Source organism: Thermobia domestica, chromosome 3, assembly GCF_964235325.1.
Source record: "Thermobia domestica chromosome 3, izTheDome1.hap1.1, whole genome shotgun sequence".
NCBI lineage: Eukaryota > Metazoa > Arthropoda > Insecta > Zygentoma > Lepismatidae > Thermobia > Thermobia domestica.
The window spans coordinates 233,740,371-234,028,728 of record NC_137456.1 but is presented as its reverse complement, the minus strand read 5'-3'; the positions used below and the strand labels follow the sequence as shown (position 1 = coordinate 234,028,728).

Sequence of the window (288,358 nt, the reverse complement as noted above, 5' to 3'; positions counted from 1 at the left end):
CCAAAACTATAAGTTATTATAACTTTAAATAAATTATGATACAACATGTCTGGAAGAACGGGGGCTGAGGGACAATTTGCCACTAAAATTCGACAAAGCGCACTATTTGCCACCACTTTTGATGGACAGAAGCAGTTTAAGAAACATTTTAATTTAATTTGTATTGGATGTATCAATGATGATGATTAGGAAAGTAACAAGCATATTAGATCCAAAGATTGTATAACTGTACGCCGTGGTATGCAATGCTCTACCAATATTTAAATGTACTATAAACTAAGATTACATATGTAACTTTTAATGTGAAAAATATGTAAAACAGACGTAATCTAGAATACCGCAATGAGGATAAGGCATACAAAAAACGGTGAACATATTCTCACGAATGAAAACCGGGACAAAGTGTAAACTAGCGAAACACCGGGATAAGAGTCTTCATGGAGGCTGCGGTGGTTCAGTGGTAGAAACACTCATATCTGGTTTATGAGGTCCCTGGTTTGATCCGATCTTACGTCAAATGGGCTTTGTGGTAGTCAGATGCTACGTGCATGGATAAACTCGGGGTTCTCTCGTTTCCTCTCATTTTCTTCATTCCACCATTTCATTCATTCTCACAATCACCATCTCCCCTATCCTACTCCTATCTCCTTAATCGTGGGATGTAAAATCCAAAGATTTCATTTCATTTCAAGAGCTTCCAAACCGGGACTGTCTCGGTAAAAACCTTACATATGGTAACTCTGACTATATTACAACATCAGGTTCGATACTAAAAAAGAAAAAAGTCAAATTATCATATGGTATTACACAGTTTCAGAAAAAAACATCTAACAATCTAGCCGCATTAAGTCTGATATATATTTCATAACTTTATGCGTAATATAAATCTATATAGTTAAGCAATTGATATCATACACTACAAGCACTGAAAAGCAACGTAACGTTATATAATAAAAAGAACGTTATTTTACGAACCAAAGTTCGTACTACGCTCGCTCTACGCGTACCATCGCTCTACGGACCTTATTGTACTGTACACATTATACACTAAAGTTACAGCCTTATGCAGTAATCAATTTCAATCACATATTGAACGAGTATGGTGTTTCCTTGAGAATAAGTCATCACTAAGTTGAACAAGCGCCTTTGAAGGCTAGTCGTCTTCCATTTTACTCTCTTCTTCGGTAATTCATCTCGCTACTCTTGCTCGATGCAGTTGAAACCATGGCCTCATCCTTTTCCAATGTCCATCTACAAGGAAGGATGGACAGGTTCAACCTTTTGGAACCTCTGGTGCTTGGGGTCTCGGGTTCGATCCCAGACCCCGCCAAGTGTACTTTGTGGTGAACAAACACCGTGTGCGTGGATTTTCTCGGGGTTCTCCCGTTTTCTCCCACTTTCTTCATTCCACCATTTCATTCATTTCTCATAATCATCGTCTCCTTTAGTCTAACCGGCATAACCGTGGGACGTAAAACTCAAAGATTTCATTTCATTTTTTTCAACCTTTTGGAATTTCAAATTCGAAGCTTCTGTCAATTTACTCGTTCATGTCTCTTTCTGTAATGTTGCTATATGAACGGGTATGTTGCGAGGAAACAAAAGAGGCTAGCAAAGAAATCGAATCGTAAGATGAAGTCACCATAAGATGAAAGTCGCATAGAGATTACCTGATACGTAATGTTGATCAAAACAAATTAGGAATTCTTCCTTCTGGTACGATCTGCTGTAAGTAATCCATCCCTTCTGACCCTTGTCAGAGGGAAGGAAAACAAATCCGTCCACCATTTCATAGAAATCGGACTTTCTCATTCTCCCTGTAAAAATTCGCCAATCCCAACTGCTGCAGTTTGTACTTCGTGTTCGTGTGACTTATTTCTTATTTCTGCGTAACAAAATTTAAAATTAATTAGTCACAGGTAATTGTTTTATTGCATTTGCGACAGAAAGTTCTTGTTTTGTGGAGAGACTTTCTTAGGCTGTTCCTCTTCAGTATGCTGGGAAGCTTCTATTCTCTGTGATTTCTTCTCAACGTTGGCGAACTGCTAACCAGACGAAATGAAGAATTTACGGCATTTCAAACTTTTTAATGTTTGTTTCTCGTTTGAAATTACGCTTTGATGACACAATACCATAAGTGTTGAGTCCACTTACATCAGTTATGTAAAATACTGTCATAGGCCATTTTGTTCATCGTTTTGTAGTGTAACAGCGAGCCATATGATTGTTAGTGTGAACGTCTGATTTTGTTGTGTTGTAATATATGATAACTTTGAGTCTTTACCTCCGCTCTAGAAGTGACCACTTCAGGATAGTTGTGCATTGTGTTTTGCAATTGTAAAATGGCAGATCTTACTGGGTATATATTGTCAAAAGAGACAGCGCACCCAAAAAATGAGAAGTTGTTTGTCTACAGTCATATGTAAGAATAAAATTATATTGCAGATTGTGTGAAGAATCTGCAACTTCACGAATTAGGAACAGTTCTTCATTAGGTATTCTAATAGCGCCGATGTTGTCATCAAAACATAAGGCAGCCCTTGTAGGATCGCTTTTCTCCGGCATTTTGTTTTTGCATTAGCTCGTGCTTTTTGCATTAGCTATAGGTGCTACGCTTCAAACTTCTAACCCATTCTCTGAATAAGAAAACTACTCAACGTTTCATTTCAATATCGGTGCCTGAAGAAGAAACTTCAGTTGCATTTGTATATAAGTCTGCTAATATCTTATCGTCTGTCGGGAATCAATTTCTTCATCGTTTATTGATTTACCAAAAATATTCCTCCTCTACCATCAATACTGACGTGTATTGTTAGTGATCTGTTAGTATACCACGTGCAATGATCAAAATACATAAACAAAACTTTACATACAATCAGTGGCAAAGCCAGGATTTCTATTCTGGGGGGTCAGTGTCCTACTCCGGAAAACTCTTTTTTGTCAATGTGGAGGCTGAAAGCGCAAATTTAGGTTTTATTCTAGCAACTTTTTAAAATTTTGGTTCTTGGGAGTTCAGATCCCCCGGAAACTCCCCCTGGATACGCAACTGCATACAATGGAAAAATTAATACAGTTTGATAGACAAAAGCAACTATTATGCTTCTGACAAGGGACTTATATAAGTGAATAAAATAAATAAAGAAAAGCTGCTACTAAAATAAGCAAAATTGCGAATAATTAAATCAATAAAACTACATAATAACACATAAAGTTGCAATATGTTATATCTGACTTCATTGGGACAGTTAAAAGATTATCAGAACGTTAACTCCGCTACGAGCCACAATCTCAATCTATACTGAATCTATCCTCATATTTCTTCATTAAGGCTCGAGTTTAGTGGATCCACTCGGTAACCAATGCTATAAAATTTAAAAAACTATCACTTAACTCACGGAAATAAAAAAAATAATAAATAACATAATACAAGAACACAACCAGGGAAATATCATAGAATCTCAATATTTACTGAGCCTTAGTAATTATTAAAAAAATATGCGTACGAGTGCAATGGACCCACCTGTTAGTCCTAGGGTTAAAAGTGTATCCTTGTATGGATATTTAGATAGAGGAAATACTAGTTCTTGCCGAATTTCTTTAACTACTTGAGATATGTTCCATTATTTTCAAACTAGGGTTTAAAATTTTATTGATTGCGTTTAGGGCGGCTTATAACACTGAAAGGAGTCGTTTTATGACACATGTTTATTAGAACGTTTTATTTGCATTTGATATAAAGAATTACCCAGCAAATTTTGGCATTTGAATTTTTTGACACCCTGTATTTACGATAGGAAATGAAATTATGCAATGTGCATAAATAATTCTGTTTTCCATGCAGTAGTATTTGCATTAAGGTGCGTGTAATTATTATTATTGAAAACTACACAAATTTTAAAATAACACTGTCACATGAATTCATATACAGAGCTATATGAAAATCTCATAGGTGATATGGTAATGCTCTTAAGTCGTAATTAAATTGTACGTAATGCTCTTAAGTCGTAATTAAATTGTACGTAATTACAGATGTACATGAAAAGTCAGAGTGTTAGAGCTGACAGTGGTGAACAGAAGAGGAAGAAAAGAACACATTTCTTTCAACTTGCCTAAGGGTTTTAAAAGTGATATGACAATTCTGCAGCAAGAATAACAGGATCTTTCAAGTGAAAAATCCTTGTTCTTTAGTCGTCAAAAGAGAGGGGATGGGGATAGATTATATGAGTACGAAATTACATTTATATATATAAACTAGTTCTCTCTTTAGTCAACCCTAGCACACTGATAAGCATCGAATATTTTCTGGGCGCTAAGTATACGATATTATATGTGGGCGCTAAATCTACGGGCGCTAAGTATACTCCACGTCATAAACTTCCCTTCACATTTTCTCCAGGTTTAGGACTGGCTACATTCCTTACAGGAATATAGTCGTGTTTTTTTTTTTTTTTTTTTTTTTTTTTAAGGAAACCTTGCCATGCTATTTTGATTATTGTTTTAGCCAATCAAAAACATTTTCTTTGTATTTATGTATTAATTTTCTTAAAATAATTTCCAGGTATTACCCTTGTCAGTGATGATATGGACAGGAAACGTGCTTTCATTTATTACCCTATTCGCATACTGTCTCTGACTACGTTTCTGCGTTTCATCCTCTCCCCTAGAGGTTACCTGGTATGATTCATTGAAGCGTCATAATCAGTGCTTCTCTCTCTCTCTCTCTCTCTCTCTCTCTCTCTCTCTCTCTCTCCTTCTTCATAACAGTTTTACTTAGTGGACGTTAAGTACACGGAACATGGATGTAAGAAAATAACAGGAATTAACGACCTGTGGAAAGAGTGGTAAAATGAACTGGACATCCCTGATTGTGAGATAAAATCAATATAAAATTCCTTCTGTGAGCCAGAAATACTGGGCGCTAAATCTACGGGCGCTACATATACGGAACCATTTAATCATTTCACTTTGACGGTTCAACTTAGAGGAGGGAGAGGGAAAGATATATAGAAATGATCGGAAATGACAGATATTAATGTGTGGAATCCAATGGTTTCGGGATCTCTGAGACAAACAATGATATTTCCGATGTCGTTTAAATCCAAATTAAGCCCCGCAACTTGGGGGAGGAGAAAGGAGACACACACACACACACAAATGTATATATATATATATATATACGAGGGCCATCGGGAAGTGGTACCCGTTTGTGCAATAAAGACACAGTAGTACATATTAACAAATATACACATTTTTATTGGAAAGAGCATACTTTACACTACTTCTCCACATAATCACCAAGCAAATTGAGGCATTTGTCATACCGTGTGACGAGTTTTTGTATTCCAGCGTCTTTGTCCTCCGCCGCCAGCGTATTGAGATACGTAGTCACGCCTCGTTTAAGTTCTTCATCGCTGTCAAATCTTTTTCCCGCCAGAAAGTCTTTAAGCTTCGTAAAGAGATGAAAATCCGAAGGGGCCAAGTCCGGACTATACGGTGGATGGTCGAAGGTTTCCCACTCGAATTGCTGCAGAAGTTGTTGTGTTTTCTCAGCTGCATGGTGCCTGGCATTGTCATGAAGGAGAAGGACGTCTGTAGACAACAGACCTCGCAGTCGATTTTGTATTGCCCGCCGTAATTTCTTTAATGTTTCATAATTCGCATTAGCATTAATTGTGTCTCAACGGGCCACAAAATTAATGAGCAGTACACCTCGTCGATCCCAGAATATGGTTGCCATGAGTTTCCTGGTGGACGGAACTGTCTTGAATTTTTTTGGTTTGGTTGGTGAATGAGTGTCATGCCACTCCATGGACTGTCGTTTACTCTCAGGTGATGCATGACAAACCCATGTTTCGTCCCCTGTAATGATGCGATTCAGGAAAGAGTCTCCTTCATCGGAATAACGTCCCAGAAACGTCAGTGCTGCAGCCATACGCTTGGTTTTTGTGCTCATCTGTGAGCATGCGAGGAACCCACCTTGCACAGATTTTTGAATAATGTAGATGGTCTTTGACAATTTCATGAACAATTGTTCGAGACACATTAGGAAAATGTTCACAGAGTTCATCAATTGTGACGCGCCGATTGTTCCTCACGCATTCGTCTACTGACCTCAGTAGTTCGTCTGTAATGACAGATGGTCTTCCTGAACGCTCCTCGTCGTGTGTACTCCCTCTCCCCAGGTTGAAGTTGCTACACCAGCCGAACAGACGACTCATCCATCACATTGTCTCCATACACCTCATTTAATTGGCGATGAATTTCACAAGGTCGAACGTTTCGTGCATTAAGAAATTTAATCACGGCCCTCACTTCACAACTGGCGGGGTTCTCAATTCGTTTAATCATTATAAACGAGCACGGACACAACACAGGCACTGCTAGCGTCACGCAACCTCGCACAGAGCAGGCAGACAAGCCGCTGACGCGGTCTGACCTTGTCCAGCGGCTCCCCGAGTCGTCAGCGCTTCATGCGGCTCAAACGGGTACCACTTTCTGGATGGCTCTCGTATATATATATATATATATATATATATATATATATATATATATATATATATATATATATATATGTATATATATATATATTAGTGATCGAATATTAGTGTGTCAAATTCCATAGTTGTTGGGAGCGCTGATATGAACAGTGACACTCCCGATGCTGTTTAAATCCAAATTCAGCCCTATATGTCCAAAATGAAGCTTATTCTACCCATATGAAGAACAGGTATTCTGCTATTACTGTATATGTAGCAAAAAATGCTGTTAGCTAGGAAGCTGTGTCTATTGCTCTTTGTCATAACTTAACGGTGAAATACTTACTCCCTTAGGCACTCACAATTTCTAATTACAATAGATGGGCAAATAAGCCTTCACAAAGACCGATTGTTCCATGGTTCCTGTTAAGCGCGCACTCATAAACTTTTGTTGGAAAGGGCCCAAACTTTGTATGACGAGTCCAATACTATAAACTAATATGTCTATGTAGTATTGAACGTATACTATTCTGCACTCGAAAAGACGATACGTAATAATACTTCCACCTATATTTTCAGGGGGAAAAGATAGAACTAGCATGTTTTTATAAGAAAAAGACTATAGATGAAGTGTATGATCAAATTTTCATGTTACATCAATCATTTCCCAGTTAAACAAGTATTTTAGGGGTCCGGTCCCCGTTGACCCTCCCCGGGTGCACCTCTGGTTCCTGTACAGAATTAACTTTAATAAATAATCTGTTTTGTCTCAGAAAAGCATTTTCTTACTCTACTCTCAAAAATTTATATGAACCCAAATTTTTAATTTTGAAAATAAACTTTTGATACTCTCTTCGATACCTATTTTAAAAGAATGCAGATAAATCAATATGAAACTAAGACTTATTAAAACAGAGAATTGATTAAATATAACTAATAGTTCCTTGAATTCCTTTCGTTTGCTGAGACTAGAAAAGATTATTAGTATAAGCTTAGAAGTTTCAGTTGCTAGGCTGAATTTTGGTAGGGACATTGTAATTTCTTATCCCAATTCGATATATGAAGCAAACAGCTTGGAAGATTCTTCTAAAGCTAATGTTGCAGTCTGAGTGGATCTTACGTATTCGTACAAGAAGTGAGCAGTATTTCATGTTTTGTCACTTGCACGTAATGTAGTGTGAAACGATGTTCTCTTCTGAGAAGCTCATTACGGAAATGGAAAGAGAAGATGCAGAGGAAGCTTTATTTTAGAACCCAAATGCAGAGATTTTCTACCAAAATAAAACAGAAAGACCAAGGAAAAACAGTTTACAACAATAATAACAACACAGAATTAATAAAGAGTACGAATGCTCCCGCATTAACTTTTTCGCATAACTGACACTAGAACGGATAGAGGAGCCTAGGCAACTAGACAAATTCTATTCTGTAATATATTACGTTGAAAATAAGTCAATCTTTTAATTGGATCATGGGACACACCAAAACCGTAGTGAGAGGTACATTTCGCCATGTAAACTTCTACTCATGTAAATGCTGCCAAATTCTCACAACTACGAATCTATTTTCGTGAAAGATTATTATAGGAAATACAATAAGTTGTACGTTAGTTTGCATGTATGTCAAATATACCACGTAGAAGTTTTCCTCATAACAAAAACTAAAAATAATACAAATTATCAATGTCGCTTACTAAATATTCATGATATTTTTGAAAGACCATGTGCACACTTAAAATTATAGTATAATTGTATTTATCTGAAACACAGGAATTTGAGGTGTCTGTTATACCTCGGCTAAGAATTGTTTTTAACAAATGAAAGGTTTCACTCACAACTGACGAACAGAGTTATTGACCCGTTAGGGACTGATTTTTTTTTTCTCTGGAAAGACAATTTTTGTCATTTTAGGGTTACCGAGGAATGAAATTAAAGAGAACTACTCAAATTTGTGACGTCAATCATTTATTATGGGCGTAACGGGGTGGGAAAGTTAGATAGACATAGGAGAATAATAACCCTAAAGTAGTGGCACCTACAGCTTGAAATATAGAACGCTACGTACTGTGACCATATGATCACCCTAGTACATAACGAGTTAATGTTAGTCTCAATGGTTGTATCCCCATGCTAACTGGGTTGCTACTAACAGCACATAGTGAATGAAGATAGAATCACCATGGTGCTGTTTCTATCTCTGCGTTCCTTCGACCATTCATCTAGTTCAGTAACACCGACCCGATATCAAATCAGTATCACCAGGGGTGTGTTAACCGCAACACCTTCTCGGTGTCAAATCGGTGGCACTAGGGATGTATTACCCGCAACACCGAACACTTGGTGTTGAAATAACACTCCAAAAGTGGTAGGCATGCTGGAGACGACAGGTTTGTATTAAAAGTGAGTTGTTTTCACACCATCGCTCTTTACTGAATATAAAATATTGAAATCTTTATGGTAAACATGTTAAGTCATGGAATATGAGATGTATCTATGAGATCAATGTTATCGCTTACAGGAAAAGCAATCCTCTCACATATAAGTAATCAAAGTTTTTATTGATCAACAGGACTCGTGCCATGGTCCTCCAGCTGTCTTGGAGGCAAGATAGTGTGGTGAGCAAAGGCGTATTTAGGATTTCGTTTCATGGGTCTATGCACAAACGTGAATAAGCAATTATATTTTCCTTTTTTGCCGACAAATTTTAATGAAGTTCATTTTCTTTTCTTTCATATTTGTATAATGACACTTCGAAGTATGAGGAATGAAAACATTGAGTGAAAGTGGGGAGGGGGCAGAAATAACTGAAAGGATTATCAAGAAGGTAATGCGCGGGGGGAGGTATGAAATTTGGTGGCGGCACATTTTGACGACGGCCGACTTGAATCACAATTAACAACAGTCAAAAGTATGACGGGACAAACGAAAGAAAATAACTAAGAAAAATAAACATAATGGACGAATAGAAGAGTAGAATGGACGAAAGAAAGAAAAAAAGAACGAAGTTCTTACATGGAATGAAATTTGACAAATACAGTATTATTTCTGAACAAATAGCATAAAAAAGTGGGAAGTCAATGAAATTCTTAAAAATGGTAAGATGGATTATATTGTTGTAGGTGGAATGCGAAAAACTAACAAATTTATTTCGGGAAGGGGTTCTTGAGCCCGACAGCTCCCTAAATACGCCACTGGTGGTAAGGACCTATACTGTGAGAGTTGATTTTGCATGATGATCTGTGCACCCACCAGCTGCATCGGATTTAATTCCTGCTCATAATTTGGAGTCTACGTTAATAGTAAGCTCTGTCTTTCATCACCTCGGCGTTGCATAAGAACATAAAACACAGGAACTCAACAAAATTCTGTCAAAAATGTAATATCATCTCGCTATACATTGTTGTGAACATTCTGAAAACTTAACACATAAAAAACACGAAACTGGTGATGGGAAAAGTTGAACCTGACGTTCATACGAGATAAATATAGGAAAATCGCACGATTTATTTTTCTTCCAAAGCTTCTTTCATTTTGATTGTGGGCGAAGTTAGCAATCACATGGCAGTAGGATGGGTCGACATCTATTCAGCCAAAAATGACTTCTCAGCAATTTTTCGTTTCATTTTGTCGATAACGGAGAAAAGTAAAGCGAACTTGCTTATTAAATCTCCCGTGACTTTTTTATTTCTTTCTTTCAAAGAACATCTTCTACGAATCATTAATTTTCATCTTTGTTGTAAAGAAACTAATCCCTGTATTATTCAGCAATTCTTAATTATTATATAGATAGTCTTCTTACCTCGGTGTATAATAAGATACTCGTATGAACCTTACTTCTTGCTAAGCTCTTAAGCATTCGGAGGTGTGTGGCGAGAAATTACCCCTTCAAAAGCCCCAAAAGAAAAGCATAGGTCATGTTTCATAAAGATTAGTTGATTTCTATGAAATTAATCGTTATATACTATTCAGAATAATGAGTCAACATCCCTTACCTATGATTAGTTTCAGCCCCTACAATACAGTTAATTTTTAACCCTTTAGGGCGCAGCTTTCTATATATGCAAAGGTTACTTTGAAATTGTATTGCACCATGTAGTTTCTAGTGCTGATATAGAAAAACAGCTTTGCGTATGAGCTTAAATACCTTTTCACTAATGAAGTTCTAAATTTCCGCTATATGTCATAGTAAGCCAGCGTTGGACTCTTTGTCTTGCTTGTTGCACGCGGAGTTACGAAATACAGTAGAACGTCAATAATCCGAACGTCAAAAATCCGAACGCGGTCCCTAGAAGCTTTTTACAGTTTGTCTTAGCGCTAGCGATAAACAAACAATAGGGTTGTCCTTCAGCGTTGTGTGAAATCAGTGTTTTTACAAAATCTCATTCATATGTAATTGTTTGTCATACATTTTTTATTTTTATTTTTTATTTTCCCTTAGGCCTATACAAGTAAAGTTTTAAGTGTGAGTTACAAGAACAGTGTAATTTAGTGTACGAGCAGGTTCTTCAGAAACATTAAATGTAAGTAGCCTTACGTACGGTATTGTAATTACTGTATGTACTGTATAACCACTGTATCGATAAAAGCGCATACTTACAGTATATTTAAGCCTAAATGGCATTTTCTTGATCATTTTCGAAAATCCGAACAATTTGAAAATCCGAACTACCTGTGGTCCCAATTAGTTCGGATTTTCGACTTCCTACTGTATTGTCATTTTTGAGCTTTCTTTTCTCGTTTAGGTGGACAGGTTTTGAACTACTGTCTTTTGCAGTGTTAGACAGAAGTTTAATGAGTGCAAAAGTGCAAGTACGCTGACATTCGTCGCGTTTTATTGGTTTTACCTGGTTTTAGTGGACTTTGCATATGTCAACGCGCAACTTTGCATAGACCCTTTATGCAAACACCATAAAATATCCCATAGACCCCCTATTATTTTCATTATTTTTTTAAAAGAAGTCCCGTGTTTTCTACACCGAAACCACTCCAAATAAAAAAATCAGTTTGGTTGGAAAAATGGCGCGTTAAAGGGTTAAGTCTTAATTGATTAGGGATTTACTAAGAACATCAGTGTGAAGGTTATTTCACCCATTATGAAAAGATCAATAGTTAATACAATGAACCACATGAAAGAACCACTAACATTAAGAAAGTGACCAGAAACTTGACTTCTAAAAAATAAAATGGTGAGTAGACCTTGGTGCTGAGAGAGACGCAAAACTACAATTGAATCGCTGAGTAGAAAAAGGAGAATATTCCAAAAAATAACGAAAAACTGAAATAGCCATTTTGTTCTCTATTCGTAAATACATAGAATGAACGTAAAAAAGACAATGTTACTATCATAATCCATTGTTAGATGTTGCTTTGAAATTTTCGCTGAGTGGAAGAAAGAGAACATTCCTGGAAGATTCTCCTTTTTCCACGCAATACCAGTGATTCCCAGATGCCACTAGATCTGCCACTAGATGCTGCGCCAGTCACCGGTAGGCTTTCATATCAGTCGCGGAAGGTTGTGTACTGTGAAGTAGTCGTGTTAACACCGGAGTGCTACTGTTATGAGCATTACAAAATAATATTCTAGTGCCTTGAAGTATTCTGTAAACGTGTGTCTCAACAATGTCTTCGTCAGAGGACGATATGTATGAACCTAAAAGGAAAAAGGGTAAGCGCAATATAGACCATCATATCAAAGAAATTGAAAAACAAGCTAGACAACGCGGAGAAGAGTTTGTGACAAGTAAGGGGCATTTAATGGAACCAAGAGTAGCAGGTATAATGATTGTAACTGTCGCAAAAAATGTACGGAAAAGTTTAGTGAAGAAGTAAAACCATGTATATAAATGTTCTTTTGTGTGGACGTCCTAAGAATGAACGTGATACGTATCTTGTAGGCTTAATTGAACGGCATGATGTTGCACGTCATCGTCCTTTGACAACTGAATCTAAGCGTAATACTTCATCTTTTAAATATTTTGCAATGAAATATAATACTAGAATAGAGGTGTGTCGCAAAGTGTAACTAAGCTAGTAGAAACAAATCAGAAACGAGAAGATAAAATAAATGAATGAAATGAAATTTTGAGTTTTACGTCCCACAGTTATGCCGGTTAGGCTAAAGGAGACGGTGATAATGAGTAATGAATGAAATGGTGGAATGAAGAAAGTGGGAGGAAACGGGAGAACCCCGAGAAAACCCACGCACACGGTGTTTGTCTACCACAAAGTTCACTTGGCGGGAGCAGGGTTTGAACCCGAGACCCCTAGCACCAGAGGTGAACGCTCTACCACTGAGCCACCGTGGCTCCTAAACGAGAAGATAGGAGAGGTAAACACACTAACCGGGGAAATACGTTAGATGCCATAGTTTTGAATAAATTAGATGAGCATATTGCCTAGTTCCCCACAAAGGTTTCACATTATACCTCTCAGCCCATTACTTATTTACAATCTGACTTAATAGTGAAAACAATGCATGAACTGTTTGTAGAAAAGTACTCAGAGTTAAAACCAGTTGTTAAATATGAGTATTTCTTACGTTATTTTCGGGGAAATTATGGTTACCGATTTGGACGTCCACAAGTTGATGTGTGTCTCACATGTGAAGATTTAAACACGAAAATAAAATCTACAACTCTTAATGATATAGCAAAAAGAGTTGCAGTAGCAGAATTACTTGTCCATAAAAGGCTGGTAAACAAATTTTACTATAAATTCAAGGAAGTCAGTGACATCTGTAAAAGTAGAAATGCCGTCATTGCCATAATATTTGACTATATGCAGAATCTTCCCCTATCGTTTTTTTTTTCTGTTCAGGAAATATTTTATTTACGGCAACTTTGGTTTTATGTTTTTAATATCCACTATATGGGAAGACAAATCAGTATTCTTTACATATTTTGAAGGAGAGGCGAAGAAGGGCCCTAATGAAGTATCTTCATTCATTTACAGTTTCATTAATAGCATCCCAGATGAAGTTACAGAACTGCATATATATTTAGCGATGCTTGTGGGGGCCAAAACCGGAACCACACCCTCAGCAGATTACTTTTGGGCCTACTGGTCAGTCATTATTTTCCAATCCGGAGCCACAGCTTTCTGAACTGTGATCGAAACTTTCTCAGTTATTAAAAGGGCAATAAAAAGATGTGATCTCATTTATAAACCAAAACAATATGAAGATATCATTAAAACAGCCAAAAAGACGTTTTTACTGTTTGAGGTAAGGAGTGTCAGAAATAATGATATCATTAACTTTAAGGATTGGTGGCCAAGAAAACTACAACAGACATTGAGAGAAAAGGTGAGAAGTTTTCTATTAGTCAATATAGACATCTTGTGTACAATAGTGAAAATAAAGGCTGTATAAAAGCCTATCAGTACATTGATGGCCTACAAAATGTACCTTTTAAACTGAGCAAAACAGAAACCAGCAATGTGTTGTTTCCACAAGACCTTGCTTACAGGGCCAAAGTACCAGTGAATCCAAAGAAGCTCAGAGACATTGAAAAAGTTAAGCATTAAGTGTCAGAGGAGTATCAAGATTTCTATAACAATACGAGGGTCACTACGAAAGTTTTAAGATACGCATTGTTGTGGCACAATATTTGAATTCCAACAATTGCGATCGATAGTGGTGTCCAAAGCGAAGAAGCGAAGTAAGTTTCAACTCGCCTCGCTTATCGGCGTGGCCGTATCGCCTTCACTTGTTTGTTGATGTGAGCAATATTCGGCTGTCTAGAATGGAGGTCAAAAGGGAACATTTTCGAGTAATGATCCTTTACGATTTCAAAAGTAGTTTGAACGACGTACAAAGCCTTGGCCGTTTGCAGGGGGCATTTAGGGACCTTGCTCCTTCCCGTGCTACAATTTTTCGGTGATTTGGTTTATTCAGAAGAGGCCGGACATCGCTTAAAGATGAAGAGAGAGCTGGACGTCCGGCAACAGCTGTCAGATGAAAACATTGCCGCTGTGGAACAAATTATTCGAGAAGATCCTCGAACAACTGTCAAGGACATTGAATCTACAGTGAACATTGGATCGCCAGCAGTAACAAAAATTCTTCATGATCATCTTCGGCTCAGGAAGGTTTCATCTCGTTGGGTGCCTCACACTTTGACTGAACAGCAGAAGTGCATGCGTGTGGAATGGTGTGAAGAAATGCTTGCAAGATTTGATGGAAGCAATTCTCGACGCGTCTCTGACATTGTTACTGGTGATGAGACTTGGATCTATAAATTTGACCCTGAAAATAAACGCCAGTCTACAGTTTGGATCTTTCCAGACGAAAATCCACCCATGAAAGTGAAGCAAAGTGTGGGGAAGAAGATGGTCGCAACTTTCTTCTCCAAACCTGGTTATTTTGCAACTGTTCCACTTGAAGAACAAAGGACTGTTACTGCTGAGTGATATACCACTGTTTGCCTAACAAAAGTGTTCCAGAAGCTTCGGGAACGGCGTCCAAGAACTGGATTGCGTAGGATTCTGCTTCATCATGACAACGCGTCCGCACACACGACCAACATCACATTTCAGTTTTTAGAATCTACGGAGGTCAAACTTATGATTCATCCGCCGAATAGCCCTGACCTGGCCCCGTGTGATTTTTTTCTGTTCCCCAGGATCAAAGATCGCACGCGTGGGAAGAAATTTTGCAGCCCTGAAGAAGCTGTAGTGGCTTACGAGAATGAACTTTCAACACTTGGAAAAAAAGACTGGCAACACTGCTTCGAAAAGTGGTTTTCGTGGATGCAAAAGTGTGTACAGTGTAATGGTGAATACTTTGAGAAAATGTAAGTGTTAAATTGATTTTAAGTATGTAAGTTATTTCACATCTCAAAACTTTCGTAGTAACTCTCGTATGATGCAGTTGCAAGTTTCTACAGATGCTAGTAATGACATTGATGATGAGTAGATGCAAAGATGTTTTCTTTAAACAAACTTTAATTTAAATGCATTTACTATATATTTTATACTTTTTGTATCGCATCTAAACTAATGTTAGAAATAACTTCTCAATATTTTTTTTTTAGAAAATATCATTAATATTGACTTGAAACTTGCAATTTAAATAAGTTTTTCACTAGTAAATGTACCATGTATTAGTGAGTTGACGGTTTTCAATCATGTATTTAGAAATAACATTGTTTTTTCTGTATATTTTGTACACTTTTTTTGCCACATTTATCTCTTGCGTGGAAAAGGGATAATATTCCGAAAACAAATTTCCTGTGTAGCCGGAAATATAAAATATTTAAATGTTTTTTCTTTGTGGCAAATAATAATCCTTAGCATACACTACAAGTTTATAATGCAAAACAATCATATCAGAGCAACATATTTCTCAATAAATAGTTTTCTTTTTTTTTTTTTTTAAGTTTCCGAAAGTAAGATGTGAGGAATGTTGTTCTTTTTCTATTCACCGATTCAATTCAACCAATACGAGGAGGAGGGAGGGGACCTGATAAGGACTTTAGCTATATACAGACACGAAAGTTTCAGGCTACTCAACGTATTCTCCCCAAAGGTCAACACACTTGGCACATCGTTACTGCAACTTCTCTAACCCCTCCGGAAAAAAAGGTTTCTCCTGGTCTGCAAAAAACATTTCTCCTGTTCTGTAGCTAGTATAACGTCGTTATTACTGCTAAATTTATGTATTTTATGAATTTTTTTTTAATCTAGGAAAAAGATTAGATGGCTCAAGGTATGGTGAGTAAGGAAGGTACTCAATGCACTGAAACTCTATATTCTTCCAGTTTTGTGAACGGGAATACTATCTTACAGAAACAACACACCTCTTCTCAACTTCCCCGCTTCGTTTCTTTAACAACATTCTTTAGTTTAGCCAGAAAGCTGCAGTACAGCTTTGATGTTATAGTTTATTCCGTCGGAACGTAGTTTGATAATAAAATATCATCCTTATCCCACAATATTGAAGCAAGCAAGTCCATGTCCAAAGTCTCAGATATCGCTTGAAGTAAAATTCGTCTGTTACTCAAAATTACATCAAGAGCCTGATCCATTTTTTCCAGAGTTGACACTGACAAACTCCCACTACTTTCACCGTCTTCTGTTTGTTACTGTAAAGTTTGAACACCATTTCTTCACAGTGAATTATGAAGGGCAATGGGCTACACTCCTTGTGTTTAGCATGCAACCGTGGATTTCCTAAGGTGAATTCTGTTTTAGGAAGAACTTCATGGCATCTCGCAAATCCTCCTTGGTGAATTCCACATTTCACTGCAAAAACTACAGAAACTACTTTTAGAAACAGTAGGACACTGTACACGTTACCGACACTCTTTGATTACTTCCAAATGACACATATTCACCCCTTGTAGATACTGTGTTGTCCAAGTATGTCGCAGATGTATGTACAAAATGTGCAAACTGTATGTCATCACTTTGGTTTCGAATTGTTTGCCGAGAGGAAATGTTTTAAATATGTCATAGTAGGTACTGTTTAATGGAAGAACCTCAACATCTGTACTAAAAGTGTTAAATGATGTTTTATTTATTTTTTTACAGTGTTGCTTACGAAATGGTTAAGTCGATAGAACCTATAAAACAAGAATTTTACGAATGATAAAAAAAATGGATCAAAAGATAGCGATCTTGGCCAATGATTAGATATTGGGTCAGGAGCCACAAAATATTTGAACGGCTCCTTTTAATAGTTCCATCACAACCGGAGAATTTCCATCAAGTTGGAAACTCTCTCACGTCCCATTGCCTAAAACTAAAAATCCAACAAAAGCAGAAGATCTTCGCCCTATTAGTGTACTCCCTGCACTCTCCAAAGCATAGAGCATATAATACATGACCAATTAACTAAGTTCCACGAAAAAAATAACATCTTAAATCCGTTTCAGTCAGGTTTCAGATCTCAGCACAGCACTTGCACTGCTCTAGTAAATATCACTGATGATATTCGTGCCGCTATGGATGAACGACAAGTTACACTGTTATCCCTACTAGATTTTTCTAAAGCTTTCCAAACTATAGACCATGACATACTGATTGCCAAACTGTCTTCCTTCTACAACTTCTCCCAGTCAACTTTATCTTGGTTTAGCTCCTATTTATCAAATAGAAAACAAAAGGTTTTCACTAATAACATATGTTCCAATACGAAACTTGTTCCATGTGGAGTCCCGTAGGGCAGCGTCCTAGGACCTCTTCTGTTTTCCTTATATATCAACGATTTACCTGAGCACATCACCCATTGTAAATATCACTTCTATGCAGATGATATACAATGCTATTTAACTACTAATCCCCTAAATTTAACCACGGCGATTGATCACTTAAACAGTGACATTGAAAGTATCTGCACTTGGGCACGTAACAATGGACTGCAAGTAAACCCAACCAAATCAAAATATATCATGCTTGGTTCTCCTAAACTACTCTCCACAATCAATATTACAAGCCTACCGAATGTTCTTGTAAACAACGTAGCCATTCCTGTAAGCGATAGCGTCAATAGCCTAGGACTCCATACCGATATACTCTGGTTCAGTCATTGGTAATCTCTCATTTAGATTATTGTGATGCAGCACATGTTGATTTAACCGAAGATCTGGCAAAACGTTTACAGCGCATTCAGAATGCCTGCGTTCGATTCATATTTAATAAGAAGCGCTTCGACCACATCTCCCATTGTTATCAACAACTAGGATGGTGCAATCTAAGCACCCGCCGCCGCATTCATTCTCTAACACTTTTATATAAAATAATTAATTGTAAAAAACCTACTTATCTATCCTCTAAATTTAAATTTCTCGGCGATACTCACCCACTAAATACCCGGTCTAAAGGAAATACAACACTCGCCGTTCAAACGCACAAATCTAATTTCTTTTCCAAATCTTTTACACTATTTGCCACCAAAGCTTGGAATGACACCCCTGAAAGCATCAGAAACTCTGGTTCAGTGTTGACTTTTAAACGTCGGCTTAAAGAATATCTTTCTAATGAAGGTCTTTAGTAAGTTAAAAAAAAAAAAGAAAAGAAAAGAAAAGAAAAAAAAGAAAAAAGTTGTTACACACGAAACTATTCCTGGCATTTCCATGCAGTCGTTCGTTTTTTTCTCTCTCTCTTTCTATTTCTTCTTGTTTTCTTTTCTATTCTCTTCTGATACATGTGTAAACATATACATTATACACAATCACTTAAGTAGGTGCATCATTTATCTAGGCCTATAGATAGTGAATCATAGGAATTTATTTTATGTTATATATAATCAAGATTGATATCTTTGTTTCTCCTTGTATAGTTTGACATGTCTTTAGCATTGTCTCTTGTTTGTTTTAGTGTTTATTTTATATGTAATAAGTTTCACTTTCATTTTTCATGTTTTATTTTCTGTATTGTTCTGTATGTCGGTAACTCTTTACCATGCCTAACTGTATATCATTTTTATTCTCGTCATAAAAAAAATGAGTTCCGACCGTAAAAGAAAAGTGTAAATGATTGAGTGGAAGAAAAGGTTATGCCTTAACTCCGCCATTTTAAATAATAAATAAATAAATAAACAAGTTTCCGTATTTTTTACGGAATAAGCACATCAAACTGAGTTAAGTGATAGTTTGTGTTTGGCTATACTATATGTAGTTCTCCAGATATCAAGCGTACAAGAAAATCTTTGACTGAATGAAATATATTGGAATGTTTTGGGTCAGGGCCCACCAAATTTTTTAAGGCTCCTAAATCGAGATTTCTTATCTTTTTACGGAATAAGCACATCATACTCGGTTAAGTGGTAGTTTTGGTTTGGCTCCAGTATATGTAGTTCTCCAGATATAAGGCCTGCAAGAAAATTTATAATTGAATGGAATACATTGGATTTTTTGGTTCAGAGCCAACAAAATTTTCAAACGACCCCTAAATCGATACTTATTATTTTTTACGGAATAAGCACATCATAGTGAGTTAAGTGGTAGTTTTGATTTGGCTGCACCATATCTAGTTCTCGAGATACGGTATAAGGCGTAAAAGAAATTCTTTGATTTAATGAAATATATTGGAATGTTTTGGTTCAGGGCCCACAAAATTTTTGAACGGCTCCTAAATCGAGATTTCTTATTGTTTTACGGAATAAGCACATCATACTTGGTTAAGCGATAGTTTTGGTTTGGCTCCAATGTATGTAGTTCTCCACATATAAGGCCTGCAAGAAAATTTATAATTGAATGAAATACATTGGATTTTTTGGATCAGGGGCCACAAAAATTTTGAATCGACCCTAAATCAAGATTTCATATTTTTTACGGAATAAGCACATCATACTGAATTAAGTGCTAGTTTTGGTTTGGCTACAGTATATGTAGTTATCGAGATATAAAGCGTACAAGAAAATTTGTAATTGAATAAAAAGCATTGGATTTTTTTGATCAGGGGCCACAAAAATTTTGGATGGCCCCTAAATTGAATTTTCGTACTTTTTCCGGAATAAGCACATCATACTAAGTCAAGTGGTAGTTTTGATTTGGCTTCACTATATGTAGTTCTCGAGATATAAGGCATACAAGAAAATATTTGATTGAATGAAATATATTGAATTTTTTGGATCAGCCATAAAAATTTTGAATGGACCCTAAATCGAGATTTCATATTTTATACGGAATAAACACATCATACTGAGTTAAGTGGTATAGTTTTGGTTTGGCTACACTGTATGTAGTTCTCCAGATATAAGGCCTACAAGAAAATTTCTGCCTGAAATATATTGGATCTTTTGATCCAAAAATCGTTTAGTGGTATGATCATCCCAGCTGGCACTTAAATTTACAAAAGATCAGTATTTCAAATGCAATGAATGATTTCAGATTCATATGTGCAGAAGAGGATCGGGCCGATAACTTATCAGCCCCTTTATAGACCAAAAGGAAATAAAATTTCTATGAAAAATAAAAGCAAAATATAATAATATAAAAATAAAATAATATAAGTTATCACGGATAAAAGTTAAAACAGTCATGAAGAAAATAAAAGAACAAAAAATACAGAACATTTCACAAGGAAAATAACTTAAAAAATAGTACATTTACTAAAACTAAAAACCTCAGAGGACGTTAACTATTTCGATCGCACAAATAAAATCAAGAATTTAGTCGTTAGAAACAGCATCATCGCCCAAAAGTAAACTAAATTTATTAGGCAATCCTAAATGTGCTCTGAGGTATCAATAACCTGGAACTTCTACAAGAATGTATAGGTTCCAAGTAGTCAGTGGAACGATGCAATTTCCAAATTATTTACAGTTGACGTCACGTACTTTTAGGCCCGTAGCCAGCCTGATTTATCACGGAGGGAGGCAGAAATGACGACTGAGGGGGCAATGACAAAGACATCAAAGAACACCATAAAAGTTTACATTTATTTATTATTTACAGAATCTGTATTTGTTTAAGAATTGTGGAAACCGTAATTTTTTGTTTGGTTTTTGTGTGCTTAATACAAGCTCTTTGCGAGGTACTTTGTTCCATATTAATAATTAAAATTGAAGTATTTATTTATTTATTTATTTTTTTTTTTTTTGAAAAAAATATATTACAGCAATTTTAAATTATATCAAATCAAAATAGAAGTGTATGTTCTATTCAACGTTTGGACTGAATTTTCTACCTTCCATAATAAGCGAGACACTACAGTTTGTTAATATTCACAACTAACGTTGTGGACTATGATACTGTTGTTTGGAAGTGCACCTGGTATCCGTTGTAGTAATAGGGGGCGGTTTGACATTCTTGAAATGGGCAAAGGTTTTTGGCGCCACCAAGCAAGAAACATAAAATTTTACACAGAAATGAGTAGAATTCACAAAGTTGAATTTCATTTGGTAAATATAATTGCAAAAAATTAACTGGTTTTGAGTCAGTTTGAAAATTCTCTTTAGCGTTATTTTTTAGCGACAGTGCCAACTCTAGCCCCTCATTGGCTACGGGCCTGCGTATTTTAATAGGAACTTGTGAGGTGAAAGTGTCGGATAAACAAACACGCTAAGAAAACTTAATCTCGACGATCTTAAGTCTCAAAGAGAATACATGATATAGCCTACCTCATAAATAGGGTATGCTTTTTTTAAAAATAATGGTGAAATACGTATATCTCTTAAGACGAGTTAAATTCACCTTCATATTCTTAAACCGATTTTAACCTCAACCAATAGAATAAATCGGTAAAATATATATATATATATATATATATATATATATATATATATATATATATATATATATATATATATATACTTTTGTGTATAGATTAAATTTCCTTTTCTTTATATATATTTCTAATCTTAACGTATTTCGAGCCCAAGCAATATGATTATATCTCACGTTAAAAAAAAGTACAAGTATAGTTTCGCTAAGATCATAAAAAATTACCATGAAATAGACAGATGAGTACAGTACCAGCCAAAATTATCTCACCTTTGTATTTTTGAATGTGAAATGTCATAAAAATAAAGCGAATGCATTGAAAATGGTTACGAAGCATATTAGAATTTCGTTTGACATTAAAGATGATACTTATGTGCTTTAGCAAAAGAGGTCCTAGATGTATTATATTACATTGCTTAAAATTGCTTCTTAGTAAAATTGTGTTTATTAATCTGTATTTTTTATCTTTATGTTCCAGGAATGAGCAAGTGAGTGTTTGTTATTAATCTACGAGTATAATATGGCGAAGATAGGTGGTGCTTAAAATTTGGATGCATAACAATAAAAAACCATTGTAGAAGGTCAGAAACAAAGGCGAACCCATAAAGAATTACGACAACAGTTTGACATATCCAGATCAGCGGTGACTAAACTTCTAAAAGCGTTGGAGTCTTCCAGGATGCAAAAGGAAAAGCTCAAGACCGCATTCGACCATTTCTGTCGTCGATCGTAACATCTTTCACATATTCCATTTCTCACGACGCCGGACATTACAAAGCAAATATCGATCCCTGACCAACCTACTTTATCCGTTCAAACAATCCGCCGTCGTCTGCAAACGTCAAACTTCATGGCTGGGGATCTGCTCAAATGCCCTTCATTTCTGCGAAGAATTGAAAGGCGCGAGTAGCATGAACTAAAGCACAACTCCACTGGATCCCTGAACAATCGTCTAAAGTCATCTGGAGCGATTAAAGTAAGTTCATGCTGGAGGTAGTGATAGTATCAAATGGATTCGTCGCCCTAAAGGAAAACCTTTTAACCCAAAGTACCGATTGCCAACTATGAAGCATGATGACGGTTCGGTAATGGTGTAGGATGGTTTCTCCGTAATTGGAATGGGTCTTCATAAGATCGACGGAATAATGGATCGAAAAGTATACAAGTACATTCTTCAAAATGGCATGTTTCCGTACGCAAAACGTGTTGATGGTTGCAGCTTCATTTATCACCAAAACAATGATCCAAGACATGGCGCACATGGGTACTCGAGTAGTTCCGAGAACATCGTATTCAGCCTAATGATCTGACCAAATCAATCTCCAGATTTTTTGAATGTTATTGAACTTTGTGGTATGAATGAGAGAGATGGTTATATGGAAAACGAGCGGGAAATGCAACAGAAAAGCTCGTTCAGTTCATGAAGGCGTGGAAAACAACTTCCCAGTAGTCGACAATCGATAGCCTTATTGAACCTATCCCTAAACGCGTCCAAGCTGTAATCGATACAAAAGGATTTGCGTCAAAGTACAAGTATTAGATATTTTTGCCTGATTCTTTATTTTATAGATTCTATGAATGCCGTTGGAGCTGTTTATTCTACGTTCATGTTCAGTATACTAAACATTGTTTCTTTAACTAATTGTGGATAAAATTATTTTCCCCATAATTATTCTCATTCTTTCATGACGACACATTGTTTGTTCAGCAATTTATACCTCGCTCTTCAATACACTCTTAACTGATTGTGATGCTCGACATATAGATTAAGATACGTTGTGAAAAGTGCAATTGAAATGAAACGAAACATTTCAGTTTAACGTTCCAGGATGATGTCCTTTAGGCTAAGGGAGACGGATGATTAAGCAAAGTGATTGATGTGAATGACGGTGGAAGGACTGCTGAAATGAGAATCTTGGAGAAAACGAGAGTATCCCGAGAAAACCCACGGACACGTTGTTATCCACTACAAACTTACTTGTCCTGGATCGAACCAGGGACCTCACACACCAGAGGTAAGCACTCTACCAATGAACCACCTTGCTTTAAGTAATAACCTTGTACTTGTGTATTTAAATAAGAATCGTAATTCCAGACGGTTATAACACAACGTAAAAACAATAGTGTTAAAAATCTTAGAAATAAAATTAGAAAAGGAGAACTGGTTCAACTGAACCATATGAACCCATTATCGTTAAATTTTACCCCATTTATTTACATTGGAATACCGTTTCTAGGAGCGTTTTCTTCCTCTAGGGAACCCCTCTCGGGATAACTAATATAATAGAAACCTAAGTTATGCCATGGACCGCTCATTTGTCAAAACACATCAAATCAATGCAGTGGTTTAGTTTACATAAAATTAATTTGGTTATTAAATATTAAAATTAAATATAACAAATTTTAATTTTGAAGACAAAAGGAAAATTTAAACAGATTTGAACAAAAGATCTGTAAAATCAAACCATTAAAATTTTAGTTCGTTTGAAAGAAAACAGAAAAATAATACCCCATATAAATGAATAAACTTAAAAAAAAAAAAAAAAAAAAAACAATGTCACAGATTCAAACTTTTTAATTTTATGCAGTGTTCTGGATGTATTTTTATTTCGCAGCTGTTAAAACAGCACTGGCGCAAATCCCAGGGGGCGAGAAGGACCTGTCCCCTCCAATCTTGGAACTGGGGGGACTGTCCCCCCGAATAATCCTATTTCAAATATGTTTCTTGGGGAGAGAAATGCGATGATTTGTATCCGATTGCCTCAAAAGAAAGTGACATGAAATTGACATTCCCCAGAATAAGCCTAAATCTGTTCGCCTCTCAATGTTGAAGACAACTCTGCTCCCTGATCCGCTAGAACATTGTTTGTTTTTTCATAAATATTTTGAACACCGCTTAAATACACACGCACACACACACACACACACACACATATATATATATATATATATATATATATATATATATATATATATATATATATAGAGAGAGAGAGAGAGAGAGAGAGAGAGGGGGGGGGGTAAACAAAAAAATCTAAAAACACTTCATACAGGACACGTAAGTTTGACCCTCCACTGTACGACGCGTGTCGCGGTTGCCGATCGTTCTTTGTATTCAATGTGTCATGTGGACCTTCCTCTTCCGTCAGCAGTAACTAGTTCACCTGTGAGTATCGTGGTGTGAAAGTGGTGCGGTAAAATAGGCGACCTGACAGACTTCCAAAGAGGCACGACCGTCTGGTTGGAGCTTCAGTGGCAACAGTGGCGACCATTGTGGGGGTATCAAAAGGTATTGTGTCCAATGTCACGAGGGCATACACAATGCATGGGCAAAGACGTTTGCAAAGTACAAAGTGGTCCAAAGACAATCCTGTCAGATAGGGATCGGAGGGCATTAAAACGGATTGTAGCAGCTAAAAAGAAGACCACTGCAATGAAAATTAAGTCTGAACTCAATTCCGGCCTACAGAACCCGGTTTAATCAAAAACAGTGCGACGGGAACTTCATAAAATGAAAATTCATGGCTGGGCCGCTATCGCCAAACCCCTGGTTACAGCAATAAATGCGAAGAGGCGTATCCAGTGGTGAAAGGACCACAAGGCGTGGACTCATGAGCAGTGGAAACACGTAATGTGGTCCGATGAATAGACCTTCACCTTGTTTCCAACAACCGGTCGTGTTTACGTATGAAGAACACCGTCGCAGGCCTATGATACAGACCCAACTGCTCCCAACTGTAAAGCATGGGGGTGGTTCTGTTACAGTATGGGCAGTGATATTGTGGTTTTCTGCAGGTCCCATCATAGCCCTGCATGGAATGATGAATGCTAAGGCGTATGAAGCCATTTTGGGGAACCAGGTTCTACCCATGGCCTAAATATTGTTCCCTAATGGTGATGGCATCTACCAAGATGATTTGGCACCCTGTCACGTTGCAAAAACGGTGAAATCGTGGTTTGAGGAGCATGACCATTAGCTATCACACCTCCCACAATCTGGGTCCCACAATCACCAGATCTGAACATCATTGAGCCGTTGTGGTCTGAGTTAGAAAGGCGTGTTCGGTCTCATTACCCTCCATCAGCATCCCTTAAGGAACTGGAGCATGTTTTGGAGGAACAATGGTACAAAATTCCACACACTACGATTCAAGAGCTGTATACGTCCATTCCACGTCGGATCCAAACTGTTTTGGACGCAGAGGCCTCACACCATACTAGGTATGATTTTCACACTTTTGCAAACGTTTTAGATATTTTTGTCTAGCCCCCGCATATATATATATATATATATATATATATATATATATATATATATGTATGTATATCAGGGTTGGCAAAAACCATGGTTTTTATTTAAAAAAACCAAAAAAAAACGGTTTTTTTTGTTTAAACCAGGTTTGTTTGGTTTAAATAATTTGCTCTATATATTCATATTATATATGGACAGAAATAAGTTTGTTTCGCCTTAATGTTATTATGCAACAACCGGGCTATGCTGGAAGGGGTCACATAAGCTTAAAGCGGAATAAAAACCGCTTCTCGAGTTACATCCGAGAGAAATTGTCCTCCATTTGAACTCGGAACCAGGACTAATTGGCCACAAATGCGATACGTCTGCCGACTCACTCACGAAGGAATCCTGATAAAAAATACGTTGTACTGATCTTTACATGCTTCTTAATATGTCAAGAGTCATTTTAGAAGGACAAAAAGATAAACAGTTGCACAAGTGAAAACATTATACAGAATTACATATGGACAATTTCGAAGTACTGCGGAGTACAGGAGAACTAATTTAGTTCAAGTTAGTTAACAACGACTTTTATTGGTCCAAATTAAAGAAATACAACGACTTAATTTGCATATAAGTAAGAAAAGTGAATAAAGATACGAATTATTTGAGTCCACTTTGGCTCAGACTCATTTATACATACAATGAAAGTCATAAGTATTCGTACACCGGCTGCAAGCTATGAATAAGTGACTGTAGCTCCGACTTTGTTGGAGATAGAGCGTTGGAACAAACGGTACTGCATTCTCCATTAAGTTCTTTATTATTTACAAAACTAACGTTCCGTGAGTGCGAAAACATAGACAAATAGTGGCAGAAGAAACGAAAATGAACATGGTTTTGATCTGTCAAAAGTATTCGTACACTGAAATTAAAGACAAAAACGTCCAGCTGTTCGAGCTGTTGTTGACATAGAACGCCCTCTGGAGGTTTGCAAAGCTAAATACAACTACAGGCAAGCGAAATAGCATACAAATTCAAAGAGTTATTCAAGACGGAAAACGTAATGGGTCAAAAAGGGACGGAGACAACAGGTGCAGAAAGTAAAATAGTTATAAGGCTTCATAACGATCTACCATTGACTGCAAATTCTTACGGGAGATATAAGATGTTATCGGACGACCACATTCGACCGTGCAGTCAATCATAGATAGCTTCTGCGAAACAAACACAGTCAAAAACATGCCGCGAAGTGGACACCCACGGAAGATCTTTGGACGATGTGAGCGCATACTGCTGAATGAAATTAAGAAGAACTCAAGAATCAGTGCTCCACAGATGCTGGCAGAAGCAGCCAAATCAGGTATGTTAGTTTCGGAAAGTACTGTGCGTCGTGCGTGAAACAAACAAGGTTATAATGGGCGCGTTGCTTGAAAGAAATTTATTGCTTCTGAGATGAATAGGAAGAAGCGGCTCCTGTTTGCAAAAGCTTACGTGCACAAAGATGTAGCTTTCTGGGAAAAAGTGATATTCTCAGATTATAGTAAATTTAGTGTGTTTGGCTCCGACGGTAGAAAAAGAATGTGGCGGGAGCCAAATACAGAGATGAACTCGAAATATCTGCAGCAAACCGTCAAGCATTGTGGTGGAGAAGTGCTAGTTTGGGGGCGCATGCGTGCTGTGGGAGTGTGAAAGTTGACAATTATCGACGGTATTATATACCAGCATATGTATACTGATATCTTGAAGAAAAATCTACGTCCTAATGCTGATCAAATGGGCCTGCACGACCACTTTATATTTCAACAGGATAATGATTCCAAATATACGGCACACAATACAAGGCTCTGGTTACTATACAATGTGCCAAAGCAAGTGACCACTCCTCATCAATCGCCTGACCTCAATCCGATTGAGTGTTATGGTACTGACTCGGAAAGAAACTTCGCAATCGCAGCATTACGAGTAAACGTTCTTTGCAAACTGCACTTGAAGAGGAATGAGTTTCTATAACAGTCGAAGATTCTCGATATTTGGCGCAATCGATGCCGAAGCTCCTTTTAGCTGTAATTAGGGCCAAAGGGTACCCATCCAAGTATTGAATCATGCACAATCATTTTCTTTCTAGACGTTTCGTACGTGTACGAATACTTTTGACATGTCAAAACCATGTCCACTTTTGTTTCTTTTGCTATTATTTATCTATGTTTCCACATTCATGGAACGTTTCTTTTGTAAATACTAGAGATCTTAATGCAGAATGCAGTGCCGTTTGTTTCAATGCTCTATCCCCAAGGAAATCAGAGCTACAGGCATTTATTCATAGTTTGCAGTCGGTGTACGAATACTTATGACTTTCACTGTAAATAGATACCAAAGATATTTCTCATTTTACTAAATGCCTCTCGTGGGGTCTGTATGACCCCCCCACACACACACACACACAAAGTACGGCATTTCGATGTATTTTATCAATAGTAAACATTGAAACGAAACAATATTTAGAATTTTTCTTTGATTGCAATTACATAACAATAACAACTACAAAAAATCACAAAACAAACATTTATAAACTTATGCAAAAAAAAAAAAAAAGTTACTTTTGTAGTATAATCTCTTTGAGTAATGCATGGGGAATTTAGGTCTTAATATAATACGAATAATATACGAGAGTGAAACGTGCTAACCCACAAATGTGTATTCATCAAGATTTTACAAACACTTACACTTTTACGAACATTTTTCGTTTTTTGGTTTAAACCAGCCAACCCTGATATATATATATATATATATATATATATATATATATATATATATATATATATAACGGTCTTACCCGTCCTCCCCAATGTTGAAGACAGATTTGCGCCGCTGAAGAACAGTGGTTCTAAGCGTGAGCATTCTCGTTTCTTATGTGGGTGCTGGAACAAAAGGGACGATAGACTATTTAGGTGGACTTGCTAGATTTCTGAAACTCGAAACCGAGACATTGTTAATGCCAATATTTTGTCAACAATACTCCTGATAAATTCTCAATATAACATATCCACAAAGAAAATTTATAGTTTACGTTTTCCAAAATTGTAATGTAAGATTTATTCTTACACACAGCTCAGAATTCAAACAAGCTTACACTACATAAATATTAGTAGTTCTATTTGATGTTCTAGTTTCTCAAGGAGTTCAATTTCTCTCAAAACTCGTTTCTGATGAAATATATACATAAACAACAATACAAAATTTACTAGTTTAACATCCACAAAACGAAGAGGAAAAGAAGAACTACTACACAATATTCGGGCTTTGATTTGAATGAACCAGGCCCGAAACCGGCCACAGAGGTTGAGGGGGGAAGCAGCGTTGCCAGATCTAGCATAATGATGCTAGTTCTAACGTAATTTACATGTCTTTAGCATCTAGCATCTTGCTTTTAGCATCCTGTCCAAATCTAGCATAATTTCAGCAAGTTTATCAAAAAGCCGCAAAACCTGGAGATGAGAAAGAAGTTGGTCGTGGGTAGAAAAAGAACGGCAGAAAGGTATCCTCTCCCATTGATTCATACAGTCGGTAAACTACAGGCAGTCTTATTGTTCGAAGCAAGTTCGAAACGGCGGGAGGTGATCTACCGATGCCTTTAGAGAAGGGGCTTGGGAATAAAAACAATTTAGTATTTCTGAAAATGAGTTACAAAACGAGTTTTATTGGAGACAGTAGCTTCTTGACGTTAAGATGAAACATCAGGTGACTTAAAGGCCTTTCGCCATGTGGTTGACCCAGTCCATCCCAGAGATACATTTTTGTTTTTTAGTTGTTTTTTTTTTCTAGCTCCACCCAAGGTTATTCAGAATAATTCCAAGCTGCGAGCCTGGCAATGACTACACTAGTCTATTTGAGTTAAAGATTTGGTGCGTGAAGTATTGACACTTCTACCCTCGCACTCTTCCGCTCTGCGTATTTTAAGTTACATTATTGTATCTCAACTTCGGTTTTCTTTTCTTTAAACACTTTTGAATTAGTAATTATGAGGATCTGGCATAATTTGACCGAATCTAGCATAATTTCGATCAGGTTTTGGAATAATTCTGAGCTGTGAGTCTGGCAACGCTAGGGGGAAGTCATTAAAAATTATCTTACAAATATCTAAATTGTGTTTTTTGTATTCCGGCTGCGGGCCTGGAATGAACCTTTCTCAAGAAAACACTTATCGTTCTTTATTTTATCAAAGAATTCACTTCAAGTCATTGCAAAGTTCGTTTTGCAGAGCATTAGTACTCTCACTTCTGACTCTTCCATTAAACTTTTCTCATCTGTCCATGCTTTGTCCATCAAAGAGAATACTCTTTCTACTGGAGCAGACGTTCCAGGAAGACAGTTTATGTACTCCATGACTTGGCTCAGGTTATCAATGTTTATGTTATTGTCCTTAAAATGTCTGAAAACAAAGCTATGTTTCTTCAGATGTTGTCTTTTTAGACAGTTTTCTCCGTCTGACCAGGGTTAAATACGAAACAGGCCGAGACGCCTAGCAAGTGTATATTTACAGAGCGTTCGAGAGTTCATTACCTGTTAGACTTTTTTTATTTATTATCAGAAGAAATTCATCATACATTATACAAATTATCAAAAGTTTTGATTATTTTAATTTATTTTATTTACAAGTAGTGATGCAAATTTTTCAAGTGTGATTTTAAGAATTGAAGTCTTTTTGTTTGTTTGTTTGTTTGTTTTTGTTTCTTAGATTGCTTAGTCTAAGTCTTACATACAAGCTTAACCTGGGTGGATTAGGTAGAAATGAAGGGGGATGCAGCAGCACAATGGCATTCACCTGAGGGAGCACTAGTTCGAAAAGGTCGAGAACCACTGGTTTAGAGCACTTAAAAGTGTTATTATTTCATTTTCTAACAAATACTTTTCTGTATTTTCTACTGATTGAAGATACTCAGTTCCTTCGTGCATAAATTAGGCAAAAAGCAAGATGAGACAACCAAGGAAGGAGAAAATCAAATTGGCTACATTGGTTGTCGCCAGTGAGTCCGTTTATCATCCGCTTTCTGTTCTTTTCTTATTCTCCAGTTCCTTTGTCGATTGGCTTCTCTCCCACGCTCCAATCTATTCTGAGGAGTTGCAATTGGAAGTAAACAACCCAACATTACACCCACGCACCAAAAGAACTACCAACAATACGAGAGATATAAATAAGTAAAAAAGTTTCAACAAAAGCTTCCTTTTATAAAAATAGTTATCTGTCAGGAACTTCTGAACATTCTACAAAAATTCGGTAAAAGTTCTTGTGCTAGGAAACAAGCAAATGTTTCTCAATACCTCGTGCTGGTCTCCCTCCTGGTTATGGGGTTAGCATAGAGCCTTCAGCACAGAAGACCCGCGTTCGATTTCGTTGGGGACTCATGTGGTTCGGATCCCATGTAACGCTGTAGATCTACGTTTCATATAGCCTCGTTGTTGAAAGGAACGCTAAAGTCCATTCTAACCAACCAATCAACACCTCGTGCTCACTTCCTATGTGCGTATTAATTTCTTCAAAAATTATCGATTTGTTCCAGCTGTTAACGTTCCTTTAAGCAGCGAGGCTATGTGAATCGGAACGTACAGCTTAATATAAGATCTGAAGCACATAAGCGCCCGCAGGGAATCGAACCTAGATCTCTCCCGCCAAAGGTGTGAGAGATTCCTCGGGGCCATAACCATGAGAAAGTTCCCATTCTATTTGAATAATTAATCTTTATTTGTACTGTAAAATTACAACTTTGCGTAACTTGAAGTTTTTACCATAACCTAAATCTTGTCGCAAATACGTACGAAAAAAAGACAATATAAAGAAATTTGAAGAAATAGTTTTTACAAGTAAGTATCATTTCATGGTGTGAAACTAAGATTTCCAAACTATGCGAATTCAATACTCAAACTTGAAGTAGTGCAGCTGTAAATACTGGTTGCAATAGGATAATAAGATCGAAGATAGAACTTGTTCCTCGGACACTGAATTCATATCAGAAAGTCATTACTTGATATCCCTTACCGTTTTTGTTTTATGACGATAAAAGTTGAAACAAAAAAATCATTTATTTCAACCACATCTGCTTTGAATAGAGGGCTGAGGGAAACAGAATCTATCCTTGGGACACTGAATCGATTACAAAAAGCAGCTTCTTGATATCTTTCATCATTTTCTGCTCTACGAAAATCAGTATTGAGACCGGAAATAATAATAAATTTGAACCACTTCCAGTTTTGGCAAAGTGTTGAGGTTAGTCATGATATGTTGTCTTGAGACACTTAAGTGCTTCTCGCCATCTATTACCGTGTTTCTTATGTGGCGATAAACGTTGAAACCGGAAATGGCTAATTTTAACCACCTCAGGTGTGAATAGAGCTTCAACGCAAGAGATAAAAATTATTCTTGAGACGCTGAATCGATTGCGAAAAAACGCATCTTGATGGCATTTACCATTTTCAATTTATAAAGATCCGTAATGAAACCGGAAGTAATAGTAAATTTAAACCACTTTCTGTTTCGGTAGAGTGTTATGGATAGTCATAATAATTTGTCGCAAGAAACTGAATGGTTTACAAAAAAACAGCTTCTCTGTATCTGTTAGCAGTTTCGTTCTATGTCGATAAACGTTGAAACCGGAAATGACTAATTTCAACCACTTCCGGATTAAATAGAGCTTCAATGGAGGAGATTATACCTATTCTTGGGACGCTGAATCGATTGCAAAAAAAAAAAAAAACTCTTCTTGATAGCATTTACTCTTTTTGTTTTATGAAAATCAGTATTGAAATCCTGATATAATAGTAAATTTGACCCACTTTTGGTTTCGGTAGAGTGTTGTGGATAGTCATGGTATATTGTGCCGAGAGGCTGAATCGTTTGCAAAAAGCCGTTTCTTGCTATATGTTGCCATTTTCGTTCTATGGTTATAAACGTTGAAACAGGGAATGACAAATTTTAACCACTTCCGGTTTGAATAGAGAGTTAATAGAGGAAATACTCCTTGTTATGCTGAATCGATTTAGTGGAAACGGAGATGCAGGGTTATAGCTAACAGACAGGCTTGACATTGAGTACAACCACGAGTGATATTGCGGTATTTCTTAAGCTGGTAAGGACGCCAAATTCCCTATCATAAACCTAAAATGACTTTCTCTATAGCGTAACGTACAATCCGAGCCACATAAATTAATTCATGAACCACAAGAAGGAATATTGACTATTTTAGCACAAAAGAACACAAAACTACCGAACTGGCATATGCATCTTTTTATAATACTCATTTAATGATATTGCTCAAAGGAAATCTATGATTGCAAAAAGCACCTGAGTCCATTTTCTGGTATTAATGAAAAACTATTAAATCCAGGATTGTAGACCTTTCATGCCCTAAACCTGTTGTTCATTTTTGCATTTACATTATGATAACGCCTTCTACACCTGCCTTTTTATATACAGAAAATTGCATGTACGTCTAGGGAATCGGAAAAATTCATAAACCAAATTTGAGAAAAAGTGTGACTCGGGTCCTTTCTCTGCAATCGTTGGTTCATTTCCATCTGTTGTCAAATTTAATTCTAAGATACTTAGATATTTCAAGTTGTTCACGCGAAATCAAGACAAACCAGAGTCAATTTATGTGGTAGATGAAGGAAACATACAACCTATTAAATCTCACATCATATCCTCTATAGCTGGACGCAAAAAATAATTCTGCTGGACAGAGAATCAAACCGGAATCTGGTTTGTTCCACTACTACTATACTATCCAGCCGCTTCCTGACTAGCTAAACATCTTCACTCCTGACATTGAGTTCAGCCATAATACGCATAGCCAGGCGCGGATTTAAGGAAAAGCTATAGGGGCTATAGCCCCCGAGTACGCTCAGATATACACTGGATATAATGGGCTTTAATCCTGTTTTACACTGGATATAGTGGCACACTATGGTTTATCCCCTCCTTTGATCATATCCTGGATCTGCCACTGCGAATAGCCCACAATTTATTTGATAAGAATAAACGCTAATGCATACGACAAACCAAGACATATGGCAAGACAAAGAATGAATTTACAATATTTTTGTCTTGAGTTTTATTATTCTTATTTTTAAAAAAGGGTAGAACGTCACAAAATAGTCAAAATTCAAGAAGCTTCAAAACTTTAGCAAAATATGATCGTTATAACATTAATGGAAAGTTCGAAGATTAAGAAAACAAATACACATAATGTCAGGAAGTTCTGTGTTTATATTACGAAACAATCAATGCACATATTGACAGAGAGACACCAGGAACCTCCCCCTGACAAAAATGTATCCCCTCCTGAAGAAGAAAATTGTCATCCCTGTGACAGGGGTAACTTTTCTCCCCTCTAGATCTTTTCAAGTGGTTAGAGGATAGAAACAAGGAACAAATTTTATTTTGTATAGCCAAATTTAAAAAGGCACTTTTTGAGATAGAACCATTTATGTGTATGAAACATCCCGCTTCTTAGTTTTACTGCAGTCATTTAGAATCATACACCTCAAAAACACCACTTGATTATAATAGACCAATTTAAAATTATAAAAAAGGAAGCATGTGATATATTCAGATTTCACATTATTTTCTGCATTTAGTTATTTATATATCGTAGTTGTCTATTCACACGTGAACTTTTTGGTTTTTGATTATGTTTGTGTTTTTTTTCTTTTCTTTTTATCACGTATTTTAATCAGGAAGAAATGAAAAATATAAGTTGTTTTAAGCATTTTTTGTAAAATTTAATTGGTGATCACAGTATCTCATCTGATCTCCAACTTTTTTATTTATTTATTTATTTATTTATTGTAACAACACAACAGGCATTGTGCCTATTTACAGTGTTTGTTTACATACATAGTAAAATGTCATTATTTTTACAGAAGAAAAACATACAGAAATTTTTATTGTTTCATTAATTAACTCAGCTCATCATATTCCTAAACATTTTTTCAGACATATTGAATATGTCTATCATTTCACACTTTTCTTCAATATTATTGTAGTAAGAGCTCCTTCTCCATAAACAGGATTTATACAGGATGTCAGTACGTGCTTTCTTACAGTACATGGTACTACTATTGCTCAACCTCGTTCTAGATGTCGGAACATGCAGAAATAAATTAGAACTTAGTTCTATGCAATCAATTTTATTATTTATTATTTTATGTAGAAAAGCTAAATCATTAACATACCTATGTTGCTTTAATGTCAGTATATTGAAATTGTTTGTTAGTTCTGAGTATGATATGTATGCTGGGTACAATCCAGTTTTTTTTATACATTAGTAATCTCAAAAACTTGCACTGTACTCTTTCAATCATTTGGATGTATTTTCCATTTTGAGGAGTCCAAATAACAGAAGCATATTCCAGTTGGGGTCTGATATACGAATAATATAGTTTCAAAATTGTCATGTGGCTACGGAAGTCTCTGCTTACACGACAAACAAATCCAAGACTCTTATAAGCATTGTTTGCAATAGTTTCAATGTTATTTGCGAAAGTCAGTTTTGGGTCGAAGGTAACACCAAGGTCTTTAACAGTTTCCGGCTTACAAAGATTTATACCGTCAATAGTATAATCATAATTTATGTATTTTCCTTTTCTAGTAAATGTAATAGCTTTACATTTAGTTATGTTTAGACAAAATTTATTCACGTTGCACCAATGTTTTACATTTTCCAAGTCTTCCTGGAGGTTTTCACAGTCTTCAAGTGATTTAATTTGAGTATGTAATTTTAAGTCATCTGCACAGAGTAAAGTATGTGATTTTTTGATGGGCTTAGTTATGTCATTGATAGTGATGAGGAATAATAAAGGTCCAAGGTTTGATCCTTGCGGTACTCCCGATGTAGCATTAAAATTGTTGAAGATATGACCTTTGTAAGCTACAGATTCACTGTAACCAATAACCGTGAAAATAAGTGCCTCCTACCATGAAAAATATACGGTTTACCGTTTTTCTAAAATAATGGTAGGAAACCGTTTTCCTGTCAGATGCTTGTGTCGGGCATGCGCATTGGAGAGAAAAAGCACATGTTCGAAGCGAGGATTGATGGCGCGTAGGTTCGGATGTGTTCTGCTTTGTTTTGTTTTGTTTCTTTCTTTTGTTTGTTTGTTTGTTTGTTTAGTGTGTGGTTTTCTGGTGTTGAAGATATCCTGGAAATTCAACATTAAGCAAGGCAATGTATGGGAAAGCACCATGTTAATATTTGAATTTTGTTCGGTGACAAACAAAACTTTAGTTGACTATCGTGGCAAGCAGATCGCTCCAAAGTGCAACGATTCGAAACCAAGAAGCTGCTGGATGTATAAACTAAAGTCTTATGATAATGTAGCCAAATACGAGTGGTGGTGGCTAGAATTAGAATCACAATGAAAAAACGGTGGTCCGTAAAATTTAGGGTAATCGGATGGCAGCGAGAGTTGACGATAATCGGTCAGTAAATTTAAGGCGAAATTTTTTACAGTGTTGTTTACGTTCACGTAAGTATGATGTGAAAAGTACCCATGCTTGCTTAGAAAGATTCATAAGAGCTAGTTTTTCAAGTAAAATGTCGTGGTTAACTAAATCGAACGCCTTCTGGAAGTCTGTATAGATTACATCCACCTGCCCTCCTTTGTCTAGTTCTGAAGCAATAAAGTTTGTTATAATTGTCAAATTAGTTGAAGTGGATCTATTCTTGAGAAATCCGTCTTGGTATACAGAGATGCTGGATCTAACATGATTAAGTAAGCGATTGTGTATTATATATTCATAATTTTTTTGCAAATGGGGATAGAATTGCAATTGGTCTAAAGCTTTCTATATTTTTAGCATTGCTAGTTTTTGGAATAGGACATATCAAGCTTTCTTTCCATCGGTCTGGAAAAACATTATATTTTCCGGACATGTTTAATAGAATATGTATAGGTTGTTTTATGATATCAATAGTTCCCTTTATTATGTAGAGTGGGATACCATCAGGGCCACACGCTGTTCTAGATTTCAACCTTTTAATGGCATTTTCTATTTCTGATATCGTTACTTCGGTGATTTCGAAAATATCGAGTGATATACTTCTAGGTTCTTGTGACATTAGAGCATCAATGTTATAGCTCATAGGTTCATGATTGTAAACAGACTTAAAATAATGTGCAAAAGCCTCCGCAATATCCCTCTTACACTATAGACTTTCACCATTATACATAAGGAGACCATTAGCCAAATGCCTTGTTTTATTTTTGATAAAATTCCAAAAGTTTGTTGGATCATCTGCTATGCAATTCTCGTTGTTAACTACAAATTCTTTGTATGCTTTCGCAATTTTTGACTTTACCTCCGTCCTTAAATTATAGAATGTATTACGGTAGGCCTAATACCTATTATTGTCTATCGTGTTCTTCCACTTTTTGTGATAGTACGATTTTTGTTTGATTTTTCGAATTATTTCTGAGTTAACCAGAGTGATTTTATTACTGGGATTCTTTTTAGTTGGAATGCATTGTTTAAATACGTCGTCAATTAATTCATAAAAAGTTTTTACAGCTTTATTTATGTCATTTAAATATGAAAGGCAATTAACTTATTTTAATTAACTTTTGAAAATTTTAAATACAATTTATGATAATCGGCTTTTCTGAAATTAAAACCAGATGATCTATTGTTTACTTTTTGTTTCGGAAAACATTTAACTGAAAGGCAATAATTAAGGAGGGATGGTGATTGTCTATAGGTATCAGTGGTGAATTTTCACGGTTTACTTTAATTTCGCATGCACTTGAGAGTACTAGGTCCAGTGTACTTTTATTGGTATTTTGTATATTATTATGCATAGTTAAATTATAGAGTGACATGAAATTGAGGAGGCTTTTACATTAAGTTGAGGAATGAGTGAAGTCAAACATAGAATTGCTAATTTCCGGTAGGTTGAAGTCCCCAATACAGAGAGTAGAGCTACCCACTGGGCAATTACTTTCAATGAATTGATAGAAGTTTTTGTAAGTGCTTATTTTCGATTCTGGCCCTATATACAAAGCACAAATATACACAACTAATGATTTCTTTATAAGTTTGATTAGAACACAGTCAAATCCTGCATTATATGAAATAACAAACTGAACATTGAGGTCTGAATGTATTGCTATTATCACACCCCCTCCCTTTGATGTCCCAAATAGTTTCAAGTTCCTGTCTTGACGAAATACCTTGTATCTGTCATCAAAATATTCAGAATTATAGTAACCCTCACACAACCAACTTTCAACAGCTATAATAATATCATAGTTAGAAGATAAAACATTAGTATAAAATATTTCACTTTTACATCGTAAGCTACAATTTTGGAAATAAATTTACAAGTTAGTTCTACCTATTTGTGTCACTGCCCTTCTTTTTTAAACATTCTGGTATATGCGTATTGTTATCTATTATCTTACATACAGATGGAGAGTCCTTGATACACATGTTTCACTTGACTGGGTTTGTCACAATAGGTTTCTTCTTAGACGAAGAAGGGGAAGATAAACTCTTCTTCCTGCTCCCTGTGGCGCCTTCAGAACTCAGCTGCTAGATTTCTTTAGACCCGGGCTGTTCAGGTGGCACACTATCACTTCGGAATGCAGTCATCGTTGTTTGTTGCTGGTCTCTTTCTTTCAAGTCCCAAAGGGTGAATCTCTTCCCATCTATGAATAAAAACCGAAATTGCATATACGCGAAGCTTCCTTTCCTTCTAGCCTCATCTAGGTAAAATTGAAGTTGCTTCCGTTCGTCACGCATCTTATTTGAATAATCTTGGTTGACGTATATTTTAGTCCATCGAAGTTTGCTCCTATTCTTTAACACAAGTTCCTTCTTTTTATCACTAGTAAACTTGCACATAATAGGTCGGTTTCTTCCAAGGTCCGTCGACCCTACTGTTCCTTTCCTCTTTTAAGGTCGCGTCATAACTACCCTTCTTTGAAAACCGAAGATGCAGTAAAATTGTGACGTCACGGCGGGAGCAGAAACAGCTTTCGCCCAAGGTCCTTGTCATTCACCCTTCCTTGTTTCTTTGATTTTTGCAGGAAAGTGAGTGATTCTTGCTTTCCTGTATTAAGAAAACATTAATTACTGTAGTGCTCTTGTTAGCCTATAAGCATGTCGAATTCTACACTAAGTACTTGTCGCAATTATAGTAGAAATACTACGGGTTCCAAAGTTATTTATCATGTATTTCCCTCGGATCCTTTGCGGAAAGTTTGGCAAAAGAAATGCTGTCGGAAAGACATCTTTAAAGTTGAAAACGCCAGCGTCTATTCCGATAATTTTATTCCCGAACTTATGGACATAATGAGCTTCTAAATATTCTACCCAAGAAAAAGTTTAAAAAGATGTGCCTTCACTAAACTTACCATTACCATACGGAACCGTGTTGTTGTAAATAATGAAATAATTAAATGTACGGAAATTAGGTGTTTAAAGAAAAAACAAATCAGACATTGGGGTGCAGCCAGATGAAATAACTATTGTGACTGAAACAAAAAATAACTCTTTGTTTATGTTATTTTCCGTTTGTTCTGTGGAGAGTGAGGGGCATAAATCAAAAGAAGAGCTCTCCTTTTTGCGTAAAGAGAACGAAAAACTGAAGTCTAACAGTGTGTACAAAGCCAAAATAATATGTTTACAAACGAAGTTAAAAGAATTGGAAAGCAAATATAATAAAGAATTAATTTCAAAGGCCAGTTCTAAAATATAATATTGTGATCGTTTCAATAAAGTGGTTAATAACCGGGTGATGATATATTACGAAAAAGTTTTACAGTAGGTCAAGTATATATGCTAATAAATGGCAAGAAAAAACTAAGATGGATTGATTAAGGTATCATTTGTGCATTAACGCAACACGCCTCATTGATAAATTATACAATCATCTGCTGTTACAAGTTCGAATCCCCGTACCCCATGTGTCAACATTTCGACGTTGTATGCAAAAATTACCGTTTTTTTTTCTGGTATTCTTACCCCAGTTTTGAAAATTTTGACTTATCAAGGGCGCTACTTAAAGAGTGTGGAAACATTTTCGGTGCTTATATTTGATGAATTGAATGTTAATAGGCGCGTATGCTCTGACCAAGAGGTTTATTTATTTTTAGGACCACACACAAATGTCCAGGTGGCAATGATTCGAGGCTTAATAGATGTGTGGAAACAGCCTGTTCATTATGATTTCGATAAGACTATGAAAAGTAAAAAATTACTCTTCGAAATCATATCGAAAGTTGAAGTCTCAGGATTCAAGATAGTTGCGATTCTTTCGAAGTTCAAAGGTGGCAATATGAGGCTATGTGGTGGTTTCGTTTCACCTTCTTCCAGGTGGATGGAAGCAATAAAATAGTATAAAGTTATATTTCGAACATTTCACAAAAAACTGTGAATCGAAGAAAAGAAAAAGAATGTGATTGGCCGACCGTTTTATGTCCTAAGAAAGACAATTCGCTCTTGAAACTATTCGACAAGGCTAAGACATACTTCAGAATTCGGTTTTTGAATAGAAAAACACAGGAACTCCGCAGAAGTGTTCTTTAAGATAGTGGATGCAAAGCTATTCTTCAAGTGCTACTCAATGCTATAGTGAGTACATATTGTATCTGTATGTAGTCTATTTTTATTGCATTTAAAAATGTGTTTTCCTTTGCAAAACGCTACGACGGCACATAGGCTTAGCACACGATATTTGTCCCTGCTTCACCGCGGTGACGTCACACTACAGCTGGAGAAAGTGGTTACGCAGAAACAGGGAGTTATGAAGGGACCTGTAAAAGCGCGGAACAGTAGGGTCGACGGACCTTGGGTTTCTTCCTGGCACTTTCCTTCCCACTCTATGCGTTCGCTGTAGGTCTTCGTCTCGTAGTTCAATATGGAGTCTGTCCTGTATCACTGGTTTCGGTTTCTTCCCAAGTTTCCTTTGCACTTTCTTATATACCATATAGCACTAAATTTTGCCTTCTTGAATAGTTTTCAAGATAGTCGATTTTGTCTTCTAAATATTTCGCATATTCTCGTAAATCACTCACTTCACTAGACATGATTTTTTAACTGTAATTCAACGTTGTTAAACCTACTTGTTAGTTCACATACACTCGTTTTTAATTGTTTTATTTCTACGACAATTTGCTCGTTGGAACTGCGAACATTGTTAAGGATTTCCTTTATATCTGCCAATTCAGATTTGTGAGGGGGCCCTGGATTGCTTTCCACACAACCAATTATAAGCATCGTAACTAGAACCAAACCGTATATAAAATATGCATTTTGGCGTTTGGTACCCCTTTCACCCTGTACATCAGAACTGTTTTTTACTAACCCAATATAAAGGCCTATTCTGGCCCTCCACGCACTTATTGTATCTCCCATGTTACGCTTGGTCGGGTTTTTTCGACTTATGTAAAAAAAACGTCAAACATATTTCTTTGAGTTACTGATGGAAAACAGTTCAAAACTTTAATATCTACAATATTGTAATTGGAATTTTGAACATGTTTAGAAATACTACATCTACAAAATTCCAGTCACAATATTCACTATATGTTCATTTTTTTATAATATTAAATGTGTAAATACATATCAACGAAATTATAAACCTCGTAGTTTAAATGATAGTTTGAATATAATATTTGTGTTTATAATCCAGCTAGTCGGACATATAAAACCTGTAAGTATATTTTATAGATTTCTTTGTGTAAATTTTCTTTCAAATTTACAAGTTTTTTTCGTAAATTTGATAGAAAATATACACTTCTAATTAATTTCATCATTCTACGGCGTTTCGAAATATATGCCCAAGACCTCGAATCTTGAGAATTGTAAATTAATTTACAGGTCTTCTAAGAAGTTTTATTAAATGCAAAATGTAAGAAAAATAGAAGCATGTAAAATTCGCAATCTGTTACTGCCAGAAGATAAAAAGAGTAGTCTTTGAAATATAACATATGATCATTTACAAAAATCTGTACTCGGGGAACATGGAGGTAAATGTTAAAAATTCGAAATATAGGTGTATTCGAAATATCTTAAATATTGTCAACTATATTTTGTCGTTTTCGAAGATAACTTTAGGTTGTGCCAAACTTCGTCGTTCTGCATTTCTAGAGAGTACGAGATGATCACAATCTTGAATCTCAAAAATTGGTTACCCTGTAAATTGGCTTTGATATTTAAAAAAAAAAAGAATTCTTAAAATTCTGTCAGTGTGCTTTGTTGATGTTTGAGATCACTTCTGATCAATTTCATTATTTCTATGGTGTTTGGAAATAAAATATGCCCAAGACCCCGAATCTTGAGAATTGTATATAAATTGATTTAATGGTGTTCGAAATAAAATGAAGTTTAGTTAATCTTGTAGATAACCTGTGCCAAATTTAATCGCTCTAAGATTTTAAAAATACGAGTGTCTAAGTACTCATACCACACAAAAATTTAGATATGCTTTCCTTACCAGCACTGCCAATTTCCTCTCCGTCTTCTCACTCCCTTCCTCTTCTTTTATTTTTCCTATATTTTGCTTGTGTTATTAGCTTACTAATAAATTTCATTCATTATACACCGAATTAACCTTATACTAAACTTTCCTTAAACCAATAATTTCGTGCATCAAATTTCCCTTATACTAAAAATACCGGCTCCCATATAGTAAATGTTTAGAAAGAACTTCGTCTAATTTTAGTTTGGAGGAAGGAACCAAATTTGCTAGTATTAGAAAGACTATTAAACAGTGAATTTTGATTAATACTCATTACCTCCAAATTATTTATTGGTATATGCCATACTTCAAATAAATCAACCAGTTAGGAGCGAACTTATCAATAAATATATTCAGAACTAGCAGCGTTCACCCCGCTTCGCTGCGGTCACCCCGGAACGCAATAAACTTTGTTACTTAGATAATTTTTACTTTTTCGCTTTCAAGTGATATGATAAAAACCATAGAAGATTGCAGTAAATGTTAACATTATATCGCCTGTCATTTATGTTAACCCGCCCCGCTTCGCTGCGGTCACCCCGGAACGCAATAAACTTTGTTACTTAGATAATTTTTACTTTTTCGCTTTCAAGTGATATGATAAAAACCATAGTAGATTGCAGTAAATGTTAACATTATATCGCCTGTCATTTATGTTAACCCGCCGAGTGACACGGTCATGCGGGTTGCATATAAATACGTTTATTTTTACCTATGATGAACTAACAAAGGATTTGTACGTTATGGACACTTGAATGGTCAATTATCTCAAGACACTGGTAATTAAAAATTAAAGTGATATGATAAAAACCATCTAGGGTCCAAATCCTAATAACCCCCCAAAAATGAAAGAAATTGGTTCAGCCGTATTAGCGTGATGAGGGAACAAAGGATTTGTGCGTTCTCTTTTATATATAAGATTACTTCCTGATTTATTGATATTATTTTTAAAAGACGCGATCAAACTTTCTTGTCGTTTATGTATGTTGTATGTACGGTATATTATTGTGCAATCGAGAACTAACATCAGTTTAAACATACTTAAAAAATATGGAACTATAAGTTCGTGTTGTGATTTTTATTACACTACAATTACAGTCGGGATAAAGTGGTTATCATTTTTATCATTCATAGCAAGAATTAAATTTAGTTCCCGATTGGTACAAGTTTTCCTATCCCAAGTTAAACTATACGACTATATCTCATAGCCTTGGAGTTAAAACACTAAACGCCAATCATGCTACAGAGCATGAACACTACCAACGACCAAACTGAATTTCCATATGTTAGAAATTCAAATCACAATTTTCCTTCTCACTTTACACAGACTTGGGACTGTCTAATGCAATTTATATTTGAGATATGAAAATAAAATTGCATTTGGTGTGGTTAAAAATAGTGATTTCGTTATGGAAAGAGAAAGCTCCGAAATGTTTCAACTCAGCAAATCAGTTGCTTGTGTTTCAAATACATTCTCAAGTACTTTGAGGTGTTTCTGAAATACAAGAAATATAGTTGAACAATGTAAAGAACTTTCTCTTATGCGAAATCTGTTACCTGGAAGGCAGTTATATTAATAATATAATTATTATCTAGTGTATTACATATATATATATATATATATATATATATATTCTATACTCACTAAATCATTGATTGTAAAAGAAACGATGGGAATGGAATATAAACTCATAACCTAATACTATCGTAAGTTACTACATAATATTTAATGATTTATTCAATAACTAATAATTTACCTGTAGATTCAATGCATCTCAGGTCCTCATCATATCATATCATTTGACCTGGTTGATGAACGTAACACACGCCTCGGCTTCCTCATCATCCCATCAAAACCTACTGAAAGGACAAAAGCAAACAAAAACATATTAGTTTCCCCCCCTATGATTTGTATTACTCTTTCGTGGCTGTCCTCTCCTGCCTGGACCTCTCTGTGGATATTCATTAGGGATCTGAAAAGAAAGAAAGAAACAATCAAAAAACAAATATAGAAACTCGTTTCCCCATACCACTACTACTCGCGATCAAGGATCCAAGTCCTTAGTACTTATATCCGGACAAGTATTAAGTACCTGGTTGTATCTCCTTACATCTAATTATTTCTACGGGACTTAATTCTAAGAGGTTCGAAACCAAGTTCAGATCTGACTACTTTACATAAATATAAGAAAACTAATAAGAGCCGAAAGTACTTACATACTAAATTAAATTAAGTTATCTACTTACATTTTTTAAAAAATTACCTTTCGTTGATGTCCTCTCCTACTTGGATTCCTCTGTGGGTAGTCAAGGACTTCTTTGTTCACCTGAAACGACAAAAGGTAAGAGATCCTCACAGTTACCTATTTCTGTGAAGTTATCTGAAACATTTTATGAACATATGAAGAAAATTCACATTCTAATTTAGAAGTTAATTTTTTTTTATTACAACGAATGAATATTTATTTTATTAAACGTTTGTAAACGGAAATTTAAAAAGTTTCATTTAAAAAAACTTGTCGAAACATGTAAATTCTAAACAAAAAAATACTAAAGATAGTTTATGTGTTGCAATTAGTCATGTATCAACCATGCTGTAACATTTTCAGGGGCAAAGTGTAACATGATTAAATATTATACGAATAAGCTGCTTCGTTGGCATATTTTATCAAAAGCATGAATCCCTGGCTGTATTTTCCTTTTAAATAGGAAAGATCTCTATGGCTTTTGAATTCAGCTCTCTCACCATTACCATCACCTCTCACCATCTTGTGACACCTTACTCTCCTTTCTAGTGAATGTCATTTGGGTTTAAAAGAATTTATGTTCTTGGTACTTAGGCCGATCTTCATCCTCAATTTATCGGAGAAGTTAATTTAATTTAAAGTTTCGAAAGTGTTGTTAATCGTTCAAATTTAAAGCTTTTACCGAACACGATTATGTAAATGTTTGATGGTTAGTGTGCGTGTGATTTTTTAGGCATTTTATGGGCTTTTTGTAAAAAAAAATAAATTCAATTTTATTATACATCATTGCTTCAAAATGTTAATTTTATAATAGAATGTATATACTAGCGTCTACCTTGTGTATATATTTAATCATAAATAGCTTGAAATCAAAAGAAATCCACAACTAAAAACAAGAAAGAAGAAGAATCTTCAAGAAGACTGAGGAATAAGTTCTTCAAATGACAGCATGGCTATTAAGATCTACCTAATTGCAACATTATCTACTTATAACAACTTAACGAAACTCAAACAATTAATTTCAAACAAGTGTATTAATAATTTTAATATTATTAACATTGAAAAATGAGAAAAAAAATATTGTTTACAAGTGGCAGATACAACCACCAATAATCTTATATAAAGGTAACCAAGAAAGTTCTGTCGCTTTTTCAAACATCGATATGTCACCTAAAACGTACCTGGAAGTTAAAAAAAAGTCCCCATCTGCATGGCGAACGTTCTGAAAGGACATGGATTCCATTGCGGAAGAACTTGGTGGGCCGTAAGCAAAGAATCGAGTGCATTTTACATCTCTACAGGGATTTGAACTGGCGTCCTCTAAGGTAATTGTCCAAGGAATTGAACATAAGATAATCGGACGGTGCAATGTTCGGGGAGTATGGTGGTGTAATAGTGTTTACTATCCAAGGCGTAGAATGGTGTCCCGGGTCATCCTAGCCACGTGGTGCTTAGCGTTGTTCTGTAACAGGAGGATCCCCTTGCGATTCAGAAGTGCTGGCTCCAGGGTTTTGAGTTTTTCTTAAAGAAGCTTCAACTGCTGACAGTACACAGCTACATTGATGCTCTGACCAGCTAGTAGCAGTTCCCAATGCATGATGCCGCGAGCAGCCCAACAAACACATAGGAGGACCTTCTTCTGGTGCAGTGCTGGTTTCGGCTGTTTTGAAACAGGTTCATGGGATGCTAACCAATAACGACAGCGTCGTGGAGCTTCGTACAGGACCCATTTCTCATCACATGTCCAGAAATGGCTTTTTCCTCACACGAGGCAACAAAGAAACACAGCTGTCTGCTCGCGTTGCCTTTTGGCCTGAAGTCAAATCATGTGGGACCCATCGACCCAACTTGTAGTGCTTCCCAACTTGATGGAAATATTGCCGAATTGTTTCTCCATTCACACTGAAACTGTAGTTCCAGTTTCTCACATGTCTGGCCACTATTTGCCTCAATTGCTGTCTGAAGATCTTCATTTGTATCGTACATGTGTTGGTCTTCCAGCTCATGGTGCGACTTAAATTTGTTAAATATCTCTGCACTGTCTCCGTAGTCACGACACCCTCATGGCATATCTGTCGCCCCGCTACAGCGGCATTTAACCCCAGTTTGAACTCCTACAGCATACACGCCCTAATGGTGCTCTGTGGAGGTCCCATGTTCACTCTGTCCTTACACAAATTCGTGGTGTAACTGAACTACCACAGCCTGGTAGTATGTTGTGTATATACCCACACCAACAACTGGCCTTCTTCTTATCTCCATTCGCATTCAACTCACGGTTGGAGGGCCAATTGAACACATACTTCCACAAAAAGCGATAGAATTTTTTTGGTTACCATTTTATGATTTATGATATTAAGCAAATATTGTCTGTGGAACATTTAGTTAATTAGTGAACAATTAATTAACAACGATCATATCTGCTACTGTAAAAGACAATACAATTTGACAAATATTTCTGTAGTTGACATGAAAATATCAAACTCTAATAATACCTTGGACTTGAACTTGAGTTCTTATCTAATACTATTTTTTTTAATTAATGTATTTGCATTTAAAATATCTACATTAAAGCGTGAATGGTTGAATTTTGTTGAACATACTGATATTAACTCATTTATAAATTACGTTTCATAGCTATGAATGATATTATGCTTACAATGTTCGTTAAAGTATTTTGTGTATTCTTTTAAGTTATTTTTACATTCTTGAAGGTTTTCGTTGTTTTAAGAGGAGGATCGAAGTATACAGATTTTTTAATAAAAGTCTAAAGTGGTGTTATTGTATCAAACAAAACCCATGGTAGTTTTGGGTAATCTTTCAAAACCCATGAAAGATTTGTGACAGCAAAGAGGATTGTACGATTGTAGGATTAGTGTAGAACCTCAGCACAAACACCGGTTCATTATGTATGCTATCATTACTCTGTAGTCCATCTTGTGTATTGCAAGTTGAACATTCAATGAATCACGGGTGATTTGGAAAAAGATTAAAAAGGAAAATGAAACAAGGATCGATCTACAAACATCATATACATTCCGATGATAGTAGAGAACCAACATGAATACCGAAACTTTCTCAAGTTCCGATAAGGTATTTTTGTTTATCATACGTTTATCCAGGATGTCACTACAAGACTTCCAAATGTTTGATCCATAAGATAAGCAAAAACATAAATACATAATATATAGAAACACATACGGAAGAAATTGGGCCGTTACTGAAGACTGATTCCTACAAAAATCAGACACCGTTTATGAATCTACTGTATTGGCAAAATGGAATACATGTACTAATTACAATAAATAGCTCTTATAAACATTGACAGACATAAGAATATATATTGTATATTGTATTTCTGCTGTTTGTCACCACACTTTGAAATAAAGTATCTCTTCATGTTTTATTCACTCAAGTCTTAATACTTTTTTAGTAATGGACATTGACTCAAATTCAATGGGCGTATTTCGAGATACTGGTTCTTACTATCATCAATTGTTGATTAATTTTGTTTCTTTTAGATGGTGAGATTGTTAAATTACTACCCGAAAGGACTGTCTGCTATGAAAAATCAGCCTTTGGTAATGCCTCATATGATCAGGAAAAGATAATTTGTCAGTGATGGCATGTAGAGATAGACAAACAGCCAAGGAGTTACTTCTCAAATCGGAATCGTTCCACTTAGTATTCCATGATGCTTACATCAGGATTTTGTTTAGCTAAACTCTAAGCGAGGAGAAAGATTCCGTGTTTGTGAAAAGTAATCTGTTTACAAAACAAGGGAAAAGCAAGGATCCTCCCTTGTTTACATAGCAAGTTTACATAAACTAAGTTATTTTTATTACTACCTAGTGAGTTCCTTTTATTATTTTTTTTTGTATCATTGTGTCATAAATATTATAGATTAGCACTATATTTAATGTGACATAAAAATAGTGCAGTAGTAATAAAATCTTTAATATGTCATATTTTACCTAGAATTCAAGAATCACTACAAAGGTGCTGTCAAATACAGCTAATATTTTTGGCCTATTTTTCTATATTTACTTGTTTTATTCAACGTAGAACTACAACCTGATCATAAAAATATATAGTCTTTTATTAGCTAATAAGAACATAAATATTTAAGACAGTGATAATTCATTTACTTTACCTAATATAAAATTAACTTCAGTTACACCCTACTCAAAGCTAAACATAAATCAATTTTACCTCAATATCCACCTCTTTCCCTGAGTATTTTTGTATTTTAAACCCTGAATATGATTATTTTCAAAGAATCAAATTTTAGAATAGAATATAGAAATAAAAACACAATAAAAAATATGGTCGCAGAATTAAACTTACTCTCTTTCATTTCTTGAATTAGATGCCACAGGATAATTGATACTGAAACATTTATTTATGAACTATAAATAAATTTGTAATAGGCTTTGTCGAAAAACTTTGTCTGAAGAAAACTCACCCCAAGCTACCTTTTGCGTATATTTTAATTAGAAATGATTGTGAATTTAGAAGTCTATCATTCGTTTCTTGAGCGAAAGTCTATAATTGAATGCGGTCCCGAAACTTACTGAAGACCGTCACTGCCGATCGTTATGCAGTGATTTGATGGTATGACGTCCAGATATGAATTCAATCTTTTAATCATCTGATCTCCAACCAAGCAACTTCTATTGTTTTGGTCGTCTAAAGCGTCACTTGAATAACAAAAAGCACACTAGCTCTGGTAAGCTGAAGCTGGGGTTATGGTGTTACGCGTGGCCTCTTTCAGGGTGTCAGCAAGCTTCCGGAGTGCTGGCAGCGTATCATCGTCAGTGACTGACACTACTTATAACATTTCAGGCTTGTAGAAGATGTAATACCGAACTTATGGCAAAACATCATCAGAAGCAATAGTAGACTAAAATCATATCTAGGTGAAAGTAATCGCCAAACACTGAAGACTTGCACAAAGAATCGTAGAGTTAGTGCAACTGACCACAGATTCATTCAGCATCAGCAACGACTTGATTCTGCAATTGAGTTCGATTAGAATCGTGGTCCTAAACCGTAACATTTGCTGTCAGATTGGAATTTTAGAACATCTGATCACTATTACCAAGGTGGTAGCGCAAAAAGATGCTGATGGGTACATAAAAAATGGATCACCTATGATAGGAAGAAAGTAGTATTGTTCGATAATTTATCTTTCTCATTGTTCATAATGCCTTCTACACCTGCTCGTGTATCATTCGGCTGAACTTCATCCGTTTGTATCATTTTCCGACTTATTTTTCTGTGCGTTTTTCTTATCTTCGTGTGCTACTACTTCTACACAATTACATACCCAAGGTATCTGGTAACTTTCAATGACCATATCACTCAATTAATGTATATTTTGTTACTCTATTTCTATTAGTTTAAACAATATGACGAAGAATCATAGCGTCCGTATCATTTCGCGACGCATCTTAAGCTGAAATACGTGTGTACTAGTAATTTGGATAACAGGATAGTTGCAAATAAAGAATGAGTCAGAAAAAACTTGGCCAGTAACTTTGACCAAAAAAGTAGGTAAAGAAATGAAAAGAAGAAAGGTCGTTTGCATATTTTAGTTGACTATAAAGTTTAAAAAAATAAACACACAAAATATATTATAAAGAACTAATTATGGAAAAATGCTCGTACATTACTCTTAATCCGCTTCATAAGAGTTCGCACATCTTCTTCTGTTATTTGATTGGCAGCTGCAGTCCACTTGCGACGAAAAGTTTTCAAGTCAGCCGCCTTCCCTTTTGATGTTTTCAATGTTCTTTTAATGTGGGCCCAATATTTTTCAATTGGCCTAAGTTCAGGGCAATTTGGTGAATTTGCCTCTCTTCGAACTGCGACGATACCCTTTTCTTTATAACAATCAGTGGCTGCTTTAGAGTAGTGAGAGGTAGCAAGATCTGGCCAAAAGAAAACAGAGTTACTGTATGACATCACAAATGGATACAAGCGTTTTTGTAAACACTCCTTCGTATAAATTTCGCCGTTAATTGTCCCTGTTGTGATGAACGCTTTGCTTTTTTTACCGCATGAACAAATAGCTTGCCAAATCAAATATTGTTTGGGATATTTGGATGCCTTCCGTTGTTTAAATTTATCCTGCAAATCTTCCCTCTTCAGTGCCACGTACTACTCCTTTCCGGGAATTTGACTGAAATCAGCGACACAATAGGTTTCGTCGTCCATAATGCAACATCCATATTGAGTAAGGTACTGATCATAGAGTTTTCTTGCTCTGGATTTTGCCGTCACTTTTTGCTTTTCGTCTCGGTTAGGTACCTTTTGGACTTTGAAAGATCGTAAACTTTTCCTTGCTTAAATCTGTGCACTGTAGATTGGGACGCTTTGACCACACCAGCAACTGCTCTTTCCGATAAATAAGGATTTTGACGCAGCAATGCAGTAACCCTTTTCTCCAGCTTCGGTTGGCTAGTCCCCGGTTTTCTACCTGAGCCAGGTTTTCTTTCAACAGTTAAATCTTGTGCGTACTTTTTAATTACATTTTGCACAGTAGACCGAGGGTATTTTACGAGTTTGCTTAATTTATTTAAGGACATACCTGGATTTTCGAGGTATTTGTTCACAATTAGTTTTCGTTTTTCTAACTGACTCATCGTTCTTTACCACAGTATGCACACTTCACAACTGACAATCTATTCGTGAGTAAGATCGACAGTCTGCCCTTGCTTATGCACAGTGCTGCCAATGTTCATCTTATATACTAGAAAATATGGAGGGAGGAAAGTGGCCAGGTTTTTTCTGACTCATTCTTTAATCTTTTCAGGGAAAAGATGATTATTACGTAAAGTACATGCATGAGAATGAAACGTAAAACCAAGCTTTTAAATCCATTTTTACGTTTATCATTGAAGAAACTTTTTACATTTTCTTTTTAATTATTTGTCAGAATAATTCATTTCTCATCATCTTCTCACTTGCTTATGCATAGGTTAAGCGTGAAGCATTCCCGCCAATGTTTGATGTTCACTTTTTTCCGCTGGGCTCCAAAGTCGTGAACTGCATGTGGAAGTTACTCATACAATAGTTATGAAATGATCTGAACTGAAAAATGCAAGTTTACAACCCTAAGCAGGGAGTGAGGAGTCTAGCTCATGCTAGTTCGCTCTTTGTGATTAAAATATTTTGTCAAAAAGTGAAACCACAAAGACATATTCACGAAGCAGTGATTTGTGAAAATTTGCTGAGTCATATCTGGGTTAAGGGAGAAAGACCTTCAAAATAAAGCACACTCTCTATTATGCAAAATGCCTGTTTTTGGCCATAACAGTTAGCTCGTCGAGAAGTGGTCCTGATCATAGCGCTGCCGAGCGAAAGTCGTCCACGCCTTAAGAACCGAGATAAGAGTCCTTATCAGATCAGAAGTTCATGTTGAGTAAAGATAACTGGTTGCGAATGAAAGAAACATTTCTAAAATACCTTGAAAAGCAAATTTTTTAATGTTAGGTTTGAAGGGCTTATGTAAAGATCTCCAATAGAGGTTGTACAGATGGATAAATGAGACTTGAGGATACGTTTTGTAGTAATTCTAATAACTTTGTTTAAAGGGGCTTGTTTTGGTGGATCGGTTATTATTTGGAAGAGGAAAACCACCCAATTACGATTTCTTGATTAGCATTATTCGTAGCCTTTGTGATAGTAGTTAATTCTTGGGTCAAAGGCAGTGCTGGATTGGAAAAATTCTAAACAGGGGAGACGTCGTCTGGTTGGTTACAAGGCGCCGCTTCTGATTGGAGAAGAACATTCTCTGCCTTCTGATTAGATCTAGGATTGGTGATTGAAATGGTCAGATTACTTGCTGAGTGTGCCAAGATGATTTTTGGGAATTTTTTGTAGATCTGGTTGCTTTCGTCACTGTGACAAATACTGTGTTCCTCTGCCTTACAAGTACACAAAAGCTTGGATTCACTGGATTCATGCATTGATCCTGATATGTACCCTCACAGCGGCAACAGTTAATCTCGTTTCTGCAAAACGGTCCTGAATTGTGGTTTCTAAACAATTTCTATACTGGTGCAGTCTGGCTGGGTTTCTTGATGCTTCCAGTGGTTGGTGACAATTGGAAAGTTAAACTCCCTTCTTGTTGAATTATTGAACAGCTACAGGGTTGTGGGAGAAGAGCCGAAAAAAGTAAATAGATTTTTTATCTTTTTTTTAATTTTTACAAGATGTGAATTATGTTAGAGAACTCCATATGTTGTTTCTCAAGCTCCTAATTTTTTCGGTCTTCAGTTTCCAGGTGGAGAAAGTTACGAAATTTCTGTAGTCTGATCTCCGTAGGAAGCTAAGGAAAAATTTTGCTCGGATCATCGTAGTGAGCACCGTGCAGCACAGTTACATATCTATAGTGCTCACCAATGAAGTCAGAGAATTTTTTCCTGAGCCTGTAGAAAAGGTGACAATTTTCGATGATAATATAGATATGTTGATCTATTTTGCATTTCGCATTATAACAATATGATATATGATATATATTTTGCATCATAACAAAAGAGAGAACTGCATTTTTTATTCATTTTTCTGAGAGAGGAACTTAAAGAGCAAATACGTCAAAGATGAGTTAGGGAGGGATACATATTTACATGAAAAGAAAGTAAAACACTGACCGACATATGCTTTCTTTTAGCTAACATATTCTTTGGGACCAAAAATGTTTTAGATTCTTGCACATAGGTTGAGAGCAGAAGTGAGAAAATCACCTGACTCATCCGTAGAAAACAATTATGGGCGCCCAACTGAGACAATAAAATAATTAAAATGGTAGTAATAATATTCGGCCAGGAGTGTTCGTTTGGGTTACTTTTATTATTATTATTATTATTATTATTATTATTATTATTATTATTATTATTATTATTATTATTATTATTATTATTATTATTATTATTATTATTATTTGGTCTTTCTGCATTTTATATTTACGTAAAACAAAGGAAATAGATCTTTGAGATACTTAAATAAATCTAAACTTTTGGAAAAAAACAACCACACAGGAGCAAATATAGTTTTGTGTGGTGTTGGCGGTCATACTACATAAGTGAGGGTAACATAGAATTAATTACATTAGTTATATATATATATGAAAACAGAGAAAAAATATGTCTGATGCATTACGAGAAAGCTAACCTATATATATATATATATATAATTTTCAATTCTAACTTGGTTACCTTGTACAAATTAACTTCTCATCTCCAGTTAAATTATCAATATAACTAATGTGATCCGAATTTTTAAAACAGATAACTTCCATAAATATTTAGTAGATTAGATATTTTCTTGAAGCCCACTTGAAAACAATTATAGAGAATTAATCTGAACACTGTAAGTTATTCAGTATGTGTCTATTTGTTGCTGCTCGGCGAGACAAACGGCTTAGTTCCTAATAATCGTTAATACCTTGACAACGTACTAATAGGTTAATTTTTAATGTAACTTGTATTATCATTAATTGTTGCATTGATTTTCGATTTTCATTTGTCTGAAACTTGACAACAATTTTTGAAATATCTCGTAATAGGAACAAAAGAGAAAAAAATAGAAATTAAGACAAGTTAATTGAGTAAACTAGCCTTCAAACATATAGATCCAAATCATATTAAATGGGTTGGTTGGTTTGGAGTTTAGCGTTCCTTTTAGCATCAAGGGTATATGAGTCATAGATCTGCAGTTTAATGTGGAATCTGAACCAAATGAGTTTACTCATCAGAAATCGAACCGCACGGAAGGCTCGTACGCTAACCATGTAGCACAAGTGAGTTCTTCAAACAGAAAAAATGAAATGAAACCTTTCAGTTTAACGTTCCACTCTTATGTTTCAGGCTAACGGAGACGATGATTAAAGCAAGTAAATTATGATGGAGGAAATAGTGGAATGAGAAAGTGTGAAGAAACGGGAGTACCCCGAGAAAATCCGCGGATACGATGTTGTCCACCACAAACTTACTTAGCCGGTGATTGAACCAGGGATCCCACACACCAGAGGTAAGTGTGCCCACTGAGCCACCGTGCCCCAACTCTTCAAACAGAGTTAGAACTTTTACTACTTTGAAGTTTGAAATCTACCTTTGTGCCCGGACAGCTGAGGGGAAGGCACTTTATTTCGCTCTTAACGTGGTGGAGGAAGTAAGTAGCAATAGATATTACTTCCACTATTGACAACCGCGAGTTTACACAACGTTGTATGAAAAAAAGAAGAGTTGTAGTTTCAATGTTTCCGCCATACTCTTAGGATATGTGATAAATGAAATGGAGTGATAAAGAAGTAATTAGTGCAACAAAAAATGCGACTATTACACGGAGGGAAAAGAAAACCCAGAGATACAGTGGTGTTCACTAGTAGCGTACATAGAATTCCAGCAAGGGTAAGAAGGCTCAAGTTCTGAAATTCATATCATTTCAGAACTTTCGTATAATTATCTTAATAGCTGCATATAGGGCGACACAGGATTGAAGAAGAGGTTTTAAATACTTGCTTTTTGAAATGTGCGTATGCACTCCAGACCCATAAGTAGGATGTGGCCAGGAGGCTGATGGTCCTTTCTGACTACTCAATCCCCCCTGAAACTTTCGGTTGTTTGTTGGTATGCATATATGATTGTAAGGTGAACTCAAGTGATCTCGTCCCAACTGCCTTTAAAAAAATGAAATGAAATCTTTGAGTTTTACGTCCCGCGAGTATGCCGGTGAGGCTATAGGAGATAGTGAAGATGAGAATTGAATGAAGTGGTAGAATGAAGAAAGTGAGAGGAAAGGGAGAACCCGAGAAAACCCACGAGTACGGTGTTTGTCCACCACAGGGTCCACACGGCGCGGGCTGGGATCGAGCCGGGGACCCCAAGCACCGGAGGTTAACACTCTACCACTGAGCCACCGCGCCTCCTCCCCCCTGTTTTAGTCCACGGCCTAGTCAGATGTATTATTTAGGGAGGGCGTGGGGGAAATTGTCCCTCCCTGAGTTGAGTTCGAGAATCATGCCTTTTAATAAATTGTATATTAATATACTAATATAAAACGTGAAACTCCTTTGTCTGTGGATAACATCCTCCCTTCCGTGGGCAAAACTTGAAATGGCGCCACTGGGCCTACTGCACTTTACATACAGTTTCACAAGCATATCCTCTGGTAGAACTACCTTCTGTTGTTATCATAAGCCAATATGTATTAATTTTTTAAATAGCATTGTTAATTGCACACCGAATAAAAAAAAAGAATCAAGTTTGGTCAAAATCGGATGAGCCTTATCCATCGTAAATTAGTGAAATTCCTTTATTTCACTAAGTCCAAACCCAATTTTGGTGGGCAATAACTCGAGAACCAATGTTTTGTATGCTTTAGTACACTGGTGTAAAAAAATAAGGATGAAAGTAATTTTAGCGTGCTGTGTCATTCCCAAGTGACATAGATTTATGAAACCTAAATCATGCATTGAAAGTTGTGCTATACTATGAAATAGGAAACAAAATTAAATTTTGTATGTGATTAGAAAAACAAATATAGCACTTATGTACAGGGGCAACAACTTACATTCAAAACACTGTAACTCATGATGCCCCTCCCTTTTACATTACAAAAGGAGTAAAATGGTCCTTAAAAAGTGTGATCACTACAGACAACGATGCATACTGCTCATAAAGTTGTAAGTTCCATTTCTAGACCAACGCTGTTGACAACTGCTGAATGGTCCTTGGTGCATCTGGACGTGCCATAAGACGTCTCCGCATAGCATCCATGCTTAGTAGGATTCAAGTCGGGGCAACAGGCACGTCAGTCCATTCGATAAATATCCTCTCGTTCCAAGAGCAATGCCACCAGCGCTGTACGATAGCACATTATTATCCGTAACGAAAAAGTTAGTGAAGACTACACCTCTGAAAATACGCATGTGGAGAAGGAGTACAGTGTCACAGTAACGTCAACCGGTGAGTGTATCACGTTCAAAAATTGGGAAGTCGGTATGCACATGAAACATGCCTCCCTACACAAGAACACCGAACTACAAGAATGATCATGTTCGACCACGTTTCTAAGTTCATTGTGTGTACCCTCCTCTAATCAGATAAGGGTACATCCAGAATCATTACTCAGATTAATTCTGCTCTTATCGGATAAGAGAACGTAACCCAACTTCTCCTCGGTCCAGTTCTGATGTTCTTGACACCTTTGCGAATGGGGCCGCCGATGTGCGGGTGTCAACGGAATACAATGTAGTGGCCGTTCGTCGGGCAAAAAGACTAGCCGTATGCAGTCGACGTGTTACTGTAAAGCGTGATAATGTAAAAATAAGTTATTGTGCTAATATAAACCATGGCTATTCAATTTTAAATATCTCCATAACAACAGAGTAAAACTTTATTACTGTTCATTCCAAAATATATGTCAATATATTGTAAGTACCAAAAACATATATAAATTTATAAACACATAGTGTAAGTTAAATAAACAATTTACTTGTGCATAACATCAAAAATACCTTCTCTGAAGTCAAACGGTAACTAATATAATAATCAATAGCATTTCACACTGTATAAAGCATTCCCTAAAAGCATTTTCCGTCAACAGTTTGATGTGCTTGCAATTCCACTCGCTGTTTGACGTCCCCTCTAGCCTATTTCACAATAAAGGAGTTGTCCTCTGTTGTAGTTGATATGAACACTACAATCTCTCCGTCGCATAACATTAACTACGGTTCGGAATGTTCATAATGCACGTAAAACAAAGCTATGAATGATCATCATGCAATACCAAACTCCTGTGCATCACTTGGCCCTTCTTCTAGTTTCCCGAGGATTCTCCCCCGTGTGGACTCACCTAAATGTTTTCTCCGGGCCATGTTATTGTAAGTAACACCACTACAATGTACCTCAACAGCTCTGACTGACACAAACTGTTTTTTTTTTTCTTTTCATTCAAGTATTTCATGTTGGGAAAATATACCCATTCGGCATTACGGTCATGCTGACGTCACACCATGCAACATCTTGCTCAGTGTGGACGTGTGGAAGACTTTTGGCAACATGTTGCCGGACCTTCATAAATTTCCATCGTCTATTCAAAAATGAAATGAAATGAAATCTTTAAGTTTTACGTCCCACGGTTATGCCGGTTAGGCTAAAGGAGACGGTGATGAGGAGAGATGAGTGAAATGGTGGAATGATGAAAGTGGGAGAACCCCGAGAAAACCCACGAGCACGGTGTTTGTCCACCACAAAGTCCACACGGCGCGAGCTGGGATCGAACCAGGGACCCTAAGCACCGGAGGTGAACGCTGTACCACTGAGCCTCCGCGCCCCCATCATCTATTCAATATTTTATGCTACTATATGCTATATTTTTTTCTTAAAATGTGAACAACTTTTATTCTTGTACTTACTTCTTATATAGTTTTTTTTTTTTAACGTACATGTACAGTACATTTTTACAGTATAATAAACATTTCTAAAGTATTAGCCTGTGTTAAAAGGTCAGGAAACATAAATAAGAACGAGGTTTGGTATAAAAAGTTTGTTCTTAGTGGTATATCTAGGGTAAGTTGTGAATAATTATAGATCTCTGGCCTATCCAACACAGCCCTCTGTCACACTAGGTTGGATAGTCCGTAGTTTACTGTATGAATAAAGAGAAAGAGAGAGACTGCATCCCCTTCCCCTCTCTTAGACGTGAAGTGACAGAGTGTACAAAAATAACGGCAAAATACTGTTTGTATTCTAGCTTCACCCGATGCTTTATGTGGGTTTCACCCTACATAATCGCGCCATACTATACAATCAATGAAAGTGTATTTCGTATTTTGGGAATAATCCGAAGAGCGAGCAGAGTTTTCAATTAAGCTTCTTTTGTAAGTAATAGTGAAGTTTGAAGTCCTTGCTGTTAAACTATGAAACAAGTAATCTTTCTCTACTTTAAAACAAGAATAGCCAAAAATACAGCTAAACGTTTTCAATAGAAAATAAATTCATAGTGCACATATAAAAAGACTACCAAATCTTTTGCATTGAATTTGAAATGAAATTTTATAGTTTAATGTTTCACGGTTATATCATGTAGGCTAAAGAACACAGTAATGATGAAAAATGAATAAAGTGGTGGGATGAAGAAAGTAGGAGGAAACGGGAGAATCCCGAGAAAACCCACGTACACGGTGTTTGTCCACTATAAAGTCCACTTCGCGCGAGCTGAGATTAAATCAAGTACCCCATGCACCAGAGGTGAACACTGCCACTGAGCCCCTATCTTGCATTGGATTTAGTGACAATTTCAAATAACAGAAATTTGGGTTATTTTGGTTGCTGAATTCTAAATATATCTCATTATATCTCTATATACATTGACCAACCAAAACATTAGGACAACCTACCTAATATCTGGTATGTCCACGTTTGGCTACCAGTACGGCAGCAATCCGGTTTAGCATGGAAGCAATTAATCTTGGTAGATAGTGGAGATATGAAGCACCACATCTACACACAAGTCACGTACGTAATTCCTGTAAATTCAAGCGCAGGGAAGCGGTGAGCTTGGATCTGATATTGCGAAAGTGTTCAATTGGGTTAAGATTGGGAGAATTTGAGGATTATTGCTGTAATTATAAAATTCACCACAGTACTCCTCAAACCACTGTAGCATATCATTGGCCTTGTTACAAAAAGCGTCAACTTGTTGAAAGATGCAATTGCCAGTTGGAAATATGGCCACATGAATGGGTATAGATGATGAAGAATGACCTGACCATTACTAGGATCCGTCATGGTGTCCTCCACACGTACTATCATGGTCCATGGATGACAATGTGAAGGTTTCTCAAACCATACTGAAGTTACCACCAGTCTGTTGTCGTCCTATTATGCACGTCTCGAGCATCTGTTACCTGGAAGATGACAGATTCTGATCCGGTCATCGATGTGATGAAGACAGGAGTGCAATGTTGTGCCATTGTTCGATGATCCAATGATGATGGCTACATGCTCATTCCATTCATAATCGATCATGTCGTCCGGTTAAATTTAGTACCCATATGGGTCTTCAGTTGCGGAGACCTATATATAACAGTGTTCTCAGACAGACTCGTGCTTTGTCCACTGTTAATTGTGTCACAGTTTGTGCCCTATCCTATTACCAACCTCGACAGTCATCGACATCCGACATTTTTAATGAGGTGTGACAGTCAGATTTTTTATAGTCTGGTGCTGTTTTTATCGTCCTTTTCCCACTTTAGAAGACACTAACCACGGCAGCTCGCGAGCACCCTACAAATCACACTTAAAGATGCGACTTTTTTATTTCCAAGATGTTCGTTTACAGCCGTCTGGGCTGAGCATCACAATCTGACCCCAATCAAACTCATATATATCTTCGGCCTTCTCCATTCTACGCACAAACATCAAACCGACAGATCAGGTGTGATCTTTGTCACTGGCGCAAATCTGTCTTCAACAATGGGGGAACGGGTAAGACCTTTCCCTTTCTTTCTCTTTTTTTTTTTTTTTTTTTTTTTTTTTTTTTTTTAGCGATGTTCAAAATATTTATGACGTTGAAAAACAATGCTGTGGAGAATCAGGGGAATAAAGTTGTCTTCAACATTGGGAAGCGGACAGATTTGAAGCTTATTCTAGGGGACATAAATTTCATCTCACTTTCCTTTCTGGCTATCAGACACAAATCATCACATTTCTCAAAAAAAAAAAAAATTCATTCAAATCGGATTATTGGGGGGACAGTACCCTCAGTTCCAAGATTGGAGGGACATGTCCCCCTCATCCCCCCGCGATTTGCGCCAGTGATCTTTGTTATCTTCTGGTCAAGCGGCTTTGATGTGTCCCTGCATCTTACGTCAGTCAGCCCAATGATTTCCTTCAAAAAGTAGCATGTGGCTATGTTTTGGCTAGTGTGTATACACACAAGCGAGTTTCGTTTTACATTGTGAAATTACGGTAGAATTCTAAATTATAGGAATTCTTTACTGAAACCGGAAGTAGTAAGAATATAAGTTCCGGTTGCAATAGATGCATAAGGTAAGAGATGGAAACTGTTCTTTCGACATTGAATCCATTTCAAAAAAAATCTTATCTCTACCTTGTACAATTATTATAACTGTATATGAGGAATCACTATTGAAACCGGAAGTTGTAATAGATTTTACTACTTCCGGTTTGAATAGAAGGATAAAGATTAAGACGAAACTTATTCTTGGATTATAAAACCATGTCAAAAAGCCATTTTTGGCTGTCTATTGACGCTTTTGCTCTTCCGTAAAAAGCAATATAAGTTGCATCATTGAATAATTAAGTGAACTTCAAAAGTTTCCGAAACGCACGCAGCATAGGCGCATAAATTTCATTGTTTTTGTCTTACCTTTTCACAGTGAGTACTCTTTATTTACCCATCACAACTAAATGATAAATCAGAGGCACAGCTAATCCAAATCTAAAAGATATGGCTGTTTAGTAGCTACAAAATCCTATATAATCTTATAGGCAGTCAGAAGTTTCAAGAAATTCTCAACGTGAAGCAGTGCAGCACCAAATTGATGAAAGTACAAATCTACCTTTGCACCGGACAGTTAATTGAAGGTTTATCCCTCTTGTTCTTAGCTTCGTAGCGGAAATAAGCAGTAGACATTACTCCCACTATTGCCAACTGCAAACACATAGTATTACTAGTCTATTCAACACTTATTGCAAGAAAAGTTGTAGTTTTAATGTCCCCCAGTCATGCTCTTTAGGCTAAAGAAGACGTCCTAAATTAAATGGGATGATAAGGAAATAATTATTGGAATCAAAAGTGGAAGGCAAAATCCTGAGGAAATCCACGCATGCAACGCTGTTCACTGCAAAATTCATATAACACGATCCAGGATTGAGAACACAATTTCAAGAGCTTGGGAGGCTCACCTCTCCTATTCCTGTTTTTAGAAGCCACTTTGAGGCCGCAGTGGTTCAGTGATAGAGCTCCCACCTCCGATGTGTAGGATCTATCCCAGCACACGCCAAGTGAAGTGGGCTTCGTGCTGGAAGAGCTCCATATGCGTGGGTTTTCTTTTCCTTTTCCACCCACTTTCTTCATTCCACCATTTACTTCAGTGTCATCATCACCATCGAATGAAAATCGAAACAAATAAATGAAAAGGAATAAAAGGTATGGGCTACCGAAATAAATTTTCATGTTGTGCTGCAGGTATTACTAAAGCATTTTCTTGTGAAATACGAAAAAAAAATTACAAGATGTTTTCTGAAAACTTCGCCCAAAAAAAACTCATGTCCAAAATAAACTATCCCTTGTAAAATTTTGCATAAGAAATTACTTATAAGGTAGGTGCAGGTAAATACGCCATGTTAAGAGTGTTTGATTTTTATGCCCTTAATTTTCATGAAACACAAAGAACAAGACATGTGCGTTGCGAGCAGCCTTTTTCGCGTTTAGAAGGAAATGTGGTAATGATGCGAATCACTTCTATTTTGTACCCAAGGTAAAAGAAAAAAGTGTTACAAAGTGGCGTATTTACCAACACCTGCAGGTAATTACGCCAAGTCTAGAATACTACTAGAAACCTGTAATAAATCTTGCAACTGCTCACATCGTCTGTATTATACGAACTCAAATATTACTGCAGAAGATGGCTCAAGCAAAAAATAGAATAATCAAAGTGCAAGATGAAGATAAAAAGATAAAACGTAAAAACTATAATCTCCAAAGTTAAAATGATGTTCCAAACTGAAAAGTACAAGCCCTGGCGTATTTCGCTGCACCATGCTTGGTATTCATTTAGTAACCATGCCATCACAAATACTGAAATTACACTTACAAAACAAAGTCTTCCTAGACGGACATGAAATAAGGTGTACATTGCTGTAAACAATCGGTAATGTTCTGAGTTTACACGGTACTAATAACGGATTCTTACCTCTATTGAAATAATAACATCCTTCCACGGAACCTTCCCGAAACAAACAACACTGCACGTCGTAGCAGTCTTAGCGCCGTTTCCCAGAGTATTCGTCAAATCGGACTTGTTCAAGACCATGGCACATATTGGAGGCGCATTCTAGCGAATTTCGTTGGTAACGTCTCAGCACTGAACACTTGGCGTATTTAGCTGCACTAGCGTATATACCTGCAATTACCTTACCATATGTTAACCTTATTAACGAAAAGTTTATTTATTAAATATGAGCAAAATATCCTGAAACGTTTTTTGAGAATATCAACCAAAAAAAAAAACACCTCCCAAGAATAAAGTACCACTTGTAGAGTTTTTCAGAACAAATGAGTTATGAAAAATAAAATGAAATGAATGCTTTCAGTTTAACGTCCCACGATTATTATGCCTGTTAGACTAAGGGAAACGAATGATTAAGGCAAGTGAATGATGATGGAAGAATTGGTGAAATGAAGATGTGGGAGTAAACGGGAGTACCCGAGAAAACCAATGGACACGATGTTGTCCACCACAAACTTGCTTGGCCGGGGATCGAAACAGAGGCCCCAAAAACCACTGATCCTCCGTGTCCCCAAATTAGTTATAATATACGGTACTGTATTGTCAGGTTATTAATGAAATATTTATTTATGAAATATGAATAAAATCGCCTGTCGTTTCATATATATATATATATATATATATATATATATATATATATATATATATATATTGTATATTTTTTCACATTTTTAAAAAAAATTCATCCTTATTTTTAGGGGTATGAAGAAAATAGGATAAAAGAATTAAACCTGCAAAATCACACATATACCTTAAGTTTAAATTTGGTTCAGATACATTGAATGATATGGCTTCTATGCGAGTGTACATCAGGACAAACCTAAGATGATGTCCAAAAATCACTTTTTCAGTACCTTTGGGCCATGAAACGTATCAATCCGTTGAAATCTCGAATTCATCTTTTTTTTCACGTTCACCATACTTTCTTCTTGTCTCTTTTCATCTCTCGAAAGTAAAAATGCTATCCTTACACAAGAAGGTAAATGAAGTACTGTACAGTATAGAGCAGTGAAACCTAGACAATCACATGGGCCCAGGGAAAAAAATATGGAAGTAGTGAAGATAAGAATGTTAAAGTCTATGTGTGCAAAGTAAAAAATGGTTGTGTTAATTCAATTTTAACACAGGGCAGTGGTACCAGCGTGACTACCACTATGCGGTGTTAGTTCAACACAGACCCCGCGGTGTTGGCGTTTAACACAGGGAATGTGTTACGTCTTTAACACACAACCGGTGTTGAGCGATGTCAAATTCGGATTTGTGTTAGTATTTTCGGTGTTGATTCGACACCATGTAGGGTCGGTAGTGTGGAGAAAAGTGTTGAGTCTTACTTGTGGCGGTGTTGCACCAACACGAACAAAGTAACCCAGTGTGTAGTATGTTAATTATTTTGTGTTAATATTACACCATGTCAAGTATCAATATAACACAGTCCCTGTGTTACTTGAACATCATTTTCTTGCTATTTCAACACACAATCTGTGTCATAATTCAAGGTCAAAGCCGTATTAGTAACACCGTTTTGATGTTAATTGAACACTACCCTGTGTTAAAATTCAAGGTCAGACCACCAGACTAACACCGTTTTTGGTGTTAGTTCGACTCCACTTCTGTGTTACTACGACACCTATTTCGGTGTTGAAATAACTCCATGTGTGGTGTTGATGTAACCATTTTTCTGTGTTGGAAAATCACGTGGTGTGCATGCTTATGCTAACCGAAGATTCTAATTTTAAAATAAGAATTGTAAACTACAGAACACTTCATATAGAAAATCTTCATAAAAATTTTCGTCGTCCTCTCCAACATTTATTGTGAAATATTTCTTGATGGTGCGAAACACAACCTTCACCAACATCTTGTTCAAGAAACTCTTACCTGTATTCTTATAATATGTTTGCCTCTTAATAGTGATTCTACTTGTTTTCCGCTATTTTTGAAGCAGAGTCCCCCGGTGTTGACTGGTGAGCTGTAGTGCAGTGATACAGTAATACGATGTTGTTTCTCGCTGTTGGTATATTTCTTCAGAAACATTATGTAAAACAATTTCAAACACATCGCGCGGTTTGCATGTTGAAATTTTATGTATACCTGGATTTGTTTAAGTATTTCTTTCTACTTTGTTTGTCTGTAGCTTCAATTCATAAGCCTTTATAATTAGATGCCCAACATATTTTGGCAATCACGTAGAAAACAACACCGAAGATTCTACACTCGTGTTAATTTAACACACAGGCAGTGTGTCATTTCAACTACCGGCATTTGACACACAACTCCAAATGGAGATTAAGTTGTTCTAACCACCTATTTGTGTTATATTTTAACACAATCATATTAACACATAGGCATGTCGTTGAAATAACACAACGATTTTTACAGTGTACAGCAAGAATTCTACCAATTCTTCCACTACATGCTGCGTCATTTTTTTTTTTTTTTTTTTGGTTTGTAATTAAATAGTTTATTTAAGAAGTTGGCTTTTTTTCTTTTAGTTTAACGTCCCGCAATGATACTCCGAGGGATTTTTTTTAAACATCCTATGATTATGCTCCAAGGCTAAAGTAACTTCAATTATAGCCTATGATTTCGATGGTTTTGTAACTTCATTAATATTACCAATCGTAAGATCATTAATAAAATACTTTAAGGTTATAGAACTTGGATTATTGTATTGATTGATAAAAGGTCACTTACTCTTTTAGCTGGGTGGATTGCTCATGCCTTTAATTCCCTACGTTTGGTGCAGAATGGCAAAGTTAGAGAACAAGATGAAACAAAGCACATCATTGTTATTCCAACCACGTATTTCGTTCTTTCAAACAAGTGCTAAATCTTTCGGAGGCACAGAAAGCTTTTCTTAAGCCTCAAAGGAAAACATGAAAGTTGTTGCGTGTGCTCAGTTATCCCTTTAAGATAATTGTTTGTCGTTTGTCAAGAGAAAGAACCAACAACATTTGCTCCTTCGGAATAAACCCTGTCTAACTATACAGAAAAGTAACACCACAGTTGGGATCGTAGTGAAATTACGATGGAATAATTTAAGTAATGTAATACCCTAAGGACATGCAATATTCTTAGTAGTTGTAGATATACTTCTATATAGCTAAGTAAAGGTATACGTACGTTTACAAACTTCCCAATTACCTAGGTAGTCCAGGAACTTTAGCATTTTTCTTCGGAAAAATTAGAAGCCAACGTTTTTCTTCACAAAAACGTTCATTAGGTCATTCTAAATGACATATCAAAAGTCCCCGACTTTCTGCTGTACGCTTCCCCTTTTTTCGGGGTGTGGAAGTGGGAGAGGAAAACGCAATTTTAAATACAATTAAATTCAGCTTATTTGCGTGTTAACCTAAATATTCCGAATAAAAAAACAAAATTTACCAGGAAGGCTTAGCACATTCACTCATAAATGTTTCACAGGATGTCTCAAAGAATATCGGGTCGGGTTTCGGAAATATGACGTCAGCAAAATGGCCGACACCAGAATTTGTAGTGTTTCGTGGGAATGGTTATAACTTTCCGCAGAATAGTGGTAAAACCGTCGTTTTTGTTTCAGATTTAAGATAATTATTTATCAAATGTACGGAATGAAACGTGCTGTCTGTATCGTTAATTTCTTTCGACATACAATAACAAAAAAAAACAAGTTTTTGAGTATCTGGTTTTAAGTGTAAATGCAAATAACTCAAAAATCATAAAATATTTCAAAATATGTCTTCAAACAATGGTTGTAGAGCATTATAAAACTTTTCAACGGTACCTGTAGCTGCATTTTTTTGCATTTTGAAATGTAAGGAAGGTATGTTGTTTTATTTAATAGACCGACTCTTGTAAAGACAATATAATCCTATCTTTTTAAATTTTGAAAAACAAAATGGATATAAGATTCAATATTGCATTAGAATCCTTAATTCACACACACCCCAGATACAGATACAAAAATGAGGATTTACAACGTTCGGCGATAGATTCTTATCGTTTGTAGAATGCAAAATGTAAAATTCAGAGTAATAATGAATAAGAAATGTAAACTATTCAACTTACCTGAAATGGTTTACTTGTTGAGTTCCTGCTGATTGATAAATAATAATTGTAATTATAGCAGGTCCACCTCGTTTGTCACCTCTATTTCTTCGGCGTTCATGAATATTTCACGTTCAGAGATTCTTTCCGTTGGAGTGACATTCAAGCAGGATTGTCCGTGACAATTTTCACAGGCAAGAGAGCAGAACAGACCCAGGTTTCACATCTACACACATTGCCGCATCCTTTAGAATATGAACAGAAAATCATTTTTAAAAGGGACGGTGGAGCAGGTGGCTGCGTTGATCGAATTGGTACTAACAAATTGTCTTTCATAACGCAACCCCACGCCTCAGGATTTAGTGGTTTCCGATCCATGTTTGTACGTGGTAATAAACCTGAAAAAATGTTGTTATGCTACAGCTGAAGTCGGTGGTAGGGCTTTTAAATCGACATACTTATTTATCTTCACTGATTTGGTGATATAATGATAACAGTAATCATTTAGTGATATGTCATTTGCAGATGCCCCGTATAAATCCAAAACAATTGTATGCCATTTTCAGTTATTTCTGTATGGGAAACATTACTTCGATTAAAAATTTCTACGACATGTTTTAAATCTTGACGATTTTGTAATAATTTCAAACAACCTGATTTTCTCCTTCTGAAAAATGGCAGATGTTCCATCACAGCCTGAAAAAGCATGTAGAAATAAAATGCGATTTTTGCATACACCTTCTAAACTCCTTGATGAGTAAATCTTCCGCTCTGCCTTTCCTTTTCCTGGCTTCAAAAAAAATTTCTAAATTCAGCGGAGTTCGAGCTGTCATGATTACTAACAAATCAATATCCTCACCAACAATAACTGTAGAATTAGAATTAACTTTTGATATCGTGAGTGCGGTTTCTACAATGAGGACATCAGCATCATTCTTTGCTTGTTTGACATCAATATTGGCAGCCTTGAATTTATCAGTGAGCCAACCAATCAACCTACTTTTGTTGTTTGCATTGGCGAGAGTTTTCTTGGCTCGTAGTCGCAACCATGTTTCCATCTAATATAATTGTTGTTGATGCTGCTTTCGAGCACCGTCGAAGTTGCTTCTTGCCTTTTAAATTTTTTTCTGAGGTTTACCATATCCATCAAATACGATGACAGTGTTTTGACCGAAGTGTTTTTCCACATATGCCACATATTTATCACAAATATCCATGAAAGAATCGTTTTGACGCCACACCACTCGATGAAGAAGGAACCCTCCACAATGACGTAGTTTGCGTTTCCGAGATCAGGATGAACATCGATCGGGTTGAAGATGTTGAATAAGGATGATTTCTTCGTTTTTCTCATTCCAGTTGCATCAAAAAGAGCCATTGGGTAAGGAGCCAGTTCGAAATTTAAACATGCTCGAAGGTCATCATCTGATCTTTTGATTACGCTGAATCGTTGAAACAACAGCAGTGGATCGACAGGCACAGTAACGTCATGTACCGTAAGGTGACTGTTCACTGTTTGAAGAGAAAGAACCCTATCAGTACGAGAATATTTTATGTCATGAAAATTGCCACCAACTTTTCTTTCCATCATGGTTGCTCCAATGTTCAGTGCTTCGTAGCAGTTTATCTTCTCCACATTACCTGTAACCCCTGTTGCTATAGACTTGATCACTTGTACATTTCGGAAAGCGTTGTGGGCACTGAACCACTCTGATACTTTCCTAACATCTTCTTGGTCCCGTTTGATTCGAGATTCTCGTGCATCTACATGCTGTTGTTCACTTGCAAACGAAATCCCACAAAAGTTTTCTAGTCCTTCAGAAATGTTGCTCGCACTTAACAAACTAACAACAAACTTACTTAAAACACTCTTTTTTGTACTTCTTCCATGCACAAAGCCTCCTCGCATCTTTAAAGACATCATGAGTGACTGTTCAATTACCATATCTGTTGGAGTTCCACTAAAAAATTTGTCTGATTGCTTAACAGTGAAAAAGCCTGCAGTAAATTTTCTATAGGTGTCTCCATCCATTATGTTCTCCAACTTTACCATGTCTTGTACAAACAAGTTGGCACTTTTAGCGTACAAAAAATGTCCTGCGGCGTGGAAATACGGGATCATCCTCTTCACTGCAGACAAATATGCCTTCCAATCACCCATCCTTTCTGCCCTAATAAACTCTTTGAGGACTAACCATATCTAAATACTGGACCCATAATTGTGCAGTTGGATCTCTCTCTTTTAGTTGGGAACACTTATCTTCATACTTACTTTTAATATCACTGAGGAATCGTAGCTCTTCTACTGTTGAAAATGAAGGTGTCGTTTCATATAGGTCTTATAGATTGGCTTCCATAAATTGTTGTTCCTCACGTCACAACGACAGTTCATTGAAAATTATTTTAGACAGAGCTATTAGCAGAATTGTATGACCTCTGACAGCTCGAGAGTAAGCATCGCCAATCAACATTTTGTCAACAGAATGAGAAGCGTAAATAGTACTCAACACATCTTTGAGTCCACTGCCAGCCATGATGAAACCAATTGATCCAAGAAAGAATATGCACATATGAAAACCTCCTAATCTGACCACTATTTTGGATATCCCAGAATTTTCACCGGATGAAGCAACGATTTCCCTTGCTTTAATATAAAGGGGCTGGTCAAAGGTTATTACACAAGTATTGTGCCCATACTTGAGACTATCTTCGATAACATATTGTAAAGTGCTGTAAATTGTGTTATAGTCGCTTGCAGGACTGTTTACAAATGGCAAAAACATGACACGTGATTTGTAGTGGTCTTCCTGTTGTGTCAACAACTCCATGTCTCCACTCCACTCAGGAATGCGCAGTACTTCCTTATATTTAGCATAAAACCACAAGACATCCGCATTTCGAAGACTAGAGATAAGTGTTGGGCTGCAATCAAGCTGTTCCACAATAATGTTTTCAAGTCCTCGAACACCTCGGTTTTCGTAAACCTTGATTGGTATTTGTGTTGTTTTAGTTATTTCTGAGTCACTTTGGATCTCTTTCAGTCTTGGTACATTATCTAGAGAATCATTAACCTTATCATGGGGAGCAACAATTCGGATGATTCCCATTGAATGAAATGTATTCATGCCATCAATTGTTGTTATGATCTGCGTTGTCACCAACATACTGAATGAAACAGCCTTCTTCAGGGGAAGACATTGAAGACTGATGATGCATCACATTGGAAGATTCATACAGGACTATTTCTTTACAAGAAGAAGAAAATCCTAAGGATGATAAAATCTCTATTAGACGTCTGGAGCCAAAGTATCTATGTAAATGAACGGACACTCCAAGGAGTACATGCGATATAAAGGACCCAGGACGAACCGCGGACATAATGCTATGACATATGTCAGTTGACTTTCTTTACAAAAGCTCTGTAGAACCCTTTCTGTTTGTTAAGATGATTTCCTCTATCAGAGAGATTAATGACTCAGGCACACTGACATTGACACTAGAGAACAATTCAGTACTGGGAGGATAAGTATCTACATCACATGATGCAGAACGTATATCTTGACGTATGATTTTGGCTGGTTTTTGCACAACTTTCATCCTTTCTTTCTGTAGATCTAATAGTTTATTCTCGTAGGTTTTATAATGTTCTACAACCTTTATTTGAAGATATATTTTGAAATATTTTATGATTACTGAGTTATTTGCATTTACACTTAAAAGCAGATACTCAATACCTAGCTTTTTGTTATTGTATCTCGAAAGAAATTAACGATGCAGACAGCACGTTTCATTCCGTACATTTGGTAAATACTTATCTTAAATCTAAAACAAAAACGACGGCTTTACTACTATTCTGCGGAAAGTTATAACCATTCCCACGAAACACTACAAATTCTGGTGTCGGCCATTTTGCTGACGTCATATTTCCGAAACCCGACCCGATATCCTTTGAGACATCCTGTGAAACATTTATGAGTGAATGCGCTAAGCCTTCCTGGTAAATTTTGTTTTTTTATTCGGAATATTTAGGTTAACATGCAAATAAGCTGAATTTAATTGTATTTAAAATTGCGTTTTCCTCCCCCATTTCCACCCGCCGAAAAAAGGGGAAGCGTACAGCAGAAAGTCGGGGACTTTTGATATGTCATTTAGAATGACCAAATGAACGTTTTTGTGAAGAAAAACGTTGGCTTCTAATTTTTCCGAAGAAACACCCATTTTTTGACTAAAGTTCCTGGACTATAGGTAAAAGATACCACATATAATTATGATGGTTGATTCAACACAGGTGGTAGATATACAAAGTGCGAAATTATAACAATCGAAGTGAGGGAAGGGGGAAACAGGGAAGTAAAAGAAAGAAAAATCTTCGCATTGGAATGTTTCGACACAGAGAGCTCATATAATAGTCTGATCTGCTAAGGATAAGATTATGAGAGGCCAGGCACAAGTATGAAACTTTGCAGATTGAAAGGTATTCAGTTTGTTTTAGGGTCGGGTGTCAAAATTTTCTGGCCGCCATTTTGAAATACGCGGCCATATTGGCAAGGATAAGGGTGAAAGTTAACACACAAAGAAAAAGAAGCTACTACTACTACTACCAGGCAAATGCGTTTATTCATTGCAAATGATGGAGATGCTGTTAACAAATCATCTTATTTGTTACAACGCATGAGATCCGTGGTCTTCATTTGTTGTAATTTTGGCTATCCCTCCCCTCATTATAGTAGTCTGCAGCCAGCAGAAATCAAAAATGCTCTATAGGGCGAGCCTGCGGAACATCTGGTGATTGGCGTTCCGTGGTACGAATGGTACTGAGTGCGTCGTCGACTAGTCAGTTGTTTTCCTGGTATAATGGTTGGTTGCAAGGTCTAGCCAAAATGCATAGTTATCATTATGATGCTGTGTGTTAACGGATTAAAGCTACTTCGTTAGACATCTCTTGGTGTACATATTGGGTGTGATTCGTGGACCATTAACTGTATTGATGAATGGTTGGTTGATACCCCTTGGTGAAATGGCCACCCATACTAGAAATGCCTTCTAAAATTTTGCCTTGTTTTTGTAGCGCACAGGAGTCCCCTAAGATCGGAAGTATAATATTCGCCGTTTCCTAGCATTTCATCTACAGTAAATCAAATGTTTTTTCCTCATTGTCCATGAAGATCATTGTGTCAGGATGTAAAATGTCACGACGAAGTCTTCTACACTTGCCTACTATTGTAGCGAGTTGATTTGGGTGCTTTTGACGCTTGAAATATTTCACACTCATTTTCTGCTAATTCCTAGCAGTTTTTCTTCTGGAAACACGAAATTTGCTGCCTAGTTTCTAACCACTGTCTAAACACAGTTTTCTGCAAGTTTCTTCAGTTTCCTCTTGTCACTGTGGATCAGCTTGCCAGGACAATCACACATCGGCAGATTTTCAATCGGAAGACCATTTTTAATACCGTTCCATGATAGTCTATAACGTGTAACATGAAGAGTTTTCTTTCTGGAAATGAATGACACATTCCACCACAGGCAGTTGTCCAAGCAGGTGATACACATATCATCATAATGCAATTCTTTCTCTTCTTTTCTCAGCCGTATACTGCTCATATCTACTTGCTCAGTGCAAAGTGCACTATCTATGAAACTGTGATACCCAAAATTGATTCGCACTGCTCAATGTGACCTTGGCACAGCGATGACACGTTTGTATCTTAACTTACGCTCATGTCCTTATTTAAGCATCCATAATTATTAAACTAAGTAATATTTACAATACCATAAACCACTAGTTCACCCATTAGTTACATGCCAAATACATGATTATGTAATGCAATGAACGGTCACTGAAGACCGTGAGTCATGACAAACTCAACTCCTTGATAGACGCAACTTCCTCTCCTAAAAATGTGGCAAATTATGGCTAATAAAAACTCACAATTTCAGTGAGTAAATACAAATATAGTATGTTTCGAATAAGAATACAAGGCCACTCTTCTGTATCTAGAAAAAATGAAATGAAATGAAATCTTTAAGTTTTACGTCCCACGGTTATGCCTGTTAGGCTAAAGGAGGCGGTGATGATGAGAGATGAGTGAAATGGTGGAATGAAGAAAGTGAGAGGAAACGAGAGAACACCAAGAAAACTCACGAGTACGGTGTTTGTCCACCACAAAGTCCACACGGCTCAAGCTGAGATCGAACCAGGGACCCCAATCACCGGAGGTGAACACTCTACCACTGAGCCACCACGCCCCTGTATCTAGAAACGTTGCACATCAAACTAACGAGGAGAAGGCAGACTTTGGTAAGTGAACTTCCGGGACATTTTTGCGAGGTGGTAGTGCACATTTAAAGAGTTAATATTACAAACTGGGAGAGAGCAATGGCCAAAAATAACCGAGAAAATCCGTCTTAAAGTTTTCTACTCGCCACATATGTATATCGTAAGACGTGCAAACTTATCAAGTGACGTGGTGGCAGAGTGAGAAGAACCTAAGACACAAATGCAAAGGATCCCGGGTTCGATTTCCATTCGAGTCAAACTTTTATGTTAGTTTTTTGCTTCAAGCAATAAAGTAGCCATTTGTAACTATAAGTAAAATATTAATTCACCGTATGTTTATAATGCATTAAAACAACAGAAATTTTCAATCACTTGTAAAATCTTTCAATGTTCCATGTTAACTAGCAAGAAAATTTAATCTATTCCGTTAACATACTGATATCACGAGTTATATTATGGTTACGACAGTCATTGTATATTAAATGTTCTTGACGCTTCGTGTTTCCATCTGTTGACAGTGTGCGAATTACAAAGCAGTTAAGGGGGAAATCCCTAGGGATGGTCAGAACCGGTTCCTGGTGGAACCGGTTTTCGGGTCTGAACAGATCCGGTTCTAAAAGATACGGTTCCGGAACCGGTTTTTCGGATCCAGGTCTAGAACCGGTTCTTCGGATCCAGGTCTAGAACCGGTTCTTCGGATCCAGGTCTGGAACCGGATCCAGAACCGGTTCTGAAAACCGGATCTCCAAGAACCGGTTCCTCGTGGAACCGGTTCCGCTGGAACCGAAACTTTGTGACCATCCCTACGCTAAATCCCAGCTGCTGGCAGGCTGTGAACAGTACGCTAGATGAAATGGTGGAAGCGACAGGCAGACGCCCAGGCAGCGGCAGCTTGTCTCATTTGGCTAAATAAACTGGGTAACTGGCAAACTCTGGCTAAACAGGCAAACTGGCCAACTCATTTAGCTAAACATCCACTGGTGGACCAACTTTTTTTTTCTGGGGGCACAAGCGGGTCTGGGCGGGGAAGGCACAAGCGCATGGTCCTCTTTGCATTTTTTTGAAGGTGAACTTACTGCTTCCTTTACGGGTCTTTGGGTGCTTTCGGATCCAGGTCTGGAACCGGTTCCTAAGATCCAGTTCTGGAACCGGGTTTCCATACCCAAATCTGGAACCGGTTCCTAAGATCCGGTTCTGGAACTGGGTTTTCAAATCCAGATCTGGAACCGGTTCCTAAGATCCGGTTTTGGAACCGGGTTTTCAGATCCAGATCTGGAAACGGTTCTTAAGATCCGGTTCTGGAACCGGGATTTCGGATCCAGGTCTGGAACCGGATCCTAAGATCCGGTTCTGGAACCGGTTCCTAAGATACGGTTCTGGAACCGGGTTTTCAGATCCAGATCTGGAACCGATTCTGAAAACCGGATCTCCGAGAACCGGTTCCGCCGGAACCGGAACTTTGTGGCCATCCCTAGATATCCCCTTTGCTAGTACTGGATATTGCTATAACCAAGGGAGATTTCCCCCTCATTCCCTTGTAATTCGCACACTGTCAACAGATGTAGATACGAAGCTTCAAGAACATTTTTACACAACGACTGCTGTAACAATAATATTTACGGAAGAGATTAAATTTTGTTCCTAGTTAACATGGAACATTGAAAGATTTTACAAGTGATTGAAAATTTCTATTGTTTTAATACATTATAAAATATGGTGAATTAATATTTTACTTATAGTTGCAAATGGTTACTTTATTGGTTGAAGCAAAAAACAAAACTAAAAGTTTGACTCGAATGGGACGAAATCAATGATATGCCACATTTGCAAGCAGTGCATTTGGCACATTTTTTGCATTTACAAGGTACAGGAAAATCCGGTGGAAGTATTTCTTCTACTATGGAAGACAACCAATGATCATTTTGTTCCAAGAAACAGTAATCCTAGGGATTAATTAGTGCATAATTCTCAAGTATGTGATGCCAACAGTGATTCTGAAGATACACTATCTTTATGTGTAAATTGTTGAAGAAGTTGTTAGTGGAAGCTTCGAGAAGTCAATACGTTTCATCCTTGACACTCCGTCAGTCTGATCTCATTTAGTGTTGTATATAGTTTACTTTTAAGATATTTGCAAAATACGACTCACCTTACTGGCCTATGGTAGTTGAAAAATTCATTCTTTCCAGAACGTAGGTGATTTTATTTGCAAGTTTAGCAGCAGCGTGTTTGGTTAGAAATTTAACTGTGGTGTAGCACCCAGATAATGCATGAACAGCTGGTAAAACGTTGGTGAACGATTCAGGTATGTAGTCAATAAGTTTGTGGACGTATAAGTATCTGGTTGTTGCTCCTGAACCGCATAGAATCCACATTGCAATAAGTCATTTCTTCTTAAACTCCAAAGCGTGAAAGTTTACTGAACGTACAAACGAATCAGCATCGGATGAAGCAAGTACAACGAGTATCACTTCTGATGTCTTGATGGCATGATTCACTTGTAAAAGAAGTCTTTTCATCTGCTTCTTCAAAATGTGACATTAATTCTTTTATTTCAGTAGACACACCGTTCGAAAGACATACACTCTTCGTTCCGTTGATTCCAAGTCCTCCTATGTATATATAAATATTTTGCTAGGAACAACTTTCCATAAAGTATTGTGTAAGGAACTGCTGAAGATTGTACTTGTTGTGTGGAGATGCCGAAAATGCATTCATGTCCTCTGGAAGAAGTGTTTCCATGCTGGAAATAGTAATTTCAATAGGATTATAAGCCATTCTTCTTCTCTCTGACGATTTAATGCTATCATCCATGGAAACATCCATAACGACATCTACTCTCACTGCTCTTCTTGATAGATGAAGTATTCTTTAGAACACGCGCTTCACTAGGTCCCCGAAAATTTGCAATGACTTTCCACAGGCTGCTGCTACCATTCTAACGTGAAGCATGAAGTCGGTCACAGTTGTGGTGGGAAAAGTAGTCTAAGGCATTTGCTTCAGTACATTTCCATCCGGTAAGTCTTTCTCTAGCTCACTAACTACAGGTATATCTGACTTTTGAGGTTTACGGAGGAACTCATCTTTCGTCAAGTAAAAAGAACTGGATGTTAGTTCCCAACGTAACAGACGAGCGATTGAATAACTTCTCTCATGTGCTATATCAATAACCCTCAGCGATCAATAGTTTCCTTCTGTACATCAACTACTGATTGAAATTCATTGTTCTTCATTCGGTGTAAAGGTGATGCCGGTTTCCTCTTGGTTTCCTCAAGGAAAATATCATTCCTAAATTCATGGTATCGTTCCATTGTCAATACTGTGTAGCTTGAATTTCATTTCTTCTTCTGTAAAACTTCGCCCTGTGATAATATTTTGAATTTCATCATGGGGTTCCTGAACGACATTATTGTATCATTAATTTTGCCAAGAAAGAGGAAAATAGGTATATGTGCAACGAGAGATCATCGTAGGTAATCTATAATTACTGGTAACTCGCTTGCCGCAGCTCAGAAGCTTCCATGCTCCATTATCTTCCGCTAACCTCTTCGTCTTCGCGTACATTTTTTTCTGTTTTGATATCATATGTTAATTGTAGTCTCCTTCGCTCCCTTTCTCTCTTTCCTGCCACCATATCCTCTAGCAGTTCTTTGTTTTGCAATGTCTTAACCAGTTTCTCTTTCTTTTCTTAATAATATCTAAAATTGTTCTTCTCTCCCCCTCCATTTCTAACACCGTCTCATTGGTTTTCCGCTCGACCCAGCTAATTCTCTTTAATTTACTACAGATCCACATTTTAAAATCTTCCAGTCGCTTTTCTTCATTTTAGCGTAATGTAACATAATGTAACGCAACGAAACGCACGTAAAATGTGAATTATAAATTACGAAATGTGAAACATACATTATTATTATTATTATTATTATTATTATTATTATTATTATTATTATTATTATTATTATTATTATTATTATTATTATTATTATTATTATTATTATAAGGTTTGAGCTATTGGATATCTTGCTTTTGTGAATTCTGTTGTAAAAGTTTATTTAGAAAACCTTTTTTTAAAAATATCATTATCCAGCCCTACATTCTAGAAGGTTACTTGTATTCTTTATCAGATCTGCGATAAAATTATTTGACAGAAATGAATAGATAGATACCAGATTACTTATTTGTGTTTTAGCTTCTTTGTTGCTCACGGAAGCAGCGATTCTAGCTATACTAATTGATCATTTTCCATTTTGTTTTGCTTAGTTATGTATTTGAATAGTCTTTAATAATAATTCGAGAAAACAGAATTTGTATCCACTTGTTTAGCTGATACGAAATTTACAATGTACCACCTATAAAATGATATTTAAACTTGTGAAGTATATTTTCTACTGTTTACCATGAGCGTATAATTATTGTATTAGCAGAACATACATAAACTAACATGGATTTATAAGAAAGCAAACTGTTCTTTGGTTGTAAAGATCTGATGGGTTCTGTAAACAGCGACGATAAATATTCCAAGTCCAAACCCGAACTGTAGGGTCTAATGGAACATAACTCAAGAACCTAAGGTCTGTACAGGAAGTTATTTCGTATTGTTACCAGCGGCGTAGCGTAAGGGAACGCCGGTATGCCCGGCATCCCCTGTTAATAAGAAAAAAATACGTATTTCATTATATATAAATTGTTTACTTGTTATTATCACAATTATTCCCACTGCAATCTTCTGGATGCGCTTTCACTGTCTCGCCTTACTGTGACAAGCGGAACCTACGAATGCGCGTCACTCAGATGCACATTTTCTGCCTTTCCTGTTGTTGGATGCTGTGTTCCTTGGGCTTCCAGGCCTACTGCAAGCAACGGGGTTTTCGTCTGCTTTCTGTCGAATGCGCATGTCCAATTGCTTCCTTTCATATCCCTGCAGCTTTACATTTTGCTTTAGATCTACGCTGTCATATTCAAGTATTTCCAACTCTATCTATTTTGAACTAAGCTATAGTTTCTGTACAGAACGCACGAGCGCTATCAAGGAGATAAAACAAAACAGAAATGGTTAGTTAATTGTCTTTTTGAAGCAAGTAGGTTATGTAAATAATAGTATAAGAATAGTTATGCTTTAATCGTAATGAAATGCATCGTAATTAAAGGCAAATTATTAATCTTCTTCATAAATATACAGTATGACCAGTGGCGTTGCCAGAAACTCTTTGGGGGAGCTCACACACACAAGCATAACATAAAGCATTCTGTAGAATCACGGTCACCGATCTGGTGGTCAAGACAGCCAGCACTGTCCGCCCCTCGCGAAGATTGCTTGGGCCCTTCAGTCACTGGCACATTTTCCGGGGAGATGAGGGGAACATGTCCCCTCCAATCGTGGAACAAGGGGACTGTGTTTCCTAATAATCCCATTTGAAATTGTGAAGATTTGTATGCGACTGCTACAAAGGAAAGTGAGATGAAATTGATGTACCTTGACTTGTTTCATTTTTTAAAAACTCGTATTCTTTAATATTTCATTGTCATTAATTATTATTAGTCTATTTTCAACTATTTGTTTAATTCCTGTATTGTGATCATCATAATTTTGCTCAAATAAGAATATTGTTGCGCCATACATAGTTGATTTTCTTCCATACTTTTGGGAAAGTCATTATTTATATTATTACAAAACAAGTGTCCTAAAATTTTAATTTGGATCATTGTGGATGCATAAGTAGAAACATATCAATTATAAATATGCATGTATTCAGATTACAGAATGTGTTCACGGCACTGATTTTTAATACTGATATGTACTACAATTTCATCTACATCGCCTACAACAGGTTCACCTCAGAAATCAGATTCATCTACTGTAATTTGAGTCTCATCTCCCCTCCTCCCAGAGAAAGCTTCAGATATGCCCTCCCCCTCAAATCTACCCTCCTCCCAATGTTGAAGACAACTCTTCTCCCCTGATCCTCCACAGCATTGTTTTTCAACTTCATAAATATTTGAACATCGCTTTTTTAAAAAATATGGGAACGGTCTTACCCATCCCCCGAATGTTGAAGACAGATTTACCCAACTGCCTTCAGTATCTGGATATCTGACAACGAAATACATACGCAGAAACAGGCCCTCAGAGTTGGTTTAAGTACTTTCTATTTGCATCTACAAACGATATACGTATACATTCAGGCCCATATTCACGAATGCGGGCCTGGGTTCCAGACCCAAGATGACAAATTTGTAGGGGCGACATTTTCAAGAACGAGATTGAAGTATGGTATGGGGAGAAAGAAGCTGGCCAAGGGAACTATACTGGAAACAATGTTTATACAACAGTGAGGTCCAGTTTTCTCGTCACAACGGTAGTGGCAAGAAGAAGCTGAGACAATTGCTTATTGGCTTCTACCCTAATCCACGCATTTGCTTCTGTATGTCCCACTAGGTTACCAATTAGAGAGACCTCCCTTCTAAATATTTCATAACCCTATATTTCCCCTCGGAATAGCTATGTATTGCTGATTGCAATAGTATTGGGTCGTGAAAGTGACTAACTTTGGCATCCCCACTTCGGAATACCACGCTACGCTACTGAGTTACTAAGCAAATCGATCTATCTTTATGTTGAGTTAGTCAACAATCGAAAAATTGGCAATAGCCATTTCTTTACTTAAAAAAACAGAAGACATACATTACAACCGTTTGAATATTCTTTACTTCATAAACATATTCTGTACATCTTCTTAGATATTTATTTCATTTTACTATAGTATATACACAGAATCTGCAGAGTTTTGTTTTACATAATATCATATGTTAATGTTGTGAAGATTATAAAATAACTAGAATCCAAATTTTCTCTCTATTTAGTGAGTTTTTAAAACTATAATTAAATAAACCAATAATAATTCAAGTGTTCATTTGAAATACAAATTAACAAGTTTAATAAGTCGAAAGCCTGATAAGTCCAATCTTTATGCAGTAGTTAATTCTGCAATTGTTATTCTGTATCCTACTTGTTTACTAAGGGAAATGCTATCACTCAGAGATAAAGTGCCCACCTGTGAAGATTAGTTTGAGTTTAACGCTCCTTTCAGCAGCGAGGCTATATGAGACGGGACCTACTGATTAACGTGGAATCCAAACCACATGAACTCCCCCCGGGAATCGAATCTGGGTCTCCCACGCAAAAGGCGCGTACGCTAACCGCTTAGCCACGAAGGAGCTCGAGATGAATATTCGGACCCAAGAGAAACGACAATCGGGAATTGCGGAAATTTTATAACGAGGAATTGCATTATTTACACCCTTTACCAAACATTCTTAGAGACATCAAATCTAGGAGCCTCAGGTGGGCAAATCATGTAGTGAGAATGAAAGAAAGTAGAAACGCTTTCAAAGTTTTGACTGGTAATCTAGTCAGAAAACGTACATTAGGAAGACCTAGACGCAGATGGACGGACAATTTTAAGATGAATCACGCAGAAATAAGAATACAAAGTAGAAACTGGATTCAACTGGGTAAGGACAGAAGTCGTTGGAGAGGTTTTATGAACGGGGCATTGAACCTCGGGTTTCTAAAGAGTCAGTTAGTTAGTTATTTTATGGTGAAAAATATTTTGTGAAATATAAGGGAAATTCAAAAGGTTTATGTTTTGTCTGTATGTAGATAGATAAAACAGAGCACAACTGATACTATGCACAGAAAAGATATCCTGGCGATACAACTAGTTGATTGAGAAATTATTCCAGTAAATTCCTTTAAACTGAAACCATTTCATATGTCAATGGAATAAAAAATAATCACTGGTATGGATTAGTCTTTGAAAAAACTATAAGTTCGTTGGGTTAAGTTCTGACCCTTTCAGCCCCTACTTTACGATTTCGAGTATGTTTTTATTCCCTTTGTTTACCTTCATTTTTAATATTCCCGCGCAAACAGCGTCTTGCGTGTGTCTCTTTAATCCTCTCATTTTCATACCTTTATTCTCACCATCGTGATTAATTCTACTAGGTAGAAAAGCGTGACTAACTAAGCATACTCATCACCATCACCACGCTGAACACGTATTTCAAACTTTGATCGTTTCCGATTTTGAGAACACTCCTGCATCAACGATAAGGCATTACTCGACACCTTGTATATCACATCATCATTAACAAATCGTATATAATAACTTTTTAAAATAATGAGTAAAAGTTTGTTGTAATTCTTATTGAAATTTTTGGATTGCGAGCGAAGCGAGCAAGAAAATTTTCAACAAATGTATTTTTTTTGCAAACTGACAACAATATTGATTTAATAGGGCGCCAATTATTTTACGGGGCGCCGCGTCGTTTACTCTTTTCCGACACTTTTTCTTTCTCCTTGCTCATTCGGCGCCCCCTTGCTATCAGCGTACAGGGCGACCACCCCGCTCGCCCTTCCTAGCTACGGCTCTGCTCTCTACTGATCTAGTGACTACCACATACCTTTGGTGATGTAATCCCGGACTCCTGAAAAAAGATTGAACGCATTATAATGTTTGTATTCCATATTAAACTGTTACGCCCACGTCTTAGATAGTCTTGGTGCTGAATAGAAAATCTAAACTTACCTGCTTTAGCCTGCATGGCGTGAATCATTAGAGAAAAGACGAAGTGGCATAGCTCGAAAAATCGTGATTTGAATTATGTCGTTCATCCATCCTTATTTAATCTGTCCGATCAACTTAAAATTTCGTAACTGAGTTCCTTATATGACCACAGATAATAAATTTTCCGAAAAGGATGTATCTAGAAATGAGTAGCACGGTATAACATTAAACGAGCAAATTCAAATCACTCTACTGTAAAATTATAAAAATCAAAATATGTCACTAATCCCCTTCACTGACGAATTGTGGGACGTTAAACAAAAACGTTTCCTTCCATTTATTGTTTTAGTCACTCCATCATTGTCTCAGTGCAGTTTTGTTCTGGTTATTGTATTGCTTGATTCGACTGGGAGCTTCATGATCAGTGAATCAGTATGTTAAAGATTTTTTTTAAAAAAAAGAAAAGTAAATTCACTTGTTGATAAACAACTTGTTCAAAGATGGACGTCTGTTTCTAGCAAAATTTTAAATTTACCTGCAAGAAATGGATATTTTGCTCGTTTGTGTACTTGAAAATTTCGAGAAAAGATTACCGCATGGTTGGATTGTGGGAAAGTAAAAGTATTTGTATTCTAAACATGAGTGCAGCTGTATAGAGACACTGCAGTTGGTATCCTTATGCAGAGACGAGAAATTACACTCTATTAATTTTAACAAAATAGGTCCAACCTTTCCTAACCCTAAGCTAATCCGATCCTACCTTACTCTATTGATTCGTATCTTAGTCTGTTCTACCCTATGTCCTTTTATAGCGGTCCTAAAAATTGATTTTTAAATTTTCGTAGCTATTATTACGCTTTTTGTCGAAAATCGCGCGGACGACCAATTTCGTAATAAATGTGAATAAGAAAAACTTAAATCAAGGTCTCCAAGAACAATCGTACAGATGTGTCTACGATCTAGCAACAAATGCAGTTAAACGCGAAATATTTCGAAAGAAGCAACTACTGAGCTCTGTGATTGGAGATAGTAAACCAAACTCATCTTCAGTCTATGTTAAAAAGAAAATAACATATATAAACCAGAGATGGTCAACATGTTGATCACGGGCTATTAGTCAACGGAAAATTGTGAGAGGTAGCCTACGGTAGTCTGTATTGATTGCTGTTATTATTCTGTGATTTTCTCTGGTGAGCTAGTGACCAGATAATTAATCACCAGTGCTTTATGAAATGAAAAATATGTGTCAAATCCAAAATCGTTGCCAATCCAGATACGTATCTGGCGTATGTCCAACTCCAGGTGTTTCCATCATTCTGATAAGCTTTTGTACATGTAATATACTCTGTTGCATAGCCGTAATACATATTGTATACTGTTCTTAAATTTTTCTTTAATTTTTGTGCAGGGTTTTCGCTTTCAATAAAGTGCGGATTCCTTATAGCTGAAATATTGCAGTTTCAGATACAGGAGTCCATGTTCAAAAGAATATTGTAATATAATGGTAGAGACGGTACATGTGTTTGTTTTCTCCCTAACTTTTTTATTACAAAAGTTCTATACAAGTAATGTGCTACAAATAAGTAGTTCCCTCTATATAACAGTTCTTTTCTCTAAGGAGTTAGACTTCCTGCCCAGTGCAGCGTGGAGATGAACATCCTTCTCAAACCAGCGTGAAGATGCACCTCCTTCAAAAAGCAGCGTAGAGATTAATCTCCTTCTTCCTGAAGCAGCGTAAAGATGAAACTCCTTCCCAAAGCAGCGTGGAGGTGGGTGGTGATTCCTGCCCAGTGCAACGTGGATGTGGGTTGATGCCTCTTGCAGAGAGTCTGAGAGAGTCTGGTTAGAGAGTCTCCTGCCCAGGCCAGCGCGAAGAGAAATGTAGGAGTAATTAGCTGGAACTGATGATTACTGGAGACAGAGAGAGAAAAGTTATAAATAAGGACGCCCCTCGGGAAAACCCGCGTCCTGACGGAGAGTGAGGTATCAAGCATCTGTCTCCTCACATGCAGTTAGTATTCGGGGGGAGTGTGTGTGTCGCGGCTTCTATCTTTAACGAAAGACATTTACATACGTGTGTGTTATAATGTGTAGATAGGAAGAAAGAAGGGTAAATAAGAAGACAGGAAAGACCGTTTCTCTTTAGTTCTGCTTTTATTTCTTGTGCTTCTAGATTGACGGGGACACCTTTCACAACACAAGTGTACTGTCATTTCTTCTTCCTGGTTCTTTAGTGTTTCTGGCCGTCCTTTGGAGGGAGAGCCCGTGGAGGGACTGTCGGAGTCCTTCGTGGTTCTCCGTGCCTTTCTTCGTACTTTTTCGTACTTCTTCGTAGGTCTTGTGTCGGCTGCTTGATTATCCTCGTGGAGAAGCAAATGCTGTTGTTTATAAATGTGAGGAAATATTCCAATATCTACATAAATGTTCGAGATAAGTGTATATAATTGTTTAATGGTAACGTGCAAGCAGTCTACTTTCATATTTTGTGCATGTTACTATAATTTATAAATATGGGAAATATGTTTTCTTGTTGGTAAACCTGTCGGAATTGCGAAGGTCTAGGTAGTATTTTTTTTTTTTAATCTTTGATCTGGAAAGCTGTTTCCTGAGAAAAAGAATTTACATGTAAGGCATATATACAACAGCATTCGCCTATACACAGAAGAATAATATGAGCTTCACCGTGGCTGTATAGTAAGCGTACGCGTCTTTGGCGTGGGAGACTCGGGATTTCTGGTGGAAGATCATGTGGTTCGGATTCCACGTTAAGCTACAGATCTACGTCTTATAGTTTCACTGTTGATAGATATTAAGTTCTAAACGATCAACGAATCAACCAACAGACAAATAATATTACAACATAAAGAAGTCAAATCATATGCCTATTACTTTATTAAGTGAAAGAAAAGTACATCATCAGGAAAATACAGTCGTGTGGAAAAAATCAGTTATCACCTCCAGTTGTAACACACGTTACATAGCGGAGTTAATATTGTCCAACAGACATCGAAGTTAGGTCATTTGATGATCAAATCTTGAGATTCGTTCCACCTGGTGTAAAAAAAAAAAAAAAAAAAACCCTCTCAGTATATGAACAAAACAAGTTACTTTCAGAAAATTAAAAGTAAACTAAGCTAATTCTAATCACTAATCTAAAATTAGACAAACTATTAGTTTAGTTACTGCTAATTCTTTCAGTATATTTTAACTTCCGATGTATTGATTTCCGTAGCATAATGAATTATTGTTATCAAAAATTCTAAATTGTGTTCAGTAAAAAAAAAAGGGATCATTTTCTTTAAAAAGAAAAGTATTTTCTACGTTTATTAGTGAATTCCAAAATAATTTATAAATTATTATTGTTCGAAGAGATGAATAAGAATTTCATTAGCGGTGGTCCTTTTAAGTAAAGATTGAAATATGCAGAATTTCATCGCCCTCAAACCCATATCGTTTCAGGTATTTAGTATACATATCTTAATGATTTAGTCATAAAATTTTGTTGCGTACAAGTGAGTATGGGAAAAGACAAAACAAGTGAGTAACGTTTCATTATATGGAACTACGGTAGACATCCTAACTACCCGAATTCGATTCTCAAACTATAACTATTGGTTCCAATGAGATAATACCAAAAAAAGCTGTTCCTCGGAAGCTGAATCCGTAAAAGCCATTAGGTCTACTCGCAATATTTTACTGTTTTTCCTTATGGTAATAAATGTTGAAACCGAAAATCGTTAATTTGAACCTCTTTCGGTTTAATTAGAGAGATAATGGAGGATATAGAGCCTAATCTTCGGACGCTGAATCAAATGCAAGAAACAGCTTCACGATGTCTCATAGTTTTGGTTCTATTGAAATCAATTTTAAACCGGAAGTAGTAGAGTGTTAATGGTTACAATGAAGCATACTTTTTAGACACTGCATTGATTGAAGAAAACCAATGACGTTCTCTATCTTCGTTTTGTGTTCTATGGCGATAAATATTCGAACCGGAAATGGTTAATTTCAGTCATTTTCCGATTTTTATAAGATTCTGTAAATCAGGAATGGAACTTATTCTCGGGAAGTTGATTTACTGTATTGAAAAAACGCGACCTCTTTCCCCTATAGAAATAAATATTGAAACCGGAAGTGATAGTTAAATAAAACAACTTTCGGTTTGGAATGAATGTGCGGGTAGTAATGGTATTTTATGATGAGGCGCTGAACCGTTTGCAAGAAACAGATCGCTCTCCCTCTTACCATTTTTGTTCTATGGCGATAAATGTTGAAACCGGAAATAGTTATTTTAATCATTTTCGGTTTGTATAGAGGGTTAACAGAGGAGATGGAACATATTTTGGGGACGCTGAATCGATTGAAAAAAAAAAACAACGTATCTCGATATCTCTGGGTTTTGGCTCTATGGAAATCAGTATTAAAATCGGATGTAGTAATAAATTACAACCACTCTCGGTTTCCCTACAGAGTTCTGGGTTCTGAATATATGCTTCCACAATTGATTGCAGAATCGATTGAGATCAGAATCGATTGCAGAAAACTGCTTCTGGCTTTTTATTGCCATTTTCCTTCTATGATGATAAGAGTTGAAGCTGAAATTATTTTGAACCACTTCTGGTTCGAATAGAAGACTAACAGAGGACATAAAACATATGAATCGATTGCAAGAAACAACTCGATTTCTTTTACAGTTTCTGCTTATATCTGTCAATAGACTGCGAAGCTGTTCTAGAAAGCCTTCAGTCACTTATGCATAGCATACCTTGGAAGTAAAAAAAAAAAAAAAAAATCATAATAAAAATTCTCAGGCCTGAGAAAACTCACTGACACTCGTATGTGTCACTTTAACTAAGAGTAAGGCAAAATAACAATAATATGTTCTCTTGTATGACGTAACACGTCAGGAACTTTCAAATGGCCATGAAGAATATCCCAGAAACAATAAATTGTTCCTCATAACCCAGTGTTTTATCTCTCTAATTTTTAATTGTTGCATTGTCTTTTTATTGCCCTAGATTTTGAATTTTGAGAATCTAGGAAATCTATTCGTAGCTATACTCATCTGTAAGTGATTTGATCATTAGTGGTGAGTGATTGTGAATTTTGTCCAATTCTACGTAGAACGTGTTGATTAGATTTATAATACACCAAGTAAGAGAACCAACATGCTTCGGGTGTTACTACCCCGAGTTTACACAGCTCTGCATTAAATGTTGAGATTGTGTTATAACTCGAAAGAGAAAATAATTTAAGAATGAAAAAAATCAAAAACTTTCCCTGCTAGTTGTCATGATTAACATGCGTGTCATTGGTGAGCGAGGTCTTAGATTCGATTCTTGGGATGACACAATTGAATGCATTACGATGGTTCGAATACCACCTTAAATTGTAGGTCCACGTTTTTTATAGCCTCGGTGCTGAAAAGGAGGCTAAAACTTTAGCAAAGAGACACAATTAAGAGAATGCCGTGGTACTGGAATTAAAAAAAGAAAGTGGGAAGAAAGAAAGAAAGAAAGAAAAGAGGCTGAAGAAGGCAAATTAACAAAAAATGAAATTATTTGTAAGAAGTCTTCCTATCGTTGAGAGCTGGGACCGCGGTGGGTCAGTGGTAGAGCGTTCGACTCTCGTGCGTGGGGTCCCTGGTTAGATTCCTGCTCATGCCAATTGAACTGTGTGGTGGACAAACACCACGTGTGTAAGTTGTCCCATTTCCTCCCACTTTCTTCATTTCACTCATTTCTCATCATCACCGTCTCCATTAGCCTAGCCGACATAACTGTGGCACGTAAAGCGGCTTGTGTATAGCCCGCTCCCCCCAGTTCTTTGTCACCGGAACTGGAAGAGCCACTACTACTACTACTACTACTACTACTACTACTACTACTACTACTACTACTACTACTATTACTATTACTACTACTACTACTACTATTACTACTACTCCAACTACTACTACTACTACTACTTATATCCAGAACAGAACCCAATCAACCCCTGCGGAGCTTCTAACCCGTTCCTACTACTAGTACTACTAGTATTGCTACTAACTACCACCACTACTACTTCTACTACTACTACTACTATCACTACTGCTGCTACTACTACTACTACCGCTACTACTACTAATACTAAAGCCTCCTTACCACAATATTTACATCTTAAATCTTTATAACATGTGATTCCGATTCAGGTAATAGTATATATGAGAACCCCCTGATCTGCGTTTCTTCTGTGTTCTATTACCACTTATACATGAAATACCATAAATTTTCTACGTAGTGCAATAGTAAGAAGTATCCATGTGCACAAGACATGTGATATGCATTAAATCCCCCCCCCCCATACACACACACATTCACAGATGAAGCACAAGGGCACAACACATGGAGATATAAAGTACAGGTACGTTCTTTTTATTTTCGTAGCAGTCGATAAGTAAATAAAAATTGTTTTTTTATCCCCTTTGTAAGTTCGTACATACTCAATGAATAATCCCTAAAAGTATGAGCGTTCTGTCTGCTCCTTCGGGAACTGATGCAGCTTTATGTATACTATATCCCCGATTCATTATGAACTAATATGAACCGTTAGAATCACTATGATTCGTTAAAATCACTCGGGGAGCGGGCTATACTCAATCCCGTAAAACTTAAAGATTTCATTTCATTTCATTTCATTTTGTTGTTAGCTGTTTTTGTCAGCAACTAAAATGTTCCAAATATATTGATAAAGAAAATATCATTATTACTACAAAATACAATTCCTTTTCTGATTGTCCTGAATACTGTATTATTAGTAGCCTGTAATTTGAAAAATGTTCAAATCGCTATTATATTCCCATGAGATGGCAGGCGAAATATTTTGCGCTTCCAGTGAAATTTCTCTCCTTCACAATGGATTCAAACGTAGAAATTGCTTCTGTATTTGCATAGAAAGAACCACATGGTATTGTTTCCCTTTCAGAAATGGACAAGTTTTCACTTGTGTCCACTTCTGCAATTTTATGAGTTTTCTTGTAGTTTTTTAAGGTTGATTCTCTGACAAAATAGTGGATGTTGTTGTTCGATTGTTCTTCCTGTTTTCTACCCGTTTTACTATTATCTTTTTGGCAAGGTTCTGAGCCGGCCGGGACCTTATTATCTAACTGATCTGTTTAGCAAATTCAACTTTATTAGTATCCACCGTTTAAGAAACTGGAAAACACATTCGGACCTCGATTTCGAAAAAACTAATATTGTATGTAATCTACGAGGGTCATGCACAAAATGAATACCGTTTAATTACATATATATAATTAGGCCTGTACATAATGAAAAAAAAAAACAATATTCATTGGAGAAAACTATTCTGTTACATACCTGAAGTTTTCTTCACTTCTCCACATAGTCACCACTTTCATTTAAACATTTATCGTATTTGTTCACGAGCTTCAGAATTTCTATGTTATACTCTACCCATGGCCACGAGAACCTCCAACATACATTTCGTACGATAGACACAGATGCTTTAACGCGTTATTCTTTACGTGCCTTATTATCGAACCTACAGCGTGTCCCATAATTATGTATATTATATTTGACTGGCTATAGCATTTGTAATTCTCGACAAAAAGTTGAGATATGGTAACACTGTGTAGCCTGAGAGTGGCGATAAGGGTCACTGGACTTAGAACCGTTAGTGTATGCCAGACAGAATGGCGGAACAGATGAAACATTCTCGAACCGCTGGATCGGTCGACGTGAAACTGAGGAGTGGCCAGTTCGATCTTCCAATTTGGCACCAGCTGACTTTTTCTTAACGGGTGTTTTAAAGGACAAAGTATATCAACATTACATTCTCAATTTGACCGGAATACGGGAAGCTATCACAGAAGAGTTCCACAGATACCAGTACGCGTCTGTCAAGTTACTTATGACAACGTTGCTCTTCGTCTCCAGGCATGTATCGATTTGGATGATACGTTGGCGGACCATACCATGAAGAACAGAGATTAAAATTATTGTAAGGAAAGATATGAGAGTAATGCGTTTAATTTTATGTTCAAATTTTGTTGCTAGTTTCTTTACAACAGTCTTTGGAACATCATATGTAGATGCCTATATGTAATTATGAGCTACCCTGTGCATTGAGTTCTATGGTTCGTAATATAGCAATGCTAAACAAACTGTGACTAGAATATACACTTCGGTTGGATTGATGTATTGAAATAACACATGTAAAGTAGTACACGATAAAGTTGAATTGTCGAAAAGATACGTAATATTACACTATACTTAATACTACACTATTATACGAGGTGATATGGTCAGCTCTGGATGCTTTAACCTCTCAGATACCAATGTTATAGAATTAGGTCTAACCCCTGGATTGCATTTGGGCGAGAATGTGATGTTGGAGGAAAATGGACAAAGAGAAACAGACGAACATGTTTTAAAAAGGGATAGGAGAGAAGATGATCCTTTAAGCGAGCCTCCTTCGTAGGAAGGCCAATTGGATTGGACACATCTTGCGAAGGAATTGTCTTCTTTATACCACCATACATGGAAAGATAGAAGGAAAACGAGAAGTAGAAAGAAGAAGAACACAGCTTATTAGTGATTTGAAAATTAAAGAAAATATTGGGAGTTAAAAGAAAAAACTGAATATCGAGAAACGTGGAAGAAACATTACTAAGCTAAACTTAAAATAAAAACTAATTAATCCGAGGACAACGAAAAGGAAGAATACTTAATAATAATAATAATAATAATAATAATAATAATAATAATAATAATAATAATAATAATAATAATAATAATAATAATAATAATAGCAAAATATACTCCACCGCGGAGATTAATATGGAATACGAATATTTATAGGTTACGGATATTTTATTTAGAAAATGCCCTATAATTTTCCAGACTAGGACGATAAAATTGGAACCGTATACGCAATATAACTTTTGTGTATATTATCCCAAATGCACCTCTCGGGGTTCAACACAACGAAAGCAATGCTCGTATAGTTTGTCAAAACACCTCTGAACATTCTTGACGCCTTAACGTTGAAACTCTTTCAATGTTTACAACACAACAACATCAAACTTGGTCAATTTGAATTTCGTGAAGTGAAAGTACTGGAGAGATTAAAGGATTTGGAAATTATATAAAAAAGTGATGGACAAGCAGATACCGGTGACTTGGCGCATTGTCAATCAAAAGGGCCCATATGTACCATATTTTCGGTATTGTGGATGGAACCGTCGAATTTGTGCCCATAGATGTTTCAAGGTTTTTACTCGACCGTCTGTATATTTGGAACAAACTCTTTTTATGACTTATTGGCTACTAATAGAATCAAAGATTATGACGAGCATCCTCTTGATGTAGGACATCTGCAGACGAACTTTCTCAGGTTTTGTAGATTCTTGGCTCTTTCACACCGAATTCTGGCACTTCTTTAACGCTGAAAACACGACGTTTCGTCATGAGCAACGACAGCTTCTAGGACGTACTTCTCCCACTTTACTTCTTTACCTACATTTCGATCTAGATTAGTGTCGCTAATGCTACAGTAACTGTTATGGTATCCTTTCCTAACATTAAATTTTATATGCAAAAGAGGGAAAACATGAGGGTAACGGGAAGTGTTTTTTTTTTTTTTTTTTTAATCTTGCAGAAAGTACATACACTACGACATCAGTTCTTAAAATTATGGGGCACATGGACAAACAAATAATAAATCTATATTTAATGCATCTGAGAAATAAGTTTCACTTTTGATAAGCACAGAGATTAAACATCGTGATCCAGCTCTTAGACACATCAATTTTAAAAATCATATATTTGGTCACTATAAACAGAGTGATTGAAAATGCAAGAAGTCAAATAGGTATCTTGAGATGTTTGAAAATTGCTCATGCGTATTTGTGGGCAAATAAATGATGATGAAACTGACGGATACCTATATCTCTCTAACAATTATGTATATATTTTGTTAACGTTGAATAAATGTGTTGTGTTATCTAAATTAAGTATCGTTCCTTGGATCAGTGAAAACTGCTTGACTACTACATTAACCTTCAAAGTGAAAATGAAAGAGAAAGACCAGGAGGAAACTAAAGAAATAAAAAAAGGAAATCAAAGAAAGAAGATGAAAGAAGATAAAGAGAAGATTTAAAAGACAAATAGACGAACGGGAATGTGAGAAAAAAGGAAAGGAAAAAAGAACTAGAACAAAGGGAATGGATTGCAGAAAACTGCTTAAGGCTTTTTATTGCCATTTTCGTACTTTGATGATAAGAGTTGAAACTGAAATTATTTTGAACCACTTTTGGTTCGAATAGAGGACTAACAGAGGAGGTGAAACCTATTGTTGGGACTCTGAATTGACTGCAAGAAACAACTCGATTTCCTTTACAGTTTCTGCTTATATCTGTCAATAGACTGCGAAGCTGTTCTAGAAAGACTTCAGTCACTTATGCATAGCATAGCTTAGAATTAAAAAAAAAAAAAAAAAAAAAAAAACCTTATGGATTGGAAATAAAAATTCTCAGGCCTGAAGACACTCACTTAACTTATGTATCAGTTCAACTAAGAGCAAGGCGAATAACAATAATATGTGCTCTTGTGTGACGTAACACTTCAGGAACTTTCAAATGGGACCAAGAAGAATATCCCAGAAACAATAAATTGTTCTTCATAACCCAGTGTTTTATCTCTCTAACTTTTAATTGTTACATTGTCGTTTTATTGCCTTAGATTTTGAATTTTGAGAATCTAGGAAATCCTTTCGTAGCTATACTCATCTGTTAGTGATTTGATCATTAGTGGTGAGTGATTGTGAATTTTGTCCAATTCTACGTAGAACGTGTTGATTAGATTTATAATACACCAAGTAAGGGAACCAATATGCTTCGGGTGCTACTACCCCGATTTTACACAGCTCTGAATTAAATGTTGAAATTCTGTTATAACTCGAAAGAGAAAATAATTTAAGAATGTAAAAAACAGATCAAAGCATATTAATATGCGCGTCATTGGTGAGCGAGGTCTCAGATTCGATTCTTGGTATGAAAGAATTGAATGCATTACGATGATTCGAACACTACCTTAAATTGTAGGTCCACGTTTTTTATAGCCTCGGTGCTGAAAAGGAGGATAAAACTTTAACCAAGAGACACAATTAAGAGAGTGGCATGACACTGGAATTTAAAAAAAAGAAAGTAAGAAGAAAGAAAGAAAAGAGCCTGAAGAAGGAGAATTAACAAAAATTGAAATTATTTTAAGAAGGCTTCCTATTGTTGGGACCTGGGACTGCGGTGGCTCAGTGGTAGAGCGTTCACCTCTAATGCGTGGTGTCCCTGGTTAGATTCCCGCTCATGCCAATTGAACATTGTGGTGGACAAACACCGTGTGCGTGAGTTCTCCCGATTCCTCCCACTTTCTTCACTTTCATTTCATTTTGTTGTTAGCTGTTTTTGTCAGCAACTAAAATGTTCCAAGTATATTGATAAAAAAAAATCATTATTACTACAAAATATAATTCCTTTTCCGATTGTCCTGAATACTGTATTATTAGTAGCCTGTTATTTGAAAAATGTTGAAATTTCTATTATATTCCCATGAGACGGCAGGCGAAATATTTTACGCTTCCAGTGAAATATCTCTCCTTCACAATGGATTCAAACGTAGAAATTGCTTCTGTATTTGCAGAGAAAGAACCACATGGTATTGTTTCTCTTTCAGAAATGGACAAGTTTTCACTTGTGTCCACTTCTGCAATTTTATGAGTTTTCTTGTACTTTTTTAAGGTTGATTTCTCTGACAAAATAGTGGATGTTGTTGTTCGATTGTTCTTCCTGTTTTCTACCCGTTTTTACTATTTTCTTTTTGGCAAGGTTCTGAGCCGGCCGGGACCTTATTAACTAACTTATCTTTTCAGCAATTCAACTTTATTAGTATCCACCGTTTAAGAAACTGTAAAACGCATTCGGACCTGGATTTCGAAAAAAAACTAATATTGTTTGTAATCTACGAGGGTCATGCACAAAATAAAAGACCGTTTAATTACATATACATAATTAGGTCTGTACATAATGAAAAATACAATATTCATTGGAGAAAACTATTCTGTTACATACCTGAAGTTTTCTTCACTTCTCCACATAATCACCACTTTCATTTAAACATTTGTCGTATTTGTTCACGAGCTTCAGAATTTCTATGTTTTACTCTACCCATGGCCACGAGAACCTCCAACATACATTTCGTACAATAGACAAACATGCTATAACGCGTTATTCTTTATGTGCCTTATTATCGAACCTACAGGGTGTCCCATAATTATGTATATTATATTTGACTGGCTATAGCATTTGTAATTCTCGATAAAAAGTTGAGATATGGTAACACTGTGTAGCCTGAGAGTGGCGATAAGGGTCACTGGACTTAGAACCGTTAGTGTATGCCAGACAGAATGGCGGAACAGATGAAACATTCTCGAACCGCTGGATCGGTCGACGTGAAACTGAGGAGTGGCCAGTTCGATCTTCCAATTTGGCACCAGCTGACTTTTTCTTAACGGGTGTTTTAAAGGACAAAGTATATCAATATTACATTCTCAATTTGACTGAAATACGGGAAGCTATCACAGAAGAGTTCCACAGATACCAGTACGCGTCTGTCAAGTTACTTATGACAACGTTGCTCTTCGTCTCCAGGCATGTGTCGATTTGGATGATACAATGGCGGACCATACCATGAAGAACAGAGATTAAAATTATTGTAAGGAAAGATATGAGAGTAATGCGTTTAATTTTATGTTCAAATTTTGTTGCTAGTTTCTTTACAACAGTCTTTGAAACATCATATGTAGATGCCTATATGTAATTATGAGCTACCCTGTGCATTGAGTTCTATGGTTCGTAATATAGCAATACTAAGGAAACTGTGACTAGAATATACACTTCGGTTGGATTGATGTACTGAGATAACATATGTTAAGTAGTAGACTATAAAGTTAAATTGTCGAAAAGATACGCAATATTACACTATACTTAATACTACACTATTATACGAGGTGATAATATCAGTTTTGGACGCTTTTACCTCTCAGATACCCATATTACAGAATTTGGTCTAACCCCTGGATCGCATTTGGGCGAGAATGTAATGTTTGAGGAAAATGGACAGCGAGAAACAAACGAACATGTTTTAAAACGGATAGGAGAAAAGAGGATGCTTTTAACGAGCCTCTTTCGTAGGAAGGCCAATTGGATTGGACACATCTTGCGAAGGAATTTTCTTCTTCATACCACCACAGATGGAAAGATAGAAGGTAAACGAGAAGTAGAAAGAAGAAGAACACAGCTTATTGTTGACTTCAAAAATAAAAGAAAATGTCGGGAGTTAAAGGTAAAAACTTAAGATCGAGAAACGTGGAAGAAACATTACTAAGCTAAACTTAAAATAAAAACTAATTAATCCGAGGACAACCCAAAGGAAGAATATTTAATAATAATAATAATAATAATAATAATAATAATAATAATAATAATAATAATAATAATAATAATAATAATAATAATAATAATAATAGAATAATATTCTCCACCGCGGAGATTCATATGGAATACGAATATTTATAGGTTACGGATATTTTATTTAGACGGAATGCCCTATAATTTTCCAGACTAGGACGATAAAATTGTTACCGTATACACAATATAACTTTGGTGTATATTATCCGAAATGCATCCCTCGGGGTTCAACACAACGAAAGCAATGCTCGTATAGCTTGTCAAAACACCTCTCAATATTCTTGACGCCTTGATGTTGAAACTCTTTCAATGTTTACAACACAACATCAAACTTGGTCAATTTGAATTTCGTGAAGTGGAAATACTGAAGACATTAAAAAAATTAGGAAATTATCAAAAAAGTGATGGATAAGCAGATACCGGTGACTTGGCGCATTGTCAATCAAAAGGGCCCGTGTTGTCGGTATAGTGTATGGAACCGTCGAATTTGTGCCCATAGATGATTCAAGATTTCCACTTGACCGTCTGTATATTTGGAACAAACTCTTTTATGATTTATAGGCTACTAATAGAATCAAAGATTGTGAGGACTTGATGTGGGACTTCTGCAGGCGAACTTTCTCGGGTTTTGTAGATTCTTGGCTCTTTCACATCAAATTTTGACACTTCTTTAACGCTGAAAACATGATGTTCCGCCATGGGTCACGACAGCTTCTAGGTCATACTTCTCCTACTTTACTTCTTTACCTACATTTCGATCTAGGTTGGTGTCGCTAATGTTGCTGTAACTGTTATGGCAGCGTTTCCCAACCTTTTTCAACTTGCGGCACACTACGGGTGATCTTGAATTTTTGCGGCACACTCATAGATATTATTATTATTATTTGAAAATGTAAAATACCATGGTAATTTTTTTTACTGTGATTACTGATCATCTCACAAAGATGAAACCTCGATCACTGGTTTTCCTCTATGTTAATTCATTATACTTATTTTTTATTCTAATTTTAAAATAGAAAACAATATTACAATAAAATATAGGACTCAGATTTTTAAAAATACGCTTTCTTTTTCGAAAACTGTATCCAGCCTTTCACTAAGAACGAAGATCACTAAATAACGAACGGACAAACAAATGTCTTGTACTTTTAACTTTGCTATTTTAACCAAAACCGGTGCACATTATTGCAATCACACAGTTTGCGATGCGTCGAAGTCAAAACACACCTGTTGAACAAAGTGTTGTTCTGTCATTCACGTACGAATGGGTGTTCTACGAACGTTCATTTGACGCGTATCGTACAAGTGCTTCCATTTCTCGGTGTTATTATGACTCTCAATTGAATAGTAACATAGCAGGTAACCGTGGAAATTTGTACGAGCCGAAATACTGTCTGCTACACAGTAGTAGATGTAGAATAATATATTACAATTACAGTAAATTCTTCCATGGTAGAAATTCATAGTAATGTGAAATACAAAATATACATTGTTTTCCTGTCTTGCAATTTGGTTGCTACAGAATTAAAATTTTGCTTCGATTTCCTCGCGGCACAGCAGCGGCGCATTCGCGGCACATCGGTTGGGAAACGCTGTGTTACGGTATCCTTTCCTGTATTATTATCGTATTGTATATGCAAGAGAGGGAAAACATGAGAGTAACTGGAAGTTTTTTTTTTTTTTTTTTTTTTTTTTTTTTTTTTTTTTTTTTTAATCTTGCAGTAAGTACATGCACTACGACATCAGTTCTTAAAATTATGAGGCACATGGACAAACAAGTAATAAATCTATATTTAATGCATGTGAAAAATAAGTTTCACTTTTGATAAGAAGAGAGATTGAACATCGTGATCCAGCTCTTAGACACATCAATTTTAAAAATCATATATTTGGTCACTATAAACAGTCATTGAAAATGCAAGAAGTCAAATAGGTATTTTGAGGTGTTCGAAATTTGCCCATGCGTATTTGTGGGCAAATAAATGATGATGAAACTGACGGATACCTATATCTCCCTAACAATTATGTATATATTTTGCTAACGTTGAATAAATGTGTTGTGTTATCTGAATTAAGTATCGTTCCTTGGATCAGTGAAAACTGCTTGACTACTACATTAACCTTCAAAGTGAAAACGAAAGAGAAAGACCAGGAGGAAAGTAAACAAAGAAAAGAAAGGAAATCGAAGGAAGAAGATGAAACAAGAGAAAGAAAAATGTAAAAGACAAATAGACGAAGGGGAATGGAAGAAAAAAAGGAAAGAAAATAAAAAGAAAAATGGAATTAGAAAACTAAATTGCACGTTGAGCTTCGAAAACAATTCCTAGTAGTATTTTATACTCAAGAACATTTTATGTCAGTTTTACAAATTATTTTCCAAGGAATAAATAAAAATACTAGAACAAAGTCCGTTTACCAAACATTGTTATGGTCATCAAGTCTACAATATAAGGTTCAGGTGGGTAGTGTCATGTAGCCAGAATGGAAGGCAATAGGAACGCTTTCGAAGTTTCAACTGGAAATCCAATCGGGAAACGACCATTAGGAAGATTTAGGGCAGATGAGAGGACAATATTAAGACGGATCTCACAAAAATACGAAAAGTAGAAACTGGATCCGGTTGGCTAAGGGTAGAAGTCAATAGAGAGCTGTTGTGAACGCGGCATTGAACCTCCCGAGTTCCATAGCCCATAGAGTTTATTAATTAATTAAAACATGAGTCAATAAACTGAAAATAATCTTAACGCAGATACTTAAGAATATGAATCGAACTAACTACATGCTTACGTTCCTACTACGTATAATTGGAAAAAAAAATAAATGTAATAAATAAATAAATATAACTGTCCAAATACATTGCACAATCTGAATGTACTAAGCCAACCTTGGTCATTAACAAATTGTGGTTTCTCATATCTAATTTCTATATTTTGTCTTGGGAGGAGAGGCGTGTAGTGTATATTAGCGCTGTTACCGGCTGTAACGGTAAAAATACGACAGTTTTTCGTTGTTTTCATATGTCTCTAAATTTCATCATCAACATGGGAAGATGTTTACATATTTTCATTTTCTTTCTTTTCTTAAAAAAAAAAAAAAAAAAAAAAAAAAAAAAAAGTTCGGACGGCCTATGTCGCATTTACATTGCCAGCGCCAAATAGGAACATACTGTTGTTGATACCGTAGATTTCAGAGGTAACGCGAACCCCGATAGCGGTCATTCACTCCAGAAGCACCTTTCAGCGTGCTAGCCAGAAGCCTCCTGCGCGTTCGTATTTGGACGTTCGGAATGGCCCTTATGTTACCGTTCGGCTGAATGGAACAGGAAAAAATAGGAACGTTCCCTGTCAAAACAAGGAGAATCTAGAATATCATCAGCATGTTTATTCTACTCGCTCTCCTCTTGCTAGTCGCTATTATAGAGGATCGAGCTGGCAGTGTGATTCAACTATACTGTTTCGTTTGCTTCCTAATCCAAGTATGGAAACTTGGCTGTTATTTCCGTATTCGTAAAGTTATTTCTTGTAAAGTTATTTGTAAAGTTGTCTTAACAGTATACAATTTCATATTAATGATAATTAGAGAGAAGTAAAGATGTTTCCCGGCGCTCCTTCTAATTCGTATATTTATTATTATTTAGGATTTATGCTAATTAAGTTGAAAATATTTTGTTTTTAATTTAGTATAGAATACTTTCGATTCAGGAAATTTCCGACTCTAGCCTACTAGTTGAATTTGCACTTTGATGCAGTTTGATGTGTTGAAAAAGAACTGTGCAATCGTCTTCATCATACCGTAGTTCGACCGTCCCAAATTATGTTTGACAGTCAGACTAGTTTTCAATACGGAATACTTGTTTCTCAAACATACGATGGAGCTTCCTTTATGGTTGGTGAGGTAGGAAGCAGCAGCCTCTTGTTAAACAAAGATATACAGAAGTCTACTTTTTTTTTTCATTGTCATGCCCATAGGCTTAATTTAGTGTTAGAAAAGTCCGTTGACTGTACAAAAGGGTGTAAGTTTTTTTCTAAAACTATGTCGTGACTTGCTTCTTTATTCTCGAAGTCTTCAAAAAGAACAAAGCTTTGGACTATGTAGTCACAGGCCTGTATCCAGGGAGGTTTAGGGGGACGGGTCCCCCTAAATTTTTGCTGTCCCCCATAAAATTTTCACGGTAGGCTTGCAAATGAACTATAATATGGTGATGAACTATGAAAAGGTTGGATCGGGGCCCTCTAACTTCAGCCGCCCACCTACATTTTTGGGCTGGCTACCGGCTTGTGTAGTCAACAAAAATATCCCAACAGCCTCAAACACAAGGTGGAATTATAGAAGTAGGATAAATGATATAGCTTTAAAGATGAACTGTTAGGACTCTTTAAATCCATGACGAAAATATCGACGAATGAAACTCTCAAACCAGAGTTCGTACAGCAAAATTCTACCAAACCCTTTAAAGTTTTGACTTCAATTTCTTACTTGAACTGTTTTATGTTATAGGATCAAGATAAGAAATCTTGTTCAATATCTTATAGAAGGAAATTCATGATGTAAGTTTTTGCAGAAAAAAAAATTGATGACTTTGAAGAATATCTAAGATCATTTAGAGACGGTTTCGATTATATTTAGTAAAAAATGGAAGAACCTGAAGAGCCACACTTTTCAAAAAGATCAAGGTAAATGAAGTGGGATTTTATTCCCCCCTCCCCTAAAAAATCATTGCCAATGCCTATAGTCTGAAATGATTGATACGCTAAAAGAAAAAAGTACTAGATTCTCTGATATTGAGAAACTAGAGATACTTGTAATATCAACCGGTAACAATTGTGAAAGTCTCACGCCACGCCACTGCTTGGGAGCCACTGATTTCAATAGTAGAGCGCGTACGCAGGGGTGTCAGTCAATGAAAAACGCGAAATTTTACTTATATCAAGGGATCTTGCCTCCCCAAGCCAAATCTGAAATGACTCTATTGCCCATACGTATAAGATGGCGAAGATTTTCTGCTTTAAACCCAGAGGACGTTAGATTGTAATAAATAACATTGTGTCCGTGGTTTCTTTTGGAATTCTTCCGACACTTCTCATTGTCTCCGCTCCACTTTATTATCGATTTATTTTATTAATCACCCGTTTTTCTTAACCTAATGAGCATAATTCTGTAACTACAGACTGAAGATACCATTCAATTTTACGCTATTATATCTAAAATCCTGAAGTAACTTCTAATGTTCTATACCCGTGAGTAAGAAAATATTCTTACCTTGTCTTGCTTCCATTTCCATTTACCATATCTAATATTTAATGTTACAAGACATTTTATGTTTGGTGGTTTTCTGTAGGATGAACTTAAGAAGAATATCCTTTATTATCAGTATTATCTCATCCTGAGTAATATTCTGAAAAAGGAAATTTATTTATAAATTACGATTATATATTCATTCATAGAAATCATATCTCAATAAATAAATAAATAAATAAATATTTAGACTGAAGTACAAGTGAACGGAGTAGCTGAAAGGTTGTAATGCAATCTGAAAAAGGAAGGGGTATTTTCAGGTGAACCGAACGCATCTAGAATTCATCGAAGCTCAAAATGTAAATTAAATATGCTGAAAAATTGTCAGTGTATCTATTAGTTGGCAGATTATTTCTAATAGGAACGAGACTTTTAGCAATGGAATGATCCCTTCTCTGATGTCTAAAAAGTTTATTTCTAACAAAAGGTACCACTAATTATTATAAACTATTGTGAACAGGAAAGAATATTGTGAACAATAGATACTTAATTGTAAACTACTTAATAAGGTAATTTTAGACTTTCTCATGTCTGCCTTTACGTTCTCAGGCTTATATAGATACCTAAAAGGGTATAAAATACTTAGTACAGTAAAACCTGTCAACTTGGCCACCTCTCTAAGTTGGACACCTGCTTATCTTGGCCTCGTTTGTCTTGAACCTACATTTTCCCATAAGACATTCGTTACTTATTACTCTGTAAGATGGCCTCGTTGAAACAATGTTTACCCTTTGATAACAATGATAAATTTACCTGCGTAGCTTGGCCACGCAAAATACCGTTTTGTTATTTTTCTTAATTCTTTCGTATGCCCATATGAGAGGGAGATGTTCCGTATTTGTGAATCGAGACAAAGAAACGGATTCCCACGATTTGTTCTTATAGGTCAATGGACAGAACACTACCCCAGGGGTCTAGTCAAGGGAGGGCTCATTGGGGCCAGGCCCCCCCAAATGGTTTCCTGCCCCCCACACAAATGACCAGCTTTTATAACATCATAGAAAAATTATCTCGCTTCATTCATTAAAAAGTAACAAAGTTTATTGACAATTAATAATTTACGGTAAAATAGTATGGAGCAGTGTTGGGCAAAATCAATTGAAATCAATTGCAATTGATCAATCAATTGAAAGTAATTGCTCTGAAAATCAATTGCAATTGATTTCAATTGCAATTGATTTCAATTTGTAATTGACAATTAATTTCAATTGCAATTGAATTCAATCATAAAATTTACAATTAAATTTTCGTCAATTGTTAATTGTTAATTGGTCACCTGGCAATTGAAACTTTTAATTGTTAATTGTCAATTGCAAAGGGTGCAATTCAAACATTTAATTGTTAATTGCAACTGACAATTGAAACTTGTAATTGTTAATTGTAATTGTTAATTGCAATTGAAATCAGCAATTAAAACTGAAGATAAGAAGATGTGTGTATATTGTATTGTCCACTTGTTACTGTTTTACATATTTCAAATAAGGTACTTATAAGAAATGCTGGATACCTACCATCCCTTCCCCCCCCCCCCCCGGGAAGAAAGCCAGGAAACTAAGTATTTTTTATAATATGTTTTTTATGGTTCTATCCCCCTCGAAAGAACTCTATATGCCCGTCATGCATACAATAGGAATGGGCACCAGCGAGTTCGAGCGAGTTTTCTTTAAAACTCGACTCGACTCGAAGCAGACATCTTTGAGCTCGACTTGAGATCTCGGCTCGAAAAATTTCCCCCAACTCGACTCGAATTCGGATCGAGTTTCCAGTCGAGTCGAGCCAATTCGAGCTAAATCCTTTGTGTAGTTCCAAGTACTACTATCTTCAAGTATCCTACATAGACAATATAATAATCAATGATACTACTACTACTACTATAATTAATTATCATTATAACACCGTGTACCTGTATAAACATGGAATATAGGCGGTTTGTATCGGAATACTAAAAATTAGTTGACTGTCGATCTCGGTCGTCAAGAAATCTTCAGGAGGCAAGAACATCGGTCACGAGGTTCTTGGTTTGAGTTCAGGAGGAGCAAGTATTCGGGCTCCAGCCAAAAATTGTTAGAAGTTATGGGACTCCAGCCAAACATGTTTAAAACTGCTCGACCCGGGTTTAGGGTTGTCAACGACTCAAGCGGCTCGCTCACAGCTCATTCACTTATCGAGCCGAACCGAGAAGTGAGCCGAGCCAACAGCTCATCCAACCGAGCCAGCTCGAGCCGATGGCTCACACGAGCCGAGCCAAACCGAGCTGATTGCTTACCCCAACGGAGTCGGTTCGAGACATCGGCTCAGTTAAGCTGACTCGAACCCAGCCTATGGACTCGTTTCAACGGAGCCGGTTCAAGCCATTGGCTCAATTGAGCCCAGTCGATGGGTAATCCCAACCAAGCCAGTTCAAGCTGTACGCTCAGTTGAACCGATCCGAGTCGGTTGACATCACTATTCCGGTTGTGCTTCTACTTTGGCTAAAAAATTGGACCGTGCAGTTCTCAGCCTTGATGGTAAGAATTACAAAAAATGATATGAAATCTTTAGTTTTACGTCCCACGATTATGCCGGTTAGGCTAAAGGAGACGGTGATGATAGGAAATGAATGAAATGAAGAAAGTGGGAGGAAACGGGAGAACCCCGAGAAAATCCACGAGCACGGTGTTTGTCCACCACAAAGTACAAACTGCGCGAGCTGGGATCGAACCAGGGACCTCAAGCACCGGAGGTGAACGCTCTACCACTGACCCACCGCGCCAACTGGTAAGAACTACAGTGTATACTTATATTGGTGCTCACGACGTCATTAACTTATTCCGCCACCAACGAAATTCAAGGTACTTTGTTTTGCATCTTTTGTGCGTGTTTTGTGTCGCTTTATGCGCCTATTCCCACATTTTGTGCATCACCGGAAGTGGGTCAAAATGGGCCTACAAATATGGCGGAACACATTATTGCTCTTCCGCCACCAATGAATTTCGAGATCGTTTCCTTCACATCGTTTTGTGCCGTTTTGTGCGTCTACTTCCGTTTTGTACGTCGTGGGATGTGGGTTAAAATGAGTCCCCAAGGTGGGACGAAAACGATCAAGAGTTCCGCCACTATTAAATCTCGAGGTCGTTAATTTTACATCGCGTACCCTTTTGTACGTCTATTTCGACGTTTTGTGCGTCACTGGAAGATGGTCAAAATGGGCCTCGAAGGTGGGACGAAAATGACCCACTGCTCCGCCACTACCGAATTTCGAGGTCCTTCCTTTCGTATCGACTACTGAATTTTCGTGTTGTTTCGTGCCCCCATTTCCACGTTTCGTGCGTCACCAGAAGTGGGTCGAAATGGGCTTCCAAGATAGGACGAAAATGACCCACTGTTCCGCCACTATCGAATTTCGAGGTCGTTAATTTCACATCGCGTACCCTTTTGTGCGCCTATTTCGACGTTTTGTGCGTCACTGGAAGACGGTCAAAATGGGCCTCGAAAGTGGGATGAAAATGACCAAGAGTTCCGCCACTACTGAATTTCGATATCCTTCCTTTTGCATCGACTAGTGGATTTTCGTGCCGTTTTGTGCCCTTATTTCCACGTTTTATGCGTCACCTAAAGTGGGTCAAAATGGGCTTCCAAGATGGGACGAAAATGACCAAGAGTTCCGCTACTATCGACTTTCGAGGTCGTTAATTTCACATTGCATACCCTTTTGTGCGCGTATTTCGACGTTTTGTGCGTCACTGGAAGACAGTCAAAATGGGCCTCGAAGGTGGGACGAAAATGACCCACTGCTCCGCCACTATACCTACCGAATTTCGTGGTCCTTTCTTTCGCGTCGACTAGTGAATGTTTCGTGCCCTTATTTTCACGTTTTGCGCGTCACCAGAAGTGTGTGAAAATGGACCTCAAAAGTGTGACCAAAATAACCCATTGTTCCGACACTGTCGAATTTCTAGGTCGTTTCTTTCGCATCGTTTAGTGGTTATTTTTTTAAAAGTTTTCTGTGCCTACTTCCTCGTCTTGTGCGTCACCGGAAGTGAGTTAAACGTAGAGATGCAAAAAAGCCGGCTTTTTTGAATCGATGGGTTTTTTTCACATAAAAGCCGGCTTTTTTGGGAAAAAAACGAGAATTTTGGAAATTTTGGCTTTTTTCATTTTCATGATTTTTCTATCTAAATAGCTTTCTTATAGTATATTCTATACTTAGATAAGAATTCCATGACCTAAATGCCATATTTCGCTCTAAAATTCACCATCAAGATGGATGGAGCACATGTTTTACGAATTAAAGCTAACATGAAGAATGTAGTATTTGAGGGTAATTTTAGAGGCTATTTAACTTTATTTTAACTTTTGAGTTATCGATATTTTTTCTTCTCGATATCATTTCAGTTTGTCGTCTGTTTCATTTCTAAGAGCTTAGTACTCTAGCTTCTAACGCAGAAGTTAAACTTACGTTTTTCTATATATCCGTCAAAGCGTACGTTTTTCAATATATCGGTCTAACCGTACTTCCACATTTCTGTTATACTGTAGCTGTGCAACGATTTAGCAATAATTTTCCGGATACAACCTTGAATACTAATTTATACAAATAATCAGTAGCGGATTTAGAAACGTACTTTGGGACGGGTTTCTCTGATTGTTTCATTTTCTAAAATCTTCTAATTTTATTTGGGAGGAGCTTGAAGTTTATGAGTACAGGCATAACTAATACTGTATTTCGTTTCGTTTATATATTTAGCGATAATCTTCCGGATACAACCTTGAAGATCATTTTATACTGAGAATCAGTGGCGGATTTAGAAAAGTATTTTGGGAGTGTTTTTTCTTACTAATGTTTAGTTTTTCTAAACATTCGTAATTTTTATTTGACGGCAGCTTAAAGTTAATGAGTAAAGGCATAACTAATAGATATTTCGTTTGTTTTAGACATTCCGTAATTTTTGGGAACAGCCTTCAGTCCGAAAGACCGCCCCCCTAACTCTCGCAAAACCGTCACTGCTGGTAATTAGTAATAATAACGATTTAAAATCAATAAGAAATGAAGTAAGCCAACTCACAGTACACGCACTATTTCTACTTCATAGATGGAATGAAGAAAAGTTTTGTCAGAATGGTCGAATGCTGAGTTGAATTCCGGACTTCTCGATAGAAGCGCAAAAGCTCCAGTCAATCATGTTTGTTGTGCAGTTGTATTTATCTTAACTTAAATATATTCCGTAGTCCTTTTTTTTTGTGTGTTGGTGGGGTGGGGAGAGTTCCATAATGATATGAAGGGTGTGAGCCAAGAACATGGTAACTAACAAATTTTCAATTGCTCAGTTACGCAGCATCAGATAGACAGCAACGCATAACGCTTCGTTTAATCCCTCATGTGTAGACTTATGTGAAAAATCAGCTTTCCGACCTTCAAAATGGATTGTGCAGCAGAAAATTTCTAATTTCTTAAAATAGTAAAATTATGGGTTACCATGTTCTTATCTCACACCCTTCATGTTCAATCCCTCTTGTTAAAAATACAGAAAACTTGAGGACTGAACAATCCGTGATGGTGCTTATATAAAACTGTAGAATTTCAAGAATATACAAAACCAAAAGCTCTAGGTGTGTAGCCTTTAAGTGTATCATATAAATCTAAGTATTTTTCTTATGTTTTATTTTAATTTTATTTTGTTCCAAAAAGAGGGTATGGAATATTTTGAAGTAGAAATACTACATAGAATTTTGCTACTTATTTGAGTATTTTTTTAAAAGAAGTATTTACTTTTAGGGTTGGCTGGTTTACACCAGCTGTTTTTCTTCTTTTTTTTAAATAAACAACTGGTTTAAACCGAAAAAAATAAAAGGTACGAAAAATGCGAATCGTGTGAACTTCATGGTGACGTTTCCATACATTAAACCATCTGCATTAGTTTTATTTCCTTTTCACCTTTTAATCAAGGTGTCCCATGTTCAATTCTCGGTCGAACCACAACCCTTCTTTCATGCGTAAACAAAGTAGCGGTTCGGATGTCACTTTAAGCGAAAGTCTTCTCCTTGATAACCTCGGTATTACGTAAGGATGTTAAGCCTGAACATACGAAACGAAACTAAATTGTATATTTCTGCATGCCTGAATGCCTGTTGTTTTATAAAGAAGCCAAGGTTGCTTAAATATACTGATATAAATTGACAAAATTTATCAATTGCCTACGTAGCTTCCAACATTAGCTTGGATTGTATTTTCAATGATATGTACGCACTAAATTTGTAATTTAATACCTCAGTTTTAGCGTACTGATTATGATACGTTGACCTTTAAATTTTACATGCAAAGCAATAACAGGATTTTTTCCGTTATTGTTTTACATTTAGAGTAATGACGGGATTTTCCCTATGGCTAGGGCGGGAGTTTCTCAATTTAAGAAATTTACTGACCGGACTTCTTTAAGCTTATGGAAGTTCTTCCAGCATAACCCCGTTGTTGCATAATAACACCAAGGCGAAACAAACTTATTTCTGTCAATATGTAATATAAATACATAAAGCAAAACATCTAAACTCAAAAAAACCTGGTTTAAACCAAAAAAGCCTAGTTTAAACTCCCCCCCAAAAAACTGGTTTTTGGCATTTTCAAAAACAACCATGGCTCTTGCCAACCCTGCTTACTTTTGTATGTAGGAAGTTAAAAAAAATCTTATTATATACATTGGTTAATTCTTTGGAATTCATAATGTAAATATGTTGAGAAGTAAAACTTTTTGAAATATCTTTTCGAAATTCATGGTTTATTTTCGAGGTTTTATATTATTATCGGCATCAACCACTAATTAAATGACTTTTTGTGTTGTAGAGAAGCGAAACAAAATCTGGTTTATCAATTTAAAGCAGAATTTTCAAAAAAGCCCAAAATTTCCCAAGCAAAAAAGCGAAGCAGAAAAAACTGAGTTTTTTTCCAAAAAAGCCGGGTTTTTTCCGAGCCCTTGCATCTCTAGTTAAACGGGCCTTTAAAGTGGGAGTTAAATGGCTCACTATTCCGCCACCACTATTCGGGGTTGGTTCTTTCGCATCATTTAGTGTGTATTTTGTACCGTTCTGTTCGCCTACTTCCACGTTTTGAGCATCACCAGAAATGCGTCAAAATGGTCCTTCAATGTGTGAGAAAATAGAGCCATTGTTCCGCCACTATCGAATTTGGGGGGTCGTTTCTTTCGCATCGTAAAGTGCCTGCTTTGTACCGTTTTGTGCTCCTATTTCCACTTTAGTGCTTCTATTTCCACTTTAGTGCGACAACAAAAATGGGTCAAAATGGCCTACAAGTATAGCGGAATAACTTAATGCTGTTCCGTCACCATCAAATGAGGTCGTTTCCTTCACATTTTTTATACATGATTTGTGTCGCTTTGTGCATCAGTGGGAGAGGGTCAAAATGGACCTTGAAAGTGGAATGAATATGTCTTTCTCTGCCATATTTGTAGGTCGCCTTTGACCCACTTTCGTTGGCCTACAAAACGTGAAACTATGCGCAGAAACGGTATAAATATGCACTAAACAATGCGAAAAAAGCGACCTTGAAATTCGATACTGGTGGGAGAGTGGATCAGTTTTCTTCCCACATTGAATGCCCATTTTGACCCACTACCATTGAATCACAAAACGTGGAAATAGGCTTACAAAACGGTAGAAAACACGCACAAGACGATGTGAAGGAAACGACCTCGAAATCGTTCCTGACGGAACAGCATTAACTTGTTCCGCCATATTTGTAGGATAGCATTGACCCATTTCCGGTGACGCAGAAAACGAGGAAATAGGCGCACAAAACGACACAAAAATGGAAATTTAGCTTAATTACATGGAAATTTTAAGTTTGTAAGCTTAATTATATGAAAAATTTTATACATTTTTTCTTTACGTTGGTCTACTTTACGTTGATTTGGGACTTTTAAATTTTATTCATTTTTCCACTGAAAAGTATGTATAATTCAACAAGTTGATTTGATTTTGAGGTTTAATGTCCCGGTCAGCAGCGAGGCTATATGAGACATGGACTACTGATTAACGTGGAATCCGAACCACATGAGCTCCCGCCGGGAATCGAACCCGGGTCTTCCACGCCAAAGGCGCGTACGCTAACCGCTTAGCCACGGAGGAGCTCTATAATTCAACAACGAAATAATTATTAGTTATAATTATAATAATTATCTATATAATTGAATTCATTGTAATTTGGTCCATAACAAACACTTTACCATTTCGTACTAGCTGTTATGCCCGTTCTTCGAACGGATCAGATAAAATATCAATGTAAACAAACTGAACAACGGGAGAACAATTAAGAAACATTTCTAACATTGGATATATTTTGTGTGAATATATATCCAACAACGTATATGTGTTTTCATTGGGAAGGCCGATGGGGGCTGAATTTGAACGTAAACACTATCGGGGGTTTCACTATAGGTCTGAGCAACCCCGATAAATATGGATTCGACACAAATTCTAGTACTTTTACATGTCCCGGTGAACGCCCCCTCAGACCCCCTTGGTTCGTATTGTGAAAAAATCTCCTCTGGCCCCCACCAACCCCCAACTAATACCGCGAAAACTATGAATGTGACACTAACATCTGCCATTTTCTACTACTTTTTACATATGCCGGTAAAAGTCCCTATAATCCTCTGGTTCCAATTTTGAAAAAAAAACAATGCCTCTGGCCCGCAGGCGATGGGGGCTGTATTTGGAAGTCAACGCCTGTGGAAGTATCACCATTCATCTCAGCGACAGCGAAAACTATGGATTTGACACTAATATCGGTAACTTTCCATTATTTTTACATGTTTCGCAATTCCCCACCCCCGGTGACTCCCGGCCCGCATACAATGGTGGCTAAATTTGAAAATCATCGCTAATGAAAGTATCACCATTGATCTCAGCCTCCGCGAAAACTACGGATTTGACATCGGTCATTGTGGATTATTTTTACATGTCTCGTGATCCCCGTTATAATGCCCCCGTTTCTTATCTGATGGGGGCTAAATGTGAAAGTAAACGCGGTCTTGAGTTTCACCAATGAGCTCAGCTACCCCGAAAACTATGAATTTGACATTAATATCGGTCATTTTCGATTATTTTTTTACATGTCTCGGAATTCCCCCCTCTGGTGACCCAAGGCCCGCATACAACGGTGGATGAATTTGAAAGTCATCGCTAATGGTAGTGTCACCATTGATATCAGCAACCTCGAAAACTATGGATTTGACACTAATATCGGCATTTTGGATTACTTGTACGTTTCGGCATTCCCCCCTTCCCCCGTTGACCCACGGCCCGTAGCCGAATACGGTAAATTTGGAAGTTAATGCGATCGGAGTTTCACCATTGATCTCAGCGACCGCGAAAACTATGAAATCGACACTGATATCGGTCATTTTCTACTACTTTTACATGTCCCGGTAAACGCCCCCCTGAGACCCCCTGGTTCGAATTTTTCCGAAAAAGCTCTGCCTTGGTGTGGGACCTGGACCAAGGTATCTTTGACCAAAATTTGGTAACTTTCGGTCGACTTGTCTGGTCCCCAGGCCGGTCCCGGTAAACGTCCCCTGGAGACCCCCTAGTAAGGAATTAAAAAAAAAACTCTTCGTCTTGGTCTGGGGCCTAGACCAAGCTACCCGTGACCAAATTTTGAAAAGTTTCGGTCCACTCGTCTCGTCCACAGGTCACACAAAGATAGACAGATAGACACACGAACAAACTCTATTTTATTTATATTAGAAAGGTCAGATCCGCCGTTATTGTATTAGTGCGGTGCTTGAGCTATTGATCGTAAAAATTCAAACTCCGATGAGTGATAATTTTATAGGCTTGTTTTATTACAAGTTTAAACTCTTTAGTCAGTAGAGAAGAGGGCGTGAATCATGGGTCAGAGTTGATGACAATGGGTTTTGGTGGGTCTGTGGGTCACAGTGGGTAAGAGTGGTTTATGGTGGGTGGTGGGTCAGAGTGGGTCACGGTGGGTCGTGGGTCACGACGGGTGGTGAGTCAATTGGTCGTGGCTAAAGTTTTCATTGCCCCACGCCCTCTCTGAACTACAGTGTTGAAAATTAATCAGTAAAAATCAATTGCAATTGATCAATCAATTGAAAGTAATTGCTGTGGAAATCAATTGCAATTGAATCAATTGCCAATTAATTTCAATTGCAATTGAATTACAGAATTCAATTGCAATTACTTTCCACTGCAATTACTTTCAATCAATTGATCAATTGCAATTGATTCTCCTTTTTTAATGGGCAACTGCAATTAACAATTAACCATTACTTATTTCAATTGTTAATTGCAATTAACAATTAAATTTACAGATTAATTGTTAATTGTTAATTCAATTGAAATTTGCCCAACACTGGTATGGAGAAATATTGTTTTTCCATACCGATCGAAAAATAGTATAGTATCTCTTCCTTATACCGAGCGAAAAATAGGATACTTTTTTGTGACAGCAGATTACACAATTTACTGCGATTTATATTTGACAGTTTGAAGACAAACGTTTTAACAAGGTACTACAAATACAGCCATAAAACAAAGGTACTAAACTGATTTGTAAGTACAGTATATTTTTTAACAAGTGTTTTAAAAGACATAGAGTATGGAAAATTTGGTGAGAAACAATGCTTTTATTCAATTCGGATTTCATTCGCTCTCTCTTTTATTTCTACTCAATGTAATAAAATAATTATTTTTTTTTTAGTCACGAATAATAAATCAATATTATTGTCAGGAAACCGTAAAGAAATTAAGTGAAATTTCAATGAAAATCAATCTTGTATAGATAGGTTCTGTATACAAGGTCTTAAATTTAAATATAAAGGTAACCAAGAAAAGTTTTATTGCTTTTTCACCCACCACCTTCGAACATCGATATGTCACCTAACCTGGAAGATCAAAAATAGTCCCCATCAGCATCGACGACCTTCTGAAAACGTTCTGGAAGGCCATGGAATCCATCGCGGTAGAACTTGGTGGGCCGTGAAACGAACAAAGTATCAGGTGCATTTTGGACTTTTACTAGGGATTTGAACTGGCGTCCTCTAAGGTGATTGTCCAAAGAATGGAACAGGTGTTAATCGGACGATGCAATGCCCGGGGAATATAGTGGTTGCAATATTGTTTCCCATCCAAGGCGGAAAATGGTGTACTGAGTCATCCTAGCCACGTGGGACTTAGCGTTGTCCCGTAAACGAGGACCCATTTGCAATTCAGAAGTGATGGCTCCAGAGTTTTGAGTTTTTGTTGAGCACAGCTCAACTGCTGACACTACACAGTTGCATTGATACTCTGACCAGCTGGTAGCAGTTCCCGATGTACGATGCACCAAACACACAGAAGGACCTTCTTCTGGTACAGTGCAGGTTTCGGCTGTTTTAAAATCGGTTCATGGGATGCTAACCAATGATGACGGCGCCGTGGAGCTTCGTATAGGACACACTTTTTATAACATGTCAACGCCCTGTCCAGAAATGGCTCCGAAACAGTAAATAAACACAGGCGACTACCGCGTTGCCTTCTGGTCCGGAGTCAAAATATGTGGGACCCATCGACCCAACTTGTAGTGCTTCACAAGTTGATGGATGTGCTGCCGAATGGTTTCTCCACACACTGAATTGTAGTCCCAGTTCCTCTTTGTACATGTGTTGGTCTTCTGGCACGTGGTGTTTTCGGGTGTTTCGTCATCGTCCTTAAACTTGTTAAACCATCTCTGCAATGTCCGCATCGTCACGACACCCTCACCAAAGGCCTGGCATATCTTCTGTCCCGCTACAGCGGCGTTTGACCTCCATTTGAACTCGTTCAGCATACATGCTCTTATGACGCTCTGTGGATGTCCCATGTTCCCTCTGTCTTTATGCAAGATCACGGTGTGTCTGAATTGCCCCAACCAGGTAGTATGTTGGATGTACCCACACCAACAACTGACGTTCGCCTTATCTCCACTCGCATTCAACTCACGGTGTCAGGTCCAATTGAACACAGACCTCCACGGAAAGGGACAAAACTTTCTTGGTTACCTTTATAGTTATGCACAAAAGTATAGCGTTTGGTCCCGGGCAGTAGTTCTTGATTAAGCATAATGAAAACTATCTTGAATATAATTTATGGATAATAATAATAATAATAATAATAATAATAATAATAATAATAATAATAATAATAATAATAATAATAATAATAATAATAAGAAGAAGAAGAAGAAGAAGAAGAAGAAGAAGCTAAAATAGTGTTTTTAGTTTTCCAGAAGGAAACCAAAATTTTCCTTCCTTTCAGGCCTCAAAAACACTAGCAGCAACACATTTTTTTTTTTTTTTGGCTTTGTACATTGTAGCTGCCCTCCCCCTCAAAAACGACAGGCCCCCCTACACAAACCTGCTGGCTACACCCCTGCACTACCCTGATAAAGGAGTGGTGAAGAAAAATGTGAATAAGAAAAAGCACGTACAGGATTTCAGGAAATAGTTGTATGTATTTGTTTACCCTATCTGTTTTTGTAAAACATAGCTATATTGGCTCCTTTCATGGGAAGCTTGAGTAATTCCAGAAAATTCTCAAGGTTAAAGCTAACCCTCTCAATTGTCACCTATTGGCACCTGACGGTTGTCGAAAGGTAGCGGAGGTTTTGAGATATGAATTCCCTTAAGATATTCTCCAAACATTTTTTGCTCCGAGGGAAAAACTTATAGCTCATTAACATGAGGTATTTAACTACGTATATTTTAATGATTATTCTATATACATTGTTTAAAACAGCTGTTGTGTGACTGCTTATTAAAATATTACAATCAGAGTGATACTAGAAATCCTATTCTAAAAATACACCAATCACACTTATTTTATATAAGTCGGCCACCTGTCTAAGTAGGCCATTTTCAAGGAATGGATGATGGACAAATAGACAGGTTTCACTGTATTTGGAATAAGAAAATACAGAACCAAAAATACAGCAAAAATACAGCAAAATACAGGAATAAGCAAAAATACCAAGTCTATTATTGTAGGCGATGACTGTGAAGATGATTGTGAAAATCAAAGAGTAATTGTATTGATAAGGTCACTTAATGAGCTAACAACTTATTTATTCAATATATTTTATCTTCAGAAAAAAAATTGAATGAAAATGAGGAAGACATTTGAAATCATTATCCCTTAGAATTTGGACGATATATAATAGTTTAATAGGCTATTATCGACCGAGTATTTTTATAGACGTAGTGTTTAGCCGTAATTCAAGAGCGAAACATTTACTTTGAAAAGTTATTATTTATATTGTTCCTTGATTTTCCTAATGTGGTTTAGCTCTTCTTTTCGTTTAATAACATTTCAATTTATTAACTTCTACTTCTCCCGAGATTTATTACGATCTAGTGCTCCTATTGTGAACATACTCGTGGTGCTCAATTATAAAATCATATATTTCTAACCATAGCGAGAGGTGAAAGTAAATAATGTATATCAAAGATGCATTCAACTCTAGTGATTAATTCTTGATTACAACATAAAATAAATAAGAATATCATATTTGGAAGACTAACTACAATCTATTCATTTGTACTGCCTCAAGCATAGCAATGTACAATCTCTCTCACTCTTCTTAAACCTGATTATCCTGGTCTCCTTTTATGGTTATTTATAGTGTCCAATAGACATCCTTGATTCTATTCCCATCAGGCCGATAGCCAACCCGAAAATTCAGGAGGGGGGGCGGATGAAGTTAGGGGGGTCAGATCCAACCATATTATAATTCATGACCATATTATAGTTCATTTGCAAGCCTACCGTGAAAATTTTAGGAGGGCCCGCTGGACACGGGCCTGATTCCCATCCCAACAGCTTTAAGATGTGATGACGTTCTTAACAAAGTAAATCATCCAGAGTTGAAATGTATTCACAGTTTGTGTAAATATCTTTTAAGAATTCACTTTGAATAGACGAGATGCAGATTTCAAACTGTACTACATTTTAGACTTGATGAGGTTTGAAGTTTTGAGAGATGAGGATAACGTCGGCTTTTAGTTTCTCGTGTCAGACTAATCTGATCTATCCTGACACTGATATGTACTCTATCGCTAGTCTGTTGTGTACATCATCTTGGACAGTGGCGTAACTAAAGGCTTGAGGACTAACCCACAGACAGCGTGGAGTGGGGCCCCTTCTCTACGTCCCACCTCACGAGTTGGGGGGCCCTGATGGCTTTGGCCCCCCGCAATGCAGGGTCTGCGTGACCTTTATTTACGCCCCTGATCTTGGAACTCCTGTAATGTTTTATAGACTTAATTTCTGCTGATTTACACGCTATTCGCCACCTTCTCGTGAAATGTCTTCCTCTTGGTCCTGAACGAGGCTGCCTTGGACTGTGAACTGATCTGCCTACTTTGCTTGGAAACGATGTTAGATGATGATTTTCAAAGTTTTCTCGTTCCTGCAGCATGCCCAAGTCCTAACTGCTTTGTGAGAACTTTTCTTTTCATTTTAATTTATTTCCCATTTTATCTTCTGCTTATCTGTGTTCTCATCCTTGTTTTATTCTTATCATACCATTTCTTTTCCTCTTATTTCTTATCATGCACAGTCATAACTCTTTCAATCAACCTAAATTCTGCTGATGTTCAAGTAACCATAAAAGTGACGTTGACCCACGCACAGCCTAAAAATTCTCCATAACCCCAGGAAACATTTTCAGAAAGAAATTTGTTCGATCTCTTTATATGTAATGAAACGATTTCATTTCGAAAGTCTGTAGGAGTCAGGACACGGAATAAATTCACAACGTACGTTGCATGCATGCTACAAGTAATGTTACAAATTCTTAGGAATACAAGTATTTTTGCACCTTTCTTTAAAAAATCTTTCACAAGAGTAAAGAAAAATGTAAATTGAATATAAAATCTGTGCTAAGTGCCAAAATGGGACATATAGGCACGCGCATCCTTCTGGGAATTATTTGAACTACTTCCACAGTAAGATAGCCAGTTTTTCACTGAGTAGTGTTAGGTGCATAGGCCATATATTTACATTAAACCCAACTTTTCTAATTTTGACACTTAGCACGGGTTTTATATTCAGTCTACAAATAATAAACTAACTTTCACTCAAATCTGAATTTCAATAATTGCCCTACCCAGGGGTAAAAATGAGGGGGAACGCTGGATGACGCCGTTCCCACACTACCAAAACATCTATGGCGTCCGGTCCCTTCCTAAAAATTACATTGGGCACGGTAAACGGCGTGGCGTCATTCGTCCTCCTACCTTTTCAGATCCACATTTACCCCTGGGTCTACTATTCTATAAAATACCCCAAAAAGAAAGTATTAATAGATAGAGAAGGCGTAAGATTCTAAGGTCATCCTTATCTCCTTAACGCCGGAATTATGCAAATTCTACATTAATTAAGGTTACTAAAGTTGGATCAACTGAAAATTCATAAAGTACAGTATGCGCCAAAATATACAGTACTGAAATGAAAAGATGAACAAAATTACATTATTGTCATCTGTTAGTTTATTTCTCGTCAAAAGAAATTAACATACAAGTACATAAAAGTAGTTGGTGAGTATTTCAAATAATATGCCCGTAGCCAAACTCCCTCTATAAAAATTGTTGCATGAGTACCGCAGGCTTCTGAAACTTGGATATTTGGATAGGGCACATATTAGTTCCTAAGTGAAGTCCTGACCCGACTACGGTAGGTCCCATAGTTTTGGAGTTATGGATCTTTAAAGTTCAATTTTTCGTGATTTCGGCAGCCTATAACTCCGAAAGGAAGCATTTGTGTACCCAGGTTGTCTATACTTTTCGTCTTATCTTGGTGTCAGGAATCACCTCCCGAACGTTGTCGGTGTTGTCCTGAAACACCATGTATATATTAATTGCCTCCCAGTAGAACAGAACATGAAACCAGCAAAAACGTGTTGTTCTGTTGTATCTAAAATCTTTACCTCACAGGATTAGACAAAATCATCAATAATAAATGGCAAGCTAACAAAGGATGAATTGAGTGGATACGTTGTAGAATAAGGGCTTATGGGGTCAGAACTTAACCCAACTAATTTCTTCTTTTTCAAAGACTAATCACTACCATATATATTATTCCATTGACCCATGAAATGCTTTTAATTTGAACGAATTTATTGGGATCAATTCTTCATCAACTACTTGTATCACTAGAATATTTTTTTTTATGCGTACATGTCTAGTAGTGTGATATTTTTACATACAAAACATATACAAACATTATATGGGATCCCCACTGGGCGATACCCGGACAATCGTCACTGTAATGTTTGTCTAGCTAGCTGCCTAGTGAAAGTTTTGCGGAATGAGTCACTGCAATCAGCGCACCGCGTCCCCTCCCGGGCACCACCCCCTACCCGGAATAAAACGAAAGTTGGGCCTGTTTGAAACCTAGTTGACACTTATAAAAGTATCCTGTACTTCCTACTTATATTAACAATTACGGTATCATTTTGCCGACCAGTGTTATAAGCATTGATATCATTCTACTTTCAAAGTATAAAAGTAGCAGTTTGAATTAGATACAGTAAACCATTTTTAATTTAATTTCCTATGAACATAATTCATATTAAATATGTAGTGATAACTTAGGAAGATAACTAAAAACTTTAGGTTTCTTAATAAAAATAACTATGTACATACTACTGTTAGTGTATATATATATATATATATATAATGTGTGTGTGTGTGTGTGTGTGAGTAATTTTAATATGTTAATTAACAAGTAACCTTAAATTCAGAACTTTCATTCATTAAGAAATTAAGTAATTTCTATAACTTCAAACATATGTAGTAGCCAAACTATATTTCGGATTTTAAATACAAACATTAAACATTCTTCACCTCCATCGATCAAAATTGAGAAATTCGCAAATAAGGCTCCTTCTGAATTTACGTTACATTTCACAAAATTTTTACCGTGAATGAATCGAAATTAAAATGGTATTTGTATGGTCACATACAGAAGTTTTCTATTATTATTGGAAACTAATGCTGTCACCTATTTCAAACATTTTAAAAGCACATAGTTTCTACTGTATTGAAAATTCATTTCTTATCGATAGTATGAAACGTAAATAGTTGTAAATTTCCATAACTGTTCTCCATGTGGATTTGTATACAAACAAAGGTAGTTTTGCCAAATTTAACAAAAAGTCCAAGATAAGCTTCTTGCAGAGAGCTATTATTTGTACAAGAATAGGTACATAATGATTGGTTTTTGCTGTTGGGATGGTCTGTCCAAGTAGCTTGATAAAAATTCAGCGTTAACAACAAAAGCTCCTTCTCTTCTTCTTCTTCTTCTTCTTCTTTTTTTAAAAAAAGCTTGGTAAGCTGAGTGTAAGGGACCCGAATTCTACTTCGTCTCGGACACCGAAATCTAGCAACGCACCTGCATCTGACACCAGAGTTGTGCGACTTAAATATGTTGCTATTTTTGGTATTTTTCTCTTGATTTATTTCTGAGAGAAAATCTACTTATTATCAAATGTAACTAAGATATTTACCTACTAGATTCAAAATTATTTACTGACTATTTTTCACATACGACACAGTGTTTATATAAATAAATTATCCCCTATACAATTATTACTGTACATTGCTTTAGCTTCCCCTTAAATGTGAATATTAGGAGTTGAAAATCTTACCTTATAGAATTAATGATTTTTGCTTTGGTTCGCTCGATGCATTTCCTTCTTTAAGGTTTGTTATTCTTTCAAGTAAACAAATTTCGATTATATGAAACTTCTTTCAAGTAAATGCTGTTCTTGGGTTATTTCCAGTTATAATAAGAAAGTTAATGAAGTTAAATAAATTTAATAATACTGTATTGTTTCTAGGACAATTGCTATTTATTAGTAACAATGGAAATAAAACTGGAAATGTATTTATATATAAAACTATAATTGTTATATCGTAATATACTGCAGAAGAAGAAATAATAGGTAAGAATTCACTGGTATACAAATTTTGATCAAAGTCGTGCTTATGTTGGTTTTTCGTCGGTTTCTTAATGATTTGCACCCATTTAACACGAGTATGGCAGCTATTTTCCCGTAATGTCAAAATTTGTGATGATATAAGCATATTAGATTTTATTGAAACAGTAACATGTTATACAGTTGTATCTTATAGGAACATTGAACTACAAACATCACACACACATTTTGGACATCAACTTTCTGGAAAACAAAAATCTACATAACAGTATATAAATATCAAAATATATGAATATTACATTTCTTATTTTAAAAAATATACAAAAGTACTTGAGATTGGAGGAAAGTGTTCATCAAGTACTGGAATTTCCTAATCAAAAGTGAAGATTAGTGGTTCTTTTTTCTTTTGTGGGAAACGTTTACTTCGTCACGGACTAACCCCCAAATATAATCACCCATCATTGCACAGCCCCACCTTCCTTGGTATCTGCTTTCCATTACCTGAATGTCCTTATGGAAACGTTTCCCGTTCTCTTCTCCTAACATCTCCTAAATTCTCCCTTAAAAAATCCAAGTGTGAATTGAAGCATATGTAATTTTAAAAACATTCTACATCCCAATGCTCGATATTGATCAATGAGTCTTAACTTGGTGATCAAACGCTTCACTTCGGTTATGCAAAAGAAATCTCGTCACCTACTTATGAAAGGCCTCCCAAGTGTTTCTTTCCAAAACTCCGTCATTTTTTGTTTAAGTGTAGCACTATTAAGCATGACACGAATCTGAGGCCCTGGGAAAATCCCAGTCAGAACTTTTGCCTCCAGAGCTTTCACAAATTGTTTTGCCAATCCCAGATTAATATGTAATGTTGGCATCTGGCATGAGAATCTTCTTCCTCGGCACTAATGTTTCATTTATCACATTATGTGTTCCTGGAATAAGTTTCGTTCTTTCAGGCCACACGGTTTGATCATAGTACTGGTTAGTTGCCTGACTGCCCCACAGACATAGAAAGCAGGAATATTTAGTATAACTATTTGCAACCCAAGAAGAAAACCAATAATTTTGAAATCCCCACACACGTCTCATTGATGTTCCTCATATTTAATTTTCTACAACATCAGCTTCACACTTGAATAACTTTCCTTCATGTGGATGGAATGTGCAACAGGGATTAAAGTATACTGGTTTCCCTTGTACAAAATAACTGCCTTCAAACTAGTACTCGAACTGTCCATGAACAGTCGCTATTCCTTTGGTTCGTATTGAAAGCCAACAGCCCTAAAAAGACCACCGATATCTGTACAGCAGCACAATGAATCCTCAATAGCAAAATAAACGGAAAAAAGTTGATGTCTGCTTCTGTACTTAGATATTTTGCAGGAAGGAAATAGAAAGTTCCACTCTTTGAGTCGTGATGCTAGCAATTCGGACTTATTTTTCGGTAATCGTAGATCTCTAATCAGATCATCTAGTTCTTTTTGGTTCAGTAAATGAGGTTTCTCACTATCTTCCAAAACGAACAAACTATCTGAACTGTCGGAATGAGCTGCTTCTTCACTGAAAACCGTTTGGGGCGGAGGTGAGGGAATAGGGAGCTCTTCACTATGCGGAAAAAGTGCTCGGGAGGATGGTATGTTTGGGTATTGTAGCTGATGTCTGTTCTTGCCTTTCTTGTAGTGCGTCAAGTTGATCATGCAAAAATAACAATCATCATGATGGTTGGTAGGTTTTCTCCACTCTCGCGGAATGTCAAACGGCATGCTTTTCCTATTCCCACGCAACCAATGTTCCAACGTCGACCTGCAATTACCACAAGACCCATGTGGGGCCCATGGCTTGTCAAGATCCTCAACCGCCATTCCGAAGTAAGTTTTATAGGCTGCACAAAATTTTGTTCCAGACACAATCCTATGCTTCACCTGCTTCGGACCAATATAGTATCCACACACAACACACTGACATTTAACTACACGCACGTACACTCAGATAGACTTATACGATAATATAAAATAACTGTGGAAAATTTGGAAGCAGCACTTTGCGACCATTTCATTACTACCAGAATTGGCTACAACTTAACTATTGCTTAGACTCTATTTAATCAATTTACAATTCTGCTATGAATCTTTAGAATATATATTGTCTGTTTGCTACTCCGAACAATTATGCGCTACCACCTAGTGAGTATCGAAATAAATGTACGTAAATTGTTCTGCATAAACCAGTATAGGTAGAAAAAGAAAACATTTTTATATCACTGAAAATATTGACACTGCATGAAAATAAGTACCGGATTCGTGTTCAGGGGGTCAAAATACATAAAAATTCATCAAGAAATAATAATAAGCAAAATTTTGTATACTAGTGTTATAGGTGACCTAACTCGTAACTAGGAAGACCGCATACGTTCCGGTTAGATCAAGACCTTTCCAATTTAAGGGAACTTAATATGTTACAGTTATTATGTTACAAATTAATTATGTATAAATTGATCTTACTTAAATCCCCATTCTCAATACATCGACGTCATTCTGAGAGAAGCAACTAATACGGGAGCTTTTGAAGAAACCATCAAGTACCGAAGAACCAATTAGCTTTTTATATAGCCCTCATCATACTGTCAAATCCAAAAAAGCTTAGCTCGAAACTCAAAAAGCAATTCGAACTATTCTGAATATAAAATATAAATTAACAATCAGTGCTTAATCGACTACCAAATTTGAGTTCTGCCTGCAAACCCACCTGCAAACTTTACCATCTGAAATATCCACATAAAAAGTATGAGTTGTACCGTGTGGGTAAAAGTCATATTATAGCCTTAACACAGGAAAGAGTTCTAGATTGGGGTCCATATTAGTCATAGGTAACATTTTATGGATCTGGCAAGCTCAGAAACACAAGTGACCATTGTGGCTGGAGGCTGTCATTTTAAATATCACATTATCTTTTTAAAAATACGAAAATCGTTATGCGACGCCATGTTTCAAATGAAATATTTTCGAAGCAGGGCAATGTCGCTGACCATTTGGTCTTTGTTCACTCTGTTTCTTATGTGGATTCCCCATAACATACGCTTGAAACAACCACCTTTGCATCTATGGTTTATGCCATACACCTCTTCCATCCCCCATGCATGGCGGCTAGCAATATATCTGGACTCACGGTAGTACATGCATCTTCCATTCACAGCACCAAATGCTGTAAATTCCGGATTTCGATTGTGTACATCGTGGCTTTAAAGTAGATAGCCTTACAAGTAGAAGTCCAGTTGCGTGAGATTCTGAAAGCGTGGTGACCAGTTTCCCAGTGCCAAAATCCAGAGCCACCTCCTAGAAAACTGTTGATGGGGAGGGTACCCATCCTTATGGGGGCCCGAAGGGGAAAGCAGGATGGGGCCCGGGTTCCCCCTTGACTCACGAAAATGTATACGTAATATAACAAACCATGTATATTAAATACCAAAAATACCAGAGGTAATATAGCAACCATGGAGATGGCCCCCTCTAGTAAATTTTCTTCGGGCGCCTCTTTCCATCCTTCTAGAAGAACGATGGGTATGAGTCTGACAAAATTGACGGTTTGTGCAGTGAGGAAAGGGCTAATGACTCTTCTATCAAAATTATTACGCTAGACCATAACCTTTCCGCCATCAGCTATTCCTGACATATAAATCTAATGTGGGCTGTGACTCCAGTAACAGTAGTTTTGTTTGTTTACTTCTCCGTTCACGTAAAAATACGCCTCGTAGAAGAGCAATATGTTTAAGAGGAGATCCGAGTTCGATGGTAGTTCATCTTTCGCCCATTCGGTAAACTACATTCGAAGGTCTGGATTGTTCTCTGTCAGATGCTGGTGAATCTAGATTTTATGTGTATCAGTTGTTAACGGAAAGTATCCTCATGGGCTACGTTGAGAGTTTTTGTTGAAGTATGTGAGGACAGTAAGAATGCTTGCCATATCTGTAGACAATTTTGGACTAACACTGCAAGATTTATTGAACACAGATTCCATCTCTCGTAAGGTATTAGTGAGTTTGTTAACATCATTGTGGTTTGTTAACATCATTCTGACAAGGAATTCAAATTTTCGAGTCATTTTACGAGGAACATGTGCCGGCCGTTGATTTTCTCCTTATTCTCATTAAATACCTCAACAAATGAATCGGCGTCTCAGTGGAATACATATTCAAAGTATTAAAGGTCTCTGGTTTGACTCAAGACCAAATATTTTTGCACTAGACACTTGCTCCCGTAGCCTTTACAGGACTGATAGGAATTTCAAGAAAATCACAGACATTTACGTTGACACCCCTAGTACTCCTTCTAATTGTCACAGGGATATGAACGATACCTCGTTGTAAAGTATGGAACACAAATTTTAACGAGCTAACTTTTGTGTCCGCCGTGTCAAACCCGTAGAAGAAGAAGATCTTTTTTTATGTAAAAAAATGAGATTTTTTGTTTTTGGAAATTTGTAAGAAGCTGGCAACACTGTTACTTGTCGTACGCAGGAAAAAATCACTTGTACGCCATACATTGGGTACAATCATTTTTAAGTTCAATAAGTGAGAAAAAATCCAGACGTGTTTCCTACAAGAATCACCCTGTACATATTTTTCGAAATATGTTGGTCTACCCTGACGCCTCGAATCGTCACAGAGATATAGCCCATACCTCGTTGGAAAGCTTATGGGACACATTCTAACGAGGTAACTTTTGTGCCCCCGTGCCTAAACCGGAAAAGAAGAAGAAAAAAATTTTAAAAATACATTTTCTTGAAGTTGACAACCTGTTATTTGTCGTGCGCAAGAATGGCCATACATAGGGTATCATTAGTTAGGATGTTTATTTATGTTTAATGATGCCACTTTTTTTAATTTGTAGCTCCTTTGGGGGAGAGTTTCCCTCCCCGAAATGCTCAGGGGATAGGCAACAAAAATATCCAACTCTTCCCCCTACCCTTCCGCTGCTAGTCCCTCGATGTGAACAAAATGGAAAGTTTCATTCTTCCTCAAGAAATAGACATCTAAATTATCTCTCTAGGTTAATTAGGAGCGGAGCGATGGAGGTTTAAACTCCTGGCTCAGCTCCTGAGCCGTTCGTCCTGTAAGACCGTGGCTATTTATAAGCGTTCGCAAAGCGTTTTTATTGCTCAAGCGTACGTTTGGAATACGCTGACTATGTATTTAAATCTGGATGGCTAATCACAATACGCTACAAACGCGAAAGCAATAAAAACGTGGAGAAAACTTCAACTTGAGTGTACTTAGTGCATTTCGGAACAATAGACCACCTGCTGTTTAAAAGATGTCTAAAGGAAGGGAGAAAAAGGGAAGACGTGCTGCCAGACTAGGGAATTTTAGCAAGAAACAGCTGCTTGGAATCCGTCTAATCGTCCGTCACAAAAACTGAAGTTTATACAAGTGTTTCCCCAGGCTGTTAACAAAGCAAATTTTTTGAGAAAGGGGTCCTCCAAGAGCGTTATTTAGGGGGTAATTCCTGCCTTTGTTATATACATATATATAGATAGATATAAATATAGATATAGATATAAATATACATATAAATATAGGTATATAAAGATAAGTAGGAGCGGGTCTTTAAAATTAGTTCGGAAAGATAATATGAAAATCTGGCATAATTTGCCAGAATCTATCTAATCTAATATAAATAAAATAAAGAGTTTGTGTGTTCGCCTGTCTGTCAGTCTGTGTGCGGCCTGGGGACCAGACGAGTGGACCGAGAGTTACCAAATTTTGGTCAGGGGTACCTTGGCCCGGGCCGCAGATCAAGACGTAGCGTATTTTTTAAATTTCGAACCAGGGGGGTCTCAGGGGGGGCGTTTACGGGACAGGCCTGGAGTCTAGTCTGAGAGCTGCCAAATTTTGGTCTCGGGTACCTTAGTCCAGGCCCCAGGCCAAGACGAATCTTTTTTTTTTTTTTTTCAAAATTCGAACGAGGGGGTCTCAGGGGGCGTTTACAGGCACATGTAAAAGTGGTGGAAAATGGCCAATATTACTGTCGAATTCATTGTTTTCGCGGTCGCTGAAATCAATGGTGAAACTCTGATCGCATTAACTTCCAAATTCATCCTATTCGGGCCGGGGGCACCGGGGGGGGCGGATACCGAGAAAAATAAAAGTAATTCAAAATGACCGATATTAGTGTCAAATCCATAGTTTTCGCGGTCGATGAGATCAATTGTGACACTTCCATTAGCGATGATATGCAAATTCAGCTACAATTGGATGTGGACCGGGAGTCAGCCGGGGAGGGGAATACCGAGAGATGTAAAAATAATCCAAAATGACCGATATTAGTATCAAATTCACAGTTTTCGCGGTCGCTAAGATCAATAGTGACACTTTCATTAGTGATCACTTGCAAATTCAGCTACGATTGTATGCGGGCCGGGAGTGAGCGGGAGGAGGGATATAGAAACATGTAAAAGTAATCCAAAATGGTCGATATTAGTGTCAGATCCATAGTTTTCGCGGTCACCGAAATGAGGGTAATACTTCTACAGGCGTTGACTTTCAAATACTGCCCACATGCGAAGAACGCGTATATTCAGCTAATATTATATATATATATATATATATATATATATATATATATATATATATATATATATATATATATATACTGGTCAAAAAATTAGGGGATCAGATGAAAACTCATGTAAAACTTCTTACGAATAATGTGACAACACTGTGTCTTGTCCAGTTCAGATTAAAATCATGAAGGCCCAACGTGAAAACGAACCGTTTGAAACATCTGTGCACGAGATCGGTGACGTGACGCTACCAGAGATCATTTTGCCAACACCTTCCAGCTCCAGGATACCTTTGTTCTAATTGTGTTTAGGGCGTCACAAATCCACGTAGTGAAATTGCGCAACAACGTGATTTGCCAGAATCGTTGGCATGGCGAGCTGTTGGCAGGTTGGAAGCTGGTCAGTCACAGCGCGAGATGGCACATGCCATAGGAGTGGCTCAAAGTGTGATTTTCCGATTGTAGAATCGATTCCAAACAACTTCAACTGTTCGAAGAAGACAAGGACAGAGCCGTCCACTAGCAACCAAAGCCAGAGACAATCGTTATCTTTTGTTAACAGCCCGTCGAAACCGGCGTCAGAATGCAACTCTGCTCCCTCGAGCCTTCCGAACAGCAACAGGACACACAATATCCACTGAAACGCTCCGCAATTGCCTTCGAGAAGGTGGCCTCTACGCACGTAGGCCTATGGTATGTATCCCATTAACTGCACGACACCGTGTTGATCGAAGAGCGTAGGCGGAGGAACATCGTGGGTGGGGACGCAATGAATGGGGCAATGTTTTGTTCTCTGACGAGTCTCGATTCAGTGTGGAGCCTGATAATCGACGTGTTTTCATCTGGAACACGACACAATCCCATGTTTGAGCAACAAGGATTCCAGTATCATGGTGGTGGACTGATGGTGTGGGCAGGAATCAACATTGGTGGACGTACTGATCTCCACATCATCCGAAATGGCTCTTTGACGGCTCTCAGGTATAGGGATGAGATCCTGAAAATTCTTGTTCTTCCTTATTCTAGTGCCATTGGTGATTCGTTCCTTTTCATTTATGACAATGCTTGTCCTCACAGAGCTCGGTTAGTGGATAAGATGCTGGAAGCTGAGGGTATCGCTCAGATGAAGTGGCCAGCATGCTCTCCGGATCTCACCCCAATTGAGCATGTCTGGGACATGCTTGGCAGACGAATTGCCGCAAGGCCAGTACCTCCAACAACCATTCCAAAGCTGGAAGTCGCTCTTCTGGATGAGTGGCACAACATCCCCCAAGAACTCATTGATAATCTGATTGAATCCATGCCACGCAGGTGCGAGACTGTGTTGGCTATTCGAAGTGATCATATGACATATTAAGGAACAATCAGTGTTGTTGCCTTGCCTATTTGTGAGCAGTTCGAGAGGTGTACACATAACCGTCTTATTTCATGAGCCACGTGAACAAGGTTTTCCGTGTCCCAACACCAGTATGTGCCGCATTTTTCTAGTGTATCTTAAAGCATTCCTTCTTGTATGATATATACGAGTCAAACACAAGCTTATCCATACACTATCTTAAGGTCTTGTGTGATATTTCAGCTGATCCCCTAATTTTTTGAGCATTATATATATATATAGTGGCGGAGCCAGGATATGATCAAGGGAGGGGCTAAACCATAGTTTGCAGTTTTATCCAGTGTAAAGCAGGATTATTGAAGCCCATTTTTACAGTGTATACTTGAGTGTGAAGGGGGGGGGTTCCCCTTGGATCCGCCTCTGTATATATATATATATATATATATATATATATATAGAGAGAGAGAGAGAGAGAGAGAGAGAGAGAGTCTATATATATAGGTAGATAGATACATAGATTTAGATATATACATGATCGAAAATGGCCTCGAATCTATACTTGCTGAGATGAACAGAAGATACTGTTTAAATCCACAAATTCAGCCCCATTAGTACTCTAAGGGGGACGATGACATGTAAAGATAATTGAAAATTGTCGATATTAATGTCAAATTCATAGTTTTGGGGTTCCATAAGTTCATTGATGACAGTTTTGGTGCCCTTTGCGTCCAAAATGAAACGTATTCTCCTCGTGCGAAGAACGGGTATTCTGCTAGTCTGTAATAATAACTAACGGAAGTTTCACATACTCAACCCTTTAATATATTTCTCGCTGCTCAAATTTACTCACTTCTGCGGTATATGTGTGTAAAGTAGAATTAAAACCTGTTGCTTTAAGTATTTTTTCCGTTAGCGAAATACATTGTATATACAGTAGGACGTCGATAATTCTAACGTAAAAAATCCGAACGCGGTTCCTAGAAGCTTTTTACATTTTGTCTTAACGCTAGCGATAAACAAACAACAGCGTGTCCGTCGACGTTATGTGAAGTCAGTGTTTTTACAAAAGTTCATTTACATGTAATTGTTTGTCACACATATTTTTACTTTTATTTTTTCTTAGGCCTATAAGTTTTAAGTGTGACTTACAAGATCTCTGTATGTAAGTAGCCTTACGTGCGGTATTGTAGTTACTGTATGTACTGAATAATCACTGTATCGATAGAAGAACATACCGTACAGTATATGTAAGCCTAAATGGCATTCTCTTGGTCATTTTCGAAAATCCGAATAATTTGAAAATCCGAACTGCCTGTGGTCCCAATTAGTTCGGATTTTCGACCTCCCACTGTATATGTTACAGCAAGTAAGATTAGTAGCATCAGGCCATCCGGAATTTTACATAGAACAAGGAAGATATCTCTATGAAATATATGTTTGATTTAACATATTAACTAAAATGATTCTGTGATTAACTAAAATGATGATTCTGATAATACCCAAATTTTCCGGTTTTTTCCTAGCTCGGGAAAACCGTAAAAAACTGTTTTTTACCCAAAATTTTCGTTTTTTTTCACAGGCCTTCACAACACTAGTCTGAACACACAGTGCACCGAACACTCCTAACGATGAGCCTCCGCAGCCGACGACCCATTCATGTGCGAATATAACACCACGACATCGGCAACTACGACTGAAATGAACACGTGATCATTGCCACTGGACCTTGGCCCAATGGCAGAGCGTTGCATTGTCTGATGAATCCAGATATCTTCTTCGTCATGACGATGGGAGGGTGCGAATCCGTCGTGTTCCAAGGGAACAGCTCCTTGACATCTGTACTGCGGACGGAGATAACCTGGCTGCGGCTTAATTATTATCCGGGGAACATTCAGGTGAGCATCCATGTGTCTAGTGGAGCTCGAGCAAGGCACCATGACGGCCGAGGCGTATCAAACGGTGCTTGCAGACCACGTACACCCCTTTATGACGGCCATGTTTCCCATCGGTAGTGGCATTTTTCGACAAGATGTCACAAGGCCAGTAGTGTGATGCAGTGGTTCGAGGAACACAGGAGCGAGTACCAAGTGATGTGCTGGCCTCCAACTCGCCGGATCTGAACCCAATCAAACACATCTGGGATGTGATTGAACGTGACGTCAGGGCGCATCACCCCCTCCCCGGAATTTACGGGAATTAGGTGACCTGTGTGTGCATATGTGGAGTCAACTCTCTCCAGCGACCTACCAAGGATCATTGCGTGCATGCCAAGACGTGTCGCCGTTGTTATCCGTGCCAAAGGTCGACATACTGACAATTAGGTAGTTAGTCATAATTGTCTGGCTGATGTGTGTGTATATTTTAACTCGTACATTTTGTCTTGACTCGAATTTCGAGACGTCTCGACTTGAATTCGAGTCGAGTCGAGACAGAGACTGTCGAGTCAAGACACGAGTCGAGACAGAAACATATTTTCGAACGAGACACGAGTCGAGACAACATTTTCTCGAGACGAGTCGAGACAGGCTTAAATCTCGACTCGACTCGACTCGTGCGCATCCCTATTCCTTTCAGAGATGTAATTCACAAGTGTTGTCACCAGCTTTTCGTTATGAGCTATTTGTGTTTTTGAAACCCCATGATGTTTCACGCATTCATTATAAAGTGAAAATAAGTGTTTTATTTCCTTCTTTTCATGCTGAATAAGATCTATTTGCGCTACAGATTATTTTTTGTGAGTATTCCAAACATTCCACTTGGGCCTTGGCAGACTTGTTGTACACCTGTTCTAATGCCTGATCCATAGCAACACTACTGAAATGTCTTGCACTAGTTTGCTGTACAACGAAATGCCCTTTCAGAAATTCTTCATGTAATTGTGGGTGCACTTCAGCTAGTTTAAGGCAGTCTTCAAGATGCGTGCTTCCACACCTGGCGTAGTTTTCTTTCTAAAGCAGAAAAATAATAGTAGCGTTCTACGGTAAGCGGACATATGCAATCTCCAATTACCTTCCATGTCGCTATGAATCAAGTATCGTAAAACAGGAAACAAGTTTTGAACGAATTCGTTCCATACTCGAACATTTCTGATCTCTCAAATTCTCTCTTGACAAATAAATTAAAACCTCTATTAAGGTGTTGAATAAGAATGTGAAGTTGACCAACTTCAAACTGAATTGAAGAAGCATTCCCGACATTGAATGCTTTCTTCAATACCTGGAAACGATCTATTCAGTCTGCATATTTACTAGGGTCACAGTGTTTGAAAAATGCCTGCCACTGTAAACGTTCAATGGTCTCTGCAACTATGAAGTATGCGCACAGCATAATTAGATAAGTGGAAGACACCATCTACAACATTCGGGCAAAATATATCTGATTCAATGAGAGTGTACTTAATCCGGTGAATAATGACCGAAACCCTATTCTTTCCTGACTAAAGCCCAGGCACGTAGCCAGGGGGTCCGGGGGGTCCGGACCCCCCTTCGAGATCGGAAATGAAAAAAATTAAGGAAGGAAGAAACAAAATGAAATGAGAAAAAGGAGGCTCGCGTTAAAAATAAAAAGAAAGATCAGTAGGCTTTTGGTTATACTGTAGTTTCTTATGAGGAGATTTCTATTACTTGCAAATACATGGTGATGAGGTAAACGAGTTATCCTGGAAGAGTCAGGGAATTTGAAATTTCTAGAAAAATTACGGAATTCTCAGAATTTCTGGAAAAGTTACGGAATTCTCAGAATTTCTGCTACTAGTCAGGGAGATTTCAAGCTTCCGAAAGTATAGTACCGTTGTGTAACAGTGTGGACATTTATAATCATAATTTTTCGTCATCGCATTCTTGCAATATTAAACATGTTATTTCAAAAACAATTTTCTACTGCTCCTTTAACCTGACATTTGGAACAGACAGAAGTTGACAGAATAACAAAAACAAATTTATGTGGAAAGAGAAAGTTCTATTAACATTTGACTCAACAGAGAAAGGAACGCAGATATTGTAAAATATTTTCCAAGACAATATTGAGTATGTACTTTTTATAATAGTTGAGGTCATAATGAAAGCAAAATTATTAAATTTGAATGAACAGAGTAAGGACGTGAATACTGTAAAATATTTTTCAACACTTTTTTTACTATTGATCGAGATACTACTATTTTACTACTCAAGATTTCTTAATAGTTTGTTATTAAAATATTTACCATCATATCTTCATTTTATCGTCCTAACAAACCAATATATGTTGATAGTAAAGTAGTGTAGATTGATCGAGCTCCTAGGCATTCAGAATTTCATGTAACCCCCCCCCCTTCCGCGTTACAAAATCTTTGCTAAACGAACCAATATATGTTCCAGTAAAATAGTTTAGAATGATCGAGCCCCTGGTGTGATGACCACAGTATTTCATGTAACGGACCCCCCCCCCTTCACGAAATCCTGGCTACGTGCCTGTAAAGCCATCTATAAATCATAATTACACGATAATTGTGATAGGCGTAGCTACGCAAATTGTTCTATATAACAGTATTTTGCAATTTACGTAATGACGTAATCTCTCCCTCCCTGCGAACAAACAGACAAACTACCTACGCTTCTATACGCCAAAGCCTTGGGAACAAAATAAGATACAAAGTTGACTTCTATCTATGTTTAATGTACCGTTTTTTTTTTTTTTTTTTTTTTAACTTTTAAATACACTCCCCACTAATACAGCCGTCTCCAAAGGGTTAAAGGTTGAAGCACAACTGAAAGAAAACTCATATGATCCGGATCACGTGACCAAGTTACAAAGAGTCCATTACCACCATAGAAACGATTCCAAAGGAGAAATGCACGCAACTTTTCCAACAGGCATGGTCCGGCCCCTTGGACTTTAAATATCTAAAACAATAGTTTTCCTTAAAGTGTATAGTATTTGTCCTGGCTTGTTTTAGAAATTAGAATTTATCCTTCCCTCTGTCTGAAAACATTTTAACTAAGTAAGAGTTTATATTTTGAAAACATCGGATTCGAATTTAGCTCTTGACCTTTATAAAAATTTCATATTTCTTGGACATGCACGCAACAAATTATCATCATATACGTATCAAAGTGAGTCTTTAACAATGTAAATAACATTCGGACAATTGTCAATAATGCACTTTTCGATTTGCTTTTAATTTGTAGGGACAAAAACTACATGAATGTAAGATATTTATACACATAAATCTATGAAAGAAAGAAAAGAAAAGTCAAACATATTGAAACAATACAGCAACCTTCAAATAAAACTGAAACAAATAAGCCCAAATAGAGTCAAGTAATACAGAACATTCATAATCAATTTAGCTTATATTAACAGGGTTATTCTTGACATCTACATCAAAGAAAATATAATTCGAAGTATTCATAACTACTTCTACGAGCTTATTTTATTTTATTTTATTTTTTTTAACTCACGAATTTAATTTGCGCCTAGAATTTCTAACTGAAATCCAATTTTCATGTGGTTTAATGACAAATGATCAGGGAAGGATGGGTGATTTATGGGACTATGTTTACTGGTTTAAATCCATCCCGGATAATATCGGCCACGCTTCAAGAAAAACAACAAATATTCGCCTGTATACCTTACAATTGGAATGAGGTTTTGGATTTTTGAAGCGAAATCGCAAAATACAAATTGTGTTAGTGAGAATAAAAATTAAGTGTTACTGGTAACACCCATAAATCACATGTTTAATAGCTATAGCCGGTTCCTTGCGACGAACGAAGGAGAGATTTTTTTTAAGCGACCTAAAGAATCCATAACTGACATTTTCAATAGCACCCATTTGTGGAATCCGAATCTTTCCTGCCTCACTCACAAGGGAGGGTCCCGAAGTGGCTGCACTGAGATCCGAACGAGACAACTGTGTTTCCATTTGATATGTTATAACTAGACGAATCCCCAAGTTATACGTGCCACTGGGCGGGATATCGTGAGTTACAACATGTTTTGCAATGTAAATGCTACAAAGCTGGCAGAATAGTTTGAAGCGGGTCATTTGTTCGGAAACGGTTGGGTAAATGCAAAGAAAGCTCGGCGAACACGTATCTCATCATTTTCAAGGGCACACTTTTTGGGATAAAAAAAAAGTTGGTCCCAGGGTCCCCCGCAGGGTTCCAGATGGGGTCTAACTAAAAAGTTTCAAATCGCAAGGGGAGTTAAATAACACATCATTTGAAAGCTGTTGTAAAATGAAAGAAAATGCAGCAAGTCTCGACTCTCTACGACAGCCCTCTACAAAATGGCGGCGGGTAAAAATGTAAACAAAAACAATTGAAAAGTCCATGGCTACCCCTATAAATCGGAAACGGTGAGACAAATGTGAAAACAGGAAAGGACGTGTGACATTATTTTCAAAGTACAAGGGTTTAAGTTAAAAGGTCTTGTCCCAGTGCCCCCACAGGATACCAGGTTGGGTCCGACTAAAAAGTTTCAAATGACAAGGGGGTTAAGGAGCACATTGTTTGAAAGCTGTTATTAAAGGAAAGAAGATGGAGCAAGTTTCGACTCTCTTCGATAATCCTGTGCAAAATGGTAGCGGGTCAAAGTGTAAACACAAACTTAATTGAAAAGTCTATGGCCACCTTGAAACCAAGATGGCCTCTTAAAACCTATGTCATTCATAACAGTTCAAATCTAAATCTCTACTTTTGTCCATTATACATTAGAAAAAATAGGAAAACTAAAGAACAATTGAATTTCGATTCACTTCAACTACTATTTCATTCCTTAACAACACACATATATGGTTTGTTCCTAATGTACGTTCATCACGGTTCTCTCGGTATCATTTACGTGAATATAACGAATATGCAATGAACACACAACTCTGACTTCGTAGTCACACTGCTAAACAAAAGTTGAATATCTTCGGGTAAAAGTTCATTTACAAGATTTCCGAGCAAAACCAAATCACATATAAATCATTTCAGTACATCGAGCTGCATCAAACTTTGTTGGTTTGGTCACAATATTCCAAGAAATAGCATATTTATATACAAACTCGTGTTTCACGTTGGCAGCCATATTGGATTACAGATTATACTCTTGAATATTTTATGGATATCTACTATTGACCATAAACGTAAATGCCATATTTCGCTTCTCCAACACCCGTGGTTTGAGCTGGACATACGTTCGATACATATGAACTCAAGATGTCGCGTTTTTTAACATTTCGCATCTTTTCGTCACCTACTGATCAACATTCTTGCCAAATTTGGTTGTCCTAGCTCCATCAGTTTGGTATGCCTCTTTTGACGTAGGTTTTAAGCGTATGTCTTAAATTCAAGGTGGCCATAGATTTATTTTTCAATTAAGCTTTTGTTTACATTTTGACCCGCCTCCATTTTGCACAAGGTTGTCGTAGAGAGTCGAGACTTGCTTCATCTTCTTTCATTTAACAACAACTTTCAAATGATATGCTACTTAACCCCCTCGCCATTTAAAACTTTTTAGTTGGACCCCACTTGGGATCCTGTAGGGGCCTGGGACAAGATTTTTAAACTTAAATCGTTGTACTTTGAAAATAACGCCACACGTCCTTTCCTGTTTTCACATTTGTCTCACCGTTTCCGATTTACGTATACGGGTGGCCATGGACTTTTCAATTAAGTTTTTGTTTTTATTTTGACCCGCCGCCATTTTGCACACGGTTGTCGTAGAGAGTCAAGACTTGTTCCATTTTATTTCATTTTACAACACCTTTCAAATGATGTGCTACTTAACTCCCCTAGCCATTTGAAACTTTTTAGTTGGACCCCGTCTGGGGCCCTGCGGAGAACCCTGGAGCAAACGTTTTTATCCCAGAAAGTGTGCCCTTGAAAATGATGGGATACGTGTTCGGCGAGTTTTCCATTTACCCAACCGTTTCCGAACAAATGACTCCGTTCAAACTATTCTGCTAAGTAATTTTTGGAAGTTTTCACATTACAAAATATGTTGGAACTCACGATATCACGCCCGGTGGCACGTATAACTTGGGGATTCGTCTAGTTATAACATATCAAATGGAAACACAATTGTCCCGTTCGGATCTCAGCGGAGCCACAGCGACCATATTATGTTCCTGTCTAGGACAGAACGTGTGGCAAATTTGTTTCTAAATGCCCTTTGCTTATCAACAACAGATTCCGTTCTCCAAAAACTTTTTAACGATAAATCCATGTAGCTCCAAAGAGTATACTATTCTCACTGTGTCCTAATCATACACAGTAGCACAGAACTGTACAGCACAATCTCCAATTTTGCCATCTAACGAAGGAAATCCAAATCTCCACACCGCACTGCATTTCATTCCAATTGTAAGGTACACTGGCAAATATTTGCTGTTTTTCTTGAGACGTGATCGATATTACCCCGAATGAATTCAAACCAGTAAATATAGTTCCATAAATCTCCCATGCTCTCTTCATCATTTTCCCCAAACCGAATTAAAATCGGACTTCAGTTAGATATTCTAGACCCAAATGATGTTCGTGAGTTTTGACCAAAAAAAAATCACCCTGTACCTCATTAGCAAGTATAACAGCAAAACATCATTTATATTATCTCTTGCCTGGTCATCTCTATTCTGAAAAAGAAAATTTGTTTGAATTAAGGGATAGCTATTCATTCGTAGCAACCAATCAACAACTTCACCTGAGGTCTTTTTATGAGACCTATTACAAGTTTCTCTATATGAAGTAGGTCAGTGATACCAACCTGTGGGATATTTTAACATTAATATTTCGGAAAGTTATAAACACCGTGTGTGAAGGTTTTCTCGAGGTACTCCATTTTCTTCATTTATAATTTATAAACCATCTTATCATCGCCGTTTCCCTTAGCCTCGGTGCATAATCGTGGGAACTCAAAAACGTAACGGAATAAAGGGAATTTTAGCAATATATATAATCAAAACCAACAGCACTGACTGTAGGCGGGAAGTAGACATAATGGATATCCAAAGTGTGAAATCAGTGCCAATTTTCAAATTTTGGCTCGAAGTAATATTTGCTTCGTTACATGGAAAAATGCATGCTAACACGGAAGAGATTTGTGAAATAACTTAAACATGTGTGATTCTCAAATGTCAAGGTTAAGCAACATAAATTATACTCGTATTTAAAAAAATAACTAATTAATGAAAGGAAAAATTAAAAAAGTGAAATGAGAGACAATCTACTTCCAAAACGTTATACAAAAACTCTATTAAAACGAACTGTTTCTATTGTCGACACGTTCAGCAGAACGCGATGGCAGAAAGGAGTGATGGAGACACGCAGCCAAGGGCGCCCATGTTGTGGTTTCCAAGGGGGGACAAGTATAAGCAATATTTCAAATATAGTTTCAAATTTTGCTGTAAACATTCTATTGGGTTTTCGATATTCTTAAGTACAATTTCCTATAGGGAGGCGCGAGCGCCCCACCTTGTCCCCTGATGGGCACCCTTGCACACAGCATTTCTGACAACAAAATATGTTTGTTTTCGATAAAGGAAAACACTTGTTTGTAAACAGTCCCGCACCCAGAAATTTTTGTTCGGAGGTTCAATCTTTAGGAGGAGACAAACTACCACATCTATGTAGTATAGAACGGGTAATTTTCTACACCCAGAAAGACATTAAGTAATTGTAAAATATTTTCATCTATATTTTCAGGGAAAAATTATAGAATTAGAATGTTTTTTTATACAAGAAAGAATATAGATGAAGTAAGATCAAAATTCATGCTACATCGATCATTTCTCTATTAAAAAATATAGTTTTATTAAAAAAGTGTACAATTGTATGTTGAATTGGAAGTTTTGGACCCCACTATTTTATGAACATGGAAGATCTAAGTAAGATAGTGAAATCGGCCCTTGATCTCAATTGGGTTGCTATTGAACCAAAAGGTTACCCTTTACCTAAAACTACATAAAAAAAGTTGCCCCCTAACCCCTTCCCTTACCGAATTATCGTATCATACATGCTCGAAATTGAATATTTTTAATTTTGATGGAGGTGGTCCAAAAATTTTGAAGTTTCGCAGATTGAAGATACTTTCTAGGTGTAAATGTACATATTTTTTTCAAAACCATCGATGTGAATTTTCTTTATTTTTTTGCCTGTTGAAAATTTCAAAAAAAATATAGAAAAATTTTTTGGGGAACACGTTCCTGATTTTTTGGTTAAAAAATTTGTTATACCCTTAGGTACAACATATTTTTTTCGAGGCCTGAAAGTAATGTCAACATTGTCAAAAAGAAATCAAACTGAAAACAAACGAGTTTTTCGCACAGTTTTTACATCATTTTAGAGCTCTCAAGGTGAGGACCCCTTCAAACAATTCTTTGCCAAAGTTCACAATTTTTCTTTCTCTTCCGCTTCTGTCGTTTTTCGGTTGCTACGATTGTGTTCATTTCGGAATAGAAACACCAAATATATCTCCGTAACAGTGCTTCCACTTCAACCGACTCTTGCACAACAAAGTTACACATACCTCACGTCGGCTCCTCGTATCTATCAGTGCTTGCTTCACTGGCCACACATAGTGGTGCTCTCTACCGCGAGCTGTGTGTAACTTTGTTGTAATGTGGAGATTTCAAAATTTCAAAATTTTCAAAATTTTTGGATCACCTCCACCAAAATTAAATAATATTCAATTTTGAGCATGTATGATATGATAATTCGGTAAGGGGAGGGGGTAGGGGTCAAATTCTTTATTAGGCATTTTTAGGTCAAGAGTAACCTTTTGGGTCAATAGCGACCCAATTTGGATCAAGGGCCGATTTCACTATCTTACTAGGAGACCCTTTAGGAAAAATTCACTCACATTTTTAAAAAATAAGTAACATACAGTAGTTTCATTTTTCATATTTTATAGTTTCTGTAATTAGCAGGGCCATATTTAAGATTTTTTGCTGCCTTCGGGCCATTAAAAAATGCACCCCGTCTATATCAATTCAAACCAGTGTAGAAAATTTGAGACACTGAAGTGAATAATCAATATTTAAGTGAAATAGATAAACACCGTGCGCGCGGTTTTTCTCGGGATTCGCCTATTTCCTCCAACTTTAATCATTCTACCATTATCATTCATCTCATCAACATTGTCTCCATTAGTCTCGGTGCAGAAACGTAGGACGTTAACCTAAAATTTAAAAAAATACATATTTAAGTGAAACTAGATAAAAATAAAATTTATACAATAAACAAAATCACATTATCATAACTTACGTTTTTCAAAATGATACTTTTGGTACAAAGAAGATAAAAGTCCTGTAAACGTACCTGAGGCAAAGAAGGACGTCGTATTCACGAAAACGAACAATCTGCAGAACTGCGATACAGGGTTCCAGGGTTGCACAGAAACGGACGCAAGCATATATCTATGTAAGGATATACTCGTTTATTTTACATATCCATCTATCGAACTAATTTCTAAAATGCTCTTAGGAGAAGAATATGATAAAGTTAGTAGATGGCTGCGTAGATAAAAACATTCCTAAATTAACGCATTGCTTAGATAAGTACGAGGGTCACTACGTAAGTTTTGAGATACGCATTGTTGTGGTACAGTATTTGAATTCAAACAATTGCGTTCGGTAGTATATCCAGAGCGAAGAAGTGAAGCAAGTTTCAACTCGCCTCGCTTATCGGCGTTGTCGTATCGCCTTCACTTGTTTGTTGATGTGAGCAGTATTCGGCTGTCTAGAATGGAGCTCGAAAGGGAACATTTTCGGGCAATAATCCTTTACGATTTCAAAAGTGGTTTGAACGAGATACAAAGCCTTGACCGTTTGTAGGGGGCATTTGGGGACCTTGCTCCTTCCCGTGCTACAATTTTTCGGTGGTTTGGTGAATTCAGAAGAGGCCAGATATCGCTTAAAGATGAAGAGAGAGCTGGACGTCCGGCAATAGCTATGTCAGATGAAAACATTGCCGCTGTGGAACAAATGATTAGAGAAAATCCTCGAACAACTTTCAAGAACATTAAATCTACAGTGAACATTGGATCGCCAGCAGTAACAAAAATTCTTCATGATCATCTTCGACTCAGGAAGGTTTCATCTCATTGGGTGCCTCACACTTTGACTGAACAGCAGAAGCGCATGCGTGTGGAGTGGTGTGAAAAAATGCTTGAAAGATTTGATGGAGGCTATTCTCGACGCGTCTCTGACATTGTTACTGGTGATGAGACTTGGATTTATCAATATGACCCTGAATATAAACGCCAGTCTACAGTTTGGTTTTTTCCAGACGAAAATCAACCCACGAAAGTGAAGCGACCGCGAAGTGTGAGGAAGAAGATGGTCGCAACTTTCTTCTCCAAATTCGGCCATGTTGCAACTGTTCCACTTGAAGAACAAAGGACTGTTACTGCTCAGTGGTACACCACTGTTTGCTTAACAAAAGTGTTCACGAAGATTCGGGAACGGCGCCCAAAAACTGGATTGCGTGGGATCCTGCTTCATCATGACAACGCGTCCGCGCAGACGGCCAACATCACAATTCAGTTTTTAGAATCTACGGAGGTCAAACTTATGACTCATCCGCCGTATAGCTCAGAGCTGGCCCCGTGTGATTTTTCTCTGTTTCCCAGGATCAAAGATCGCATGCGTGGCAAGAGATTTTGCAGCCCTGAAGAAGCTGTAGTGACTTACGAGAATGAAATTTCAACACTTGAAGAAAAATACTGTCAACACTGCTTCCAAAAGTGGTTTTCGGGGACGCAAAAGTGTGTACGTGTAATGGTAAATGCTTTCAGAAAATGTAAGTGTTAAATTGATTTTAAGTATATAAGTTATTTCACATCTCAAAACTTTCGTAGTGACCCTCGTACTATAGCATGAATATAAAAGAATGACAGATGATGTTACCTTTTCGGGAGTCAGTTCTGGTATATTATTTAGTAACGAATAATTGTATTTAATATCTTTGAATGCTTTCTTACGTTTCTTCAATTCTGCAAACAAGTGACCAAGCATCCACTCGAAATTATTGGGCTCACGATGGTTCAGTGGTAGAGCGCTTATTACTGGTGAGTGAGATCCCTGGTTCGATCCCTGCTGAAGTAAGTTTGTGGTGGATAACATCGTGTCCGTGGGCTTTCTCGGAATACTGTCCCGTTTCTTTGCACACTCTCATTCCACCAATTCTCCTATCGTCATTCCCCTGCGTTACTCATTGTCTTCCTTAGCCTAAAGCATAATCGTGGGACGTTAAACTGATATATTTCTTTTTTTTGAAATGCCTCTTTCGATTCAAATATTACTACTTTTGGGAGTTCCTATCGTAATCAGTTATTTATTTTCTTTTCCTTTGTCGCTTTTTAATAGACTAATATGCATGGTTTTGATTGAAAGTCAACAAAACAAGTTTTGCATTTCCAAAACTGGAATATGAAAAAACAACTGGTCCGAGAAACTTTGCCGCTCCAGGATATGGTTTATGTTGGACAATGCATAAATACCAAGGATGTTATAAAATAGGGGATCTGCCCACACAACAAAATCGTGAAGCCATACGTCACTGCTTTGCCACACCTACTCTACCCACTCCGCGCCACTAAGATCGCAATGTTTCGAGCCAACAATCATGGCGGAAACGAAAGTAGCAAATCAGACGTTCCGGCTCAGATGATGCTTGGTTGTTTTGTGGCTTCATTGAGTTCATATGATGAAGATACGTATGGGCAGATCCTCTATTTTATAACATCCTTGATAAATAAGACCTTGGGAATTAGTAGGGCCCGGAAGTTGAGGAAAAATCCTGTTTTATACGAGTGCCCGAAGACGAGGCTTAATATATGTTCATTTTGGGTCATTGCAGGCCAGAAAATGGTGATTTTATTTGTCCTTTTCTGCCTTTTTCGGATTTTTTATTGATCTTTTTTAAAGCTTTTTCATACCTCTTAACGTCTTTTTGCACTTCATCTTTCGACAATGAATTTACTGGCAATTAACTCGAATCACCATCACCTCTTAAACATCTTTTCTTTAGTAAAGAAAATTCCAATGATAAGACATTCTTCAATGACTTGACTGATAAGACCAGATCTGCAACAATCACAAGTCAGATAAGGAGGCATAACAATGTCCTCCAGCAATGGGGGTGAGGGTGGGGAAGTTTTCTTATTTTAGTTAGTACTTCAGTTCGTGGAAGAAGGAGACAGTTAACCTACCAGAAGCTTGTATTTCTTAAGCATTATATTCATTAAATATGTAATTCTAATTAAATTGAGTCTTATTTTTACGTCCTTTTTTAAAAATATTTTTAGGTCTTTTTATAGTCCTTTTCAAGGCAATTTTTAGGTCTTCAAGTTCCGAGCCCTAGTAATTAGTATTACGTGAGAAGTCTACAGCGAAATAGAACTTATTTTCTCCCAAGGTAGGATTTTATAATGATTCAGATTGGTATCACTGAGATGAGTTCTGTGAAAACATGGAAGGCAAAATAACGCTTTCGTGACATGTTTACATTGTGAGTTAATTGACTTAATATAATAGTCAAATTATATGATAGGATAGTATAATTTTCAAATTACACACTAAAAACAATTGGAGAGAAACTTTTGTTTCTCTGAATTATCCGCCTTAAAATTGATTGTAGATCTTAATTTAGACCAATCCATGTATTTTCAATGTTGAAAAATGAAAGCAACATCTCAATTACCAGGAAACTCATTACTTACGTAATCAAAAGAAAATACGATTCTGTATGTAAATGGTTCCATTCATGTTTAATAGAATTTTTGATAACAAAAATGGGACACGTTAAAAAAATGTTCAATTTCCATAATTCAGAAACGTTCTGCTACTTGATTTACAAGGCAAACAGAATGATCTTGCTAAACTGACTAAATGTATAATGGATGACGCCTAAACTTGCAATAGGAATGTGTCTTGTATTCTGCTGTAAAACTTTTTTTTTTTTTTTTTTTTGCAGGAAGAGGTTAGCCAAAGACAGAGGAAGATAAAAACTCCTCAGTTGCGACAAGTGAGCTGCCAATAATGGCAGAATATCTATAATGATGATAATAATAATTGAAATAAACGTGAAATACTTAGGAGTAGGATTACGGATTAGATTTCTGGGCTAAGTACATTTAAAAGCCCGTATATGTGGGAGGACGTCCCTCGGCAAGCACACTATCCGATGAAAGGGAAGCGGCCTGGAATCTGTATCGTAGGTACCATAACGGCATTTGCCTGATGTGAATGAGGGAAACCTAGAAAAAAAACTCACTCAAGATAGCTGTCCTGAAAAAGCTGTTACACTTTATCGACCGAGTGTCTCCACCATGAACCGAACCCGGGACCGCTCGCACCAAATGCGAGAGCGTCAATAACTACGCCACGCGGGGTCACAAACATTAGATACTATCAGGTTATAAGAGGCGGACTAGTTTAGAAAATCTTTTTTTTATTATTATTTAATCTACAAGTGAACAGAATGTAACACATTCATAAATTTTTATACTCGCAAGGTGGTTACATCATCACTTTATTAGTAACACCAAAATCAAGAAGATATATTGAAGTGTAATGATAGTATATTTTTTTAGCTTAATTCCATTTTTTTTTTTTTTTTTAAGTACAATCAAACCTGTTAACTTGGCTACCTCTCTAAGTTCAACTGCATAGCACGATTCTTATGGAACCTACATTTTTCCAATATGTATTACTTTATCACTCTTTAGATGACCACTTCGTTACTGTTATGCTACTAATGTTAAATTCATCTCTGTATGTTGGACATCCAGCTATTTGATCATATTTTTTTTACAAATCGTTTGAAATTATCTTTTACTGTTGTACATTTCGGAAGGTCAGTAAATTACAGCAGGAGTGATACTGTTTACTCCTTTTACGGTCTGTAGAGTCAGCAAATATATGAACAGATTGGTGCAACTAACAATGATGAAATGGGTCGTTGGTCACCGAGTTAAGATTTTTGACTGGATCATCTGGGTTTGGGTTTCGTTTCTCAGACCCAGTTTTACTGGGAAACTCTGCAGCGAAATATCATCTCTGCGGCATAAAAATTGAGTCGAGTCGAGACTACTCGTAAAAATCTCGACTCCACTCGAATGTCCCTAAAATCTTTCTATAATTTTTAATATTATTTTGAAGAAAGTATTCACTCAAAAACAGCCTTGAAACCAATTCCAGCATTTATTACTTTTTAAGGGTACAGAACGCATAAACGTAATAGTTAGTCTTTCAAGATCAAGATTTAATTTTCAGCTCAATTCAGTTAATTTAAACTTATAATTAATGTCGTGATATTTGATTGTATTTCAAATACAAAAAAAAATAATATTTGATTGTCTAGTTTGTATCAAACTATTGCGATAAAGTGAACTTCATAAATTCTCTGAGTGAGATGGGAGGGTGCGAATCCGTCGTGGAACAGATCCTTAACACCGGTACTGCGGGACGGAGACAAGCTTGCGGTGTCTTAATTATTATCTGGGGAACATTCACGTGAGCATGCATGTGTCTAATGGAGCTCGATCAAGGCACCATAATGGCCGAGGTGTATCGCATACTGCCTGCAGACTATGTACACCCTTTCATGACGACCATGTTTCCCAACGGTAGTGACATTTTTCGAGAAGATAATGCACCATGTCACAAGGCCAGGAGTGTGATGGAGTGGTTCGAGGAACACAGGGGCGAGTTTCGAGTGATGTGCTGGCCCCCAACTCTCCGAATCTGAACGCAATCGAACACATCTGGGATGTGATTGAACGTGACGTCAGAGCACATTGCCCCCTCCCGGAATTCAATAACCTGTATGTGCACACGTAATGCCAACTCTCTCCAGCGACCTACCGAGGATCATTGCGTCCATGCCAAGACGCGTCGCCGTTTTTATCCGTGCCAAAGGTGCACATACTGACGATTAAATAGGTAGTCATAATGTTCTGGCTGATATGTGTGTATATTTTAACTCGTGTATTTTGTCTCGACTCGAATTCGAGTCGAGTCGAGACCGAAACATATTTTCCAGTCTAGACACGAGTCGAGGCAACATTTTTTCGAGACAAGTCGAGATGGGCTTAAATCTCGACTCAACTCGACTCGTGTGCATCCCTCAAGTTCTTGTTCCTTGTTTTTTCAACATGATTTTTGGGGTACACTTATAAAAACTGGTATGTAAAGCAATAAAGTAGGACACTACATGGTAATATTCTGTATTTGCACTTCTTGCTTATATGGGGGAGTAGGGAGAGGGCAAAATTGGCAAATTTTTGGAGTTTCAGTTTTTGACGTAAATTACATGTATATTTATGAGAAACATCAATAACTCAGCTCCTAATTAGGCTAGAAGGGTGACTTAACACAAATGTATTCCTGAGGGATGAAGCTTTCCGCCAGTATACATTTTATTTATGCGGAAGGTACCACAGCCGAGGGGGGGGGAGCGTGAAGCTTGTTCTTTTTTTAAATTTTTCATCAGGTTTTTGGGGGCTATTCCTCCCCCCTATATGGTATACCCATAAAAATTGGTATTGTATTGCAGCAAAAGCTATCATTTTTAAAAAAATATTATTGTCACTCGTGTCTATAGCATCATTTTGTCAGCGTAAGGTGACTGCAAAGGTTGCCAGGGCCCCGCAAAGTTTTTTTTTTTTTTTTTTTTTGACATATGTTCAACACAGAAAATCACGCATATTATCTTAATGCACATCAGCTCCTGTCAATACTGAGGTCATAGAAATATAAAGCCCTACTGCCCTTAGGCCTGACCCAAATGGAGAGTGTACCTGTATCTTCTACTTTAGTGTATCTGACAGAGTTGGCGTGGGTCAATGAAAACTTGACCCACGACCCACTGACCCACCACCCACCGTGACCCACGACCCACTGATCCACCACCCACCATGACCCACTCTGACCCACGACCCACCATGACCCAGGACCCACGGTGACCCACTCTGACCCACCACCCACCATGACCCACTGTGACCCACCATGACCCACCACCCACCACCCACCATGAACCACTCTCATCCACTTTGACCTTTTCTGACTCACCAAAATCCATCGTCATCAACTCTGAACACGATCCACGGATTCTTCTGAACTGACTAAAGAGTTTACACTTATAAAAAAACAAGACTGTGAAATTGTTACTAATCGAAGTTTGAATTTCTAGTCAATCTCTCAACCACCACTCTGTTACAATAACGGTGGATCTGACCTTTACGATATAAAATGGTAAAGTTTTTGTCAGTGAGGAAATTGAAACAGTTCGAAATGGGGGGAAGTTAGTGTGTGCCTAAAATATACTTGTACTAAGAGAGTATTCTTGCCAGTGTTAATTTCTGAACGCATTCCACAAGATGGAGCTTCTTCGTGGCTAAGCGGTTAGCGTACGCGCCTTTGGCGTGGGAGGCCCGGCTTCGATTCCCGACGTGAGGTCATGTGGTTCCAATTCCACGTTAATCAGTAGGTCCACGTCTCATACAGCCTCGCTGCTGAACGGGACGTTAAATTCAAAATCAACTCAACTCAGCATTCCACAAGAAACTTCTATTCGCAGGAAAATACACCTGTACAATATGGAAAAGTTTATGGTTTCTCAGTTCACAGTATTTTTCTCACAAAAAACTTGAAAAATCAGTTGTTCATAGGGTATAAAGGTGCTCGGGTACCCTATGTGAGAGCATCTTCATAAAGTATGCTCATAATTGTAATTTGTGTAATCACTAAAACACCACGTTAAATTTAAGTTACAAATATGCTTAATTGCAATTAATATGAATATTTATTCCAAAGTAGTTTACCTAAAGCAAAGAAGAGACTTACTAAAAAGTAGGTACAAAGTTGAATAAAAAAAATAAGCCATTAGTAATACAAGTATACATTTTCTGTAACTCGTAATTTTCCACCTTATAACAAATCTGAAATTGGATTTATTTCCTGTTGGTAACTTTATGGCGGTAAATCATCCGCAGTGGAATGATGTCTATCCTTCAGCCAAGAAATAACTAGCTCGTCTACTTTGAGCTTGTCTAGCAGTGGGCCATTAACATTGATGAACAACAAGTTAGACAATGTTTGAGCACTTAATCTATTTCTAATATCAGTCATCTGTAAATTCATAAGGGGAAATCCCCGTTCGTACTCTGTCGTGGAAATTGACAATACTTCTACCCGATTTCTGCAACTTCTCATCGACAATCTACTTGTTAGACTTAAGTCTGATAACGATTTTTCTTGGTCAGTCTTGAAATACTCAGCAAGAAGTATCATCTCTCTATCACCATACAACATCTTTTCCATATCTACCATGTTAGTTGGCAATGTCGACCCATGTAGATCAGAAACTTCATCTACCACGCCTTTGATAGGGAATCTTGTGAATAAATTATCAATTAATGCCTGATAAACTGATGATTTATTATTTGTTTATAAATTTAATTTTTGAAATTACACATGAAGGTTTGATGTAATTACCAAGTTCCCTCCCCCGTCTAGAAAGCGAAAGCGAACGAGGTTTCTGAAAAGTATTCAGAGGTGAATGGGAATTCCCCTCCTTCTTCAACTTCAATTACCACACTGCTGTTTGCCATGTGCCAAATTACGATGAATTTCAATTAAATTATCATAGTATAATTATTTCCTTGTTGAATTATCAATACTTTTCAGTGGAAAAAAGGATTAAATTTCAAAGTTCCAAATCAAAGTAAGTAGACCAACGTAAAGGAAAAAAAGTGTAAAATTTTCCATACAATTATGCGTGCAATCCAAACTTAAAATTTCCGTGTAATTAAGCTTACAGTACAAATTTTATGCCTATTTTTCTCACAACTTTATGGGTTGATTGCCCTGTGCTGTGAGCGCTCCATATAATAAACATAAGCTTCAGCAATTATAGCAGAAAGCAGTGGATATATTTAGCCAAGCACTGTATTTTTTGTTTCTGATTTTTTTCTTAAATAACATCGATCGTTTTCGATCATTTTTACAAACCAACTCACTACCAATTTTCCATATATAGAAAGTGCCCCCCCCCCCCCCCACATAAAGGAGAATTTAAAAAAATACTAGGACACATTCTGTTTATTTTCAATAAAGAGTTAATACACTGAATTTCAGCTCCGTAAGTTTAACGGATTGCGAGATACTAATTTTTTTTTCGCAAAAATTCGGATCCTCACTACCTCCTTAGGATATTATGTATTATAATAAAAGCAATATAACATCCGAATTTGGACTAAGGCCTAACTATATACCAAAAGTAATTTCATTTGACTTTGCAATTTGACCGTGATGATCAGGCACACATAGTTACATTCAATTTTTTATAAATGATTTATATATTACAGTGATTCAAAAATGTATTTTTTCCAGTAGTTAGCTCTAAAAACCCACAGGTCTCGAAAGCCAAGTTGTAGTGTAAGTCCTATTGCTATTATTACTATTAAAAACATCAATATCCAAAAGTGCCTGAAGTTCTTTTTTCACTTGGTTAGATATACTCACCTCAGGTAAGTAGACAGAAAAAAGTGGAAAAGAAAGGGAAATGAAGGTCTTAAAAGTAAAGCGGTGACAAATTTACCAGTCTTCAGAAGATACTCTCTACAATGCAGTGAGCAGAGAGGGTCGATAGATCATACTGAGTCGGTGGGTCGCAGTGAGTGGTGGGTCACAGTGGGTCATGGTGGGTGGTGGGTCGCAGTGGGTCACGGTGGGTGGTGGGTCACATGATGTTGACCCCAAGACCCTCTGACCCACTCAGAAAACTTGACCCACTTGACCCACTGACCCACCGACCCACTCCATCTCTGGTATCTGTACTGTATTAGTAAATTAAAGATGGATATTATAGAGTAAACATGATAATACGTTTCCTATTATATGAGGTAGTCTGTTTAATAATGAAGTAATATTAATTTAACCGTTTTTATTTTTGTTTATTTCATTTGGCAGAAGTGAAGTTCCTCTTTGATCTTCTAATATTATAACCAGGGGAATAATTTTGAATTATGGATTATAGCAGTGGTTCACAACTTTACTGAACGCCACGACATCGTGTCACATAGTGACTCTATGTACTTAAAAAGACTCTATGTCCCAACCGTATAAAGTTGGGATACAGAATTCGTAATTTCACAAGAAATATCAGGATTGTATACAATGGCGCATTTAAGATTTTGTTTCGGGAGAGCTATGAACAACACGGAGAAGCAGGAGGTATTGCCCACCTGAGTTTGAGAATTGTCTATTAACTTATTAGAAAAAACGTGAAACTCGTATGTCGGTGGAGGATCTTACCACTCCCTCAGACAAATTTAAAATGACGCTCCTGCGAACACACGTTGAATATTCTAAGCGGTTAGCGTACGCGCCTTTGGCGTGGGAGGTCCGGGTTCGGTTCCCGGCGGGAGCTCATGTGGTTCGGATTCCAAGTTTCATATAACATTGCTGCTGAAAGGGACGTCAAACTCAAAATCTACTCAACGTTGAATATTTGTAATCTCATTTCAACTTAACTGATTTCATTTTAGAGAGAAAAAATGGAAATAGCTATATTCAGTTTTATCTGTGTATGTTTTTACCTGAAAGAAAATGTTGACACAAGTTGCAGCTGAAATATACTGATTGCAGTTTTAGTTGGTGTGGAACACTAACTGTGCAAGTCTTCTTAGATTTCTTGAGGGGCGGATCCAGGACCGACTTCTGGGGGGGGGCGGTGGGTTGTCATACTGCTACTTTTAAGGACTCCAAACTTTGTAATGGGTTTTATTTATATATATAAAATAAGAAAGTTTCCTCTTCTGGGGGGGGCGATCGCGGCCAATACAGACGACGGCCAATATGAATCACAACTAACAACGGTCGAAAGTATGACAGAAGAAACGAAAGAGAGTATCAACTAAGAAAAAGAAACAGAAGAGTAGAATGGACGAAAGAGAGAAAAAAGAACGCAGTTCTTACATGGAATGAAATTTGACAAATACAGTATTATTTCTAAACAAAGAGCATAAGAAAATGGAAAATCAATGAAATTCTTAGAAATGGTAAAAAGGATTATTATTTTACGTGGAATGCGAAAAACTAAAAAATTTATTTCGAGAGGCTTGAGCCCAATAGCCCTAAATACGACACTGACTATATACATCTCTGCAATCAGGGCCGGCGCGAGGGGAGGTGGAGCCGTGCCACCGCCCAGAGCAGCAAGTCTGATTGGCGGCAAAAATTTGAAAAAGAAAAGAATACAGGGGCGGCAAAATTTGAGAAAGAAAATAATAAAGGGGTATGTGAAAGTATCGAACAGGGCGGCAAAACTTCTAGCGCCGGCCCCACTACAATACCCGTAGAGACAAAGAAAGAGAGGGGAAGCTCATGTGGTTCGGATTCGGATTAATCAGTAGGTCCACGTCTCATATAGCCTCGCTGCTAAACGGGACGTTAAACTCAAAAATCAAACCAAAGAAAGAGAGGTAAGGAGAATGTTTATTTTACACGTAATTACAGATTTTAAATGTAAAGTGCTGGTTAATAACTAACTCATTCTCTGGTTTAATTTGATATCTCTTTCCATGATTGTGCCTTATCCTATTCCAAAATTTCTGCTTATACTCTCCTCCAATTTCGAATTTTAACCTTTTCGTTGGCCCCTTTTTCTTGAAGTGTTAGAACGATACCTCTTTCATGTTACGAAACACATGCTTAAAAAGCAAGAAAAGAAAAGAAAAACTTTCTCAGAGTGTAACTTCCATTCCCCTAATGAAAAGGACTCATGACTGTAACAGTTCCCAGGGGAGCAAATAAGAGTAGACTGAGGTTTCTTTACATCGTCGAGGGGCGGACGATGCCATCGGTGAGCACTCGCCCCCCATCTATAGCGTGATGGTTCTCGAGCGAAGAGGCATCGATGAAACTTGAAATTTTAGAGCTAGAAGCTAAAGGAAGAAAGTTTAGATAATGCACTACTTCCGGTATGAGAGTTTGTAGCGATAAAAGATTTTCCTTTTTTTTTTTAGTCATGTGACTTCCCTCAAGAGCCGCCACTATCCGGTAAGATTGAGCGATCGTATCAAATACCGGAGGGGGAAAACTAAACTAGAAAGAAAAACAGAAAATCTTCGTGTTCCGAATTCAGTCAGAAAATAAATCGTAATACAGATTGAAGCAAGATCATTATTCGAAATTAAATCCATGCGGCAGATAAACTACAATATTTCGTAATAAACCAAACAATTTATTAGTAGTAGTTCAAGAATTTTTGTAAAATGTTGATAGATGACGCGTAACGTTGTCAGAGAATAATAATCTTACAACTTAGTTTGTGGAAATGCACATAGAGGGCAGGCGTGAATATCGCAACACGCAGTACCATTATGAGGGAATGATCCTTGGTGGGTGCTTCTAATACACGCGTAGCGCTCCTGAATGTAAGAGAGTGTATTGTTATTTTATTGTGTTTATTTTTTTTGAGTGTGGTATCAAACTTTCCTTATCAAAGGAACGAAGTTGATCGCAGATTATCATATATTGAATTCTTTAATACTCACAATTTTTATTTATTTTCACGAGCAACTGATATGGAAATTGTTTTATATTTTAGTACATGTGTATAACACATATTTCCGTGTTTATTGAGAGGAACGTGTAACTACAGCAGTGTCACAATTGTATAGGTAGTGTTGACAGAATTCTAAAGATTACAAATATTACAATAAAGTTTTTCTTTTTTAATAGCATGTAGGTATGTTACAAAACAACGTCAACAAATACTGAAAGATAATACAAAGAAGCTTAAGATATTTTTGTAATCTGTAAGAATAAGCAACTTTTATTCAATAAACACATTTTTGATTATAGAGAAACCAATTAATTTACCTTTTTTACCCAAACGTACAACGAAATTCCGAGGCTCAACATTCCGTTAAGAGTGTGGTCCCACTGGTCCTACCAACCATTGTAGCGCCCATGTCTTTATCCATAATGTGTTAGCCAGTGACTCAGTAGCTTTCACAATTATACATTAGCCATTGCAGACAAATATTTAACGATAGGTGCATACTCATTTATCTGGGAGTGACTTAAGAATCGACGAACATATACGCCAAATACATTAGAAAAAAAAAGGCCCTTATATTATAACCTAAATTATAAAGTTTGATTTCTAAAGAATACAAAGCCTAATTAGATTTACTGGTATTGATATACATATATTTATATTTTTATAACTCCCAGGTTTATGATTTCAATTTTTACAATATATAACTGCATGGGACATGTTTTTGTGAAAAATTAAATTACATTTCGCAAAAAAATATCATTATCATCATCATGAACAGAAAAAATCTTTTAGTTATGGCAGGAGTGCCCACAGAGGGGGGCTATGACGCAAACTGCGTCATTGAAATATTTGGGGGGTTAAAATCTATATAAATATGTTTGAAGGGGTGTAAAAATTAATCGAAAAGATTTTTCTTTTCATGGAAGAACACCTACGGATAGACAATTGGGGGGGTGCGTCATGGACATAAGGGGGGTGGGCACCACTGGTTATAGTAATCCTATTTTAGAATATTTAGGGCCGTGCTTACTGGGATAGAACAAATTAAGAAAATCTTGTTCTTGCTAAAAGTATTAATTTAAATCATATATATAGTAATCGCTTCAGCTGAATACAGTATTTTTCCTAAGTTGCGAGTTGCGATAGTTGCAAATTTGCATTTTATTTATTTACTGTAACCAACGTACTTTGCATTCATTATTTAATAAACGAAAGATTGATTTCCGGATTTTAACCATCTCAGTGAATGAAAACAAAATTGTCAGAGTCAACATGTATAATTCATGGTTAATCTCACCCAGGGACGGCGCCAGGAACGCTTGATGGGGTGGGCGGAAAGAGGCGGACCTAGTTGCTGGGTGGGCGGACAACGAAAATGAGAACTGGGCAATGTAGACATTTTTTGACAATAATTAAATTTCAATTTTTATACTCTTTAGTTAGCTAAGGCTCAGACCGAAATAGGGGAGAAACAAGGATGTGGAACATCTGTGTTGGCCTTATAGAAGGTGCCATTCCAGCATTCACCTGGTAAGACTGAAGAAATGCAGGACTTAGGATGGGCTGCGGGATTTCTTGGCAATATGCTCGACCTACCGAAGTCCGCGTGGCACACACACTACCTCTACTTTCAGCTTTTTAAATGATAATAACGGTGTGTTCTGTGTAGTCGAAGTTCAAGACTGCTTTAACTCCTCTCCCTCCAAGAATGCACATGAATGCATAGAAATAAAAGAAGGTTCAAACAACGCAGACTAACAGATAATACTCTACTTTTCGTTAATAACATAAAATACACAGTAAGTAGGTAAAGTAAAACAAGGATAAAATAGGCTGCTGCAAACATTTTTATCTTTGAAGTATTTATTACAAGAAAGCAAGAGGCAAAAAATATAAATGAGTAACTTCAGAAGCAATGCTGTCGTCTTCGCTCTCTCCAACATCTAGTTCATTTTCACTTTCCTCGAAATCGAACACTTCAAATTGCGAATCCTGGTTGTCACATGTATTTGTATTTTTTGTCTTTTTCCCCATTGAAGAAGAAGGATTATCACTAACATCAACGGATTGAAAATCGCGCTTCTTTGAACACGAGAAAGACACCGAGCCTGAGAAGAAATCGCTAAATTTTTTCGACATATTAGCTGAACAAGCACCGACCGCCAAGACTTCTGAACGCAACAGAGATCAACTCAACAATGCTATAACAAGGGTTTTTACAAATCTGTTTAATGCCACACGGGTAAGACATGTGGTACATTGTTGTAAACAATTGCAAGTTGGAACCCTCTTATACTAAGCTATCGCGCCAACACAAAGCAAGGGCGCCGATTTCTCTGTAAATTTGGAGGGGAGCATTCAGATGCAGAAGGCATGCATGAGGATTTTAAGACAAATTGAATTCAAATTATGCCAAATATTGTATATTCATAAATAAAATGCGGGGGCGCACATGGGCTTTGGGGGAGCCCGGGCCCCCTTGGGCCCCCAGGATCGGCGCCCTTGACACAAAGCACTACTGTCCTCCCTCTCTTTCTCAAAATGAGACAATAGATAATACTGGCCAGCTCTGTCCATTATTTAGTTGGCTTTTTAGAAAGCACTTTTTTTTTCAGTGCAGCACATACAAACACTGGCGTTTCAATAGCACGATTGTGCGTGTGTGTTAAACTTCAATTCATTAATCACGACTTTTGGCATCCATTATATTACTACAAGTATCTGTCTTAAAATCATTGGCCATTGCAGAGTTAAACAGAGTCTTAGAACCTATTACATTACAATCGAAAGTAATACCTATTGCTTGTGAAGTACAGGATGTCACCTTCAGTGCCGGATTTGCGTATAAGCTAAACAAGCTATAGCTCTCTTGGGGGCCCCAAAAATTTTAAAGAAAAAGTGGATGTAATGTCATTTCCAAATAATAAGAAAAAGCAAATAAGATAAAACGCACATACAACAACGGTGTTCTGTACTGTTATGTATTAAGCTCTCATGAAGCAAGTAATAGGGCCCTGTTTTCCAACGCGCCTGCAATGGGATTTCTGTTGCCCAGTCCCGCTTATAATGGAACCCTCGTTTCCCAGCTCCGCTTGTAATGGGGATTTTGTTTCAGAGCCCCATTTGTAATCGGGACCCTGTTTTCCAGCCATTACACTTAGCTACTTAAATAAGACTTCACAGCATAAGTGATACAGTATCTTGTATGCGGATATAACTCTAGTGCTACCCTTTCTTGTACTATTTGGAATTCGACAAGAAATTGAGTCTGGTAACAGTGGATGCTTAAGAAGAAGGCATAAAACGACAAGCTCGCGAAATAATAGTAAAATATAAAGGAATTACAGCCCTAAGCGGCAATAATCTTTACATCGCGAAATTATAGCTATTTTATTTCGCCGTACGGAAGTATGAAAAGTAGTTTGCAGAAGTATTTTCATAACTTTCAGAACTTGGCACTGATTTTCATAGTGATCTATAGAGTTGAGTTGATTTTGAGTTTAACGTCCCTTTCAGCAGCGAGGCTACATGAGACGGGACCTACTGATTAACGTGGAATCCAAACCACATGAGCTCCCACCGGGAATCGAACCCGGGTCTCCCACGCCAAAGGTGCGTACGCTAACCGCTTAGCCACGGAGGAGCTCATATAGTGATCTATAGAGTGCGATAATGGATCACTAAAGGCAGGGGCGGATCCAGGTGCGGAGAGGTCTACGATCCCAGTTTTTTGAGTGACAAAAATAATTGAAGCCATTACTTACATATTTTTGAAAGTTTAGAGTAAACTCACGATATATCTATCATAATCTGGGTTTTAGTTGCCCCTTCTCCAGTTTAAACCTTCTAAGTTCGCCTCTGGTTCCAGCGAATTTGTGTCGTATTACACCTTGTGTAATCTTCGAGGGTTGCATTCCATTTTGAGTTACTCCAGTAACCTGACCTGGAAAAAGCTCACACGATTAGTTGAGCTTCAGGCAGTAATTACCAACCCTGGATGATATTTAGACTGTATTTACTTACACGGATCCCTGGAAACGTTTCAAACTTTACCAAACTGAATAGAAACAACTTGAAATGAGAAATGATGCGGTCTCCACATATTGTAGAAGCATGGCGTGGAGCGTGGATCATAGTTGGTGCAAAAAGATCGGCAAGGGACTTTATTGGTACCAAATTAAACTACCGCTAATTTTACAAATTTTACAGTTTTTCTGTAATGTATTCAAAACAGTAAGTTAAGTTAACAAAATATACACGAAAACGTATTTACTTAATAGATATGTATTAGGTCCATAAATTACCATATAGCATATATTCAAACAGAAAAGGCGAAATTTTGTCGCTGAAAAAGAATGCTAGAAATAAATTGGCCCCATTATCTTCAATAGCTTAGGGCCCCATCGAACCGAAATCCGGCACTGGTCACCTTTATTCTTCTTCTTCTATTGCAGGGGTGTCATTTCAGACTTCGCTTGAGGGGGCAAGAACACCAACAACATAAGACTTTCACAGTTTGCACTAGTATATTAGTAGACAATCGATAAAGTATATGTATTCCTCAAAATCTTGCGGGGGGCAATTGCCCCTCCTGTCCCCCTTTAATGACACCCCTGTTCTGTTGGGGTGGGCGGATGGGTGGGCGAGGCCATCCATCGGGTGGGCGGTTGCCCACCCCCGCCCACCCTTAGCGCCGTCCCTGATCTCACCCAATGCCGGATTTATGTATAAGCTAAACAAGCTATAGCTTAGGGTCCCACTCTCTTGAAGAGTCTGAAAAAACTTTAAAAAAAAAACTCTGTCCATTTCCAAAGTATAAGAAAAACAGTAATTACAAATAAAATAAAATCTACATTTAGCAACAGTGCTTCGTGTTGTGTAGGCTCTTATGATGTAAGTAATGGAGCCCCTTCTGTTAAGTCTGCTTCCTAAAATATCACTAGTTTCTTCATTTATGTATAGATATATAGGGTGTCTTTGTTCATCTGGACTCATAAAGGTTCCTTCAATAGCTTAGAGCCCCATCAAACCTAAACCCGCCTCTGATCCCACCCAAACTGGGACAATTGCAGTAGCGTATTTTTTAGGATACCGGACCTACCAGCGGTAATCCTACAAAATTAGAGTTAATGTAACACATATAAACAATTTTACGTTTTAAAAAGTTTGTAGTTTATTATCTCATTTTAATGGTGCAAATTCCTCTAAAATTATCATAAACGTAAAATATTCAACATGAACGGTGAATGTTTAATGAAGGAAGCATTAATGGGAAGTGGAGGTTTCAAGATTGGAGGGGAGATCATTAACAGATCAAGTGTGTAGTTGATACGGTTATTGTAGCTAGAATCGAAGAAGGGCTACATGAGATTATGGACAAAATTAGAAACTCGAAAAATCGAAAATCATGAGAATATCCCGTGGGTACGCGCTCTTGTGGATAAGGACAAAGGTGTGTGGTAGAACAATGATGAAAACTTGAAGAAGTCGATACTTTCAAGTATTTGGGAAGTATTTTAACGAAAGACGCTTATTGCACCAAAGAGATAAAGTCAAGAATTGCCATAGCCAAAGAAGAATCCAACAAGAAAAAAATAACTCTTAAATAGGTATAGCAGGCTTAACATTGGATTGAGGAAAAGGTTGGTCAGTGGTATATATGGAGTATTGAACAGTATGGTTCAGAGACTTGGACATTACGGAAATTAAAGAAAAAATGTTTTAGAGAGCTTCGAAATGTAGTGTTGGAGGAAGATGGAGATTCAATGGACAGAGAGACACAAGCGAAGATGTTTTCAAATGGATAGGAGAGAAGAAGACGGTTTTAGCCAGCATTCTTGTCATGTTATATTATAGGGTATAGAGTTAATTTATTAGTATTATAGTTAATTAGTACCGTAAGGCCAATTGGATTGGACACATCTTGTGAAGAAATTGTCTTTTTCATACCGTCATAGAAGGAAAGCGCGGAATAGGAAGTTGAAGAACATAACTGATCGATGATTTGATAAATGGAAGAAAGAATTAGGAGTTAAAAGAGGAAGCTGAAGATCGAGGAACGTAGAAGAAACATTTCTAAACCCAAACCTAAAATTTAAGAAAGGAAAGAAACTCATTAATCCCATGACCTGCCAAAAGGCAAAATACTTATAATAATAATAATAATAATAATAATAATAATAATAATAATAATAATAATAATAATAATAATAATAATAATAATAATAATAATAATAATAATAATAAACATGAATAAGTACTAAGATAAAGTCATTGTCAGTTTTATGTACAGTCTTGTGGCAACTTAGCGGGAATCTATGGCGATTATTCATAGCAAGAGTCATGTCGGTTATATGTATCGGCGCAAATCTGTCTTCAACATTGAAGGGGGTGGGGGGTAGGACCATTCTCGTTTTTCTTTCTTTTAAGGGATGTTTAAAATATTTATGAACTTGAAAAACAATGCTGTGGAGATCAGGTGAGCAGAGTTGTCTTCAACATTGAGAGACGGACCGATTTGAGGCTTATTTTGGGGGGAGATGAGATTCATATTACGGTAGATGATTCTGATTTCTGAGGTGAACCTGTTGTATCTTATACAGCAAGGGGCATCATTTTCATCTCACTTTTCTTTGTGACAGTCGAACACAAATCATCAAATTTCTCCTCAAAAAACACATTTCAAATCGGATTATTGCGGGCGACAGTCCCTCCCAGTTCCAAGATTGGAAAGACATGTCCCCCTCATCTCCCCGAGATTTGCGCCAGTGCTTACATGTATTCACCTTTGCTCAATTATAGCATAATTAATTGAGAATATGCATCATACGCATACCTTTGTACAGATAAGTATGAAGATAATGGAAATACTCATGCATTGCAACACACAATTTGTGAGTAAATAACATTGAACATTCATACAGTGGAAATGACTTGTATTGGGTGATAGGTGCACGAGGCGCTGTGTGCAGTTGGTGGTGGTGCAAGGTGGAATACTATCAGTGTGTTAGATATATCAAGAGCAACAATGATGACAGCGTACTAGGATTAGCGTAATAGTGAACAGAAACTAGGATTAGGTAAGAGAGAATGCCCAACATTGAAGAGGATTGTCACAAAGAACTGAAGAGATAGTTCGGTACAACATATTGCAGTGCTATACCAGGATCTGAAACCACTTGCTTCTGCAATCACAGTCCGACAAGAGCTGTTCTACCTAAGCAATCGACGGTTGGTGAGTGAGTGAGTACGGGGTTAATGGGGACGTCAGCAACGAGGCTATATGTCCCCGTCACTAAATCCACGGTTGGATTGCAGTGTCGAAACCTCACATCACCACTGACAACACGGTATCACAAAATAAAATATAAAACATGATCTGATGAGTCATCTTTCTCCTTGTTTCCAACAATAGATCAGGTTTATGTATGGGGGATGCCCAAAGAGGCCGATGTTCTGGACTTTCTACCATTAAACATTGCGACGTCTCTGTGCTGTGTGGGTCGCAATCTCACGGTAGTATTCACTTGGATTAATTATTAATCTTAAAGAAAAAATTACAGCTCATCATTATGAGAACATTTTGGGTGGCAAAGTGCATCTTATATAGATGTTGCTTCCTAACTGCAACGCAATCTTCCAAAATAACACTGCGCTAATACGCACAGCCAAATCTGTTAAGAACAAACTTCAACATTACATCTCAATCTCTCGAATTAAACATTATTAAACATCTGTGTTGAACTTTAAAGCAGATAGTCCACTATCTGTGACGCAATTGAGCGCTGTGGTGTGTGAAGAATGAACCACTAGATTTAAAAATAATATTTAAAAAGGCCTCAATTTCGCAACGAATACACACTGGTCCAACGCCATATTAATCATTTGTTAAGGTATTTCCATTATTTTGATAATTATTTGTATTCACTGTAAAATTTGTGACAGAAGAAAACTACGAAAATTGCTCCCTAACATATTCTCTATTGAACACTGAAGAAAGTATTTTTTTATATATTGTTTTATTTGTTGTTTTTAAGGTGGATCACCAGGTGTTCCCAGTGCTATGCCAAACACTGCTTGAATAGTGTGGCGTTGCCAGATAGTGTCGAGTGTTTACTGATGCCAGATAATAAAGGGAGTAATCATCGAATTCTGCTTGGATACTTACTAGAGAAATTAGTTTTCGACCCTTTCCGCAATTCCGCTTTTCGAACTGCAACGCTTGAATCCAGGAATTTTCTTATTGTGACTACTACAGTAAACGTAGAAATTTGGCAACAAAGCATTATGGTGTTCTGCGTAAGTTTTGTCTCAAAACCTATTTCCTTAAATGTAAATTAATATTTTAATAAAATATGAAACATAACACGAAAAACGGTCAAATAATACTGTATATCTATTTCATGAGAAGATCGCTACTTTAAAATACTTTACACATTCAAATAAACATTTCATAAAACGGAGCACTTCTAGTAAGATATAACGGCAAGTGCCATCTTGTGTGCTCATTGTAAAACGAATCAAATATTTTCTTTTATTTGTTACATTTTTCGATATCAGGAGAGACAACCAAATGAATCAGTGTCTTGTGCTGTAGCTGAAACCAGTGGCGTATTTAGGGGGGTGGCTTCCGGGCTTAAGCCCCCCCGAAATCTTATTTAGTATAGTAAAGTAAATCTTGCAGAATTTTCACATTTCGAGGCAAAGCCCCCCCGAAAGTTAGCAAAGCCCCTCCCGAAACAAAATCGTAAATACGCCACTGGCTGAAACATTACTCTATCTTACGGTGTATAGTACAATATTTATAATACGTAACGTTTCATTACGCAATAGTTAAAGCCAATGAGCTATAAAATGTGCACTGAGTTCCGGGTGGTGATCCACCTTAACGTTATAGTTTGAAATAGATTTCCTACAAAGTATCGAATACAGAAAGGGTTTAATCTAAGGTAATTTAGGGAAGGTTTAATAATCTTACATTGTATTTGTTTTTCCCAATATTATATTCGTAAATATATGGTTGTGACGAAGCTTAATTTCTGCTGACGTTTTTATTAACTCCCGAAACGCATTCAATTTATCTCAACATGAAGACGCACTGACTTATGGTGGACTCAAAATTAAATGTAATATTTATTACAATAACTTAATCGCTAAGACAGCCTACTAGCCAATTGGGCAGCCCGTGTTCAACATCCGATGGGTTCGAAGATTTTCCTCGTTTTACGAAATTTAAGGTTCAGCCAGTCTCTTTAAAATGGGTACCTGAAGCAATCTCGGGAAGTACAGGATACCGGAGTGTCGTCATTGCTATTATTAGTGCAAATTGAAGCAAGGAAGAAGCTTACATCTCCACTCATAGCCCTTCATCATTCATGACCTTCCTCTAAAGGGGAAGTGGCACCTTTGGTGCATAAGGTCCCGGGTTCGATTCCTGGTGGGTTAGCATTCAAATGAGAACAATTACAGTGGTTGGGATTATACCTTGAACTACAGGTATACGTCTTATATAGCCTCGGCGCTAAAAAGGACATTAAACTCAAATCCAACCAAAAAGGGGACGACTTTTATTTTTTTAAATATCGATATTCTTTTTAACTTTTAAGGTATCCGAACAAAAGTTGTACAATTTTTGCGCTGACTTCCTCTGTAATGTCATTTCTCATTGGTAGCTTTTATCACTGTCGCAATACGAGCTTCGTAAGTCTTACAATTAGGTTCTTAAAATATCATCAACTTATCAGTTTCATGAGGCACAAGTTAATGTTACTATTCCATCTTTCGCTAATTGAAAATGCGGCTTCGAAACATTATAAGTATATAGGAGTTGAATCTTTGCGCTGTTAATCACATACATTACATTGCTCTTCCATCGGGAAGAACGCTGGCAGAAATGTATAGCTTATCCAAGATTTTCTTACTAAAAATAAAGGAAGGAAAAAAAGCTTAATTGCTCAAGCTGTTTTCACAAGATTGTATATACCATACGTAGAACGTACGTTAAAAAACGCTAAAAGAAGACTAAAGTCTAAAAGGAACCTTGCGAAAAGAAAACAGTAAAAATAAAGAAAAAGTACCGTATCTTGAAAGGCCTAACCTAACTTCTCACTTTTAGATGTCCTAAGGCAATTCTGTATTATTTCAAACGCATCTTCGTTCTAATCTAATTTTACACCTTTCATCTTATGGTAAGAATTTCATTTCAAAACTCTTTGATTTCTCTGGTTCTTTCAGGATGAGATTATCTTCTGTTAAGAGAAATTAACTTTCAAACAGCAGAGAAACTACTGCTTCAAACGTACAGTATTACACATATACCTTACTCTTCTATGTCTATATATGTATTAATTTATTAAAGAATGAGACTTGAAACCCTCATAATTATTTCTTGTCTGATACTTCCTCCTTTAGATTTATCATAAAACTAAAGGTATGGTCAAGAACCACGTAGGAACTTTATCATCCACTGAAGCGTGAGTGATTATCGAATTTCAATTAACTGCTAAACGAAATTCATTTCCAAATGTGTTATGATTTTCAGAAATTAAAAGTATTCTATCTGGTTTCTTTTCAAAGACAAGTGAATAATAATACATTTTACGATCTTTACTGAGGATAGTTTTAGATAAAATCGTATCATTATTATTTCAATTTTCGTTGATGGGTAAATTAGGTCTAGTTTGGTGATTTTAGAGAAAATAAGGTCCTTCCGTAACAAATTGCTCGAAAACTTGTAAAAAGTGTTTCGATTCGTTCAGTCGTACTGCTAGGGCCACTATCAGAGATGGGCACCTCACTCATTTTTGCTCTCAAGAGAGCCGCCCTCACCCTCAGTCATCCTTATTTTGGTAGGTGAGTGTGAGGGTGAGTGATAGTGGTGAGAGTGAGGAAGTCAATTGAGTGTGAGTGTGGCTGAGGGTGAGGGAGTCGATTCAGGGTGAGTGTGGCTAAACGTGAGTATGAAGGAGTCAATTGAGAGTGAGTGTGACGGAATTGATTGAGGGTGAGTTTGAGTGAGGGTTAGCAAAAATGCCCATCTCTGGCCACTATACACAAGCACGTTATTTTTAGGAAAACACCATTTTTTGAACGGCTAGGTTATACTATATACCGAAAACATTGCCTGCCAAATATTTCTTATTTATTTTCACGCAGATATGTTTCTTTAGCTTCTGTATTTATCACCGGTCGTTGTCGGGTCTTAATTCAGAACCTGGATTTAAAAAAAAAAAAAAAATAGAACTCACCGAACCCGGTCTTAATTGAGAACTTGGATAAAGAAAAAGAGGAATAAGAATGTTATTTAAAAAAAAAATCACAATCATTTAATTGTCCGGGTATTTTTCATATGCTATTCTATAAGCCCACATAACAAAGATGTACTGTACGTTGCATATAGGCAGTGCGTTCTTAGAAATAACCAGAGAAGAAACATGTATAGCTTTTTTATTCTCCGATATCCGTATAAATTGAAAATCGAAAAACTATTTCTTACATAGTTAGCTCTTGTGGCTCGTTTCTATGCAAAAAGTTGACGACAAACTCACAGACACATTATTTTATTGTTAAAGACGTGTAGGTATAATAAAACATGCAACGCTTTCAAAATGTATAATTACAATACAATAACTATTTATAAAACAAAAACATCTCAGTATGTGAATAATGCTAGTATGCAAACTTTAAAACATTCCAGAGATACGGATTACATAAGCATGTAGACGAAAATATTTAGACATTCTTAATCCTTATTTGAAATGCAACATGCATCAGTCTGTCAGTCCCGGAAATACCTAATAGTCCAAAGTTAGATCAATAGTTGTAGCCACCTGCATTGGCTCATATTTGACGACGAACCGAAGACTTTGTTAAACAACTATTATTATTATTATTATTATTATTATTATTATTATTATTATTATTATTATTATTATTATTATTATTATTATTATTATTATTATTGCAACCAGAAGTACCATACGTTTGCCATTACCGGTTTCAGTGTTCATCACAATAGTGCAAAAACGGTAATAGGCAGTACGCAGGGATGTAAGTCCTGCAGGTCTGGACTCTTCTTCCAAAATCCTGACTTTTCCATAAATGTTAATCTAATTTTAGGGGTGGCTTTACAAATTCTAATATAATTTATCCCCGTATTGAATTTGGACCCCCGAATAGCTTTGGATCCCCCTCCCCGAAATAAATTTCTACACACGTGCCTGGATAATAGATCGGTTTTCTGTAAAGGTAATCAAGAAAGTTCTGTCACTTTTGTGGAGGTCTGTGTTCCATTGGCCCTCACACCGTAAGTTGAATGCGAATGTAGATAAGGCGAAGACCAGTTGTTGGTGTGGGTATATCCAACATACTGTCTGGTTGTGGCAGTTCAGTTACACCGTGAACTTGCGTAAGGACAGAGTAAATATGGGACCTCTACAAAACGTCATAAGGGTGTGTATGCTGTACGAGTTCAAACTGGAGTCAAACACCGCTGGAGCGGTGCGAAAGATACGCCAGGCCTTTGGTGAAGGTGTCGTGACTACGCGGACACTGCAGCAATGATTTAACAAGTTTAAGGACGGTGACGAAACACTCGAAGACGAACCACGTGCCGGAAGACCAACACATGTACAAAATTAAAAACTTCAGGCATCAATTGACGCAAACAGTGGTCAGACATGTGAGGAACTGGGACTACAATGCAGTGTGAGTGGAGAAACCATTCGGAAACACCTCCATCAACTTGGGAAGCACTACAAGTTGGGTCGATGGGTCTCACATGATTTGACTCCGGGCCAAAAGGCAATGCGAGCAGACACTTGTGTTTCTTTACTATCTCGTCTGAGGGAGGAAGTATTTCTGGACAGGGTGTTGATATTTGATGCGCAGGGGTTCTCTACGAAGCTCCACAGCGCCGTCATCATTGGTTAGCATCCCATGAAGCAGTTGCAAGACAGCCGAAACCATTATTGCATCAGAAGAAGGTCCTCCTGTGTGTTTGGTAGACTGCTCGCGGCATAGTGCTTCAGGAACCGGCTCAGAGCATTAATGCAACTGTGTACTGTCAACAGTTGAACCGTGTTCAAGAAAAACTCAAAAACTCTGGAACCAGCACTTCTGAATCGCAAAGGGGTCCTCCTGTTAGAAGACAATGCTAAGCCCCATGTGGCTAGCATGACCCGGAACACCATTCTACGCCTTGGATAGGAAACACTATTGCATCCGCCATACTGCCCGGACATTGCACTGTTCGATCTGTTCTGTTCCTTGGACAATCACCTTAGAGGACACCAGTTCAAATTCCTAGTAGAGGTGCAAAATGCACTTGATACCTTCTTCGCTTCAGGGCCCAACAAGTTCTACTGCTATGGGATCCATGGTCTTCCAGAACGTTAGCAGAAGGTCGTCGATGCTAATGAGGACTATGCTTGATCTTCCAAATACGTCTTAAGTGGCATATCGATGTTCTAAGGTGATGGGTGAAAAAGCGACAGAACTTTCTTGGTTACCTTTATACAATCGATTCAGTGTCCCAAGAAGAGACTTCATCTCCACTCTTAGGAGTCGTCTACATATTACGTAATACAGCAACGAGAAAGGGTTTGGACTAGTGTTATGAAGTGTGAGAATAAGGGAGGAGGGAGTTTACGCCTTCGTTACGTAACCCTTTTTTGCTGTATGTTTTATTTTTATTCTCAGGTTTATACAATGATGCTATTCTAATTTTTTAACAACCGGTTTTCTCTCTCTCTCTCTCTCTCTCTCTCTCTCTCTCTCTATATATATATATATATATATATATATATATATATATATATATATATATATATATATATATATATATATATATATGTATATGTATGTATGTATATGAGAGATATAGTAGACAGATAAGTAGATAGATAGATGTAATTCTCTTGTGACATTCAGCGACCTACACAACATACAAATGGTGTGACGAAATTATCCAAGGTAGATGTTGTCAAAAAGTATTTAAAAGACCTTCATCCAGCAATGGATCGACAATTGTTAATAATGGTATGTACGAGTTTCAAATATAAATAACCCTCACTGCTTCACTTATATGATCCCAGTTCTCATTCTTGATATCTGAGCATTTCAGATTAACGAATAAACGTCTATACCTTCTTCTGAGAGATTGTACTTAACCAAGTAGCTGTAAGAATTTCTAAGAACAAAGACACTTCATAAAAAATTTACCGTTCCCTCCGTTCTCCACTAATCTTCTCGTATGTACAGAGGAAAGTAATGTTCTTCAAATAGGTCAGTTGTTTTTGGCTATGAAAAATTTGTATTCTACAAGCTCTCCCTTCCAGCTGAAATTTGCAATGCACATACTTGCTATGCTAATAGAAATACAAAAGATATAGAAACCTTATCTGCATGGTTTATTTTCGATTGCTGAAAATGGGTTCTGCCACGTGAAGTTCCCACTGTCCATTTTGTTTTTGATATAAGTTGTTTATAAATCCTGAACAATCGAAAATTTTATGAAAACAATTCTAAACAAAGGATCTGCATGGTTTAATTTTCAAATTCTGAAAATGGATTCTGCCAGGTTGAAACACATACTTTGTTTGGCTTCTTCCTTTCACGCTTAGCTTGGTGATGTGTATGTATATGAATTCAGTATCACACGGATACACCTCTATTTCAATCGGTAGTGGTAGAAATTTATTATCAATTCCGGTTTCAGTAGAGCAAGAACAGAAAGAGATATACTGAGAAATTGCTTTTAGAACTGGCTTCAGTGTTTCCCAAGAGACAACGAATAAGTTTCGATTCTGGATAAAGCTTTCCCAGTCCTGTTTTGTAAATTTAGGTACAAAGCTTATGCTTCATTTTTTCTTAATTTCATCTAGAAGTTATCAGAATCCTTCTGCGTCACGAGAGATCCACGAAGGGTGTGATATGACAATACTTAAACCATATTTATTATTCGAGTACATTGCGAAAAGACTTGCGTATCTTTAAATTCATAAATGTATTCGCACAATCACCTTAACATTTTATGATTGTATACTAGGAATCATGTAGAACAGTGTTTAGAATCTATGATGGGTGAACTAGTATTGCTCAGAAGACTCGTGAAATTTCAAGTCTCGTCTCGAATTTAAAAAAGTACTTCTCGTTTCGACTCTGGGCTTGGTTTTGAGACGAGATGAGACGAGAAATTTCTCATTTTGTGGGTAACACTAGGTAAGAATAGGTCTCTGCTCAACCTATATCAATCTATTCAAGCCCTTCCCAGTGGGGACACTCGGTCGTAAAAGTGTAAAAGCTTTTTCAGATCAGCCATCATGAGTGAGGCTTTCCAGGGTTTTCCCCATTCACACTAGGCAATTGCCGGGATGGTACCTAGTATATAGGTCCCAGACGCTTCCTTCCTTCCTTCCCTTTCCTCGCATAGTGTGATCGTCGAAGGACATCATCCCTCATACGCATGGGCGGCGATTAGGGGGGGCAAGAGGGGGCAGTTGCCCCCCCCACTTTTTTGAAGTGACGACCAATTTATATAGTTTCATTTGGAAATGTAAACAGGGTGTCCACACAATTTGGAGAGAAGATCTGTGACTTTTCCTTGACTTTCCATTACGAAACTTCCAGATTTCCCTGACCCCTGAATAACTCTAAAAAAAGAAGAAGAAAAAGAAACCCCAGCCTCCACACTTCCCATAGTTGGCCTTGTTCTCTTCCGCTTCTGTTTCTTTTTTCAATTTTTTCCCAAAGGAATGTAAATTTACAAACATATGCATTAGGCCAATATTGATTAGGCCTACGTATTACACAAAATGTAAAGTTACACACGAAAGTGTCCAGTATACAGAGCACTTAAGATATGAAAAAAAATACACACTATATGCTTACACATTAATTACACAGCATTATAATATTGCCTATAGTAATAAACAGTTCATACATGATTTTACTGATTATTTAAAGAAAAAAAACATTATGTAACACACACACATTACTTTTGCTGTTGCAGTTGTTAAATGCAACCCATTTAGAAATTTGTTTTCATCCTTTCTCGCATAGTTTTCTTCTCATTGATCTGAATATCCTTCTTGTTGTCTCCACAGTTTAATTTTCTTCTCTTCTTCCTCCAGCTCCTTTAGTTGTTGCTGAATCTTCCGTTCTTCTCTCCTCTTCTCGTCTCCAGCCTTTATTTCTCTTTTCTTTTCCAAATACACCTGATATTGTCTCATTGAACTTCTCACTGAATTTATCATATCTCTTGTAATTATTAATCCTGATGATCCACCTATTCTCATCACAGAATCATATATGATCCGTTGAGCCACCAGAGATTCTTCTTGTAAGTTGTCAACAATGAGAATTTTATTTGTGAGACCACTTTCAAAAAATGCGTTTCCGTGAAAGAAGATAAAACACAATTTCATAATTGACCATAAGTCAACGAAGTTCTTCCCATTTCCTAAGACTAAAAAACTCATCAAGTCCAATACCATCTCTGCCATTGGCTATGAATTCAATCGAGTGTTCACTAAATTCTTCAGTCTGAGCTTTCACTGTGATCTGGAGATACTATTTCTTCGCGTTCTCAGCCACTTGTCCAGATATCCTCTTGGCACCATGCAATTCTTCTAGAACAGCGTCTACCCTTTTGAGAAAATATGCCAGGATGCAGTTAGATGTGTTTCTCACAGAAAATTAGTTTCAATACTATATCAGAGAACACTGACTCCCTCAATATCATCATTGAGAAAACCACATTTTGCATCCAGTAACAGTAAAGAAATCAACCCAATTTCATAAATTCAGTAATTGAACAATGGACCTAAATCGATTTTTTCCTGACTTTCCCTGACCATTTTGCCATTTCCCTGATTTCACCTGATACATTTTTTACTTCCCTGACCTTTCCCTGACTTTCACTTATTTTCCAGAATGTGGACACCCTGGTAAAGGTTTTGTATGTATTACTGTTTCATAGGGAAAAAATTGTGCCATATGATATTTACCGTTGCGTGAGTACGTATTGGTTATTTGTTTTCCCTGGAGTTAAGAAAGCTACAAGACTTGCGTTTTAATTGCAGTTCAAAGCAATTAATATTGGAATTGCATATTTCTTTAAATGTCATAGCATATGCTTGCAGTACTTACTGTATTTCATTTTCTAAGAGAAAAACATTCATTTAATAGCATGTGTGGAATTAAAAGTATAAGTTGTTCATTAATTCCCAGTTTCAATATAACTTCTGTAAAACAAGCGTCATTATTCATTACTATGATTAATATTACCCCTTCTATTTATTTGTTTGGCAAATTTATTAAATAATCTGAGCACACAATTTTCGAAACAGAATTTTAAGATGTTCATGAGCAAGAACTCAAATCTCTTCTTACACTTTCGTTGTTTAAGAGTATAAAGGGCTAGTACCTACCTGTATTGCTCTTATGAATTTACTTAATAAAATAGAAATACGATATGCGGTATTTTAAGTGAAAAAGATAGTATCCTGCTAGTTATACAACCTTTCATCAAACAGTATTAGAAACAACCAGGAAATCTAACATTGATATACAATTGTTCAGATCATGTCTTGCCCCCCCACTTTTAACGTCCAACCGCCGCCACTGCTCATACGTCACGGGCTAATATTGCCATAGATGCCGAAAAACAGAAATCTAAATCCTAAATCCAGGAGGTATGGAAATTTGCGATTTAAAATTTCAACTTTGATAGTTGAACTTAAGAAACGGTCATAGATAGATAGCACGAAATAATAACTGTAAGCCATATCGATAAATTGTTTCAGTTTTATCTGACAAAAAAGGAAAAGTTCCAGCTAAGGCAGGCAGATGGCCAGGATTTCGTGAAGGGGGGGGGGGGTGTCCGTGATATGAAATACTGTGGTCACCACACAAGGGGCTCGACCTTCTAAACTATTTTACTGGAACATATGTTGGTTCTTTTAGCCAGGATTTCGTAACGGAGCGGGGGGGGGGGGGCGGAGGCGTGACATGAAATTCTGAAGGCCCAGGAGCTCGATCAATCTAAACTACTTTACTATCTACATATATTGGTTTGTTAGGACAATAAAATGAGGATATGTTGGTAGGTATTTTAATAACAAACTATAAAGAAATCTCGAGTGAAAGAATAAAAAAACGTATTGAAAAAGATTTAACAATATTTAAGTTGTTCCTTTGTTCATTCAAATATAACAATTTTCCTTTCATTATGACCTCAACTATTTTACAACATCTGCTTTCCTTTCTGTGTTGAATCAAATATTAACAGAATTTTCTTTCTACATATTTTTTTGTTTTTATTACTCCGTCAACTACTGTCTGTTCCAAATGAGAGGTTAATAAAGAAACTAGTGCTGTCGAAATCGGTTTTTGAAAAAACCGAAAACCGGTTTTTGAAAAAAGTGAAATTTCATAAAACCGAAATGTCGGTTTTGAAAACCGCATTTGCGGTTTCGGTTTTGAAAACCGCATTTGCGGTTTCGGTTTTGAAAACCGCATTTGCGGTTTCGGTTTTGAAAACCGCTTTTGCGGTTTCGGTTTTGAAAACCGCAAATGTCAAAAATTCTACAGCACTAATATCAAGTAACGACGAGAAAACAGCAAAGAATCTTTTCCTACACCGGCTCTCAGTTGCCAGATGGAGGGAAATTTCCCTCGGCGGCTTAGGGAAAAATGATCAAAATTTGCAGAAGGAAAAGAAGGTATTTTTTCTTAAAATGTCCTAAAGTGAAGGGAAATCCTATACTTTTACAATTGGCAGAATAAAAAAAATAAGTTGCAATTTCTCAAAGACGCACGGCTATCGTTATTGGGAAGTAAAAAGATACAGAATAAAATATGATCGGTGTTTCCGTCTAGTATAAACTATTGCAGGTGTCTGGGACTTGCGGTAAGAAGCCAGTCGACACATGCAAAACCACAACATTCACATTTATCGGAGTAGCAACAAATGAACAATAAAATTGTGTATTGCGATAGAGATTTTCTTTTTTCTTTTCTCTTTCTTTATATTAAGAAAGGGAGGTGGTGCCTTTTTGTTAACAAAAGAAAGAGTGGCAGTACTATTTTTAAAAATATGGGGAAAGAGTAATAATAATATAAAAGATGTCAGTCTAAGTGGATGATATTTCAAATTGAATTTCATGAGTTGCATGTGTAGTGATCTTAAATAGGGATATACCTTATTTCTATTGAGTGTTGGCTTATTACCCTATTTTAGCGGGTACCACCCGATTTTCAGGTTATATATTCGTCCCCCGCTTAAACATATCTTAATCACGAAAAACCACCCGCTTTTTGGGATTGGAGAAAAATCTAAGAGGACTTAGTTGATAAAGTGTTGGTATGGTATATTCAACGTAAACCGCTACACCTTTGACAATCTCAATCGCGATTGAGTTAAATTTGGACTCGCGCTCAGGCTCAAGCTCTGGGCTATCTGAGCAGTGCGCGTGTGCAGAATCATTTGCTAATAAGAGATCTGCTCTAATGCACAATGGTTTTCTTTGTTTAGTTCATGTGTTTTCTATGTAATGTATTGGAGGTTCTATACGAATGAGTATTCGTTTGTAGATGATGTAACAAACATACTTGAATTATTCATACCTTCACAAGCTACAAGAATGCCGAACGACAATTTCAAGTGTAACTTTAAAGACTCTTATAGAAGCGAATTTACGTTTCTTAGCCAGAGCAGAACTCAGTTTGAAGCAAAATGTACACTCTGGAAAACGGTTTCGTTTGAAAAGTAGGATGCAGGGAAGCAAATTGGACCTCCCCTGATTTTTATATATTTTGTAAACTAGATCACGAGGAACACAAATCTGAAGGCGTTTTGACATTCCGACCTCCGGAACTCGAGACATTAAAACTTAAAGTTTAATATAGACGTTATATGAAAAAAAACACAATATTCTCTATACGAAACATATTATGTCCTGAGAGATATATAAAGGTAACCAAGAAAGTTATGTCGCTTTTTGTGGAATTCTGTGTAAAATTGACCCTCATACCGTGAGTTTAATGCGAATGGAGATAAGGCGAAGGTCAGTTGTTGGTGTGGGTATATCCGACATTCTACATGGTTGTGGAAGTTCAGTTACAACGTAAACGTATGTAAGGACGGAGTGAATATGGAACCTCCACAGAGCGTCATAGGGGCGTGTATGCTGTACGAGTTCCAACTTGGATCAAACGCCACTGTAGCGGGGCGGAAGATATCTCAGGGCTTTGGTGAGGGTGTCGTGATTACGCAGACAGTGCAAGGGTGGTTTAGCAAGTTTAAGGACGGCGACGGAACACTCACGAAAGACGCACCACACGTGCCGGAAGACCAACACATGTACAAAATGAGGATCTTCAGGTAGCAATTGAGCCGAACAGACATGTGAGGAACTGGTGCTAACATTCAATGTTAGTCGAGAAACCATTCGCCAGCACCTCCATCAATTTGGAAAGCACTACAAGTTGGGTCTATGTGTCCCAGATGATTTGTTTCCGGTTCCAGAAAGTCCTCCTGTGTGTTTGATGGACTGCTCACGACATCGTGCATCGGGAACTGCTACCGGGCGGTCAGAGAAGAACATCAATGCAACTGTCTACTGTCAGCAGTTGAGCCGTGTTCAAGAAAAACTCAAAACCCTGGAGCCAACACTTCTCAATCGCTAAGGGGTTCCCCCATTACGGGACAACGCTATGCCCCACATAGCTAGAATGAGCCGGAACACCATCCTACACCTTGAATGGGAAACACTATTGCATCCGCCATACTGTCCGGACATTATACCGTCCGGTTATCACCTGTTCCTTTCCTTGGACACTCACTTTAGAGGACTCCAGTTCAACTCCGTAGTAGAGGTGCTAAATGCACTTGATACCTTCTTCGCTTCACGGCAAACCAAGTTCTACCGCGAAGGAATCCATGCCCATCCCGAACGTTGGCAGAAGGTCATTGATACTGATGGGTACTATTTTTGATCTTCCAGGTACGTCTTTGGTGACATATCTATGCTCTAAGTGATAGGTCAAAAAGCGACAGAACTTTCTTCGTTACGTACTTTTATACATATTACATAAAACTACTGTATAAGTTCTAGTATCTCGAGATCGGGAAATCGGAATGTCAAAATTCGTTCAGATAATTGCTAATTTTGGTCCAGTTTACAAAATATATAAAAATCAAATAGTGTCCTTTTTGCTTCCTGGTTACTTTATGTTCGAATATCTCGAGTTCCGAAATTCGGAATGTCAAAATTCCTTCAGATTCGTGTTTCTCGTGGTTTAGTTTACAAAATATATAAAAATCAGTTGGGATCTAGTTTGCTTCCGTTTTCACTTGATGTTCGAATATCTCGAGTTCCGAAATTCGGAATGTCAAAATTCCTTCAGATACGTGTTCCTTGTGGTCTGCTTTACAAAATATATAAAAATCAGGTGGGGTCCAGTTTGCTTCAATGGTCAATTTATGTTCGAATATCTCGAGTTCCGACATTCGAAATGTCAAAATTCCTTCAGATTCGTGTTCCTGGTGGTCTAATTTACAACATATATGAAAATCAGGTGGGGTCCACCGGGTTTGCTTCCCTGCAGCCGAAAGGTACATTGAAAGTGTCGTCAAAGAAATAACTAAAAAAAAAAAAAAAAAAAAGCTAAGGATCGAACGTCATTATTTGTCACCCTAATTTAGCTGTGACTTGTACAACCATCGAATTATCCCTTTCGCACTGTGCTGCACATATTACCAGAATAGTCTTGGAGCAAATAAAAATTGTTAAAACACACATATAAATCAATACATTTGTCTCGATCGATAGATGCTTTCACAATTGTTAAAAGGTGTAATTAAAAACAGCAAACATTGTTTCTGCTTTGAAAAGGACAATCCCTTATAAAACCGCAAACACGGTTTCGGGCGGCTTTCGCTTTCGAAAAGAGTTTTTTCGGTTTCAGTTTGGAAAACCGCATCTGCGGTTTCGGTTTTGAAAACCGCATCTGCGGTTTCGGTTTTGAAAACCGCATCTGCGGTTTCGGTTTTGAAAACCGCTTTTGCGGTTTCGGTTTTGAAAACCGCTTTTGCGGTTTCGGTTTTGAAAACCGCATCTGCGGTTTCGGTTTTGAAAACCGCTTTTGCGGTTTCGGTTTTGAAAACCGCTTTTGCGGTTTCGGTTTTGAAAACCGCTTTTGCGGTTTCGGTTTTGAAAACCGTATTTGCGGTTTCGGTTTTGAAAACCGCATTTGCGGTTTTCGGTTTTCAGAAAATCGGTTTTGTCAAAAACCGAAAACCGCAAATGTCACAAAAATTCAACAGCACTAAAAGAAACAGTACAAAATTGTTTTTGAAATAACATGTTTAATACTACAAGGATGCAATGGCGAAAAATTATGATAAAAAAAATGTCCACGCTGTTACACAACGGCACTATGCTTTCGGAAGCTTGAAATCTTCCTTACTAGTAGCAGAATTCTGAGAATTCCGTAACTTTTCAAGAAATTTCAAATTCTCTGACTCTTCCAGGATATCTCGTTCACCTCGCCACCATGTATTTCAAACAATACCTCTCTCCTCATAAGAAAGAGTAACCAAAAGCTTCCTGTATTTTTTTATTATTTTTATTTTTAACGCTGATCTTCCTTTTTCTCATTTCATTATGTTTCATCCTTCCTTATTTTTTTTTCATTTCTGGTCTCGAAGGGGAGTCCGGACCCCCAACCTTCCCCCTTGGCTACGTGCCTGGTTAAGGTTTTATCTTTTAATTAGAACGGAAGTTAGAGATCAATGGTCGCCAAACTTATGAAGCTTCTAAGCTACGTACCGTGAGATGAGACTAACAATGGCATTTGCACGAAAGAAACAAGCAGTTGTCGTCATGAGCACCCCGTGTCGTTAGCGCCAGTTCAGTGGAGGAATTAAGTCTTCATCCCGGCGAAATTAAAATACCGCTAATTTTGTAGTAATTATGTGATATCTTCAAATAGATAAAAGATAATCGAAATGTGGAACAAGAGCGCCCTAGACAATATTATTTTACATGAGAAACCGTTATCACGACTCACTTATCTGCTTTCGATTTCGAGTCATTTTGAAAATCGGCATTTATTTTCGCGTTTCTAAACAGCTGAAAACGGAAAGCAGCTAGGTGACTTGTGATAAGGGTACCTCACGCAAAATAATATTGTCTAGGGCGCTCTTGTTCCATATTTCAATTATCTTTTATCTTTTTGAAGATATCACATAATTACTGTAAATTTAGCGGTATTTTAATTTCGCCGGGATGAAGACTCTTAAGGTTAGGCAACCGGAACGTAAACGCAATCTATCGAAAATGTCTCCGCGAGCTACTAGTAGCTCGCGATTGACGGTTTAGCAACCACTGTTATAGATCAATTAACTCGTGTTTTAGTGTTGATTTTGCATAGTCTATATAGTGTGACACTCTAAAACGAAACTTACTTGTTTCAAAGATAAATTCCATTGTCTTAAGTTCAACGATGTGAGTAAACGGACATTCTTTCTATACACAAGAGCCTTGACCTCTTCTAAGAACGAAATACATCTTCAGCTTGATTGCCATAACTTTCCTTTCAGCATAGATAACAATAGCAATAATTCCTATATTAATATAGGTTAAATGCATGATAGCGCAATGCGCATAATGACCGCTCGTTTTTATTTATTTCCGTGTCCAAATATATTTTTTTCCTTCCCTAATATCTTCCTCGTTTATGTTGGAAAAGGAAGAAGGGAGATGGAGGACAAGAATTAAAACTACCATTTGAATATTTACAACAACGAAGGGAAAAACTAAATTTATTTTGGGGGGATGCTTGTAAAATGTGATAAATGGATTTTTGCTTAGTATCAGTTTCATCCGCTAGTAGGCGTTGCAAATAATGGACTAGCCCCGGACAGCCTTCAAAGTTTGTTGCTTGGATCTTATCCAGACTTTTGGATGTTCTGGCGCCGATAGGCGATGCTACTAAGCTCGAATTTTTTTTTTTTTTTTTTAAAAAAAAGCAAAATAGAAAAAATATAAGACGAAAAGAAATAAACTTCTAAGTGTATGCATACAATCCAAGAACGGAAATCGGGAACTGTTATCTATTTTTAAGTTGTAAAAAAAATCCATATATTCCAGTCAAGAAAAGGCAATTCTATGTACGCATAGTAATAAAAATATATGATCGCTTTATTTTGTACATACATATATATTTGTCATAAAAATATATGATAAAGTGGTGGACAATAGTTCTCGTTTATGTATGTATACCAGATAATTTACAAGATGTTGTTTTTGTTTCTTGCTTTATTTTAAAGCTACATTTATTATTATTATTATTATTATTATTATTATTATTATTAGTAGTAGTAGTAGTAGTAGTAGTAGTAGTAGTAGTAGTAGTAGTAGTAGTGGTAGTAATAGTAGAAGAAGAAGAAGAAGAAGAAAAGTGTTAGAAAATTAATTTGGTAATATGCATGACATATGCTTTACACCAGTGGTTCTCAACCGATGTGTCGCGACACACTGGTGTGTCACGCATTCCCCTAAGGCGTGTCGCGAAATTTTAGAATTTAAAAATCGTGAAGAATTTAATAACTATTAGTTAAAATCGAGACAGTCAACCCCTCCAGCGGCAGCAGAAACGCTCAGTGTTACATAGAGTCATTATAAAAACTAATCAGTTTCACTATTATAATAGATTATTATTATTATTATTATTATTTATAATAAAAATATCAAACAAGTGTGTCCCGATGTCCTAAACGTTCAGTAAAGTGTGTCGTCAGTCAAAAAAGGTTGAGAACCACTGCTTTAAACCAATGGCGTCCGGTGAATTGGGGTTTCGGGTGTTGCAATACGAATGATCGGAGACAGAAGATATAAACTGGACTCACTGACTAATCAGCATAACTTTAGATGCAAATGCTATGTGACATGTGAAATTAAATAAAATTATATTTTTAAAAAAATAAAAAAAATAATGCAGAACATTTCATCCGATTACTCACCTTTTTTTAATTGGTAAGTTTATTCTTCTCTCTTTGATTGGAGTAAATTTGTCTAATACATGCTGGTTGAACTCTGGTATTCCCATTATCAGGTCTTTTTCGATGGAAAACATAACCAATGTTGATAACCTTTCTTCGGACATTCAATTCCTTGAAAGTGTCATTTTTTCGATGTGGAAAAACGCCTGTCTCCTTTTGTTGACGTCATAGGTAAAGTTAATATTAATTTCAGAAGCTTTGTAGATTCACTAAATATTTTTTCTAGATTATTGCGAACAAGTCATTCTAACAAACCCGGTCCCAGACAGTGATCCAAATTCCTCTGTAGCTTAGACTGAAGATAGTTCGTGACAGAGATTAGTGTTATAAAAAAATTTAAATTGAATACACTTTATTCACAGTTTATCTAGGAAAATTTAAAACAAACTATATCTAAGGCAAACAACATTGCTGCCATAAGATGCCCTGCGAATTTAAATCTTTTTTTTTTTTTTTTTCGAGCACTCTTCTGAATTGCCCTTTTCTTGTTTTGTCTAAGCCTTAATTGTAAGTTTTTCCTCAGCGGAGAGCTGGGCAAATTACTTTTAAAAAAAAAAGAAAAGGAAAGAAGAAAGTTATTTACGCGATTCATGGTACAGAATTCATTCAGAGTTTGTAGGTTATTTAGCACAGAATTAGAGCACACACCCAACTCAAGTAAATCTAATAACTAAAAACCAAAACTGATTCAGAAAAAAACAGCTGATACAAAAGAGGTATATATGTGAATCGCGAATGGCACATATAGACCAATCCACACACGTGCGTAAAAGAAAAATTATATTCCAAATCATCCACCTTGCTTGTAAGTAATGTACGATAAACACAATATACTTCCACGCGAAAGAAAATAAGGCTTATCAATGTGATACGTTCTGGAAAACAAACTTTGAAACCCGCCAGATGTAGAATCAGCATTTAACAGAAGCCAAAGGTCAAAGATCGTCAAAACAAACAGCATTGCCAATTCCTACTCAGAAATGTTTGCTGGAAGGGTCCAAATTGTTTGAGGGGGTCCAATACGTCTATGTAATATGGAACCTGTCTTATTTTGCACCCGAAAAGGTGATAAGTAATTAATTACTGTCACCTATATTTTTAGAAAAAATGATAGAACGATTATTTTTATAAGAAAAGAAAGAGTACATGATTAGGCGTAAAATAAAATATTTAACCTACATCAATCATTTCTCTGTTAAACATATGTAGTTCGTTAAGAAAGTCTAAAAATGTTAATCAAGTTTCTAAAGTTTTGGGAGGTCCGGTCCTGGTAGATTCCCTTTGCGGCTGCGCCCCTGAGCATTGCTAACTAGTACCAAATTCAATGTGGCGTTTCCCATCATACAGTTTTATGTGGAAAGTTATCAAGAGTATAAAATACATTTGTTTTATAAAACAAATATGTATATGCCAAAATACTATTCACAAAGGGAGAATTCTATATCTTGTCTTATTAATATTTGTTTCACAAATTACTGTACAAGAAGCCTTCTGTCTATATAAACTAAGAATTAACTTGTAAATGCGTGTTTACTTTAATTTGATTTCTGGTCTATTACATATTTTCTTTCGTATTTGTAATTTTGCGATTACTTTTTTTTTTTTTAAATGTCATTATATTGGTTTCGTTCACTATAGTACAGTAATTTAAAAATATGAATACATAAAAATAAATTCCATTTGTAATTGGTAGTGAAATAAAATTCAGAAATCTTATGCAGCGCGAAAAACCATCTCGTTCACTACAAACCGTGCCGCGTTGTTGCAGAAGCACTGCAACGACCAGAGCCTTTAACTTTTGAGATAGGAGAAAGGAGACTTAACATTCGCTCCAATTTCCGCGCTCTAGAAATCTGGTCGTTGTATGCTCGCTGCAACGCAATATAAATTAGAGACTCTATGACGGATTGTTTTTCGCTTTTTAAAACAGATTAATGGATTTTACAGTTATAGAAGTAAAAAAGAAAATGTTATTTAAAGTATATAGGAGTATTAGAAAGTATTTTTTCCTGTTCTTTACTACTACTGCTAATAATATTTTTTCTTTAAATACTTTGGTCGTTGCGCAACGCTGCAACACTTACATTAACCGCCACTGCTGAAACTACCATTACTACTACTCAGGCGCGCACCTAGAAATTTTTGTTGAGAGGGGTCCAAAGTTTCAGGGGCAAACCAAGGCAAAATTTCCACCCGGGCAAAGTTACATTTTGGCGTCCCCCTAGTCCTAGCCTATATTTTACATTTTATTACACTTACTTTAATATTTAAAGCCACACTGAGAAAAAAATGTATGTGGCGTACGTAAAATCGTATGTTACATTTGTAAATCCTGTAGTTTTTAGACTTAACGTTCAGCAAACGTATAACTGAAAACGCATGTTTTATAATACTTTCCGTATAAGTATTCCATCTATTCATACGTTCCGTATGAAACAATATAGGCGGTCAGGATCTCACATACTAATGGGTGTATATAACATATAGCTGACAAATGTAACGTACGAATATGTATGTAATATACGGAAGACTGTTCTGTTAAATATCAGACATCCTGAAACGGCATGATGTAATACCTGAGGGCAGTGCCTATGTAGTATACGGATAACATATGCTCCGTACTTATTTCTGTAGTAAGCAAGAGGATTCCGTATATTTGTACAATATACCGCGGTCTGAAGAACGGATTTTTCTAAGTGCACTTTTCAAAAAGAAAAATTAAACTCAAATACATGGTACAGGTATATTTAGTAGTTAAAATATACATCTGATATCAATTACATTGTGTATTATTATTATTATTATTATTATTATTATTATTATTATTATTATTATTATTATTATTATTATTATTATTATTTATGTACCGATATATAGGTCCTATAAACAAAGACAATATCGAACAGCATTTATTGAATACTACTAATGGTGACAAATTACTGCTTTATTGTAAATTGTTTTGTTATATCAATAACATCAGGAGTCATTCTATCATATAGCTATCCGACTATGTAACAATCTATACTAATAACGTGACATACTAGTAAATATATTTCACATATGTTGAACGTGTTCTACGCACAGAAATATAAACAACCCTTTTTATTTATGTCGTAGTACTTGAAGTCCATAGCATTCATTAAACGTATCTCATGAATTTGCACAAAAGCTGAACACTCTTACAAGACTAAAGCTTAACAACAGGTTTTATATCAGAAATCCTTAACTTTCGTAAGTTTGATATGTAGTTACATCATATCACAGTCAATTTAGGGAACTTTATGAGAAAGCTTCCATATGTTTTTCTTCCATAAAAACAGTGCCTTAAAATATAGAATAATTACACAAATTGTTTTCCTAATTTTGCAACCTTTAGCCTCCGGTGTGATAATTAATAGCATAACAAAAGCTAATAAAAACTAAATAAAAAGTGAAATTCTACTATTACTGAAAATTAGCAACAAATTAAATAATATTTTAAATACATTTATGTTCAGTACCTCACAACAATTATAATATAATCTTCCGAGCTTTTTTTGCCTGCAAAATCTCTGACAATGACATCTATGTGAATGTCTTGCACAATGTCGAATTCAATCGACATCATGGCGAGTCCAAAGAAGCGCTCCTGGCACATGGTAGATCTGAAATAATTTTTAATTAATTTTAATTTTGAGAAGCTCCTTTCGTCTGAAGCTACGCTGGCGGAAAGAGTGAGGGCAATTCTGAGTGCAATTGATACATTAGGGAAATTTTCAGTCAGCTGGTTACTCGTCAAGTATTTTAATACTTCAAGCGGGCTTTTAGAATTTTCATCTGGTAGTAAGGAGAGTAAAACCAATAGTTCCTGTTGAAGTTGGAAACCCTCAATATCACATTTGTTAAAGCCACCAGAAGTCAGCACGTTTCTTCATCAGGGAATCCTTGTCTTCATTTTTGATCCTATATAAAACCAAAATAGGTAATGATGGTGGTTTAGCTGAGAAGACCGTTCTTCTATTGAGGTTATGGCCTGATCCAAAACATGAAAATAAAATATACTTTTGAAAGAAATTTTGGGATCCGCATTGCGCTCATCAGGAACCTCATATTCAAACTGACGTTTGGTTTTCCGTAGTCGTAATTGTAACTCACTTTGAAATAGGGGGTCGATTTCGAGAATCTTTGCAATTTCTCTTGCATCTACTAGTAGCTCTTCACTCTATCGGTTCGTATTGCTTCAAAATAATTTTTCACCTTTGCGATCATTTCAACTGCTTTTGAAATGTCCATTTCTTCTTTTTGAAGCATTTTGCTTACAAGATTGATTCTGAATAGAATGTATGTCAAAGTACGAGACAGCAAATAAACTTGAAACTCTTAATCTTGCGGGCTAGACTATTAGCTTTGCTTTTTCCAAACGCATCACTTGTGAAATCGATAGACAGTACTATTTTCAACAAAGGCCGACGGTTTGTCGCGGTGGTGTCACTTCTGAGAAATTAAAAGTAAGTGCTGTATATACTGTTCCTCCTCCACTACCACTTGAAAAAGAGTAACATATATAAAGCCCAATAACATTCATTTTCTGGGAACAGTTCACAAAGAACATGGCCCGATATAAACAATACCACCTCCCCCTCCACTCTTTCTTCTACATGCCATGCCTCCATTTGTCGAGTACTATGAAACTCTACCCTTCCATGGTGGAATGGGAAAAGATGATGTAATTGACGCTACTTTACAAGAATATAAACAAAAAACTAGTAGAAAACACGTTATAAAATTTACTTTTTGAGGCTCGTTTTGGCGCCCTCCTTACTGTGGTTGCCCGGCCCTTGGTCTGCCCTTTTAAAGTTTGGTGGGATCCAGTACTGCGAGACACCACCTCTATGTAGTACTGAATCGACGTGTAACTTTACACCCCTCCCCCCCCAAAAAATAGTAACTAATTATTAAGTACTGCCATCTATATTCTCAGAAAAAATACTAGAATTAGATTGTTTTTATAAGAAAAGAATGAGTATACAGATGAAGAATAAGATCAAATATTTATGCTACTTCAATAAGTTCTCTGCTAAACAAGTATAGTTTTATTAATACGTCGAATTACGAAGTTCGGGGCAGAATTCCGGACTCGATGGACTCCTGTGGGTGCGCCTCTGCTACTACTATAAGGCATTCAGAGCACAAGGAAATCAATCAGATTATCATAGTTATGAGAAAAAGAGACATAAACTTTTACGGTACACTTAAGAGGCTTCATCCCGGCGAAATTAAAATACCGCTAATTTTACAGTAATTATGTGATATCTTCCAATAAATAAAAGATAATCGAAATGTGGAACAAGAGCGACCTAGACAATATCATTTTACATGAGATACCGTTATCACGACTCACTTATCTGCTTTCGATTTCGAGCCATTTTGAAAATCGGCATTTATTTTCGCGTTTCTAAACGGCTGAAAACGGAAAGCCACTAGGTGACTTGGAATAACGGTACCTCATGCAAAATAATATTGTCTAGGGAGCTCTTGTTCCACTTTTCGATTATCTTTTATTTGTTGGAAGATATCACATAATTACTGTAAAATTAGCGGTATTTTAATTTCATCGGGATGAGGCCTCTTAAGGTAAGTTAACCATGTTTCTTAAACATAATAAAGAGTTATTTACAATCTCTGCGCATAAATCTCTAGCTCTGAAAGGAGCTACACATAAAGATCTTAATGTCGAAAATGATCAAAAGTGGATTTCAAAATGTGAAACATCTATTAAAAGGATTTATAACCAAAATGAGCTCAAATTTATGAATTCTTCATGATAGAAAAACGTTCTCTTTTAGATACCACTTCGGTTCTCAATAACACATTACATTTGGAGACTGGCAATGGAATGAACGACAAAGAATCATGTGTATTTCGACATTTTTACAGCATATGCACTCTAAAAACGATATAGTTGGAGCAACTAGAAGTATGATTGAATGCAACAATATGGTTCCAGCAACACTTATAGCTGAAAGGACAATATTATATGGTTAAAAATATGGCTAGATCAGGAAAATGTATTGTTGTCGCTGTCAATTTTATGATAGTAACAACTATGTCAATTGTGGTACTTGTAATTATAAAATCTTGTAATGGTCTTCGTATTTCCAACTATGTGGAACCTTTATAATTACAAGTACCATAATTCACATAGTTGTTACCATCATAAAAATGACTGCGACAGCAATACATTTTGTTGATCCAGCTATATTGTTAACCATATAATATTGTCCTCCTAGCTATAAGTATTGCTGAGCCTTAATGTTGCATCAATCATACTTCTAGCTTTTACAACTATACCATTTTTAGGGTGTGGAAATAAAATGACTCAATGTGGTTTGGAAATGCAAGATATCCGCTTACTTTTCGGAAATTAGATTATTTGCGAAAACATGGAATTTGTTTTTCTGCCTTTGTGTTGTTTTAAGCTTTAGTAAAGGGTTTATCACCCAGATTTTTTTCGTTTGCTACGTTCTCTTGTTTAACAAGTTTAAAAAAAAAAAAAGTTTTTAAAAATCTGTATTAGAGCCGCATTTGGCTACAATACGAAGAAGGAAGTTAACGCTTGTATGAAATTAAGTTTTATTTTAGTTTAACGTCCCACAATTGTGCACCAAGTCTAACGAAATTGGCGATGGGGAGATGAATGATAAGGTACACAGCAAGAAATTATAAAGTTAATACAACTCAATTTTAACACAGGCATGCCTACCACTTTTAAAGTGTTATTACACCACCAAGGGTCCAGTGTTGCGGTTAACACAGCTCTGGTGTTACCGAGTTAAGTCCGATATGGTGTTGCGGTTAACACAGCCCTGGTGTTACCGCCTTAACTCCAAGACGGTGTTGCGGTTAACATACTCCTGATGTTACCGATTTGACATCGAAACGGTGTTGAGCAGTGTGAAATAACACCGCGGCGGTGTTACAAACTAGATGATGGAAAGAACGCAGAAATAGGAACAGCACAACGGTGGTTTTATTTACATTCACCATGTGTTGTTAGTAACACCTAGCATGGTGAACAGCGAAATCTTTCAGTTACCAAAAATATATACACCTATACTGTAATTTTAAGCGTCCGTACTACCTTTTAAGAATATCATAAAAATCGGTAATAATATGAATATCTAGTAACTGACATTAAGAAATTGTATTTGTTTTTATTTTTGGTATGAATAAAGCATTACGCGGTTGAGTTGATTTTGAGTTTACTCGTCCCTTTTAGCAGTGAGGGTATAAGAGGCGTGGACCTATTGATTAACGTAGAATCGAACCCGGGTTTCCCACGTCAAAGCTTTACACGGTATATTCGACATCTATTTCAAGTAACGTAAAACGTGTTATGTTTCTGTTAGGTAGTCAAAAAATTGAATTGTGTCAATGAAGATTTATGATGTGTAGGCATAACAAGTACTACTTAATTAACTATTTGAATTTATCTAAAATATAATGTAGAAGCAAAATATAATATATGTAAAACATTACGTATTTTTGTCACAATACATTTCTTGTATTTCAAAAGTTAAAACCATATACAAATAAACGAATATACAAAAGCTCATTCTAGCCCAAGTCCAAGATGTAACCACAGTGTTTTTAAAATCTTCTTCTAACCTTAACCGTCATAGACATGGCCATTATTTATGAAACATTTCTGATCAACCAACTATTTATATCTTTCATACTAACACTCTCCTCCCTTCTAAATGATTGAGACTTCCTTATTACCTATAGAAGGCCCCAAGGTCGATGAAGGATTTTTCTATACGATTATCAGACTCATCTATTAAACCATTACAAACACAAGAGATTTCTTGTCAATCCAAGCAGGGTTATACAACCAACCACACAGAATACTGCTTACGATCCGCACGTGATACAAAATCCACCAAGAATACTCCTCTAGGATCCCCAAAGGATACCATTGAATCCACTAAGGATACTTCGTCTAGGATCCACACAGGATACCATTAAATCCACTAAGGATACTTCTTACGGATCCACATAGGATACCGTTAAATCCATGTTGTTATGCCTAACACTTCATAAATGGAGCAAATCTTCATTGGCACAGTTCAATTTTAAATAAACCTAACAAGTACATTCTTGCATAACTAGATTTGTCACATTTTTTTTTTTTTTTTTTTTTTGTCATTTCCGAAATATTTTAGGTCGTAAAGTTAGATTACGACGTACGATGATATTCAATTCTTTGTGATTGCAGCGGCATCTAATACATAAACAAAGAAAACGTCAAGTAAAATTTGCGTATTTTTGGTCGTACAATCCGAATATGCAATAAAAATAGGGGTTTCCATTTAAAATTTTCAAGTTGGGACCCTATGATAGGACCTCTGGGGGCACATACTATTCACATAATTTTATAGGCCTCTGACATGGGAACATTTTTGTGTAGCTTGATTTGTCATATTTTTTTGTCATTTCCGAAATATTTCAAGTCCCAAAGTTATGTGACGTGCGTACGATGACATTCATTTTTTTGCGATTAGAGCGTCATCTAGTAAAATAACGAAAAAATACTTCAAGTAAAATCTTCGTATTTTTGGTCGTAGAATCCGAATCTGATATAAAAATAGGGGGTTTCCGTTTAAAATTTTTAAGTTGGCTCCCGGGGCCCTATGATGAGACCCCTGGGGGCACATGTTATTCTTATAATTTTATAGGCCCCTGGCATGGGAACATTTTTGTGTAACTAGATATGTCACATTTGTTGTCTTTTCCGAAATATTTCAAGTTGCAAAGTTAGGTGATGTGCGTCGTACGATGATATTCAATTTTTTGCGATTAGAGCGCCATCTAGTAAAATAACGAAAAAATGCTTCAAGTAAAATCTTCGTATTTTTAGTGGTAGAATTCGAATCTGCAATAAAAATAGGGGATTTTCATTTAAAATTTTCAAGTTGGCCTGCGGGGCCCTATGATGGGACCCCTGGGGGCACTTGTTGTTCACATCATTTTATATGCCCCTGGCATGGGAACATTTTTGTGTAATTAGATTTGTCACATTTTTTGTGTTTTTCGAAATATTTCAAGTTGTAAAGTTAGGTGCACCCTGTAAATATATATAATTCTTATTTTCCAATAAAATATAGGCCCTATGGTTGATTTGGAATCTAGAGTCCCTTTTGAGGGATCCAACCGAGCTCTCTTGCACTGACTATATAGCTACGAAGAAGCTCCACTTACTCTTACGTAGTAGAGTAATCTGTTTGGATTTTTGTTATCATACAGTAAACACTTGCTCAACTTGTTCATCCCATCGCTTTTCCGGCGCGTGAGTCACTTTGTTTCTTCTCTGTGAGCACTCATCAAAAATGCGAGGAACTTTTCTGGCTGCTTAATAACTTTATGGTGGATTAACTCAGATTGCAATAAGCATAAAGTAAGACATACGACAAATCTGTAGAAGATAGATGGACAGCTGTTGCATGTTCCCATGTTGCAAAATGAAGCAAACGAACAAGATTGATATCGAAACAACTAGTTATCAATGTAAGCTGTTTTCGTCTATTGTTGATTTCCCACCATGGCGTAATAAACATAGAAAATATCTTTTAACTAAGAAATTAATTTAAATCAAGGGATTTCCGATAATTTCAAAAGGAGGATTTCTCTATTTCAATAATAAAAAAAAGTACTGTCCTGAGTAAATTTATTTTATTTATTGAACAAATTCCCAGATACAGCATAACTTTGCCATTTTACACAGGGACATGCTAACAAAAGAAAGAAAAAAAACAAGACAACAATAACAACAATATAGAAAAAAGTGTAATTAGTATGTCTGGTCAGGGGCGCTAGAAGAAAATTTTCTAGGGGGTGCATCTCCCTGGTTGCTCTATTACTTTTGGTATTTTTATTTGTATTAAGAAAATGTTAAGAAATTTAGAAATATACATTATACATTTTCGTGAGCCAGATGGCCTCGAGCCCCTTTCTCCTTTGGGCGCCCATGCGTCTGGTCACTCTAATTACCGGTAACAAGTATGCTTCGTTATGATATCAATTAGTGCGGTTTTCGTCCCGCGATAATTAGTACTTTTTCTTTCTTGATTTGGATTTGGTGTCAAGAATCACTTCCCTACGAATTGTCACTTTGTTCATGAATACTCTATAGGTAGGGACGTGAAATTTTCGTTTGAACGATGACATCGAAAACTTGAAAAAGCAAAGTGTATATAGATATACCTAAATATATGACAGAAGGCCATTTTCGGTGCTTTTAAATTGCGAAATAACGCGAATTTGATACATTTTTTTTAAAAAAAATAACACCGAAATGTGACGGAGATCACCGAAATGTGCGAGAAAGATGTGATGGATGTAAAGATAAATCTGATGGAGATCAATTCACGTCATTTTCGAATTCTGCGAAATAACGCGAATATGATACATTTTTTAAAAAAATAACACCGAAATGTGATGGAGATCACCGAAATGTGTGAGAAAGATGTGATGGATGTAAAGATAAATCTGATGGAGATCAATTCACGTCATTTTCGAATTCTGCGTAATCGATTTATTCAGAAAATCATATATGCAAAGCCAAGTTTAAAAAAGATGAAAAAAACTATGATCTGTCATTTGTGTTATGTAAGTTTTAATTCAGTACTCCTTACGAATAATATTGATGTGTTTCCTGTCAGGTGAATCTCAAGGTACGGTATCACAAATTATTTACATAATTGCAAACCGATATAACATTATTTAAATTGTAATTTATAGTGCAATAATATAACAAAGGAACTTTTGTTACCAAACCTTGGGAGAAGGGAGGTGGAAGGAGCCAAATTTCGTGTTTGGCCCGGGTAGGGTGACCAAACGTAGTGATTTTTGCAGTACAGTACCGTTTTTTAAAGAGCTGTCCAGCGTGTTGCGAAGATGCCTAGGAAGTCCAGAAATGTCCTTTTTTAAAATGTCCTGCGAAATATCTTAAGTTAGCTTATTTTCAACATTTTAATATTTCATTCTTTATTCACAACATTTGAATCACAGGCAAGGGCGCCCATATTGTGGTTTTCAAGGGGGGGGCAAGAAAAAGCGATATTTCAAATATAGTTTCAAATTTTGCTGTAACTATTCTAAAAATTCTATAGGGTTTTCGATATTCCGGAGTTCAATTTCCTCTAGGGGCAAGCGCCCCACCTTTCCCCCCTGGTGGGCGCCCTTGATCACAGGCACTCTTTTCGTGAATGATGAACCTCTGTTTTATAACACTCTTCAAAGGATTAGGACAGAAGAACGGTCAACAAGCCATTGTTTTTACTGAGAAGGGTTTTACGACAGTGATGCTAACCAAGTTAAGTAGAAGTTCCCTCGTGCCGGTCTAAATTTTCCCTCATTCCTTAAAATAATCCTACACTCCGAAAATCAATTAAGAAAAAAGTCTTAGCCCTACACGAAGTTTCACTGTTCGTTCATAAAAATAACCCATGTTGTCTTTCATCAAAACATTTGGAGTTGTATTGAATTTCTTCAATACTTTTGTTTAGTACTTTTCTTTTTAACAGAAATGAATGATTAAGTTAAGGTAAAGTTAAATGAAATAAGAACATGCGTACAGTAAACTATCATATAATTACTATTATATTTGTGTCCTACTCAGGGATGGATCTAGGACGGACTTCTGGGGAGGGCTTGTAATACTGATACTTAGAGCTACTTTTAAGAGCTATAAACTCTGGGATGGGTTTTATATAATAAAAATATATATAATATATATAATAAAAAAGTTTCCTCTTCTGCGGGGGGCGATTGCCCCGATTCCCTTCCCCGCGCCCGAGACTTTCGCTTGTCAGAATCTCGTCATCTTACCCCGGGTGATGCAAACCTTTGCAAGTTTGAGCACAATTGTTGATAAATTAACATAGAGGCCTACTGAAAATCATTTTCATGTGCATAATCAGGGACGCGTAGTGCGTATTACCGCTGTTACCGGCGGTAACGGTAAAAATATTACAGTTTTTCGTTGTTTTCATATATCTTCAAATTTCATTATCGATATGGGAAGATGTTTACATTTTCCTTTTTCTTTTCTTTTTTTTAAAGTTTGGATGGCCTATGCTTCATTTACATTGTGAACGAATGCAACATGTCAACACCAAATAGGAGCATACTGTTGTTGATACCGCAGATTTCAGAGGTAACGCGAACCCCGATAGCGTTCGTTCACTCCAGAAGCACCTTTTAGCGTGCCAGCCAGAAGCATCCTGCGCGCTCGTATTTGGACTTTCGGAATAGCCCTTATGTTACCGTTCGGCTGAGTGGAACAGGAAAAAATAGGAACGTTCCCTGTCAAAACAAGGAGAATCTAGAATATCATCAACATGTATATTCTACTCACCGCACGCTTAGAAGTCTATTCGCTCTCCTCTCGCTGTAGAGGATCGAGCGGGCGTTAACTCTAGTATACTGTTTTGTTTGCTTCCCCATTCTAAGGATAGAAACTTGGCTGTAATTTCAGTATTCATAAGGCTGTCTTAACAGCATACAATTTCGGACAAATATAAGTAGCAGGTTTTTCATACTAATAGCATTTAATACGTGCTACTGTGAGACTGATGTTCTAGTGCATTATTTATATGTTAATCTATCATTTTTACACGACTTTTGTATGTTAATGCGTTATCTTTAAATTTGAATAATATAGCAACAGTGAACAAGAAAAATATATTCCATAGGATATTCTAACAAAAATTTAATATAGGTTTACTTTGATTCAAAATAAAGTTTCTCATTGAATGTTAATTTGAGCTTACGGGCATTATTTTTTTTAATTGATATTTTATTTCTGTTTAAACGGTATATAAATTTAGATGGTTGTCTCATGCCTGAAGGAGCAAAGATATTGTCAGTCCCTGAAGTGTCATTAATTTTATAGAAATGCCTATCGATGAAACACATTGTGCTATAGGGGAACTGTTTTCAAGAGCAAGATGGAATAGTAATGATAATTAGAGCGAAACAGAGATGTTGCCTGCGCTCCTTCCAATTCGAGTAATTATTATTATTTAGGATTTATGCTAACTAAGTTGAAAATATTTTGTTTTTAATTTAGTATAGAAAACTTTCGATGCGACAAATTTCCAACTCTAGCCGCTAGCCTATTAGTTGAATTTGGACTTTGATGCAGTTTGATGTGTTGAAAAAGAACTGCAATCGTCTTCATCGTGCCGCAGTTTGACTGTCTGACTAATTTTCAATACGGAAAACTTGTTGCTCAAACATACGATGAAACTCCAGTTATGGTTGGTGAGGTAGGGAACTGAAGCCTCTTGTTAATTATATTTTCATTCTTATGTCCATAGACTTAATTTAGTTTTAGAAAAGTCCGTTGATTATACAAAAGGGCACAGGCGTAAATAGCACCCCCGCAACCCTCGTGGCGGAGGGGGGCGCACGAGCTCCAGGGTCGCAAAATATATCGCAACTAGCGGCGCATAACTAAAGGTTGCGCGAGCACTGAAGCTTCAAGTTACGCTGCTGGAAAAAGGTATAAATTGTTTTTTTAAATTGTGTTGGGACTTGCTTCTTCTTCCTCGAAGTCTTCAAAAAGAACAAATGCTCTGGATTATTTAGTCAACAAAAGTATCCCAACAATCTCAAACACAGGGTATGGAACTATAGAAGTAGGGTAAATGATATGCTGTATATCTTTAAAGATGAACTGTTAGGAGTCTTTAAATCCATGATGGATAAAGCGGACGAATAGGATTCTCAAACCAGAGTTTGTGTAGCAAAATTCTATCAAACCTTTCAAAGTTTGACTTCAATTTTTTACTTGAACTATTTTTGTTATAGCATCAAGATAAGAAATCTTGTTCAATATCTTACCAAAGAAAGTTCATGATGTAGGTTACTGCAGAAAGAAATCAGATGAGTTTGAAGAATACCTAAGATCATTGAGAGAGAGTTTCAATAATATTTAGTAAAAAAATGAAAGAACCTGAAGAGTCACATTGTTCAAAAAGGTCAAGAGTAAATGAAGTGGGATTTGACCACTTTGCCAATGCCTATAGTTTGAAATGGTTGATACTCTGAAAGAAAAAGTGAGTACTAGATTTTCTGTTATTGAGAAACAAGAGTTACTTGTAGTATCAGCAACCGGTAACAATCGTCAAAGTGTCACGCCACGTCACTGTGCATAATCATTATTGAACTTGCAGGAGCAGGAGGGAAAAGACCATTTTAAGTAAGCTATGTATTAGACAATATATATACATATACTCTGTTTTCCAGGTTTTTTAAGTAAGGCTGTTTTGCTCGTTTTCGCTGTGCAGTGAAGTTACCAAGCGGAGAAGCAAAACATACAACCTTCCGCAATGTCTTCATGAAGCATATGACAAGACACATATTCTTTTCAACAAATGTTACGAAATAAAATCAAGGGAACACTATTTTCTACATTCTGAAAGCAATTACTTCTTTCTCCATATCGTGTATTTTCTCCTTTGTTCACGTCATGCCTAGCGACTGCAGCGCTCCTGGGCTTCCCAAGAATGTGTTCGTGTTGGAACGGAGCCACGCGTTTAGCGGGGAAGTCTTCCGTTCAGCCCGGATAGCTCAGTCGGTAGAGCGTTAGGCTTTTAACCTAACGGTCCAGGGTTCGAGTCCCTGTTCGGGCGTAGTTTTTTCTTTATATTTTTCGTGTTTTGAATAATAATCTAATGGTTTTAAAAGGTACTGTTATCTCAGTGTTGAATCTTGCAGCCTATATGAACGGCAATTACTTTAACTAGTTACAGCAGAAAACAATTTTTACTTAAGTAGGCTATGTGTATTACGAAGGTAATGTTACCCGATAAAATGTACAATACAAAGTGTTGTATAATATAAATTAATTATAACACTCGTATAGAATATATCCGAGAATGGTCTTCTTGACACTTTGAGAGGTGCTCACTCTCCATCCCCCGTCCCAGTGTTTGGAGTAATCTCCCAAAATTTATCACCCCCCAAAATAGGTTTTAGACCTACAAGTCTACAACTAATGTAAATAAGGCTCAACAATGTATAGTTAAAACAATTAGTTGATTTTTTTTTAATGCTAAACTAAACTCGCTTTGCTGCTCCCTATCTACACAAAAACAGTTGAACAGTTGTCCGTGATGAACTGAACTGTTTGACGACGTGATGACTGAAAAAGGCAATTACAGTGAAGGAAGAAATACAAACAAAATCTACAGGAAAAAAAAAACGGTAAAAATTATTCAGCAGTGTTGGTAATAAATGAATTAATAAACCTAAAGAAAATTCTTAAGTTCTGCAGTATTCCTGGGGTAAATGTTAGTATGCTACATTGAAAGCTCATTTTCCCGGATGAGCTCTTTACGGACAAACGAAAAGTTTAGCTTTAAAAGCTGTGATCATTGTTAAAGTTCTTCAATAAAAACTTTAAAACTTGATGAATTTGATAACAGTTATAAACAGGGCTGTAGTCGAGGGTACACGGCGGTATACGCCGTATACCCTCTGCTTAATCTTAGTCATATCTTAGTCATTAGAGCAGCGTTTCCCAACCTTCTTCAACTTGCGGCACACTACGGATATAACTTGAATTCTTGCGACACACTTACAGATATTATTATTTGTAAACATAAAACACAGTAGTATTTTTTTTCTGTGATTACTGATCTTCTCACAGAGAAGAAAGCTCGATCACTAGTTTTCCCCAGTGGTAAATCATTATGCTTATTCTTCATTCTAATTTAAAAATAGAAAACAATTGCAATGAAATATTGGACTCAGGTTTTTAAAAATACGCTTTCTTTTTCGAAAACTGTATCCAACCTTTCATTAAGAAGGAAGATCACTACATAACGAACGAACAAATTTCTTTTACTTTTAAAACACAAATGTACGTAATTTGTATGCATGTTTGCTTTGTCGAAGAAATTGAATGACATTTTAAAATTTCAAGTTACGACATAGTCTGCAACAATAATGAAACAATAATGGTCATAACAATGATAAATACTTTTCTCAACATTAAAAATGTAGAAAAAGTAACACAGTATGAAACTTAAAATTGTAGATTCATAGTAAAGGTTCATAGTAGTGTGAAATACAAATGTACATTTTTCCCTACGTTTTGTAATTTGATTGCTATAGAATTAATAATTTTGTTTCGATTTCCTCGCGGCACACCAGCGGCCCATTCACGGCACACCTGTGTGCCGCGGCACACCGGTTGGGAAACGCTGCATTAGAGTGTACCTTCTGCTTCAAAGTGTATAGTACTTTCTGCTTTTGTTTTGTTTATATTTATTTATTTAATCGAGCCATGACTCCAATGATAAAGTGACTATATCACTTTTTTCTTTCATATTCTTAACAGGTGTTCAAATATATGTCATGAAAAAAATCCGGCTCGATTTTTTCTGTTCCTTCTCGAAGAGAGTGAGTTCCTTCTCCATACCTACACCCATTTACGTTATTAATGGTGTGATTTAAGTAAGGAGTGTTATCAAGGAAATAACATGAAATGCTTTTAGACTATAAAACAGCAATGTATTCTTTATATTTTAATTGAATTAATTAATACATACGATTTACATTGTTCATTAAAATTCCTTCATGAACAATGACAATCATAGATGATCACAACACAGCGTATATCCTCTGTAAATTTTAGGACCACAGCTCTGGGTATAAACATAATCATTCATTACCATTTGCGGATCTAAATGGTAAAAACTGGAGAAGGGCAGCCAGAACCCAGCCATAGGTATATCATAAGTTTATTATAAACTTTCAAAAATATATAAATAATTGCTTAAGTTATTTTTGTTACTCAAAAAACTGGAGGGCCTAGGACCCTTCGGCCCCGGACTGGATCCGCCACTGTTCTTTACATGAGAAAATAGTCATTTGTGAAGTATGCTCCAGGCAAAGCTTACTGATTGTTCAATGATGTATTGTTTAAAGTTTAATTTTAAGAATGCTATAATTAGTGTAATTTCCTTTGCTACATTGCTATGCTACTCAAACCGAAAGTGCCTCGTACTTTTTTTCAAGGACATATGAGCCCTAAATCTAACAGATGATGAAATAGTTAGTACATTGTTTTAGAATTGTATGACTTCTTTGGTACAAAATCCTTTGGAAATTTCTTCCAAATATTTTCAAAAGGGCCTGTGACACATCCATAAGGTGTCTGGGCCTCAACAACCGATTTTGATGAAACTTGGTAGACTAATAGAACACCTTGCAAAACTAATGTAACTAGCAGGAATTTGTCGAAAAAGCTGTAGTTTCTGAGATACAGTCGATTCATTAAAAATGTCATTTATCGTGATATCTCGTGAACGCATCCACCGAGATCAAGCAAACTTTGCAAGCCATAGTAGATACATGATAGCTTTAAAACGAAATTAAAACGAATTGTCTGCACCTGCGCAGAATGTGTAAATAATTGTGCGCATGCTCATATCTCGAAAACGTGAAGAACTGCAATATATTTTTCTCTTCCTTAGTTTGAACTACATGACGAGTATAACATAATGCAAGAAAAAAAACTAGACTCAAAGGTAAGCGTTTTCAAGCAATTGAGGTGAGAAGATGTTGGGGTGGTCTGCCCCCGGACACCCGCCTCTAGTTACGCACTCTGCAGTCTGCATGGCTTCTCAATCATACATTTTCATTACACATGTGTAGAAATCATATAGTTAACGTTAATAGTCGCCATATTCGGGTCGTAGTGATATCAAGTAATCAATGTAGTGTCAGTCATCAATGTTGCACAGCAGTAACACAGTATTAAGAGAGCGTAAGGATAAACTATCAGGCCTATTGTGCGGTCTATTAGAACACGTCAGTGTGATGCAGGTATCTATGCTTCAAAGAAACTTGCAAAATCATAGGCTATATGATTACCTTTATATAGTTAGTGTGGCCATGAGACGAGACCTATCTCGTCGCGTGGAACAGTCTCGTCACAAAAAGTATAGCCTGGTTCCAATTAGGGATTGGAGAAACTCGTTTTTAAACCGGTTTTTATAAAAACCGAAATCCGAAACACCGGCATTTCGGTTTTATTCAAAAACCGTTCCGGTCTTTACCAAAACCGGTTCGTTTTTTCCACCGAAACCGGGTTCGTTTTCTCCAACACCGGTTCGATTTTTTCACCAAAACCGGTTTCGGTTTTCTCCAAAAACCGGTTCGGTTTCTCACCAAAACTGATTTCTGTGAAAGCTTTTGGTAAACAAAACTATTTCTGTGGAAACGGAATCGATTTCGAACAACGGATACTATTCTGATCAGAAATAGAACCAATTTCGAAAAAAACCAAAACCGGATCCGGTGAAAAACCGAAACTGCTTTGTAGAAAACGGATAACCGGTTTCGGTAAAAACCGAACCGATTTCGGTTAAAACAGGTTTGAGTGGAAAATCGGGTTTTTGAAACTTTTCAAAACCCGTTTTCTGTTTTCCTAAAAACGAAAACCGGAAAACCTGTTTTTGTGCCTACCGCTAGTTTCAATAGATCGCGACTATAGGCCTCATAGTTTATCCTTACGTTCTCTTAATACTGTGTTACTGTTGTGCAACATTGATGACTTATAGTACTTGATATCACTATGACCCGAATATGGCGACTATTAACGTTAACTATATGACTTCTACACATGTGTAATGAAAATGTATGATTGAGAAGCCATGCAGACTGCAGAGTGCGTAACTAGAGGCGGGTGTCCGGGGGCAGACCACCCCAACATCTTCTCACCTCAATTGCTTGAAAACGCTTACCTTTGAGTCTAGTTTTTTTTCTTGCATTATGTTATACTCGTCATGTAGTTCAAACTAAGGAAGAGAAAAATATATTGCAGTTCTTCACGTTTTCGAGATATGAGCATGCGCACAATTATTTACACATTCTGCGCAGGTGCAGACAATTCGTTTTAATTTCGTTTTAAAGCTATCATGTATCTACTATGGTTTGCAAAGTTTGCTTGATCTCGGTGGATGCGTTCTCAAGGTATCACGACAAATGTCATCTTTAATGAATCGACTGTATCTCAGAAACTATAGCTTCTTCGACAAATTCCTGCTAGTTACATCAGTTTTTGCAAGGTGTTCTATTAGTCTACCAAGTTTCATGAAAATCGGTTGTTGTGGCCCAGACACCTTATGGATGTGTCACAGGCCCTTTGAAATAAACCCTGTGTATCTATAGATTATTAATGGCTTCGACGTCTGTGACACGATGGTTAGATTCTCTCTCTCTCTCTCTCTCTCTCTATTTCTCATCATAGGCCTACGAACCTCAAATTTTACCCAAATATTCTTCATGAACTTATGCTGTACAGAAAGAAGGGTCTCATGAAATGCGAATCCTAACGAGAATTTTAATCATTTTATCGCGGTTCACTAGATCTCCGAAACCATTGGAATTAACAGTGGCGCCGTTTTCTGATTAACTTTGGGGAAAGACATTCAGGTTTGTAAGATATAGTTTTAAAACACATCAATGAATAATTTTAATACAATTACGGATGCCAAAGCAAACTTCAGAGGAGCTCGGTCCCCCTACGATTGCCCTTTTTGCATTGAAGCATAAACGTTCTCCTTAATAGTGTTGTGAAATTCGAATCCTAGAGGGTGACAGAGGGCTTGAAACAATTTTCATCGCTCATCAGACCTCCCAAACTACTAGGGAGGAAAGAGGAGTTTGACTATTTGTTCTGCCGCCGTAAAGATCGTCAAAACTATTAAGGGTAGGAAATTCAAATTTTGTATACATTATCGCCATGTACCCTAGAACAGTGTTCCACAACGTTTTTCTATTCGCGGCACAGCACAATTTATCCAAGACAACACGGCACACTATAAAGTTACTCGTCTTAAAAAACGTATTATACAACACTGTTAATAGTGTATTATAATCAACCTATCTATTATTATTATTATCGAACATATTAAGCTCATTAATAATTTATGAACATGAGTTAAAATGTATTATGACACTTAATACAGTGGATTTAAGCTCCATAAGATGTATTACTGTGGAAAATACACGTCTATTTCTGTTAAAATAAGTATTTGTAGTCATACTTTCAATGCGATACTTTAATTAACAGTACGTAGAATAGAATAGAATAGAATAGAATAGAATAGAATAGAATAGAATAGAATACTTTATTAGTCATTAGACAACATAGTTGCAATAGACTTCGTCCAGAATAGTATTTAAATTGTAAAAATTATTGAAATGTAACAAAAAAAGAAACTATGGCTATTACTAATTGACAGTTAATAACTAATTGAAACTATTACTAACAGTTATAACACAATTTGCATTCTTCATATTTACATACTTCATATTTACATATAGACTTCATAATTACTTCATAGAAGTATTACTACATATATACTTCATAGAATAAATATACTTCATATTTACATTGTTGACACTACCACATATCAATAAACAAAAAGCCCATTATTACCATTATTAGGGTTAAGCCTTCCATTGAATTACGTCTTTCAAATTTGGGTGAAGATCCGTAGTAGCAACGGATCATTCACGTAGATGGGTGATCCATAGAGAAATCGTTGGGAAATGTCAGTTGCATATAATCGTCGATGGATTTGAGTCTTTCCGTCTTTGATGTTCTTATTCCAGCCAACGTCGAGAAGCTCAGTTCACACAAATGTGTAGTTGAAAATGAAGTCAGCGATTGATTCTGTCAACAGAGGGACGAATTTTTGAAATTCAACTAGCAGCTTCTGAATCCAGGAAGATTTTCAACATCTCTTTACGAGCTATTGTGTGTGGTTTCTTGGCCTTTTACGATTAGCGGAGCTACCGTATAACAACTAATATTCTATGCAATTTCCGAAACATTACTGTTGGTGTCGTGAACTTTTATTTTATGAAATCGATGAAAACACTGCACGTAGAATAAAATACGGCAAAAAATAAAATACTAAGCATATAAAACATAGTAAATGGGATAAAACAATAAAATAAAATTAATTTCTTGCAATAGGTGAAAGTCTGCGTCACACCTTTCACGTTGCCGGGGCACATCAGTATGCCGCGGCACACCGGTTGTGGAATACTGCCCTAGACTGTAAGACAAAGATTTACGAAATGTGACCGCTAAAAGAGATTGGAAGTTTTTAAGCCATTCACTAAATCTCAGAAATAGTTGCGTGTGGGTAATTGAAATTTTGTACAAATTGTCTCAGACTTGAACAGGACAAAATTTTCTGGAACTCAACTTCTAAGGAGGTAAAAATAAACAAATTAATAAATATTTTCTCGCTTTAAGAAGTTGAAATTCTGTACAAATATTCTATATAGCCTATCCTAAAGTTTGTGAAGAGAAAAAATGGAGTTTCACGTAATTCCACTTCGATGGTTAGGTTCAGTGAGTTTTCCCCGTATTCATTTCTTTTGAAACGTTCAGTATACGACTAAGAAATTTGTATGATATATACTGTTGTATACAGGAAATGAATATCTTATGTGGGAAGTCAATTTGGCTAAGTTTAGTGGCTAAACTGGAAGAAAATTTTAAGGGTGGCTTTTGGAAAATTTGCTTTGAAAGATATAAATTTTGGGTAATAATTAGGGTTGCCAGCTGTCTCGAATTAAGTGGGACATCCCGAATTGAAATAAATAAGTAAGTGGTAGTTTGGGATACATTCTATGACGGGATACCAAAATATCCAAACCATCTTAAATATACGACAGTAGGCCTAATTCTTGGTGACTTGTAAAATTCGACTCATAATGAGTAGGCCTACCTGTGGCCATCGAGATATCGATATTAGTTCTATCACTAACATTTTGCGTCTCAGCATCAGTAAAATCACCGCCAATGTTGTTCTTCGACCGCCTCAGTTATTCATAATGTATGTTCAATCAACCGCCAATAAATTGATGCTATGAGTTTTCTGGTTTAAATTTTAATTGCAATTTTCGTTCATTAAGATTTGTATTTCTTCCTATTATTCTTATAGGAAGAAATCCTCCGTTTGTTCCCTCGTTCATTTACAAATTTGACCTGTACATGTTCCTCGTTTTAAGCTTAGCAAAAGTTGGCACAGGTATTGACGATTTCCACGAAACAAGAAAACTCATCCGCTTTCAGGTCCAAGGAAATGATTTAACTTGGTGAAATTGAATTTTATAGACGCCTCTGTAAAATGCAATAAAATCTGAGTGACGATTTGCATAGATTGAGGTGAATCCACCATTTTAGTATGCAAGAAGACGATCGTTTTACTCAGTAACATTATTTAATATTTCATTCTTTTCATAATCCATACTTATCCCTATGAAGGACTATGGACATTCCATTAAAGGCATGTATTAGCTAAGCCCCACGTTCAAATCAAAGTTTATCTTTTTGTTGTTCTCTTCAAGATAAAAACGTTAATAAAAAATCATTGAGAAAAAAGTACAACTACTCCCTCTCAGAGGGCATACTATTCAATTTTTACGAATTATGAAAATAGATGGCAGTGCAGTCATATTCTAGTTGAAGGAAGTCTTTGAGCTTAGCTGAGTTTCTTTCTTTTTCCTGCCTCTCTCTCGCTGACAGATGGTACGGTACGTCTGTCGATTGTCTGTGACCTTCATAGGAATTTCCTGATGAGTTTCGTCCAGTAGCAGCGTTCCTGTGCAGTAGTGTTGTTAGTACGAAATTTCTCATTTTCGGAATGAACACTTCTGGTCATGCGGGAATTTTCCTTTTTAAAATAGGCTGAAAATGAATTTCTCAAATTTTCTAGTATATACTTTTTCATTCATTCTTTCTTTCCTTCTTTCAATTACTCTTCCTCACACACACAGATATATGACTCATTCATTTCAATGTCGGTACACTGTTGTCAGTTGGCGGGAAAGTTCCTGTAAAACGGGAAATTCTAATGGACCGGGAAATTCTGAATTTACAGCCTAATAGCAGTTTTGTTTCCATTCGTTCTTTCTTCCCTTCTGTCCAGTGATGCCAATTCCTTCAGAACAGTTTTCACTTCACAAGCTTCAGAATTTCCCTTTCCCGGACAAAATTTCCCTTCATCCAAACCGTCCAAGTACTGTATTTAGTAAACGTATTTTTAATCGTTTTCGCTTTCACTCCTCACCCCAATCTTATAACCACACACAAGCAGATACCTGACAGCTTTCCTTTGAGCTTACGCAGAATTTGAACTTGATTTATTGTTTAGATATCTAAGGCGTCGCGATAGAGGAGGGGAAAGGATATGGAAAGGTGTAGGCCAGGACCTATGTTAAAGGTGCAATCTCTGCATTTGCCTGGTGTGACTGAGGAAAAATCCTATAAATACCTCGGTCGGGACGGACAATCTAAATAAATCATTTAAAAAATATAAAATAAATATTATGTAAATTTAATTTTTATCATAGATATCATGATAGATTTTAATATTAATGTAACCTAAAGTACAAAGAAAATATTAAGTATATATTTTGTATGTACTTACATAAGAACAGCACTCCCATATTTACTGAACCGAATAAGAACAGTTACAAAGAAAACTAGCTGCTACTGTCTTTGGCTGTACACGAGGAATGTTCGTAAGCACAATACAAAGTTTAGAGATGTGGAATTTTTAAGAATTTATAATTCAGTGCGTACAGTCACCAAAAAATTTGTAAACTTACACAAACACACATACACTAATGACCCAGTATTCGCCCACATATACATATTTACATTCAAGACACGCATATTTTCCTCTCTTACATCGATTAATCCTCTTCACAATCAATTTTCTGGTTGGGAAAAACATCTTCTGATTAGGAAAACCAAACTGTTATAATACTTGGGGTAATAATTTAATTGATAAATATTTAATCTTATTGCATTGCATTTAATTCAACAATGGGAAGATTAATTTTGATTAAAGATTTTAAATAAGCATTGTTGTAATGTTTCGAATTTAACTGAATATGTTGATCGATGTGTAATATTGATAAATATTAACGAATGCAAAGCAAGATAACTTGTGAGAATTTATGTGAAATACGGTATGTGCAACGGATTATGTTTGGAACATATAGGATGTTAAATTTATACCGAATTTTAATGAGATTAATCAGATGCGTAAATGGGCGATTCTCTGGCAAGTGGTCCATTGTCAGTAAATTTTCAAAATTAATTTGAAACTATGATATTTATGTTTTCCTATTAAGAAATAGTGTAACTATATACTAAGATATTTAAAATCTTTTTATGAAATATATTTACAAGATTTTGACCACATAAACTTTATCCGTTCTACATCATGCTCAATGCTGTTCACATATCCCAATTTTCAAATAATTTTCAAACTCAATTCTAAATCTATAGTTATATGAACAATAGAAAAAAATATGAAGTGGACCTTTGGCAAAAATTTGCCTATTTTGTTTTAATTAATATATTATTCTGGTAGGCAAAAAACGTAGTTTTCTCATGTCATGTTTTGCTGTCCCGTGCGTAACGGAAAACATGTATTTTTCGTGTTTTCTTTGTAATTGTAGAAGATAAAGTATTGAAACTTTTGCTCCAAAGTAGAATTATTATTAGCCTGTTAGTGGTACTTATTAAATTTGTTTATCATCCTTCTTATGTATTTCATAAGGTATAGAAATGTTGTCCCGTGCGTAACGTGACGCACGGGACATTTACAGATTTATCCAAGAAAGTGAATAAAATTAAGTTATTAAGATTTCAATACGTGTTTATTGTTATTAAGGTTAAGCAAAGAAGAATAAACTTCTATATTAACTCAAAGAAACATGAATTTGCTGTAAGAAACTAAACCAAACATAACTAAACATAACTACCTAAAAAGTCTACGTTAAGTTACATAGAGACATTTACCACGAGGCTTAAAAAGAAATTATCATGATAAATCACACTTTTTTCTTTTTATTAGAAACGTGGGTATCAAAGTTGGTTTCACAGTCTTGTAGAGGGCAAATGGATTCGCTTCAAAACTCTTTAGCTCTTTACAATAAACGGCTACTGATTCTGGGACCTTATAGTATATTCTTTCATTCTTTATCAGCAAATTAGATGCTTGAAGTATATTTAAAACTTGATCAAATGAGAAATAAGATCTGTTCTTTTCATCGAAACAAAAATTTGTACAACTGTTATCCTTGCATTTCAGATTTGTTACTCTAATGTCCCCATCTTCTACATCACTTTCAGACACACATACATACCGATATTTAATCCTATATCTGGAAGAACCACAATCAAATTTTACTAGGGAAAATCCACCTGCTCTAATATTGTCCATTCTGAGCTCGACAGTTGGTGGGTTGGAATATCATTATGAACATCGTCTTCAAAGTTGTATTCTGAATTAATGTCGCTGTCATCATTTGATGAATATATCATTCTGTACACTGGATCTCTTTTCGTTTTCCTTGAAACAATCCGACTTGAATTACCTTGTTGTTCTTCACATTTTAGAGTGATTTCCTGTTCTAAAGGGCTAACAACGAAACAATGCGGAATGGGTTTCGCAAAAGGAATGTGAGAGGAAAAGAGTTAATCTTATAACTTGTCTATAATGCTGCATTCTCACTTTATTTTTCAGTCTCACCTTCTTATGATTGTCTTAATTTTCTAGCCCTTTCAGCGTCGCTCATTGCTTTTGTTGATCGATTCAGTTCACCACTGACAATATTACTTGGAACAGAGTTACTTGCTTGTGAATCCATATTACTTTCTTAAAAAAAAAAAAAAAAAAAACTCACGCAAATCTTCACTGTGAAGTAACAAAGAATCATACCAAATAACCAAAACCCAACTATTTCACTTCAATTCACTTCCCCGTATTTCAGTTGACAATGGAAGCGTTCAAACGAATGAATGTTTGTTAGGTAGCACAGAGGATCGAGCAGCTCAACAGTTGTACAACATTAGAGGTTTGAACGCCATCAATCAGCGCTCAGACAAATACTCTAAAGACATGGTAATAACACTAAGCGAGTTGCCTAGCAAAGTTCGACTTTGATACTTTGGAATGTAATTTAATGCATTTAAATTAAATTATTAATGCAAATTTTTTGTGCTTGTTAATGTCCAAATGTTAATCTTAAAATATCAATCTTTTTAGTAAGGATATTGCATAATAACAGTCTTAGAACAGCCATACAATTGCATGGTTACTTTTCTGTCCCGTGCGTAACGGTGAGTCGAAAAAGAAAACATAGTGTAAAGCTAATTAAATTCTATTTTCCAATTTAAAAAATATAATGCACAGTAAGGAGAATGAATATAGAACATAAGTAATGGCATATAAAATGAAAATTCTGCCATAAATCGCAGAGAATGTCCAATGAAATTTAGGTTGTCAAATGAGCTTTTTGTCTGAGTCCCGTGCGTAACGCTTAATTTTGGCTTATAACTCAAAATTGCAATTGTTTTGTGTGTTTCATTTTATTTAACACTAATAATTTTTCCCCTAATTTTGACATACTTTTTATTTTATTTAAAAATACATTTTTGTTTAAAAAAGCAGTTTTTGTGTACGAATGTCCCGTGCGTAACGCTGAGAATCGCCCAAATACATTCAATCTATAAATGATCGAAGAGAGGTTCAAATTTCCCTGCAATATTGAGAGATTACAAGCAATTTCCCTTTTTCCCTTTTCTCCAAAATTTACTCAAAATTTCCCTGCGCCAAGGGAAATTTCCCTTCAATTGGCATCACTGACTGTCACTCACTCTCACATTTTAACGTAGACATAAAAACACACTCATTCATCTCAAGGTCATTCATCTCACTAGGGTTGCCAACTCTGGAAAATAAAAAAAACCGACACCCCCTCAAAATCCCCTATGATATAGGTCTAAAGGTGAAGTAACTCTGTTCGGACCTATCCATGGGGAGGAAATGTACTATCGTGAACAAAAATAAATTAGCACCCATATTCTGCATATCCTTAGTACATTCAGTAATAATCTCAATAGATACATTGTGCTATAAATGAGAAACTGAAATCTGCATTGATCATTTTATTGTATTTACCAGTAACTGCCACTTCTTTAAAATTATCGAAAAAGATGAACAAAAGTATATTAATCTTTACGTGACAATTTTGGATTTGGAAAATGAAATTTATTCTTTAAACTTATATTTCAACTACAGGAAATTGATTTGAGAAGTCCTTTTTCACTCTCAATAAATGTATAAAATTCCTTACAAGTAAATTTCAAATTTTCCCTGATACAGTCCCTGTCATCTCTTTAAAATTACCTAAACAGATGGACAAAATATATTAATCGTTGATAGATTATGAAAGGTGACAGTTTTGGATTTACAGAATGAAATTTACTTTTTAAATCTATACTTCGAACTAGATGAAATTGCTTCGAACTAGATACAAATTTGAAAAAAGAAAACGGGTCATTAAGGTGCTGGTAAGAAGTTTGTACCGGTTACCGGCTTTAATCAAAATAAGAGCAATATTTCCGGCCAGGCCGGTCAAAAACTGGCCAGTTGGCAACCCAAACCCCCCACATAAGCCCATGTCCAACGATATTTTTGTTTCTTTTCAGTAATTTCATGGACGTAAAATTGGAAATTTCGGTTCAGTTCATTTTCCAACAATAAATAAAAAAATTGAATACAGTATTTCAATATTAACCAGGTTTACATAACATAACACTAATGTATTTGCTGTATAGTGCATACACTACAATTACCACATTAAGTATGAATAATCCCAAGTTGTGTAGTCTTGCTGCAACGGACACCTCTTAATTCACGGACAATAATCTATCCTATCGGTGTCTTTTTATTCAGACGTTTTAGTTATTAAAGTTGGTATAACAGGAAGTGAATACCAAACTTTACTATGAAAAATATGAAGCCAGTTCGCCTGCATTCTGCTGGTTTGCAGTTGCTGGGGTCGTATAAACTGAGAAGGTCAATCTGGCTGTCATTCAAGCCTTTGAAAATCCGGCTGTCCAACGTACCAGTCACTAGCATAATGTATTCATAGACTTTAAAAATGTATGTTGATACCAACCGGGTATGGCAGGTTATCTTCCTTTGCTGCTTTGGTATCCCAGTATGGTATGATTTTACATAGCAACACCTTGAAAGCATGGACACCCAAAGAAAATTTTCTAGGCGGGGCATCTCCCTAACTGCTATATTACGTTTGGAATTTTAACTTGTATTAAGAAAATCTTAAGAGGCTTCATCCCGGCGAAATTAAAATACTGCTAATTTTACACTAATTATGTGATATCTTCAAATAGATAAAAGATAATCGAAATGTGGAACAAGAGCGCCCTGGACAATATCATTTTTCATGAGATACCGTTATCACGACTTATTTATCTGCTTTCGATTTCCAGCCATTTAGAAAATCGGCATTTATTTTCGCGTTTCTAAACGGCTGAAAACGGAAAGCCACTAGGTGACTTGTGATAACGGTACCTCACGCAAAATAATATTGTCTAGGGCGCTCTTGTTCCACATTTCAGTTATCTTTTATCTATTTCAAGATATCACATAATTACTGTAAAATTAGCAGTATTTTAATTTCGCCGGGATGAAGACTTAAGAAATTTAAGCTGTTTTCGTGAGCCAGGGGGCGGGCCCCATCCTTCCCCACCTTCAGGCGCCCATGCTTGAAAGGAATAAATAATTACAGAAATTTGAATCACTTTAGGGATCGAGAGACGGAAGGCGCTGTTTTCTTGATATTTCTAAACTACGCCATACATAAATATGGGAAGTCTTACAAAACGGCTAAGTCTGTCCGTTCATCAGTCGACACAGCAAAAACTGTAAAAGATAGCGGTGGTATTTGAGAAAACTCAAAAACTCACTTTCAATAGTAACTACCCCTTATGGAGCAACGTTATATGATTATTTATGAAATATAGTACGAACAAGATCGCCTGAAAATTGTCCGAAAAGAAGCCCCTTCGCCCCCAGTGAACTATCCCTTGGGGATATTTTTGTAAGACGAAATTTACCCAACAGTATAGATTTAATTTTTTTAAAATTTGATTTCAGTTTAGCGTTCCTTTCAGCAGTGAGGCTATATGAGACGAGGATCTACAGCTTAACGTGGGATCCGAACCATATGAGCTCCCGCTGGGAATCGAACCCGGGTCTCCTACACCAAAGCGCGTACACTAACCGCTTAGTCACGACAGAGCTCTTGCTACCTTTTAGAGTTATTAATGAAATTTTTATTTATGAAGTATGACAAAATCGTCTGAATTATGCGTGAGAAAGACGTCCGAAAAAAAAAATACCTCAACCCAAGTGTAAACTACTTCTCGTGGATTTTTCAGGACACATGAGTTACGTCATATTGTCATTTTATTAATGAAATATTTATTTATGAAATGTGAACAAAATCGCCTCAGTAGTTTAAGAGAAAATCGAAAAGAACTCACCGATAAGAATAAACTCTACTCGTAGATTTCTTCCAGAACAGTATATACAGGGTGTCTCAAAAGTCCCCTGACATAGAGTAACACTGTTATTACCAGAGTTACAACAAAATGTAAGAGTGGAAACCGTCTCCAAATATGATATTTTCAATCTAAAGTGAAGGACTTTTTTAAATCGGACGAACCGTTTGCGCTGTACACACTTTATACGCCCAATGTTAAATGAAAATGCAAGATTGCCATTTACCTGGATCCACCACATAAGGAAGGGATTACTGTTTAAAATGGAGGCTGGCTATCGACATGTTAGCATAAAAGACAGTATCTTCATTCACTCATGTTGTGGGTCCTGGTAAATGGCAACGCTGCATTTTCATTTAACATTGGGCACATAAAGATTGTACAGCCCAAACGGCTCGTTCGATTTAAAAAATTCCTTCACTTTAGATTGAAAACATCATATTTGGAGACGGTTTCCCCTCTTACATTTTGTTGTAATTTTGATAATAATAGAGTTACCCTACGTCAGGGGACTTTTTAGACACCCTGCATATAGGGTTGACATGTTAATGAAATACTAATATATGAAATATAAACAAAATAGTCTGAACTGTTTTCGAGAAAAGAGAGGAACATGGTGGCTCAGTAGTAGAGTGCTTACCTCTGGTGCATGGGGTCCTCGTTCGATCCCCGGCTAAGTAAGTTTGTGGTGGACAAAATCGAGCCCGTTTCCTCCCACTTTCGCATTCCATCAATTCTTCCATCATCATACACTTGCTTTAACCATCGTCTCCCGTAGCTCCAAGGGCACAATCATGGGACGTTAAACCTTAAAGATTTCATTTTTCGAAAAAAATAGCATTTTTTAAACTTTTATTCTACAGTAAATTACCCCTATTTGGGGGGTTGAATTTTTTGAAAACTATAGATTATATTATTATTATTATTATTATTATTATTATTATTATTATTATTATTATTATTATTATTATTATTATTATTATTATTATAATTATTATTATTATTATTATTATTATAGCTAAAACTTACGGTTAAAATTTAATGAGGATATATTAAACACTACGGCCTCTAGAGCAGTGATTCTCAACTGGTGTGTCGCGATACATTAGTGTGTCGCGCAGTCTCACAGGATGTGTCATGAAATGTTAGAACCAAAAGTTATGGTGCATTGAATAATTAGTTACAATCAATTTTGAGATAGACTGTATTAGTCAACACCCCGAGTCAAGGGAGCAACAATTCTCAATATTACGTAGAGTCACTACTCCATAGAAACCAACTACTGTAATCTATATTACTGTTAATTAAAAAAAAAATCAAGTAAGTGTGTTGGGATGTCGTGGGCATTCAATATAGTGTGTCGTCAGTCAAAAAAAGTTGAGAACCACTGCTCTAAAGGAGTAAGCATGTTTACAAATGGACGGACATATATTCAATTATCACTTTTCCGATATTTAAAGGACATTTAACGCGTAAATCCGCTGAAATTTCGAATTCGATTATTATTATTATTATTATTATTATTATTATTATTATTATTATTATTATTATTATTATTATTATTATTATTATTATCACGATCACCATCCTTTATCTCTGCCGCGATTCTAATTCTTCGTTGGCGTCAATAGCGGCAGAGATCCGTGAACTAAGCTTGGCACTCCTATCATCGCTCCAAAGCAGAAAAAGGTAAAAGTCAACGTAACGAGTTTGTTATTTAACAGAAAGCTACCTATAAAAACCAGTATTATTTTACGTAAATATCAAGGCGAAATAGTGTAAAGCCACAGGATTATTAACTGGAGAATGGACTCTTTCGTTTCAAAGCCTGGATTTTTGATGTGGTGGTTTTCTGACATTCTGCAATTCAGCACAAACAACAAATTGCGTATTATCTACAAAGTATTGACTCCCGGATAATTTTCCCATGTAAGAATTCTGAAATCATATTGAAATTAGCAGTCTTAGATATGATTTGGCTATCACTCCACTTATTTTTCTGCTTCTGTTCAACTTGAAGTAATATTCCATCCGGGTTGAGTAAGTTCAAGAGAAATGCAACTGTGTTTTAGAGGCAAGAGCAAAGGGGGAAAAGGTTTACGATCAAAAGCTATCACCATGAAATGAAGTTTCCTCTCACTTGAAAGCAATCACAGAGGTCTTTGATTACACCAACCATCTCGTTTCCTGACTCCATCAACACATGATTTCAAGCAAAGCTCGGTGATAATTTTCTGCAGAAGACGTCAGCATCAAAACAAGTGCGGTACATGCTTTTATTTTGTCGCGTATACATATGTATGTACTAGAGGGAGAGTTATAACTATAAAATATTTCCAATTCGAAGGCATTTTGCACTTCAGAGGTGTTCCAGATATACAGGGTGTTTCTAGCCGAGACCGATGTTTGGAAGATGATTCCTGACTCCGAAATAAGGCAAAAAGAATAGATCAGCCATGGTATAGAAAGGATTCCTTTCAGTGCTATGACCAGTCGAAAATTTGTCAGAAAATTGCCAAAAACAGGCAGAACTCGAGGTCAAGGAATCGGATTGAAATCGAGCAAAACGATATGTTCAATAGATTCCATTAATGCCCATAGTTATGTGTGTGGTGCAGGGTAAGAAACTAGAATAGGGTATCTTGTCTTTCATCCCATATTCTTCAAAGCCCTTCCTCAAGTTTTCTAATATCCTATAAATTTCCTTTTCAGATTCTGCAACAAAACAAGCGCCATATCGTCTGCAAATCTTATGCATCTAATCATTCTACCTCCTACCGAAATGCCATCTTCATCATTTAGACCCTTTTTCACTCTCTTTTTCATTAGCTACCGGTACACTAATAAGTGATGCTAGTGCCAATCAATATCGACTTTAGCTGCCATCTGGAAAGAATCGATATAACTATAATCTATGATTCTTTATTTGCGATATTGCCCCATAATGTAATTTGTGTCTCCGGACGAGGACTCGAAAGGTATACGAATATATATATATATATATATATATATATATATATATATATATATATATATATATATATATATATATTTTTTTTTTTTTTTTTGCTTTATTTTGACTTACAGAATAATACTCTGTGATCCATGGATGACATTTTTTAAAAATCTGATTATATATATATATAATACCGTGAGCATAAAGTCCTACCCTGATTATAAAAATTTATTACAGAATAACCGTTGGACAGAATAATGTAAATTCCGGTCCGTTACATACGTTAGTATTACAAGTTGTGACGCAGTACGTTACTTGAAGCGTGTGGGTTAGTTGGCGAAATGGCATCGAATCAGGAGAAAACGCAATGCGTGTTGTGGTATCACGAAAGCAAATTGCTCATCAGTAACGTAAGTAACGTAAGTGGGCTTAAAAAAAAACTTGTAATACTAACCTATGTCACTGACCAGTATTTACATTATTATGTCAAACGGCTCTTCTGTAATAAATTTTTGTAATCAGGGCAAGACTCTATGCTCACCTTGTATATATACCGTGTATAACCGTTTGTTAAAAAATTAGAGTAAGGGTAATATGTGGACATCAAGAAAGGACCGTAGTGTTAAAAAAATTGAGAACTACTAAGCTGATTTAAGAAAATGCAAATTGCATGAATATTTTATAAAAACAATGATATGTAGATTTGATTTATGGCTCTTAAGCATAATTAGTCATATCCAGTGACGACGCTAGAGGGGGACGCCCTCCTAACAGCATCTTCCGCCCTCCTGACTGCCCCCCAGACAATGTCTATACTCAGGATTATTTCATTGGGGAACAACTTCTTGTTGCAGACCTACAAAAAATTAATTTCATGATATCCAATAACACTGCTGTATTATTATAAGTACAATATATATCAATGTGTAATTGACTTTTCTTTCTCGCCCATCAACTTGCTTATCCAACTAAAAGTTACGTCGTAATTTGAAGGGTGGAAGCAAGAACATGGTAACTTACAATTTTACTATTTTAATAAATCTGAGGTTTTCTGCTGCACAATTCATTTTCAAAGTCGAAAAGCTGATTTTTCACATAAGAATATACATGAAAGATTAAACGGACAAGATTAAACGAAGTGATATGCGTAGTTCTATCATGTGCTGCAAAACTCAGCAACTGTAAAATTGGGGGTTACCATGTTCTTGTCTCATATCTTGCATTTACACTTTTTGAATCACATTTTCAGAATAAAATTATTATATATGCATTTTAGTGTTTTACGTGCAAAACAAGAAACAACAAATATAAAATTTCTGTATGTAAAAATCATACATACGAGGTGTGCTCAAAAAGAAACCGATCTTCTGCTGTAACTTGTTTGTTACTCATTGTACAACATTTTAAGTACTGTCCCCCTCAAAGTAGTGTCCTCTTCTGTCAATACACCGTTCAGAACGTTTCTATCATTTTTGGAAAGCCTCCTGGAACGCATTTTTTGGGGTCTCTTGTCGCATTGTCCTGAATCTCCTCTATGCTTTGAAAACGACGTCCTTTCAAAGTGATTTTAAGTTTGAGAAACAGGAAAAAGTATGTTGGGGCTAGGTACGGATAATATAGTGGATGGGGCACAACGGGAGTCTGGTGTTTTGTCAGATAACTGCGGATGAGGAGCGAAGTGTGAGTAGATGCATTGGCACGGTGCACCATCCAAATCTGTTTTTCTCACAATTCAGGACACTTCCTGCGCGCAGCATCCCTCAACCGCGCTAAAATGTCCTGGTACAACTGTTTGTTTACCATCTGAGCACGTGATACAAATTCAGGATGCACAATGCCTTTCCAATCAAAAAATACAATCAACTTCACCTTAATCTTTAACCTACTCATGCATGCCTTTTTTGGACAGGAAGACCTTGAATGAATTGAAAAACAATTGAAATGTTTCTGTATATGTTTTCCCAAGTTTGTAGCAAAATTCCACACACATGTCTTATTCTTCAAGCTCTTTAATTATCATTGTATCATTAATCTGACGAACAGCTTGTGCACGTGCTCAGTTAATAACGAATTAAATGCATGCAACTACTAGGCTTAAATATTCATAAATGGAAACCACTTTGTTATACATATAATTTATTCAATAAGCTTCACAATGAAAGATGGACTTTCCTCTTTGCACTCAGTGACGTCAGTCGTCTTGAGTAGCAGGAATTAATTGAATGGTTTCCTTCTTGCTTTCCTGTCGGCAAAATCATTTACTAATTTCCACACATCCTTTTTTTTTTTTTTTTTTTTTTTTTTTGCTTCATCCGTATTTATTGAGAGCAGTGCTAGAAGGTTACTTAAGCTATTTTGGACCATTGTGCTTCTCACATAGTTTTACATTAATTTCAATTTTGAGAACAACCTCTCCGCTGAACTAACAAAGACAGGAAGCGTCGAAAACAACATACGCGGCAATAAGTTCTGAAAAGCTAGATGCCAATGACTCATATTTCACAATTAAAAGCCTTGAAGGTTAAACAGAATTCTGATCATTATTTTAGATTTCAGCTGTTTCACAAAACAAATTACTTTCATTGGAAACGAAGAATCAATATTACTGCCGTAAGTTGTTTGAATTATTAGAATTTCATCATCAATGAGATGAATTATATTGACAGAAAACAAAAAGGAAAATTTGGATACTGTATCACGCAAAGATGTAAAACGACAATGGAACTGTGAATTTAGTTTATCAAATAGTTTAAATATAGATGTTAATTCTAAAGTTTGATATATTTCCCGCTGAAGAAAAATATAAGAGCCTATAAATAAAAAGAGCCTATAAATAAAAATATAAGAGACTGAACCGAATTTCCCTCCTTTTCGTTCGCGGTGCTTGACCTACACATCAAGCCTCCCAAAGATAGCCGAAAAAGGGGAGGGTGGAAGAACATTGCTTACTAATAAAAAACTGAAAAGCATGTTGATTCGACCTATTAGCAGGCTAGAGTAAAGGACCCCCTTGGAAGTGTCGGGCCGCCCCGCATTGCGGAGTTTCGCGCCAAAGTAGTTAGATAGTTTTATTATAGAGTTTTAATTAAACTTAGGAAGATCTTGAGACACGATCTAGGCAAGAACTTTCTTTCTAGGTTAGCAACACTGGTATCCTGTTACTGAAATTCATTCAATATTATTTTTTCTTCTTTCTTTCTTTCTTTTCCCTTTTCGACTTTCCATTTCAATCGGCCTTGCTTTAGTAAACATGCAGCTGCTGTGTTTCTTTCTGAGGTTACACAGCTGTCCTAAATTTTACGGAACACTCTTAGTTATTCATAGTAATCATGAACATGTAATAATAATAATAATAATAATAATAATAATAATAATAATAATAATAATAATAATAATAATAATAATAATAATAATAATAATAATAATAATAATAATAATTTTTCTCGGTCCAATTTCTTAAATTATATCAAGCTATTCTGCCCTTATTACTCAAACATTTATTTATGAAATAAGAACAAAATTATAAGCGTTTTCTGAGAACTTCGTCCAAGGAAAATACACCTCCCGAAAGTAAAATACCCCTTGTATTTATTTATTTTTTTTTTTTTTCGTGAGAAATAGTTCAATTCATACCACAGGGCTATTAATGAAATGTATATTTATAAAATATGAACAAGATCGAATGACTTGTTTTCGAAAAAAAATCGCCCGAAAAAGAAAAGCAGCACAGCTGCAAGAGTAAGCTAACCCTTACGATTTTTTTTTCATGGGAAATTATTTATATTATAGAGTTGAAATATTTATTTATTAAATATTAACAAAATCAAAGAATTGTTTTTGAGATAATTATTCAAAAACTCCCCGCGCTTGTTCCCCAAGAAATTAAATCTGGTGTCGTCAATGAATTTAAAATATATTTCACTGAATGTCGCTCAAGTTAAGAAATAATTATTGTTTCGTAACGAAGCAGTTGACTAACGTGTGCTAAATGCGCTAGTGACTGTAATGTGAAATATGTCAAAATGAGAGGCGCCCAATAAATATTCGCAAATTGATGTCTAAACCTTATCAGATATGAATTAAAGTTACCTTTATTGTTTCTCGACATAGTCCCACACCATGCAACATATTTTTGCCAATTGGCAATGAGTTTGTTTATTTAGAACTCTATGAGCATCGTAGAATCCTATTTGCCCGTCCCTCCGCCAATAGGAAACTGAATCACTTTTTCCTGTGATATGACCAGTGACAAGGCCTGTCTTCATTTCTTGGAGGAGGGCAAGTAAGAGGGGAAGATATTTTTGGTCTGCAGCTTTTTTTGTAAACCGAAAATAGTAATTATATATTACTTAACCTACATTACAATACAAAATGTCTGGAACAGACCCTAGCAAGAGGGAGGGGGACACACTAAGGCCGGTCGGGTGATCATCCAAAATTTAATCATGCTCCCCAAATGGAAGATCAACACAAGTTGCTTGGTATATTTTATATCAGGTTCAGCGTTGCCAGACTCACAGCTCGGAATTATTCCAAAACCTGATCGAAATTATGCTAGATTTGGTCAAATTATGCTAGATCCTCATAATTACTAATTCAAGAGTTTTAAAAGAAGAAGAAAAGAAACGAAGCTGAGATACGATAACGTAACTTAAAATACGCAGAGCGCAAGAATGCGTGGATATAACTCGATACTTCACGCACCAAAGCTTTAACTCAACTAAACTAGTGCAGTCATTGCCAGACTCAATGGCATATATAGTAAATGAATGCAAAGTGTTTGTTTACATATTTTGAAAGAAAATTACCTCGCACCATAAGCGGAGTTGGGAATTGTCTGCTGGGGAGCAGATTTTTTGTCGGTTTCGGATCTTTCATTTCAGGAATAAAGATGGTCATGAAGTCAGAAATAAAGATGGTGAAGTTGTCAAAAAGATGGAGGGAGAATGGTCCACATAACTCCGCTCATGCCTCGCAGTTAGAGGACTAGAAAACCCTGAGTGGAGCCACAAAAAAAAAAAAAAAAAAAAAAAAAAGAACAAAGGCGTTTCTAACTTACTTCGAAAAATGAGACTGCCTGTATGATTTACCGACTGTATGAATCAATAGGAGAGGATACATTTCTGTCGTTCTTTTTCTTCCCACGACCAACTTCTTTCTCATCTTCAGGTTTTGTGGCTTTTTGATAAACTTGCTGAAATTATGCTAGATTTGGACAGGATGCTAAAAGCAAGATGCTAGATGCTAAAGACATGCAAATTATGCTAGATCTAGCATCATTATGCTAGATCTGGCAACGCTGATCAGGTTTATTAATTTAGAAATTTTAACGAAGTGGATACTTTCAAATGTTTAGGATCAATTTTAACAGACTTAAACCATATCTACGAAGCAGTCTTGGGAAGTAACGTAACGCAAGTAATGCGTTACTTGTAACGCGTTACTTTTTAAGTAACGTTTCCTAGTAACGCGTTACATTTTTTCCAAAGTAACTGTAACGGTAACGCGTTACAAATTTTTAAGTAACATACCTAGTTTGCGTTACTTTTTTGCGTTACATTTTGGATGAGCAACTACAATTTATGTATATATATATATATATATATATATATATATATATATATATATATATATATATATATATATATTCAGAAACAAATGTTTCATTCCTGTAAGTGAATTTCTCAGAATGGAACAATCGAGCGTGAACGATGTCAGTGACCGACAATTCCTGCACTGTTCGCCTTTTCCCGTTTCGCCTTATAACCTCTAGCAATAAAATTAGCATGTAAAACCTGTTATCACTTTTCATCTTAATGCAAGGCGGAACGGGAAATCTCGACGTGCATTTTCCCGTTTCGCCTTACGAACTTTACGTTGGTAGGCTTGCAAATACATTCATAGATACAATTTGATTTGTTTATTTACATAACAAAATATAGTGCCACTTGCTGCTTTTGGAAGATGAGGACAGCCTCAGAGAAATCACGTGTACTGATTGCAAGCACCTGGAAGATTTTGTCTTAGATTTTGACAGCTCCAAATCAATACATTCAGTGAGTGAACTACGAGTGCAATGGTACTGGTAGTCTATTTTACTTTGAATGGTGTTGTTTTTATAAACATGGAAAACGAAAATATTTTATCGTTTGAACATTTGAAAGAATACCTTTTCTTGAAAGCTGAAGATGATGGTGAACAGCAGTGGCGTATTTAGGGGTGGGGATTCCGGGCTTAATCCCCCCCCCCCGAAATCTTACTTACTATAGTAAAGTATATAAAATATCTTGCAGAATTTTCACATTTTCAGGCAAAGCCCCACTAAAACAAAATCGTAAGTACGCCACTGCTGAACAGAATTTAAAAGTAAAGTGGTGCCCCGGCGGGAAATATTTATCAACAATTAGGGTGCCATAATGAACGACATTCAGTAAGGGTTTAATATGAATAAAGGGTGTTCTGATGAGCAGGCCTACTTTATTGATGTAATGTTGATGGTATGTAATATTAGGGTTCTTTTATATCAGTTTGCATATCCTAAAGTCCCGTTGATTATAGAGTTTGAAACAACTAGCTTTAAAAAGCATGTATCGATTTTAGAGTTATTAGCAATTTTGATTCACCCCTAGTTCATGTGTTCTCATTTCGTCAGTTGTAGTGTAATGTTTCTCTATATTCTGTATTTTTAATTTTACGTAGCATTATATAATTAGTTTAGCAGAATAATAATAAGCAACCATTTTTTCTAACGCATAGGGATTGGCACGAGTCAAGCTAAAAGTCGACTCAAATCCAAGTCGAGTTTCGAGTCGAGTTAAAAGTAATATTCTCGAGTCGAGTCGAGTCGAGTTTGATAAATGGCTCGCTCGTTTTAACTCGTTTTGAAATCATGCCCTGATTACACTGGAAAGCGAAAGCCATGAGAAATGTAAGCTAAGCAGTAATATGGAATACTTTTAGTGTTTTTCACGAGAGGGGACACTGCTCGCATCTCGTCTCGTCTCGATAGCGAGACTACAAGAGATTTTTTTTATAACAAGCTTAGCTCGGCTCGGCTTAACTAAGCCGATGGCTTGAGCCGGCTTGCTTGGGGTGCACCATCTGCTCGAGCTGGCTTGGTTGGGATAAGCCATCTGCTCGGTTCGACTCAACTGAGCGAAGAGCTCTAGCCGACTCGGTTGGGTGAGTTGTTGGCTCAGCTCACTTCTCGGTTTGAGTCGATAGTGAATGAGCTGTGAGCCGATCTGCTCGAGTCGTTGACAATTCTAAACCCGGGCCGAGCAGTTTTAAAGATATTTGGCCAGTGCCCTATAACTTTTAACAACGTTTGGCTCGAGCCCGAATACTCAACCTAGACCCTCAACCCAATTATCGTGAACAATGTCCTTTACTCCTAGACTTCACGACTACCGAGGTTGGCAATCAACTACTTTTTTAGTATTCATATATAAACCGCCAATCTTTCATGTTTATACACAGTGTTCTTATAATAATAATAATAATAATAATAATAATAATAATAATAATAATAATAATAATAATAATAATAATAATAATAATAATAATATAATTATATTGTCTATGTAAGATACTTGAAGAGAGTACTCGAAACTGTACACCAGATTTGACTCAACTCGACTCGAAACTCGACCCGAATTGGAATCGAGTTGGAGATTATTTATCAAGCCGAGTTCTCGGGTCGAGCTCAAAGATGTCTGTTTCTAGTAGAATCGAGTTTCAAAGAAAACTTGCTCGAATTCACTCGTGCCCATCCCTACGAGTAACGCAGTATGTTCATATAGTTGTCAAGTAAAAATTTGTCCTTGCATTTACATAAATCGATTCAAAACGTGCAATAATAATAATAATAATAATAATAATAATAATAATAATAATAATAATAATAATAATTATAATAATAATAATAATAATAATAATAATAATAATAGCAGTAGTAATAGCAGTACGGAAAACTGAAGTAATAAGATTTTTTCCACGTATTCAAAGTTTCGGACCTAAAAGTAACGCGTTAGTAACACGCTACTTTCGAAGTAAAGTAACAATTACTTTTTTGGGGCAAGTAACGCGTTACTAACGCGTTACATTTTAAGAGAAAGTAAAGTAACTTGTGACGCGTTACATCCGTAATATCGTCATAAACGGCGAGTTGTCATTACGTAGCCCACGAAGTGAACCTGATACAATACAGTAAAATTGATCAAATACATACTGTTTTCTTTCGCCATTTCAATGAAAAACAAGGCGGAATAGCAAAAGAGGATTTCTGGGTCAACGCTGTGAAATAATCATAGATGTGCCGTTTATGAATTACTTACCAGAGCTTCAAACAACAGAGGACAAAATATGAAGCTACTGCTAAAACTACCTATTTTAGCTTGTTTTCTAATTTCCAAATAGTGAGCTGAGGTCTGCATTGCGAAAACCATTGAGGCGCTTTATATTCAGCACGTTATAAAATATAGAAATGCAAATTATTTCTTTGTCGTCCAATCCTTTGCAACCAGGTACAAACAGTCTTTTGCATCGATATGCGATAGTGAGAACCAAAGAGAAACCTAAAGGAAAACGTATTTAACTTTTAAAAAAACAAAATACAAAATAATTTCAGCTAAACAGAATAGCATGCCAAGTATAATCTTCTATCTTTCTTGTAAAAACAAAAAAGTACTTCGGTTAGTAAAAAACTATCACAACTATATAAACGATATAAACTTTTCTCATGAAGGAGCAGCTATGGTATGCTGTTTTTGTCGTAGAAATGCCTAATTTCGTTAGCAAATTATGACCATAGGTGCATCGGAAGTCTGTGATTTTGTGTAGCAAACCACAATGCGATACCACTTTTTTTTTTCTTTTTTTAAGTACGAAGTCAAGAAACGCTATTTCTTATTTCTCCCACTGTTCAATTTAACACCCTGTATTACTTGAATACCTGAAAAAAGCAGTTCTCGGTTCAGCAGGAACACTACCACACTAATCACACACTTCAAGAACGAATGACGCCACACACCATAAACAAATTACAACAAGATACATACATGATTAGCATAGTTGAGAATTTCTATCTTTTGAATACCTATTGAAGTAAGACTAGGCTATTTTATTTCAAATTAAACAATTGAAAATACACACATATTTATCCAACAAGCTACTATGAAAAATTAATAAACAAGCATTTATTTATGATCTTATATAGCATAAAAAGTAGTGCTCTCAATGGGTTGGGTCGGGTCGGGTTGAAGACCGACCCGACCCGAGCTGACCCGATTGTCCCGACCCGACAACCCGACCCGAATAACCCGACCCGAGTAGCCTGACCCGACATCCCGACCTGTTTGAGAGCACTACGTCACGACACTGGGTGAACGCCAAAATGCACTCCCATTGGGAATTAAACCAGGACCACGTGTACCGAACAGGGATGAATTCAGGGGGTAGCCCGGGGGGAATCTCCCCTCCGAAGAAAATTCATTCCTCCCCGGAGAAACTTACAAAATTTCAGTCACAAAATGTAGAAATTACTTCACCCAATTATTTGTTTTTCTTTCCGTGCACGTGCAGACGAAATCTGATCTCTCAATATACATATAAATGACGCAGACCCATTCTATATAAATATTAAACATTTATCATCTAAGATAGAATAGTCAATAAAACCTGTATTTCTTAACGCTATGACCGAGTTTGGCAGAACATGAAATTGTCAACTGTTGAAGAAAGGTTTGTATTTTAGTAGGTACTATACTCTCGCCCTATATTATATATTAGTACTGTAGGTAGCACTAGCACAGATTGAGATAGGGAGGAAAGATAGGGCTTTGATCATCCCATATGATCTCTGATGTCAGCAGACCATTTAGTTCTTGAAAATGTACAGTTCTTGTATTATTTGAAATAGAGCGCCTAAATTCCATTTCTCGCATCGGAAGTAACAGACGTAAATGTGTTTTACGATTGTTAAAGTAAACTCGCCTTTCTTTAACTAAAAATAAGTGAGATAAAGGGTGAGATTCAGAGGGATCAGGAAGAAACAGTTATCCCTCCTGGGTTAGAGATTTATATAGAATTTATCAATATAATAGTAGTATATAAGTGAAAGATTGCTATTGAAGGTGACGAAGATCCTGCTCAGTGCCGTGCAATGGGGGAGCGGCAACGGCCCCGGGCGCCGAAGTAAGGGGAGCAAAATTCGGGAGGGAAAAAGAAAAGAAAAGAAGGAAAGAAAAAGGAGAGGAATGAAACACATATGCACATGTGGGCATGTGCACATATATAAAATGAAAGGGAAAAAAGTATGTAATAAAAAGTGCTAAAATCAAGGAAAAGCAGGGTTTACTTTTTAAAATTTTCTCACCTTTCGCGGCTGGTCTGTCGAACTCACTCACACGTACGGGGCCCGGTAGACAGCCGTCAGACCGGTAGCCAGCCCAAAAATGTAGGGGGGCCGGCCGAAGTTAGGGGGGACTCGATCTAACTATATTATAATTCATCACCATATTATAGTTCATTTGCAAGCCTACCGTGAAAATTTTAGGGGGGCCCGGCCCCCCTATACCCCCCCTGGATACGGGCCTGGCTACCGTCGTATACTCTCGCCCCAAGCGCTGATTTTCCACGACACGGCACAAAGTCGTGGTAAATCCTACTGAAGATTTCGTAAACTAAACTATTGATGTGTATGCAATGAAGAAACCAAGGCTAATATGTTTGATTTAGAATCAGAAGTGTGAGAAAGAATGATAACTTTTTGTTAAGATATTCCTATGTATGTTTGTTTCAGGACAAAAAAATATTTGCGTTAATTTAAATCATTTTGAAAACTTCTACATTAGTAACAAACAGTAACTACTGAACATAGGAAATAATAACAAAAATAGCTACTGTAAATAGCAGTTAAAGTTTAGTCTAAAATATTTTTGCCAGTCTTTATTTAATATTTTAGATAAAATTAAACAATTGTTTATTTTATTTTATTTTATTTTATTTTTAATTATAATCTCACATTGAATATTTATCGGCAATTAGTCTCAATATTAGGTAAGATGTGCATGTGAATGGAATTGTTAAATATGCTGCTTTCTTGCAAAAATACAGAAAAACAACCCTTCCCCCCGAGGAGTTCACATTCCCCCCCGGGTGAAAATGTCTGAATTCAACATTGGTACCGAAGTCGTACACGTTAACCACTAGCTAGATGAAACGGGGGATTCGTATATGCATCTTAATGAATATTTGGCACTTTTGAGGCTTTGTTATTTCTTTTTATAACTGATACCAATGTCCGCCTTGGGAGAAATTTATTTTTTCTTGCTTTAGTTCTTTGTGACGACATTTTTATTGAAGGTCAGTGTTCTCACCTGCACGAGAGTCTCTTGGCGGAGACAAAAGGAAATCGTTTAACTACAATGATATGGGTTGAGGAAGCGGGAGAACACCTGTGATTTTTTTCTAACCCTTCAACTTTCATTCCAAAATAGGTTCTTATGATTCATTGACCCGCGCCACTTTGTTTTTTCTTTCTCGGTAATTAAAACGTATTTTACAGTATATATAGTTGCAAGTAAGAAGATACGTAATATAAATTTTGTAATTTAAAATTTAAAAATACAGTATGATAATTAATTATAAAGTACTAATTTTATTTCATCACTTTCAGCCCAACAAATGAAATTCAAACAATTCGCACCCTGGGTCTTGGTCATCAATACTGCGTCTTATTCTTTGTCTTGCACAGTCAAGTCTTGATCCGGATTTCGTAGTCTTGGTCGTCTTTCATGCTATACAAGAGTCAAGAATGTTAGACTCATCGGTACAAATGAAGACCAAGTGTGATTTTGATTATGGTCTTTCATACTATACGGAAAGCAAGAAAATATGCTCATCGCTACTTGGTGATCACCAAAACAAGGCCAAGAGCAAGATTACTATGCACTTCGTCTTGCATATCCAATCTTTATCTTGTTCTTGTATCGATGTTCTTGGGTTTGGTGAAATGAAATGAAATATTCAGTTTAAGGCCCCTCGATTCTGCACGGAGGTTAAGGGAGATGGTGACCATGAGAAATGAATGAAATGATGGAATGAAGAAAGTGGGAGGAAACAGGAGAACCCCGAGAAAACCCACTACATGGCGTTTCTCCATCACAAAGCCCACTTAGCACAAGCTTGGATCGAACCATAGACACCATGCACCAGAGATGAATTCTCTACCACTGAGCCACCGCGGCCCCGTTTGGGCTTGTTCGTCCATATCCAATCTTTCTTTTGGCCTTGCTTAAACAACTTCTAGTTTTGTTCTAAATCCAGACTCCATATTGGCGTAGATATTAATATTACAGTTGATTGGTAAAATCAATCTTCCACATTTAAAAAGTACACACAAGTACAAAAAAAAGCATCTATCTATTAAAATGCTACAATAGCAATTAAAAGCTTTTTTTCTAGCCAAATGCTAGCTTCCTTGCGAGGGTTACGCCCTCTATCCGGGGTGAGAGGTGAAAATACTGGTGCAGAAAGGAGATTGGAGCCGGTCTATGGGATGAAGAGGAAATCTGGAATATCTTTTATGCAGATAGCACTTTATTATATTACATCTTTATTCATAATATTGCGGTATCCATTTGGACATTATGATCTTGTGATCATAATCATTAGGGCAGGAAAAAAAGATGATGGTGAGGTGCACTTCACAGGACAAACACAAACAAGTTGTTAAAAGGACGAATGCTGGTTATCTTCTTGTCCAGGTGCTACTCTGAACAGTGATGAAGACATGTGAAGCCCTGTTAGTATAATGGATTTACAGTGCAGTATATGTGGGTGAAACATGATGGGGAAGTTGATCGGAAGAGTAGGCAGAAGCAACAAAATGGTCGGGGTGGTCAGGTGGAAGAGTTTTGAGATAAAGGGAGAAGAGCAGAGATAAAGGACAGGTGACGAAATTATATCCCAGATCGTAGTTGCGATCGATATCCATCGTGTCCACAAGTAGAGGATGCCGTTGCTGAAAGCGGGTAGTAATGAATCTGAGCCTTAATTTTTCGATGTGATGAAGTAGGGTAGGAAACGTTATGCGGTCATACAACACCTGCGTTGGACTCGGAAGCTTGATTCGGTATGCTAGACGAAAAGCATGTCGTTCGAGCACTTTTAATTTGTTGTAGAAGTAAGTAATGCACTAACCCAGGCGGGATGTCCATAAGTTAAGACGGGGCGCAAAAATACCTTGTAGGTATTGAGTACTGTAGAAGGCTGTAATCCCCATGTGGTACCAATAAGACGTTTAAGAAGATTTAAACGATTATAGGCCTTGCGAGTGATTTCTTTCAGATGTGGCCGCCAAGTTAGATGATGGTCGATAGTGAGACCGAGGTAAGTGACCTGTTTAGTGGGTTGAATTCGTGTACCGTCGATACTGATGTTAAGGAGATTCGGATTTTTTTTTTTTTTTTTTTTTTTTTTTTTTTTTGTACTCGAGAGCGCTTACGAGGTGGAATAAAGACAATTGCCTGCGTCTTAGTGGAGTTGATGTGGAGTCGCCACTTATTGCACCATCGAAAGAAGGAATCAATCGCTATGCTGAGAGAAGAATTAATCTGTTGAATGGTTCGGGCTGTACAGAGAAAAGCAGTGTCATCAGCATATTGAAAAGTGTGCACATTGAGAGGAAGTGCCGGCATGTCAGCTACAAACAGAAGATATAGTAGGGGTGAGAGAGCAGAGCCTTGGGGTACACCAGAGTGAATAAAAATCGGATGAGAGAAGGAGCTATTGATGGTTACATAAGAGAGGCGGTTAGAAAGAAAGTGAAATTACAACGATAACGTTGTATATTATAAAATTTACCTGTGCCAATTTACAAGAAAAAGAATCAGAGGCGAATTATGTGGGCAATTTGATATAATGAAAAGAGATATGTAAATTAATTATTTTCGATTGTCAATTTTTCGTATATAGTTGCTATGGTTACGATGTAAATGTAATGAAGAATAAATCAAGATATACGGCTACGTGTGTTTAATCATTAAAACTAATACCAAAATAATAATTTGTGTTTATCTTTGTACTTAAAAGGAACCAGGTAATAATTAAATACTATATCAAAAAGTGTTATAGCTAAATAGTGTGTATAAAAACAGAAATATATTTATGATATTTAAGATGATAACCTTACATTTTTATGGTGCAACGTAACCCGGGACCCTGTACAGTCTTGAAGATTAGTAGAGACGGGATTATAAGTTTTTTTAAAGAGACTTATGAATATTCAATATACGTGTTTACGTAGTGGAAGAAAGATAGAACGAAAGGTTAATATGGCTAATGTACAGAATAACGATAGATCTACGACTGATAGAACAGAAGAAACCATGTTGCAATCTGTAACTATCAATCAAGTTATGGATATGTTAAAGCAATTAAGTCAACAAATGAAGGAAGGTCAGACTCAGCACACTCACCAAATTAGGGAACTCAAGGAAGAACAAAGTCAACAAATTAAGGAGCTCCAGGAAGATCTTGAGAAAAAGATCAACCAACAAACACAAGATTTCGAGGCGAAGTTTGAACAAATAGGACTATGTCACGAAAACAAATGGAAAGCCGTTCAAAGTAAACTTGCTCACATGAATCAGTGCATTATCACCAGATTTGAGCGATACGACGGAAAATTAGAAGAAATAGAACAAAAGGTTAATGAATTTCAAGGGTCAGTAAATGATTTAGAATCCACAGTATGTGTGCATGAGAACCATATTAAGCGGTTACAGGAAGAGGTCAATTTGTTGAAAGAGAAAGGTATCCCTGATGATACATCACAAGAGGATGGACATAGGAACGAAGTACGTTCTGCCTTTTCTAACCGCCAACCTAATCGTCCCCATCGCAGAGTAGTGAAAATCAACACGTCATCAAGCGGTGAAGAGGAAAGTACAGATGCAGAAAGAAGAGGGAGACAGTCATCCCGACGTAATTCTAACAGGCGTACGAAAATCAATACAGGTAAACGCATAAGATTTAGTGAGGTTAAATCACTTACTAGATTTAGTGGCGTACCTGAGGATATCCCTGCTAGATCGTTTCTTGAAAAGTTTGAAGATGAATGCGAGCTGATAGGTATAGACGAGTCCCAATATCTAAAATTGTTGCCACATGTATTGCTACCGCCTTGTTTAACTTGGTATAAAGCTATCAGGAGCAGTTTGTACACATATTCTGATTTCAAAAATGCTCTATTGTCAAATTATGAGAATGATTTCATGATTGCAAACAGAGACGCCATTTTAAGAACCAAATCTTATAGTCCAAAACTCCATGGAAGTATTACTGAGTTTGTGGTATCAACGTACAATGAGCTAAGATCTCTAAATCCTACTTATCCTGAATCCCGTATCATAGCATCCATCCGAATTTTGCTGCCATACAGGTTACAACAATTGTTCATGTCTGCACAGTGTATTAGCTTCAATCATTTGATCATGCTTGTTCAAAGCTATGAAAGTCAGTCAATAATTCATAATAATAATAATAATAGAATCCAGGATAGAGGTCAGGTTAATTCTAGACGTAATCCAATTCAGTATGCTTCTGTTAGTAATATTAATGTGCAACCTGAGAATCATACTAATGTAACTGGTTTTAATAATAGAGGGAATAACTATAATGGTACCGGTAATCAAACAAAATCTAGTTGCAGAAATAGAATTAGAAACTTTAGAAATGGCAATAGAAATTTCAACAGAAATAACAATTATTGCAGATTTTCACAAAATCGATTTGCAGAGGGCAGGAGTTTTGTAAATAGAAATCCAAATAATGTAACTGTGCTTAATCGTCATGGAAATACTATAGATTGTGGGATACAATGTTGCTTAAGTGAGCCCTTCGAACGTATAACTTGAACTATCCAAAAAGGCGTCCGATGGATTTGTATTAAATTGACCTTTGCCTACGTCTATGGTTAATATGTTCTTCAGTCGATTCATTATTAAAATGTATGTTGAAAACTTATGTAATTATGAAATATTTTGATTATGGGTAAAACTCATTATTTACGGAATATTGACGAAGTTAATTTATGGCAGTTAACTGAAAATATTATTGAATTTATTCCTTATAGTTTAGTTACAATTTCCTTTTATAACTTTAATTTGAGGAATTATTAATTTGTACGGTTACATCCTCAAAGTGACGCCGCATTAAAGAGGATATACCTACAAGTTTTGTGAGTTGTATGCCGGACCTTATTTATGCACTAAACAATTTAGTCCTAAAGTATTTGAACTTATGGATATAAAGACAGGCAAAAATTTAGGATTACTAAACATCGATGAAATTAAGTTGTGGAAACCTACTGAGAAGACTAGAAAACGGTGGTTGGACTTAGTTCGAAATTTAATCCCTTCTGAGGTCATGACACAAGCTAACATTGAGACCAATTAACAAAGGAATTCTTTCTTTAAAAGGAGAAAAATGAAGTGTTTTGTGAATATGTAAATATATAAATTTAGTTCATTGTATTTGACGTTGTGTCATTTTGTCATTGCGTTTTCAATTGATATATCTTAGAATTATGTGTCTTATTTGATGTTAACATACCATATCTTTTATAAATTCACCCATAATTACAAAAATGATAAAAAAAAATTGCTCATTAGGGGATTTATTTCAACAATGATTTCGTTTGAATTTGTTCTTTGTACATTTGTTGCAAAGTTTCTTTTTAAATTATCCATTGAAGATTTGTTAATTTGTATTTCATATCAAGAAATCGTTTAAAAACTGTATTGTATTGTATACTAGCAGCGTTCACCCCGCTTCGCTGCGGTCACCCCGGAACGCAATAAACTTTGTTACTTAGATAATTTTTACTTTTTCGCTTTCAAGTGATATGATAAAAACCATAGAAGATTGCAGTAAATGTTAACATTATATCGCCTGTCATTTATGTTAACCCGCCCCGCTTCGCTGCGGTCACCCCGGAACGCAATAAACTTTGTTACTTAGATAATTTTTACTTTTTCGCTTTCAAGTGATATGATAAAAACCATAGTAGATTCCAGTAAATGTTAACATTATATCGCCTGTCATTTATGTTAACCCGCCGAGTGACACGGTCATGCGGGTTGCATATAAATACGTTTATTTTTATACCTATGATGAACTAACAAAGGATTTGTACGTTATGGACACTTGAATGGTCAATTATCTCAAGACACTGGTAATTAAAAATTAAAGTGATATGATAAAAACCATCTAGGGTCCAAATCCTAATAACCCCCCAAAAATGAAAGAAATTGGTTCAGCCGTATTAGCGTGATGAGCTAACAAAGGATTTGTGCGTTCTCTTTTATATAATAGATATATTTAAAGTATGTTTATATTAGAATGATGGTACTTATACAGGGACTGTTCAAAAAGTAGATGTCTTAAAGTTGTCATTCCAGGGTTCTTTCCTTTGTAATCAAACTACTACCGAAGTCCGCATTCGGGCCCCATTTACAACGATAACGTTGTATATTATAAAATTTAATTGTGCCAATATAAAATTTACCTGTGCCAATTGACAAGAAAAAGAATCAGAGGCGAATTATGTGGGCAATTTGATATAATGAAAAGAGATATGTAAATTAATTATTTTCGATTGTCAATTTTTCGTATATAGTTGCTATGGTTACGATGTAAATGTAATGAAGAATAAATCAAGATATACGGCTACGTGTGTTTAATCATTAAAACTAATACCAAAATAATAATTTGTGTTTATCTTTGTACTTAAAAGGAACCAGGTAATAATTAAATACTATATCAAAAAGTGTTATAGCTAAATAGTGTGTATAAAAACAGAAATATATTTATGATATTTAAGATGATAACCTTACAAAATATGAATCGGAGATAAGAAAGCGGAAGTCGGAAGCGGTGTAGCTTGAACAGGAGAGCTATATGCCAAACTTTATCAAAAGCTTTTTCGAGATCGAAAAGTATGAGACAAGACGGTCGAGCAGTATTATAATGATTGGTAATGAGATTTAAGAGTCTGAGCAGTTGATCATTGATGCTAAAATTAGGTCTAAATCCAGCCTGATGCACAGGAAGCAAATTATGGGCAGAGAGATGGAGATGAAGTCCGGCGACGATGAAACGCTCTAGAATCTTGCTAAATACGGAGGTTAGCTGTATTGGTCGGTAAGATGCAACAGAATCTGGAGGTTTGTTAGGTTTCAGAAACATTAAAGTAGAGGATGTTTTCCAGTCGGAGGGGAAGTAGCCGGTACGAAGTATAAATGTATAGACATAAGAAAGGAGAAGAAGAAGACAGTAAGGTGCTTCTTTGATGTGGCGATAAGTTATCCGATCCAAACCAGGAACTGGATTACGCTTGCGATTCACGTCAGACGAGATATCGTCAGTAGAGATAGTAGCGGTGAGAGGATTATTGTCGGGAAGACTATGAGTATCACTCGTTTGTAAGTAAGGTGCTGATAGGTTCAAGATGTCCGTGGGATGCCTCCGAGGAAAGTCTGGTGAAAATGGAGTGAATGTAGTTTGCAGGTGGTCGGCAAAAGCGTTGGCTTTATCTTCATCGGTTTGTAGCGGACAGTCATTAATAAGCAATGGATAAGGCGTCCTGGTAAGCTTGCCCGTCAGCAGATTAAAGCGTTTCCAGTACTTAGTTGGGTGTGAAGTTTCTGCCAAGGAGTTGCAAGTCTTTACCCAGGTCCGGAGTTTATATGCCTTAACATACTTTCGGACTGTGCGCTGGAGTTTGCGATGGTGTTGCAGAGCTTCCAAATTCCCAGTGCGCTGAAACTCTCGGAAAAATGCGCGGGATCGGTTTATAAGAGGTAAATAATTTGGTGGTAGGCGTGGTTGGTACCGGGAGATTTCAGTGGTTGGTATATGAAGTTCGGACGCATGACGGATAGAGAAGGTGATATCAGAAATGCAATTATACAGATCGTCTTCTGTGGTAGGCGGCTCAAGATTGGCTAAATCGGCAGTGATTGTTGAGCGATAATGTTCCCATTTTGCTTGGTCAAAACGTGGGACACGACGAGATTCTGGTATGGTTCGAGGAGTAGGAGGCTGTGGTTGATCAATGTGAAGTTTGATGGGTAGATGATCGCTACCAATGGAATCTAGTACCTCGAGAGTACATCGTTGTGAAAGGTTGACAGATGAAATCACTACGTCTGGTGTGGTTTCAGTGATTGGTCGGGTAGGTTTTGGTATGTCAAAGACATGGCCTGTGGTATGACTGGTGATGAAGTTAAGGAAACGTTGTTTCTGGTTATCTGAACGGCTATGAATATTAATATCTGCCATGATGATATAATATTTAAAGTTATTAGAGATATACTGAAAAAAGGGGAGGGGGATTGGGTGTCCAGGGCGCACATATATGGTGGCTATAGTGACATAAAGGGAGTGAAAATAGAGGGTGATAATGAGGTGCTCTGGTATGTTATGTAAGGCAGGATGATACTGGCGATGACTAATGGAAGGATGAAAGCCAACGGCCACTCTTCCATTTACTCGGCGTGCTGCTACCGTAGAATCACAACGTAGTAAAGTATATCTAGGTATTTTAAAAGACAGCTGGTGTGAGGTGCGTTTCGAATTAAAAGCGCCTGAGCTCCAACCTATAACTTTAGCTTTCAAATCTTTCATTTACGGTTATGTGTGATTTCACGTTTAACAGAGACAACCATTTTAAGTATTTGTACTTTAAATAGTCTAAATTAGTTAACTATATCTTTTTCATAAAGTTTATGATATAAAATTATTGTTCAAAGCCTTTGCATTTTAATAAGCCTTCTCTAAAATCAATGCATGAGAGTTGTGCTTCCATCTTCCGAGTTCTTTTAAACTATGTTTATATGTTTGTGGCCTTCCTTTCGATAATGAGATCTCGGAAACTACAGGCTCTAGAAAGATGACGTTTTCACTGATCGGTTGGAAATTTTGCGTAGATCCAGTTCTAATTGAATATTAAAAAAAAAAAGATGGCCATTATTTCTTTATTACAATTTTAAAGGGTACGCTGGAAGCGTTGAAATAAAAAAAAAAGCATCATATCCTATGTGTTATACATTCCAACACCACAATGTTGTATATTGGGATTGTATAATGTCTCAGGCGTTTGTTCCATGGCCAAATAATAGTGAAAAAGGAAGGATAACCATTTCTCGAGTCTTAAGATAAATTATTATTTTTTGAGTGTTTTGCCCAATGAACACCATATATAACTGACATTATAATTAATTGTATATGTAATGTATTTGCTTATTACATACTGCATGCAAGAAGAAAGGAAACACTGGTCATACATGAATTAGAAACTCCAACCGGAAGTAGGCTCAAATCTTGCAAACGGTGCGAGATATTGAGAAAAAATAATCGAAAAAATCGCCCCTTTATGATACCCCTTGCCGATTTTTTTAAAAAATCAAGACGTCTTTCACTTGTGTCTGTAAAGGAACATGTGCATATGTTGTGAGGAATGAGAAGGAGATTTATGCTAATATGCGAATGATGCGCTGTGTAGAGAGCGCAAGTTCAGCTAGTTTACCATAAAAACACTAGCTGCAAGTGTTCAAAATAGATTTATTGGTTTCTATAAAACCAATTGAAAATTGCTAGTTTTAATTAGGCAGCTAGTGAAAAACAGCAGCTTTCGACTCCAGCCGAGTTTAAGCTCAACCTAAACTCAGTTGACCAAAGTGAACTGACCAGAGTGACCCGACCCGACTGACTCGACCCGACAACCGACCCGAGCTGACCCGACCCGATAACCCCATCCGAGTGACCTGATCCGATAACCCAACCCGAGCTGACACGATTGACCCGAATAACCCGACTCGAGCTGACCCGACCCGACCCGTTTGAGAGCACTAATAAGAAGTAATAGAAGCCTTGCTCATTGATCGATCTCTGCGTATATTAGTTTTTGAAAACACTTAAAAGACTCGTAAGGTTTTTTCATTTCCCACAAACCTTCTATACTTGTAATCGCCGAGAGCATCTTCGAAATTTGTCAACAAAGAGCTCCACATCTAAAGTGTTCGAGTATTGTTTTTCAAATGTCAATAGAACAAGGTTGGATTATCTATCGTGAAGTTTTAATTCTTTTTGTGGCGTAAGAACCCTTTTAAGGCAAGAAAATGTGTTCCCACATGTTGCTGTTGAAGCAGCAGTTACTACAGCTTCTGCATATAATTTATACATATCGAGAAATGTGCTTCTATACAGATAAAAACGTATTTAAGGTTATTAAAATATTACTGTCGCTCTTGTTGGTTGGATAAATTATTTAACAAATTCAACTTTTAATTCGAAATCTTGTTTCTGCAACCTAGAATTGGTAGCAATACTTCGGAACTGTTCAAAAACGTTACTGACCGTGTCAACAAATAATTGAAGGATTTCAATCACATTTATTAAACTCTGCAAATCTCTTTTCAGTTTCTACGTAATATTGTATGGTCGAATGCCTCATTAAAAATTATCTTTGTCGTATTTAGAGATTCTTCATTAACAAAATCTTTTAGAAACGCAAGTAACTCAGGGTCTGATACTTTAATGGAAATCTTCTGTAATATACCTTTGGCTGTAGTAGGCAATATTGTCAACTCCAGACTATCTTTTCAACTCCAAAGGTGACAGACAAGACCTCAGAACTTGATCTGCTTTTCCGATATGTATTTCTTTGTCTTGTAATGCAATGTTAGCTGGCTCAAATGTTGATAGGATTTGTAACATTAGAGCGGAAATGAAACACTTTAATTCTATAGATATACCACATTGACTTGACACCTAGTCTTCCGTTCCAAGCGCTGCTATCGGCTGAAGGAATTCCATTCCATTTTGTCGAAGCTCTCACGCTTAGCTACAAATGAACCCTTATTGGCTAAACGCGTGGGTGTGAGCTTTAGTTCGCATTTTTGCCACAGCTCAAGACATTTTGGCAGCACTATAATGTGTTATACTTTCTTAAAAGTCATGTAGCTTCAATAGATAACTCAGTGTGTACATGAACCAATTCCCTTTGAGAAAAATACTCTAGCATAGATATTATATCCTCAGAAATCTCTTGATAGCTTCACTGTTTCCAAGTGTTCAGTCGATAGTTGATTCATCAATCTCCTAAGCTTTCTGTGACTCTCGATGTTTTCCTAAAAACCTGTACGGCAACTTGGCTAATAAAGTCTCTTTTACATTAGGTATCGCTAACAAGTACAAATTATTACACTATGAAGTTGATGATTATAGCAATGAATATAATATACTGGTCTTTGAAGTTCTTGTAATAGCTTTTAACACATACCTTACACTCTGCCATCACACTACCACTGTCTTAAAGCTGAAATTATTTCTTCTTTTCGAAATTCTGCTTTAGAAATAGCTTCAAAGACTTTTTATTGTATATCTTTAGAAGATAAATTCTATTAACTGAAAAAGATCCAATAGATGTTTATGCGCCTTTCTTCATAAATGCTACAACCACTGATAAATTTTCGACATAAAAGGAGTCTCGTGTTTCATGTGTTTTCAAGCAAAGAAACTGTGATTCACTTTCATCATATTCTTTTCTTATTTTGCCTAGTACTATCTATTCCGACATTATTTTTTTAACTTTATGTGACGTATATTGAGCGACGTGAGAAATATGTATTGACTTCAGTTTCGATTTTTTTTTTTTTTTTTTTTTTTTTTTTTGCAATGTGTGCTTGAAGAGTGCTGTAAAAAAAATCCAGTAGAACTTAATATTATAAGGATTACTGCGAGAAACTTTACTACCTCAGCTACACACTTCCAATTAGATTTCCAATTAAAATCTCGAAAGTTTCTTTACTTTCTTTCATTCTGGCTACATGGCGTGCCCAGCTGAGCCTCCTAGACTTGATGACCCTAACAATATTTGCCAAACGGTATAAATTATGTAGTTCCACGTTATAATGTTTCCGCCATTACCTACTTCCGTCCTTCTTGGAGCCGAATATTCGTCTCAGGGTTTCAAATACTTTCAGTCTGCGTTCTTTCCTCAGATTAAGCGACCATGTTTCTTGTTTCAGAACCATATAGCATACAAGCATAATTATAGTTTTATATTTTAAGCTTCAAATTCCTCGACAGAACTCGCGACGACAAGAGATTTTGAACCGAATACAAGTAATAACACGAATTCCGTGCTTTTAGTTGACACTTAATTACTTCGTGACACACACACACACACAAATCCTCCGTATGAGCACATTGTAAATTAGCTATCATCTTTGGCAATCTGTAGAATGACAATATACGTGGTGTGTTCAAAAAGAAACCGAAGTTTTGAAATTGCAGTGGGAGCGCGCTGCTGCTTCTGAGTGCACCTAGCAGCAGATTTGGACAACAAATTACTATTTGCCGCTTTTCGCTATGATCGATAGTTGGTGAGCATAGCTTCAAATTATGCAAAATATTGTATATTCATAAATACAACACGGGGGCCCACATGAGCTTTGGGGGGCCTGGGCCCCATCGGCCCCCCAGGATCGGCGTCTTGCTACAGGGCTACTTTTTTGAAAGCAGCCGAAGATAGTGATATTCTGGATTTCAATAAAAACGACTGAAACTGTGACATGTTGTAGATATTGTGAACCTGAGAAAAAGTCTCAATAGGCACAGCCACCAAACAATGACCGTTTGGCCACTACAGGGTCACTTTTTTGAAAGCAGCCGAAGATAGTGATACTCTGGATTTCAATGAAAATAACTGAAACTGATATGTTATAGATGTTCTGATCTTGAGAAAATGTCTCAATAGGCACAACCACCAATTACTGACTGTTTGACCACTAGAGGGTCGCTTTTTTGGAAACAGAAGGTAACGGTATTCTGGATTTCGGTGGAATTTCGTGAAACCGTGATATGTTTATATGTTGTGACCCTGACGAAAGGTCTTAATGGGCACAACTATCACTCACTGACCGTTTGGCCACTACAAGGCCACTTTTATGAAAGTAACCGAAGATACTGATGTTCTGGATTTCGGTGAAAATTACTGAAAGTATGATATGTTTTAGATATTGTGATCCTTAATGGGCACAACCACTAATCAATGACCGTTTGACCACTACGAGGCCACCTTTTTGAAAGCAACTGAGCCGAAGATAGTGATATTTTTGGATTTTGGTGAAAATGACCGAAATCTTGTTATGTTGTAGATATTGTCATCCTGAGAAAAAGACGCAATGGACACAACCACAAATCACTAATCGTTTGGTCACTACAGTGCTTATTTCTTGAAAACAGCCGAGTATAAAGATGTTTTGGATTTCGGTAACATTGACTAAAACTAAGATATGTTGAAGATCTTCTCATCATGAGAAAAAGTCTTAATAGACACAACCATCGAATTATGACCGTTTGGCCACTGCAGGTCCAGATTTTCTAAATAAGCCGGGTATAACGATATTTTTGATTTCGGTGTAAATGAATGTAACTTTGATATGTTGTAGGTGTCGTGATCCTGAGAAAAATTGTCAGGACTTTCCTTTGTTCCGCAAGATGAACATCTGAAAGTTGTCTGCTTAAATGATGTTGGCCACTATTCTTCCCATCCCTTTTTCCGGGTTGTGGGATCGGACTTTTCAGACCCCGTAGTTGCCAAATGGTCACTGATTGGTGGTTGTGTCCATTGAGATTTTTTCCTCAGGATCACAATATCTACAACATATCATAGTTTCAAGCAATTACACCGAAGTCCAGAAAAACGTTACTTCCTGTCGTTTTAAAAATGGCCCTATAGTGGCAAAACGATCAGTGATGGATGGTTGTGGTTCTTCAGACTTTTTCTCAGGATCACAATATCTACAACATATCACAGTTTTAGTCATTCTAGCGAAATCCAGAAAGTCATTATCTTCGGCTGTTTTCAAAAAAGTGGCCAAACGGTCAATGATTTGTGGTTGTGTCCATTGAGAGTTTTTCTCAGGAACACCATATCTACAACATAACACGGTTTTAAGCAAATCCACCGAATTCCAATTTCCATAAGGATTGTGCGGAGTCCTTTGTCATTCCAAAGGGGGCCATTGCCCCTGCAACCCTTTTCTCGCAAAAACAACAAAACCCGTATTTCCTACTTTGAAATCATCTTTGCATCGGCAGAGTTTCGTTTTCTTAAAGTGACCGTTTTAATCAAGGACCCTTTTTTGAAAATCGGCCATTTGCCCCCTTAACCTATTTTTCGAAAGAAACAAAAAAATACATGTCGATTTATTTTCGGTCTAGTATATATGTGCCAAGTTTGAAGAAAATCGCATTAAGAGAAACACTTGTGAAGAAGCTATCTCCTCTACTCTTTCACTTTTTGAACTTAACGGGTTTTTGACCAAAAGTCTTCAATTTCTCTGACAGAAGTTAGGTGATAGTATTAATTTTGCCATATTGAAGGAAGTGTCAACCACATTTTTTTTTTTCATTTGCTTTTTGCTTTTTATTTTTCCCTTCAACAAAAAATACTCACAATTACACCACGCCAACAATGGGTGTAAAAGTATGCTACTTTGAACACATACAAACTATTGCTATTGTATTGGTTTATTTCTGAAGAAAAGAAAACTTAAGGATTTTATTTGTCAATCAATCAGCGTAAGAAATTCCCTGTATTTTCACGTTTTATCGATATTTTTTTTCCCCTTTTTTGATAATTTCTCTAAATTTTCCTCAAACTACGAACACTGTATACAACAACATACTCATTGACAGTGTCACTTTTCCTTCCTAAAAGCATCCAGACTTTTCCAGCGTATAAAAATTCGGTACGTAAACTTACGCTAGGTCCCATACACTAACGTATTGACAGCTGCTAACAAGACTAGCGCATGAAATTTTATGGCTACATCGGAAAAATACGTTAATGTATGGCCCACTTTACGTTCCGTTCGAAGAGCCTGCTGAATCACATTCCTTTTTATTGAACATAGGGTGCCTTACTAGTGGAGCCCAAACAACGGGTGAGATTGGAAATAACCTACCATTTTAGGTTAAAAATTGACCATTTCAAACAACTTTCCATTTCTTCGTATCATTACTCATAATGAAGTTGGCCTATGGCCCCAGTTGATTTTTGATTACCCTATATGTAAACAATATGCCGTGCCATCTATCAATTTTAAGTATACCATATTAGTAGTAGTAAAAGTATGTAATACATTCCAAAAATAGTATTTTAGAATATTACAATGAAGACAGAGCACACAAAAAATGGAGTAAAAAGATTGGTAATGTGTGAAAACCGGGCAAAATGTAGATCAGCGGAACACCAGGACAAGAACCTTCAAACCAGGACTGTCCCGGTGAAAACGGAACGTAGTCCTATTTACACACTAGCAAATGCAGTAACGTACACAGAGGTTGGATCTTGTGAATCCGGACACGCTCCCCCACGAAATACCAACGTTTCTGTAAATTTACCTTAAAATACGTAGGAGTGATTTTATAAATTTTAATATAATTTATCTTAATATTGAAATTGGATTTCCCTTTTAAATTTTTTTTCGAACCCTCTTGAAATAAGTTCCTACGTATATGCCTGTACCTCATGTTACTTATGTTACTGCTTGCAATTATTGTGCATTTCTTTTACTACATCTTTCATGTAGAATTCCGTTGAACTCCAAGTTTCTCTCGAAATTTCAGTGGAAGAGCGCACAACTCTGGTGACTAGGGTCCCTGGTTCGATCCCAGCCCTTGTTAAATGAATCCTGAGCTAGACAAATACCGTATGCTTGAATTTTCTCGGGTTTTTCCATTTGCTGCCTCTTTTTCATTTTACCATTTTATTTATTATCATAATCATCGTCCTCCTTAGCCTCGCTCTATAATCGTGGTACGTTAAACTTAAAAAACGCTGTATTGAGAAAAATATATGTTCCCTATTGCTTTTGATTGGGTTGTGGGTCTCATCTTCACATGCTAGCTCCTAGACATCTATCAAAACACACAAAAAACGCCCCAACTTCAGTAGGAATTGGCATGTTTTGGTACTGTTTGTCAGGAAAGTAAATGTACACACATGTCCAAAATGATTGTCGCATATCTATAACTATTTTCTTGTAAGAATATAATTTGATAATGATTTTGCAGGATACTTTTAATACTGGTACTATGTGTATAATCAGGAAAGGTATATTTGTGGTAAATTTCATAGGAAAAGAAAAAATGAAATGAAATTTTTGTTTTACGTCCTACAGTTATGTCGGTTAGGCTAAAGGAGACGGTGATGATGAGTAATGAATGAAATGGTGGAATGAAGAAAGTGGGAGGAAACGGGAGAACCCCGAGAAAACCCACGCACATTGTGTTTGTCCACCACGAAGTTCACTTGGCGGGAGCAGGGTTTGAAAACTAGCACCAGAGGTGAACGCTCTACCACTGAGCCAACGCGACCCCTCATAGGAAAACAATTGTAAATACGAAAATTACAATGAGTAAAACAAAATGTTGCTAAATGGACAAGGAAGTTTTATTTTCATTTTATTATTCTTATTTACTGCTTTTTTGACATGAAATTTGCCACATACACGTATTTGCCGATTATACACATACTAACATAAGAAATACCGGGCGAATTCGTTATCAAATTATATTCCTACAACACATTTATAGACATGCGACAATAATTTTGGACATGAGTGTGATAACCTTAAAAGGTGATTTTTAGGTAATAAATTTCAAAATATTTAATCTGTGTTTCTTTGATCGGTCGTCATTTTAAGGCTTGTCCATATTTTGGATCAAAAAAATATGGCAATTTTACCCCGATGTAATCGAGCCGCTCCCCAGCCCCGCTTGTAATGGAGCCCTGTTAAACCAGCCCCACTCGTAATAGAGGCCCTGTTAAACCAGTTCCGCTTTTAATAGGGGCCCTGTTAAACCACCTCCGCTTGTAATAGGGGCTCCATCTTCAACAGTTTGGGGCATCATCAAACTTAAATCAGGCATTGCATATACTATACGGTAGTACAGAAAAAGATTATATATACATGAAGTTTTCCCCGCCAAATTTAGGAGAAAACTTTCTAAGTTGGCAATATGTTGAATTCTCGCAGTTTGAATGGTGCTGTGCTTGGTTTGTCAAGGTCAATAACTAGAGGAACAGGAAAGACGGTCAACGGATGAATAGTTGTGCTTTGCAATGGGGTAACTGTTTCTCATCAGCTGTTGGGCTTCTTTTTCTTCTTTCTTTCTTTCTTTGGTGCCTGATAATAGCTTGGAATCCCTCTGCTTTTTTTCTTTTTTATAGTATTGGAGATAGGTAAATTTTACCTGCTTTGTAAGAAAAAAAAAGCAAGAATTTGTAGCAGTAAGCCCTATAATTAATTTTGGCTTTGGTACTAAAAGTAGAAGTAACTCACTCACAGTGGCGCAACCAGCGATGAGCCTGGGGGCCCAGGCCCTTCCCGAAAATATCCTGGCCTATTATGTTATACAGCATCGTTGCAGACAGATTTTGGTGAAATTTCAAAAAAAAAAAAAAAAAAAAAATCATTATTGCTTGTCATTTGTCCAGTATCTTATAAATATGCAAACTCATACACACACACGAATCGTGCTCGACGAGTGCTTTTAATCTGCACTGAAGCATGAAAAATCACGTGCGAAATGGTGGCATGGTAATAATAGGGATAACCAAATTTCTTGTAATGGGAAGAATTCAAACTTTCAATTTTGTTGAAATCAGATGGTGTAGCACGTCGTTTGCAGACTACTGTACGCGTACTAGGTAGTGTTGGTCCCTCCCAAAATGAAATCTTACTTGCGCCACTGCTCTTTCATCATCGTCAAGGCCATTACTATTTTAGATTTTAAAAAAACAACCGTTAAATTTGGACGGAATCTCCGAATACTCCCTTTGTCACAAAAGGAGATATAAGAAAGGATTATTTCTTAAAACACTTATCCTAGTTTAGTGTTCCTTTCAGCAGGGATGCCATATGAGACGTGGACCTACAGATTAACGTGGGATCCGACTACATGAGCTCCGCCACAAATCAAACCTGGATTTCCCACGCTAAATACCGTATTCTAAAAGGGAATTCAAATGTTTTGCTAATAGTTGGGTATCTTATCAATCTATGAAGTTATAGACATGAAACTTGGCATATGAACTCTCCATTAAAAATAAGAAAATACGGGTTCCAACATTTTCAAAGTTTCTGCTCCTAAGGGGAAGAAGAGGTGACATTTATATAGTACTCAAATTTCCCTTTATTGAGAAAGTGCCGAAAGTGAATATTCGCTTGAGTTAGTGGTACTGTACTTTTTAGCTCTTATTTTAAATATGTTTATTTTCATTTCTAAATACGTGAATAGTGTTGATCACGAGACGAATTAAGCTATCTTATCGTGAAAAAGTGGGAGTGCAGTCTCGTCTCGATTGTCTTAATGGACAATACTTAATTTTCACTTCACTCCATTGCCTTTGCACCACATTCCCTTCTTCGCCTATTTTAGATTTGAAAGGCACAATTTGGGAGTCTACACCCACTATCACAAGAACTTCATGATATCCGGGTTTCGAAGCGGTATGCAGCAAACAAAAAAGGCGGGGGAAGGACGAAATACAAGTTAGTATTAAATGTTCAAAATACAACCGCAACACAAAATCGCTTTGGTAAACTGTTATAAATTGAACATATCCAAGAGTATATGGTGTATGCCCACCGAACATTTTTATTTTTATATCCCAGCGTATGCTCACTTAAATTTACAAAAAATGAGAATATACCGGGCTGGGTGTACGTAGTATATTTTTGAAAACTTTTGAGTGTGAACCTACTAAAAACTCTAACATTACACTATTGCCTGGATCCCCTACGCCTACTCCTCCGTCAAATTGAGTTTTTGTTTGCGGAGAGGGGCAAGGCTCTCCGATATAATTTCACGTTTCTCAATAGTATTATTATTATACTATTGATTAAAATGTATGTATGCCTCAAACTCAGATGGAACATTGGCCTCTTCCTTCCCAAAGCCTCAAATGACGCGCCTTATGGGGACGTAGAAGTTGACCAATTGAACATATCTTACCACTATCTTTTAATTATTCGAATGGGGTGATATTCAGACCCAAGACTAACGGGAATGGGGAATGGCGGAAACTCTATAACGAGGAACTGTATAATTTATATCGTTTACCGGAAATGATTAGGGTCATTAAGTCTAGGAGTCTCAGAAGGGGAGGCAGGGCCGGCGCTACAAGTTTTGCCGCCCTAGACGGTACTTTCGCATGCCACTTTATTATTTTCTTTCTCAAATTTTACCGCGCCTGTATTCTTTTCTTTTTCAATTTTTTGCCGCCAATCCGACTTGCCACTCTGGGCGGTGGCACGGCTCGACCTCGCCTCGAGCCGGCCCTTCGGGGAGGTCATGTAACTAGATTGGAAAATAGTAGGAACGCTTTCAAAGTTTTAACTGGAAATTCAATCGGAAAACGACCATTAGGAAGACCTAAGCGCAGGTGGGAGGACAATATTAAGGTGGATCTCGCAGAAGTAGGACTACAAAGTAGAAACTGGATCCAGTTAGCTAAGGACCGAAGTCAGTGAAGAGCTTTTGTAAACGCGGCATTGAACCTCCGGGTTCCATAGGTCATAGACTTAGTTAGTTATGGATGGCGATGATGTTTTACTGAGTTTGAGCAGATGTTCAGAATGTTTAATAACATATCTCCTTATATTACGCTGCAATCTTCTCCAAGAAAATAATCTCGAAATGAGAATCACGGAAATGGGTCACAAAAATAATAAGAATATAAGCAATATTAGTACAATGTAAATTTGTTATTGCGCCTAATGGATGTAAAATGTATAACACATTATTTCTTACTTAAGTAAAGCCTTATGGATGTGGTTTGATACTGCATAAGTGGGCCATTTTGTATCTCCACTCACGTAACCTTCCAAGAGAGACGAAAAAAATAGCAAATTCCGTTTCTAACTCGATTTTCTTCGCATTATAAGTGAATTTGTTAGCAGAAGGAGGAAAGAGAGAGAGAGAGAGAGAGAGAGAGAGAAACAGCGTTGTCTCTTATGCAAGTTAAACATGTTCACGTCCAAATAACTATACGGTCTTCAGGCTTTGGTATTATCACTTAACGGTGTAAAGTACATATGCCATCTTTTCTATTTTAATCCATTAATTTACATAGGAGAACTGTTTTTCCGCTTTCTTTGAAATGAGCTGGAATTTTATTAATGTAGTTTTACTGATTTCTTCTTCAAGTGCAATTAAATGTTAATTTTTTTTTGTTAAAACGAATTAAATATAAATTTAACCTTACTTGAATTGTAAATTTGATTATTACATATTAAAATTTATATATATAGGGTGTTTCATATGAATATCGGGGTTCTAAGGCTTTGTAGTCTTTATTACAATTAACTTGCGATTATAATAATAAATCAAATGAAAGAGCAACTCGAACAGTTTTGTACGCACGCATGACCATCCACTGTTTTTCTGTCTGCCGTTAGAAAGTGCCAGTAGCACAGATGGCGACTTTTTTGTGTTTTACATTTTGCAAAGACTGAATCTGTAGTTACAGTGCAAACGTCTGTGGGAAAATTTTAAGGAGACGCTTACAGCTGTGTCCTTATCATTTGCAGTTGCTGCAAGAACTACAGACTACGGTTCATGTGCCAACTTTGCAAATGAAATGTTGAAATATGACGATGAAGGTTTTATGGATTGTGTCGTCTTCAGTGATGAATCGACATTTCACCTAAGTGGGGATGTGAACACTCATAATTTTCCCATCTGGCGCTCAGCAAACCCCCCACGTGATGGTACAGTTGCAACCATACTTCCCTAAATTGAATGTGGTTTGTGCCATATCCCGCTCGCCCCTTTCTCGCCTATCAACTCGATGTGTGCCTTGTGACGAATGGTCCTCATATTGAACAGTTGTAGCAAAAACTTTTTGAGTTGCTCTTTCGTTTGATGTATTTGTTTATAATTTACGTTAAATGTAATAAATACTACAACCTTAAAACCACGATATTAATTTTGAAACACCCTTTATAACGAAATTTAACTTCCACGAAGTAAATAACAATTAAATAGATTTAGAAAAGAAATCAGTAAAATTACACCATTAAAATTGCAGTTGATCTTGAAGAAAACAGAAAAATACTTCTCTATAAAAATCAATCGGCAAACAGTTGGCGACGGTAGTCAATATCGTTAAGTAATATTGTCCAGTAACTGGAAAATATATACCGTATTTACGCGTGTAAGCCGCGCACCCCCAATTTCTGGAACGTTAAAATTAAAAAAAAAAAAAAAAAAAAACTCGTGTAAGCAGCGCATATCAATTTTCTGAAGAAAAAAAAAACGGTAGAATGTATTTTTCATCCTACTTTTAATCATTAAAATTGATATACACAGAGACAATCCAACAATACTTTGATTTTTAACAGAAATCACTCCCGTGCCTAGCTTTCTTCGTCGCCGAGGAGCTGGAGCACGTATCACCATCGGACTAAATAAGGTCTTCGCTCCCATCGCTGGCATTGGAAATGCAGCATTTTTTAAAGCTGCGGACGACAAGATCCTCTGGAATTGAATTCCATGCTTCAATAATCCATTCGCACAAAAGACGAAGTCAGGTTTCTTAATTCGGCCAGTTGGCGTAGTTTCGTGTACTGCAGTTGCCATTCATTCAGTGTACAGTCGTCGCAAGTGGTTCTTGAAAGGCCGGTTGATGCAAAGAGGAAAGATGAGCTTTAACTTGTCAATTTATATTAAAACTTTTCTACTCTTGTAAAATTACTCACAATATTCCAGTATTAGTTTGATAAAAACTCCCCGTAATTTTAAATGCTTGGTGGCTCAGTCAATTCTACATTTCCTCGTGTATGCCGCGCACCCTGTTTCTTGACTTCGTTTTTGTGCAGAAAAGGTGCGCGGCATACAAGGATAAATACTGTATTTTACTTATTGTTTGCTATTATTATTATTATTATTATTATTATTATTATTATTATTATTATTATTATTATTATTATTATTATTATTATTATTATTATTATTATTATTATTATTGAGCTAATAAAAATAAAGTGCATGTTAACTCCTTCGGTCCCTATGTTCACATTTGTGGGCACAAATTGATATAGTATTTTTCCTAATCGTATCGTTTAATCTGTTCGATTAATAGACTGAAATAGTGTGACGTCACATCCGTCTCGTTGCCATGGTGATCGCAATTTTATTTCCTAAATAACATGACCTAAGAACCTAACTACAAGCGTAAACAGTGATGCGTTAACTTTTGCATTGCAAACTTATAGTAAAAGAAACACTTGTATTAAAAAAAAAAAAAAAAAAATCCAATAACTGAAACTACGAAAACACAAAAAGCAGCAAGTAGGTAAATAATATGTTAAAATATGTCAAGCGTTGAAAGTGAAATGTTTCTCCTGATTTTGTGATTTGTACATTTGGAGGTTACATTAAGTGTCAAAATGTACTTACCTTATTCATTTTATTATATTAAATTTAAATAATTCTGGAAAAAAATTATTTAGTATCATCAGTATCACACATTACATTACTAACGTGTAGGTCTACAGAAATAGTGTTCAGGAAATTCAAGTTCATAATGACATCATTATGAATTCAGAATTCTTGTCGAATTTAGGGATCAAAGACTTATAGTCTGTTGAGCCTTAATCTATGAGTTCGTAGTGTGATCATGAAAAATAATCAGTGTCAAATACTGCATTCAGAAGAATTTAAGTTGCTCGACATTGGTCTCCACAACAAAGTGTAAAACAACACTATTACTACATTTCGTTCATTAATAATAGATAAATATTTCATTTTGTCAAATTTCATTGTGTTGGTACAATTATACAATAAGGTTCTTAAGTGAAATCATTAATATGCATAAATAAAAATAATCTTTCAGCATACTTTAAATGTGACATATTAAGAGAAATAATTGCAGTAGTGTAAATGCATTAGGCATTGAACTTATCTTCTTGATCATGTTTATTGACTTCATGCATTCGAAAATTTGAACTCTTAGAATTGTACATATTAAAACAAAAGTAACTGATAATAACATACCATAAACAATGCTCGGTAAAGTTATGCTATGCTTTTGGTGTTATTGGATAAATTATCATAAATCCGTTATTACTAGCATGAGACGGAATGATAGACAGTTATCACTAGTATTGACAAATAATTTGAGTGCATGTTGCAAATCAAAGAAATGTATGGAACAGGTCAAAGAACAAATGTATGGTATATTGCCATCAGCATAATCGAAGAAACCTTGAACAACCGACAGAAGATGAGTAAACTAGTCTTGGATGGTTTAATGCACAAATCATATACTACGGATCTAGCACACTTAAAATGACAATTTTTTGCTTTCTCTAGGATTCTCTGAATAATGTTAGGTTAATTTGAAACAGTATATTACATTATATAAAATATTTCCATATCCACTCTATTCTTCAGATGTCTCTACAATAAGTATATATTTCTTCACCTCTGACATATCTTCGTAAAGAAATGTTCCATGCTGCTTAGATGTATAGAATATTGTCTTCATCATATCATAAACTTCAAAGTTTCTCCCTATAAAGTTCTATTGGATGCCTTGGCGCTAATGAAGTACCCTTCAAATTGTATGTGAATAATGCTTAGTTTATAGTAGTTTAACATATTAACTAAGTAACTAGGTCTATGGTGTATGGAACCCTGAGGTTCGATGCTGCGTTCACAAAAGTTCTCTGTCGATTTGTGTCCATAGCCATCTAAATTCAGTTTATACTTTGCATTCCTACTTCTGTGCGATCCATCTTAATAGTCCGCTCATCTGCACCTTAGTCTTCCTAATGGTAATTTTTCAATTGGATTTTCCGGTTAGAACTTTGAAAGCATTCGTACTTTCTTACATTCTGGCTACATGATCTGGCCACTTAAGCCTCCAAACTTGTTAACCCTAACAATATTTGGAGAACGGTATAAATTGTGCAGTTCATCGTTATGAAGTTTCCACCCTTCCCCCATTTCTCGTCCTTCTTGCGTCCGAATATTCTTAGGATCTTGTTCTCAAATTCCTTCAGTCTATGTTCTTCCCTGAGAGCTCCCTTGTTTCGCAACCATACGAGACAACAGTTATGATTAGCGTTTTATATAATTTTTAAGCTTCAAATTATTAAAAAAAAAAAAAATTCACGATAACAGCATATTTTGAACTGAATAATAACACGAATTCCCTAGTTTCAGTCTGAATTTAATTTCGTCATGAATATGGTTTTGGTCTGTTAATATTGGTCCTAGATATTTGAAAACTATCCATTTTGTAGAAAGTATTAATACTTGATATTTTAATGCATCATCATAAATTACAGTATTACGATCCCAACGAACTTCCATGTATTTAGTACTCTCTGCATTCACTTCTAGATCGATGTCTTTACTAATGTTTAATAAGACCTCTGCATTTCTTTCTATTGTATTCCTATCATCTCGTATTATATTTACATCAGTATACGCTATAACCTGGTAAATACCATTCAGCTCTAAGCGCTGATTATTTTTTTTTTAATTTCCTTATACTTCAAAACAAAAAATCAAGGTATATAATAAAAGTAAGTGTGGCTTGTCCGTGCGTGTCACAAAGGCTCCGAAACCAAGATCCGGAGCCCCATGGGAGTTATATGGTATTGCAGCCCCGTATCTTCCATCCATGAAGAAGGTTTCAGTAGAGGGAGAAAACGCCCTACGAACGATATTACTGTGCTTTAAAAAAAAAAAAAAATTTTAACGACAATACGTGCATTTCTTTATTTTCAATTTCAATGTTGCTTTTCTTTCTACACAAATCATTATTGATCGAATATTCCAGAATGTTCTAGAATTATCAACAATCTTGGAAAATGTTACAGACTGTTATAGAAGTTTCCCAAAGGTTCGAGAATGTTCTAGAATTTTCAGGATGCTCTAGAATTTCCTATAATGATCCAGGATCTAGAATGTTCCAGAATGTTCGAAATTGTTGTAGAATGTGTGCAAGCATGTTATATTATTTTCCTATAGATTCGAAAATGTTTTAGAATGTGCATCACTAGGAAGGTACACATTAAGAATACGGGGTCATTTTTATTTAAGTTTACAGATATCATTATGCTCAGGTTCTTCTCAACCTATTTAATGTTTTGAAAGGAAAATGGTGGGGTTATGTCTAGATGATGGGAGCCAGACAACAGAACCTACCTTAACCTAACCCAACCGAATCTGAGCTACTACTGCTATTTGTACTACTAGCACTACTACTGTTTGTACTACTACTACTATTACTACTACTACTACTGCTACCAATTACTACTATTTGTTCTACTATTACTACTGCTACCACTATTACAACCAACTACAACTATTACTATTTGTACTACTACTACTAAAGGCTGCCTTCCATATCTAAACACAATTATCTCTGTGGCGTCCCTGAAGTTCATCTGTTCCAGGTTGAGTATCGCCATGCGCCAACGCAAGAAGAAAAATGAAATGAAATGAAGTCTTTAGTTTTACGTCCCACGATTATGCCGGTTAGGCTAAAGGAGACGGTGATGATGAGAAATATGAAATGACGAAAGTGGGAGGAAACGGGAGAACCCAGAGAAAAGCCACGCACACGTTGTTTGTCCACACACGGCGCGAGCTGGGATCGAACCAGGAACCCCAAGCGCCAGAGGTGAACGCTCTACCACTGAGCCACCGCGTCCCCAACACAAGAAGAGGTTATATAGAGTAGTGACACTATTTCCACAATGAAACGTGTTTCAGAATTACGGTAAGAATTACTTATTCAGAAGCATAATTAACTAAAATTATAGGTTACTGAGAAAGAACTTTTGTGGAAGGTACACCTTGTCTCAAAAAGGTTGAGCGCATTCTTTATTGGTGTTTTGAGGCAAAAATTTTCAAAGTCCAACTTCGGGTATCTTCGGGAAATAGTAAACCAGGTTCGAACCTCCAAGCCAGCCTTTGCAATCGGGAAAAAGTTTGCAGATGTGTTTTTCTTCTTTTAAATATAATAAGACTTGTTACCAAGTGTAGAAAAAAAGCAACATTGATTGAAATATTTAATGATACAATATTTCGAAACTTTGTATTAATGTCAGCAAATGTTTGTTTGTCATTTAGCTCTCCATACGTGATGGAACATTTAGATACGTAAGCGAATCTTTCCATATGTAAAAGAATGCTCAAAGTTAATACATAGAATATAATTATCACCTGAGTACTAAAATAAAAGTCAAAGTAGAACAGAAACAGCGTTTGTAGTGGATATGAATGTCATAATTGTCTTGAGATTGAATGTCATATTTATACATCGCTAAAAGCACCTTAGCAGAAGTCCTTGTGTTAGCTCACTGGTAAGTTGTCGGACCTTAAATCATAAGGTTATGAGTTCGAATCTTCTCTGGGTCAATGCCTTTTTTAAAAATTATATTTTCCGCAATGCATGAAAAATTATATAAAATAATTACATTAAAATATATCAGTTGTATATATATAACATAATCATTGCAGAATGTAGTAATTATTATGTTTAAAATATAAAATCTGAGATAATTTTCACAGTAGGTCGGTATTATATATGAGAATGTTAAAAGCAAGTTAGGAAAATCGTTTAATAGCAATAAATAAATTATGTAGTGTATTTATTTGCAGCTATTTGTCATACAGATGTAACTTCTCAATATTCTCAATACAGCATGTCATTTACATTCGTGAAATACAGTATATTCCTACGAATATAGAAAGTGTGTAAACAGAGTATCCAAAGTCGGATCCTGCTTCAAGACACATAACTTTTCCCGATCCCCTTAACGTCACGGGAAGAAACACAAATTCTCTTTAGAACGGAATATCGTTACTTAGAGTCTCATTCGAATACGTTGAATATGCTTTTGTATATTCATTTCTCTCTCTCTCTCTCTCTTTCGCTTTGTTTATGTGTTGCGGAATATCCCAAGTTGAATACAACATTTGCAAAGTATATGACCATCAGTGTAATGGAATACCGGAAAATGAAAGTCGTGTTTCTTCAGGTTGGATTTGCGTGTTCATGTTAGCTCACTGGTAGAGTAAGGGATTGTTAATGAGGTCGTCTTGAGTTCAAAGCCTGTAGAGAATTATCTTTTTTTTTTTTTTTTTTGTTAGTAGAATTGCACAGAAATCGGATTCAAGGAGTGGTTTACTTCTAGAAATATTTTCAGAAGCGTTTAGGTAGCCCTGAAAAGGACTGTTTTCGGGAGTTAAGGCGGGGACATTGTGTCCAATACTTATTTTATTTATTTAAATCCGCTGACTCCAACAAGAGAATCCCAATTACAGGAGTCTTACATAAAATATTACATCTATGTTATCAATTTAAAACAAACACTAGAATTAAAAAAAATTCACCCTTCTGAATTTATTACACGCCCTATTCTTCTGGGCATGGAATCCATTAAATGGGTGACAAATTTATCTCCTTCCCCTACCTCCAGCTATGCTTCGGAAACAAGATGCCACAGGTCATCTTGGATTCTGGTGGATCTGCCTCAGGCCAACTATCCCTCAGAGTACTCTTCACTTCTGCCCACATATTTTCCATGAGATTGAGGTCTGCTCCACGAGGCGGCCAGTCAATTAAATCAATCTGAGGCTGCCCTGCGAACCATTCCTAAACCACACGGGAAGTATGTATTGGCGACTGGTCTTGCTGGAACTGAATTACACCATCAGGCTGAAATACTCGTACAGATGGCACCATGATATTACTCATAATATCTAAGTACTGAGCACTGTCCAGGTGTCCTTCAATTCGGTGAAGCTGTTCTGCTCCGCGCCTGAAAATCCAACCCCAACATGAAATAGATACATGGCCACTGCGATTTCAAGCAGCAACACATCCAGGGTCATATCGGGTGCCTCTCGGGCGATACACAAAACGGCGTCCCTTATTTAATGTTGTGAATATGGATTCATCTGAGAAAACCACGTTTTCCCAATTGCTACCCACATTCGCCTGTGCAAACGCGAGACGGTAAATTTTGTGGTCGTCTGAGAGTTTTTCCTTCACGGCAGCAACACAGCCACGTAACCCGGCATGACGAATCCTTCGCAGAGCTGTATGCTTACTACCAGGAAAAAGAGAAGCTTCCCTTAGCTGTCTAGACGTCCTTAGTGGGTCTAGCCGGGCTTCGTTTACTAATCTCGCATCTTCGGCTTCGGTTGACACATGCGGACAACCAGAAGATCGTAAATTACCAGTTTGACGTGTAGGACCATATTTCCGAATCCATCGCTTTCCTGTAGAGGCCGGGACACCTATTCGCCTGCTAGCTGCAGTTGCAGAATAGCCTTCCAACTCCTATAAAGTAATTACTGCTGTACGTCTATCCATAGTTACCAATGTTCTGAGCTGTGAGCAGGAAGCAATAGGTAAAAGCTAGTACCTGACGCGTGGTTGGTTAATTGCACGACACGCCTATTGTGGGGAACGACTTGGTCAACGACTCGCGAAAGAAATCTGAAAATGGTGCGCCGTAATAATAATATTAAAAACAGTTTTTATAAAGGAGTATTAATACATACGAAAAGCTGTTTAAAGAATGAATTGTTATACTGACTTTACACGTATAAAAAAACATACCATATGCCAAACAGATTGAGCGATATGATGATAGCTGTATTGAGACGACACTTTCGAAGTCCAACTTCGGGTATCTTCTGAAAACAGTAAACTAAAGCTGCTGGTTCGAACCTCCAAGCCAACCTTAGCAATCGGGATAAAATGTACAGATATGTTTTTCCTTCTGTTAAATATAATAAGACATGTTGAAATGGTATTAAGTGTAGAAAAAAAGTAAAGTTGATTGAAATAGTTAATGATACAATATTTCGAAACTATATATTCACACTCTCGTTTCGTCATTGTGATTTCCATACGAAAAAAATAATTTACGTATGAGCTCAGTTATATTTCAGAAGCAGCTTCCGAAAAGCGGTCATGTTAGCTCAGTGGTACACACCCGAGCGTTTAAATCGTGAGTTCGATACCCGTTCAGGTGAGATTCTTTTATGATATTCTACTTTCCTCAATGCATGAAAATTATGTAAAATAGTTACATTACAATTCATCAGTTGTATATATCAGTTGAATATATATATTCATATCATTTCACGACATAAGCAATTCTTATCTTTAAAATATAACATTTGAGGTATTGACAGAACGTCGGTATGTTATATGTGAATATTAAATACAAATTAAGAAAATCGTGTAATAGCAATAAATAAGTTATGTAATGTATTTATTTGCAGCTATTTTCATACGCAGGTAACTTCTCAATATTCGCATTACAGCATTTAGGTAGAGCATATCGAAAATCGGATCGTGGCTCAAGACAAAAAGCTAGCTAGCCCCAAACTGTCACGTAAGAAACTCACGAATCGCAAAAGTAAAGTGAAGAGATTGAGAGCGGTAATACCTTAATCGCTCTCTCTCAACTCTCTCTTATCTGCATTTATACATATAAAAGTGTATGTATGTATGTTCCAACATAACTCATGTATGCCTAGAGCAGGGTTTCTCAACCTGGGAGTCGTGGCCCCTAGGAGGTCGCGAAGATAAGCGGAAGAGATAAATATAGTTAGAATCTAATACCGGAAATTATTTTGAATTTTGTTCTGATAGGCATACTTTTATTTTTTATACATACTGTACAGAACAATAAAAAATAAGTCTACTGAACATTGTCAAAGGGTGCAGAGTTGTTTAAAAATGAATTTAAATGAAAGACGTATGATATGATACTAATGAGAACTGTATATAGAAATACTAGAAAAATACACATGGAACAAAACCTGCACATTGAAATACAATTAAAATTGAAACCTAATGAGATACTTAAGCATGGTGTAATTTCACTAGTGCAGCAATGCCCGGTTCAATCTTCGTGACGAACATTATGAAGCCATTTTCAACTGATAAGCGATTTCTTGTCTTTGTTTTAATGTTTACCATGAAAAAAAAACTTTCGCACAAGTACGATGTAGCAAATGGAATTATTACTTTTAAAGCAGCAGATACCAGACCAGGATATTCTTCTCTCCTCATCAGGCAGAACTCGTCCAAGTCTTCGTTACAGAAAACCAGTTGCAAAGACTTGTAGCATGATCATTCTATTATTTGGTTAAGAAGTTGTGGGCTTAGATCAGATACGTTAATGGCCTCTTCAAAGAAAGAGTTTAACATCCATCTTGAACCAGCACCTTCGTCGTTGGAAATATAGATAGTACAGTTACTGTATCCACTGTCAATGCCGGGCGCCGAAAAAAAGGGGGCACAAATTTCGTAGGAAGTGTGTTACTCATGTTAGGAAAGTAGGGATGCACGCGAGACAAGACGAGACGAGAAATGGAAAAGTCTCGTCTCGTCTCGCAACCTCAAGCGTTGGTCTCGTCTCGCGTAAGGTCTCGTCTCGCAAATGTGAAGTCTCGTCTCGCGTCTCGCATAAAATTTTGAGTCTCATCTGCGTCTCGCGCGAGACTTTCTTGCACGGTCTCGCATATATTCTAGGTCAAAATTTTGCAATGTGTTATTCTATGGCTGTTAATTTCCAATTTATAGAGAGTAATTTATTTCCTAAAAACGTATTTTCCTTGTGTTAAGAACGGGTATTTTAGGTACTTTGTGATAATTCTGAAACCATCATTGTATTTTCAAAGATGTATGTAGATATCACTTCTTCTTTTAAACAAATTTGTAAATAAATGTAATGGCTCAGACTCCGGTCCATCGTCTTTGGTGCTATTTGAGCACACTGGTGCCAAAGAACATTAACTAATTTTAAGATAAAACTAACATGTATTTAACTTTCTGTCAATGTACACCTTGTCTCAAAAAGGTTGAGCGCATTCTTTATTGGTGTTTTGAGGCAAAAATTTTCAAAGTCCAACTTCGGGTATCTTCGGGAAATAGTAAACCAGGTTCGAACCTCCAAGCCAGCCTTTGCAATCGGGAAAAAGTTTGCAGATGTGTTTTTCTTCTTTTAAATATAATAAGACTTGTTATCAAGTGTTGAAAAAAAGCAACATTGATTGAAATACTTAATGACACTATATTTCGAAACTTTGTATTAATGTCACCACATGCTTGTTTGTCATTTAGCTCTCCATACGTAATGGAACATTTAGATATGTAAACGAATCTTTCCATAGTAAAAGAATGCTCAAAGTTAAGACATAGAACATAATTATCGCCTAAGTACTAAAATAATAGTCAAAGTAGAACAAAAACAGCGTTTCTAGTGGGTATGAATGTCATAATTTTCTTGAGAACCGTTATACATCGCTAAAAGTACCTTAGCAGAAGTCCTTGTGTTAGCTTACTGGTAAGCTGTTGGATTTCAAATCATAAGGTTATGAGTTCGAATCCCTTCTGGGTCAATGGCTTTTTAACAAATTATATTTTCCGCAATGCATGAAAAATTATATAAAATAATGACATTAAATACATCAGTTGTATATATATAACATAATCATTGCAGAATGTAGTAATTATTATGTTTAAAATATAACATCTGAAATAGGTAGGTGTCCACAGTTGGTCTGTATTATATATATGAGAATGTTAAATACAAGTTAAGAAACTCGTTCACTAGCAATAAATAAATCATGTAGTGTATTTATTTGCAGCTATTTGTCATATAGAGGGTAATTCTCAACATTCATAATACAGCATGTCATTTATGTTCTTGAAAACTTATTCGATGCATAAACCGAAGGTTTAAACAGAGAATCCAAAGTCGCAACGCTCGCAAGAAATTCATGAACCCCAAAGGTCACGTGAGCAGACTGGAATTGTCCTTATGAAGCACGCCACAGCAGAAAGTCTTTACATAGATTTTCAATTCAATTCCTGATATATATGCTTTTGCAATGTGGAAGTGGTGATGCCTTTAGTCGCTCTCTCTCGCTCGCTCGCTCACTCTCTATTTATACAGAATATAAAAGTGGATGGATGTGTGTGTTTCAACATAATTCTGATATATCTAGCGCAATTATAACTATATTTCTTACAGTCTGGAAAAGAGTACTGTCGGGATACATATCAAAAATGCTAGAAACTGGTCGATATTAGTATCGAATCCATAGCTTCGTGGTCGCTTAGGTGAATAGTTCTACTTTCAATTCAAGTCCAATTAAGTTCCCATTAGCGCCCAGGGTGGTTACGTAGCGACATAAAAATATCGAAATCAACCGATATTAGAATCGAATCGTAAATTTTCAGCGCCGCTAACTGCCGCATTTCCCATTAGTCCACATTAGTCCACATTTCACATTAGTCCCATTGCCTAGAGGGCAATATATTTGCAGAGTGCAAAGTTTAAAACTTGAATAATATTTTAATTTTTTCCGTATAAAAAAGTTAAAAATCAAGAGCAAATATTCTATTTCATGAACAATTCTCTTTACTGTTCTAATATGTATAATAATAGCGTAAGAAATCTAAAAATAATTCAGAACACGTTTCACATTTGTTATTTTTTGTTACGTAGTTCTAGCTGTAGCATGTAGTGAGTGGTATTTAAATGTAATAAATTCACTAATTAAGCATATTCGAATTAAGTTTTATTTTTAAGTTAATGATGAAGGGGCGGAGAAATATGTAGTTATTGGGGCGCCGAGAGCAAAAGTGCGTAGAGGCGCCGAGCTTTTAAATGCAACACTGGTCGCTAAATTAATTGGTAGAAATTTTAATGTCATTTAAGACCAAATTTAGTCCTAACGGTGGCAGTATCCGTTTGCTCTCCTAGGAGAAATGAAAGGGGCTGACATCAAAATTATATATATATATATATATATATATATATATATATATATATATATATATATATATATATATATATATATATATATATATATAAAGACCGACATTAGTGTCGAATCCATAATTTTCGAGGTGGATTAGATAAAGAGTGGCACTCCAGGTGCTTAATGATATAGAAAATTAGTTTTTCTTTCTTTTTTACGTTGGTCTACTTTTCCTTGATTTGAGACTTTCAAATTTCATCCTATTTTCTACTGAAATGTGTCTGTAAGGCAACAAAGAAATAATTATATATGATAAATTTAAATTCATTTTAATTCGGAAGTTGAGAAACACTTTGCCATTATATATCGTAAAGGTCAGATCCACCAGCATAGTAACAGAGAGGTGCTTGAGCCATTGACGGTAGAAATTCAAACTCCGGTAAGTGATAATTTCACAGTCTTGTTTTATTACAAGTGTAGCCTCTTTAGTCAACGGAGAAGAGGACGTGGATCATGGGTCAGAGTTGATGTCGATGGGTCGGAGTTGGTCGCAATGGTTCAGAGTGGTTCATAGTTGGTGGTGGGTCAGAGTAGATCACGATGGATGATGGGTCAGAGTGGGCCAATGGGTCATTTGGGTGGTGGGTGATACTGGATCATGGTGGGTCGTGAATCAAATTTTCATTGACCCACACCATCTCTGGTTAAAATTGTACTAAAGATAAGAGGCACCGAAGATGCATGTCGGCTATTATGCTCAAATTTTGCACATAGATAGTACCCCACCAGAAAGCAATAAATCTGAAACGGTTCACGGTATCACCTCCTAGAACTCGAGATATAGGGGTTTGTCTGATTGGCTATATTAAGACGTCAATGATGTATCCATCAACAAGCAAGCTTTTTATGATCGTTTCCGTAAGGAAATCAGAAGAACACGTGCCTAGTAATCGTAATATTGATAGTTCGCGTCCACCCCGGGGTATTTGTTTTGTGTTTTTTTTGACTCACCTAAATATAAACAAATCACACATATAGGCATTTTAACATATTTTGGGAGAATAATTTTGTGGTTCGTTGTCGTTTCATCGCGTCTCTGCCGCTGGTAGTAAAGTTTTCAAAATGGAACTGGGGCCACCGCGGATTGTCGCTGCGGGGCCACCAATTTTTGGCGAGAGGTCAATAGTTGACCATCTGTAGTCCACCGACGCTTACAGCTTAGGGTAGTGAACGATGTCTTTGCCTTGTAGACGTCATGACTACCGACGTCGGCAGTCAACTAGCTTTTAGTATTCCTTTACTAACCATCTATCGTTCATGTTTATACACGGTGTTGTACTACTACTACTACTACTACCACTACTACTACTACTACTACTACTACTACTACTACTACTACTACTAATAATAATAATAATAATAATAATAATAATTATTATTATTATTATTATTATTATTATTATTATTATTATTATTATTATTATTATTATTATTATTATTATTATTATTATTATTATTTGTAGTAATAGTAGTATAATTGATAATAGAATAATTATATTGTCTATGTATTGTCTAGGTAGGACTACACACAGGATTTGGCTCGTTTTAGTTTGACTCGACTCTAATCCGAGTCGAGTTGGAGGATATTTTTCGCGCCGAGTCCTAGAGTAGACCTCAAAGATGTCTGTTTCGAGTCGAGTCGAGTTTCAAAGAAAAGTCGCTCGTGCCCATCCCTACTAATGAGAGCTTAATCGGAGTTAAGCGAAATCGAAAGTCACACTATTTATCTAAGCGACCCCGAAAACTATGAATTCGACACTAATACCGATCATTTTCTAGCAATCTTTTATATGTATCCCCCTCCCATTCACCATAGGTAACCCGACAGCACTCTTTTTCAGACTATAAGAAATTTGGTTAAAATTACTCTAGGCCAGTGGTTCTCAATCTAATTCCTATCACGATCCCCTTTTATCACATCCTCTTGCCAGCGACCCTTTTATAATTTGTGTTTTATAATAAGCTTGTGTGGGATTTTTAACATACCTATTTCTATAATAGTAGAATCCATTTCTTGTTTATAGTGAACAGTGCCGTGGCATGGAAAATCAGCGCTCGGGGCGAGAGTATGCGACGATGTCTCCGTACATATGAGTGAGGTCGACAGACTAGCTGCGAAGCGCCACCATGGTTGGCACGAAGCTCCTTAAAATTTTCAAAAGTAAACTCTGCCTTTTCTTGATTTTGAGCACATTTTATTACGTTTTTCCTTCTATTTTATACATGTGCACATGCACTTTCCTATAGGGATGCACGCGAGACGCGAGAAGTCTCGTCTCGTCTCGCATTTGCGATACGAGACACGAGACGAGAGTGAAAATTTTATGCGAGACACGAGACGAGACTAAACCATGCGAGACGAGACGCTAGACGAGACTCAGTTAAGTCTCGCACGAGAAGTCTCGCGAGACTTCTCGCAGTCTCGCAACATTTATGAATTACATTATATGTATATTTAGTAATTTTACATTTATTGAGTTTTCTAAGTTGAGCGTTAATGCCTCCAGGAACAAAAAAGTGATTGGGGCAATAGACATTTTATGAGATTTATTATTAATCAAGATTAATTTTCAGAATTAAAGCCTTCTTTAGTTTCTAAAAAAGAAAAACTTTGTAAATTGGAAATTTATTACAGCATCGATTTAGGACTTTATTTTGCGACACAAACACATACACGCGGGCGCGCACGAATACATGAACTTCTGTTTTTGGTCTGAAAAGCGAATAAGACTCCCTATTGCTGCGAAATATGATATTTCTGTTGTTTCTGTCTTTTTCACATTACTACTAGCGATTAATGTTGGGGAATGGCGGGGAAATCCCCTCTCGTCAAAGTTTATCCCCGGCCCGACTCGCAGAAATAACATGATATTTTTACATGGAATAAGTATTTTCTTTCTATATATTTATCAAAAACATCCCCCTCTAGTTCGGAAGTTTAATTCAAATACTGGTTTGGCAGGATGTCCCTATAGGTTTCGTGGGAGATGGTAGGAATGGCCCTATATCTGTCAGTAATTTTATTTTCTAGATCTGGCAGTATAAGTTGAAAGCGAAAGTTGATAAAATGCGATAATCCAACATTGCTACAAGCCCGAACGAACCAAAAGAATTGGGTCGTATTGTGTTGTGAGGAGTTCTGTTGTGTACAAGCGCTTTTGGTGGTATAAAAACATCTTTATACTGGGAAATCACCCTTCAAGGAAACGACAAAACGTGTAAATGTTGATAGTGGCGACGATATTTTAGAAGAGGCAAATATTGCTGGAGACCTCTAAGCTGGAAAACAATGTTGGATCCAGCAACAATTTATGCTGGTTTTGCTGTAAATTATGCTATTAATTTGACGAAAATTAATGGTCCAGCGATCAAATTCCAGCACAACTTTTCTTTTAATTTGGAGCGGAGGGGACACAAGTTCGGATACCATATTGAACTCTAGGTTCCGTCTCCTTAGGATGTTATGAACATTCATCCCATGGAAAGCAATGGCAAACCAGCATTCACTTGCCAAGGGACTTTTAGGTCAAATACCTGCCTTCGGACAGAATATCACATCATCATTCATTAAATATATGCCAGTGCTCTCGAGTGGGAAACCCAATGAATTTATATATCTACTCACCAAACAATAAGATAACAAATGTACTTTATAAGCAATAATTGTAATAAAACAACTTAGTTAAGTATGAAATGAAATGAAAATAACATTAAATACAAACCAGACTTTCCTTTCACTACAATTTTCTTCATTTGAATTTAATAGCATTATCGTTGCTTTTCTTTTTAAATGATTTTTTTTTCATTCTTGCATAACCGTGCATTCATACATAAAAGTACGAAACTTATTATTAAATAGTCACAAATCAATTTATAGCGATCCACCTATCTCCTATAAACATATTTCCCCCGTGCGAAGAACGGGCATTTCAGCTACTAAATAATAATTGCAAGAACGCAACTCCTTCTTTATTCACTCCATTCTTAATGTAAAAAATCGGTTCAGAAAAAAAACTCACATTTGCATCAGCATGTCCTTAATTCGACATCATAGCTAAACAATTTGTGTTAAATAATATAATGTCAGTATACTTTATCATGAAAGATCCGTTTCCTCCTACACTCTCCTTTACTCCAGTTCTTTCGTCATCAATCGGTTTCATTGCTCATCCGTTTTTCCTAATCTAGTAAAATGTCATATGGTTCAATATTAAACACAAGTTAAAAGTGAATAAAAGTTGAAATTCTACCTAAATGACTTCGAACAATTTGAAGACTATATTTTCTGATAAAAATGTATAACCATCAATTCTTTAAGATTTAGGGTTTAGGATTTAGATTTCTGGGCTTTCCGCATCAATGGCCATTTAGCCCGTCACGTTTGATGGATGACGTCCCTCGGCGAGCACAGCATCCGGGGAAAGGGAAGGAAGGAAGCGGCCTGGGACCTATAAGTTTGGTACCACCCCGGCATTTGCCTAGTATGAATGAAGAAAACTCAGGAAAATCTCATTAAGGGTGACTGGCCTGAGAAAGCGTATTACACTTTTTCGACCGAGTATCCCCACCGGGAATCGAACCCGGGACCGCTCGCACCGAACCATCTATTCTATCCTTACTATAATTAACGTAAATATGTTTAAGGTAAATAAATTGTTCATGAAATAATTGATTTATTAAAATATTCATCAATATCAATGTATGCAGTTATATAATTATTCCCAGATATATTCTGATAATAGTAAAATAAAATAATCATTACAATCTATGCCATCTTAAGTTTTGTACCATTACTTTGGCAGTAAAAAAAAATCAAAGTGAAAGATCTTTCATATATCTATGAATGACTGAAATCTAAACAAAATGCCAAACACATAAACATATACGATAACATATAATTAATATTGTTGTAAAAACAACACAAATATAATTCTTTTAATACCAAATATTCACTATAGCAAAGTGATATGTGGAATAAAAACTGCTACTAATTGTACGATATTCATGCTTTTGTGTTAACGTGTTAATTTTATATGCATGATATATTTCTATAGTACGCGGCACTGGAATTGGCGTATGACCTTCAGCGCTGCTCTCACGTCGACCAACCCGGTTGCAGCGACGTTGTCAGCGCAATCCCCATCAGGATCCTGCCGACTATAGTCGGACAATTTGTCCATGGCGACCACATGCCGCGGTCGGATTGCCGGCGCCGGACATCGGCGTCTTTCCGCACGATTTTCGACCGCTTGCCGCCTCGGCAAAAGGTCGGCAACTTTGAACAAGTAGATCGTCGTGCCGCCGCGGACGGGTGCTGGCTGCCTCCGGCGGCAATCCCTCTTTCCGATCGCGACTTCCTGATGGGATAAAGTGGAAGACTGCTTTGGCCGGAACTAAAATAAGCATTTGATGTTTTTAATATAAAACAGTAACCTAGAGTTGTAGAACATATTTTTCTGAGAATATTGGTGAAACAACCACGTTTCTAGCTTATTTTTGTTTTCATATTTTACAGTTGTTTTTATTTTCTCGTAATTTTTTTATTGTAATTATTGCTTCATGATAAAAGTTGATTTTAGCAGTGAGAATTAGCTTTAAAAATATTAATTTTATGAATCTCATTTGATTTTAAATTTCAGTTCTGCAGAGCACTAAATCACTTCTGTGATTTCATAAGAGTTTTCCAGTGGGACTTCAAATTAACGGGGAGGTGCGAGTATGTGTGTGAAAGTAGTATTGTTAAAATAGTGATAATCCACCCGTTGAGGATAATCGGAGAAATGCCTTGGGGGTAGGGGTTCCCCTGGGCTTCCATCTGAAATCATCACTAGTCATTAGCCAGCTATTTGATCTTTGACCTCTACGTGCTTCTTGTGCCAGATTTTAAAGAGCAAAAAAGAGAAAAACAAAACCTTTCTGTCACCCGAGTGATGTAAAGAGACCAAAAATCTGATATCAAAACTTCTTTGGTTTTCTTTTCAATCTTATGTTCCTCGTAACTGCCTGGTCAAATCCGTTGTTGGAGATTTACATTCCAAAACAATTGAACCACTGATTGAAAAAAGGGAATAAGTACAATTTTTTGCGATTTTAACCTGAGATAGCAGATGTGTTCCTTTAAGATAGTTATATCGTTGAGTAGAAAATAGGAATGTTTGGGCAACTCTATATGACCAATGTAGAAGACAAAATATCTCGCTGATTAGAAAAAGGGAATAACTACGTTTCTTATTTCCTTCTTCCAGTACTATAGGATACCACCACAACTGTGAGACTGTGTGTATGTAGACAACTATTAGAGCCCTCTGCTGACGTTAGGATACTTCGCCTTGTCTTCGCATTGCACAATCTATAGAGAAATATTTGCCCCAATTAGTTACAGATTTACGTGTTTTCAGTGATACAAGTGGTGATCATACAATACCAAATCTGCAATCATACAATGACATTAATGCTTTTCAGTCCTATCGTGTCATAACGGTTTACCACTGTACAGCAATATATGCCTGTCATAGGTCACAGTTTTTTCGATGTGACTGAAATTTTGTTATAAGCAAACGAGAACTCAAACGACACAATCGCATTTATTTACCAGCACAGTAAAACCACATGATTACGAATGCAAGAAATATTGATACTCCATTTCAGGTTTACGAAGTTGTCAATGAAGAAGTCTTAGATTTCAAAACATTGGTGGCAAACGTTTTAAAAGAAATCTTGAGGTAGCATTGTGGAAAAAACAGTGAAATTCCAAGTAAGTAAATAAAGACACTGTTTACAAAGCAGAATCTCCAGGTTATGTGCAAGCTCATTAGTTTATCAATGAACTAAGAACTGATATTTTTCGATTACTCAAAAGTAATGTGACAAACGTTCTACTGCCAACGTCAAAGGCATACGATTGGCCAATCAAGAAAAAGATAAGCGATTCTTCACAAATCATCATATGCATACCTGACCAATACAAAAAAATTTATAGGATGATTTGTTCATGGAAAACCACTGACCAAGAAACTGTAGAAGACGAAGATGCAGACGGATAGGAGCCTATGTAAAGTCATTCCATTTTGACAACGTATTTTGCTAGGTATTTTTTCAGCTGTCGATTGTATTACTTTTCTTGCTGTACGAATAACATGTGCTTTACAAAAAACAAAAAAAAAAAAAAAAAAAGAAAAAAAGAAAAGAAAGAACGGTGACAATAAAAGTGTTAGAAGCCAAACATGCGTGATAGTTTGGATACATATATCCAAGATTAACATACAACATTGTATTCAGCATGTATATTTTCATAGCTTTCTGCCATAAACTGCACATTATATACCCTAAAAACAGATACAATTGCGTCCAACTCTAAATGATTGGAAAAAGGGAATATTTTTTCCATTTTAAAGCTTATCTAACCAATTGCAGTGCTGCAATATAAGATTTTTCTTCTTGTCTTAGTGTTTGTTAGTTCTTTTGCTACAAGTAATCAATTATACACTTTTTGCAATAAATACAAACAACGCCTCGGCAAGGTTTTTTAGTGTTTTTGAAAACTTAGGTCTGATGCACTTATTCCCTTTTTCCAATCAGTGATTCAATTCCAAAGACGAATTTCGGGGAACTGGATATGAGATTTTATGAACAAATAACGCATTTCATAGAACATATTCATTCATTATATTATAAAACCTCTCTCCCCCTATATATTTATTTTTTTTTATTTATGTCGGGCAATTGTGGCTCAGTGGCAGAGCTTTTACCTTTTGTGTAAGGGTCCCTGGTTCAATCCTAGCTCTCGAAGTGTGCTTCGTGGAGGACAAATACCGTTTGCGTGGATTTTTTCGTTTCATCCACTTACATAATTCCACCATCTTTCATTATATCTTTGTCTCTCTTAGTTTGGACGAAGAATAATCATAGGACGTTAAACTAAAAAAGTACGTTATTAATTCAACGTACCGCGGTTATGCTCTATGGGTTAATGCAGAGAAATGATAAGTAAAAATTAATGAAGATGGAAGAATTAATGCTATTAAAAGATAATGAAAGAAAATGGGAAAATCCCAATAAACCTACAAACATGTTTCCATCACAAACTTGCAAAGGTTTTATTCGAATCGAATATGCTTATCATTAGAGATGAGTGCCTCACCACTGGGCCACTGTGCATTCAATACGTATATTTTATGAATTGCTGGATAACATGTAATTGTTTTCTTATTGCAAAACTTTCTTTATCCCAGAATTTAAAAAAAAAAAAATCAGAATGATAGTGCATTGTTCTTCGGTTTGCGGAGTCTTAAGTTTGATCCTCAGATAGATGTAAATGTAGTTATAAACGACACTACCTAGCCAACTAATATCAAGTATTTGTATTATCTGTCAGGAAAGTAAATGTACACCTATTTTTCGAGTCTGGCATTCCTGCGCTCCATCAGTGGAGAGTATGAGAATTAAATCTATCAAATGTTTACTGAGGGACAAAAAGAAAAGTTTAATCTCAATAAGACATTGCAGAGGGCACAAGCTGTGAATACGAATAGTGCATAGTGTAAATAAAGGACGACACCGAAAGAGAAAGCCAGAAACAGCTGTTAAACTTAGAAAAAAAGAGTAAAATTGTCGAAGTGGGAACATAAAACACAAACATAACAAAGACACCGACAACTAAGCGTTCACCATGCCGTGACCTTGGTGTAGTTGTTAAGGTGCTGGCTTACAAATGGAAAGATCGCCAGTTCGAATCTTCGGCGAGGACTATTTTTAAAAATTTTTTGTTAATAATACATGCAGTTCATGAGAGATGCTAAAAGAGGTCGTATTTAGTTTTTCGTAGCAATTATTATTGGTAATGTTTAGTACTGATAATACTTTTTGTCTTTGCGTATTGCTTTTATTCTTTTCTTCATTTCAAAAGAGAAGAATATCCGAACAAATGCCACCAAAATTCCTCAGATTTTGAATGTAAACACCATTTGCAATTAGCAAAGAATAAAAATTGAACGTTCCGATGTAGCTGCAAAAAGTAAAAAGAAAAACATGGAAGTGGACCATACTCATGGTTATTAAAAATACAATTTCTACATGCCTTACACCTCCCGACCACGTTTCTACGTTAGCAAGTAAGAGGTTTCTGTTTAGGTTAGGCTGGTCAATAGTTTTGCAAAGGGGCCCGGTTTAGTTCTGACGCACCACGGGTGCGAAAAGGGAGCAAAACACTTTTTCTCTCTCCCTCTGTGTGTCTATTTATCTATCTATCTGTAACGCTACTTGTGAATCCCATAACCACCCTAATTTTCAGCGGATTGAGACGAAACTTGGCACAAACATTAATTGTTCAAATATCTTGATGAGTTCGTTAACCAGAATAATCAGACGAAAATGTTCAAAATGGCGGCCCATCAAACTCTTAAAAACTTGTGTGCAGAGACTTATTGAAATATTGGACCCGATTAATCGCATAAAGAAGGTTCACGCCCTTTTGCTACGGTCAGGATTTTTATTTTTTGCAGGAGGGGGTTATTTTCGTATCGGAACAAGATGATTGTTAGTGATGATAAGAAATTACACATTGAAAGTGAAGTAACTTGTGAAACGTGTTATTTGAGAGAATAATATAATAAATGTGCTTTCCTCTAACACAGAGAACTGTAAATCATGTATTTCGAGTTCTGGGGCGTGAATGGCGAGGAGTGTTATTTGATTTGGTTTTTAGTAACACATTGCATTGCAAATAAAGGTAGGCAATATTAGTGGTAAGTAAAACAACAACAATAATAATAATAATAATAATAATAATAATAATAATAATAATAATAATAATAATAATAATAATAATAATAATAGTTGTTGTTTGTGGCAAGGCAATATCTTCCTCAATTCTTCTTCAAACGTAATGATTGTAACGCCATATCTCCCTTACAAACAAAATATTAGCAATTTATATTGAGAGAACGGGAAATTGTAGAGTGATGGGAGCAACGTTGGATAGTAAGCACTCATAGTACTCAGAAAAATAAGCGATTTCAATGCAAAATGAACGAAGAGTCATTGTCATGGATAGTCATGTAGCCACGGCAGAGCCGTCTTTACGCAAAATGTCAATAACTTATATCGAGAGAACAGGAGGTGATAGTGAGATGGCATTAACGTTGGACACCGTGGACCCATAAGGCGCATCGAAAAAATTAGGGGGGGGGGCAGCCAGCCTTACTTATTTCCACATAATAATATAAAATTATATTGTCGAAATACACACACGAGTTAGCTAGTGATATTTCATATTATTATTATTATTATTATTATTATTATTATTATTATTATTATTATTATTTTGACAGTGTCTTTTCATTACGTGTGCATGTTTGACATGAAACCAAAGAGAAGATCCATCATTCGTAGAAAGAATAAGAATAGTCAGTTACTTTAACTGTGAACGATGCCGAAAAATACAAAAAGAGTGTCTACCTGTAGCGAAAATAAACCATACTTTTTCTCAAATGAATAAAAAAATAAGCAGAGATAGATTCGAACTTGCATGGACGGCGCGAAAAGCCAGTTCATTGTCCACCTTTTATTTTAACTGACTCACCGAACGTGTTTTAGTAACTAATTTTACTTCCTTCACTCGTTTACCTTGATTTTTCTAATAACTTATAACGACAGGGACACGAACACAGAAACATCGACAACAGTTAAAAATCATAGATGCTCTCCCGCCGGGAATCGAACCCGGGACACCATATACCAAAGGCGCATGTGCTAGCCACTAGACCAGCGGGAGACACGGCTCACCCTCTGTGTCGTTTGGGATTACGACCACTGTATTGCCAGCTATCACTTCTGTGGGTTGTATACTATGATCACATGTTTCTTCTTTGCTGGAAGAGTTAAACCTACATTCTATGTAATACATGAGGTATTTAGATCTACATGCTCTTCATATAATGTAATAAAAGGGTCATGCTGATTATAAGAAAAAGAACATTCCTTGGACAAAATGGAAACTATTGGCATCAGAAATATTTACCTACGAGGCATGCGCAGTAGCATATTTCGGAATAGTTACTGTTTAGTTCAGTAAACGAAGAAAGGGGTATAAAAAAGCAAATATTTCGCGTCAACGAGACCGACCAGAGTTGGCAGAGGCGAAAGCAGATGTGTAGTAATACAACAACTTGGTTAAATTGATATTTGGTTCTTTATTCTGTAGTAGATCGTATCACAACTTTACGGAGGAGCAAAGAAAGACTTACTAACGCTGTCATGTAGTAAGCTTTAGTAACACGATCATATAGACACAAATGGATGTAACTGTGAGTACTACAACTTGGATTTAACGAAAGCCGTTTAGATATTCAGTGGTTTGCAGGGTTGTATAAGACACAAAAGATAAGACACAATACAATTCTTCATACCTCAGCTTCCAGTAACTAGATACATGCAATTTCTGGATAGATACTGAAACTGCTGTTGGATTTTAATACATGACGTATTGCAGGATACAAAATGCTTTGCATTACTTGTTTGTTTGTAGACAGCTACTAGCTTAGTGTTGTGAAAGGTTGTGTATAAACTAGAGATAGCCAATTCCGGAATTATTACTTTTCGGACTCCCGAAAGTAAAACCGGACAAATTCCGGAATTCGGAAAATTCCGATTTTGGAATAACTCCGGAATTCGGAAAAATCCGGAATTTAGAAATTACTGAATTCCATAATTTTCCGAAATCCGTAAAGTGAAAAATCCGCTTCCAAAAAATGAATTTATTTTGGTTAATATGAATCGTGGCGGAAATAAGTCTTTGACCAGGTAATTGCAACTGCTTTGAAAGAAATGGGGTGTATGAGAGTTCAATCTGAAATATTTGTAGTTTCGTGTGGAGAAAAAACAAACTTGTGGACCAGCGGTTTAAGAACAACTCAAGTTATTAATGTAAACTTTTCCGACTTCATAAAAGAAATATGAAAGACATTTTGAATCGAAGAAATATAACATACAAGTTTGCAAGCGGAGACAAAGAAACCTAACGTAACCAGACTAAAACTGAATCTTTTACCGCGTAGCGATCGCGGTTCAGTGGTCAAGGTGCTTGTGCGAATGTATATTGTAATTTTTTTTACTTTAGGATTTTTGATGGCGATTGATCGGCGATAACATACGTTTTATTATATTCAGATATTTGAATACTCGGATGTTTCAATACTTGAACTATCAAATCTTCAGGAATAATAATAGTAATAATTATAAACTATTAATAATAATTATTATCTCGTAGAAGATTAAAAGCTAGTAGCTAATTATCGCTCAGGTCATACCATTACAAGCAGGAACGTGACATTGGAAAGAATATTTCGGTTTGGATTAATGTTGCTCACGAGAAGAGGAGTTTCTCATCTCGTTTCTAAAACAAATAAAATTACATGAGAATTAACATTTTACATTCGAGACGGGTCAAGGCTAACTCAAAATTTTCGTCTTTCTTTAGAGATGAGAATCGAGACGAGACGAAAAGTATCGTAAACATTTCCCCTCTTGTCTCGATTCTCGAAATAGTGTATGTCCATTCTTTAAGTAACAATTGCTCTGTAGACTGAATCTCATAGGCTATTTCGTTACATTATATTTCAGAGCTCATTGAATTATGCTCTGTGTAGGTATTTTGTAGCAATGCTTTTATATTTACCTCTGCATATCCTAAAAATTAGTTTATTATATGCCTTACTGTTGCGTGATATTCAGTTATATTTATTACAGTTATTTCAGGCAAGTTTAAAATTATTATTATTATTATTATTATTATTATTATTATTATTATTATTATTATATCAACACCGTGTATAATCTTTAAAAGATATGCGGTTTGTATCTGAATATTAAAAGCTAATTGACTGTCGATCTCGGTCGTCGAGAAGTCTTCAGGAGGGAAGGACATTGGTCACGTTCTGGGTTTGAGTTCCGAAGGGGCAAGTATTTGGGCTCGAGCCAAAAATTGTTAAAAGTTATAGGCTTCAGCCAAACATATTCAAAACATTTGGGACCGGGTTTAGGCTTCTCAACGGCTCGAGCGGCTCGGCTTACAGCTCATTCACTATCGAACCGAACCGAGAAGTGAGCCGAGCCAACAGGTCACCCAACCGAGCCGATTTGAGCCATCGGCTTAGTTGAGCTGAATCGAAACGTGCCGATGGACTAGTTTCAACTTAGCTGGCTTGAACCGGTTCACATGAGCCGAGTAGGGGACCCATCCCAACCGAGAAAGCTCGAGCCATCGGTTCAATTGAGCTGAGTCGATGGCTCGTTCCAACTGAGCCGGCTCAGGGCATCGGCTCATCCCAAACGAGCCGACTCGAGCTGTTCGCTCAGTTGATACGAGCCGAGCCGGTTTATATCACTACCCGAGTTGGTCTTCTGCTTGGGCTCAAGAATTCGACCATGCAGGTCTCAGCCTTGATTTTAAGAACTACAGTATATACTTATATTGGTGATTACGACATTTGAAGTTGTCTCGTAATAATAATAAAAAAACTCTTGTTTTCTCGTTATCTAGACGAGACGAGATACACTGAAATTGCCCCACGAGATGCACTAAAATTACGAGACGAGATACACTGAAATTGAACCACGAGATGCACTAAAATTACGAGACGAGACGCACCCCTGTCGTAAGCTACACTAAAAGTATTCCACATTACTGCTTACATTTCTAATGGCTTTCGCTTTCCAGTCTAATCAGGCCATTATTTCAAAACGAGCTAAAACGAGCTGAACGAGCGAGCGAGCCATTATCAAACTCGACTCAACTCGAAACTCGACCTCGAAAACAGCTTGACCTTAATCGCTACGCGGTAAACGATTCGTCTTTAGTCTGATTACGTTAGGTTTCTTTGTCTCCGCTTGCAAACTTGTGTGTTATATTTCTTCGATTCGAAATGTCTTTCGTATTTCTTTTATGATGCCGGCAAAGCTTTCATTAATAACTTGAGTTTTTCTTAAACCGTTGGTTCACAAGCTTGTTTTTTCTCCACACGAAACTACAAATATGACAGTTTGAATTCTCATACTCTCTATTTCTTTCAAAGCAGTGGCCATTACCTGGTCAAAAATTTATTTCCGCCACATTTCATATTAACCAAAATAAATTCATTTTTTGGAAGCGGAACTTTCACTTTACGGATTTCGGAAAAATATGGAATTCAGTTAAACTTCCCAATTGAGAAGAATTCCGGAACTCGGGAAGAATCCGGAATTTAGGAAAGTCCGGAATTGAGAAAAACTCCGGATTTCGAAAAAATCCGGATTTTTCCGAATTCCGGAATGTTAACGAAATCAGAAATGTCTAAATTCCGGATTTTTCCGAATTCCGGAATTATTCCAAAATCGGAATTTTCCGAATTCCGGAATTTGTCCGGTTTTACATTCGGAAGTCCGGAAAGTAATAATTCCGGAATTGGCTATCTCTAGTTTATACACAACCTTTCACAACACTAAGCTAGTAGCTGTCTACAAACAAACAAGGAATGCAAAACATTTTGTATCCTGCAATACATCATGTATTAAAATCCAACAGCAGTTTCAGTATCTAACCAGAAACTGCATGTATCCAGTTACTGGAAGCTGAGGTATGAAGAATTGTATTGTGTCTTATCTTTTTGTGTCTTATACAACCCTGCAAACCACTGAATATCTAAACGGCTTTCGTTAAATCCAAGTTGTAGTACTCACAGTTACATCCATTTGTGTCTATATGATCGTGTTACTAAAGCTTACTATATGACAGCGTCAGTAAGTCTTTCTTTGCTCTCCCGTAAAGTTGTGATACGATCTACTACAGAATAAAGAACCAAATATCAATTTAACCTAGTTGTTGCATTACTACACATCTGCTTTCGCCTCTCAACTCTGGTCGGTCTCGTTGACGCGAAATATTTGCTTTTTTATACCCCTTTCTTCGTTTACTGAACTAAACAGTAACTATTCCGAAATATACTACTGCGCATGCCTCGTAGGTAAATATTTCTGATGCCAATAGTTTCCATTTTGTCCAAGGAATGTTCTTTTTCTTATTCCCAGCATGACCCTTCTATTACATTATATGAAGAGCATGTAGGTCTAAATACCTCATGTATTACATAGAATGTAGGTTTAACTCTTCCAGCAAAGAAGAAACATGTGATCGTAGTATACAACCCACAGAAGTGATAGCTGGCAATACAGTGGTTGTAATCCCAAACGACACAGGGAGTGAGCAGTGCCCTCCCTGCCGGTGTAATGGCTAGCACGTGCGCCTTTGGTGTATGGTGTCCCGGGTTCGATTCCCGGCGGGAGAATATCTATGATTTTTAACTGTCGTCGATGTTTCTGTGTTCGTGTCCCCGTCGTTATAAGTTATTAGAAAAAGCAAGGTAAACGAGTGAAGGAAGTAAAATTAGCAATAAGTAAGTTACTAAAACACGTTCGGTGAGTCAGTTAAAGAAAAAGTGGGCAATGAACTGGCTGTTCGCCCCGACCATGTTGAGTTCCAATTTATCTTGGCTTGATTTTTTATCCATTTGAGAGAAAGTATTGTTTATTTTCGCCACAGGCAGTCACTCTTTTCGTATTTTTCGGCATCGTTCACAGTTAAAGTAACTGACTATTCTTATTCTTTCTACGAATGATGGATCTTCTCTTTGGCTTCATGTCAAACATGCACACGTAATGAAAAGACACTGTCAATAATAATAATAATAATAATAATAATAATAATAATAATAATAATAATAATAATAATAATAATAATAATAATAATAATAATAATAATAATAATAATATGAAATATTGCTAGCTAACTCGTGGGTGTATTTCGACAATATAATTTTATATTATTATGTGGAAATAAGTAAGGCTGGCTGGCGCCCCCCCCCAATTTTTTCGATGCGCCTTATGGGTCCACGGTGTCCAACGTTAATGCCATCTCACTATCACCTCCTGTTCTCTCGATATAAGTTATTGACATTTTGCGTAAAGACGGCTCTGCCGTGGCTACATGACTATCCATGACAATGACTCTTCGTTCATTTTGCATTGAAATCGCTTATTTTTCTGAGTACTATGAGTGCTTACTATCCAACGTTGCTCCCATCACTCTACAATTTCCCGTTCTCTCGATATAAATTGCTAATATTAAATATTTTGTTTGTAAGGGAGATATGGCGTTACAATCATTATGTTTGAGGACGAATTGAGGAAGATATTGCCTTGCCACAAACAACAACTATTATTATTGTTATTATTATTATTATTATTATTATTATTATTACTATTATTGTTATTATTATGATTATTATTATTGTTGTTGTTGTTGTTTTACTTACCACTAATATTGCCTACCTTTATTTGCAATGCTATGTGTTACTAAAAACCAAATCAAATAACACTCCTCGCCATTCACGCCCCAGAACTCGAAATACGTGATTTACAGTTCTCTGTGTTAGAGGAAAGCACATTTATTATATTATTCTTTGAAATAACACGTTTCACAAGTTACTTCACTTTCAATGTGTAATTTCATATCATCACTAACAATCATCTTGTTCCGATACGAAAATAACCCCCTCCTGCAAAAAATAAAAATCCTGACCGTAGCAAAAGGGCGTGAACCTTCTTTATGCGATTAATCGGGTCCAATATTTCAATAAGTCTCTGCACACAAATATTTCAGTAAAAGCGGAAAAGTTATTCAAACTTTCTGAATACCTATTTATGGGCGAAATTTGGTTCCCTTGGAAGTTTTTAAGAGTTTGAAGGGCCGCCATTTTGAACATTTTCGTCTGATTATTCTGGTTAACGAACTCATCAAGATATTTGAACAATTAATGTTTGTGCCAAGTTTCATCTCAATCCGCTGAAAATTAGGGTGGTTATGGGATTCACAAGTAGCGTTACAGATAGATAGATAAATAGACACACAGAGGGAGAGAGAAAAAGTGTTTTGCTCCCTTTTCGCACCTGTGGTGCGTCAGAGCTAAACCGGGCCCCTTTGCAAAGCTATTGACCAGCCTAACCTAAACAGAAACCTCTTACTTGCTAACGTAGAAACGTGGTCGGGAGGTGTAAGGCATGTAGAAATTGTATTTTTAATAACCATGAGTATGGTCCACTTCCATGTTTTTCTTTTTATTTTTGCAGCTACATCGGAACGTTCAATTTTTATTCTTTACTAATTGCAAATGGTGTTTACATTCAAAATCTGAGGAATTTTGGTGGCATTTGTTCGGATATTCTTCTCTTTTGAAATGAAGAAAAGAATAAAAGCAATACGCAAAGACAAAAAGTATTATCAGTACTAAACATTACCAATAATAATTGCTACGAAAAACTAAATACGACCTCTTTTAGCATCTCTCATGAACTGCATGTATTAGTAACAAACAATTTTTAAAAATGTCCTCGCCGAAGATTCGAACTGGCGACCTTTGCATTTGTAAGCCAGCACCTTAACCACTACGCCAAGATCATGGCATGGTGAACGTTTAGTTGTCGGCGTCTTTGGTATGTTTGTGTTTTATGTTCCCACTTCGACAATTTTTACTTTTTTTTTCAAGTTTAACAGCTGTTTCTGGCTTTCTCTTTCGGTGTCGTCCTTTATTTACACTATGCACTATTCGTATTCACAGTTTGTGCCTTGTGCAATGTCTTATTGAGATTAAACTTTTCTTTTTGTCCCTCAGTAAACATTTGATTGATTTAATTCTCATACTCTCCACGGATGGAGCGCAGGAATGCCAGACTCGAAAAATAGGTGTACATTTACTTTCCTGACAGATAATACATTCATTTGTTTATCATGTGAATAAAAAACTGAATATTCGAACTAAACGAAATATAGCATTCATACCACATTTGTAACAGAAAATAATATTATTAATAAGATACAAACATTAATGATTCTATTAGTATCAAAGTTTTGCATTGTTGTAACATTCTGGATGTTGTTAGTGAGACGCGTACATTTGATACATGCAATATGCGCCCTCTGGAAGCTGTTTTTTCACCGGTTTGGCAACATCGCACTGCGGACGCCATACGCCAGTTCGACTGACGCGGACTATAATACTAAATGTAAAATAATTATCTGTATTATCTACAAAATGAATAATGTTCTCATGTTCCAACTAAGATATTACTTCATTTTTTATGTGTATACTATACAGTAATATATGCCAAAATATGTAGTTTAACGTGCAAGAAGAAACTTATTTATCCGCTAATGCAATTATATAGACTAAAAATACAAGAACAATGTTAGAAATTCTACTTGTATGCAGCAAACAGACTGTATTGACCTAACACATACAGCACAATTTGCTGAAATCAATTTTCTTTACACATAAGAAGATCCCGAAACAATATTAACAGTGGTAATAAACAAAAATCTAATACCTAGACCTATATAAATAAAATAGTGAGTTCATTTGTGTTTGTCTGTCTGTCTGTGTGCGGCCTGGGGACCAGACGAGTGGACCGAGAGCTACCAAAATTTGGCCACGGGTACCTTGGTCCAGGCACCAGATCCAGACAAAGCGTTTTCTTCAAATTTCGAACCAGGGAGTCTCAGGGGGTCGTTTACTGGGACCGGCCTGGGGACCAGAAAAGTTGACCGAGAGTTACCAAATTTTGGTCACGGATACTTTGGTTTAGGTCCCAGACCAAGGTGAAGTGCTTTTACCAAAATTCGAACCAGGGGCGTCTCAGGGGGCGTTTACCAGGACATACAAAAGTAGTAGAAAATGACCGATATTAGTGTCGAATTCATAGTTTTCGCGGTCGCTGAGGTCAATGGTGAACCTCCAATCGCATTAATTTCCAAATTCACCCTATTCGGCTGCGGGCTGGGGGTCATTTGGGGGGGGTAACGAGACATGTAAAACTAATCCAAAATGACCGATATTAGTGTCAAATACATAGTTTTCGCGGTCGCTGAGAGCAATGGTGACACTTCCATTAGCGATGACTTGCAAATTCAGCTACCATTGTATGCGGACCAGGGGTTCAGCGGGGGGATACCGAGACATGTAAAAATAGACCAAAATGACCGATGTTAGTGTCAAATCTATAGTTTCCGCGGTTGCTGAAATGAATGGTGATACTCGCACAGGCGAAGAATGGGTATATACAGTTAGTACGAAATAAAAAAATCAGTTGGCATTATTTTACCAGTTTCATCCAAATGTCACAATACAGTAAGAAAAAAAAAACATTTATCACTATTCTGTTCAGATATGGGCACAGATTGCGAAGAAATTGTCTTCCTCATACCGCTATAGAAGGAGAGTTGGAAGAAAATCGAGGAATAGGAAAAGGAAGAACACAACTGGAGTTAATTCTAATTGCAGGGGGGAGGGCAATGCAAACCTAGTGTTAACTTTATAATGCCCTCTCCAGCTGGTATACTCACTCAGAAACGAGAAATTACACCTTACTAAGTCTATGAAAATAGGTCAAAACTTCCCTAACCTTGAGCGAACCCGTTCCTACCCCTATCTACTTATTCCTATCTTGCTATACTCGGAAAAAATTCTAGGCCCCCCATAATTATAATTTATCTCATAACTGATTGATGATTTGAGAAACAGAAGAAAATATTGGGAGTTAAAAAATGAAGCTGAAGATCGAAAAACGTGGAAGAAACATTTCCAGTCCTAAATCTAAAATTAATAATAATAATAATAATAATAATAATAATAATAATAATAATAATAATAATAATAATAATAATAATAATAATAATAATAATAATAATAATAACCTCAAGGACCAGGCCGTATCCACGGGGGGTAGGGGGCTGGGTCCCCCTGAACTTTTTACAGTAGGCTTGCAAATGAACTATAATATGGTTGGATCGGGCTCCCCTAACTTCTAATGGCCCCTCCCTACATTTTTGGGCTGGCTACTAGCCTGCCCAGGACCTGCCGAAAAGCAGAATATTTAATAACAATAAACTGTTTCAGTGTTTTCTAAAATTCTGCTTTTTAAGGAAGAAAGGATGCAATTTCTAAAACTCAAATTTCCGATTCTTTAATCAAAAAGTTCCATGTATAAGAAATCGTTGAAGTCGGAGGTGTGAAATTCAGTACATAAACTCTTCATGATCATGTGGTTCGGATTCCACGTTAACCAGTAGGTCCACGTCTCATATAGCCTCGCTGCTGAACGGGACGTTAAAATCAACTCAACTCAACTCAACTCAAACTCTTCATAAGAAATGGACGAAAATATATTCTTCACATGCAAAGAACGGATATTTGCGCTAGTGTGAATATGTAGATGCATACAGACCATCTACCTACTCACACACACACATAATATATATATATATATATATATATATATATATATATATATATATATATATATATATATATATATATGTGTGTGTGTGTGTGTGTGTGTGTGTGTGTGTGGTTTTCTTTACAACGCTGTCCTACAAAGATTCTTTTTTTTTTTTTTTTTTTTTTTTTTGTCTGTATCTCGCACAACTGGAAAATAAGTTACATCTTTGAGGTCGATTTTCATGAAACAAGGTTAGAGAAGTTATGCAGGATCCTACAATTCACTTACTTGACTTAACAGAATTAGGAAAGTGGCGAAGATGTTGAGAACTGCTGCAGAATGTAAATTATTGACTACAATACATGCGTGAAATAAAATGTAAATGGTGCAAAAGAAATTATTCAAATGTCTGTCATTTTACTAATTTTTCCTATTCTAGCTTCTCACGTTTTTTTTCTAAAGTAAAGAAAGTTTAAAAATATAATTAAGTATATAATTGCATTAACTTTGTTTCAATTATATGTACTTCTAAATGAAAATACATGAAAATGGTACCTATGAAGATGGAAACAAGTCTTCACTCTTTTTACATGATAGAGTAGTAATCTTATGCTGAAGTGCACTGATTTCAGGAGTCGAGGCCAGGTCCCTTTCTGTGAGGGTTACGTGTTGAGCGTTAAGAGTCTTCATTCCGGCGAAATTAAAATACCGCTAATTTTACAGTAATTATGTGATATCTTCAAATAGATAAAAGATAATTGAAATATGGAACAAGAGCGCCCTAGACAATATTATTTTGCGTGAGGTATCGTTATCACAAGTCACCTAGCGGCTTTCCGTTTTCAGCTGTTTAGAAACGCGAAAGTAAATGCCGATTTTCAAAATGGCTCGAAATCGAAAGCAGATAAGTGAGTCTTTGAAACTCGTCTCGACTCGAAACAGACACCTTTTAGCTCGACTCGAGAACTCGGCTCGAAAAATTTCCTTCAACTCGACTCGAAACTCGACTCGAATTTTGCTCGAGTTTCGAGTCGAGTCGAGCCAAAACGAGCCAAATCGAGCTAAATCCTGTATGTAGTTTCAAGTACTCTCTTGAATTATTACACATAGACAATATAATTATTATCAATGTTACTACTTCTACTATAAATTATTATTATTATTATTATTATTATTATTATTATTATTATTATTATTATTATTATTATATTATTATTATTATTATTATTATTATTATTATTATTATTATTATTATTATTATTATTATTATTATTATTATTAGAACACCATGTATAAACGTGAAGATAGGCGGTTTGTATCTGAATACTTACTGCGACCTAAGTAGTAGTGAAGTCTAGGAGGCAAGAACGTTGTTCATGAGGTTGGAATTTGAATTTCGAAGGAGCAAGTATTCGGACTCGAGCCAAAAGTTGTTAAAAGTTATAGGGCGCCGGCCAAACATGTTCAAAGCTACTCGGTCCGGGTTTAGGGTTGTCAACGGCTTGAGCGGTTCTGCTCACAGCTCATTCACTATGGAGCCGAACCGAGAACTAGGGATGCGCACAAGTCGAGACATGTCTCGAATTCGAGTCGAGACTGCTCATAAAAATTTTGATTCGACTCGAATGTCTCGAAAATCTTCGCTTATTTTTTTAAAATTATTTCGAAGTAACTAATCATACAGAAGCAGCTATTTGCCTTGAAACCAATACTGTACGGTACCAGCATTTATTACTTTGAAAAGGTACAGGTATTTTTAAAGTTAATAGTTTACTTTTCGCCAGCGGGCTTTGATTTTCTTCTCATTTCAGTTAATTAAAACTAATAATTATATGTCATGATATTTGATAGTACTTTAAATATGCTAACAATACTTAAGCATCTATCCATATACACTAATTTGTATAAAACTGTTGCGTTAAAGTGAACTTCATAAATTGTCTAAGTGAGCAGTTGGTAGTCTATAATAATTTATCGGACTTAGTAAGAAGTTAGTCAAGCGCTATATCTGGAGCATTGGATTAATTCTGATTTAATCGGGAGCATTGGATTAATTCTAAATTGGATAAATCATTCTGATTTAAATCAAGATTTAAATCACTTGATTTTTAAAAAATAATCAAGTGATTATTAAAATCAAATTCCGAAATAAATTAATTTGAAGTGAAAATAAGTAAAATCCCGTTTCTGTTCTGTTATTTCAATTATGGAGGTATGTACAGTATAGTATGAAAACGAGTGTTATGCAGAGGATGATTAGGGAAAATCCCGTTTTGAACGGGTAACAAGGCAATCCTGTTTCTTCCCTTGGTAACATAGTGTTTGTAAATCGTAAACTATTCCAACGGGGAAATCACCATTCGAATTTAAGACGAAAATTATTTTATGTGCATGTCTGTTCCATTTTTTTTTTTTTTTTAAAGATTTTATAACTTTAGGCGAAATTTACGGATGTTATATGTATTTCGTGCCGCAAGCTAGTTCTGATTTTTTTTTTTAAATATGCCCTACCAAATATCAGTAACTTTTGTGAAAAAAAATGCAATGTTGATAAACGTTGCTATGCTTTTTCCGTAATGCTTAAGAAACATTGTCTGGGATTGAAATAGGTTAACGATTGGGAATTAATTCAAAATTCAACTCCAATACTTTCACTTAAATGGCATAATTAACATTTAATACTAATTCCTAATGTTTTTTCTTCAGTTCGCGACTTGTAGTATAGGAGGAGAAAGATTTGGTTTAAATAAATAAAAAGTCGATTGAAATAAAAAAAATCAACAAAAAATTTTTTTAAAAAATCACGATTTTTTCCACCCTGCATAATTCACACGCATTTAGCATCTAGCATCTTGATTCTCCCTTCTGGAGAACAGAAAAAAAAACAACGAAAATTTAGATAGTTCAACGACCGTCGGGAATTATCCTTTTTAGTTAAAGCGATGGTTGGAGCAATAAAACTTGTCAGTATTTCCGCTGTTGTATTGTTGAATTCATAGAAATGTTCAAAAATAAGCAGAACGTGAGTCTTCAAAAGACTGTTTACTACTTACCCATAGTTTTATTATTGTCAACTGAAATCTGAATGTGTGGTTATCTGGAATGTTTCTGTCCTTTTTCAATTTACAACTTGAGAGGGTAGGGGTATGAGCGTCAGGGGACAGCCAATAACAGTAATACACCGCTAAAAGAAATGCTTCAGGGCTATGTCGGAAGCGGCATGTTTTGTATATACTTCTTAAAATGTGATCCATGCATACAATATAAATTCGCCCTTCCCTCTTTCCAATACAGAGAACCACCTCTTTTGCTGAAGAAAGATGTTCAGAGAAAAACGAAACGCTTGTTTCAAGCACGAAGTTCTTTATCAGTCACAATGAACGTAATTCTTTCAGTTTCTGATGTTCAGCTTACAGGTTGTGACTAGTTCGAACCCTCCACGAAAATGCTAAAACCAATGACAAGTGCAAATATATATGACAAATCTGTGGGTGAATCAAATAATGCAGACAAATGGGAAGATGATTGAGCTCCTTCGTGGTTAAGCGGTTAGCGTAAGCGCCTTTGGTGTAGGAGACTCGGGTTCGATTCCTGGCGGGAGCTCATGTGGTTCGGATTTCAGGTTAATCAGTAGGTCAATGTCTCATATAGCCTTGCTGCTCAGCTCAGCAAATGGGAAAATAAGTTGAGTTGATTTTGAGTTTAACGTCCCGTTCAGCAGCGAGACTATATGAGACGTTAATGGGAAAATGAAGAAGTTTTGTTTCAAGATATCACTGCTTGATGCAGCGCAATCTACCACTTGTAAAGTAGTCTTGAAGTGTTGATATTTGGTATGAGTGTGTGTGTATGTGTATACACTTGTCTCTAAATATTTATATACACTCGTAAAACGGATTTGATGGCAGTCAAATTCACGTCGTATTGGTAAGCCATTAAAAAAAATAGTAATATTAAATTAGATTATAGTTTAGTGTCCCTTTCAGGAGCAAAGCTGTATAAGACGTGAACCTACAGCTTAACCTGGGATTTGAACCACATGAGCTCCTGTTGTCAATCAAACCACGGACTCCCGCACCGAAGAAGCGTACGCTAACCACATAGCCACGGGGAGGCTCAATATTTAGTAATATCTATTAAATTTTAAAATAGCATTTGCATAATTTTCACTAATATAATCTTCACAATGTAAAGTCGCAGCTAGGCACATTATCTTGTTTAAAATCACAAAGCCCTGGATTGGACTGTGGGATTATAGAAATCCGAATCATATACTTTTATTCTATTTTGTACCAGTGGTGCCCACCCCCCTCATGTCCATGACGCACCCCCCCTCAACTGTCTACCCGTAGGTGTTCTTCCATGAAAAAAATCTTTTCGATTAATTTTTACACCCCATCAAACATATTTATATAGATTTTTACCCCCCCAATATTTCAATGACACAGTTTGCGTCATAGCCCCCCTTTGTGGACACCCCTGCTTTGTTCAGTACATCCATCTCTTCATAATCTCCCTGTTTGATAACAATAGTTATGAATAGAAATTTAAGTCACATTCAAATGTATCAAATTGTTCGATTAATCGGGGGATGGTTAAGAAATTAAGTGCGTCTGGAGGTAGACTATTTCGCAAGTCAATGGATACAATGTGAATGTATTAAAAGTCTACTGATTCACCTATCAAATTTAAATTTTGAAAAAAATATTTTCTGAGAATACTAAATAGAATATTTTTTTAAAAAATCAATTGTTAATTTATATATATATATATAATATTGCTATTTATCAATTTATTTTATTATCTTTGTGACACAGCGAAAATATGGCATAATTCAATCCCATGTTTGGCATCTTCGCAAGTCTCAAGTGTGGCAGCCCTGCTCTTTACTTTTCGCTTTTCATTTGAAGTGCTGATGTCCATTTACATCTCTTGTAAAAACCAGCATACTATACTTGTAAGATTTCTCCTTGCGAGACGCTACAAAGTTAACTCAAAAAACATCCTGTCCTGACCAAATGGGCTCTCTCTTTGTGTGTGTATGTTTGAAGAAAGAACATCCAATGCGTTGTTTTTCTGAGCCTGATTGTTCAATTTGTAGCTGTGGTAAAACTCTTATTTCGCTAAACTTGACAAATAATATAATAAAATATAATGATTTTCCAACAATGAGCACGGATTGCAGAGAAAAGCCATAAACTCTGAAGTGCCCCTATAGACTCTTCCCGATATTAAATGCGTTGATCTATCATTTTCGCTTCTATGTAACTAGTGACGGAATTTTTCTTCTTTGTATCTTTATAGTGGAGAAAATAATAATAATAATAATAATAATAATAATAATAATAATAATAATAATAATAATAATAATAATAATAATAATACATTCATAGAAGAAATCCAATAAATACGAAAGTAATTCACAATTTCCTTCATAATGAATGGAATTGTCAAGTACTTTCGTATTTATTGGACTTCCTTTATGAATATATAATTACTCATTATAGTGCATAAAAAGATCTACAAAATTTACAAATTGCGATAAAAATTGAAACTTGTATCGCAATTTGCTACGTATTATGTAAATGATTAAAAAAACGCTTATATATACGGTATGTAAAGGTTATATATGTATATAACCTCGAACAGCGTTTTCTCGAGACGAGTCGAAACAGTCTTAAATCTCGACTCGTCTCGTGCGCATCCCTACCGAGAAGTAAGCCGAGACAACAGCTCATCCCAACCAAACCAACTCGAGCCGATGGCTCATTTCAATCGAGTCGGCTTGAGCCGGTGGCTCACCTGAGCAGAACCGAATCGAGTTGATGGCTTACCCTAACCAACCCCACTGGAGCCATCGGCTCTTTGAGCCGAGTCGACTAGAGCCGATGGACTCGTTTCAACCGACCCCTCTCGAGCCGAAGGCTCACCTGAGTAGAGTCAAACTGAGTCAGTGGCTCATCTCAACCGAGCCGGCTCGAGCTATCTGCTTACTTGAGTCAAGTCGATGGCTCATCGCAACCGAACCAGCTCAAGCCGTCGGCTAAATTGAACCGAGCCGATGTCTTATCCCAACCGAGCCGGCTCGAGCTGTTCACTCAATTGAATCGAGTCGAGCCGGTTAACATCACTTCTCGGGGTGGGCTTCTGCTTGGGATCAAAACTTCGACCGAGCAGGTCTGAGCCTTGATGGTAAGAACTACAGTATATACTTATATTGATGCTCACCATATTTGAAGCTGTCTCGTTATAAAATCTATTGTTGTCTCGTTATCGAGAAGAGACGAGATGCAAGCTATGTTCCTCTCGTGAGCAACACTAAAAGTATTCCACATTAGTGCTTACATTTCTCATAGCTTTCGCTTTCCAGTCTAATCACTCAATCAGGCCATGATTTCAAAACGAGCTAAAACGAGCTGAACGAGCGAGCCATTTATCAAACTCGACTCGACTCGAAACTCGACCTCAAAACATCGACTCGAGTCGGAACTCGACTCGAGAAACTTGCCTTTGCCTCGACTCGTGCCCATCCCTAGCAACACATATTCAATACATAGGCATGTGCCATTATTCCATAACATTACGTATCCGTAACCTTGTAGCCTCATTAGCAACAATATCCATATGATAAAATGGAACGTTAAATTACAAATTAAAGGGAATTTTGAAAGTCTATCAACGTAATTCATCCCTACCTATCCACAATCGCAAAACACATTGCCAAAAGTACATTACGTTTGACCCATTCCATTGTCACGTTGTGTTGTGAAACAAAACAGAGTTAATTCCTGAAGTGTCTCTTTCTTAAACTGTCCAAACTAGGGTTATTTCTTACAGTATTAATCTTCCGTTTTAATATGGTCAGAGTGACTTTTAACGACTGGGATACTGCGGGGTGAAAGGCAACGGGAAACCACCACTCTACTTTCTCTAGTTTGCTGGCAGCAAAAAGAGAACATATGTATATACATATTTTTAAATTACAGGACCATATTGAAGCAAATCAATATAATGACAATTAAAAAAAGTGATTGCAGAATTACAAAATAAGAAAATATCTAGTCTTTTGCAAGTCAAAATGTAGTTCCGGAGATAAAATATCCCCTCATTCGGATCTCCGGGAGGAAGATGGCTTGGGAAGGATTATTGGATGAGAAAGTAATAATAGGGGGAAGACAGACAGAGAAAGAAAGACAGGGAAGAGCAAAAGGTTTAGTATAGACATGGAATGTACGTATTATGTTACAGGGAGTAAAATTAGAAAATCTTAAAGAAGAAATGAAACAAAATAACCTAGATTTGGTAGGAGTTTGTGAAGTTAGATGGGAAAGTAAAGGGATGTTGAACAGCGAAGGATATAGAATGTTTTACTCAGGTAATGAAAAGGGCGGCCACAATGGCGTAGGAATAATTCTTGGAAAGCGCTTAAAGGAGAAGGTAGTGAAAGTAGAATTTATTGATGATAGAGTTATGATGTTAAGACTTAAAGGAAAAACGAAGGATCTAGTGGTGATACAGACATATGCACTGACGACTTCGCACGCGACAGAAGAAGTAGAGGAAAATTATGACAAAATAGAAGAAATTATAGATAGGGAGAAGAGGGGTGCATGCGTAATTGTAATGGGAGATTTCAATGCAGTTGTGGGAGGAAAACAGGAAGGTAGTATCGTAGGCAAATATGGTTTAGGCGAAAGAAATGAAAGGGGAGAGGAACTAGTGAATTTCTGTAGACACTTCGTTCAATCAGCACAATAATTGGGAACACTTGGTTCAATCAGCACAATAGAAGAAGATTAACATGGAAATCACCAATAAACGGCGGAAGATATCAAATAGACTAAGGCCGTGTCCAAAAGATACAAGTGCACATTTGAAGTACGCTTATTTCCGGAAGTGACGTCACCTAGTGTGCGTCAAAAGGTCCAAGTTCACAAGTGTGCGAGTGCATAGTGCGTAGTGTGCGAGGATGTACACTACGTTAGTATACTTGTGTGCTTAATATGGCGATTTCTCGTAGAATGACCTAATAAAATTTTAATAGGCATATTCTTAATATTTTTGTTTAAGTAAATATATTTGTGGACTGATTTTATAATAATATACTTGATAAACATACAAGTTAGTGATTTTACAAGTCGAATATAAAAATATTACGCAAATGACAAATGTATTTACGTTATGTTCTTTGAGTATGCAATAGAATTTAAAATAGTATAGGGAAAACAAACAAATAGTTTCTTTAATACTGCTATAAAGACATTTGTGCTTAAATATTACATGTTTTATGTAGCTTAATTGAAATAGTTGCACTATCGGTAATGCGGCTATTTGCACGTAAATGACAAATTTTAATGGTGTATGAATATATTAAGTTCTAGCATAGTATACATAGATTATTCATTTCTCTATAGCTACAGCTACAGCCGCAGCCGCAAATGTTAATTCATAGACACATAAGCCTAATTTTATAGTTTTGATTCTAAACGAATTCCTTTCAACGATACCATATTTCCTTGCACTTGAGAGAGACTGTAATATACCAATTACCATACATTGTGTATTTTTGACAGGTACCGAAAAGTGAAATACAGATCAAAAAATCCTTTCTCCACATTTATCAAAGATTTCACAAATTACTCCTGGTAAGTCTTTACTATGGCCATTTCATTTTTTTTTATTCTTCGATTTAGCGATTTGATCTCTTGGTTCCGGTTTTAACAACTTGCCTCTTCACCCATATACCGTATATAAGGTAGTAGGTAGGTTGGTTCCTTTTTGTACCAAAGTATAATATTTAATTCACATAATATTGACGAGCGAGTGTTAGCGAGTGAAGGCTGGTTGGAACCCCGCAGAGCACTTTCTTTTCCGTCTTCGTTACGAATCGGTTCATTGAACGATTCATTGAAAGAAATGTCCAAAGTAAAGACTTGCCTTCCTCTTAATTCATATAATCCCATTACTGTACCCAGTATTAAAAGATTATGAACAATAATTTCTTCCGTATAGTTGAACAATGAGAGCCATTACATTACATACTGTATTTTTTCATAAAACCGTCTCTTAATTTTCATAAAATTCTTATTATATTTTTAGTAGTTTATTTTACGTTTATATTTGGACGAGGGGATTTGTTTCGTTACTGAATAACCATTTTCGCAGTGGGAAGCATGTAGGAGAGTATATTTCAAGAGAGATGTAGGGCGCCGAAAGCGTAGTAAAATGCACGTAAATGTTGAAGTGTATACAATATACAGAACTCCATTCAAGCAGGCTTATAAGATAGTAATCTCACTTTTTTTTTGTTATTTTTACCATACTACTTTCATTAGGGTTATTCGCCTTGAGTATGCATTATCCTTATAAATTGGTATTTCATAGCGACATAATAGCTTTTTTCTGTAATTTTGGTCCTCATGTTGTTCAACTTTACCATTTCTTTCCTCGTCATCCTTCTATGTGTTAACTTTTGCTGTAGATTAAGAATACGGAGACACTATTTCGATGATTTCCAGGTAAAATCAATAAATTCACAGTGAAAGAATAACATCTAAGGAACTTCAATATTAGCGCAATATGGTAGAAAGAGTTCAATCAGTATGCCTGAACTGAAAGAATACAGTAGAACTACAACAATTATACTGTCATTGCTGTGAAATCTACCGTACAGGAAGCAATTATACTCAGTATCAACCCTCTCCCAAAGTAGTTTTGTGCCACATTATTGTAAATACCGCTCCCCTCGGTGTCCTAACGCTCTTGCACGTTGCCTACTTTCAGTTGCAATAAAATTCCTAAACTAATTCGCAAAAGTGTCTTCAGCGCCCTAATCACCAGTGCTACTCTTCTTTCGGGAGATTATTAAATATTCCCTCCGCAAGCATGCCTAATAAAGTAGAATATCGCCAATAGTTTAGTGTTTTTTATGCTGTCACGTGTTTATTGTGCACATAAGACAACGCACACATATATTATACAGGCACGTAGCCAAGGGGGGGGTCCGGGGGGTCCGGACCCCCCCCTTCGAGACCAGAAATGAAAAAAATTAAGGAAGGATAAAACAAAAGGAAATGACGAAAAGAAGGATCAGCGTTAAATATTAAAAAGAAAACTACAGGAAGCTTTTGCTTACTCTTTCTTATGAGGAGATTTTTATTGCTTGCAATATGGTGGCGAGCTAAGCGAGATATTCTGGAAGAGTCAGGGATTTTGAAATTTCAAGAAAAGTTATGGAATTCTCAGAATTTCTGCTACTAGTCAGGGAGATTTCAAGCTTTCGAAAGCATAGTGCCGTTGTGTAACAGCGTGGACATTTTAAATCATAATTTTTCGTCATCGCATCCTTGCAGTATCAAACATGTTATTTCAAGAACAATTTTCTATTGCTCCTTTAACCTGTCATTTGGAACCGACAATAGTTGACGGAATAATAAAAACAAAAATTTATGATGAAAGAAAGTTCTGTTAGCATTTGATTCAACAGAGAAAGGAATGCATATATTGTAAAACTAGTTGAATATACACATGCTTCGCACAGGGGCTGTATTTGGAAGTCAACGCCTGTGGGAGTATCAGCATGGTTCACAGCGACGGCTAAAACTATGGATTTCTTACTAATATCGGTCATTTTGCGCTATTTTTTTACATGTCTCGGTATCCACCCCCCGCTGACTCCCGGCCCGCATACAATTGTAACTAAATTTGCAAGTCATCGCTAATGGAAGTGTCACCATTGATTTCAGCGACCGCGAAAACTATGGATTTGACACTAATATCGGTCATTTTGGATTACTTTTATATGTCTTGCTATCTCACCCCCCTCCGATGACCCCCGGCCCGGAGCCGAATAGCGTGAATTTGGAAGTTAATGCGATCCGAATTTCATCATTGATTTCAGCGACCGCGAAAATATGAATTCGACACTAATAGCTTAAGTGGTAGAGCGTTGGCTTCGCATTCGCGAAGTCGTGGTTTCGAATCCCGCTGCCGACCATCCTGACTGAGGTTTTCCAGGTTTTCCCTCAGTCCTACCAGACAAATGCCAGGATGGAACCTAATAAACATGCCCTGGCCGATACCTTCCCAAATCCTTTCCATTGTTAATGTTGTTGGATATCCAGTGTAAAATGGCCTCTGAACTGTATCTGATGATTGTTAAATAAATAAATACATATCGATCATTTTCTACTACTTTTACATGTCCCGGTAAACGCCCCCTTGAGACCCTTCCTGTTTCGAAATTAAAGAAAAAAACACTTCGTCGTGATCTGGGGCCTGGGCCAAGGTACCCTTGCAGGGGCGTTATTTAGGGGGGCAGGAGGGAGCAATTCCCCCCAGGAGTTTGAGGAATACATATACTTTAATCGATTGTCTACTAATATACTAGTACAAAACGTGAAAGTCTTATGTCGGTGGGGCTCTTGCCCCCCTCAAGCGAAGTCTGAAATGACGCCCCTGTACCCCTGACCAAAATTTGGTAACTCTCGGTTCACTCGTCTGGTCCCTAGGCCGCACACAGACAGACAAACACACAAACAAACTCTTTATTTTATTTATATTAGAAGATAGTTTACAAGACAGTATTGAGTATGTACTTTCATAATAATTGAGGTCATAACGAAAGGAAAATTCTTATATTTGAATAAACAGGAGAAGGACGTAAATATTGTAAAGTCTTTTTCAATAGTTTTTTTTTTTATTATTTTGCTCGAAATTTCTTCATAGTTTGTTATTAAAATACTTGCCAACATATCCTCATTTTATTGTCCTAACAAACCAATATATGTTAATAGTAAAGTAGTTTAGATTGATCGAGCTCCTGGGCCTTCAGAATTTCATGTCACTCCTCCCCCCCCCCCCTTCGTTACGAAATCCTGGCTAAACGAACCAATATATGTTCCAGTAAAATAGTTTAGAATGATCGATCCCCTTTTGTGATGACCACAGTATTTCATGTCACGGACCCCCCCCTTCACGAAATCCTGGCTACGTGCCTGTATTATATATGTATTGCATTTATGCTCCGCTCTTGTTAATCTGCGCGTGAAATACCCAAAATGACAAATATTTGCAGGCACGGAAAAGCTGAAGCTGTTGGCATACATGAAAAAAACTCTTAAATCATTTTATGGTTACCCCATATAGTCAATCTGTACGGTTTATTTATCTTTAATATAACTGGAAAGTCATTCATCTAAAGAAAAAAAAGCATGCTAATTTTTTCTAGTACGCGAAATTCTCCCTTCTTTTGTCATCAATGTTCCATATTCCACCACAACGAGGCGCTGTAACCAAGTGCTGATCAAAAGCTAATTTTACGAAGTGTACACTATTTAGTGTGCACTCCATTTGTAGACTTCGAGTGTGCATCCTCGAAGTGTGCACTATGCACTTTTGGACACGGCCTATGTTATGGTTCAGGACAGGTACCGGAATAGCTTAAAGGACGCGAAGACCCTTTCCGGGGCTGATATTTTCTCTGATCATAATCTTGTGCTGGCAGAAGTCAGGGGCGGATAGGCATCACTAGGAGGGCGCGGGGGCTTTTTCTCACAAGAGCCACTAGTATCTTACTTTCACAAATCAAGTTGCACAGTTTTCTTTCTACAATAAGTCAATAGTATTAGCAATTAAAACCTAATGTTCTTTCATCAGTATATTATTCCGAATTCTTCAAAGTATTATATGAAGTTGAAGGAGTACGTTTGCTATATTACAAAATTAAAGTAGATGTTTTGGTGTACTACTTTTTGATGCTGTAAGGTCTATCATCTTTCCATTCGAAACATTCCTTAAAAAATCTTTTGCAATAGACATTAACATAAATATTTTCAAATGTTCGTGAGACATGGTACTAATTAACCTATTTTTAATGTATTTCAATATTGAAAGTACTTCTTTCACATGCTATCTGAGTTACAGGCAAAGTCAGTAGCTATTTGTATGCTAGTAGCAAACCTGGATAAGCATTACTGTACAAATTACACCTCTGCAAAATTAAAAAAAAAAAAAAAAAAAAAATGGACAATTTTTGCAGTTTTGCACTCGCCTTCCTTCTGAAGAAATATATTTTCTTGTAATTCTGAATCAGTTGTACCATCAGCACAATCTATCGTTTCTTTTCTGTTGTACTCGTCGTCAAGACTGACTTTCAAGAATTCCCACCTCCTTGAAAAGTCCAAGAAAAGACTTTTATAGAATCCTTGGAAACTTCTTTACTGAACTTTTTCAGAAGGTAAGTAAGTTTATCGGAAGCTGGAAGATCTCTTACTTGGTTGAAGTTCCTAGGGTCCAAACAATCCATAAAGTATCTTGTTTCTTGAATTTTGAAGAAATACTCGAAATTACCGTATTCAATATCAGTGGCGGCTAATACTAGTGTTGCAGCGTTGCGCAACGACCAAAGCATTTCAAGAAAAAAATATTGTTATCAATAGTAGTAAAAAAAACAGAAACAATACTTTTTAATACTCGCATATATACACTTTAAATAACATTTTTTTTTTTATATTTCTGCAACTGTCCGTTCCGTTAAACCGTTTTAAAAAGCGAAAAATAATCCGTCACAGAGTCTCTAATTTATATTGTGTTGCAGCGAGCACACAACGACCAGATTCCTTCAGCGCGGCAATTGGAGCAAATGTTAAGTCTCCTTTCCCCTATCTCAAAAGTTAAAGGGACTGGTCGTTGCAGTGAACGACAAGGTTTTTCACGCTAAATAAGATTTCTGAATTTTCTTTCACTAGCAATTAACAAATGGAATTTGTTTTTATGCACTCATATTTTTAAATTACAGGACCATACTGAAGCAATGACAATTAAAAAAAGTGATTGCAGAATTACAAAATAAGAAAGAAAATATCTAATAGAGGAGAAAATAAATGAAAGTAGACCCGCATTTACAAGTTAATTCTTAGCTTATATTGATAATGAAGGCTTCTTCTACAGTAATTTGTGAATCAAATATTAATAAGTCAGTATGTAGAATTGCTCCCCCCACCTCTGTGGATAGTATTTTAGTATAAACATGTTTCTTTTATAAAATAAGTATATTTTATACTCTTCATAATTTCCACATAAAACTGTATGATGGGGAACGCCACATTGAATTTGGGACTAGTTAGCAATGCCACGAGGGGGTCCACCGGATCCGGACCTCCCAAAAATTTCGAAACTTGACTGACATTTGTAGGCTTTCTTAACGAACTATACTTGTTTAACAGAGAAACGATTGATGTAGGCTAAATATTTTATTTTACGCCTCATCATGTACTCTTCTTTTCTTATAAAAATAATCGGTCTATCATTTTATTTAAAAATATAGATGACAGTAAGAATTACTTATCGTCTTTTCGGGTGCAGTATAAGACAGGTTCCATATTATGCAGACGTATTGGACCTCCCTCAAATACTTTGGACCCCTCCCAGTTAACATTTCTGGGTGTAGAACTGGCAGTGCTGTTTGCTTTGATGTTGTTTGATTTTTGGCTTCTGTTACATGCTGATCCTTCATCTGGCGGGTTTCGGGGTTTCCTTTCCAGAACATATCACAATGTTAAGCATTGTTTCCCCTCATGTTGAAGTATATTGTGTTCATCGTGCGTTGCGTAACAACCAAGACGGATGATTTGGAATGTAGTTTCTTCTTTTACGCACATGTGTGTGTGTTGATGTATGAATACGTGACATTCGGAATTCATATACTAGTACCAATTTTGTATCAGCTGTTTGGTTTTTAATTATTAGGTTTAATTTTATTGGGTGTGCTTTAATTCTGTAAATAACCTACAAATTCTGAACGAATTGTATACCATGACTTCTGTAAATAGCTTACAAAAAAACATTGACCAGCTTTCAACTGAGGAAAAATTTGCTATTAAGGCTTAGACAAAACAAGCAAAGGGCAATTCAGGAGAATGTTCGAAAAAAAAAATCCAGTTTAAATTTACAGGATATCTTATGGCAGTAGTGTTGTTTGCTTCAGATACACTTCCTCAATTTATTTTAAATTTTCCTGGATAAACTGTGAATAAAATGTGTTCAATGTACATTTTTTATAACACTAATCTCTGCTACGAACTCTCTTCAGTCAACGCTGAAGAGGAATTCGGATCACTGTCAGGGACTGAGTTTGCTATAATGAATCGTTCGCAATAATCTAGAAAAAATATTTAGTGAATCTACAAAGCTTCTGAAATTAATATTAACTGTACCTATGGCGTCAGCAAAAGACGAAAAGTTTTTTTTCCACATGAGATAGAATTGACACTTTCAAGAAATTGAATGTCCCAAGAAAGGTTATCACCATTGGTTATGCTTTCCATCGTAAAAGACTTGACAATAAGAATACCAGAGTTCAACCAGCATGTATTAGACAGATTTGCTCCAATCAAAGAGAGGAGAATGGACTTACTAATTAATTAAGGTGATTAATCGGATAAAATGTTCTGCATTTTTTATTTTTTAAAAACAGGATTTTATTTAATTTAACATGTCACATAGCATTTTCATCTAAAGTTATGCTGATTAGTCAATGAGTCAACTTTATATCTTCTGTCTCTTATCGTTCGTACTGCAACACCCGAAACCACAATCCACCGGCCGCCACTGTTCAATATTGTATTGAATGCTTCGATGCAGTACCTTGTCATCATATCAGAAGCAGTTTCCTCTTCACATTTATAGGAAAACGTTCTTTTCCACCTCGTCGACAGGTCAGTAGACACAAAGAAATCATGTTCTTCAAATTTATTATTGGCCCATTCTGCAAATCTTAGTGCTATATTCTTGACAGATTCAAAATCATCTCTCTGCTCTTTCAGTTGGGACAGAGTAGTCTGATTTCGATACAACTACAATACACAAGCACCCTGTGTTTGGAGATAGTTTGACAGAGGGGACGTCATTTGAAATGTTCTCAAGAACACTTGTGCTGTCAGAATTGTTTTGAACTTGAGAACATCTTTTTAATATATCCTTTCGTTTTATACTTAGCTTGTGGTTTGATATTTCCTGCAAAAGCAATTTGCTTAATTGTTATGTTCAACTCTATGTACAAAGCACTTTATGGGTTCGAAAAATGGCCAAACTTTTTCTCCAAAATAGAGTGTTTTCCACCATCGTGTTTCCGTAATAACTGTAAGACAACTTTGTTGACATTTGATCCTCCAAATGGCCATTCGCAGATAATATTTACGAATTAATATCGCACATTCATTCAGCAGAACAAACAATGACACAGAATCAATACAACTTTTTGTCAGATCACATATAACAAGATTGAGTATACGAGCGTAACACGACACATGCAACTGATCGTAGGTGTTTTGGAAAATCCGAATATTGTCCTTGCATGTTACTTGCGCCATCGATTGAATTTCCAATACACTTCTTAATATCGAGGATCAACTTCTGCAGAATTTACAACAGTAAACCACACTGGCCTGTGGTGGATATGCATTTTACAATGCCAGCAATTCTTTCTTTAACAACGGTTTTAACAACATACCGTAAAACAATAGAGCACTGGACTGTTCAGTAGTACCCAATAGAACAGAAAATATTCCAGCTGAGAGATTCCTTTCGAAATATCTTCTCTGATAAGTGTGTTGATAGCATCCAAAACATATTCACCGTATTTTTTGAAAATTACGTGACCATCATCCTGCTTACTTCCTCGTACATGACTCAGTTTACTCTTCTCGATGACCTCTAAATTATTTTTAAGCGGAAGGACAAATTTGCTCAGCAAAAGAAAAAATATCCAAAAAGTTTCCATGATCTGTAGCTGTATCTTCCAGTCTATAGGCCGCTTCATTTCCTTTTCCT

The 288,358-nt window shown here is 36.5% G+C and overlaps 1 long non-coding RNA gene and 1 other non-coding gene across 3 annotated transcripts; one reads left to right on the top strand and one right to left on the bottom strand.

Moving 5' to 3' along the window:
- Positions 1-84,440: 84,440 nt before the first annotated feature.
- On the bottom strand, positions 84,441-175,701 carry LOC145681592 (uncharacterized). Of its 2 annotated transcripts, none has more exons than XR_014130828.1 (3): positions 174,801-175,701; positions 100,340-100,475; positions 84,441-84,606 (listed from the first exon to the last, which is right to left on the bottom strand). It is a non-coding gene; the product is annotated as an uncharacterized LOC145681592 (long non-coding RNA). The 2 variants fall into 2 exon arrangements; XR_014130827.1 differs by lacking the exon at positions 174,801-175,701 and adding an exon at positions 118,053-118,177.
- A 13,743-nt stretch (positions 175,702-189,444) lies between these two features.
- On the top strand, positions 189,445-189,517 carry TRNAK-UUU (transfer RNA lysine (anticodon UUU)). Its single transcript has one exon. It is a non-coding gene; the product is annotated as a tRNA-Lys (tRNA).
- Positions 189,518-288,358: the final 98,841 nt, after the last annotated feature.